The 288,358-nt window shown below is 44.5% G+C and overlaps 6 protein-coding genes, 1 long non-coding RNA gene and 1 pseudogene across 15 annotated transcripts; 1 reads left to right on the forward strand and 7 right to left on the reverse strand.

The window, feature by feature from the left end:
• Positions 1-43,604: 43,604 nt before the first annotated feature.
• On the forward strand, positions 43,605-138,577 carry Ppp4r4 (protein phosphatase 4 regulatory subunit 4). 7 transcript variants are annotated; one of them, XR_006063591.2, is made up of 26 exons: positions 43,622-43,912; positions 45,319-45,392; positions 67,838-67,940; positions 91,512-91,659; positions 92,091-92,164; positions 95,079-95,185; positions 98,001-98,108; positions 101,992-102,113; positions 104,196-104,318; positions 105,270-105,439; positions 105,751-105,870; positions 109,258-109,335; positions 109,988-110,071; positions 111,343-111,525; positions 114,182-114,287; positions 115,697-115,844; positions 118,848-118,992; positions 120,050-120,091; positions 120,184-120,258; positions 122,870-122,936; positions 123,853-123,939; positions 124,656-124,749; positions 126,293-126,363; positions 129,802-129,949; positions 132,171-132,346; positions 137,336-138,577. XR_006063591.2 is itself a non-coding variant. In XM_006990915.4 (25 exons), the coding sequence occupies exons 1-25, from the start codon at positions 43,790-43,792 to the stop codon at positions 132,193-132,195; spliced, it is 2,625 nt and encodes an 874-aa protein (XP_006990977.1). In that variant the 5' UTR covers positions 43,616-43,789; the 3' UTR covers positions 132,196-133,793. The 7 variants fall into 7 exon arrangements, 6 of the variants coding, with proteins under 6 accessions (XP_042117040.1, XP_015864668.1, XP_015864669.1 ...); XM_006990915.4 differs by lacking the exon at positions 137,336-138,577 and having other exon boundaries at positions 43,616-43,912; positions 132,171-133,793; XM_042261105.2 differs by lacking the exons at positions 67,838-67,940; positions 137,336-138,577 and having other exon boundaries at positions 43,623-43,912; positions 132,171-133,793.
• Serpina10 (serpin family A member 10) lies at positions 135,858-144,841 on the reverse strand. 2 transcript variants are annotated; one of them, XM_006990916.4, is made up of 5 exons: positions 144,720-144,841; positions 141,593-142,334; positions 139,867-140,140; positions 137,630-137,780; positions 135,858-136,202 (listed from the first exon to the last, which is right to left on the reverse strand). In XM_006990916.4, exons 2-5 carry the CDS (start codon positions 142,293-142,295, stop codon positions 136,011-136,013), a joined length of 1,320 nt encoding a protein of 439 aa, XP_006990978.1. In that variant the 5' UTR covers positions 142,296-142,334; positions 144,720-144,841; the 3' UTR covers positions 135,858-136,010. The 2 variants fall into 2 exon arrangements, with proteins under 2 accessions (XP_006990978.1, XP_042117041.1); XM_042261107.2 differs by lacking the exon at positions 144,720-144,841 and adding an exon at positions 142,505-142,667.
• An 11,807-nt stretch (positions 144,842-156,648) lies between these two features.
• On the reverse strand, positions 156,649-168,739 carry Serpina6 (serpin family A member 6). 2 transcript variants are annotated; one of them, XM_006990917.3, is made up of 5 exons: positions 168,585-168,739; positions 165,006-165,634; positions 162,963-163,233; positions 158,477-158,624; positions 156,649-157,019 (listed from the first exon to the last, which is right to left on the reverse strand). In XM_006990917.3, exons 2-5 carry the CDS (start codon positions 165,613-165,615, stop codon positions 156,840-156,842), a joined length of 1,209 nt encoding a protein of 402 aa, XP_006990979.1. In that variant the 5' UTR covers positions 165,616-165,634; positions 168,585-168,739; the 3' UTR covers positions 156,649-156,839. The 2 variants fall into 2 exon arrangements, with proteins under 2 accessions (XP_006990979.1, XP_042117042.1); XM_042261108.2 differs by having other exon boundaries at positions 165,006-165,637; positions 168,585-168,728.
• Positions 168,740-169,621: 882 nt separating this feature from the next.
• LOC143268482 (uncharacterized) lies at positions 169,622-172,847 on the reverse strand. Its single transcript, XR_013044472.1, has 3 exons — positions 172,589-172,847; positions 171,583-171,665; positions 169,622-170,184 (listed from the first exon to the last, which is right to left on the reverse strand). It is a non-coding gene; the product is annotated as an uncharacterized LOC143268482 (long non-coding RNA).
• An 11,062-nt stretch (positions 172,848-183,909) lies between these two features.
• LOC102918824 (alpha-1-antiproteinase-like) lies at positions 183,910-193,909 on the reverse strand (annotated as a pseudogene).
• A 2,991-nt stretch (positions 193,910-196,900) lies between these two features.
• LOC102912393 (alpha-1-antitrypsin-related protein) lies at positions 196,901-221,500 on the reverse strand. The gene is given in 10 exon segments (XM_016009137.3): positions 196,901-197,026; positions 208,559-208,706; positions 209,689-209,756; positions 209,758-209,812; positions 209,814-209,961; positions 214,100-214,262; positions 215,060-215,207; positions 216,869-217,136; positions 218,635-219,275; positions 221,396-221,500. Coding segments are annotated over 9 exon segments (1,761 nt in total). The 5' UTR covers positions 219,272-219,275; positions 221,396-221,500.
• A 22,996-nt stretch (positions 221,501-244,496) lies between these two features.
• LOC102919129 (alpha-1-antiproteinase-like) lies at positions 244,497-251,591 on the reverse strand. Its single transcript, XM_016009136.3, has 5 exons — positions 251,452-251,591; positions 249,764-250,404; positions 246,840-247,110; positions 245,402-245,549; positions 244,497-244,793 (listed from the first exon to the last, which is right to left on the reverse strand). Exons 2-5 carry the CDS (start codon positions 250,398-250,400, stop codon positions 244,593-244,595), a joined length of 1,257 nt encoding a protein of 418 aa, XP_015864622.3. The 5' UTR covers positions 250,401-250,404; positions 251,452-251,591; the 3' UTR covers positions 244,497-244,592.
• An 11,965-nt stretch (positions 251,592-263,556) lies between these two features.
• LOC102912709 (alpha-1-antitrypsin) lies at positions 263,557-272,977 on the reverse strand. Its single transcript, XM_006990919.4, has 5 exons — positions 272,819-272,977; positions 266,960-267,594; positions 265,271-265,541; positions 264,628-264,775; positions 263,557-263,841 (listed from the first exon to the last, which is right to left on the reverse strand). The coding sequence occupies exons 2-5, from the start codon at positions 267,588-267,590 to the stop codon at positions 263,653-263,655; spliced, it is 1,239 nt and encodes a 412-aa protein (XP_006990981.1). The 5' UTR covers positions 267,591-267,594; positions 272,819-272,977; the 3' UTR covers positions 263,557-263,652.
• Positions 272,978-288,358: the final 15,381 nt, after the last annotated feature.

Raw genomic sequence — 288,358 nt, forward strand, 5'->3', positions numbered from 1 at the left:
ACCTTCAGGATCCTTGTCTTACCGGGATCTTATCTCCCTGCTTAGATTGCTGCTCTCTCCTCTGGTGAGACAGCCTGGAAGCTTGTCCCTCAGTAAACTTTTATTTTCTATCCCAGCCCCAGTGGTCTGTATGGTGGTTTCTCTGAGCTTAACCCAGAGGAAGGATAAAAGGGTCTTTGAAGCCGGGGAGGTGGTGGTGTGGCACACCTTTAATGCCAGCACTCAGGAGGCAGAGGCAGGTGCTGTGGGAATTAGTTCCACCAATAGCTTTGTGGCTTCCTATCTGCCTACAGGACTGCTTAAAGTGGGAGAGAGACAGGGTCGAGCTCTCTTGAGTGGTGGAGACCGAGTCAGGCAGCGTGGAGCAGCCTGTGTCAATGCCCATCTTTCCTGGGCAAAATGGAAGGACTCTGCCACGGATCTACCTTAGCCTGTGTCTGCGAGTCTGCTTTCCCATAGCACCCATTAATAAATTGATATGTATTCATATATACACACTTTTGGCTCTCGTTTCAGGCCGGCAATCTCTGAGTTCCAGGCCAGCCTGGCCTACAGAATGAGTTCTAGGACAGCGAGTTCCAGCGCTACACAGGAAACCCTGTTTCAAATAGACAAATTAATCAGTAAATATAGTCCTTGAGTTTTTACTAGCAACACAATTTTCAACATCACGAGTAATATAAAATATTGGGAACAGAGTGTCCATGTATCAATTTCAGTTACATGGAGTTTAATGTAGATTGGTGTCAATACCTTTGTAAACTAAAACTCTTACGCTCACCAACACAAGGCTGACTGCTTCCCATCTATCCATTGGCCTGGGGGCAGCCCCCACCCTCACTTGCTCCAGCATCTGCCCCCAACATCAAGTTTCTAATCGTCTCCCACCACTAGGGTCTCCTGGGCTAGTTTTTCACCCCTGGCCAGGGTGGGTCAAAGGAGCCAGACTTCAACTTGAAGGTTCTCTGTTCCGGGCAGTCCCAGAGGATGACTGTTGCACGTTATAGATGGTAATAGTGTCTAAGGTGGAGCGATAAGATGAACATGTAGAAGGATAACAGGGCATGGAACTGGGTGGGTGGGGGATCTGGGAGAAGTTCAGGGAGGGAGGGTACATGATCAGAAAATATTGTATGAAAAAAAATTTTTTTTGATTAAACCAGATTTTAAGCAGGAGGATTGAAAGAGGTACTCAGAAAAGACACACAGGAGGCATACTTTAGTGTCTTGCAGTAGCCACACATGGTGTGGCCACTTTGGTGGCTCTGAAGTGACATGTGAAGGAGTTGCTAAAGCTTTCTTCCTCTCTTTGGCCAATGATAACACAGGGTGGCCGTCTGTAGAGGTGTTTGAGTGGGACTACAGTCTGAAGACTGTGAGCGTCTAGATTTGCACGTTGGGTGTGGACAGGTCCTTTTACTGTAAACGGGGTTGCTGGTAATTTCTAGAAAACTGCAGGTCTGCAGCTGGGAAGGGAGAAAGGCCTTACTTAAGGAAGTGCCCTGTGGAATTTTGACTTTCATCTGGTGAGCCAGAGTCCACTGAGGATGGCCCTGTCCTGGGCCAGAGCACCCTTCAGGGCAGAGGAGACTTCGGGAGCCTCCTCCTCATTGTGGGCAGTTATGGAGAGAGGTCCCCGTCTCTGTCGCTTCCTGCTGCACTTACAAAATACCTGGGCCTAGATGGCGTGCAAAGAGCAGCCCATTCTCAAAGGGCAGGAGGCAGGATGTTTAAGGCCAAAGTCTGCAGAGGGCCCCCAGTCCTGCTGCATCTGGTAGGCCTCACCCCTGTTCCTACACAGGCTGGAGGGTGAGCTGAGCCCTAAGCCAGTGACATCCACTTCAGCTTTTCACCATGGTTGCAGTGTGTGTCCTACACAAGTCTGCTGTCACCTACAACCCAGCCACAGCCAGATAAGTGCGTGTTATTGCCTAGAAGCCATGAACAAGTGTGCACGGAGCCCTGAAGAGCCACGCACTGGGGAAGACACATCTGCTAAGCCCCTGTCAGCAACACCAGACAAGGAAGCTACAGTGTGTTTCCACGAGAGGGGACAGACCACTGTGCCACACAACCTCCTGGAGGAATCTCACTTGCCTAATTTACCCCAACACACACACACACACACACACACACACACACACACACACACACACAAACACACACACACACACTTGCCAGTAAAGTTTGGCTGCATGTAACACTGACCCACGTTGTTTGGGGAAGCCAAGGACAGTGGTCACCCCTAGGGGACGGGGGGTGGGGGGTGGGGGGTGGGGTGGGGGTGGGGGTGGGGTGGAGGGCCCGGGGATGGAAGAGAGGGAAGGAGAACAGATGGGAGAACAGGAAGCAGCCTTCTGGGACATGGAGCCTATGGGTGGGCTCGAGTTATAAAAATGTCTCCAGTTTGTGTATAATTTGTACACACTTACATATGCTTCTGCATACACAATTATGTCTCAAACACTCCAGGGGGCTGGAGACGGTTCAGCAGTTAAGAGCTGAACATATTGCTCTTGCAAGGGCCATAGCTTGGTGCCTACATTAGACAGCTTACAAATGCCTGTATCCACAGCTCCAGGGAGTCCAAGCCCCTCTCCTGAACTTTCCTGGTACCTGCACTCCCCACATTTACATAATTATAAGACAAATAGGGATACTTTGAAATTTTTCTTTTCTGTGTATGTATGTGTGTATATCCCTTACAAAGAATGAATAGTTTTGGGGGAATGCCTTGCCTTTGATGAGGGAACAGAAGTGTGGGCCATCCAACTGGTTCTGGGCCCTTGACAGAAAGTGAGAAATGTCTTGTCGAGAAACAAGGGGCAAGAGAGATGCGAAGTGGTTGAGAACATTTGCTGTTCTTGCAGGAGACTTGGGTTTGGTTCCCAGCACCACATGGTAGCTCATAACCATCCATGGGCATGCAGCAAGTACACATACACATACATACACTCAGGCAAAACACTCATGTACATAAAGATAAATCTTAAAAAACTAAAAAAAAAAAAAAACCCAAAAAACAAAACAAATGCCCATTCGTTCATCAAGTGGCATCATCAAGAAAACAAAAAGACCAGCTGGAGATTGAAAACATGGCTTATAAGGCATATACTTGAAGACCTCATATCTAGAAATATGCAAAGTATTAGAAAGAGAACCTGATTTTTAATGGGAAAGCCAGGTGTGGTGGTGGAGGCCTGAAATCCTAGCACTTAGGAGGCAGAGATAGGAAGAGTCTGGTTTTTTGCTTTGTTTGTTTGTTTTTGAGACAGGGTTTCTCTGTGTTGCCCTGGCTGTCCTGAAACTCACTCTGTACCAGGCTGGCTCCACACTTACAGAGGTCAGCCTGCCTCTGCCTCCCAAGTGCTGGGATTAAAGGCGTGCACCACCTCTGCCCAGATCGTGGAAGAGTGTGATCTTGAAAGACCCCCACCAAAGACCCAGACACAGTTCCCCCAGAAACCCAAAAGAGCTGAGGGGAGAGATATCTTAAAAATAAACAAAACTGAGTCAGTTCCCCCTTCCTGGACAGGGTGAAGTCAGGTGTTTTCAAAAGAACAAAGTCAGGATGTCTGATGGTAACCAATTAACCATGAGATGCCCCTCTCCGGAGATAACATGACCAGACCCCAGAGATGGGTTGTAAAACTTGTGACAGGGCAAACAGAGAAGCTGAAATAAGACAAAGTCCAGGCCCAGGAAAAACTGGACCAATCAAGGATGGACCCGTACTAACCCCCTCCCCTCTAAGAAATTTTACGGGTTTTGCCTATAAAAACTAACTTCCCCAAGAAAGGGCAAGCTCCTCCCAGCCTCACTGCTACGAGTGAGTGCTTTGGATCGAGCTTCCCTGACCGTGGCTTGTAAACAAGAATAAACCTTGCTTTTGCATTCTGTACCTAAAGTCTCTGGTGGCTTCTTTGGGGACGTGATCTGGGCATAACAATTGTGAGGCCAGCCTATTTAAGACAGAGTGAAACCCTGTCTTAAAACAAAATGGAAAAATATGTGTGTGTGGGGGGGGGAGGGGGTAAGAAAACTCTCCACTGAGTGAGAAATGTGAAGAGCCCATAGCACACCACAGGTTCCCAGCATCATGAGACATTTGGGACACAGAAGAAGCCCATGATACCAAGTGTGAGAGGCTGGTGCCATGATCCCGGTGGGAATTTAAGTTGATCCTATGGCTTTGGTGGCTGTTTGTAACCAAATAACCATAGAAATTTCACTCCTAGGTACTCTAGAGCAATGAAAAAGCATTCACACAAAGATTTGTACACACCGTCCAGAACGGCTTCATTTATAATGGCCCTTGGCTGGCACAAACCCACAACATGTGTCAACAAGGGACTTATGCAGGTGATACAGGTTTGTTAGAACATTTAGAAGGTATAGCTGTGCAAAGTCAAGGACAGGGTGAACTAGTCCTCCTGGGGATATGCCATCCACCTGGTGATGCGGCTAACTGGTCAGGAATTTTGAGCTTGGGTGCCTGGCTTACAGTTTCCACTAGTCCTGAGGGGTTGGAGTCTTGCCAGCTAATTGTGGCCTGAGTAATGGGGTTGGGAGGATTTGCTTCTTGTGTTGAAGTGCCCTCTTGTGTCTATATTTGGAACTGCAAGCACAACCGCTGATGAGTTAGGTAATAACCCAGGTTGGTTGGGTGGGGGAGGCAGTTCTGAGGGTTGACCAGGTTCGTCCTCAGACTGAAATGGTTGCAGAGGTAGCTGTGTTCTTTGGAATACCCTTTTTTTTTTGCCGAGAAAGCCGGCATTTTAGCATTATAGATTATGCATACCTTCCTGTAAGAAGTCTCTCAGTTTTTCCAGAATCCCTACCTGTGTTTTCGTCCCTGTTTGGTGCAGGCTCCTGGAAGCCATATTGTGAGCGTGACCTCACTTCTCAGACCACACGGATAGGACCACGAATGGGAACTTGGAGAATACAGTCCAACCAAGGTTCTTTCCCTGGGAATTTGGAAGGACAGAGATGCAGAGGCAGTCACCATGGTGACAGGGAGTGGTGGAGGAGCCACAGCCTGCACTGTATGTGGACAGAGTGGGAGAGAAAGCAGGTCCCCTGAGGAGAAAGGTGACAATGTTCACAGAGACTCCTTCTAGCCCTGAGGTGTGGCTGTGGACAGCTCGTAGGCTTCTGATGGCGCATCCTCGCTGTCAGCTTGACTAGATTTGAAGTCACCTAGGAGACACTATCTGGTGTGTCTGAGAAGGAGTTTCTAGAAACGTGTATCCACGGAGGGGAAGACTCACCTGAACATGGGTGGCATCGTCCTATGGCCTGGGGTCCCAGACTGAATAAACAGGAAACAGGGAAGATGAGCTCAGTGCTGGCATTTGTCTCTGCTTCCTGACCACAGACACCATGTAACCAGCTGCCTCATGCTCCTGCTGCCATGGCCCCGCCCCCCCCAAAGTACTCAGAGTTCCTCAAAGACCACCAAGAGACCAAATCTGATGCGAAAGCAAAGAGTCTTTTTATTGAGAGTTAAATGGGGACTCTTGTCCGGCTGACACAGCAGCAGAGCAGGAAAGACCCTGAGTAGTGATGGGGCAGGGTTTTTAAAGCAAGGGGGCGGGCGATTGGGGGTCTACAGACTACATAGGAGCAGACTCAGGATTGGTTTATGCGAGTGGCAATCATGTTAGTAACTTTTAATTGGCTAGGGTTATTTGGGGGTCACAGTTACCATTTTTGGTCAGGCCTGGACAAGTCCCAGCTCTGTCCTTGAGCTGCCATGGAGGCTGACTGGTCTCTCACGTTCACATTGACTCATGCACATAGCTCTAAGTTGGTGAGGGGTCCCAGACAGTAAACATCTGGCTGAACTTTGAGCGGTCCGAGTACGTGCAGAAAGGGAGCTACTGCAAGGACTATGTCTTTTGTTCGTGGCCCTCCCAGAAACTGCTCACTCAAGTCTCAGGACACTGAAATTGAGGCCTGATCTCTGAGAGAAGACTGAGCAGCCTGTTAGGGCATCTGCCTGGTCCTTTCACTCTTGTGAGTCAAGATAAACCCTCCCTTTAAGTTCCTTTGCCGGGCGCTTTGTCATCACAAGGAGAAAAGCAACCTTGTTAACTATGCTGCAAATCGCTTCTTGGAGGCCATTTCTAATGTCTCATTCATTCATTCATTCATTCATTCATATTTTCCATCAGCACACCCTTACTGAGACTTTCTACAAGTCAAGTGCTGCTCTAGATGCAGAGAAAGGAGCGGTGGAATGCTGCAGCGCCGGGGAGCCGGACATTCAACCCACAAACACACACAGCCTGTCAGATGTTCCCGGGGCTCTGCAGACAAGCTGAGGAAGAGAGACTGTACCTACTGCAGTGTGACTGCTGTGTTTGCAGGGTCTGAGTCCATTCGTGCTGCTGTAACAAAATTCCTAAGGCTAGTTAACTCATAAAGAGGAGAAACTTATTTCTCCACCTGGAGAGTCTGGAAGTCCAAGGTGGAGCCACCTTTTGGTGCCTGAAGTATCTTGGAGGGGGAAACACTGCCACCTCGTGGTGGAAGTCAGAAAGGCAGGGGAGTCCAACTGGACCTTCACCCTACTCACAACATTACCTATCAAAGTTCGCATCTCTTAATGCTGTGATCGTGGCAGCAGCTGGCTGATGCTTGGAGAAGACACATTCAAACAACAGAAGGTCACATGTCAAGAAGGCTTCTCTCCTAAGGTTAGGCTTGAGTCGGAACCTGAAGGAACGGCAAAGGCGGAGGGAGCTAGCTCCTCTGCCCAGCATCTTAAGGTAAAGAATTCAGTGGAGATAAGAGCAGGTGCAAAGGCTCTGAAGAAAATGGACTTAAAGAGCACTAGCAAGTGTAGCCAGGGGATCGAGTGAGCCTTTAGCTAAATCAGAGCGGTCCGGGGAGCATGATGGGCCAGGCCGTGTCGGGAGTGCGGACATTCAAAGGTTTGAGTTGATGTCATGATCTTATTTACTACTAATTTATTTATTTTCCTATTTATTTATTTTTAAGAGACTAGCTGGGCCTTGAGTAGCTAGCTCATCTTGGGGCTTGAGTAGACCCATCTGGGACTCAGACTGTAAAAGCTCCCCAGGGCTGCTGGTCTCTGCGCTGGAATGCGCAGGCTCAGATGTTCAGCTTGCTTTAGAGTCTGCTTGCTGGAAAATTGGAACCTCAGCCCAGAACAGGCTGATGTAGGTTCTGGCCGCTCGTCCTCTACATGTCCCTGTACACTCAAGTTGTTCTGGAAGTCCCATCTTCTCCCCCCACCCTCCCCATGAAACTGAGAGCTAGGCAATGTGCTTAGAGGGAGGGACCCCAGGGGAAGCTGGGGCAGGGGAAAGCGGGGGCTGTAGTTGCCCAAGCCTGAGGCTCATATCCAGGCAGTGATCGGTCGGCGGACCTGCCTGGTGCCTGCAGGTTCTACCATGAGAGCTGTCATCAAATCCACAGTTCACCTCCCTTCTCCCATTTCACTGACACTTGGGGGCCTCCCGGCACAATGTCACTGTCCCTCTTTTGGTGGAGATTTGAATATGGAGAAGTTGTATTTCACAAGTCTGGATCCAGGCAGAGGAGGTGGGAGAAGACCCTGGCAATCCAAAGAGCTTCCCCTGTCCCGTGTAAAGGATGGACAGAGGCACAGACGCACCTATGAGGTGCCGGACCTCTATGGGCCATATGCTCTGAAGTCTGAAGAGGAGTGAAGACATGAAGAAGCATTGTCAACCACTAGGGGACCAGGGAGGGCCAGGCTCTGCTGGTAAGGCACTTACATTGTAAGCGCGAAGACCAGATCCACATAAAAAAAGCCAGCTGTGGTGACACTTGTCATCTCAGAGCTGGAGACAGGCAGATCCCTGCTAAGCTAGTTTCCTGGAAGAGTTCCAGGTAATGAAAGACAATGTGACAAAGAAAAAGATTTCATTATATATATATATATATATATATATATATATATATATATATATATATATATATATATTTAAAAGATGTAATCTAGCCTACACACACCGTGCACTCACATATACATCATAATCACACACACACACACACACACACACACACACACACACACACACACACACACTCACCACGACAAGCACACTGTGGCCAGCCCAACCTCAGAGAGACACAGCTCTCTGAGATCACCAGACTGGGCCTCCTTGCCTTGGGAGAAAAGCCTTTCCCAAATACCCCCTCCACACACTGTGTCCTCTTAGAATGAACGAGGCACCTCCCTCTCTGTACTAAGGACACTGGCTTGTTTGAAGGCTCCCTCGTGTGTTCCCTCTATCCTTGGGAATTATGTGGTGCTTCCAGCAGGGCGGAGAGTATCCCAAGACCCTACTGTTGGGTTGTTAGAACCCACATCAGATCTGAGCTTATTTACTTATTCAGCTGCTATTCATGTACATTGCTTACACTCAGCGTTTCGCATTAACCGTCAAGAGCAGAGTTAACTGAGCCTGTTTCACAAGCCTTCCCAGGAAGTATGTGAAACAGAGCATCAGTAGGGCACCAGGTGACCTGGAATCATCAGTGGTGGCCCATTTTCCCACTTTATTAATCTATAAAAGACACTGTCATGGAAAATGAATCCCAAGCCACAAGCCCTCATTTGCACAATAGTGGGACAGTCCCTCGCTGCACCACCAGCTACCCTGGTGCCGCCACTCCTCTGCCAAAACCCCGTGCCCGCTTTCCAGCCCTCCTGAGGAACGTGACACTTCGTTCCAGGAGTAAGCAGGGGCATCCTTTCCCAACTACCAGGCAGGGCGGGGAGCTAGCTCTCTGAGGTGCTCTTCCCAGCTCTTCCTGTGCTGGCCTCTTTAGCTCCCTCCACAGTTCTTTTCTTCCATCGTCTTTTGTCACACAGACCCACAGTGTTCCAGTCTGTGGCCAGCACAAAGATGCTGCTTGATAAGGGGTCCCCGGCCTGAGCCTGGCTGAGTCGTGGTTCTGGTGATCAGGGTCCAGCTGTGGCAGCTCCAGTGCTCCCAGATGTGGATCAGCTGAGGTGGCTTTGCCCCTGTGTTCTAGGGTCCAGATAGATAAGAGTCCTTCTTGCAGAGATGGGAGAGACAAACACAGCCTCTTCATGTTAGCCACTAGGTAAGGCAGGTGCCTGCAAGGCAAACTCCTGTATCCGTGCCCTTCAAAGTATCCAAGCCTTTATTCTAGATAACACTATAGGATGCAAGCTGGGCAGATCTAGAAGCACTCAGGCTCACCATTTTAACTTTTTTTTTTCTTTTTTGGTTTTCTTGAGACAGGCTTTCTTTGTGAAACATCCCTGGCTGGCCTACAACTCCCTTCGTAGACCAGGCTGGCCTCGGACTCATAGAGATCACCTGCCTCTGCCTCCCGAGTGTTGGGCATTTTAACTTTTTATTTACAATTTTTAGCTTTTAAAAAAAATGTGTGTGTGTGTGTGTGTGTATGCAATAGTGTGCTTGTGGTGGTCAGGGGATAACTAATAGGAGTCAGTTTTCTCATTCTACCTTGTGTATCCTGGGGAGCCAACTCAGGTCAGGCTTGATGGCAAACACACATGACAAGCCATCTTGCTAGTCCCCCCATCCCGTGTGTGTGTGTGTGTGTGTGTGTGTGTGTGTGTGTGTGTGTGTGTGTGTGTGTGTGTGTAAGGGGTGGTGGAGGGAGGAAAAAGAGAAATGATATAATTATATTTTAATTTCAAAAAAAAAGAAAATAAAAAAACTCAAATGCCTTAATGAGATTCTGTGTATGCCAGAATAAAAACTAATAAAAATTTTAGAAAAAAATTCCCTAAGTAGCATATCAAATGGTTGTCAGAAAGGGCATCTTAACCTGATTCTCATCAGCTATGGAAAGCATAGAGGGTCAAGCTTCCTGTGGTACTTGCAAAGATCTGAAGGGCTTTTTTCTGAGAAGCACCCGCAGCCAGTTTGGCTTTCAGGGCTGGTTCTCCCACCACAGACTGGAAACATCCATTAGCAGGGCCATTAAGCTGCAGCTGCCAGGGCAAGGGCAAGGCTGGGGAAGGGGCCTTTGGGCCAGAGCAAAGCTTCTGATCCATCTGGAAAGGACTAACAAGCCTGTGCCAAGAGAGCTTCACACATTATCTCATGTAATGCTCACCGCAGCCCCATAAAGTTGGTAATTTTGAACCTCGAAATGGAGTGAGGGCTCCCATCCCTGCAATTTACAGTGACACTCCGCATGGGTAATTACTTGAGTGGAGTCTTGCAGAGGACATTTCCCAGCCCTGCCGGAGAATTCGGGAACGCAGGTCTGCAAGTACCCTTTTCTTCAGGCTCCAGTGAGGAGAGTGCTTAGTGGGAGGGCCACTGTGCTGTGTGTTTTAGTCACTAGATGTGTCTGTCTGCAGTTCTGTACCCAGGAGGTATTGCTGCTGCATACCCTGTCTCCCCACTTCTCTCACTGGCCACAGTCCTGCGTCTCCAGGTACCATCCGGGAGACACTTTGTGGCCTGGGGCAGATGGAAAGCCCTCCAGCCCTCTAGTGCCATTCTGTGGTGTTTGAGAGTCAGGTGCTCACATCTTCAGTGGAATCTGGCCAACAGCTGGCTTGAGAATCTGTGCCAAGGAGTTCTGGTGACTGGGAAGGGCCAGCGTGGAGGCCAGCAGCATTGGCAGCAGAAACCCCGATCTATTTCCGATCTCCACCATCTCATCTCCTCAGTATCCATTTCCTGTCTGGCTACCACCAGCCCTCCGGGCCCTCACCTTCCCTGCTCCACGCTGGGAAAGCAAGGGCTGTGTCCCACAAGCTCAGCCTAAGGCAACCTTGTCTGTTCTATGCTTGAGGAAACTGAGGCTCCAGTGACCAGTGAAGCCTATGAAGGTCTTCTCTGGCTGAGCTGCATTCAACTTGACCAAAAAGCAAGTTGGGGAGGAAAGGGTTCCTTTGGCTTATGCTTCAGCACTGCTGTTCACCACTGATGGACGTTGGAACAGGAACTCAAACAGGGCAGGATCCTGGAGGCAGGAGCTGATGCAGCAGCCGTGGAGGGGTGCTGCTTACTGGCTTGCTTTCCCTGGCTTGCTCAGTCTACTATCCTGTAGAGCCCAGGACCATCATCCCAGGGATAACACCAAGGCTCCAAATCTCATTCTTGCTCATAGCTACATGCTTGTAAATTGTGGTACCCCTCACACAAGTTGGGGGAAAATGCAGATTCTGAATCAGTAGGAGAGCCCTGGGAGTTTGCATCTCTTTTCTTTTTCCTACTGTTTATTTTGAAATATTTATTGTTATTTTATGTGTGTATTTGGCCTGCATGTAGATATGAGTATCATGTGTATGCAGTGCCAGCAGAGGGCAGAAGAAGGCTTTGGATCCCCTGCAATGCCATGTGGATGGTAGGAACCAAAGCCGGGGCCTCTGCCAGAACAGCAGTGCTCTCAGCCACTGAGCCATCCCTCCAGCCCTGGACTCTGCATTTCTCACAAGCTCGAAGATGAAGCCCTTGAAGTAAACTTTGGCTAGCAAGTGTGTGTTGCATTATCTATTTATTTTTTAAAGTATGTATTAAAAAATGATTCCTCTTGATTCTTACTGTAACCTAGTGTCTTAGTTAGGGTTTCTGTTGCTGCGATGAAACACCAGACCAAAAGGCAAGCTGGGGAGAAAAGGGTTTATTCAGCTTACCCTTCAGCATCGCTGTTCACCACTGACGGAACTCAAACAGGGCAGCAGGATCCTGGAGGCAGGAGCTGGTGCAGCGGCCATGGAGGGGTGCTGCTTACTGGCTTGCTTTCCCTGGCTTGCTCAATCTGCTTTCTTATAGAGCCCGGGACCACCAGCCCAGCGATAACACCATGGGCTGAACCCTCACCCACTGATCACTAATTGGAAAATGCCTTACAGCTGGATCTCCTGGAGGCATTTCCTCAACTGAGGCTTCTTCCTCTCTGATGACTCCAGCTTGTGTCAAGTTGACACACAAACCAGCCAGTCCTGATAGGGTGGTGTAAATGCATTTGCGTCTTGTCTTCTTTTTTACTTTTGAGACAGTTTCTGTGGTGGTTTAAATGAGAATGGCCCCCATAGGATCATTTGAATTCTTGGTCCCTAGTTGGTGGAAGTATTTGGGAAGGATTAGGAGGTATGGTCTTGTTGGAGGAGGTGTGTCATCGGGGTGGGCTTTGAGGTTTCAAAAGCCCACACCATTCCCAGCTCTCCCCCCGCCCCTCATGTTGTCTCAACATGTATACTCTCAGCTACTGCTCCAGGGCCATGCCTGCCTGCTGCTATGTTCCCTGCTGCCATGTTCCCTGCCATGATGGACATGGACTCACCTTCTGAAACTGTAAGCCCTAATAAATTCCTTTGTTGTGGAATATTTGTTTAACTAGGCAAATATGTGTAACAGTTGTTTGTGCTGCATTTGTTTAATTATATAAAGATGTGTTGCTGTTTTACCTTGCCTGCCTAAGGAACATGATTTGTCTAATAAAAAGCTGAATGGCCAATAACTGGGCAGCAGCAGGATAGGCAGAGCTGGCAGGCAGAGAGAATAAGTATAAGGAATCTAGGCTTGAGAGAGACTGAGGGAGAAATGGAGGGAGATTCCTGGGGTCAACCAGGCAGCCGCCAGCCAACCAGCCAGACATGGAGAAAGCAGGGAAGTAGGACATACAGAAAGAAAGAAAGAAAGAAAGAAAGAAAGAAAGAAAGAAAGAAAGAAAGAAAGAAAGAAAGAAAGAAAGAAAGAAAGAAAGGTAAAAAGCCCTGAGGCAAAATGTAGATGAAGAGAGACAGGTTAATACAATTTATAAGAGCTAGTGGGACAAGCATAAGATTCACAAGCATGAGCATTCATAACTAATAATAAGTCTCCATGTCTGTATTTGGGAGCTGGTTGGTGGCCCCAAAGAAAGCCTACTACACTCTTTCTTCTATAAGTTGCCTCGGTCATGCTTCTTTGTCACAGAAGTAGAAAAATAACCTGGGCAGGGTCTGATATATCTTAGGCTAGCTTTGAACTTGCTATTTAGCTGCGGATGATCTTGAACTCTGACTTTTCTGCCTCCTCCTCCAGAGGGCTAACTAGCAGGTATAAGCCACCAGGCCCAGTTTATACAGTTCTGGGGTCAAGACCCAGGGTTTTGTCCATACTAAGCAAGCACTTTGACAACTGAGCCGCATCCCTAGCCTACATTAGTATTTTATAGGCTGGTTGGCCAAGGTCCAGAGAGTTGACATGCTGTAGTTAAAGCCCCCTGTGAGCAAGCAGCATCCAGGAGAGAGCACTGGCAAATGATTCAGTTTCTTGGGCTTGGCCCATCACACTGCTCCCCTGCAAAGATGCATAAAGCGCTGGCCCCAGACTACCAGACAAAATCCTGTAGCTGTTGCAAACCATTTCATGTGTTTAATGTCACTTGAACCCTACTGCTGAGAAGCAGCCTTGAGATTGTGATAACTGTTCTGTTATTCTGAGGTCCCATTGTTCTTGGCCTAGTGAGATACCCTATTAGAAAAAAAAAGAACCCTTAGAGAAGGCTGGAGGTGGGGAACATGTACATCCTAGAGCACGAAGCTTACTGTTTTCCTGTGCCGGATCAAGTGCGCTCTGAGAGCCATCCTTGGCAGGGAAAATGGGCCAGATAAGTGATACACTGAAAGAATAGAGGTTGCTGAGATCTGCCAGAAGGTCTGCGATGGAAGAAATGACAGACTCCTTGTAGGAGAACTGTGGGCTGTGCCAAGGGCACTGAGCATGGTCAAAAAGCGGGGCAGGCTCAGGCCAGGTGCTCAATTTCTACATTTCCAATCCAGCAGGACATGGGCTTTTATCTGCAGTCAAAACCTTCTAGCCTTTGACAAAAGACCATACACTCAGGAGTTCTGATCTTGGGGAAGAAAAGAAGAAAGAAAAACACTGAGTGACAACTGAGCTCCTAGGCAACTGAGACTGTCTAGGGTGGAAGGTTGGACGTGTGGCAGACTAGCTGGGGAACAGAGGCCAGGGGATGGAGGTGCCATCCCTAAGGCTGACAGTGCTGGTCCCAGGCTTCCCTGCTTGTTATGGGCAGCCGTGAAGTTACAGTTTGGGTCCCTTAAGTCATTCACCTGGCTTACCTCTGAACTTTCTCATGGCCCAGATCTTGTCTGATTTTTCTGAAATAGCTCAAAGGGGATCTGGATTTTACAGACCTGGCAGAAATGTGCAAGGTTCCTATTCAGGGGTAAGGATGCTACCTCCAAAGGTTGCCAAAGGCCCATGTATTACAATCTGGTCCCCAGCCTATGGCAATATTGGGAGCTGGTGGGAGCATTAGAAGGAAGTAGAAGATACTGAAGTCTGAGGAAATGTGCTCTTGAGGGTGATATTGAGCCCCAAGCCCCGCCTCACTTTGCACCTGTCATACACCCCAAAAGCAACGCGGGCATCAACTATGGAAACCACAAACCCAAAGGAATGTTTCCTCTTTTCAGCTTGATTATCTCAGATATTTTGTCACAGTAACCTCTGACTAACATGAGGGGTACACATGAAAGAAGGTCAAATCCTGGATACGGCCCCGCGGGCTGGGGGAAGCACATTCCAACAGGCTGGCATCCCTCTCAGTTCCTGTGCAGGACACGTTCTTTCTTAGGTCTCTATTGATCTGCCATTTCTGGCTGCCTTGTGTTTGTCTGGCTTTGAGTAAATGTTTGTTGGTTGAATGAAGGGATGAACTATGCACACAAGGCATTTTCCCTTTCAGTTCTTACTCTTTTTTCTGATAAACTGCTTGATTCCTTCCTGTCTGTAAGACAGACCCTGGACTTGGCACTGGCTATTTTTAAAAACCAGGGTATGTGTTTTCTTACTTGCTGAGCTCACTTACTGGCTTGGAGAGTGGTTTCTTTTTTGATTATCTTTGTAGGTAATAGCACTCTATATTTCATTAAAAAAAATTCTCTGGATGGATTCCCCATCAGAGTCCTCAGATAGCAAGGTGCTGTGGGATGTTCTGTATGTTAAATGTGTTGCTCTGATTGGTTAATAAACAAAACACTGATTGGCCAGTAGCCAGGCAGGAAGTATAGGCAGGACAAGCAGAGAGGAGAATGCTGGGAGTTGGAAGGCTGAGGCAGAGAGATGCTGCCAGCCGCCAAGATGAGGAGCAGGATGTAAAGTACTGGTAAGCCACGAGCCACGTGGCAAAGTATAGATGAATAGAAATGGGTTAATTTAAGATAGAAGAACTAGATAACAAGAAGCCTGCCATGGCCATACAGTTTATAAGAAATATAAGTCTCTGTGTTTACTTGGTTGGGTCTGAGCAGCTGCGGGACTGGCAGGTGAGAGAGATTTGTCCTGACTGTGGGCCAGGCAGGACCAGGAGAACTCTAGCTACAGCAAGGTCCACAACACACTACTGGCCTAGTCTCACTGGGCTCTGCGCAACCTCAGGTGCTCAGGCACCCTTTGTCCCTGAGATTCTGCGTCCTTCTGTGGGGCCTGAGTTTTCCCTGCATTCCAGTGTGGCCAGGAAATTCTGCTCGCATGTAAAACTGCAGAGGATGCAGAGAAACAAGGTCTTTCTAATGCGCAGCCGTCATCTTCAGTCCGTCTTGTAAGACAGGACAGGCAGCAATGATCAGCATCTGCTAAAAACAATGGGTTTCAGAAAGTGGGGCTGGCCGGTTGTGGTGGTGCCAGGATTTGCTGAAGCAGACAGAGACAGGAGGATCATGGGTTTGAGGACAGCCTGGGCTAGATGTTGCTGGGACGGTGGGGGTGGGGGTGGCAGTGCATGAATTTAATCCCAGCACTCAGGAGGCAGGACAGGTGGATTTCTGTGAGTTTGAGGCCAGGCTGGTCTACAGGGAGAGTTCTAGGAGAGCCAGAGATACACACAGGGAAACTCTGCCTCAAACAACAGCAACAAAATGTGAGACTGGAAATGTGGCTCAGTTGCTGGAGCTCTTGTCTAGCATTCGGAGTCCTGGGTTTAATCCCCAGTGCTGTATAAAATCCAGGGCAGTGGCACATGACTGTAATTCCAGCATTTGGAAGGTGAAGACAAGAAGATCAGAAGTTCAAGGACATCCTCATTTATATAACACGTTTAAGACTGGGACAAATGAGACCCTGTCTTTAAAAATATTTATATATTGTGGGGGTATCTTTGTGGATTTCTGTGGGTCTCTTTGGAACTTTGTTTCTTCCTTTTCTCATGTGGTCTTCATTTACCATGGTCTCCTATTCCTTGTTCTCCCTCTCTGTTATTGATCCAGCTGGGATCTCATGCTCTCTTTCCCTTGACCCTCACCCTTCATTGCTCCCACTCATGTCCAGGTTGTTCATGTAGATCTCAGCCATTTCTCCATCATTGGGCGATCCTCGTGTCTTTCTTGGGGTCCTGTTTTACAGGTAGCCTCACTGGTGATGTGAGTAGCAGTCCAGTCATCCTTGTTCCACATCTAGTATCCTCCTATGAGTGAGTACATATCATATTTGTCTTTCTGAGTCTGGGTTACCTCACTCAGGATGATGTTTTCTAGATCTATCCATTTGCCTGTAAACCTCATGATGTCATTGTTTTTCTCTGCTAAGTAGTATTCCATTGTGTATATGTGCCACAATTTATTTATCCATTCTTCAGTTGAAGGGCATCTAGGTTGTTTCCAGGTTTTGGCTATTACAAACAATGCTGATATAAACATAGCTGAGCAACTGCTGGCAATGGCTGAGAGACAGCCGGGACTGACCTACCTGGTGATGGGATGGCCAAACACCCTAATAGTTGTGCCAGAAACCCCATCCAAGGACTGAGGAATCTGGATGCAGACATCCATGGCTAGAATCCGGGTGGATCGCCGGGAGTCTAATTAGCGAGAAAGAGGAGGGTTTATATGAGCAAGAATTGTTGAAACCAAGGTTGGATATTGGATAAAGCACAGGGACAAATAGCCAAACGAATGGAAACACATGAACTATGAACCAAAGGCTGAGGGGCCCCCAACTGGATCAGGCTCTCTGAATAGATGAGACAGTTGATTGGCTTGATCTCTTTGGGAGGCATCTAGGCAGTGGTACCAGGTCCTGTGCTCATTGCATGAGTTGGCTGTTTGAAACCTGGGACTTATGCAGGGACGCTTGGCTCAATCTGAGAGGAGGGGACTGGACCTGCCTGGACTGAGTCTATCAGGTCGATCTCAGTTCTCGGGGGAGACCCTGCTCTGGAGGAGGTGGGAATAGGAGGTGGTCTGGGGGAAGGAGAGGGGGGCAGGAAGGGGGAGAACAAGGGAATCTGTGGCTGTTATGTAGAACTGAATAGTATTGTAAAATAAAAGAAAAGAAAAGGAAAGGAAAAAAATAAAATATATATAATCAAGAAGTGCCTTAGGGCTGGAGAGATGGCTCTGTGGTTAAGAGCACTGGCGGCTCTTGCGGAGGTTGGGTTCAGGTCTCAGCACCCACAGGGTGGATCACAACTGTCAGTAACTCCAGTTCCAGGACCCAACAGCCTCTTCTGGCCTCAGCAGCCACAAGGCACACATGTGGCAAAACACTCAGACACATAAAAGAACATGGATCTTTTTCTTTTTTTTCTTCAGAAGTACCTCATTTCCTCATTTAAAATCAAATCAAATCAAGGGGGTCTGGAGAGATGGCTTAGTAGTTAAGAGCACTAGCTGCTCTTCCAGAGGATGCAGGTTCAATTCCCAGCACCCACATGGCAGCTCAAAACTGCCTGTAACTCCAGTTCCAGGGCTTCTGACACCCTCACACAGACATGTATATACATAATGCACATAACACCAGTGCACATAAAATAAAAATAAATTATTAAAGTCAAATCAAGGGCCAGTGAGATGGCTCAGTGGGTAAAGGTGATTGCTGCCAAAGCTGACTTGAATTTGATCCCTGGGACCCTCATGGCAGAGGAAGAAAACCAACTTTTGAAAGTTTTCTTCTGGTCTCCCCATGTTGCTATAGGGAGCCCATCAGAGATGACCACTCAGACACAGTTTACAGCTAATTGAAAGTCTGTATTCCAACTGACTGGGACTATAGTCAGGCATCTGGGACCTAAGTGTAGCCCTGAGCATTTAGACCAAGGGGCTTTTAAAGGCAAAAACCACATCCTGGTATCTTGGTCTGCAGCTGCAGGGGTAGGTTTGCATAAGCAAGCAGTTTCACAGAAGCTAAGTAAGTAAGAGAAGTTAGCTAGAACATCCTGACCTCTAGTTCCTAGAATAGAGTTGGGTAGTTTTCCATGGGATCCTCCATCAAAGAGATCAAATTCTAGTTTAACCTGAAATGGCCTCAACAAGAATACGAGATGGAGGAACCTCTGCACTGTCTTGCCCTGTCATGAGGTGTGTGTATGCACACACATGTGCACATGTGTGCATAATAAATAAATGTAATAAAAATTGAAATAAAGTAAATGAAACTTGGCTTGCAATTGCCACTGTTAAGGACTGGGCCTGGCTGACTGACTGTCAATGTGTGGTAAGACTGCCTCCCACATACCTGTCACTGATGTTAGAGTAACTAAACCTTGGGAGTCATACTCTCTCTGCTCAGGGCCCAGAGGAAGGCACTGTGACTCTGAAGAGGGGAGAAGACAACTACCTAGGGATTAGCCTTAGGCATGCCTGCCCCTGCTGTGACAGCCACACCTTGAGATCAGGGTCCTTACAGTGTCCCTTCAGTCACCTCTTACTCAGGGCTGTTGTGGAATATTAGTTTAAGATGTGTTACATTCGTTTATGCTGTGGAATATATGTTTAATGACACAAAGATGTGTTGTATTCTCTTATGTTGCATTTGTTTAACTCTGGAAAGCTGTGTTCCTTTGCCTGTTCAAAACACCTGATGGGTCAAATAAAGAGCTGAATGGCCAATAGGCAGGAGAGAGAAACAGGCAGAGCTGCCAAGCAGAGAGAATAAAAAAGAGAAGAGGAGGAGTGAGAAAAGGAGGAGAGGAGGACACCAGGGGCCAGCCACCCAGCCACCCAGCCACCCAGCCACCCAGCCACCCAGCCACCCAGCCACCCAGCCAGCCGCAGAGTAAAAAGGAAACAAAGGTATATAGAATAAAGAAAGGTAAAAAGCCCAGAGGCGCCGAGCGGTGGTGGCGCACGCCTTTAATCCCAGCACTCGGGAGGCAGAGGCAGGCGGATCTTTGTGAGTTCGAGGCCAGCCTGGGCTACCAAGTGAGTTCCAGGAAAGGAGCAAAGCTACACAGAGAAACCCTGTCTCGAAAAACCAAAGGAAAAAAAAAAAAGCCCAGAGGCAAAACATAGTTGAACAGAAATGGGATAATTTATATTAGAAGAGCTGGCTAGAAACAAGCCAAGCTAAGGCCAGGCATTCATAAGTAAGAATAAGTCTCTGTGTATTTATTTGGAAGCTTGGTGGTAGGCCCCCAAAGAGTAAAACAAAAACAGAAGCAACAGCAACAAAAACAACCACACAGGGACCTTTTTATTTGCTTTTGCTTTGGGGGACTGTGTGATCAGAGGACCAGTTCATCTGTGGGTCCCAGGATACCCCCAATATATTCTTTGGGAACCCTGAGGATAAATATTTAATAATTTCAAATGTTTTACAATTCATACTAATGACACTGTCTGGAAGTGTCCTTATGACTATTAAAATGGTTTTTAAAAATACTTCTAGAATGATCTCTGGGAACCTGAGGGACCCATGACCTTTGTCTACACAAAGCTTTTTTTATATAGCTATCGGGAGAGTGGGTGTCAGTCAGGGAATGACAAGGAAAGTTGACATTGTCATCTTGGGGCATTTCAGGTGAATTTGACGAAAGGAATGTTCATAGAGGTGGAATCAGGTGTAGAGAGCCACAGGGCTATCCCTCAGGATATCAGGCAGCCTGAGGGGCTGAGAGGAGCTATTAGGAAGAGGGCGGTTAGGAGGGAGTCTCTGGGGACTGCCTCAACCACAGTCTCTGACAGAGAAGGCCTGTGGGAAACGATGTCTTGACCACATGTCCCCTTCCTCCAGTCTCTTGTTAGTTTTTTTTTCTCTCTCATCATCAAGCTGAACCGAGGCTAGGAAGCAGACATCACGCAGGGGTCCAGGACCTGTTGAAGGTGGAGCCTGGAGTGACACTGGAGGATGCTGATAACCAGCTCTTCTTCAGTGCTTGCCCCCCACGGATGAACTCCGAGGCTGTTCCCCAGTCACGGAACAAGGCTGAGAATAGTGTGTGGGTAGAGAGCAAAGGCATGCAAGGCAGCTTTTGCCGGAAGGACCAGGGAGGGCTTGCAAGGGCTTCTAGTTGGGTCCTTGTAGGTGAAGAGGCTAGCAGAGGATGCATGTACAAGAAATGCCTGGATGAGGCTCAGGAGAGAAGCAAACGGAGCTCTGGAAGAAAAGGAGCAATGAATCTCAGGACCCAACAGTGGCCGGTGGCATTGTTTGTATACCCAGGGGGAGGCTTGGGGGTGGGAAGGGTGGGCATGCTCAGACAGGACTGGGCAGAGGAGGAAATCACTGCTTCCGATGCAGCAGCTAGCTGGCTTTACTGTCTTTGAGAAGGCCAGAAAAGAACACTCAGAGGTCGTGAGCACCCATGGTGGTTACCATCACTGAGTTCCCTGTGTGCATGCCAGGGGCATCTGTGCCCATTTTCTACACTAATCACCACACTTCTGCAAGATAGGAATCATTGCCTCCTTCTTAAGGATGAGGAAACTGAGGCCCGGAGAGATGAAAATCTTTACCAACGTCACAGTTAGGAGGTGGCAATGTCAAGGCTCAGTTCCAAATACAATGAGGTTCCTGTTGTGTTGCTGACCATGTTGGAAACGAAGACCTAAAATAGGGGCTTGCAGAAGACTGGGGGGGGGGGGGGCGTGGCAGCAGGGAGGGGGGCAGACCATGCAAATCACTGAGGAGAGGTAGGGTGAGGTGTGAGGCACTGAGGAAAACAGGTGCTTCACCCTCTGAGGGACCAAGTCTAGGGACCACTGGCAGACATGGGGGTGGGCAGAGCTCCTTCATGGAGAGGCTCCGCAAAGCAAACGGCAGGAACAGTGTGGTTACTAACACCCAGCAGGAGACATCCTCTGTGAGAGTCTAAGTCTGAGAGGGAGTTTGCCATACAAGGCATAGGGGGAGACTTTGGATTAGCTTCTGTTAGATTCAGGTATCAGCTCAAGTTCCTGAACAGGAAAATGACGGCAGCAGTTAAGGAAGATTGAAATCTTCCCAGGTACACAGTGTACCACCCAGACCAGCCTTTGAGAACCACAGAGTTAAGTGAGCGCCTCAAGACAGGTGGCTCGTGAACAGGGGTGGTGTCAAAGTTTTCCCCGTAGCCCCGGGCACACATGAACACAGAAAGCCAACCTTGAAAACACAGCTCACATACGAGCGGGGATTGCGTGTCCGCCTCCTTCTCTGACTTAGTAAGTTTCATGGACACTGCTATTACTTACCTGGGAAGTGAACACTCACAACTAACCCCCCCACCCCCGCCCCGTCCCCGCCGTGTGTGTGTGTGTGTGTGTGTGTGTGTGTGTGTGTGTGCGCGCGCGCGCGCGCGCGCGCGCAGCAGAGGATCTGAGGATCTCCTCCATTGAGACAAGGCAAGAGCCTGGAAGACAATTTTAGTGTGGTGTTTGTTTGTTTTTGCTTTAATGAAATTGTCGAATTAAATTTACACTCTTTTGGGGAGATTGAGAATTGATGAATGAGGAGGAGGAGGAAGGTAGAGTGAATTGCTGAGCTGGTGAGCAGGTACTTAAGTTGCCTGGACAGGTGATAGGAAAAGCCAGCGATTATTGGTAATACACATCTGGCCTACAGGAGGCGCTGCATTCTCCATAGAGAAGAAGCAAAGGCCACTGACGCCGAGTCTGTGCTGTCAAGCGGAGAAATCATAGTTGCTGATCCTAAGACGTCACCTCATCGGGGATCCTTCTACCTTACTCAGGATTAGGTATCTAACCCACAGACCTGGGTGTTGGTACTGATGAACATCACTGGGATCAAGGTGTTAAAAAGGGATTGTCTAGAAAACAGGGCGTTACAGGTTTGAGTGTGAATGTTCCCTGCAGGCTCATGTGTTTGAACACTTGCTTCCCAGATGGCTGAGCTGTTTTAGAAGGCTGTAAAACATGGTGGCGCCTCATGGGGGACGGGGCCCCTGGGGGCGGGCCTTGAAGTGTTAGAGCCTGGCACCACATCCATGTCCGCTCTCTGCTTCCCGGTTGTTGCTGCAATGTGGCCAGCTGCCTCACACTCCTGCTGCAGGGCCTTCCTTGGGTTATATGCAGGGTTATATGTCTTCTTCAAGCAGAATAATGCCGCCTTCCTTAAATTACTTTTGTTACATGTTTTGTAACAGCAATGAAAGGAGTAACCAGCACACAGGGAAAATGGCTTTAAAGTTGAAGCGGGACCTGAAAAAAGCCACAGAACAGAGTGGAAGGATAGTCACTAAGGGTCAGAGGTGAAGAAAGTGGGGTGACATTCCTCCAAGGGTACAGGGCACAGGAGTACTTGCAGTTCTGTGTTGATGGAGAACTAGTGTACAGCAAAGTGGCCATGCTTATTAATAATGCATTAATTTCATCGCTGCAATGTGCTAAGGGAATAGGTGTGAGGTCTTAGCACACACATAGCTAGGAGAGTTAACGGATGTGTTAAATAGCTTGAGTGTGCTAATCATTTCAGAATGTATAGCAAAACATGATGTATACCTTCAGTACCTGCAACTTCCTGCAGTATGCGTGTGTGTTCGGGTATGTGTGTGGGTTCAGGTGTGCACATGCATGTTGCATGTGTAGAGATCAGGGCGATGACTTTAGGTGTTAGTCCTTGGGCACTTTCCACCTTTTGTTTGAGACAGGGACTTTCATTGGTCTGGAATGTCGCTGGTAGGCCTGGATGTCTGGTCCACCATAAGCTTCTGGGATCTCCCTTGTCTCTGCCTCCCATCTCGGCCATCACTATGGGTATGCGCCATCACGCCCAGCTTGCTACATGGGCTCTGGGGAGCTGAACTCAGCGCCCCCGCACATGTGATGCAAATGCTTTACCAGCTGAGCCATGGCCCCGGCCTGCACGCAACCTTGATCTCTCAGTTATACCCCATGAAAGCTGGTGGTAGTGGATAACTATCTAGGGACTGTTTGCTTTCCTAAGAGAAGTGAAAGGTTCCTGAGTGACTGTGGAATTCTGGGAAACCACAGACCCCCCTCCATGTTCAGGGCCATGGCGAATGTGTGATAAAGCAACGATGAGAAAATTCTAGTTACTTTTGCCTCTCTTGTTCTTGAAAGAGAAGACTGCCACCATATTGCTAGTGGCCTTTGTGGCCCTTGGGACTGGGGCAAGGTTTGAGGTGACTATCACCTCCTCACTCTTCTGGTCTATGTACTTCATGATTTCATGTCCTAGGTGCCTATGCTTGACCTATAGGTAAACAGTGTTTCAAGGGGAAAGGGGACAGAAGGTAGTTGTCTGCTGACTGGTTCATGTGGTCACCAGGAGGCCTCTGTGGGTTGCTGTGTGGAGATCATACTTCCTCCTTCCTCCCTCAAGTTCTCAGTTCTTCCTCGGCTCCTCCCAGCTTTCGCCTTTCCCCAGAAAAATGTTCTTCAGGCTTATGGGCAGTGTAAGTGATGAAAAAGGGAGCCCCTCCCCCCACGCCCCCCTCTCCCCGTTCCGTTCTCCAGTGTCGAGTCATGCAATTCAGTTGGTGCCATAAGTTGAAGTAAGAAACAGTGGTCACACTTTTGTACCAGGCAGTAGTGGTTACTTAGCAACGAACAAGAAGCTGTGTAGAGCAGGTTGTTTGCGTCCAGGTTGTGCGTGTCTTGGTTGCTGCTGGAGGCAGAAGGCCAGCCACTCAGTGCAGCATGGACTTGTTTCTCCAGAATTCACTGCCGCCAAGTCCTCAGCGGAGTCCGAGAGGCTGTGGTCTTCCTGAAACTGCTTCGTAGGCCGGAGCTAATTTTATGAGCAACTAGTCTTATGTGTGCATGTTTGACATTTACACTGTGCTGGGTTCATAGCAATTCTCCTGTAGTAGCTTAGAAGAGCTTAAGGCCAGCCTTAGCTTCTAAATCCATCAGTACCTCCTGTTTTCTGTTGCTTGGGAAGTATTTTATTTTCATCTCACCTCCTGCAGTAGGGGTACAGAAAGGAGAAGGCAGGTGCCTAAGGTCGTAAATGGACAGCACTGTGTTTGATGGACTGCTACCTGGTCCAAGTGTGGTCCCTGGAGCCCCCCATATCATCATGTTAAAAAGCATATCTGGGCATGGGAAGAGAGGAATTGGTAAAACGCCTGCCTTGCAAACGTGAGGAGCTGGCTTTGTGTTCTAGAACCCACATTTAAAATAGAAAATAGGCAGTTTTGGGGCTGGAGGGGTGGCTCAGTAGTTAAGAGTCTATAAGGCTCTTGCAGAGGACAGAGCCTGCATTGAGTGACACACAGCCACCTGTAACTCTAGCTCCAGGAGCACCTGACACCTCTGGCCTCTGTAAGCGCCTGCATTTGCATGCACATACCATGCCCTGCCCCCATACTCACACTCACAATTAAAAATAACATATATATGCATATATATTTAAAGCTAGATGTGGTGGCATATGCTTATAACCCCAGCATGGGGAAGGAGAAGGAGACAGGTGAATCCCTGGGGCTTCTTGGCCAGCCAACCAAGGTGAATTGAACTCCAGGCCAATGAGAGACCATGTCTCAAAAAGGAACATGGAATTCTTAAGGGTGGCACCCAAGGTTGATCTCTGGCTTCCACTTGAACCCGAGCACATATGCACATGCACCTGCACGCACATGTGCACCCCATAACACATGCATTAAAGATGGCATAGTTTTCACATTATTAACTCGTGAAAGAAAGGTATTTTCCTTCCTCTTTCCCTGTGCTCTCAATTCTTCTTTGATTGGTCAATTGACCCCAGATCTGCCCACTCAGTCCCACATGTGGGGTCTGTATGAGATCTCTGGTTTGAGGTTTATACTGTGACCCCTTGAAGATGGTATTCCTGGACATCTGTGACGTGTGTCTCCACCGTCTCAAAGCCCAGCATAGAATGGCTACTGTTCTGGCCGGCCTTCCTTCTGGGTGAAGATGTGGGAAGAAATGAAGCAAGATTGTAGCTGTAGTGTCCACACTGCCTTCCACATCACTGGGGCTCTAGTGGTGTGTGCTGAATGAACGAGTGAGGTGAATGAAAGATTCCCAATCCGTTCACAGCTACTCTGTGTGCTTGCCGTTACAGACCAAGGCAGAACATGATGGTTTCCGCTACCTGATACTCAGGGGATTATTTTTCTGTAAATGACACTCCTTTTGCCTGTTGCTGGAGAATGATACGTTCTCATTGTTCGGATTATTGTTCTCTGTAATTATTGTGGTGACTCGGGGAGAGGAGTGGCGCTGCCCCCTCTTATGAAACAGTGAGTCGGTGTGAGTCAGGCATGAGCCGTAGTGAGTGTTGCAGTCAAACAGGTGGCGATGGACTGCCTCCTGTACCTTGTGCCAAGACAGACGCCATGATGGCATCGCTCTGGGGAGCCTCTCAGAGGCGTGCTGAGAAAGTGGAGAGGCATTCACATCCTGGCTCGGTGCATCCCATGCTGAACGGGAGCCTTGCTCACATGGGCTTGTTTCTGAGATGTTTTGAGACATGTGTTTAGAAGCTGGCTCTTCAAATGCAAGTGAGCAGGTGTTGGGAAACTGCTCAGTGGGTGGGTTCACCTGCTGAGCCCTCCAGCTTGAAGGATGGCTTAGCTGATGCTTGTTGCCTAAGTGTGAGAACTGGAGTTTGGATCCTCAGAACCCACGTAAATGTTGGATGGGCAAGGCAGCCTGTGTGTGCGGGTGGAGTGTGGGGGTGATCGTAGAGGAAGATGCAGACAGGGGATCCCTGTAGGAAGCTGGCTAGCTAGACTATTGGAACCAGTCAGTTCGGGGTTCAAGTCAGAGACCCTGTCTCAACATATAAAGTGAAGAGAGATCTAAGAAGACACTGTACATTAGCCTCTGACCTCTACATGCACACATTGTTGCATCTCTACACATGTGGACATGGATACATATACACAGCAAATACACACACACACACACACACACACACACACACACATTAAATAAGTAATAAAACAAAACATGCTAGTAAAAAAAATCTAGCCCACTTTAGAGGGTAGATTCATACCTCTCAGGTGGTCTCATGGTATTTGTACTGGAGGTGTCTGTCTGGAACACACACAGGACTTTATCTCCTCCACTTACACTAATGCCTGAGTCTGAATAGGCCCATTTGCAAAACACAGGCTCAAAGTTGAGATTATTAAGACTAGCAGGCTCCTCACGGCAGAAAGTCAAGCTCCAAGCATTTTTTAGCTCAAGTCTGTCCATGTGTTCTTGCCCTGCCTGACTAATAAACCAATGAATGATCTTCACCCCCCCTCCCTGCAGCTGTTGTCCAGATAGGGTCTCTCTCTGTAGTCCTGGCTGGCCTGGAACTTGTCAGGTCCAAAGGAAACTCCAGTTTCCCAAACTCCAAGACTCTGTCCAAATGTCTAGACATGAGCTCAATCTGTACTATAGGAGGATTTCTGGTGGTTAGATGAAAGCCAGCATTCCTCAGGAACTTGTGAAGCTGGTTCCGGTCTACCAAAGGGGGTCATTTCCCTTACCTCTGGCAGAAGGGACAAACGGCTGCCTGTGACACCTATCAGCATATCAAAAGCCCATGCTGGCCTCCAGGCTCCCTCAGTCTTACAAGTCCCTGTCATACATTTCAAACTGCATGTCAGACTCTCTTCTCACCTCCTCCTATACCCTAAACTCCCTCCAGACCATGGGCTTCCCTCTTTCACATCTGCAGTAAAAACCTTCTCCTTAACCATACCACAGAGCAGTCAAGTTCATACAGAACTTACTGTGTAGACCAGGCTAGTATTGGACTCAAACTCGTAGAGATACCTGGCTCTGTTTCTACCTCCTGAGCTGGGATTAAAGGTGTGTACTACTCCATCTGGCCCAAATGCTGCTTCTCAAGGACAGGCCTATGAACTAATATCCAACAATAGACAGAGTAATTCTTAGGATAAATTTTTAAAATTGTCTGAGCCAAGAGCTTTAATTACTTCTTCTTATATAAGGCTAGTTGACCAGTTGCAGTACTGAGCAGATTTGAGTTTTACCCATTAGACTACTTTTTAGGGGGTAGGTAGGGAAGGGCTTAGGAAGTCCTCAAGAGAGAAGGGGATAGAGACTGATGAAATATGAAAAATTCATGGTTGGAGGAAGGAAATCCTTGCACGGGAAATGTTAACTCTTTCATCATATTGAATTTGATGTATTAAAAACTATTCTGGTCCACAGGGGTTCACCTGAACAAATTTATGGAGGCAAATCTACTTTAAAAGTTTGGGGCCTGGCTGGTAGATTGTTTCTACATGCCTTGGGTTTTCCTAGGGGAGCCCAGTATTAATGCCTGGGGGACTAACTACTGTATAAAGGGGGGGATAAAATGCCACCTTTCCAAAGGAGACAGTTTGGGATGAAAGCCAGGGACACACTATGAGTTTTTCAGTGCTGAAATGCCCGAGAAGAACGGTGTAAGGAAGGACATGGCTATCTGGGACAGCAGCACAGCTCCAGAGACTTCCGAGACCATGGTGGCTGCTTCTGTTGTATCGGTGCTGAGATGCTGTGGCAGATGGAGTGTCATGGCAACAGGGCACAGTAGAGCAAAGGTGCTCACCGCATGGCAGCCAGGAAGTGGAGAGGACGGAGGAGGAATCAGAAAGAGGGTAGTTCATTCAAGGGCATGCCTATAATGATCTACCTCTAACTGGGTTCCCCTTCCTTGTTTCTGCCACCTCTTAATAATGCTATCAGATTGTGAACTCACCAATGGATGAGTCCACTGGGAAGCCAGTGTCCTCATGATCTGAATCACTTCCTCAAAGCCCCATCTCTGATCATTTCACTGGGGACCGAGCCTTCCACACATGATCCGTTGAGGGGGAGGGGCATTTCGTATGCAAATCATAGCAGAGTCCCTATTACATTCTTCCTCTCTCTTAAATGAAACTCATTCTGGCCTGGGAGGTTCGGGAGAAGCAGCCCTGCATTTGATCAACCAGCATTTATCAAGTGCCTGATGTTTGCCAGGCACTGTGTCAGGCCCTGGGAGTTCCCAGAGAGATTCAGCCAAGTCCTTGTCTTAAGTGTATCCTGAATGATGGCTGGAATGGTGGGTGAAATGTGGGTGGGGAGGGAGAGCACAACCTCTTTGTATTCTGGGAAATGACTTTTTACAGCCTTCTGATGGTAGAGGAAGGTTACCCCCGCACCCCATCATCACACAGAGGTTGTTGTGGCTATGCTCACCATGGTAACAGCTTACAGAGAGCTGGAGCTCTGGTGTGGAGCCCAGCTGTTAGAGCTGCCTCCCCTGCTGTCTGCCTGCCAGCCTGATGACTCTGCTCACTGCTAAGCGCACATCATTTCCCTGGGTATGAGATTTGGCTGGAGGACAGCAAGCAGATGGGACGACGGGGAGAGGGCCAGTAGAGCCACTGCGGGTTCACCAAGAATAAGGAAGCCCATAGCCTGGTGTGCAAAGGCACTGTGCTGAGCTGTGCTAAGCATGTGGCTTCATCTTGTCTGATCCTCTGTGTGACCGGTCATCTTAGACGGTAACAAGCTCATCTGGATGACAGAGCATCTGTCCTAACTGATCCGAAAGTTATAGCTTTCTGTGCCTGATGACCGTGGTTCAGAAAGGCAGGGGCAGGGTATCTGGGGGTGCCGTGGGTAGAAAGGCCTCCGACTGAGTCACTGTCTGGGGGTGGGACCCAGGAATTGAACATGAAAGGAGATTGGAGACCACCTCATCCCAGTGTGGCTTAGAGAAGGGAAGTGACCTGTCCCTGTTATTGGCTAACTAGTTATGCTAGCTAGCTCAGTAGATTCAAAAGGAGTGGATGTAAGAGTGGAGTTTTCACAGAGAATCACAAAGCATTGGGGTGGGGGTCCAAATGCAGAAGGTCATTTTTTTTATTTACAATGGTAAGTCTCCCTCCAAATGATGCTCCAATCAATAAAAAGAAATGAAAGTGGGGGGAGAAAAATCTCTAGCTGGTGCTTATTATATTTTCTTCTCAGCGTTTGTGCCTACAAAGCCAGCCCACTTCCCAGCCCAGTCACCAGGGCAACCAGCACCCCCACCTTGACAGCTAAGCGTCATAGGCAGCTTCTTGCACCCACAGCCAGGGCCGAGGGACCCAGCCCTATAATCAGCCTCCTGCTGCCTCTGCAGGCAGCCAGCAGCGAATCTCCCCCTCTTCACAGCTCCACAGACACCCCCTCCCCTCCCCACGCTCACATGTGGTGATCTGCTAGGACTGCCTCCCAGGAGACACTGGGCAGTTGACTCTGCCAGTGTCTCATCACTCTGAAGGGAGGGAGGGATTTACCCTGAAGGGGAAGCATAACCCAAAGTGGCAGCCTACACAGGAGAGAAGCACACCCTCCAGAAGGGGCGTGGCGGCAGGCTCCCTAGCCGAGGAGACAGCTTTGGGGGTGGTGGGAATTGAGGAAGAATATGCGAAGAGAGGAGCTGGTGGGAGGCTGGGCAGCGTGGGGTGGGGGTGGGGGTGGGGCTGGGACTGGGCTCCCACTGCTCCAGTGCTAAGGAATTGGCTCCCAGCTAGGCCTTCAGCCAGTCTGAGGCCACACACACCTGGAGTCTGACTCAGAACAGTTTCATGAGGCCAGGGATTGTCTGTCAGGGCTGTCAAGGGTCACCTTCCTATCCCGCTCTCCTGGCTCTGATGACCCACCCATGTGCAGGTGGGTTTTTACTGGTCCGCTAAGCCTGTCTTTCACGGTTGGTGTTCACCAACACTTGTGGGCAGCCCTGTCCCACCTCTGTTTTCCACTATCCAGCAGCTCCCTTCACTTATCCTGTCTTGGATATGTTCCTGGCCAGGCCACCTGCTTGGGGTCTTACCAGTCCACAGGCAAGAAAAAAAAAATGGATCTTTTCAACCCTTCTTCCTTAGTTCATCGTGGCCTATTGGCAACCTAGGTAGGCTCCTCTGCTGGCTCCTGAACTGGGGTGAAGCCTTCCTCCAGAGGCCTGAGAGTCTGGTTCCCTTCCAGGCTGCTTAAAGAGCCAGTTGAAGGCTGCTGCTGCTGCTGCTGCTGGTGGTGGTGGTGATATCAGTGGAATACACCTTTAATCTCAGCACTGAGTTTGAGGCCAGGCTGGTCTACAGAGCAAGTCCCAGCACAGCCAGGACTACACAGAGAATCTGTCTCAAAAACAAAAAACAAAACAAAATAAACCCGCTGAGACCATTAAGTTGCAAGGACATTAACTCTCCAAGAGCCAGGGCTAGCTGGTGGGAGGCACAAGGCAGGAGGGGAGCTGTAAATGCCTTCTTGCCTTAGGCAGTTTTCAGGCCTGTGTTTTCTGTGCGGCCTGTCTGTGGATGTTCTGTGTGGCCTGGCATAGAATGGAGTGGCAGCAGTTTGTCTACGCAGTGCCCGGGTCTCTCTTCTCAGCCCTCCTTACCTCACTTCCTTCTCCATCACTTTGCTGCTCCCCGAATTGTGCCTCCTTTAGAAGCAGTTGAAAGGAAACTTCCCTCACGCTGTTTTCTTGTGAACCTGCGATAAGTTCGTACTCCAATGCTAGTAGACCAGAATTCTTGTTAGCTAGTCTGACCCCCTCATCTGGCCGAGGGAGCTGAGGAATACAGAAGTAAAGGGATTTCCCAGGGGTGCAGCTGGTATGTGGAGAAGTGACTCTTGCTCCTGCCTCTAACAATTATAACAAGTGTTCGCAACATGCCCATAGGTGCTGTGAGTGCAGTAGTGAATAGAACTGACAAAAATCCCTCGATTTGTGGAACATGACAATCTGGTGGAGAACTGAACGAGAAGAATACCATACGTAATCCAGACGGAAAAAGTAAAATCCTCAGAATGTCAGATTCGTCACTGCTGATCCCGGTGATGGTGGATGTCATGGGCTGAGTATAACACCCCCTAAAATTCTCAAGGGTAAGCTTAATACCCCAAGATCTCAGAGAGCCCTTAAACTCTAGGTGACTAGGTTAAATGATCAACGTTTTTGACAGAAGAGGAAATTGGGGCAGATAACCAGGGATGCCTGTACATCCAACAGAGGGTTGGGATGACCAGGACAGAAGGTGGGGCCGTCACTGCCTCAGGAGAAAGCAGGTGTGCAAGTGCTTTGGCTCTGGACTTCTAACCTTCAGAACAGTGAGAAAATCCATTCGCTGATTTAATTCACCTCGCCTGTGGCGCTTCGTTCTGTCTGCTCTAGCAAATGAACACGCTGAGATTTTAATTTCCTAAAAGGCCTCTTGAGTGGACTTCACCACGAAGGTAACATTTAAGTGAAACGCCAAAGTCGCTGATGGAGGGAGTTCTTTGAAAATCTTAGGGTTGAGCATCCTGGGCAGAGAGGAGCAGGGACCCATCTCATGAGATGGAGGAATAGATATGGGAGGCCAGCCTGCAGGAAGGAAGTTGAGTGGGTGAGGGAGTAGAGGGGAGGGACCTGAGAGGCAAGGGCACTCTCTGCAAGAGGGGAGACATTGCAGGCCTGCTTGGAGTGGGCGAGAGGGGTTTTTTTCCCTAAGGAGTATTTGGCCATGTTTGCCGACAGTTTTCCTTGTCACAGTTGTGGAGGCAGTGTGGAGTATGATAGAACTGTGGTGGGAAGAGATCAGGGATGCTGTTCAACACTGCACTGCCCAGGGCTGGGGTTCTTTTCTCCCCACCTACAACACTGGCCCACATGTGAAGATGCATAGGCTGAGAAATCCCATATTAAACATAGTCCGTACCTGGCTACTGCATTAACCGATTTGCTCTGGCTGAGTCCGAAGCTGAGCTTCTATTTGTTGGCCCAGGTGAGAAATAAAGGAGACTCAGGCCAGGCTGGTACAGGGCTGTGCATGTGTCTTTTTTTTGGTTTTTTGTTTGTTTGTTTGTTTTTTCTCTTTTCCTGGCTCCTTTTTTTTTCTCCTTTGTCTCAATAAACATTTACAGCATCCTTACTGTGTGCTAAACAGTGGGCTGTAGCATGAATCTTAAAAGTTCTTATTAATAAAAACAAACCTGGAGCTAGGTATTGGGGTGATCGCTGGAAGACCAGAGAAGCAGAACAAGCCACAGCCACCTCACCTCGCCAATTCCTCAGCTGATCCAGTTTCCTCAGGCTGGGAGCCTGTGTCCTTATCCAAATGGATCTCAGCTGAACTGTTGCTTAGAAGCCTAAAAGCTTAACCAGCTTTAGTTCCTGGTCCGCATACCTTATATACCTTTCTGCTTTCTGCCATCACTTCCTGGGATTAAAGGCTCACTTCCTGGGATTAAAGGCGTGAGTCACCATGCCTGGCTGTTTCCAGTAGGGCTTTAAATTCACAGAGATCTGGATGGATCTCTGCCTCCCAAGTGATAGGATTAAAGGTGTGAGTGCCACCATTTTCTGGCCTCTATGTCTGTCTATGTGCATTGTATGGTTATTGACGGTATCTTTTGTGTGTTCACTAGTGTATGTACCCTTTGGTATGTGCTCCATGCCTGATTGTTGCTAGCCATCCCTAGTGTGCCCATCACTTTTTGTTGCTGTGACAACATATCTTAGAGAAAAGCAACTCTAAGAGTTTTATTTGGCTCCCGGTATGAGAGGTCTTGGTCCATGGTCAGGTGGCTTCTTGGCTGTGGATCTGGGTGGGGCTGGAGCATCATGGAGTGAATGAAGCAGGCATCAGAGCAGAGCTGCTCATCTCTTGGCAGCTGGGAAGCAGAGTGAACAGGAAGGGGCCAGAGGGAAGACACACCTCCCCGTTGACCTGGTTCTTCCTATCAAGTTCTTCCACCAGGTGGTAGTTTGAATACATTTGGCCCCCATAATCATATAGGGAGTGGCACTATTAGGAGATGTGGCTTTGTTGGAGGAAGTGTGTCACTGTGGGAGAGGGCTTTGAGGTTTCTTATGCTGAAGACACTGCCCAGTGTGTCAGTTGACTTCCTATTGCTTGCACGGTGTAGCACTCTCAGCTCCAGCACACGTTTGTCTGCATGCTGCCATACTCCCCTTCATGATCATAATGGACTGAAGCTCTGAAATTCTAAGTGAGCCACCCCAATTAAATATTTTCTTTACAAGAGCTGCTGTGGTCATGGTGTCTCTTCACAGCAATAGAAACCCTAACAAGACACACCACCTCCCCGAAATGACCAAATTATGGATCATCAATGAATTAGAATCTATTTATAACTCACTGTTTATGCCAGAACCCTTCTGATCCAATCACCTTTTAGTGATGGGAACCATTAGCTGGGTGGGGACCAAGTCTTTAACACATGGGGTTTTTTTGTAGACAATTCACATCCAAACCATGACACCTGGAGCTGGAACAATTCTGGGCATATTTTTGAATAACTGGATGCATGAAAAGAGTGGCTACAGTATAACTAGAAATCACATAATTGCTCTAATCTAAACAAGTCTAAATGATAACCTGGATAGATGACTCAGCAGTTAAAGAGTGAGTACTGTTCTTGTAGAGGACCATGGTTCTCAGCATGCATTTTAGGCTGCTCTCACATGGCCTGTAAGTCCAACTCCAGGGAATCTGACACCCTCCTCTGGGCTCCCCAGGTACTGCACTCACATGCACATACCACCACTCAGCCACACATATATACATATAGTTAAAAAATGACTCAGTTAAGAACACTGGCTGCTCTTCCAGTTGATCTGAGTTTGACTCCTATCACCAACATGGTGCCTCACAACTGTCTGTAACTCCAGTTCCAGGGCATCTGGTGCCCTCTCTTGGCCTCTGAGAACACAGACATGCAAATGGTGCACAGACACATATGCAGGCAAAATACCCATACACATAAAATAAAAATTTTTTTTAAATAAAAAAATATAAAATATGAACTCATGCATAAATTATCTTAAAGATAAAACAAAAACTCAGATTACTATTTAAAACAAAACAAAACAAAACAAACAAACAAAACACCAACAGAACATTCCAATACACTCTATGGGTCCCACTCTGATTACAATTCATTACTAAAGCTAAACAATAGATTGCATTTTGTGTTATCATCTCACCCTTTTTTTTGGGGGGGGGAAGAGTCATTTGAATCATATGTATATTACCTATATTATTGTTTTAGAACACCGTGTAATGGTGTCATAGCATAGATAACCTTTGGCAATTTACATCTGTTGTTCAACAGCTCAACATGATTATAAGATTTATCTTTGTGGATGACAGAGTCGTTCATTTTCACTCTTCCTTTTAGAGGGCCTAACATCATTCATTTATTCATTTGTCTGTTGATCATTGTAGGGTTGTTGCCAGGTTTTTGCTATAATCTCTTTTTGTATTGTCATCTCCCAAATAATGACACAGAGACCTCTTATTAAGCATGAAAGCTTGGTCTTAGCTTAGGCTTGTTTCCAACTAGCTCTTAAAACTTAAATTAACCCATTAATATTAATCTATGTTCTGCCTCATGGCTCGTTACTTCTCCATACTTCTTCCGTGTCTGGCTGGCAATTCTCTGCCTCTCTGATTCCTTCCCAGAGTTCCTATCTCTGCCCAGAAGTCTCGTCTATTTTCTGACTAGCTATTGGCCATTCAGGTTTTTATTAAACTGATCAGAAGGTGGCTTGGCAGAGACACATTTTCACAGTGCACAAAAATATTATCCCACATGCACATTTCTTGCCCATGACTCTGTGTGAAAACAAGCAAGAATTTCTCCCAGGCATATGTTGTAATGAATGTACACCTAGAAGTGATATATCCTATTTTGCGAGCAAGTGACAAATTCTTTTCCAAAGTGGTTTTACCAGTTTTCTCTTCAGCCAGCAGCAAGTAGATGTTCTCCTAGCTTGTCATTTGCATAACTTGTGGTCAGACATTTGCATTTTTGCCTGTTTGGTGAGTATGCAAATGTGATTATCCCATCTTGTTAATGAGTGATGGGCCTAATTATTATGATATTATTAATTTATTTTGTGTGTGGTATATACATGTACATGTTCGTGTGTGTGTGTGTGTGTGTGTGTGTGTGTGTGTGTGCACATAGGCGTGCAGGTTTACATGCATTGGTGTGTATAGTCTGGAGGTCAGTGTTGGGTATTTTCTTCCACCTTGTATTTTGACACAGAGTCTCTCGCTGAATCTGAAACTCCTCCATTTGGCTACATTGACTGGCCAGAGAGCACCAGGATCTGCCTATCTCCAGCTCCCTTGGTGCTGGGATTACAGATGTGTGTCATGGAGCCTGGCTTTTACATGGTGCTGGAGGTCCAAACTCAGATTTTCATGCTTGCTCAGGAAGCATTTTTCCAACAGCTCCATCTCCCTAGCCCTTGTTATTATTGATGATGAATTGACTTTCATGGGATTAGAGGCAATTCTTCTGAAAAAATTGTTAATCCCATAGATGTGAGGAGAAAGACCCCAGATCCAAATCATGACCATTTTTTTTTTTTAAATTTGTGTACATGGGCTGTCTTTCCCTAAAGGTGGGGTTCAAGAGATCAGCAATGGAAATGAGAAAATAAGGGTTTTTATAGCTCTGGACTAGGGGGATTCCAAGTGGGCTATCTGGCAGGCAAGTAGGTGGGGCTACAGAAGCAGAGCATAAGCATAACAAGGTGGTCATAACAACTTTTTGAAAAGAAGTTACAGTTGAAAGGTAATTATAACAAGCTCCTGAAACAAAGGCATGGTTGCCGTTTCCTGGAACAGGCAGTACAGAACCGTTTGTAGTTCAGGTTACAGGTGGAGCATAGTTCAACCCTTGAGAAACAGATTTAATCATAAACAGGAATGAATGTAGTTTGTCTTTACTATAAGAGGACTTTCAAGCCCAAGATGGAGGCAGGCTGGTTTATCAGGTAGTGTACATATTTTGCTCACTTTTATGTTTATTTGATTTTTTAAGAGTTCCTGGTTCTGAGTAATCCTTTTAGGATTAATTTGTTGCAGGTTTCCCCAGTCTATGATATACCTTGCCACACTCTTTGATAAGTACAAATTCACATTTTTGAAGTAGGTTATACTTTTTCTTTAAAAAAAATACTTTTATTATTTAGATGTTATAAAGTAGTCTCGTATCTTCTTTCAAAAGATTGAGAGATTTGTCTTCCTGTTCCAGTTTTTTTTTTTTTTTTTTCATTCACCTGAAATTGTTTCCTAGTGTCTGGTCCAGGTAGAAATCAAATTCCAGTTCGTTTTCTTATGTAGATCATTGTGTTCTTCCTCTTGCTGCTGAAACAAGTCACAACCAACCTCATAGCAGAAACAACAGTTTTGTTCTCACAGTCTGGAAGGTAGATGTATGAAGTGGTTTCCATTGGGCTGAACCTGAGGTGTCAGGAAGGCCGAGTTGTCACATGGAGAGCTAGGGGAGAACTTTTAAGGTTTATGGGGCTTGCCTCCCCTTCCAAACTTGTACAGGCCATCATCTCCCAGCCCTTTTGTTTTTTGAATGTGCATAGTGGCAAGCCTAGTCCTTCTTATGTGGACTTGCTCTGCCAGGACTGGCAGAAGGACCTCTATGAACAGGGCCCATGTTGACAAACAATTGAGAATATTCACTGGAAGATTACCTTGCACCATAAATCAGTCACCTCAAAGACCTTTTCCCATGCCAGACATCATTCACAGGCTCAGGGGACTAGGTCACGAACATCTCTGAGGAAGCATTACTTTGCTTCCCACAAAAACCAAAGAGCACATTATAATTTATTGACGCTTTTCTGAACCTGAATTCACATGGTCACTAGTCTGCTAGCAATAATAGTAATAGCAACCACTTAAGCTGGGAAGTTTCTAAAGCATTGAATGCATATTATCCCATTTAATTCTTTCAACAACAATTGGTCCTAAATACTATTATTATTTAAGATTTATTTTTAATTGTGCGTGTTTGTGTGTGCAGATGCTCAGGAAGTCTAGAAGAGGGTGTCAGAACTAGAGTGACAGACTTTTATGAGCTTCCTGACATGGGTGGTTGGAACTGCACTTAGGTTTTCTGGGAGAGCAGTATGTGCTCTCAACTGCTGAGCCATGTCTCTAGCTCTAGAGTTTACTGCTTTGGCTAGATTGGCTGGCCACGGAGCCTCCCATGATCCATCTAAGTGTTGTGGAATTATTTTTTTTGTGCACTGTGATTTGTCACTTGGATTGGTTTAATAAAAAGCTAACTGGCCAATAGCTAGGCAGGATTTTAGGGGCAGAGAGAATGCTGGGAAGAAGAAGGGAGGAGAAACCAGACAGAGAAGGAATGAGTCAGACACACAAAATGGGATAGAGGTAAAAGCTACATGGTTGAATTAATTTAAGTTATAAGAGCTAGTTAAGAATAAGCCTAAGCTATTGGCTGAGCTTTCATAATGAATAACAAGTCTCCGTGTGGTTATTTGGGAGCTGGTAGACAGGACAGAGAAATCCGCTTACACCTCCCCGCCCCCAGCAGTAGGTTACAGGCGTGTGTCACTGCACACAGCTTTTACACTGGTCACGGGGACCCAAAGCCAGATCCTCATCCAGTGAGGCAAGCTTTTTACCCACTGAGCCAGCTCCTCAGTTCCCTAAATACTATTACTAGTCCCAGCTTAGAAACAGTTAAGGATGAAGTGACATTAAGTAGGACAATGGGAAGTAACTGAGCCCTGATTAAAGTCTAGGCAGTTGAGCTGCCAAGTCCTTGTGCTTAGCCTCATGTTGCTAGCAAATGAATAAATGAGGTGGAGATGTCTAGCTTTCCTTAACAGGACAGGGAAGAAAAACAGTGCCCTGAGCACTGTTCTGCCACGTGTCACTGGTGGAGACAGGACTGGGACTCAGGTTTCCTAGCAGCCAGGCTACTTCCATCCCAGGATGGCCATTAGAACAATTACAGACTCCAGCCATCAAATTGAGCATTTCTCATTATCCACCTCTCACCTTCTAATAGCCAACATCAAAGCCATGTCTGGGTAGTCAAGCAATCATGCACCAAAGAGTGTCACCAAATCTCAGATGACACAATTATAGAGTCCAAATATGTAATACTTCTTAACTGGAGCGGGGCAAGGTTCATAAGTAATATTTAGTTTTCATAATGGATCAAGGGGAAAGCAGGGGGGAGAATTTCAGAAATTAACAGCAAAGGAAACCATATGGGCTTTGCTCCGCAGCACAGCTTTTTCATCGGTCTTTCTTTTGTGGGACCACTAGCTTCAAATAATGACACAGAGACTTATTATTACTTATGAGAGCTTGGCCTTTAGATTATGCTTGTTCTGAACTAGCACTAATAACTTAAATTAACCTGCTTTTATCAGTCCATGTTTTGCCATGTAGCTTTTACCTCTCTCCTATTCTGTATGTCCCACTTGCTCAGCATCTCTGGCGTCTCTCAAGTGCCTCTGATTCTAACCCTTGGGGTCTCTTCCAGGAAGTTCTGCCTAACTTCTTCTGCCTAGCTATTAGCCATTCAGCTTTTTTAATTAAACCAATCACAGTGACACATCTTCACACAGTATAAACAAATATCCCACAACACCCCATGACTTTGCCCCTTTTCCATTTTCCTCCATCATATTTCTGCCCCTTTCCATTGCTCCTTGACTCTTCTTTGTAGACTAGGGAACATAAAATCATAATTTTAGCTGTGGGCTCACCACCATTATTTTTATTTTGAATTCCAAAAGAAACAGTGAAAAAATAATAGTGAAGAGTGGGGAGATACATTCTTCAGACATTATCCCCCGCTTCTATTCTCAGAAATAATATATTTTGAGATGCCTACCAGATGCTTGAAACCTAAGGTAAGTATCCAACTTTGTATATTCTGTTTTTTCCCTATAAATACATACCCATGACAGTTTAATTTATAAATTAGACACTGTAAGAGAGTCATAATAGGAACTACCAGTAAAATGGAACTATATTAAGTAAAATAAATGTAACCTAAACACAAGTACTGTGACACCATAATAGCCTACCTGATCACCAAGGTGGCTGCCAAGTGACTAATGGGTGAGTGGTGTATACCATATGGATACTCTGAGCATGGGCTGATTCATGTTCTGTCTCAGCTAGGATGGAACAGAATGTCATGAGATAATCTCTGCTTCAAGTGGAGCATGATTTTAAGTGTTGAAATTGTTTATTTGGGGGGGGTCAGACCACAGAAGAGGGGCAGTAGATGAAACCATGAAAAGTGACATTGTAGCTGGGGGACTGCTGTATAACTAAGGCATAGGAATATAATCACAAGCTGGGAAAAGTAGTGAAGTTGGTAAAGTATTTACCTATGCATGAAGCCCTGGTTTTAATCCCCAGCATCACACCAGGAATGGTATTATGCACATGTAATCCCAGAACTTGAGATGTGGAGGCAGGAGGAGCAGAAGTTCAAAGTCATTTTTGGCTACCTAGTGAGTTTGAAGCCAGTCTTGGCTACATGTGACATCTTACAAAAGAAAGAGATAGATAGATAGAGAAATTCAATTAGCATAGCACTGGTCTAAGAACATCTGGATCAACAGAGCAACAACAAGAGCTAGAAACAGATGTGCTTGTGTCTATGGGTACTTGTCATAGCACAGAGATACATGCACACATTGGTGGGGGAAGGGTGGATTGTTAGGTGGTGCTGCTAGAAAACTGACTCACTGAGTAGAGAAAATAATATCACATTCCTATTAATCCCATACATAAGTATTTCTATTAATACTATCTGGGTGATCCCCAGGTAGATAAGGCCTAATTGTGATAGGTGGAAATGTGAAGCCAGATAGAACAACAGGTAGGTGAATATATTTGATCTTGGGTGAGAAATGATTGTTTTGTTGAGACAGAGGTTCACTATGTAGCCCTATTCTAACCCTGGCTGTCCTGGAACTAGCTATGTAGACTAGGTTGGTCTCAAACTCACAGCAATCTGACTTGTGAGTGCTGGGATTAAAGGCATATACCATCATACCTCGCTACAATTCTTAACTAGGTTCCTCCAAAATATACTCTTTGTATCACTTAGGGTTACACAGAACTTATAGAATGAATCTCTCTGTATATATAGAAAGGGAATTTATTAGAATAACTTGCAGCCTGTGGTCCAGCTAATCCAACAATGGCTATCTATGAATGGAAGGTCCAAGAATAAGTAGTTGTTCAGTCCATGAGGCTGGATGTCTCAGTTGATCTTCAGTAGACACTGGAATACCAAAGAAGTAGGCTCTAATGCCTGTGAAAGAATGGACTTGCAAGTGAGGTGAGAGCAAGCAGGCAAAGAGCAAAGAGCTTCCTTCTTCCATGTTCTCATATAGGGGTCCAGCAGAAGTCATAGACCAGATTAGAGGTGGGTTTTCCCAGGTCAAAAAACTGGATTAGGGCTGGAGAGATGGCTTAGAGGTTAAGAGCACTGACTGCTCTTCCAGAGGTCCTGAGTTCAATTCCCAGCACCTATATGGTGGCTCACAACCATCTGTAATGAGATCTGGCACCCTCTTCTGTATACATAATAAATAAATAAATCTTTAAAAAAATAAAAAAAACTGGATTAAATGTCTTCCTACCTCAAAGATCTGGATTAGATAAACATATTCCCACTTCAAATTAAGCAAAAATCCCTCACAGGTATGCTCCTCTATTTTAGGGTTTTAGTTGATTCCAGATATAGTCAAGTTGACAACCAAGAACAGCCATCACACTCCTCATGTCTAAAATTTGATGTATTTGGCTATTTCAAAATGAAGTATTTTCTCATTCTCTGTAGGATAGCAAAGATCAAATGAACAGGACACTAAGGGATTGGGAGAGCTATCTGTGATGTTCAAACATCGTTCTCAAGATGTTCAAAACTAATGAATTGTCGTTTAGAATATATAAGAAATTCCTCCAATTTACTTAGAAAGATAATAGGAAAGCAGAAAACCAGGCAAAGGATATAAACAGGCATGTCACAGGAAGGGAAAATCTCAGTAGCTAAATATGTAGAAAATGTTCAACATATCAAATCACCAAAAGACACAAACCAGTATTACAGCCACACTACTATCATTAATCTAAACTGGACATCAGGTGGTAGCATGTGTTAGAATGTGGAATGTCAAAATAGGAATCCTCCCTTCATTTATTCTCCATTGGTTGAATAAAGTCACCCTAAAGGGCTGCATGGCAGTGAATCCAAGCAAGATTTGGAGGCTCCAAGACCCAGCAATTTCATTTCTCTTTGAAAGTCTGCAAGGGGCAGGTCCAATGCCCACCTTAGCACTGTCTGTGTTCATTTTTGAGGACTTGGTGGTAGTGTTGGACATACAAGTAGAGTTGTGTCCATAGCAGGATTAATGCCTTCCTGGTGTACAGAGCCACATGGCTAAATAGAGCCCTTTTATGGGTTATATTTGAAATCTTCTGAAAGGCCATGTCTCAAAGTCTTAGTTAGCCATCATGGTGCTATTTGGAGATATCAGAAACAAGTTAGGTCACTGAGGGCATGCCCTGAGGCCCTCCGGCAACCCACCCTTTCTGTGGTCATGAAGTTTATAATAAGTGTTATCTCAAGTTCCTGCCATGATGTCCAGCCACAGGCTCACAGCAGTTGGGTCAAATGACCAAGGCATAAATCTAGGAATCATTAGCCAAATAAGTGCTTCTTCCTTTACATCAATTCTGTCAAGTATTTAGGCATGCTAATGAGAAACTAATGCGACCTCTGAGAGGTTAAACTGAGGAAAAACAAAGCAACAGAATGAGTTCTTACCACAGTATGATTCATTGTTATAAAAGTAGACACACAAACCAAAACACCAATTTATTTTGTGATATGTATATATACTGGGGCATATTTCAAACATAAGAGAGGGTGCCTCTGTGTGTGTGTGTGTGTGTGTGTGTGTGTGTGTGTGTAACCAGAATAAGAGCATGGAAAGAGAGTGAGTGTGGAATAAGAGACAGGCCCTTGTTAATTGGCATGAGGTGGAGAGCATGAATAGCATAACCTATTCTACTTCCCCTCTGTCCCTATGTATATCCCATTGTGTGTGTGTGTGTGTGTGTGTGTGTGTGTGTGTGTATGTGTGTGTGGTGTGTTTACAGGTGTGTTTCATGAGGAAGCCACAGGAAGCTAGCTATTTAGCGTGTCCTGGTCTGCTTTTCCCCTTTGAAATAGGGTCTCTCACTGAAGCTGAAGTCAGATCCAGGGATCCTTTTATCTCCAGCCCCTACAGTGCTGGGGTTACAGGCTCATGCTGGTTTTTTTTTTCTTTTTTTGTGGGTGCTGGGATCTGAATTCACTTCTTTAAGATTGAATAGCAAGTGCTCTTACTCACTGAGCTATCTCTTCACCCCCTTAGTCTAAAAAAAAATGTGTGTATGCTTACCTGTGTGTGCATGCATGTAAGATGGAGTAAGTGTGGAGGTCAGAGAACAACTTGTAGAAGTCAGTTTTCTCCTTTTACCTAAGTGTGTCCAATGGATGGAACTCAGGTTGTCAAGTGTGGCAGCAAGCTCCTTTACCCACTGACCATCTTGATCCCACAGTCCTTTCTTCTTTAAAAAAAAAATGTATATGGTGTTTTGCCTACATATATGACTGGCTGTGCACCACATGCATGCATTGTCCAGGAGGTCAGATGCCCTGGAATTGGAGTTTCAGAACGTTGTTAGCTGCCATGTGGATATGCTAGGAATTGAACCCCCGTCCTCTGGAAGAGCAGTCAGTGATCTTAACAACTGAGCCATCTCTTCAGCTCCTCACCAGCCTTCTTCTTGCTAGAAGCAAATGTAAGCGAGTCAGCGTGCTCCTCTAGAGCAAGGCACTACTACACCAAGGTCTTAAGTATCTCTTTCCATCCACCATGCCAAGCACTAGCTCCCGGTACCTAAGAAGAGCTGCACTCGTCACAACCTGAACATGTCCAAGTTTCATTCTAAGGGGCCCGACTCTAGCCTCTCTTAGTTAAAGTCCTACTGATTTTTCAGGATTCAGTTTATGTCTCTCTTCTAGGAGGCCGTTTGGGACATTTCCCTTCCCCCCACGTCAGCGCTGCAGGATCGTATTCCCATACACCGGTCCCCTACCCTCAGGCACATACTGCGCACTAATTGTCCGATTTGGCCACTCAAGTGTCCCCTAGGCCCTGAGCTAAGCGAGCAGGGTTTGTCTGCGTTAGCAGCGGGCTAGCTGGGCAGAGCAGTCACCAAATAACCGGAGAGTTACTCTCACAGGTGCAACCCAGCCCACCGTCCTCTCCCCCGCTTCACTCTCATTGGCTCAGCCTGCCCGCGCCCATTCCCCGCCCCTAGCCCGCCTCCTGGCCGCCGGGAGAGGGTGGGGGGAACACGCGGAGAGCTCTGCGCACGCGCCGAGAGGCGGGTTGCTCGCCTTGGGGGCGGGGCGAGGGCCGAGGGAGCCCGATGGGGGGCGCGTCGTTGCGAGGCAGTTGCGTCCTACGGCGCGCGCAGCCCCCGGGCGGGGGCGGGGCCGAGGCGGCCGCTGAGGCGGCTCCCGGCCCTGGCCCCGCCCCCTCCGTGCGCCCCGCCCCCTCCACCCACCCCGCCCCCTCGGCGCGCTGCGCTCCGGCTCCCGCCGCGCTCGATCTCTCGCCGCCCGCGGCCTTTCGCTCCGCTTGCCCGCGGCCGAGAGCGGGACCGGAGAGTCCTTCTGGTGGGCGGCGCGGGGCTGCGCGCGTCCGGCATCCCGGGGCCGCTCGGGCCGGCCGGCGAGGGAGCCCCTCGGCGGTCCATGCATCCGCCGCCGCCCGCCGCCGGCGTCGCGATGGATTTCGGGCAGAACAGCCTGTTCGGCTACATGGAGGACCTGCAGGAACTCACCATCATCGAGAGGCCGGTCCGCCGGAGCCTCAAGGTGCGCAGGGCCGAGGGACGCTCCCCTCAGGGCTGCCCGCCCGACCCGGCGGCGTCCGACGGTCCCTCGGCGCTCCAGCGCCAGTCGCCGTGTCACCGCAGCCGCTACAGAGCCTCACTCCCCGCCGCAGCCCAGGGTCGGCCTGTCCCCGTCCCCTGACTGGAACCAGTCCGGCCCCTTGACTGAAGCTAGCCCCTTACCCTGACTGGAGCCAGCCCCTTCCCCTGACTGGAGCTAGCCCTGTCTCCTGACTGAGGCTAGCCCCTTCCTCTGACTGGAATTAGCTGGGTCCCTTGACTGCGGCCAGTCCTGTCTCAGAATTGAAATCAGTACTGTCCCCTGACTGGAATCAGCCCCGTCCCCCGACTGCGGCCAGCCCTGCGCCCCACCCGGCGCCGGCCTCCCCCGCGAACGGCCAAGCCGCTGTTCTTGTGGCCAGCCTCCGTGTGCCCCTCATCCGCAGCCGGCTTCTCTCTGGGTTCGTGTCCCCAGGTTCTGGTCGCTGGCCCACCCTCGGGTTCACACAGCCCTACCTCCATCTCTCACCCAGATATCCCAGGTCCCATCCATTCATGGTCCTCCCCCCACCTCTGCATAAGATCAAGCTTGGGTCTCCCTGTGCCCAGGGCAGCATTGCTTCCCTTCACCTCCCAAAGACAGGCACCCTTCCTAGAGTCGTCCTAGTTTAGGGTTTCAAAGCCTCTCTCAGTCCTTTGCTCCCATCCAGAGTCACCATGCATCCTTTTCCTCCCAGCATCTCCAGGATTGTAGGTGGGACCCTGCTTCCCAACTCCCTTGAAGGAGTCAACCTTCTGTTTGTCCCCCCACCCCCACTCCCAATAGCTCCCCCACCCCACAGAGTCATCTTCTCAGCCTTCTGAGTCACCAACCCTCATCCTCACAGATAGCAAACCTAGTTTAAGGACCCCTTCCCTACTCATCTGGCCATTCCCTCAATAGCTCTCTTGAACCTTTGCCTTTCAGTCTAAGTTTATTCAGTTCCCAACCCAAGCTCCAAAGCTTGTCCTTTTCAATTCCATTCAGCAGTCTTCAGTACAACCCCGCTTTAAAGCATTTCCTGGTGTGGAAAAATGCTGTAGAGTATTATTCTGTTGGAGATAAAAATATGTGAATATACGTATATATATCCACTTGTGTTATATATGCGTATGAAGTTGATTCCAGTGAGGTCCTGCAGCCTGTTAAGTTAGAGTAAAACCAGTCCCCACTCTCAGCACTGAACTGGAGACCTTTGTGTTTGCTAGAATGTAGAAGAATCATCAGACTCTGGATTAGTTGTCATTGCTATAATTGTGAAACTTTTTCACCAATAGGGTCTTCGAGGGTCTTTGGGAGGCAAGAATGACCAATGTTTGTATGTCTAATTTGCATATTGTACTTGACAGACACCAGAAGAAATAGAAAGATTGACTGTTGATGAAGACCTCAGTGATATTGACAGGGCTGTTTATCTGCTCAGGTATGTCTCAGTCTTTCTGTCAAATTGCTGCTTTTTGCCTGTGGGGCAAACATGAACTGTTTCTGAAATGTCATGTTTCAATTGTCATTGGTGTTCAGATTTACTCTCCCACTTGAAGAGAGTACTTTTGCATGCATCACAATTATGTTGTGAATTAGGTTAGGTCTGGGCTTATGAATTTGAGAACTGAAATCAAATAACATATCTAATTTAAAGAACATTGCCTGGAGGAGGAGAAGCAGAACAGCTAATGGTTTGAATTGAATCACATCCTTTTAAAATTCCTTTCCAACTTTGCTCAGTTAGGATAGATAAGATTTAAGGGTAGCTAGTGATTAATTTTTAAGTTTATTATAGAGTATGAATATTACGTGCTATTTACTGTGTAGAAAAAAAATTCACAAACACAGATTTGTGCTCAGGAAATATTGTTTATATTAGTCTTGCAATGTGAGCTTTATATTGCCTGAGAGTTTCTTTTTTTAAAAATTAAATTGAGTCTACTCTCATTTAAGTTTCAGAGCATCTCGAAGGCTCTATAGAATAGCTTAAGACAAATGGTTATGTTGTTGCTATGTATGTGTCTGACGAGACTACCATTGTATCAGACACAAAGGTCTTCAGTCCTGTGCCTGGGGAGGGAGGGAAGCTGGAGCAGGACTGTTCTTACTCTTCTAACTTGTAGACCTCAGGACCTTGCTGGAATCAACTTCATATGCATATATGAACATAGTAATACAAATGTTCTTAATCATTTAGAAAGGTAAATATATTGATGAAAAGTCTTCAGAAATAGAAAATGTCCTAGGCATTTTGTATATATTTAAGAATTATTTTTACCTGTGTATATATTTTTTTCCTTTTGGTAAATTAGTATTCACTTTTGCTATTTGGAATCAGATTTTGAAAAATGCTGTTACCTCCTACGATGTCTGTTCTTGTTTCCTTTGCTTAGGTCTACTTTACTAGTTTCAAGTGCTGGCCAGCTTCTTATTCTGTTCTTGATTATAGATGATAGATCATATTTCCAGTCCCATGATAATTGTTGAATGATTATATAAGAAATTTCTTCTCTAAATTTCTTCCTCTTCCTCTTCCTCAAGACCAGGGTCTTGCTCATGTGAAACAAACTGTTTACCACTGAACTGTCTCCTCAGCCTTTCTCCAGGACTTTTCTTAATTATGATTTAGCTCTCGGTGGCAACCTGAGTTTCTGTTCTTACTGTGCATCAATATACCTACCATTCAGATCCTGTTGATCATGGTCTTCAATGATTATACTGAACAAAACCAAACCAAACAGATAAACCTACAGATAGACAGATAGACAAACAAACACAAACAAGCAAGCAAGCAATCAAGCAAGCAAAGCAAAGTGAAGGCGAGCTTGGTGGCCACACTTGTAGTCCCAGTGTTTGGGGGAGGTTGATGTGGGAGAATTACCGGAGTTCAAGGGCAGCCTGGGCTACATAGGGAATACCAGGGCAGCCAGTGCTTCATAGTGAGACCTTTCCTGCCAATTGGCTTTCATCATAATTATTCTTCTGCAAATGACTAGACAGTTGAAGAATATTAGATAAATTTCTCTTGATATGCTGCAGTTAATGGTTGAAAATAAGCTCTGCTTATTCCTGTGGCATGCTTTTTTTTTTTTTTTTTTTTTTTTTAGTGTAAACCCTGGCTTATAATCGAGAAACTGAGAGTCTTACTCTACTTACAGCTGACAGCAGATACCTCATTCTAGATGTCATTGATAAACCTTTTTGTTTTAAGTTTGTTTTTTCTCTTTGCTTTTATTGTTTAGAGAACTAAGTTGTCTTCCTTTCTTTTTTTAGATATAGAACATAAGTTTCCTTTAGTTCTGGAACTTTATAAAGACCTTATGAGGCAGATTCCCCCTCCCAGTCCCCTTTTCAGAGAAGAGAGTTTAAAAAGAGATCACGTGTCTCCTTTAGTTTCTTATGGATAGGGGATCACTAGTTGGCTTGTGTGTGGGTTATCCAGCTAGGGTCTTCTTTTGTATTGCTACCCTCTTACTACCACCTCCTGGGGGAAGGGGGTCGGGGGCAGGGGGTAGGGGTAGGGAGTAGGGGGAAGGGAGATTTCTTTCAGGCCTGCCTCTGGAGGGATTAGGGCAGGATTGCCTGAAGGGTTCTTTCTTCTCCAGGATTCAGGGGAGGGGACTGGCTTGTCTCATAGATGTATTCAAACTGTCTCTGTTAAAGCTTGCTTTCTTATCTGCTCTCTTAGAGTGAGCTTTCTATTTTAAATAATTTATTCCCTTAAAATATTGTTCTGAATATTCTAGAACCTAATAGGGACTTCTGTCTTTTCCCTCTGTGGATGATTTTCCGGTTTAATTTTGAGTGCTTCACTGTTCCTAGTGTTGGATATGTATATTTACTACTTTTGTGTGTTATGTTTGCTTCTTTAATTCTCTTATTGTGTACATTAAAACTCTTGGAATCCTTTAAAATATTTACTTTATGTATATGGATGTTTTTTCTGCATGGATGTCTGTGCACCACATGCAGTCAGTGCTTGAAGAAGGCATTGGATCTGGTGGAACTGGAGCCCCAGTCCTCTGGAAGAACAGTCATTACTCTTAGCCACTGAGCCATTTTGGAATATTAATAATTCTGAATTAGAATTCAATCAAATGTGTAAGCATCAGTAGGTGAAGCTTTACATTAATGGAGGTTCTTATAGCATTTAAATTGAATCCAACATCCAATGATAGACAAATTCACTGTTTAGTCTGAAAGTGTGACAGGTCAGTTATCATTGCCATTTTAACAGAAAGTTTAGAACGTTACGATGCTTGAAGATTTAACACAGATGATTTTATGGTTTTGCATAAATATGATGCTGATAGACCCATCTGTGGCATTTAGTACTGAAGCAAAACAACTTCCCAGTAGTCACAGCTTGTGTCTTAGTCAAACTCAGATCGCAGCATCTTTTTCCTGTTCTCTCTCTTCTGTGTGATTTTGGCATATATTTTAGGAATGTACTCAAAATATGTGAATAATTTTATTAGAGAAGAGTCTATGCATACTGTATTTTCATTAAGTAAATTTTCACTCATAAATCTTGAATTGTGTCCTAGATAATCGTAGACCCTTAAGGCATTTAAAGTCCTTGGTAAGTAGTGTGAGTTCTTTGGCTGTGCATTGTGATATCCTGTTTGTTCCTCACTTTTTTTTTTTTTTTTTTTTTTTTTTGAGACAGAGTTTCTCTGTATAATCCTAGCTGTTCTGGAATTTGCTCTTTAGATCAGGCTGACCTTGAACTTACAGAGATCCACCTGCCTCTGCCTCCCAAGTGCTGGGATTAAAGGCATACACCACAACTGCTTGGCTGTTCCTCATTTTTTAAAATGGCTTTACTGAACCGTGTTTCATATTCCATATGGTTTTCTTTTGAAGTGAACAGTTAGTGGTTTTCATGTATTCACAGAACTGGGTAACTAACACTACTGTCAATTTTAGAACGTTTTCATCTCCCATAAAGCTTGTACTTCTGAATCCTTCCAACTTTTGGGAGCTACTTACTAATCTGTTTCCTGTCCCCGTGGACCTGCTTATTCTGGCATTCCTATAAATGGGATGGTATATGATGGCCTTTGAATCTGACTTCTTTTACTTAGCAAAACGTTTTCAAGGTTTATGATAGATCATCATTACTACATACCTTTTTGTTGGTAAATAGTGTTCGATTGCATAGGCATATAGTACTTGCTTAATTGCAGACCATATGTTTCAGGACCTCCTCCTGGATGCTGAAACTGTGGAATACTGAGTCCCGATATTTAACACATTTTCCATTGTTACTAAGCATAACTTTTGTAGTTTGAGATTAGACAGCAGCAAAATAAGCACAGATGTCTTTTTCCTTATCGTTTTTCAAAACTATCTTTTCTACCATTTGTTTTAGCAACTATAGTATACAGCTTTTTTTTTTTTTTTTTTTTTTCCTTATTGAGAAGTTCACCTTCTCACTTAAAGGAAGCACTTCATGGCTTCTCACTGGCAGATCCAAATTGCCAGCACTACTAGCTGTATGCTTTGGTCATTACTAAATAAAAAGTGCTTAAACACACACACATACACACGCACACGCACGCGCACGCGCACGCACACACACACAGTGCTATACTGGAAGACATTGAGAGAAGGTGATAGTAACTGAGGGTGAATAACAAACCACAGAACACAAAATCTTGGGTAAGGAGGAACTATTGTACCACATTTTTGTTGATCCATTTATCAGCAGACCAACATTTGGGCTGTTTTAACTCTTTTGGAGTAGTAATGCTGATTTTTTTCAGTGTCACTTGGATCCATGTGGTCATCCTTCACTCTGCCTTTCCTCATCCCAGCATATCCCTTCGTCAGACCTGTCTGACATTTACCATCCCAAGATCCAGCTGCACTCTTGAACCAGGAGGCCTTCCCTAATGCCAGTTTCTTCAGCTCCCCTGTTGTTTTAGTACTTTCCTCCATCAAAAGACAAGTATTCTTTTTTGCTCCCTAACTTGCAGGTATTTTCCTTACCAGATTTCACACTTTTGAAGGACAAGTCATGTTCTGTCTTTAATTCTTTCTTGTTCTTTTTGTGATATGAATACACACACACACACATTTTTATTTTTGAGACAGGATTTCTCTGTGTAACAGCCTTGGCTGTCCTGGAACTCACTCTGTAGACCAGGCTGGCCTCAAACTCACAGAGATCCACCTGCCTCTGCCTCCCGCGTTCTGGGATTGAAGGTGTGCGACACCATTGCCCGGCTGAATATATACCTCTTAACACAAGTATGTTTAAATATATTTAAGTTGGCCAAAACCCTAGAGGAAGCAACTTGTGATTGTATATGTGTATGTGTTTGTGTGTGTGTGTGCGTGTGCGCACATGTGTATGTGTGTACGCGCACGCATGCAAGAGTGTGTCATGGGATCCTATTCTAATAGTCATTGCTTTTGTGATTATAGGAAAGTTACTAAAGTTTTGGAACTTTGATTTTTTTCATTTGCAAAGTGAAAATGTCCCTGTTTTCCAGAAGTGTGAACTGTGGGGAACACTTAGCACACAGTGGGTACCCAGTTAATTATAGCCTTCAGTCTCTTTTCTGCTTTCCCTGCTTCTCCAACACTTAGAGCTCAGCATACATTTCAAAGTCATAAAGAGGATAGTGCTATTGCTTTTTCCTTCCAATAATTTAATGAGTATAAGTAAAGTTATCAACTGCACTTTGTGATAGATATTGGGTAGCTTCTTTTGCTGGTAGTACTCATCAGAAACCAGACTCTCCACAGAGGCATCTTCACCTGAATGACAGTGAGACTGGCTTGCAGATGTTTAGATATATTGCAAATGATGCCCCATCTTAGCAATGTGCTATTGACATCTTGCACCGAATGTGTTCATTAGGTAGTGTACCTAACCCATCTTTTTATGTTGCTTGCTTTTAAAGTCACTTGAAAGTATTTTCCACTTTGTGCTGTGAGTTTTTAAGCATTTTGTACTCTGGCTGTCAAGGAAGTTCAGGGGTAATGAACATAGGGCAAGAAATTGTCGTTCCCACTAAGAGCTCCACCTCACTCTGTTTAAAACCCCAGTGAGGTGGTAGCCAGGGGCAGTACCAATGATTAGCTTTCTGTCATCTAGTTTTTGATTTTTATCTTTAGAATACCTATTCCTCTTGCTATCTGAAGTAAACATTTGTATGGAAAACTTCACTGGATGTATATGTTTTAAAGAGCTTCCATTTCCTCACATATATTTGATTTTTTTCATTATTGTGATTTCTAGTTTTGAGACCGTCTGCTGTCAGTGTCATTTTATTTTATGGTGAGGTCCTACAGTGTAGTCTGTTCTTTCTACTCTTCAAATTCTTATGGTAAAATTAATGAATTTGGAATCTCACTTAAAGAGGGACTTCGGGGTGTGTGTATGTGTGTGTGTGTGTGTGTGTGTGTGTGTGTGTGTGTGTGTGTGTGTGTGTGTGTCTGTGGTGTTATCCTCTGAAGCAAACTTTAAATATACAGAGAAATGCTCAAAGGTCATAAATATACAGCTTGTTGAACTTTCATAAATGAAGACAGCTAAGGAGCTAGCATGCATATTACGAAATCAAGTATTATCTATTGGATTAGCCCAGTAGCCTCCCACAGACTCATTCCTTTCCTTCCAGCTTCTTGATAGGGACCACAATCTGCTTCTGGTCTGTTTGTTTGTGTGTGTGTGTCTAGTCTCTTTTGCTGACATTTAAAGAGAGGTTTATCCATATTGTCCCAAAGAGCAGTAAGTAGTTTGTTTGCATTGCTGTATGATATTCCTGTAGAAATGTACACAGCTTATGATGCCAATGATGGATGTCTACCTTGTTTCTAGTTTGGGGCATTTATGCAGAATGCTGCTATAAGTATTATATACAAGTCTATAGTAAATAGATGTATTTCTTTTAGTTATCTTTTCTAGAAATAGAATATTTGGTCATAGCATACTCCTATGTCCAACTTGAAGTACTGTCTAATGGGTTCTGAAGTGCTTTTCTCAGCTTCTATTTCTGTCAGTAGTGCATAAGAGGTCCCAGCTGACATGTTTTCAGGAAACCAAGTGACAAACTTCCTAGCACACCAGAGATGACTGTCTGGTTACCAGCCTTTAGGTGTTTCTGTCCTTTGTCCTGACTTCCTCACATCTGCTAGCTTCTCTTCTTCCCTACAGGAGAGTTTCTGTACACTTCCACAACTGGTGCTTATTCTGCCTAGGCTGTGATTAGAAGACTCTTGGTTACAAGATATGAGACGTTTTGTGTATTTTTGTCAGAAAGAGAAGCAAAGTGAATGTTAGAACTCTCTCTCTCTCTCTTTTTTTTTCCTGGAAGTACCGCCCTGGTCCCTGTACTTTTAATAAGCCCAATTTTTAAAAATTGCTGAGGCGCCATCCTCTGTGAAATTGATGTCCAACTGATTGACCCCTTTACATAGAAATTTCAGGACTCCTCATATTCATTGTTTGTATAGGACCATTGTTTCCTGCATTAAGAGAGCATTATAGATGGAGCTCAGCTACTTGTCTTCCATCATTACTACTGGCAAATGACTTTAGTTCTTGTCAAACTATGAATTCCCTGTTTTGGAGAAGTTCTAGGTCTCTGAATATAAGAGGTTTGGAGATGATCCCCATCTCTTTTTCCTTGTCTTCTGTTCTGAAGATAACTTTAGGAGATGTCTGCTTTCTTTTCCTTACATACTGAAGCTGCAGGGAGCTCTCTCTGTGGATCAGAAAGCAGAGCGGTCTCATGGGAGCTGCAGGAAAAGCTTCAAAATAAAAAGCTAACTATTTTCATCATTGTAAAAGTGACCCATATAATGTCATTGGAAAGGCCTGGAGTTTAATAGCATGATACTGTTGTGAGAGAGCTGGGCAAGCTTTCATCTTATAAATTCAGTTATTTAGTTACTTATTAAAATACTTAGAACTTTCTACAATAAAATATTATAGAATTATTTAAAATAAGTGATTATATACATTTGAATACAATATAGACCAAGTCATGTAGCTATAATGAATGAATGTCAGTTTTATATACATGTATATTTTCACAAATAGCTAACCCATATATACTTTGTGGATGCAGGTAAGGATTGAATTTTATCCTAAAGAATACATAATGGGTTCCCAGTAAACGTTTGGAATTGTATTCCTTAGCTTGCAGCCTTAGTTGAAATTGACAATGGTTTCTTAGTGCTTGCATCAAGGATTAGTGTTTATTATACAAATGATAGAAATCATATCTGTCTTCAAATATTTAGGACTAAATGAAGGTCTTAAAACCATTGAACAAGTTCTATTGATCATTTAAATCTGTACATCTTTTGACATGGACATTTAAATTAGTATAGTATCTTTCATGGGCCATGTTGGCCATCAGAAGTAGGAGGCAAGGAAAAATGCTAAGACTTAGTTTCTCATAGTCTCTGTTTCTGCCATATCCTCATAAGACTCTGGTGTATGATAATTACATCACAATTGTTGAATATCTTATCTTGTTGAATATCTTGATCACAGGCCTCATAATGTAATCTTCCTTCCAATCAGAGATGTTAATAAGGGAAGAGATTTTTAGTGCATCTAATGGTTACTTTATAATGAATCTTATGAATTGAAATAGAAACATACCAAATATTTATCAAGCATTTACATGCTAGGTTTCTCCTAATACAGATACCTGTATTCAAGGAAGTCATTGTTTAGGAAGTAAATGAATTTTATGGATTTTTAATGGCATAGAAGTCATCCCTAATTCACAAATATTTTTATCATTGACAGTCATATGTGGAGACTAAGGCTTACTTACTTACTTTGATGGACCTTGGATAAGTCGTGTCTCTTCTCTGAGCTTTTCCTAATCTAAGTAGGACTAGTAATATCTATATTGTAGGATAGGCAGAAGGATTAGAGGGAATGTACGTGGGTGGCACTGGCTTGATCCAGAATTGTGTGTTCAGCAAAAGGTGATTTTTACTCACCTTTTAAATCACCTGTTTTCAGGGCACAACGTATTTCACTTTTGATACAGAGGAAAATTTCCACCCAGAAACTTTGTGTAGTCAGAGTTTTCTGTCCAGATTTCTATGTTGCGATATTCAACACCTCCTACAAGTTTATGAAAATAACTTTATTGAGATATACTTCAAATAAACTAATCATACAGTTTGATGATTTGAAAGGGATTTGAAAAGCAGATCCCTTGTATGACCAGCATTTCAATCAACGTATAGAACATTTACACTGGTGTCATTTTGCAGTTAATCCCTCCCCTGACCCTAGGCAACCACTGATGTTTTTTGTGATTGTTGGTCAGCTTTACTTGTTCTAGAATGTAGACATGTGTTTTCATATCTCTTGGAGAAGTACTTTAGAATGGAATGCAACGAGTCATTGGCGAGTCTATTTTTTCATTTTTATAGCTTTGAGATACAATTGACATTCAGTAAGCTGTACATAATTAAACGGTGAAATCTGGTAAGTATTTACACATGTACTTATCTGTGAAACTATTATGATCAGGTAATAAACATATTAGCCATCCTAGAAAGTTATTTTGTATTCCTTTGTCATGATTTTTACCTGTTTCCCAGCTCTTCCGTTACTCAGGACAATTGTTGATCTCTTTTCTGTTGCTGTAGATTAGTTTTCAATTTCAGGGATTTTATGGACGTGAATAGTGAAGATTATCTACTCTTTTTCGAGCTTCCTTTATTTGCTACACTTACATTGATGTAATAAAAAATCTAATAGGTCTTTTAATAAAAACCCGGGAGCCTGATGTTGGGGTAAATGCTGAAAGATCAGAGAGACAAAGTAACAAGCCACTGCCATGTCTCACCTCTAGGACTCCTCAGCCTGAAAAGCCTCAGCCAATAGGACTCTAGCTGAATGAGCTTCCTCATCCAAAAAGTCTTCTAGTTCCTGTCTCCTCATGCCTTATCTATCTTTCTCTGTCCAGCCATTAAAGGTGTGTGTGCTTCCCAAGTACTGGGATTAAAGGTGTGTACCACCACGGCCTGGCTCTGTTTTCCTCTCCTAGACTGAGTCAATCTCATGTAGTCCAGGGTGGCTTTGAACTCACAGAGATCCAAATGGATCTCTGCCTCCTGAGTGCTGAGATACATGAGACCTGTTTCATTTGTGTATGAGTGTGTGTGTGTGTGTGTGTGTGTGTGTGTGTGTGTGTGTGTGTGCACATACACACAGTGTCCTTGGCCACTGTTAAACACCTAGAAGTGGAGTGACTGGGTTGTATGAAGGGTCTATGCTTACACTTTTATGAAATAGCTAAACTGCTCTGGAGTGATGGTACCATTTTATGTCAGCCTGTTTGATCATTCTCCTTAATTTTAAGCCATGGTGATGCGTATGTAATGATATTCCATAATAGTCATAATTTGGATTTCACAATGGCCAGTGGAAGTCATGTGTGTTAATGAAGCAGCCATAAATAAGCAATCTTTTTTGGTCATGTGTCTGTTTGAATCTTTGCTCATCATTGGACATCCTTTCCAAGTATTTTCTTCCAGCTAGTGACTTGCCTCTTGATTTTCTTAAGTGTATCTTTTGAAAAGTAATATCTTTTAATTTTGTTGAGGCATAGCTTATTGATGTTTTTCTTTATCGTTACTACTTTCTAGGTCTTATTTAGGGGATCTTTCTCTAATAGGTCACTAAGGTCTTTTCCGTTTTTTAAAAAAGAAATTTTAAGAATTTAGTTTTTGTATTTTAGATCTATGCTCCATTTTCAGTTAAATCTTAAAATTCTGTAAGTATTAGATGTAAATGCTATAAGGATTAAAGTTAATGTTTCTTCAATATGACTTTAGTAAGGGCCAATTTGCTTTTGTAAAGTCAGGTATTTGGATTCTGTTTCTGTCACCTAAGCTCTTCAGTTGCTGTGTTTCCTAGATCAGGTGTTCAAAGTGATAGGCTGAGCCTGAGAGAACCTATCCTTTTGATTCTAAGATAAGGAGATTGGACATCAGTTTCATATTCCAACCGCTAGGTGGTGCTAACAGAGATGACTGTGGTGTGAAACTGCAGGATGAAACTGCCAAAGTGGACAGGAAAAAGCCTGTGGTGCCTCGACTCCACACAAAGAACCATAGGGAACTGAGGAGAACTGGGAGCAGGAGAGGCGATCTTCCCCAGGGAGGAGCACAGCATTGTATTGTCTAGTGTCAAAGTGTATATGAGGTAATAGATAAGTTAATTAGCTTGCTTCTGGTATCCACTCTACAATGTATGCATTTCTCAAAGCATCCTGATGGCTCTCTCTCTCTCTCTCTCTCTCTCTCTCTCTCTCTCTCTCTCTCTCTCTCTCTCTCTCTCTCTGTGTTTATAAGTTGTCAATTTACCTTATAGGAGGTAAGATCTCACTATAGTGTATATCTTGAACGTACATAAATTTTGTCAGTCATACCTCAGTTAAGCTTAAAATCCCTTCTTTTATAGGTTACCTAGGATATTTGTATTTCATATATTAAGAGAAATGGTAAACTTGCCTAAAATAGTTATTTTACTGAGGAACATCAAGAAGAAAATTGACTTTCTCTTAAGGAAAACATGCAGGTGTGAAGTGAAGAGTTATTTAGGAAATCATGAAGGATGTTAGAGGACCAATGGGTAACTGTTTTAATCAGGTTCTTGCTTTGTGGAAATCATGCTTTTACCCTGAGAGCTGGTTGACTTTGAACGTGCTCCATAGTTGCTGTCTTCACTGTTACAAAGTAAAGGCCATGAGAGAGGTTATTTGTATTTCTAAATCCCTGTTAAACTCCCACATTCTATTATGTCCTATTGTTTCTTGTCCTTCCTGTCACACATGGCTGGCTGAAGGTCTCTTTGTTCTTTTGGGGTAGAAATCATGAGCAGGCAAGAGGAACAGCTCCCATTGTGTTGATGTCCCTGAGCTCTTGAGTGCCAGAGGCTTCCAGGCCAGGTTTTCAAACCTAGAGCCCATAGTTCTACAGTCCTGAGAACTAGGGACTCATGGCTCCACACTTTCTAGGCCACAGACTGACTTACAGCTTGGTGCTCAGGTCAGTGCTTTACTGCTTTGGGCTGTGAATGCCTGTGGTTCCTTGCACCCAGCAGCTAGTTTTGCAGCCCTTGAACTTGGGGTGTTGGTGCCCTTGCTTCTTAATCCTTGGCAGCCCTATAGACTCTCTTTTATGAACTCTGGCTGCATCCTTCCCTCCCTGGTCTCTCTTATTCTGCTGTCCTTTATTGTCACATTCCTTAGTCTGTACTCTGCTACTCTCTGAAACTCTGAAGCCACCTTCTAACTGCTGAATGAATAGGGTGGCCTGGGTTCTTTTGAATGTTATTCTGTAGCAGGTTTTAGTTGCTGCTTCAGAGTGCTTGGGGCTGAAAGCCCAAGGGTTCATCCATTCTTGGTATTACCAGCTCAGTCTGCTCCACCTGTAGTAAAAACTTCAAGTAGTTAATACAAGTCCATTTGAGAGAAACCTTTACTGGAACCTAGTGTTGGAACACGAGGAACAGTACACCAGAGAGAAGCCACTGGACTCGGTCTGAGAAAAGTAAAAAAAGCATGTTTATATAGCCATAGGAAAAGTAAAAAACCAGCATGTTATATATAGCCGTAGGAAAAAGTAAAAAAAAAAAAAAAAAAACCAGCATGTTTATATCGCCATAGGGGTGTGACATGCTTGTATACAGCCTGTCACCAATCGCAATCTTACTTCACAGTGCCTGGCTTCTAGTCCCAATAGCATGCTTTACATATACACCGATCATGATAAGCACCAATCACAGGCCTTTTGATGAGTCAGTGAGGAGGTGCTCCTTTCCCCATCTTAAGTGAGATAAGCTGCAGAGTATATGAAATCTTCTAATTCACTGAGGCTTATTGTCACTGCATGTTGTCTGGAGTGGTTGTTCCATAGCAAAGCCTCCTGAAACAGAAGTCAGGACTTCAGCTGCAGCTGTGGTGTTTCTGACAGTTGGAGTGGAGCTTTCTTAGAACAATCATAGAGTGTTTAAAGCAGCCAGCTGCTGTGATGCCAGTTCAGATGATTGCCAAAGAAAGGACTTCTTAAAAAAATTTTTTTTTACTCATTTTTTTATGTGTGTGCATGTGTGCATGTATACGTGTCATAGCCCACATGTGGCAGCCAGAGGACAGCTTGTGAGAATTGGTCTCTCTTTCTCCCATGTGGGTCCTGGGACTCAAACTTAGATTGTCAGGTTTGGTAGTAAGTACCTTAGCCTGGTGAGCCATATAACTGGCCAGGAAGGGACTTCTTGATTGACAGCTTTAGGCAACCAGGCACAAGGTTTTGTAAGCTGTCAATCAAGTGGCTTCCTGACTCACCCCTGAAAGCTTTGACCATATAAAAAAAATCAAAGGAGGGGCTGGAAGGATGGTTAAGTGGTTAAAAGCATTTACTACTTTGGCAGAGGATCCAGATTTGATTCCTAGCACCCACAAGTGGCTCACAATTGTCTCTAACTCCAGTTCTTGGGTATCCAATGCCCTCTCCTAGCACTGCACACCTGTGGTATGCATGCATACATGCAGGGAAAACATTCATATACATAAGATAAAAATAAATAAAAAAATCTTGCCGGGCGTTGGTGGCGCACGCCTTTAATCCCAGCACTCGGGAAGCAGAGCCAGGTGGATCTCTGTGAGTTCGAGGCCAGCCTGGGCTACCAAGTGAGCTCCAGGAAAGGCGCAAAGCTACACAGAGAAACCCTGTCTCAAAAAAACAAAACAAAACAAAAAAAAATAAATAAATAAATCTTAAAAAGATCACCAAAAGATGCTTACAATAATGACTGCATGAAATGGACATTCTTTTAAAAAGTTAGCCTATGTTGATTTTACAAAGTAAAGGTTCTGTACAAGGTTAGAATGCACTTTGATATTTCCCTATTACTTTTTCTTATCCCTCCCTTGTCAATGTATATTCCTAATAGTCTCATTTTTACTTTCTGGTTTCCCCATCTCCTGTATTCCACACATGAGAGAAAACATGCAGTACCTGTCTTTGTGAGACTTTTATTTCACTAACATGATGATTTCTAGCTCCTTCCATTTTCCTGCAAACAATATAATTTCATCTTCCTTTATGGCTTGATTACATATATATATATATATATATATCTCACATATATCACAAAATGAAATATACAGTGAATCTTCATTCATTGATGAGCACCTAGGCTGAGTCCATAACTTGGGTATTGTTAGTAGTGCATCCTTAAATATGAGTTTGTTGGTCCCCACAGTAGCTGATTTTGATTCTTTTAGGTATATACACAGCAAAGGAAATTCACATTCCCCATAGTACCTAACAAGGCCCAACTCCCAACCCAAAGCCCTGGGTGAGGCTTTGATGTGTCTCATTAGCATTAGGGAGAAGGAGTCCTTGTTCTGCACAGCTTTTCCAGACTGACTTGGTTGACTCAAGATCCCTTAAGTGTTATAATTGATTTGTTTGTATTGCATTTCTTCTGACTCAGTTCCTTATTTACTGGCATATCAGTCAGATGAGCAGAGAGGAACTATTATGTGTTATTTGGACTCTATGTGTGTCATGTTATCCACTTCGGATTTTAGTCATCATCTCCATGATATCATTTCCAAATCCAGGCTGTAGGTAGCTGTCCCTGACCTTTTTCCCCTTCCTGAGCTTCAGGCCAAGATACTTTGTTGGCCCTCTGGTGTTGTACTTCCACATGGTGTCTCCCCTAGAATGCCTTGCTGGCCCTCCAAATGTGAAATGGAATTCACTTTTTAGTCTAAATGTTTTTACTTGTTATTGAAGCCAGGCTATCCTTTTGTATCATTTCAGTTGTATGCTTTTCCTTTTCCCATCAGTACTCTTAAGTACCCAGCCACTAATTGCTACGTGACAAAGTCTATTCTAGGCATAAAACATTATTAAGTTGTGCTAGAGAATTGAGACCAGTGCCTGGTAGTCAGCATTTCTGAATAAGTACTTCCTGCAAAGTTGACTCCATCAGTCCACTTGTCTGCTGTAGTTCAGGAATTGGGCCTTGTCCTCTCCTGCAGTAGCTACTAGCCACCTCATTTTTATAGGTGCCAGGCTTCAGGTCTTTGTCTTCCAGTAGTTGCTTGCCATGTTACTTTCCCTTCTAAGCTTTTCTCGTACATCATCTTGCTTTATCTGCCCATCCTGTTAGGCAGTAACATCAAAAGTATGTTTTAGAAGCATTTTAACAGGATTTTTCTTGAAACGTTTTTAGTTAATGGGGAAATCAGAAGCTTGTTAAAAAAATCTAATGGGAAGAGCTTCTAGAAACCTTCCTATTTTGCATACCTTTATACCTTCAGCACTACCACTATAGCTCAGGAATGAAAGACTTTCAAAACCTCCCATTTACTCTGCACAACACTACAAAACTACGATCTTCACTATTATGCTTTTCTGCCTGTATCCTCACCAATAGGAATACACTTTAAATTGTGATTGGCTCTATACAAGTGAATGTTTGTGTATGTGTGCTTATTAATACATGTATTTATAAGGAAAATTTAACAGTAATTATTTTATGTCTATGTCTAATAAAACATCAAAGTTAACACCAAATATAATCTTAATATGGAATGACAAAATGGGAAAAATTCAAAGTAAATTACATAAAGATAAGATTTAATGATAGTTCAGGTGTTCTTGTATTTTATAAGTTAGTTCCATCTCAGGTAAGTGGAGATTTTATCCTATGTAGAGTGTTGTGAGGTGTGAGGAGAGGGAAGTTTAAGCTACTTCTGTGATGTGTATTTGAGAGTCAGAGGGCTGTTTGTGTCTCTGGTAAAAAGAGGTAGCTGGAAAACCAGCTTGGTTTTAGGTAGTTGAAGCCATTCCACAGCCAGTGGTCTTTTTGCACCCAATAATGTGTTTAATAAATTTGAGTACTGTGGCTCTTTACAACAAACACAAACCCCTGCAAACATAGCATTCTGATAGCAGAGGGAGCATCGCAGGAATCATCAGTAAAATAATTTGATATTACTAAATAAACCATCTGATAATCCTTGTGGCAGTATCAACTGAGATCCTTTTTTGGGTGGAATTGGGGATTGAACCCAATTGTGTGTGCTAGGCAAATCCTCTCCCATTGAGTCAATCCCCAGCCCAGAGAACTTATTTGAAAAAGATTGACTGTTAATCTGCTTCTTGGAATGGGATTGTGACCTGAGGGGATGCACAGCCATAGATTATGATTATGGACTTAGAAATTGTAGGGTGAAATCTTGCCTGTGATCTTTACTCATTGATAACTTTGAGTGAGCCACTTTCCCTTCCGTGGGTCTCAGTTTACACAAATATAAACTATATCAATATGTTTCTTCTATAATGTAAAGATTAATGAGATACCGTAGGGATAGTATTTTGCCTCATGTAGTAAGCAGGGCCTTCAGTGTTAATTTTTCTTGTACTCTTGCTTTAGTTATGTTAAATATATATATATATACATACTTTTTTGTGATACTAAGCATGGTCATTATAATCAGGTTTTATGGTTCTCTGACTTTATGAATCTTTTAAGGCATTGTTTTGAAGATTTAATGTTGATTTTGATGAATAAAGAAATAAATAAAGTTTTGTTTTTGTTATGATCTCAAAGCAAGGCCTGTTTAGCACCCAGTTCCTCATGAATTCAAACACTGTCTCAGTAATTTTTGTGTTGTGTTTAGACCTTAAGTGAGAGCCACTAGGAAGGGCTCCTTGGCTCTGTAGGAGCTCAGGTCATTTAAATTCTGCACTTAGTCAAGTCTCAGATACAGTAGTGACTATGTCATCCCATCTTTTGTGGGTAGCATCCACTTCACTTCTTTCTTTACTAACTGGTTTATGATTAAGTAAACTATATAGATTGTTTAGGCTAGAAAAAGAGAGGACATTATGCTATATAGTTAATATTCTTATCATGGGACTCTGTCTTCTCTTTGAATTTTGAGCTTTTAGATGGTTAGAATAGGGTATTGGACTAGTGATAATGCTTTAAGAATATAGATTCATTGTAATTGCTGGGGATCAAACCTAGAGTTCCTTATATGTTAGGCAAACATTCTGTCATTGAGCTACATCCCTAACTTGATCTATTGTAACTTTGTGGGATTGGAAAAGGGTTTTTATAAACTAGAGCAGGTAGCCTCATTTTGAGAGACTAGCAATAATGTTTCTGAATTTTCCCTCTTTCCCTCACTCCCTCCCTTCCTTTCTTGATAGAGTCTCACTATGTAGCCCAGGCTACCCTTGAGCTTCTGTCTTTCTCATTCTTTCTATTGTTTGATATTATAGATATGTGCCCTCCCTCCTCAGACACACACACACACACACACACACACACACACACACACACACACACACACACCGGCCTTCCTTCCTTGGTTGTCTCAGATTGATTACCACTTTGTGTATCCTTCCATAGTAGGGGCCCACATAGCTTAGCTTAGGAGCAAGCGTGGAGTGAATAAAGTGGAAGGAGAGGTTTGATCTTGGTTATACAGTCAGTTTGTATTAGTTAGTTTTCTTGTGGCTGTGATAAAAACACCTGGTAGAAATGACTCAGTGAAGGAAGACTTGATTTTGACTCATGTACAGAGGGATGGTGGAGGAGGTTGAGTAGTGGGTAGCTTCATTTGTTGGTGGGGGGACTTGTGGCATGCTACACCATGGTAGCAGGTGTGAGCAGAGGTAGTTATACCAGAACCTTAGATGGGCTGTAACCCTCAAAGACGGGCCTCAAGTGTTCCACATCTGCCACCTATGCTCCATCACCTAAGTGTCTGAGGCCTCACCAAATAGCACCCCCATCTGGCGACCCAGATGGGTCCCAACGTGAGCTTGTATATATCTACACATCCAACCGTAGCAGAGGCTGTGTAATGTAGTGATTGGCAGCATAGGTTTTGAGTTGTGCAGGATGGATAGCTTTGGAACCTTTATCTTCCTAAAGAGAAAATAGAATGTAGCCTGTGATAGTATTTATCCACTTGATAAGATAATTGTGAGAATTAGCCTATGTGAAAGTAAGTCAGGTGTTTATTAGCACAGTGCTTGGCATATAGTAGTGTAGCAGACACAATTTTATCTTGTTATTAGGGGGAGAAGTAAAGACAAAACATTTTTGGTGAACGTTTAACTGATGTAGCAGTGAGAGCAAGGTTGGCACTGAAGAAAGAAAACCAGAAAGAATGCTAATGTTAGGAAGTGGAGAATCCAGAGCTGAGGAATTAGAATTGTGATGAGTGTGAAACTGGTCTTAACCATGGAAAAAATGCAAAGTCAAGGGTTCTGGCCAGCAAGGAGATCAAAATTTAAGGTTCTGGGCATGGTAATAAGTTCCAGCATTTGACAATGAGAGTGGACTGCAGATGTGAAATAGAGGCAAATAAATATTTACCCTATGCCTGTGTGCCAGGTATGGGAGTGTATAAGATCTGGGCAAAACACCCTTGACTAGAGGAGGTTGGAAACTGCCAGTTGGTCACTTAGTCACCTGAATGGTGTTTACTATCACAGCAGAGGGCGTGGCAACAGTGACAATGAAACTTTATTATAGTAACAAATGCTTGAGTTTTCATTGGCTTAATATATCACCGAAGAGGCTTTTTAAAATAGGTGCATCTCCCAAGGGAAAGCGAATAATTAGTAACACTAATTTAGTATTTGAAAGATAGCTGTCCTACATCCATTTATTTAGTCTTATATCTTCTCCTCTTCCCTTTTTAACCTCTAGTGTACAACTTAGATGATTAACCCAGTTCTTTTCAGTGTTAGAGAAATGGCTTGCTGAGTGGCTTTAGTGTGAATTGTTTGCATCCTTTTTGTTTCTGAGTGAGTATCCTAAAAAGCATGCCCTAATGACTAGGGCAAAAGGGAGCCATGGGGCAGCCCATGAATGTTCTTCATGCTTGGCTTTCAACAGAAAGCTGGAGGTTTTGAAGTCTTGGAAACTTAATTTGTTTAAACAGAAAGGGTAAGATTAATCAGATAATTATTTAAAGATTGTATATGCTGCATTAGGTAAAAGATTTTATATTGACTCCTTTATATAGTTTTGGGTTCCTTCCACTCAGTGATGGTAGTGCAGATGTGTATTAACTACACACATTTGTATAGTAAGCAGTGTCAGCCTCTGTAACATTACTGCTTTGTTAATATCGTATTGCTACCAAAATCAGTGATGGCATGATTTTTTTTGTTGTTAAGTAACTTGTTCATTTGGATACCCAAATAATTTTATTTTCTTTAAAGTTCAACAGTTTATCTAAGTGGTGATTGTGCTGTATTGATTTCTTGGAAATATGATATGCTTTTTCATTTTTTTAATTTTAGAAAAAATAATTTTAAATTTATATGTATTGATGTTTTACCTGTGTGTGTGTGTGTGTGTGTGTGTGTGTGTGTGTGTGTGTGCACTACATGTGTCCTTGGTGCCTGTGGAAGTCAGAAGAGGGCATCAGATCCCCTGGAACTGGAGTTGCAGACGGAAATGTGCCACCATATAGGTGTGGGAATCTTAACTGGGTCCTCTGCAAGAGCAGCAAGCGCTGTTAACCAATGAGCCATCTCTGCAGCCCTTAATTAAAAATTTTAAATATTTACTTATTTTATTTTTTTTTTTGGCCTTGGTATGCATGTGGAGGCCAGAGGACAACTTTGTGGAATTAGTTTTCTCCTTTCACTTGTGTATAGGTTCCAGGAATTGAACTCAGGTTGTCAGGCTTAGAGGCAATTGCCTTTACTTGCTGAGCCATTTTGCCAGCCTTAAAAAAAATGTTTTCTTTGACCATTTCAGACATGTGTCTAGTGTACTCTGATGACTCAGCCTCTCCTCCTGCCTCCCTCCCTTCTTCATAAATGTCTTCCATATTCATGACTTTGTTTTGTTGTGTCCCCACTGAGTTTAACTTGTTAGGTTTGTTTGACAACAGGATTGAACTATTCTCCGGAGCCTCTAGGCTCAAAAGTGGGCACACAACTAGATACTGTGCCTCCCTCCTCCCAGAATGTTAGTTGCCAGTAGTTGATCAGTAAGTGGTGGGGTCCTTTGAGCCCCTCCTCACCTATAGCTTTCTGTTGGTGGGGCCAGTGTTATCTACACTGAGTTCAGTGACGAGACAGCATGACCGAGGCTACTCTAATAAAAGAGAACATTTAATTTGGGGCCTGCTTGCAGTCTCATCATCATGGCAGAGAGCATGGCAGCAGGCAGGTGCGGTGCTGGAGAAATAAAGAGCTACATCCTGATCCATAGGCCAAGAGAGGGACGCTGAGCTTGGCATGGGCTTTTGAAACCTCAAGGCCCACTCCCAGTGACACACGTCCTCCAACAAGGCCATACCTCCTAATCCTTTCAATCTTTTCAAATATTTTTAACTTAAATGAAATTTCTTGCTTAGTTTTAATCTTTGGATTCTCTATCAGCATGTTGTATCTTGTCCATCTTCTGTATTATGTTCTCTCATAGCCTTTTTACTTTCAAATCTTTTACTTTTGTATTTAAAATTCCCCTTTTCTCTTCAGCAGTGATTGTTTCATTCACCTCTTTCCTAGTTGAGTCATTTTCCAACTTCCTGCTGAGTTCTATCACCTCAATTCTACATTTTCATAATTAATGATGACTGTGATGTTTTTATGTCTTATGAATTTTTAAAATTTTCTTTTGCAGACAAATATTAGGTTATAGTTATATGTTTTATGAGCTCTGTCTCTTGGTGATCAGGACTACTAGTCTTTGCCTTATTAGAAAGTAAGGACTTTAACGAGAACTTTAAACACACACACACACACACACACACACACACACACACACACACACACGTACACACAGAATTGGATTATAATCTTAAAACCCTATTTTCAGGGTTTTAGAGCCCTTTTTTGTTACATTTTGTAGTGTTGAACATGGGATGTTTTGCCTTTTGAGGTCCAAGTGTTCAAATATATGAGCCTATACTCACATTTAAATAACAACAATAGTATATTTGTTTATGTGACTGATGTAATATATCACCACAAAATGGGTAACCTGGAACAACAAGAAATATTGCTTTCATAGTTCTGTAGACCAGAAGCCCAAAATCAAGAAATCAGGGGTACACCCAGTTTTGGCCTTTAGCTCCCTGTGAGTGTCAGCATACCCTGGCTTGTGGCCGCATCACGCCCCTCTCCATTTTTGTGGTCAAATTGCCTTCTCCTGTCCTGTGTTTTCCTTTGAATAACTCCTTTCTACACACATGGTATTAGATCTAGATAATCTAGAATGATATCTTCATCTCAGGATCCTTCTAAAAATTAAGAATACACCCCAGCATTCCAGGATTAAGATGCAGATATATTTTAGGGGTTACCTTTCAACCTATGACAAGTAATTTTTTTTGGATAGCTTTAGTTACCACCTTCTGACCATCTTTCTAGATTAGCATAGTCCCCTATTTCAGCTATTCTCTTTTCTTTCTTCATTTTTTTTTCTTTAAAAGATCTACTTATAAAGGTAAGGACCGTGAAATGATTGTGATACTCTGTATTCCATAGTGTGCTGTACTGCAGCAGGCTAAGACTTGCTACATGACAGGACAGCTTCATTCACAACTAGAACATATTTTTTATGACTGAAAAAAAAATCCCTACACAATTCTGAAGAAACAAACATATTACTTAAACTATTTGAAAACCTTATATTTAAAGCTCACATACATTTCATAAAACCATGAATAGTTCTTGTCATAGCTACTTTTCTGTTGGTATGATAAAACACTATAAAAGAAAGAGTTTACTGGGGTCTTAGAGTTGCAGAGGATTAGAGTCCATGACCATCATGGTGGGGAGAATGGCAGTAGGCAGGCAGGCATGGTGCTGGAGCAGTAGCCGAGAGTAGAGCTTAAATGTGGAAACACAGTCGTAAGGCAGAGAGAGGGAGACTCAGAATTGCTCTTTTGAAACCTTAAAGCCCACCTCCAGTGACATGCCTTTTCCAACAAGGCTACACCACCTAATCTTTCCCAAACAGTTCTACCAACTAGACACCAAGTATTCACATATATAAGCCTATGGGGGCCATTCTTTTTCAAATGACCACAGTTCTTTTTGAAGAGAAGTAAAAATAATTTTAATTTATTGAAAGTATGTAAATAAATAAATGTGATGCCATAAGCATTTAATGTGTTTGGTATCTGTGCAGAACAGGTAGCATTTCCCTCCAGTACTTGACATGCTTACAAAACTTGTATCATTCAGGCTGTACTTTAAAGGAATATTTGTAGTTCATGGAAATGTTCTTTCCAGAAGAACTTGAATATTTCCCAAAGTATTTATGCCTCTAGAATACCGCAGAGATTATTTTGGGAACAAAGCCTTAATGCATGTTAGACCAAAAAGGCATTATATAAAATGTCCTAGTGGCCTGTAAGAGCTTTGAGTGTATCTTTTAGAAGTTTCTTGCAATTCACGAAGCCAATCTATACAAGCTATTTCAGTATACTCAGTATTGTGTTTTGGCCTAGATTATTTTAGTTTATTATTATTTTGTTATTATTATTTTACTATATTTTATCATATATTTTTCTAAAGTATAGCAAATGATTAGATTACAGAACAAAGTATGGTAGAATTTTAAAGTATTAGTAAGATTGTTAACATTTTATGACATGTATATAAACAAGAAATCTTATTTTAGCATAACTGTAATGTCTACATGTATTTGTTATAAGATTCATTTGATAAAATTTTATAACTGGTTTTACTTTTGTATCTCAATGACGTGTTTAAAACATTGTAGAAAGTTATTAAAAGCAGTCATTTTTCAAATTAACCCATTAAATTAAAAATTCAGCTCCTAATTTTAAATTTAAAAATTTGCATTTTCCTTGTAAGTGCTGGTCAAGATATCCAAGGAACAAGTGTGATTGCAAATCTTCCATTTTTGATGCGACAGAATCCTACTGAGACACTTCGGAGAGTCTTACCCAAAGTCAGAGTAAGTTGGTATGAAATAAGATTTAAGTTTCTCGGCTTTTTTTTGTCCCCCAGTAGCATGTTGCCACTATTGAGAGAAAATTTCAGAGCTTTGATGGCTGATCTTTTATATCTACTAATGGAGTAGAAGAAATGTTATTATGTTTATTTTGAATTATGATAAGAATATTTAGGAAAATTAGTTATAAAGAGTTCCTTGGTGATTTTCAGTAAAGGTATTTTAAAGGTAAATTTAATATCTTAAAAATGTGTAACTATCTTTATAAAATTATAGATATATCATTTAATATTGTTTTCAAACTTTTCAAAAATTAGCACACTAATTTTATATCTTCACTACTTATAGTAATTAACTAAAGATCCTGCATGGTGGGCTGTGGTGATTTCTGAAGAATCCTCAAATGAAATTCATTATGGTCATCACAATTTTAGTTTACATGGATTTCATTCCCTCCTAAATTTCTTGAGAATTAGTTTCTTGCTGTGAACATATTTTCTCTATTGTCACATTTCTCTTCAAGTACATAATGCCCATTGATTATTAATATATCATGCTAGATATTTAATATTTAATATTTATTATTTGCATCAGTGTGCATTTGATAACAAATAACAAGTATTTTGTGAGCAATCTGGACAACGGTCTGTGTTCTCTAGCATCTTAACCACTAGTAGGGTCAGAGGGTGCCTGCGATTGGAAATAGTATTTGCTAATAGTGAATTTACTTACTTACCTTCAGTTTTCCATTTGGTTATAACTGTTTACAAATTAATTTGTACATATTCAAAACTGTAATCGATAGCATATCTTTGAGTTTTGTTTTTTGGAATTATTTATGGCATGGTTTCAACTACTGTCATTTTCATAAGAAGCCTATATTTCTGTAAGACAATATGAATTCTTACTGGTTACCATGGGGATTCATGAGTGCATTAAGCTTTGTTATGTCTCTTATCCCAGAATCATGCCTAATTTTGAAGTAAGCTTATATAGATCAAGCCTACTTGTACATTTGACTTTGGTAGTGTTAACTGACCCAACATTGTTATCATGACAGCCAGAGGTACCAGTTAAATTGTAGAAAGGAGTTCATGTAAGTAAGACAATGTTTTTAACATAAAAAATGTCAAACATTCTGCATACCATGTTGAGTTGGCTAAGTCTGGTCCACAGAGATCAGACTGAGCATCCAAAGTGCATGCTTTATTCCCAAAGAGGTCAGAAGAGGTTATTAGGATTCTGGGACTAGAGTTATAGATAGTTATGAGCTGCCATCTGGGTTCTGGGAATTGAATCCTCTGGAAGAGCAGCCATCTCTCCAGCCCCTAGCATCCAATTGTATGAAACAAGAATAAAGATGAAAGGTAGACATCAGCAGCCTTTGGAGGTTCTGAAATAGTTCTGCCAAAATTTTGCTAATGTGCTCATAGTAAAGGCATTAAGTAACTCCTAAGAAATTCTGCATGTGTGAGGATATGCTGGGTTCATTTCAGTGCTCAGCACCAAAACATCTCCCCTTTAAAAGAAAAGAAGAAAGAAGAATATGCATTCATTTTGTATAGACAGTATATTTATATGCAGTTTCAAATATTTCTTCTGACTTGAAGTTATGGAAGCTAGTTTGCTTTTTGTTTTTTGAGACAGGGCTTCTCTGTGTAACCCCAGTTATCCTGGAACTCTCCGTAGACCAGGCTAGCCTCAAACTCAGAGATCTGCCTGCCTCTGCGATGGGATTAAAGGCATGTTTCACCATATTTGGCTGAAGATATGGTTTTAATACAGAATATGAGCTGATTAATTGGATTCAAAACCAGTACCCACTAATGAGTTTGTTTTAAGAAAAATCTTTATTTATTGAATGATTTCCTTCTTTATTTTATTTTATTTTATTTTATTTTATTTTATTTTATTTTATTTTATTTTATTTTATGAATTAGTTTCTAGTCAGAATCTCATGTAGCCCAGCCTGGTGTAGAACTCAGTATGAAGCTGAGGATAACACTGAGCTTCTGCTAATTCTCCAGCCTCCACTTCCTAAGAACTAGTATTAGAGGATTACATCCCCATGCCCAGTTCATGTAGTATTGGGGCTTGAACTTAGGGCTCTGTGCAAGCTAGGCAAGCACTCTGCAGCTGAGCTATAGCCCCAGCTCTTCATTCTTTCTTCAGGATAACTAGTAAGCAAGCATTTGTTAGGACTTCCATCTCCCTTGCCTGTACTGTTTGAAGGAGATACAAAAAAGGTAGAAGGGTCTCAGGTGGGACCCCACATCAGGAAAGTCCTTAAGTCATGGGTGAAGGGACAGCAGCATGCCATAGAGTACTGTCTTGTTCTCAGTTTGCATAAAATCATTCAAGTGAAGCATAGGAGATAGCTTTATGGGGTAAAAGTGATGATAGTGCTTTTGTAGACAGCTTCATATGCAACGGAAGATGGCCAAACCTTTATCAGTGCATTTTAACTGGTGAAACTGTGCCTATTTGCAGATGATTTTAAAATCATGTGCTCAGAGATCGTCAAGACTTACAGGTACTTCAGGCTGGCACTTTTTCAGGTCTGCCTGGCTTATTCCAGAGATGAGCTGTGATCATGTATTCTCATAGTCAGTTTCTTCACCTTGCTATCCTGGTGATTTCTTAACTTATGGCAAATTCTCTTTGTATTTATTTATTGAGCACTACTTGTCAGGTGCAAGGCACAGTTATAAACACTGAAGTAGAGATGAATAAAAGACAGGGAACTTGTTCTTTAGGAGGCTGTAGTGCAGAAGTGACCCAGACTTTAACAAATAATCAAACAAAAGGCTGACTGTCACTTGTGATAAGTGCTCTGAATGTAAAAGGACAAAACTGGGACACTGAGATAAAGTAGTAAGTTAGCAAGAGAACTTCCATGCACTGGGAGGGCAAGGAGAGCCTCTTAGCAAGATGTGACAAGCAGGACAGTAGCAGGTGGCCTGAGAGGCAAGAACTGGTGGGACAGTGATAAGTGTAGTTGGGGCTAGTAGGAGATGGAGTGTGAACAGAGAACAGGCTGGACAAATGTCAGTGACATCAGTTTTGAGGACAGCAGAAAGCTATTGGCGACTTTGAACTATGCTCATTTTGGTGAATGTGTAGAGCACAGACTAGAGTGGGATAGTTCCAGAGCTTCAGTACTGGGCCTCTAAAAGTCAATGGCAGATTGGATTAAAATGATGAATTTAAGCAGTGGAGCAGTGTACATATATGTCTCAGATGCATTATCAGGATGAACAGAATTCCATAATGGATTGGAATAAATGAATTCCAACTGGGTTGGAGTTGGAAGCAGCTTCCAGATGGTTGGTGTGAGCATCTGGTGGTTTTCAGTGTATTAGTAGAAGATCTGTTGAGTCCACAGATGATAATAATCTAAGTACTTGTTAATATTGGTCTTTCATGATTCACTTTGAGAGGACTTAAAAATATAAGCAGTAAGTATTTTATGCAGGAAGTAATTATTCCCAAGGACATTACCACATTTGTGACTCCAGACTAAACAGCTTTGAGAGCTCACCCCTTACCTTGCTTCACCCAAAAGAACATGAGGAAAAGGGATGTTGGGGGCTTTGCTGGTCTTACACATTATAAAATTGTACTGATGTTATTTTTTTTACTACATTTGCATTTAATTGTTGGTACTGTGTCTTAATGAAAATATGTTTTAAAGGCTACTATTTTCACTGTTTTAGAGATAAAGAAATTTGACCTTTTTTTTTTTTTCTGTTTTTGAGACAAGTTTTCTCTAGATAGTCCTGATTGTTCTGGAATTTTCTATGTAGACAAGGCTGTCCTACGAAGATGGTTCTGCCTCTGCCTCCCAAGTGCTGGGATCAAAGCTGTGAGCCACTATACCTGGCCACAATGAAGAAATTTAAACTTTAAAGCAGGGAATGGCTGGAGAGATGGTTCAGCAGTTAGGAATGCATATTGCTCTTCTAGAGAATCTGAGTTTGGTTCCCAGCACCCAGACAGGATGGCTCACAACCACTTGTAACTCCAGCTCCAGGGGATCTGATGGCTTCTTTTGGCCTCCATGGACACTGCATGCAAATGTGCACACATGCACATGTGTGAGCATGCACACGCAAACACATACAATTAAAAATAAAATCTAAAAAACAAAATAAGTAAAATATTAAAATGCCAGCAACAAATTTAGAATTATAATTGAACTAATTTCATTTATTTCCAAAATTTCCTTTCTAAACTATATTCAAAGTAGTTGTTGAATTATTTTGTACTTGTCTCAAGGTGGAATTTAAGTAAGCATCAAGAAAGAAAATATTTGACTTACAATTTAAGTTCTATAAATGTGAAAAATACTTCAAGATATAGTTATTTTACTCATGTTATGCAACTTAATCCTATGGTCATTATTGATCTAGTATTTTTCCTTCAACTTAATAAACTGAATTCTGAGACATTAGATTTTAATATTGAACTTGTGCTTATGCTATGTGGAAGTGAAGGGATTTTGACTGTCAAGATAAATTTCTAAAATTCTGTATCCTTTTATAAAATTACAAATGAGGGTGATATCATTACACTTAAGATAGCATAATGGGCTCTGTTATAGCACAGCACCAAACATTTCTTCCTGTCAAACTTTTGAAGTAATCTCATTGTTCATTTACTTATATTTTTTCTCCAAAAATGTCATAATATTTATTGTACAATAGAAAATGTGTGGTGTTAGGCACAGAAAATAACTATAGTGAGTATTTACTAAGGTTTACTGATCAGATACTGTACACTGTTGAATGTTTTATACATTTTAGTTTCTGAGTCTAGACAACAGTTCCATGATGCCCATCCCACAGAGGAAGAGACAGCTGAGTCAATTTACATTCCCACCAGAATCAATCTACCTCAAGACCCAGCTATACCACTCTTGAGCATATACTTAGAGGATGCACATCATACCACAAGGACACTTGTTCATCTATGTTCACAGCAGCTTTATTTGTAATAGCCAGAACCTGGAAACAACATAGATGTCCCTCAATCAAAGAATGATTTCTTCCTTCGTATTTCCTCCTCCTCACCTCTGCCCTCTTCATCCACTCTTCCTTTGTTTCTGTTCAGAAAGGGGCAGGCCTCTCATGGGTATCAACAAAGCATGGCATATCAAGTTGCAGTAAGACTAAGTACCTCCCCTATATTAAGTCTAGGCAAGGCAACCCTGTATGAGGAGTAGGGTCCTAAGAGTCAGCCAAAGTGTTAGGATCAGCCCTTGTTCCCATTGTTAGGAGTCCCACAAGTAGACCAAGCTACATAACTGCCACATATATGTAGAGGGCCTAGGTCAGTCCTATGCAGGCACCCTGGTTGCTGGTTCAGACTCTGAGTTCCTAGGAGACAGGCTAGTTTTTCACTGTGGGTTTTCTTATGATGTCCTTGACCCCCTGACTCATACAATCTTTCCCTCCCTCTCTTCAGCAGGATTCCCTGAGCTCGGCCTAATGTTTGGCTGTGGGTATCTGCATCTGTTTCCATCAGTTACTAGATAAAGGCTCTCTGATGACAATTGGGGTAGTTATCAATCTGATCACAGGAGATGGCCAGTTCAACCTACGTATCCACTGTTGTTAGGGGTCTTAGTTGGGGTCAACCTTGTAGATTCGTGGGAGTTTCCCTTGCATCAGGTTTCTACCTGACCTGAAATGCACCCCATTTCCAGTCATCTTTTTCAGTACTCTCCCCCTCCATCCACCCTTCAACCCAGTCCCTCAAGTTCCCATGCCCATCAGCCCCAGTTCACCTAGGAGATCTTCTATTTCCCTTTCTCAGAGAGATCCATGTGTTTCTCCCTCTTGGGCCCTCCTTATTACCTAGCTTCTCTGGGTCTGTGGATTATAGCATGGCTATCCTTTACAGCTAATAACCACTTATGAATGAGTACATACTGTGTCTGTCTTTCTGGATCTGGGTTGCCTCACTCAGAATGCTTTCAAATTTCCTGATGTCATTGTTTTTAACAGCTGAGTAATACTCCATTGTGTAAATGTACCATATTTTCTTTGTCTGTTCTTCAGTTAAGGGGCATCTATGCTGTTTCCAGGTTCTGGCTATTACAAATAAAGCTGCTATGAACATAGATGAGCAAGTGTTCTTGTGGTATGATTGTGCATCCTTTGAGTGTATGCTCAAGACTGGTATAGCTGGGTCTTGAGGTAGATTGATTCCCAATTTTATGAGAAACCACCATACTGATTTCCATAGTGGCTGTACAAGTTTGCACTCCCACCAACAGTGGAGGAGTGTTCCCCTTGCTCCACATCCTCTCCAACATAAGCTGCCATCAGTGTTTTTGATCTTAGCCATTCTGAGCTTAGTCAGCCTCTTGATTGGCTGATCTGATTGCAGAGATCTCTAGTGTGTAATTTACTTCAGGCCTCAGCTGCCTTGTCTGATCTGCAGCAGTGGCACACAGGACCTATTGCTTCTACTTTGCCTTCTAGAAGCCCCTCACACCGAGAGGTCTTTAAAAAGAACCAACCAATCATGTTTTATACTCTTGTATACAAAATATCACATCAGTGAAGTAAAGTGACATACTGTCCCTTCTTTTGCCTCTCTTCCCTTATCCCCAAGAATCAAGCCCTGATCCTAGGAAACTATAAATGTTACCTTATTCCAGAACAAGGTAATTTCTGAACTTGGGTAAATAATGGATATGGAGATAGGGAGATTGTCTTGGATCATTTGGCAGGGGCCCAAATGCTGTCATGTGTCTCTTATAAGAAGAGGGCAGAAGAACAAGTGGGAAAGACAGCAGTAAAGGTGGAGGAAGAGGTGGGAAAGCCAAGAAATGATAACATAATAGCTAGGCATGATAAGGAAGGGATGCTACACTGCCAACTGTGCCAAGAATGTGGCACTGGGCATCTTGGTCTGAGTAATACTGCATCAGAACATTTGGCTTCTAGAACTGTGAGAGAGTAAATTTCTGTTGCTTTAACATAGTTAGCTTCTGTTAATTTGTAATAGCAGCTACAAGAAAACTAAAATAAATAGCTTTTCATTTCAGATAGAATAAAACTTCCTATCATGTCCTTTCTGACCTTGGCATGTACCGTCATTCCCAAAGGCAGAATCTTTGTCACTCTAGTTTGTTATTTTTTCCTCAGAGCCTAGAATGGTGTTTTGAAATAACAGATACTCACAGCCAACTTTAGAAAGAATGGTGATTGAACTGAATGTTCTGAGAGAACCAGTGTCTACCCAAAAGAGCCATGACGTGTTTGACACTCTGGTCTGACTCACTGAAGGATTCTTGAGTGAAAACAGCATTGATCACATGCTTTGATACTGACTTTTTCTCTTACAGGAATGAGAGGAGCAGGTAGCAGTACATAATAGAAGACAAAAGAGACATAGTCTATTAAATCAATATGAAATTTGATTATTTAAAGTTGGTAGATGTGATATAGCAATATTTTGATTCTGCAAAGATCCACCACTTCTACTTTTATTACCATTTGTGACTTTTTTTTCACGAGTAGATACAGTAAGAAAATACCAAAAATATCTTCTGGTGTGAATAATACAGCATTTCATACTGAATAGAGATAGATTCTTAAATGATCTCATTTTGAATTTGAATAGAAAGCATTTACTTTGCAAATAAAGATATTTGTGAATGAAAAGCTGAATGCATTTTAAAAAAGTCTTATTTGGGGTAGTACAGTTGAATGGACAAACAATAATGATTTGTGGAACACTTAATGTGGGGCAGGCACTGTGCTTCATTCCTTAGATACATCCTTTAAACAATTGTCAGCCCCATATGATGTATTATAATCATTTAAAGCTGAGGAAATATGTACTTAAAGATCAATTTTTGACTGTAATGCTTTGTTAGACGGTTTCTAAGAAGTATGAAAGAAAATAATTGGTTTTGATACTTCTCTGAAATAAAAACAGTCTTAACTAAGGAATGAGGGAATACAAATGAGCAATACAAACTACTGTCTTCTTTGGTTTGCGTCTCAGAAAACATTCCTCTCTTCCTCACCACAGTTGACATTTTCTGAGATAAAAGTTTAAATTCCGAGAAAAGCAAAAGGGTTTTATGAAAGCAACACAATTATACATCTGAAACAGAACATGATGTTCCAGGACCCCTGCAGGTCACAGATGGCCTGTGGTGGAGCATAGCATTCCATTGGCTGACACTCTGATTTCAGGCAGGGAAAGAGGAGAGGGGAAGGATTCCCACAGTGGTATAAGGTTAATGGAGGTTCCAGCATCAGGGGAAGAATCAACTGTGCAGGGGGCCTTGTGGTCTAGAGCCATGAAGTTATAGAACAGTCTCCCAGTTCACCAAGAAAGAGAGTGGAGACAATTGGGAGGAACTGGAGCAGGGACAGACAGTGGGTACTGCTCTTTTGTGCTTTATAGTGTCAAATAAAATTATGTTGACCATAATCTTTCAAGGATAATGTCTGTGTTATGTCTTTTCATTTTATCTTTATTTGTATTTAAGGATAAAATAGATTGACATTATTAATTACTTTATACTAATAAAGATCTATGGAAATATTTACAAGTATGTAGATTGGACATAAAGGAAGAATAATATAAGCAAGAGAATAATTTTTTTTAATGAAACAAAGTCTGATATAATCCAGGCTAGTCTCAGATTCTCTATGCATTGAAGGATGGCCTCGAACCTCTGATCCTCCTGCCTCAACCTCCAAAGTGTCAGGATTACAGGCATGTGTCACCAAGCTCAGCAGTTAATACTTTTAATAGATCTAAAGTTTGATTTTTTTTTCATAAAATTTTAGTAAAGAACAGTGTTCATATATTTGCTTCTTGGTTATTTAGTCATCCATCTTGTCTGTAATAAAAATGAGCTGGATTTTCTCAATTTCTTTTAATGTACAGTTGAGCTTAAAAGAATATGAAACAATTCCTGGGTTCAAAAAACGGTTAGCTCCACTCCTTCTTAGGTTGTAGAAGAGCTGTAAGAAAGTATTATTCTCCTAAAACTAGGTTAGCTACTAAATCCACATGCTCATATATTTTCTTGAGCCTGTCACAGGTAGTCACCAGGCTGCTACATGAGTTGAATTCTAAAAAGCAATATGATGATGAATCCTTTAAAGAAGGTGGGACATAGGGACACTGACTTTTTTGTTTGTTTGTTTTAATGCAGACTCTGTGTTGATCTGGCTAAGCTGAACTCACAATCCCCCTGTCTCTACCTTCTGAGACCAGCTGCAGATGTGCCACATAAGAGTCTGTGTCAGGTTAGAATAACTTGGGACTTTGAACTCACCAGCGCCACCCCTATGTCTCCCCATCTATGGCCAAGCAGTAGAGTTAGCTCTCCTTGGTGCTGTAGGCATGGTGGTGATTAACTACTACTGAGAGAGGAAGCAACTGAGCCTACTTCCCCAGAACCTTCTCTTTGGTAAAGCATAGGCTTGATGAGGGAAGAGCAGTGAAGACCCATTGTTCTGTAGGAGTGTCAGAAGAAGCAGCAGCCTCTTCTGGAAGAGATACCAGGTTTCCTTTCTTCATGACAATGCATTGGTGACTGCTTTTGGAACACAATGGAAACGTAAGTCTCTTGGCATTGAAAGGCAAGAGAATGTTAGGTCTAAGACTCTGCACCCAAATAAAGCATAGAGATCTGCTAGTGAGGGAGTGGCAACAAATTTGACCCTGCCAAATACTACCCTGCTCCAAGAAATAGATAGGTACACTGAAGAAGCTCCATTCTTGCAGCCTGGACTCAAAAGTCCTGACTAAGATGACACAGAATCAAGGATGAAAGGCTCTTACTTCTCCCACTAGCCCAACGTACAGCCATAGGCAACAGAGCTTTACTAATAGGAAAGATAAAGTATGAAAAGAAACCCCTGCTTGAGAGTGTTGTTGGGTCATGGAGGAGAAACCTTTGGCATTACAGACTACATGCTAAATACAAAGTAACAGTGGCCCACTGTTGGAGGAATCTAAAACCAGTGATGCCATGGAAGTTACCATAGCAACAATAAAACTTAAACCCACTTGAGATACTAAGTAGATTTATTTGCCACCACCCCAATAACCTTGAGAGGAGGCATGTTAGTTTCAGAGCTGTTACATCTGTCTTCAATAAATAGTATCGAATAAAAAATTGCTAAACCCCCAAGTAAGGGGAGGAAATGACCAAGTATCAGTGATGACCCAAGAAGTATGAGATAGGTAAATAACTATGATTAACTTGTTAAAAAATGATGTGCATGATATATAGGGCTTTCAACAGAGAGATGGAACAATAAAATAGTCAAATGAAAATGCTAGAAGAGAAGAGTAATTAATGTCAGACATGAAGGATGTGTTTATTGGTTGGTCACAACTGGGGAATCAGTGAACATGAAGACAGATGTTAGCCAAGCCAACCTAAAAGACAACGAAGAATGCAAAACTTAGCAGAGAAGTGACCTAGGATACCAGTTGAATCTCAGAAAGACAAAAGGGAAAATGAAAGAAATAATGGCCAAGACTCTGAAATTAGTGAAGGACAAGAAACCATAGCTCCAAGAATACAAGGACACCAAACAGGAGAAACATACACAAATGCACATATTCATACACAAACACAGATACATAAACACACTCTCTCCCAGGAACATGATGATAAAAACTGCTGAAGAAAAGGGAAAATGAGACAGTCTTGAGAGTAGCCACAAAGAAAGGAACAGGAAATATTACTTAGGGGAACACAGGCAAGAATTTCTGGTTAGAAGCACACTGCTGGTGGGAATGTGAAATGACTCAACCACATGGGGAGACTGAGTTTCTTAAAAATTTAAATATGTACTTAGTATGGCACCCAGCTGCTTCCCTTCTGTGGATTAAGACTGATACTGATGTTTGCATAGAGACTTGGTCATGAAGGCGTTGAAGTTCATGGCTAGTTACTTGCAGCTAATGCTGAAAACAACTGAAATCTACACCCATAGGTAATGGATAAATAAATTGTAGCAGCATAGCCATGAGGTAATGCTTTTGTTTTAATGAGACAGGGCACTTTGCATTCTAGGCTCACCTTGAACTTGTATAATTCTGTACCTCAGATTCCCTAGTGCTGGTATTATAGGTGTGCACCACCATGCCTGTACTACAGGCTCATTCTAAACATAGTTCATTTTAGGTACAGGATTTTAGAGTGCTTACTCACAGGGTTTTGTTGTTGTTGTTGTTGTCTTTTGGGGCACACATATGGCATTTCTAATCTGTGGTTTATTTTTTGTTGCTAGCTAAAATTTCTGAGCTATCATTTTTTTTCCCCCAAATGTGCTTCTATTTCATCCCTTCTAGGTTTCCCATTTCTCATATAATTAGACCTTTTCTTAGTATCTTTTGTCTTTTACTTTTTCTGTCATTTTTCTTCTTTGTGATTTATGTTGGGTGTTTAGTCCTGACCCATTGTCCAGTTCACTAGTTTGTGTCTAACCAATTTTAATTTTGATTACTGTATTTTTCTGGTCTGGAAATTCTACTTAACTTTTGTAAATCTTCTACAACCCATTTAAATATATTAGAATTTTCTGTTGAAATTCTTATTGTATTTTTTGTTTTCTTTAACCAGGCAATGTATTTGATACCACCAGGACCTGGAACTCCTTTTAGTGTGTTTGTTTTTGAGACAGGGTCTTACTATGTGGCCCTGGCTGGCCTTAACTCTTTCTAGAAAAGGCTGGCTTTGAATTCAGAGATCTGCCTGTCTCAATCTCTGGAGTGCTTAGGATTACAGGCCTGTACCACCATGCCTGCCCAGTGTGTTTCTGTTTTCTACTGGTTTGCTGATTCTTTTCTATATTGTCGAATCTCCTTATCTGCTTGGATATTATGGACTCTGTGCCTGATCTTATATTTGCCAACTTACCTGTTACATAGTTTGAGGCCCACAAGATAGCTCCATTTGGTAGGGAATATTTTTCTTCTAGCCAACTTAACTATTGTTATAAAGTCTCTTGTAATCCCATTTCAGGTATAGGATGTATTATGATTCAGATATAAATATCCTTGAAGGTAGTTGAGTTGAAGACTTCAGTCCCAGCTGGTGGATTGTGGAGAACTGATTGAATCATGAGGATGCTAACTTTATCAGTTGGTCATCCATTGATGAGCATAGGGTTACTCAAAAGTGGGGCCTGCTTGGAAGAAACAAGTCATTGGGTATATGTCCTTGAAGGGTAGATCCTGTCCCTGGAACCTCCCCCTCAGTTTTATGATAAAACTATTTCTGGGGAGATGCAACACACATCTAATCAGATTCCCAGATATGGAACCCATGACAGAACAAAGTTTGGATACCACCTAAGTCCAACTTGAACCAGTGAGTTTTATTGGGTTTACTTACAGGAGTATGAGTGAGGATTTACTTACAGGAGCAGAAATGACTCAAAGACAGCTACATTACCAAGGTCCACCCCAGCATGGGTGACAGGAGCAAACTGTACAGCTTGCAGGCAGTTCAGCAGGTTGAAGGGTGTTCTTTCCAAGTAACTCTGGTCTAAACCTCTTCAGGCAGCTTGGCTGGTTTCTGTTCCTCCCAGGAAGCTGATCTGGTCTCAGGGTCTTCTTTGAAGCTTCATTTGCTTGAGAATCATGCAGCTTTATTGTTTACTCTGGGAGGGAGGGGCCTAGTGAATCCTGTCAGTCTCAGGGACTTCCTGAATTTATTTTGAGTTATTTACCTTTCTGTTTAAGGAACATTCCTGCAAGATGGAATGTTTCAATCTCTGGGGAAACTTAGATGCTAGCTCCTGAGTCTCCCCTTTCTTTCACTCATGAGTAAGCAGCCCTGGCCCTTTCTTCTGGACTCTCCACACTCTCTGCTTTAATGTTCTGCATTACCATGGGCCACGGAGTTAGCTACCTGTTGACTGAAGCTCTGAGCCAAATTACACTTTTCCTCCTCTCAGTTGCTCTGGGCATTTTATCCAAGTGCTAGAATGCTGACTGAAGCTCGAGTGTTCTCCTCTGATTGGAAGAGGTCTCCCAGGACCCCAAAAGCCTAGCAAAGTTGTCAGCGTCTTTAAGCTGCCAGCCTCTCCTGATCCTCGCCTAGAATTAGCAACTGTTGAAGAGAAGCAATTCAAAATTACATGCTTGATTTTCTGTATTTGTATGGTTTCACTACCTTGTTCATTTCTATGTATTTTCATTGGGACAGTTTTTATATTTTTGTCTAGATTTTTAAAAAATGATCCTTGTTGGGAGTATTGATGAGAATTACCCCATCTGCCATTGCTAAGAGAGGAAATTCTCTTTAGTTTTCCTTGTTTTAATTTCAGAATGTTAACATTGAGATTTATTTTATTTATGTGTGTATGTATGTAGGTATGTGTGTATGTGTGCACGTGTCTGAGGAGACCCTGGAACTGGAGTAACAAATAGCTTCCTGTGTGAGTGGTGGGAACCAAACTTGTGTTCTGTGGAAGAACAGTATGTACACTTAACCTTGGGCCATCTCTCTAGCCCTCGGAATGTTAACTTTAAATTTTTTGTTTATGTAACTGCATAGGTTTTAGGTATGCATATATCCCTTTGCTATTCCTATAATTACTCTTGTACTCACACAGGCCAATTAATTAATTTCTGTGATATGTTAGCAACATCCAAGAACCTATAGTTAAATATTTTGTCAAAGATTTGTTACAGATATCCTTATATAAATGTTATTTCTTTTTTTTTAAGATTTATGTATGAATATTTTGTCTGCATGTATGCATATGTACCAGGTACATGCCTGGTGCTCTCAGAGGTCAGAAGAGGGTATTAGATTCTCTTTGGAAATGAAGTTACAGACAGTTCTGAGCCACCATGTGGGTACTAGGAATTGAACCTGGGTCCTTTGCAAGAGCAGCCAGTGTTCTTAACTACTGAACCATCTCTCCAGACCAACACTGTGTTCTTAAACTCCAATTTTTTGTTGTCTTGTTTATTTTATATCATAATAGTTCTTGAACTATTTTCTTTCCCCAGCCACACTGCACCCATGCGGGTCCCAACAGTTGTGCTTGTTTGTTTGCTCTGGTAAGCACAGTAGCTTTTCAAGGTTACCTTAGTCCTTGTTTCCCTCTTGTGGTATGCTGCTTCCCTACTTCTAATTCCATTTCCACTCTTATTAGGAAGGACATTTCAAAGCATTTAGAACTGCAGTGTGTGTCTCCTTGTGCTTAAAGGGTCTGAGGCTTTCCTAATTGAGCTGCCTGTTCACTGCCAAAGCAAACCCACCTTTTGCTCCAAGCAAATGGACTCTTTTAGTTCTCTAATTCAGCATGTTTCTCCATACTCCTCAATGCTGGATGCTTGGACTGCTCTCTTTATTATACTTCTTGCTTTCCTGTGTAGTGGGTAGCTGTTCTAGCTATGACCTTGAAGCACCACCCCTAGTGAGGTTTCAGGTAACTGTTACACCTACTTATGACCTTGAAGTACATGCCCCTGGGGCATGGCCACTTGGGACCCTTAAGACCTGGGATGCATATACACAGCTCTCTCTTCCAAGCCTACATTTATTTTTACATACATTGTAAACTGTTTAGAGTTTTATTCCATCTGAATCCATTGTGAATCTGTAATCATTTTTTGACCATTGATTTAAACTGCAGTGTGGCTAGGACTGAAGCAGCAGCCCTGGGAGTCCTGTGCCCACCTCAGCTTCCCAACATGGCAGAGGTATGTTTACTACCAGCTCTGGGGGAACCATGTTCACCACCAGCTCTGGGAAACAATGGGTCCATGCCTCCATCCAGCAACATGTAGCCCAGAAACTTTTTTTTTTTTTTGGTTTGTACTAGCCAAAGCTAAATTCACCATGCAGTGTGCTGCATGGCTTGGAGAAACCTCTGTGTACTGTGGTGGGAATCCTCCATGCTGTAGCTCAAGCCTGCATGCCATAGCTTCTGTGTATCAGTGCTTGCCTGAGAGACACAACTAGGAAGCTGTTTTTAGCTCTATTTTAGAATCTTTTTTTTTTTTTTTTTTTTTTTAAAGCTTTCTCAGATTTGGAGGGAAATTCTTGCTATCACATCTGGGTGCCAAAATGTGGTCAGAAGTTTTCCTGTGTCCTGCCTGGCCTCATAGCTGCTCAGACCCAAGTAAACACACAGAGACTTATTTAATTATGAACTGGATGGCCTATGGCTCAAGCTTCTTGTTTTGTTTTGTTTATTTCTGTCACAGGGTTTCTCTGTGTAGCTTTGCACCCTTCCTGGAACTCGCTTTGGAGACCAGGCTGGCCTCGAACTCACAGAGATCCGCCTGCCTCTGCCTCCCGAGTGCTGGGATTAAAGGCGTGTGCCACCACCGCCCGTCAAGCTTCTTGTTAGCTAGTTCTTATAACTTAACCCATTTCTATTAATCTATAAGTTGCCACATGGCCATGACATTACCGGTCTGCTGGCATCTTGCTGTTCCTTGGGCAGTGGCTCACATCTCCCCTTACTCTCCTTTTTTCTTTCACTCTCTCTCTCTTGGATTTTCCTGCCTGGCTCCATCCTGCCCTGTCAGGCCAATGCATTTTATTTATTAGCCAATGGGAGTAACACATATTCACAGCATACAGAAAGACATCCCACAGCATTCCTGCCTCCTCCTGTTCCACCCTCTGTGCAGGTTTTCCTTTCTCCTTACACGGGTTGTTACTTCTCAGGAAAGCTTTCTCTGACTTCTCAGATATAATCTGCTAGGGCTCTCATGGCATCTTAAACTTCTCATTCTTAGCTCTCATCACAATTTTAACAGCAGAATTAGCAGTATTATTGGAATGTAAGGTACACTGCAGGTCTTGCTTGATTGCTAAGTCTCTAGCACTCAGCATAATCCTTGAATGTGATTGGTCATTTCTTGATCTGAGAGAACATGAGCTAGAGTCAAGGTGGAAGAACCTCAGTATTCCCCTCCCTGCTGTATCCTTGCTTACTAACACCACAGGCACAGTAGGGAGCAGCACCAGGTATAGACAGATTTTTCTTTGGGCTGCCAGCTCACAAAAAAATGACATGGAGACTTATTAACTATGAAAGCTTGACCTTAGCTTAGGCTTGTTTCTGACTAGCTTTTATAACTTAAATTAACTCATTTCTATCAATCTGTATGCTGCCACATGGCTTGTGTCTTTTATCTCTCCTCCTGCATGTCCTGCTACTTCTGCATCTGGCTGGTGACTCTATAGTGCTTAGATTCATCTCCTTTTCTCTCTCTGCCCAGAAGTCCCGCCTAAACTCTCTCTGCCTAGCTATTGGCCATTCAGCTCTTTAGTAACCCAATCAGAAGGCACCTTGGCTAAGACACATCTTCACAGTGTACAAAAAGATTATTCAACAACAACCAGGAGCTGAAGAGACACTTCAAGAGGGAGCTCTGCCTTATCCTAGAGGCTTACAAGGAAGGTCCTGGCTGCCAGACTCAATCTGAAGGATCAAGTTGAAACTTAGTTCCATTGGCACAGACACACATAGGATCAGAAGCACATCTGTGAGCATGCACCCCCCCCCCCCCAACACACACCTGGCTCAACCTGGTGTTCTCCTCTTCCAAGACATTTGACTACCATTGCCTACAACGAGAATGGAGGAGCAGCCTTCTTGCCATCTGTAGAGGAGTTGTCCTTGCTGCTCAGAGAGCATAGTTGCTTTTACTGGGGCTGGGAGTGCAGGACCCAGCTAGATCCTCCAAGGACACAGGAAACCCCCCTTTGTGTGGGGGTGGGGGGTGCTCCCTGCATCTCTGGAAGCCTTGAAGAGGCTCTAGGTCTCTACCTGGATATCTGGTACCCAGGCAGAGATGGCATGTAATACAATGAACCCATCTCCACGGATTCCTTAATGCTTAGGGAGGACATCCTACAATACCTCACAGGGCCACATCTGATTCCCCAGTCTGCAAATACTTGGTTGTAGCTTTCTTACTTTTTGAGGGGGCTCATGGGGCCCAGGCTTCACTCAGTGTAGTAGAGGATGACCTAATTCCTCTGCCTCTACTGTGCCCAGCTGTTTTTTGTTTTTTGTTTTTGTTGCTGTTGTTTTGTTTCTGGTTTGGGATTTGGAGCCTCCACCTCCCAGATGCTGGGCTACCCAACAAGTGGTGTGAGACTTTTGGTTGTTTTGTTTTTCTTATGGAGATCTCTTCTCTTCTCTTCTCTTCTCTTCTCTTCTCTTCTCTTCTCTTCTCTTCTCTTCTCTTCTCTTCTCTTCTCTTCTCTTCTCTTCTCTTCTCTTCTCTTCTCTTCTCTTCTCTTCTCTCTTCTTCTCTTCCCTCCCTTTCCTTCCTCTCCACTCTCCTTCCCTCCCTGGCCCCTCTGTTCCCCTCCCTCCTCCCCTCCCTGCCCCTTCCCCTCCTTTCTGTGTGTGTGTGTGTGTGTGTGTGTGTGTGTGTGTGTGTGTGTGTGTGTGTATGTGTGTTTAGTTATTTGTGTTTGGGTTCCCTACTCCACTTTGAGGCAGTTTCATTTACATCCTAGTTTATAGATGATTTTCAACTTGCTTGTTAGGGACTTGTTGGGTTTAATTTCTGTCAGTGGCAGATTGATAATAAACTTATTTATAGAAGCCTAAAAAACTTTTGATTCTTACTAGACTACTTTAGAGAGCAAGTTTAGGTTAGAAAAATATGACTATTAGGAAAATGCCATTTCCATTTGTAACAAAATTTTCCTAGAGGCCTGCCCTGAGAAGATTCCTCCCAGAGTCCTGGGGAAGATGCTATGTCTGGCATGGGATTATCTGAGAGAAAAGAATCTATGTACACCATGCTCTTACATCCTTTTACTGTATTTCTCTAAGACAAAATTCTATCTACACAGTTTCAATTCTGTCCTGACACTCAGTTCCTCTCAGTACCTACTTTTTCTGTTTTCTCATAATCTTAACTAAACTCCTATGCTTTTGACCTTATCTTCGTCCTCTGTTCCTTCACCCTCCCATCTTTTCTTCCTTGCTCCTTACCCCTGGCCCTGAAAAACTCTACCTTCTTCTCTTTTCTTCAGCCATTCAGCTCTGCCTACCATCTATAGAAATTCTCCTTGTTCTCTTCTCTCTGGCCATGCGGCTCTGCTCACCATCTACAGAAACTGCCTTGTTCTTTCTCTCCTGGCCACTGTACTCTGACCAGGAATCCTGCCCCATCCTTCACTCCACCTCCTTGCAAAACCTCCTTTGTTCTGAGTCAATTGCTCTGGAATGCAGTTTTCTCTGTCTGGGGAAGGGAGGTCTGAGCTTCATTTGCACAAGAAACAAAGCTATGCATCTACAGCCCACCTGTCTCCTAGGCCTTGTAGGGGTGTTAGTTACCTAGTGGATCAGCAATAGGTCTAAGAAGCTAAACTCTTTACCAATATGGCCTAGTAGTATATGGGCACACAAGAACTTCATAGCAGAAGACAGCTGATATATTAAAAATTGAATAACACCAAATATTCCTTGATAAATGGCTTCCTCTAGAAAAATGCCTTGAATTTTCTAGGTATAACTTTAATATACAGCTGGATCTCTATAATATATTCTTGCGGCCTGCTAGACATTTGCTTATAGAAATCATTAGAATTTTCATTACTACTGTTCACTAAAGAAAACAGTTTATAGTTTTTTCCCCCACAAAATAGTTAACTAATTAAATACTTTATGGATCATTTGAAGTGGTTATTGTAGCTATCAAATCTATTAGTAAGTATTTTTTTCATAAACATACTCTTTGCAAAGTGTTAAATTGTTATTTGCTTTTGAAATTGAAGCTATAAAATCCATTATTCTAATTAATTATGTATAAGAATGACTTATAAAACTGCTGAAAGTACAGTTTTAGGACCTTGCTTCTCTCACTCCTCCTCTTCTACCTCCTTTTCAATTTTTTAAATTTTTATTGGTGACCCTGTGTTTTTGCATGACAGAGCATTTATTCACCCATTTATGACAGTATAAGAGTGATCATTGCTATTCCCTTTACCAAAAGGCTCTTAGAATATTGTTTGTGTATATTCTCATCAGTCCCCTGCTCAGTCACTGAAGTGCAGATTTAAAGAAGGGCTCTATACATCCCTTCATTGTTCTGGTTTATTATCTGCAGTGAATGTCCCTCTCTGCCTGACCTGCTGTTCTTAGCCAGCTCTCCTCCCAGCTCTTTCTATTGGTTTGGGATGAGGAAGAGAATGAGGTATGGGAGAAAATTGTTATAGGCATCTTAAGAGTTGGCACATTCATTCTATCTGTTTATCTGTAGCTCAGATTTAGTCTTTTGTTAATGTTATAATTCTATAATAAAAGAGCTGCCACCTACTGTTAATTATTGAGAGTTTTCACATTAATTTCCCTTAATCCCCCAAATATTTAAATTCCTATTATCTAAGTTGAAACAATCAGTGTTGTAATGTACTTTTCGGTTTTACTTAGTAATTTTAGAACATGTGAATCTATTAATATTTGCTCATTAGGAGTAAGCCAATAGTTTCCTAATGCTTTTCTCTGTTATACACTGGGAAGAGAAAAAATTTTTTCATGGATATAATACAGGTTCACTAGAGGCAGTTATTTCTCTCTCTGCAGGAGGCAGCATACTGTTTTATAATACCCTAACTAGAGTGGATTACAGAAGTACCTAGCATGTTCTCCTTCCTTCAACAGGACTAGTTTAAACACTTTGGAGCGTCCCATTATGCCACTGATGAAATACCTCATTTCATTTTTGAAGAGTTTAGACTGGGCTGCCTGCCAAGCAATAGTATATAATAGGAATGGTAACTGCCTTCAGGCATGCGCTTAAGCAAATGGAGGAATTTACTTTTCAGTGTCTTCCAAGGTCTACGAGGATGCACACTTATTTATCCCAAGAGTATGGATTTCACACGTGTTTGTTCAGAGGTGTGACTCTGGAGGAAAACACTTATTGGTAAGTATGATATTATATTATATTACATTTTAGAAAAAAATATGTTTAGAAATTAATTCTTTTCTTTTTTCTCTTCTTTATTTTTTTTAAGCAGTGAGGAGATCTCTTAGTCTCTGCTGGTTTCTTAACAGTGGACAGTCCCAGATGTTGAAGTCAGCCCAACAAGAGAAAAACCTAAATCCTGATAAGAGTTGAGGATTTTTCAAAATTAAATGCAAAATAGTTGGGGCAAATGTTGCTGCGAGAGTCAAGGTTAAGTCATATAGTAAGAAGACAAAGCCGGAAATTCTTCCTGTTTTACTTTGCATGCACTTTGCCTCTGTGCAAACCCAGGACATAATGACGTTAGGCGCCAGGAAGCAGCTCTTGGAACTTAAAACAACAACCCATGTGAACTGGAATGCACATCGTAGCTCTCACCACTTATTTGATTACAAAGCCCTTTCTGTTTCTAAATAAAAGCTATGCCTTTCAAACCTGTAAGTCTCTATATTGGCTGCTCAGATTTTTTTAAATGTGTTCTCCAGATCCCAAATTGTTTGTATGGAATGAATATTTATTCTGGAAACAGCAAAGCAAGGGTGATAGGAAGGTTGGTTTCAGAGACTGATTATATCCTCTGCCTTAACATGCCTTTTCTTTTTCTCTCAGCCAAAGACTCTTAAGATATGGGGCTTTATGGGAGTTAACCATATTGCATAAACATTTGCCATAGCAAAAGTCACTGTGAGATTTCCCTCACTGCACCATGAGGCTTAGCGTTGGTGTGAGCCATGTCTTAATGGTGAATGGACATGTGGGATCTGTGAGGAAGAAGTCAGTATGCAGAAGAGATTTGGTGGGTTGTAGGGTATTTGCTCAATGATCAGGCACAAACACTTAATTGCTCTGGTGGTCCTTCTGCTGGAGTATTAGGTATGTTATTTCCACCTGATGACTGGCATCTGTTTCACTGCACTAAATGAAGCAGGGACCATGGGCACAGTATATAAATAGTGGTGACAGTTGTTGGAGTGGAGCATAGCAAGAGCAGCTTTGTATGGACATAATTGAAAGAAGAGTGAGAATGTGTACCGGTATGTTTGGCCTTACCTTCTGTCTGATTCTGCCAGTCCCTAATCTTTAGGACCTACCTCAAAATTTCTTGACACTACCTTTTAGGAGCTGTTGAAAGTAAGTAGGAAGAGAGAGAAGACCCAGAGCAGAAAGTTCTATCCTGAATGCATGCTGTGTGGTCAGAGTCAGAGTTACAGTGGGCCAACACATAAGAGTCCTCACAGTCATAAAAAAAAAATTCTCTTTCTAGGAGAGGTAGACCACCCTCAGAGGGCTGTACTACATGTTGGGTGATAGCTTAAGCCTTTCCCAGGGCTGATGAACTGGGGGTGAATGTGTTAGGGAACATGATATTTGCATATTCATAAGTATGTCCTTTTTAAGAGTAGAATGTATTAACATTTCCTTTTGAAGTGGTTTAAAATAGGACTGTTGAGGAAGACTCATTTTAAAAATGGTATTAGAGTACAGGCTTACAAGAGGTCAGGGAGCCACCATGTGGAAATCTGGGCAAAGGAGGATTTGTGAGCAGATTCTGGAAGTCACCAAAACAACTTGGACTCTGAGTGAGAAGGAAAGCCATAGGGGGATCCGAGCAGAAAGGAGCATAGTCTGAGTTAATTCTTGAGAGAATCTCTCCGGTTCTTGAAGATAAGAGAGGGGCAATGATGAATCAGACTAGATAAAGATTATTTGAATCATTTAAGCTGGAGTTGATGGTGGTTTGGACTAGGGTAATAGTGGGAGAGGTGATAAGTTAGATTACACATCTGTTTTGTAGGTAGATCCTTTTGATGGGTCAAGTGAGGTAAAAAGGGGAGCTAAGGATGACCTTGAAGTTTGTAGACTAAGAAGCTTGTGAAAACAGTTGTCATTTACTAACAGAGAGGAAGAAGGTGACAGGAAGCATAGGTTTTAGGACAAGACCAGTGAAGATGTAGGCAAGGTGCTGTTCCTTCTATGAACTCAAGGGTAGTGTAGAGAAAGGTACTGGATGTACAGTAGTCATTATTTAAATGGTCATTTGCATAATAAGTTAGTAAATTGTACAAATAAAAGCTGTTTAAATGATTTAAATTTGTATGATGGTCATGTTGTAACTGACTTTTATTATATAAGGAAATAATGCAGAAAGGGTAGTTTTCCTAAGATCACAAAAACTTAACTTTATAAGTATCATGACGTTCTGATAACTTTGCTCTGCTAGTCACAAAACTGACATATAAGTGAAGTTATCACAATTTATATAATTGAGCAAAAAAAAAAAAAATTCTTCTCTGCCTTTACATTTTACAGACACCCCTAAAACCAACAGGCTTGTAGAGAAGTAGTTATCTCAATATTTGATAAGGCTTCCTTAGTTTATTTTTCAGCCTTTGATGTATTAAAAGTGTATATTTTAATATAGGCTTTAAATTTGAATATGCATGTTCAAATTTTTAAATGGCTATGAATATAATTTATTATTTAGAAACATTCTTATATTTAAGAAACGCCCTTAAATTGTTTACTTCATGGTAATTTATTCTCTGATCAGTTGTATCAAGGGAAAAGAAACTGCATTTACACTTTTTTTTTTGAGATAGGGTCTCACTGTGTAGCTCTTGCAGGCCTGAATCCCCTCTGTAGATCAGGATGGCCTGGAACTCACAGAGAGATCCTCTGCCTCCCAGTGATGGGATTAAAAGTATGTGCCACCACACCTGGCCATTTGTACATTCTTAAGTATTTCCCTTCTTACATGAGAATGTATAATGTTTGTTTATTTTAGATTTGTTCTATTTTTAATTATGTGTAGCCTTGTGTATCTGTCCAGAGGGATGTGCATATGAATGGGGTTATCTGCAGAGGCAAGAAGGATTCATTAGATCCTTGGAGCTAGAGTCACAGGCAGTTAAGAGCTGCCTGACCTGGGTGCTGGTTGAATTGAATTCAGATCCTCTGCCAAAGCAGTACAAGCTCTTAGTCATTGAGTTATCTCTTCAACCTTTATGATGTTTATTTTTGAAACAGAAATGCAGGAATGAGAAGACACACCATTGAGCTTTGACGTTATTGTGCTCAGTAGGATGACATCTGCATATTGCTATTAGCAGTGTAAAAGTTCAAATCCACCAAAACCACCTACTCTGGAAATCATCCCAAATTCCTCATATACTTACTGTCAGCACATACTAACTGAATGTAATTTTAAATCATGCTCTAACATCTGTTCTTCTTCATTTTAAATAATTTTGTCTAAAATATTTAAGATTTCAGTAATAAGTTCAAATAAAATTTTAAATAAGAAAAACAAACCACCTACTCTGTTCTTTAAAATTTTACATGTGGTTTATCATTTTCATCCAGTAAAGCAAAAGAATGTTATTTGTTGTATAAATTCTTAAAACATTTAAGATTTCTTAAGAAATTTGTCATTGAATAAATATTAGGGATGGTTTAATATGGTCCTCTTAAGTAATAAGAGGTGCATCCTTAAAGGTTGTATTTAGTGATTTGTGGAGTATGACTGTTCACTTTCTGTAACCTTGGCTCTTTTAAGCATTACCCTTCTGACCTCTCATCTCAATAAATAGCTAATTCTTTCTGATCACACAGGAAGTCCTGCATGTTGCAAGCGTGGAAATGCAGCTAACAGCTGCAGTGTCATTTCTGACCATTCTGCAGGAAGAATCAATGTCAGTCCACACCTATGCACACTCCTTCCTGCAAGTCATTCTCCTGCACCTGGAGCACAGGGACACAGGTCAGGGCCGAGCATACTTAATTACATTCCTGTTTATGGTATCTAGCAAATGGCTGTGGTTCATTTGCCATCTGTGGACCTAATGAAAATAGCTGAGATCTCTCTAAGAAATACCCCTGGGAGCGAGAACACACTAGTTTCTCGGGGTTATTATTTCCTTAGATGTTTTTCTTTACATTTATGTTCATGGGGTTATCCTATAGTGAAAACAGAATACCTTGAGTTAGAATTATCCCCTTTAAATTATTTTTCAGTGTTTAAAATTTTCTAAAGTTAGTCAAGACAAAAGCTGTGGAAAATGTCTTAGAATAGTAATAATACTAATTCTTCTTATTTTGTAATAAAATGTGATTGCGACTGGTAGTGGATAAGTTGAGAGTGCACTTGCACCTGAGATGTTTAATCCGGCGTGTTGTGTCTTTGCCCATTAGGTGTCAGCAATGCATGGCTGGAAACACTTCTCTCTGCAATAGAATTATTACCAAAAGAAACTCTGAGGCATGAGGTAATACTGTGTTTTTTCTTCTCTCTCTCTTTCTTTTTTAAGGAATAAGATTGTTTTCCATTGTGAAAGCAACATAACTCAGAAAATGTAAGGAAGAAAAATAATTTATACTTCTGTAGTTGGCTGCTTTTAAGTTTTTGATATATGTCCTTCAGATTTCCCCCTCTGTGTGGTTTGCTGCTTGTCATGTCAGTAATCATATTGAATCTGAGAGTGGTCACTTTCCACTGAACGTTATTTCCTGTGTGTAGTTGCAAATTATTTTACTTGTTACATGCTAGAAGCCATTTTCAGCCTTAAATTTTACTATCAAAGCATCTCTGTAGAGCTTTTCTGATAGTTTTTTAACTGTGGCATCCACAAAGGTGGTATCACCTGGTGAAATGTAGTTACCTTGAGTTTTTATTAAAAATAGTGTTCCACTGAGCATGTGACTTAGTTGGTAGACTGCTTGCCTAGTGTGCACAGAAGCCTGGCTTTGATCCCCAGGTTCATATACCTGCAGTCCTGGCACTCAGAAGGCAAAGGTAGGAAGATTAGGAGTTCAAGGTCCTCCTTGGCTATATTGTGAATTTGAGGTCAGCCTGGGTTACATGAGACCCTGCCTCAAAATCAACAACAAAAATGGTGTTCCTGCTTAATTTGATAGGCTAAAGGCATGACTACATTTTAATTGGAAATTTTAAATTATACTGTTGACTGTTTTGTCATATATTGTATCAAATTAGTTGTACTTTTTTTTGAGACAGGGTTTCTGTGTGTCCCAGTCCTGGCTGTTCTAGAACTCACTCTGTAGCCCAGGCTGGCGCTGAATTCACTGAGATCCACTTGCCTCTGTGTGGGGTGTTTACCCACCAGCCCCACAGCTCCCCAGAGTTCTCTTGAGTGCGAGCAGCAGGAAATATTAGATAGAAGGATTAATTGCGGAGATAAACAGATAGAAAATACAGGATAGCCTCGAGAGGGCCTGGAACCTATTCCAACAGGCCCCGACTGTCTCTGCCCCAGGGTTTTTATAGAGACGCCAAGAGGTGGAACAAAAGACCTCCTCCCCCAGCACAGCCAAGTGCAGACCATCTCAGACAACTGCACTCGAGCCCGTGGTCCTAATCATCCTCTATGTGGGCCTGCTGGGTAAGCCACGAGGAACCCGAAACTGGGCTCCCATACCTCTGCATCCCGAGTGCTGGGATTAAAGGCTTGCGCCACTACCTCCCAGTATCTTTTATTTATTATTTTTTTTTACTTGTACTTATTCTTTAGAAATTATCTGATCATGGGGCTGGAGAAATGGCTCAGAGGTTAAGAGCTCCTACTGTTCTTCCAGAGGTCCTGAGTTCAATTCCCAGTAACCACATGGGGGCTCACAACCATCTGTGATGAGATCTGGTGCCCTCTTCTGGCCTGCGGACATACATGCAGGGAGAACACTGCATAATAAATAAATAAATCTTTTTAAAAAAAGAAATTATCTGATCTTATTCTTTAAGCACTATTTACATATTCCATCTCTCTACCATCTTTTGTTACATTTGTACATATTTGTATAAGATTATTCGCAGTTGGTTATTTGCCTTTTAATTTCCAGTGTGGTTCATTCAGTCCCTCTTGAAAGATTTTATTATAAATTAAGATGACAGGCTAGAAAAAATGGGCAGCAAATCTGTCTTCTAGACATCTTGAACATTATCCCTGTATATATTTCTTTGCACACATACCATGGCAAAAAGTTATTCATTGAAATACCCTCCACTGATTTTATTGTGTCTTTGTCCTTATTATAGTTTGTCATTCTGTCACAACACCAGAATGCTCTTTAAAATGGCAAGTTTTATCCAGTTATAAGAATGTGTACCTGATGACAAGTAGCTGGCCATCACACATATTGCACTGAGCACAATGTAGAGATGTGCTCTTTGTGTTTTTGAAGAGCAGTGTGAATGTGAATGAGGCAATTGCTACTCAAGAGTGCTCAGCATTTCTTGCATGTGATCTTTGATAGAATCCTTGGGATGAGAAATAGCAAGGTTAAAAATTAAAGAGTTGGTGCTAGAATAACAGACCACTATTCATAATTCTTTGCAGTGTGCCATGCTAACGAATGTTTGAGTGCCTAGTAGATGCATAATATAGCACCAGACTTTGGTTATTATGTTCAAGTAACAGAATTCCTAAATAGATTTTTCTCTATTTTTAGGATAAATATAAAACTCCCTCTGAAAAAAAGTTCAGAGTATCTGGTAACTAATTTGCTTTTCTCTGTTAAAAATGTGTTTTCAAAATTATCTTTTTTTTTTTTTTTTTGGTTTTTCGAGACAGGGTTTCTCTGTGTAGCTTTGCGCCTTTTCCTGGAACTCACTTGGTAGCCCAGGCTGGCCTCGAACTCACAGAGATCCGCCTGGCTCTGCCTCCCGAGTGCTGGGATTAAAGGCGTGCGCCACCACCGCCCGGCTCAAAATTATCTTGATATGCACGCAGATCACTGCAGTGTTTGCCATGAGCTTTACTCCAGCGCTTTCTCCTAATTGGTTTTAGTTGCGTAGTTTGACATCTTTTCCTTAGCCAAGAAGACAAAGAAAGTGCTCTGAGTTAAGAATGACCATGTATCTCAATTGTAATGTATGTTATTTAAAAGAGTTTAAAACATGAAAACATGCCGGGCGGTGGTGGCGCACGCCTTTAATCCCAGCACTCGGGAGGCAGAGGCAGGCGGATCTCTGTGAGTTCGAGGCCAGCCTGGGCTACCAAGTGAGCTCCAGGAAAGGCGCAAAGCTACACAGAGAAACCCTGTCTCGAAAAACCAAAAAAAAAAAAAAAAAAAAAAAAACATGAAAACATTCTTTGAAGAAGTTGATGTTAGTGACAAGAATGTATAATACTTCCTACATTTATTCTCTAAATTGTTTCCTTTTAGATTCTCAATCCACTTGTTTCCAAGGCACAACTTTCTCAAACTGTCCAGTCGCGTTTAGTTAGCTGTAAAATTTTAGGAAAACTAACCAATAAATTTGATGCCCATAGGTAAGTATGTATGTATAATTTTTGTCTCTTTTATCAAATTAAAATGATTTAAAATATGTAATGGCTGTATCAACAATGATTACTTTTGTGTTATTCTACATTACTCACAAACTTAACCATTTTAGCTGTATAGACTTCTTTGACAGAAATCTACTTACTGGAAGCATTTCTTCTCAGTTTCATGGATTTTCAAGATCAAGTCTTCCCAATCTCATACAATGTTTTCTTGTGAAGATAAAATAGCATTATCTTGGGACTTCCAAAATTGGTAAACATGACATAAAGATAGGATCTCTTACATCACCATTATGAATTCCTTATTTTGAATAATTTCATAACAGAACATGTCTACAGTGTACATGCTGCTCTCTACCTAGATAACAAATGACACATATTCACACTTGGTGTGTTATAACATGAGAGTAAACATCAAAGCAGAAGTATATTTTGACTGACAGTTGCCAGAGTCAGACATTTCATTACTAAAGCCTTTTGAATTAGCTATTGGCATTTAACTGCTGGGACAGATACTGTTATAAGTTACAAGTAACTGATAGTAACATTCCAATTTAATAACACATGTAAAAATGCATTATAAACTGGTAAACCTAATGTTAAAGTATATGGTTAATAAGGCAAGTTATGATTTTAAAGAATATTTTAATATTATTCTTTAACAATGTCACACACACACACACACACACACACACACACACACACACACACAGCATATCTAACCCAAATGCCCCTTTACTCCCATTAAGCTCCTCCAGATACTTCCCTTCCCACTTTCATGTCCTCTTTCTCTTCTTTTTAAAAAATGATTTACCAATCAGTGCTGCCTGCATGCATATGGATGTAGGGCAACCTACCCCCAACCCTGGAGAAAAGCAACCCCCACATAGCTATTAGTTGCCAGTAGCTCCTCAGCTAGGAGTAGAACTTCATGTGTCCTTTTCCCGTCCATGCTGGACTGTCAACTATATTCCTGATTTGTCCTTATGCCAGCAACCACAGCTGCTGTAAATTAACGTGGACAACAGCCATGCCATATCCAGAAGACAGAATTTCACAGCATGTCTCTCCATCTGTGTTTCTCACATTCTTTCTGAGCTCTCTTTCTCAGTGGTCCCTGATTCTTGTAGGGCTGGCCAATTTAGGGTTGAATACTCAGTGGGCACTTACTCTCAGCACTTGGACTAGATGTGAATCTTTGTGCTGACTTCTCCTACCACCAAAAGAAGCATTATTTTTAGTTGAGAGCCACACTAATGTATGAGAATACATAAATACTTATAGGCATTTTGACAACTGTTCATTTAGCAGAACAACTGTGGTGAGTTTCTACCTAAGGCCTATACCCTCCCTAGCTGTGGGCTTTTGACCAGACTTACAGCAATAGACATGGATTCCATCCCATGGAACAGAACTAAAACCCAATCAGAAAGTAGTTCCTTACTACCATAACAGTCATGCCACTTTTGTACCAGTAGTCACATCTTGCCTCACAGTATTGTGGCATGCAAGATCAACCACTGGATAATTCTATTGATAACTTTTCTCTACTGGTCACCTACATTGTACCTTCTGGAACCATGAAAGCTAGCCAGCAGGGTAGAAGTTTTCATGTCAGTTATGGCTTGTTCTCTCTATGTCCTTCAACTAAAGTATGTTGTGTCTTAAGTAATAGGGTCTTACTATATAATTACATGGGAAGCCAAGAATTTCACTAGTAGAGAGATATCCCACATCTGGCACCAATATTTTAATTTAATAACCCATGTCTTCTTTGGAAAGAAATATTGTATACCCATGCAGGGTTCTGCCATTCAAACTCCTTTATAAAAAAATTGTACCTTAAAAATTACCTGACAAAGCAGTAGTTTTCCTTAAAGCTTTTCCATATACCTTAGTTTTGGTTAACCCACTGTCTCAGTCAATGTTCTGTTGCTGTGAAGAGATGCCATGACTACGGTAACTCTTACAAAAGTAAGCATTTAATTGGGGTTCACTTCTAGTTTCAGAGGTTTAATATATTATTATTATGGTGGGGAGCATGGATGCAAGCAGGAAGACATGGTGCTAGGGAGGTAGCTCAGAGTTCTTCACCCAGGTTTGCAGGCAGCAGGAAGAGAGAGAGAGACAATGGTCCTGTCTTGAGATTTTGAAACCACAAAGCACATTGCCAGTGCCACACTTCCTCTAAAAGGCCACACCTCTTTTTTTTTTTTTTTTTTTTTTTTTTTTTTTTTTTTTTTTTTTTTTTTTTTGGTTTTTCGAGACAGGGTTTCTCTGTGTAGCTTTGCGCCTTTTCCTGGAACTCACTTGGTAGCCCAGGCTGGCCTCGAACTCACAGAGATCCGCCTGGCTCTGCCTCCCGAGTGCTGGGATTAAAGGCGTGCGCCACCACCGCCCGGCCATTCCCTGATGACTAAGCATTCAAATATATGAGCCTGTGGGGGTCATTTTTACTCAGACTACCACACTCACTCTCCACTTCATTTCTCCCTCCATTCTCCTGCTTTAATCCCTGCTCAAACCTTTAATTCCCAATATTTCCCCTGTACTATTTTCATATCGTAAGTACTCTCCTATCCCCTCCCTCAAAGCCTCTTCCTCCCACCATCTCACGTGCCCTTTCTGGCTTCCTGATTTCTACAGACACTCCATATTAAACATACAAATCTAAAAATTCAAAAATGTTATCTCTCATATGTGGTAATTTGAAATTTTGAGAATTATTTGAAAATATTAGTAAAAAAATGTTCATTCATTTACATGTGTGTGTGTGTGTTTTTTAATCTGTCTTCCTCAGCATTAAAAGAGAAATACTTCCCCTGGTAAAATCACTCTGTCAAGATGTGGAATATGAAGTTCGATCTTGTATGTGTCGGCAGTTAGAAAATATAGCTCAGGGCATTGGGTAAGTATATTTCCAAGTCCTTATGCCACACAGTCTTATTTCCAGATTGTGAGACAGGCATATCCTGCTCATGTATTCCATGAAAGTGTGCTATTCATTTCTTTATGTGCTTTCTCCAAATGATCATAGCAGGCCTCTCCTAATATGTCTACAGCAAGAGAGATAAGAGGGGATGTGTTTAGAATGGCAGTAGATATTCAATTAACATCAGTTTCTTTCTTTCTCACCCTGGTTATTCAGTTATAGTTCTAAGCAACCAGGTCCAACTAGGGACCATGTCCCAACAGAAACCTTATCTGGACTATAGTTGAAAATTTCTTTTGGATGACCTTAACCTGGCTATATTTTTAAGTGTTTTAGGTGGGTTTACTGTCATTGAAGTGTGTCCCTATGCAATTCCAAGCTCTGTGTGCTCCTGGATTTGTGGTTCTTCTTGCCCTTTGGGGACATACTGTTCAGGAAGTAGAGACCTAGGATAGGCAGTCCACCCTCTGCTTAAAATTAGCTCCCAGGTCAGGGTACAAGTATAGTATTAAAGGAAATATCTAAAAAACCAACTTGGGAAGTGATTTTTGTTTTAAGGATTCTAAAGTTAGTTGAGAAACATTGGTGTTTTATTTTTAGTAGATACTGCATTGATTTCATCTGTTATTGTTTTTCACAGATAAGGACAGTGAGCTTATGGTAATGGTGGCTTTGGAAAGCTTTAGGATATCACTGACAGAATCAGGACATAGTTATATACTTTGTGTTATGTCTGCTAATCAGTTCTTTTGTTTTGATCTCAAAACTATTTTCTGATAAGTCTTTTGAGGCTACATTATTGTTGGATCACTATGGACTATAATTAACCCAGTCTCATCTAAACCTATGCTTATGAATCAGAATCAGAATTTGATTTTTTTTTTTTACCACCTGACTTTTTTTTCTTGTTTAAAAAATGGGAAGGCCAAGTTTCTTAGTTATGGTTCTGTTGCTGTGAAGTGATACCATGAGCAACTTATAAAAGGAGGCATTTGGCTGGAGGCTTTCACAGTTTCAGAGGGTTAGTTAATAGTCATCATGGTGGGAAGCAGACAAGCATGGCACTGGAGCAGTAGCTGAGAGCTTTACATCCTGATCCACAGGCAGCAGGCAGAGGGAGAAAGAGAGGAAGGGCGAGAGAGACAGAGACAGAGAGAGACTGGGTCTGATGTGGCCTTCTCTAACAAGGCCACATCTCCTAGTCCTTCCCAAGCAGTTCCAACTGGTGACCAAGCATTCAAACAGAACCAAACCACCACACCAAGTACGTTCAAATTTTGGGATTTTTTAAAAAGGATTAATTTATGAAAATAAAATTACAGAGAATATACCAACTTCAGTAGATTAGAATCTTTTAATGAACCAATTTTATTGACCACATATGCATATTTATTTGCTGCTGAGTTCTTTTGTCTTATTACAAATGTAATTACAGGACTTTTCATGGTCCTGATAACTGAAAGGTAAAGGTACCTTATATCTAGTTGTGTCAGTCAGCTTTCCATTGTTTTAACAGATGCTGGAACAGCTTATGGGGAGAAAAGGTGTATTTGAGTCATCATTTAGAGGTTTTTCCTCTTGCTTTTGGGTCTCTAGGGAGACAGCACATCATGGTGTGTAACACAAATCTTAAAAGAGGTCTTATTAATTAAAAACAAACCCAGAGTCAGGTATTGGGGTGAATGCGAACGATCAGAGAAACAGAACAAACCACAGCTAACCTTACCTCGATAACTTCTCAGCTGATCCTGTTTCCTCAAACTGGAAGCCTCTTGAGTCCTCATCTGAATGAACCTCAGCTGAACTGCTGTTGAAAGCCTAAAAACTTAAAAGCCTAGTTCCTGGTTTTCATGCCATATATACCTTTCTGCTTCCTGCCATCACTTCCTGGGATTAAAGGTTTGTGCCACCATGCCTGGCTCAGTTTCCAGTGTGGCCTTGAAATCACAGAGATCTCCATAGATCTCTGCCTCTGGAATGCTAGGATTAAAGGCATGTGCTACCACTGCCTAACCTTTATGATTAATATAGTGGCTGTTCTGTTCTCTGACTCCCAGATAAGTTTATTGGGGTGCACAATATATCAACCACAATGGTGGAAAGTGGTGGAGCACAGCCATTACTTCTTGACCAGTAAACAAAAATAAGGAAGAAGAAGGGGCATTCTGTTTCCAGGGCATGTCTCCAGTGTCTGAAAAACTCCCAGTATTCCCTATGTCTTAAAGTTCCCATTGCCTTCTTATAAGAATAATAATAAAAAAACCAACAAAACAAAACTGGTTTTGGCTCTAATGAAAAGAGAAAATTAATTCTCTCCTTAACATTTAAAGTTATTTAAATTCTCACTAATACAATGTGGCTGAAGATTTAATGAGGTGACATTCTTGAGATGAAAAAGCTGTGAGAGTGAAAGTTTAAATAAAGTTAAAATTAACTTTATTAAAAATTAAAATAGAATTGAAAATTCAAATACATAGTGAATAGTTGTACACCATCACTCTCCGAGTTCAGAAGAGAGAGATGAATGTATGAATTGCTTAGAGGTATACTGTTAGATGTGTGGTCGGGGAGGAACTATCTACCACATGGTCCACTGAGGTTCAAGATGATGCCCCATCATACAACAAATGCAGTAATTATAGACAGCATAGAAGAAAATTTCATTCCAGACTCGTGTGAGGAAACTGAAGGAACTATCTTCTGTTTGTTTGTTTGATTGATTGATTCATCTATCTATCTATCTATCTATCTATCTATCTATCTATCTATCTATCTATCTATCTATCTATCTATCTATCTATCTATTCTGACAGGGTCTCACTATGTAGCCTTTGCTGGCCTGGAATTCACTATGCAAACCAGGCTGGCCCCAAACTCAGAGATTCACCTGTCTTTGCCTCCCCAGTGTTGGGATTAAAGGTGTATGCTACCCCTCCCAGCTTTTAATCTGTTTTTTTTTTTTTGAGATTTATTCATTTGTTTATTAATTTATTTGTTTTTTTTGTTTTTTGTTTTTAGTTGGTCTCACTGCTGGCATGGAACTTAGTTTATAGACTATGCTGGCCTTGAACTCACAGAGATCCACCTGCCTCTGCTATTTTTTTAAAAAACTTTGTCAATATAATATACTGGATATGATTTATGCTGTCTTCCATATTGCATCTAGGAAAGCTGGCTATCTGTTAAGACTTTCTTTACCCAGTCTGGACCCCGGCATCAGTAGGAGTGAAGTGCTGTGTGCTGCTCATCACTATGTTCTAAACGTTAGTTCGTCTCTAAAAGCATCTTTCAGACCTTATTCTTTTTGTGGACTATCCAGTGCTGTCTGTCATTCTTCTGTGGGAAAACTAATTATTGTTATGTTGTACTTCAGATGATTAGAAAAATAACATATGTCCCCAATTTTAGATCAAATGATTTTGCTTGAATTTTGACAAATACTTCTAATAAATTTTTTTATTTAGCTGGATCATTTCCTGAAGTTTCTTTAAAATAGAAAATGATATAATTTATAAAGCTTAATATAATGTCCTAGTCATTAAAATTTCTATAGCTAACAGTAGTTTACAGGAGAAATTAGAATTGGTTTAATCATATTACTAGTATTTCTTTATTTAAATATTTTTAATTCTTTGAGAGTTTCACGCAATGTATTTTAATTATATTTCCTCACCACCCCCCACCACTTCTCCCATATCTACCCTGTACTTCTTACACCCATGGCTGCTTTCCTAACCAGATGGCATGCTCGGGGACTAGAGTGGGGCGCTGGGACCAGCTGGGCTAATCACTTGCTTTCACTGGACTCTGCTGCAGGTTTGCTGATCTGACTTACTCTCCTCTACTGCTTATTGTGCAGGACAGAACTGACAAAGAGTGTGGTGCTCCCCGAGTTAATAGAACTCTCTGGGGACGAGAGTGGCAGTGTGCGGCTTGCTGCTTTTGAAACCTTGGTTAACATGCTTGACATGTTTGATACAGGTAAATCTGCATGTGCACACATCTTTATTTCTGAAAGACTGTTTCCCAGTTTTATATTACTAATAAGGAGCAAAGAATGATTCGGCATTTTTTGTTCAGAATTTTATGATTCTTCCCTTTTGATGTCTTCCATGCTTCTACTCTTACCCTCCTGGAATCTTGTGCTGCTGTATATTTCTATCTTCAAAACTTAACTGACATGTAGAAGTTGAATTTGTCTTGAGAAGTAGCCCTTAACTTCCTCAACTAACTGATGTTAAGTCCTGATTGTAACATGTCTAAATGATTATAACATGATTATAACACGCCTAAATGAATTCTTTTTTAATAATATTTTAATGCCAGAAATCTGGTCACGGGAGGAGAAATTTGGAGTAGATAATGCAGTGGGAATGTGTAAGAAGGCATTTCTTGTTCCTCTGCAAACCAAGCCACAGAACAGCTAGCTAGCTGCCCTACCAAGTGTGTGCCCAGGCCTAGATTGGTGTCTAGTCCTGCACGAGTAGTTCATTTGTGTATGTTAGCCACCAGGACAAGGTAACACTTGGAGGGCTAAATGTCAGGACTGAGGGGTGAAAGTCAGTTGTGTAATTAGGACTGGATTCACTGGGACTATCAACATTTTGTCTGAACTGAGAGGACCTCTGAAGATTATTGCAGTATAGACAACGTTATTTCAGAATGATCATTGAGGTAATATGATAAATCACAGGAGCAAAACTGCACATAATTAAATGAATCTTCTTACCTCTAATATTGGGGGCACCAGCAGGATCCAGACTGGAAATGTTGCCCTTGGTCTTTTCCCCTTCACTGCATGGGGTTCCGTTGTCGCAGACCTTCCTTTATTTCCTCCTGCTCTTCTCCTGGTGCTCCGACTCCAGCACCTCTCTGGCCTTTCATGTCCACTTTCCTCTCCTGATTTGCCTCTAGTTTTCTTTTTTCCCTTCTCTATTTTTGTCCTATATGACTTCTAGGCTTCTTGTAGTGTCCGGTTCAAATATATTTTCCTCTCATCTTTTCAAATTCCTTACATGAGAGCTTAGAAGGTTATTTGGAAGCTCACTCAATCCTGTGTGTTGTGCTAAAGTTTATTGGAACTTAACTATGTTCACTTGTGTATATATTGTGTGTAGCTATTTTGGTGCTATGGGGACAGAGCTGGATGGTTAGAACAAATAACCTGCAAAATCTAGATCATCTATGAAACCTGCTTTCAGACCCCTGCCTATGCCACTCTTTAAAATGGTGACCTCATTGACTCATCATTTTGTGTGTTTAGTTTCTTTGCTGGTTTGTTCTTTAAGTTCTAAGACCATTTATTATTCTTCATCTAACAAAGCTTCTCCCTCTTCATATAATGCTTGCTTTGTTAAGCAGTCAATATTGTATGAATTTCATTTGATAACAACTGAAGATAAGGCCCTGAATTGGGATGTAATAGCAGTTGTAATAGCAGTAACAGTCCTGCCCCTGTTACAGCTTCTTACTCATAAGTACTGATGCACGTCTGATAGCTTAATCAAACTGTGGGGGTTTTCAAGAGTGCCTGGAAGGGAGACTTAAATATTGCTAATCTGTCAGCAGCATATGACCTAAGTAGATATACTTAAAGAATGGGTCAACTTCTAAGAGCCATCTAATTTTATGCTAAGTAAGAACATAAAATTAAGTAGACAGGTTACATTTCAAGTTGACTTTGATTTAAAAAAAAAATAGTTAAGTGTGTCATGGGATGAATGAAAGAGAGAATTAGAAGTTTCCTGGGCCTGCCATCTTTCTACTTAAATTGAAAATGTTAGAACTCTTCTGGTGGTTCAGACTCAAGATCTCAGTCACCTTATTGTTTTAATTGTGATGACCCTATCTTCATTCCTCAGTGGCTCCTTAGAAGTCCAAACTTAAAGTTTCTGGTGATCTCACCCCTTGTCGCCAGTCCTTCCTGTCACTGTTATCAAATATTTCTATCGTTGTTAGTCCAACATAGACGTGTTTCTTCTGGAGGGTATATGTGTGTTAGTTTCCACATGGTAACGTGAGCAACTAGCTCTAAACTATATGTTGTTTTGTTTTGTCTTTCAGATGACAGAAGTCAAACTATACTTCCCTTAGTGAAATCATTCTGTGAAAAATCTTTCAAAGCAGATGAATCAATTCTTATTTCTTTATCTTTTCATTTAGGAAAGCTATGCCATGGACTCTATGGTATGTTACACAGGGCTTGCAAGACTAGTTGTTTTTCTCTCCTGCTCCTACTCACTTCAGTCAGCTCTTTACGCGGAGCACTTGTTCTCAAGTGTGTGAAGTTTTATGGTAATGTAATTTAGAACACATCTAGAAATGACATTTTCATGGACGGAACCTTGTTTGAAAGAGTCAAATAAGCATAGCCCTTGGAATTACTGGGCATTTTGTATCTTTAAGTTGGAGTGTGCTAATAGGAGGTCAGGTATGTTAACTGCTGGTGTGTAGTGAGAATAACATTAAAGCCATTTTTCAAATAATAAATATAGCATGTGACTAGTTCAGCTTAGAATGTAGACCAATACCCAAGAGTTGAGGTATTTGAGCATATTCTTAGCTTACTGTAACCATGTAAGAATTAAGCTCTTATCTAGCATAGTAATATACTTTATGTGGATTGCAGACATCTGGTAATTAAAAAGTATTTTATAATATTCAGCAGATTCTTAGTGCTAAGAGAACTGGAACTGTTCTGTTAATTAATAGTATTTCTAGTCACTTTGACATCATCCAGGCTAGGTGCTTAGGTTCCTTCTCTGTAGTTACATGTGCATTTTTCCTGCAGATTTTAAAACATTTACCATAAATAAACAACAGTATTATAAGTACAGTCCTGATGATGATGATATCTTAGTTCTCCACAAGCTGTGTGACTAATGTAGACATGATTCTTGTTTTCTGTAGTTTGCATTTTTAAAATTAAAATATTATTAAAGTAAGCACAAGGTGAAACAATATGACCTGTTAGCTTTCTTTAGAGTAGTTCTTTTCTCATTGCTATAATTATGAACCATCTGTAACCATTATCCTAAAGATTTTGTTCTACATATGTTTTTATTGCACTTTAAATTTCTTTTTCTAAATTCTTGTTTACAATTGAAATGTTGGACACAGGTTTTACCTTTGTTTTAGGAATTTTCACTCCAGATCAACACTTGAGATTTTTGGAATTTTATAAGAAACTTTGTACGTTGGGTTTGCAACAAGAAAATGGCCACAATGAAAACCAGATTCCATCCCAAATCGCAGAGCAGGAGAAGAAATATACTTCAGTACGAAAGAACTGTGCTTACAACTTTCCGGTAATAAAATACTTGTTTGTATTTACTGGGTGTGCTGATTATGACTTTAAAATATATGAGTAGAATGCATTAAAATATTTACATCTCTGACACCTGCTGTTTAACTGTATAGGAAGTATTTAGCAAATATTGGTGGAATTTATATTTCTGCATGTAAATCAGAATTATGTGCATGCTTTTGGGTTTTACAAACATAATTTTTTATTAAATATGCTTAATAGGATATAATTTCAGTTTTAGTGAGATGATTATATTAGGTATTGATGCATGTTTTTCTCTCCTTCCCATTCATCTCCTTCCACCTCCACTAGGCCATGATTGTTTTTGTTGATCCTAAAAACTTCCACATGGAACTCTATTCTACATTCTTCTGCCTTTGTCATGACCCTGAAGTACCAGTCAGATACACTATTGCTATTTGCTTTTATGAAGTAAGTCTGAGAATACATGTTGATTCTGTCTGTGTATAGTAGATGCTGTTTTAATATTCTGTATGCTATATTTACAGACGTGTTATGAGATAGAGATTCCATAGCTCTTTCATGTTATAGTTTTAAGTCTTATTTTTGAATTCTCATAATTCTCTTCTCTTTTTAGTGTGTTTACAGAATCCATTTACATAAATACATTATATTCATTTACTCATTAACCTATTTTTCAGCATATCTAAACTGAATACTTACTTTAAGGCAGACATTATCATATTTGTACTTTGCCCTTATGTTTAAGTAGTTTTAGGGTAAATGGAAAATTGAGTAACAAATTATTTACATTTATTGCTTTTACTGTAAGTGAATTTTTATGAGCATAGCTTTTAGCTTCAGCTGTATAACTTTCCATAAATTATGTAAAAAGTAAAACAAAGTTTTATGGTGAACATAATTAACTTTCATCTTTGAAGTTGAAATCAGGGGCCTGTTTCTCAGAGGATGGCAGTAAAAACACATGTATGCAACAGTTGCCAGGCGTATGTCCATCACTTGTCTCATTGCTGTGACAAAATACAGGACAAGAGCAGTTGAAGAAAGGGTTGACTTTAGCTCGTAGGTCTGGGGCACAGTCCATCGTGGTGGGGAAGGTCTGGTGGCAGGAGCAGAAGGCACCCAGGCTGCCACTTGGAGTCCACAGTCAGGGAGCAGAGCAAAGAATGCTGCTCCCAACTCCTCTTTTTTATTTAGTCCAGGATGGCAGGCCATGGATGGTGCTGCCCGTAATTAGAGTGTGTCCTCATTCACTTCTCTGCTGCTCTACTAAGTATCAGGACCGAAAGCAACTTGTGGGAGGAGGGTTTACGTGGTTACGCTTCCATATCATAGCCCATCCCTGAGGGCAGTTGAGGCAAGAACTCAAGTAGAAGCTCAAAGCGGGGACTGTGGTGGAATGCTGCTTTCCAGGCTTGCTCTGTGACTCTCAGCTAGCTTTCTCACACAGTTTGGCCTGGGCCTTCCCATATCCACTGTCAGCCAAGACAGTGCTCCACACACATACCCCAGGCTAGTCTAATCCAGGCAATTCCTCAGCTAAGCTCCTCTTCCCAGGTGACGTCCCAGGTTGACAGCTGAAGCTAATAATAACTAAGACAGTGTGGATCTTCCCACCTAAGATAATCTAATCTAAAAATTCTCTCACAGATGGGTGCTGAAGTTTGTCTGCTAGAGGAAGTCTAGATCCTGTCACACTGACAATCAGTATTAACCATCACAATATATAAGCTATAACTTGTCAATTCAAAATAATCATATGACAGCCTCTTTATAATAGATATAAAAATCTTTTCTTTCCTTGTAAATGCTATAGTAAATTCTTATTGCCAGTAAGAATATTTCATCATCTTGCTTGCATTGTACCCCATGTCAAAACACTACTAGATTAGCTGAGAGAATGAAGGATATTCATAGCATCATTATAAATGTTATTTAAGCTTTTTCAGGCTGTTGAGTCATATTCCCTACTTCTTCTTCTTCTTCTTTTTTTTTTTTTTGGTTTTTTGAGACAGGGTTTCTCTGTGTAGCTTTGCGCCTTTCCTGGAACTCGCTTTGGAGACCAGGCTGGCCTCAAACTCACAGAGATCCGCCTGGCTCTGCCTCCTGAGTGCTGGGATTAAAGGCATGTGCCACCACCGCCCGGCTCCTCCTACTTCTTTAAGATAGCGCTTTTCTGGGGTTAAGGAGATAGCTCAGTATGTAAAGTGCTTGCTTGAGTGTGAAGATCAGTTCATATCCCATGTAAATCTTGGTAGGCATGGCAGCCTGCCTGTAATCCATGCCCTCAGGAGGCAGAGACAGGGCATCTCCAGAGCAAGCTAGGTAGCTAAACTAGCTGAATCTGGAGCCCTAGGTTTAAGTGAGAGACCTTTGATATGTAAAGTGGAGAGTGATCAAGGAAGATACCCAACATCAACTTCATGTGCCCACATACATGTGAATATGCACATACACATGCACACAACAAAACACATGCAAAAATGAATAGCAATGAAATAAAAATATAAAATTACACTTTTCTGACATGGATGAAATCATAGTAAAAAGCCTAGGAAGTCTTCCACTTAAATGATATGGTTATTTAAAGTAATCCCAATGTTACACAGTTGTATTGTCTCTGTAAATTGACCCACAAAAGCTTAAGTTTGGAGGAAGAAAGGGCAGAATGTGCTTCCAGTGGCACTTGCAGGTTATTGTTCGTTAGGTTGGTTACCATGCAGTTTTCAGAGAAAATTGCATGGGAGTGGAGTCTGAGGATATCTAGGCAAATGTTAGTTTCTCTTATTGCCTTTGCTTAATCTTTGATTTTAGTTATAGTTCATAGCAGACTAAACAACATGCACACACATCAGTATTTCTGAAATAGGAGTCACTTTGGAGATGGTTGTTCTATGAATTTTATGAATGTCTAGTTTTCATATTCTCACAGTCATACCTAATGTGTGTAGGCTAAGAGTAATGCTCAGTTCCCTAAAACAAAGGGTTTATTTTATTTTGCCCTTTAAATAGTGAAAATTCTCCATTGTATTTACAGTTTTCTAATCTAGTGTTAAAGCTAGATTTGATAATTACTGTATTGTAACTTTATTCTTATTTTTCAGAAAACGCCAGTTTGAAAATATTTTGAACAACTTAGAAACAACCCAAAGCCAAAGATCTTAAAGCACTTTCTTTACTCAGGCATCTTCCCATCTCCAACCCCTGCAAACAAACTGACTCAAGCCCAGGATAGTTTATCTTCTTTTCCCACCCTTTAAAAGGCAGAGTACAAATGAGTGAACTCACCTTTGTGGGCTCTCAGTTTATTTGGTGGGATGAAACCGAAAGCATTGGTCTAGACTGGTTCAGACTGTCAGTTCCTCTCAGACTGAGGACAGTCCCTGACAGGGAGGAGGAAGACTGCCTTGTTGGGAGTCACTCTACCCCAATGTCACTAAAGGCCTTCTTCTTCAGTCCAATTTCTGTCATTGAGAAGCTTGAATGGGAATGAGTGCCTGTATGCCTCGGCTATTCGTCAGACCCTTTGATTGTCCTAGGACTGAAAGTGTGGATTAGAGGCCTAATCCTGTAGGTTGTTATGGGCTGGTGCAGAAGTGCTAGTGGTGGTAATCTTATCCTTGGTACTTTCCCTCCCCACTTCTGGACATCTTGCCCTGTGGCCATACAAACTAGCATGTTAGGAAACAGACCTATGCAGCTAAATTTCTAGAAATTAATGTTGTATTTATGTTGCAACTTATTCTGTAGAAGGAATATTTAACAAGAAGGTATTGAAAAATATGTATCTTAGCATTATATGGTTTCAAATCTGAGAGTTTTATTGTTATGTTTTAGGTATCTAAACTTCTGAATTCTGGAGTATATTTAATACACAAAGAACTGATAACACTATTACAAGATGAATCACTGGAGGTAAGACAAGTTCCCACTCCGGTGTTTACTTCTTTTATGTTAAGGCAAACTATATCAGCGCCTGTGTCACTGCATCACTGGGATGATCTTAGAAATCAGGACTTCCAGTACATCTGCTTTTAAGAAGGGAAGTGTGTGTGTTGTTTGTTAAGGAAACTTGGGAAGCGCCAACAAGTAGACAAAAAAGAACCTTTAATTAAATCACCATTGATACTTTGATACATTTTTTTTCCTAATAAGTGTTGCATTTTTCTACTAGAGGTTCTGTTCACACTTATAATCATATCACATTTTGGATTTTTGCTAAGCATTTTTTGAGAGTATTTTACCTTGTACACAGACTCACAAAGATACTGAATTTCTTCCATCTGATGCTATGTTTGGCACATTCTATTCACCAAAATGACTATTAGCCTGGGGGGACTTAGCTCATCACATGATACCTGAGGGTGTCACCTGATGTGACAGTTTTAAAGACATTACCTTTCTCCAGTTCAGACAAGTGGATGCTACAATTATTATTTTTTTAAATAGAAAATACTCCTAATGTTGTTTGGTCAGAAATATTTCTGTATATAAACTGAAGTATGGAATTAACTAATTTAGAGGACACATAATAACCATTATAAACACATCAATATCTCTTTAAAAGGTACTAGATGCTCTTATAAATCACCTCCCAGAAATCTTGGAACTTATGTCTATTGGTGGAGAAAGCAGTGTTCAAGAAAATAAGGTAAATCTTATCTTTCAGAAAAGTTAGAAGTCTGTCATCTTCTTGTACAGGGTGGTTGTGAGGAAATAGTGAAAGAATGTGTGAGAAACATTAAAATAGTGCTTGCCCTGGTGCTGACCAGTGTCCAGCCCTCTGTGTATTTGTCAGGACCCGGGAATGGCAGATAGTACATCCCTAGCTGGCTTTAGAATTTACACGAGGGGTCTAGAGAGATGGCTTGGCAGCTGAGAGCTGTACTGTACTTGTAAAGGGCCTGGCTTCTATGCCGGCTCCCTCATTGGGCACCTCATGATCACAGGTGACTAACTCCTGTCTCCAAAGGAATCCAGTGCCCTCCTATGGCCTCCTGCAGCACTGCATCCCTCCATCACCACACACACACACACACACACACACACACACACACATAACTAAAAAATAAAGGTAAATGTATATAAACAAGTTTGCATGAGTGTTATGCTATAGAAAGGAAGGACAGGTTACTTTCCTAGTTCTGAGCCATATTTTAGAAGGATTACTGTGAGATACCAACAATTAATTTGAAACAACTTAAGCTCTCAATTTCTGTCCTGTTATTAAGGAGTTTGAAGGCCAAAAAGCCATAGGCACCACACACCTAAGTTTTCCCAGATGATGAAGTGATATAGGAATGAAATCTTCCAAGTTACCCACTCCTTCCCCCTCAGGCTATTTCTTGTGCTTCTGCTGTATGGAGTATGTAGAGTACCTGAAAACTTCTAAAGGAAGGCCCTTTTCAAATACAGTATTTATTTCTAATCACTAGACTTACTGTTTTTACAATAAACATACAAGCAGCTAAAGAAAACAACACCTGCTTCATAGCCATGCCAGTGCCTGTGAAGGCTGCAGCATGAGCTGCCCTCTGCAGCTCCTACAATTCTTATTGTCTTTGGAAATTGTCTTCATATTTTCAGTATTAATGATTATCACAAGTATAGCAAGTAGGACAAAGGGGAGGAATTTAGAAGGTCAGACTTGCCCTGAGTGATATGTAAGGAATTTTGCTCTAGTTAGAATTGTTGCCTTGGTAACCACCAAGGAAGAATAACAAGCCCTGGCTCTAGAGATTTCATTTCCTGGTGCCATAAATTTTACTCAAGCATTTTTTTAACTACTTGATTATGTGTGATAACTACTTCCTGGTGATAGCTGAGATGGCTTCTAGACTCTGAAGCCCTTCCCTGGTGTATGTTTCCATTACGGGCTGCAGTTGATGGCTTAGTCACCATCAGCCTTGTATTTCTTTCCAGTTATCTTCTCTGCCTGACTTGATTCCTGCACTCACGGCTGCTGAGCAGCGAGCTGCAGCCTCTCTGAAGTGGAGGACCCATGAGAAGCTGCTGCAGAAATATGCCTGTCTGCCTCACATCATATCGAGTGACCAGATTTATTACCGTTTCTTACAAAGAATGTTCACCATCATGATGACAAATGTGAGCCCTCCATTTCCTCTGATTGTTTTGATAATTTTGATTGGGGATAATTTTGTCATTATCAAATTCTTCACCTTTTTAAGGTACACAAACCTTGGTTCCTGTCAGCTTGGAAGGAAGGGCAGCATGCCCGCAGGTCTGAGAGAGGAGTCAAGTCTCCTCTGCTTCCTTGATTTACCCTTTGATCTTCTACCATTAGCTGCAGGGAAGTATGACCATACTTTTTGTCCACTCTCAGAAGAGTATGGATAAACTCACCTCACACTTCTGTGTTGTTTTCAGAAGCAGTGCATGGGTAGCCCAGTCTGTCCTCAAATTCATTACGTACCTGAAGGTGACATTGGTTCTCCTGCCTATATCTCCCAGTGTTGGTAGTATGTGTGTGTGGCACCATATTTAGTTTATGTGGTATTGGGGATTGAACTCAGGGCTTCATGCATGCTAGGCAAGTACTCAACCATCTGAGCTACATCTCCTGCCCTTTACCTCAGACTTGTTATAGTATTTCTGGAGAGAAAGGTTGACAGGACTCAGTAATGTCAACTGCAAAAGAACCTCTGCTTTGCTCTTCCTTCTGAATGTACCCACAATGTCAGCATCTCATATCTGCCAGGCCTTTATTCCCAAGACCTCCCAGCAGTCCCTGTTAGTGTGCATTCTGTGTCTTTTATAGGGCCTAAGGGCAGTTACACTGAACGTATGGATGCCTTAGTGTAGCTAGCCTACTCAGGTGAAAGGAGTAACTACTTGCTGTCCAAGCAGCTATATGAGAACCTCACGAAGTTGTCCACCTTTTATAACACTTCCAGAAAGGACTGTTTGGCCTGTAGTCCACTGTGTATACATGATGGCATCCTAATAACAGTTTTGAAAGTTTTTTTTTTTTTTTTTAAGCTTCAAGTACTGCGGATGTAGCTTAGCAATAGAGTACTTGAATAGCATGCATAAGGTCATAGGTTCAATATCCTGTAGCAGGGCAAAACCAACCAAACAAAAACCTTACATATGTTTCTACTTTACAGTCTAAACTAAAGTATCTTAACTTTTCATTTCATAAAAGGGAAATGAGGAATTCAAGAGTCATTTCCAAAATTCAAAATCAGTTTTAGTTTCAAAGATTTAGAAAGGAGAAAATATTATTGGTATTATTTTCAACTTAAAATAAGCAGCACAATATATTACCCACCACCCAAAAAGTCCATCACACATAGCAATGAAAATCTGAGGAATTGAGGATTGTGCTGTAGATATAATAATCTTAAAAAGTGATTTGACAAGAATAACCCTTGTCACTTTTGTATTTATTTATTTGTTTACTGTGTGTGCATATGTGTATGTGTAAGGGCACACAGATGCCATGACACACGTGTAAAAGTCAGGGACAACTCATGGAAGCTGTTCTGAGGACATTATCATTGATTTCTGTCCCAAATGGATATTTGTCTTGCATTATAAGAAATATTACATGAGGCATAAACTGAGCATATATTTCATATATCTTGTATATATGCGTTTGAAATTCTGTTATACTAAACCAAATGAAAGAAGAGAGGAACAGGCTTTTATTTAGTTCACAGTCTAAAATTCATTTAAGCTCTATTATAGTTCTGCTTACATACTGTATTAAATTTTCAGTTCTAAACCATAGTAGATTTTGTATTTAACAGTTACCAATGTCACATAGCATAGTGCCCAGTAGAGTGGACACTTGTGTAGATGTAAGAGGGTACAACCAGCACCCCTGTCTCTACACTACACAGCTGCAGTCCACTACAGTAGTCTGGGTTTTAGTGATGGAATATTATAATATTGATAAGTAAGTCAGCATGGTGCACATGAGTTTACAATGGACACAGTAGACCTGCTTTAGAGATTTCTTTAAGGTATTTGGTTTTTCCCTCTAATTTCCAGTAAAGGTAACTGGTTGAATTCATTTAGAATCAAGGCTCTGTATAGTGGTGTGATGGGAATCTGAAGGACAGAGAGTTTGGAATACTGGTAATGCAATCTGTCAGCTGGCTGGGTCCTTTTGCTTTGCTTGGTGGCACTCTTCAATATTAACACCCTTTTGTAGAGTTCTGGAACCTTTGCGTCTACACTAAGCATTACAGCTTTTGTGTAGGCATAGAAAATTTAGCTTCCTCAGTCCTGACAGTGAATAACATTGTACCTCCTGGGCTAAGATATTTAGTCTCCAGCCCTAGAAATGATACCAGCCCCCAAATTCTTCAGCAAAGTATCTGAACATGGATCTCTAAATTTCTGCGTTAAAAGTGGTACAGTTTTGGTGATGTAACTGGCACGTGGTATGCTCCTGGAATGTTTGTTGGATGTGTAGAAATAGTAATATTCAGCTGGCTGAAAGGATGGTGGCTGAGGAACATGTCATTAAAAATGAGGTGGCAGGGAAATTATAGTCTAACATGGATGATTTGAATGTGACTATGAGATTGAATTAGCTTGTGATGTCTATCTTATTTCCCTGAGTGACATTAACATGAGGTAACAGAGATCCCTCCAGAAGGGTGTGAGCTCAGGGTTTGAAAGACAATGAGCACTTCTCATTTAGCCAATTGCTAATTGATTTGGTGCACATTAATTGTTGAGAACATATCTTAGGGTAGTATAATTGTCTTTCCTGTTTTATTTCTTTAAGAATGTCTTACCTGTCCAAAGAGCAGCTGCACGAACTCTATGCATTTTTCTACGATATAATCGTAAACAAGAGCAGAGGCATGAAGTCATTCAAAAATTAATTGAACGTAAGTAATAATTTTTGAAAAAAGTCACTGAAGTAGTGACCTTAATTATATCTGCAATGCTTTGTATATCATTTTTCAGAGATAAAATAGGCTGATGGTGGTAAATACCTGATATGTGCTTTTAGTTGAATTTTGTAGGTTAATTTGTGTTTATCTTGGAAATCTTTATGTCATGATCAAAATTTTCATAGATGAAAATAGTATTTAATCAGAGCTCTCTTTTGTGAATTCCAACACTTGAGAAATTTAAATATATAAATGTATGTTGAAAGGCTAATTTCTACCTTGATAAAATAGCATTTGGAACTAAAGCATGAATAGAATATTTTTTAAATCTAGTAATTTATTTTATAATACTGTTTTCAATATTAATTGAATGAACAAAATGTAGGCTTATAATTCTTTCTTGAATGCTGTTGACAGCACATATTAATGTGAAGCTAGTGAGCTGTTAGGATTTGACTGTATTTAGAAACTAGGTTAACACATGTAAGTTTATTGTGATTTGTTAAGAGCTAAAAATCACGGCAAAAATCTTTAAGTTATTAATTCTGGTGGCAAATATATATGTTTTTAGTGAGTTTATTAGTCATCAAACACTTGCTTTGACTAAAATTATGCTTAAATATTTTTTTAATAAAATTATTATCCAGCATAGACAAGGAAGAGGATTTCCTGACTGTTAGAATTCACCATACTAATCATGAACCACCACTTTTCAGGAAAAAAAATACTTTTGTAAAATTGTATTTAAGGAAAATTATGCTCAGTGTATTTTGATTTTTCATTTTATGGCCTGTTTTAATTCTTTTTTCATTTTGCAGTAGCAGGGACTTAAATTTAAAATAAGTCTCATTTTTTAAAGCTTTAGTTTGGTTTTAAGTATCAAGAACTTTGCCTTTGCACACTTATGTAAAAATGAGAAAATTATGCTTTAAATACCAACCTAAAGTACTGTCAGTTTACATATGACTTTATTCATGTCAGGCACTTTTAAGGAAACAAAAAGAGAACAATTAGTTTAGTTTGAAAGGCCTTGCAGGGTTTGCAGACTGTGTTTGAATTGGTTTAAGTGTGTCCATCCACTCAGATTCCTTTCCAGGTTTCAATAAGATACTGTCTACAGGGTACTCAGCATATAGGCGATGGTCAAACATAGTAACTATAGTTACTCAGTCATCACAGTTCATCAGTGCTTACTGAATTTATCCAGTGTTAACAAAACCTTTTCCTAGTAAATATTATAGTCTACAAACCTAGAGTATATAATGACTGTTTTCTCTTATCTATTGTATTTGTTAAATAAATTGTAGGTAGAATGAAACTTTGCATACATTTTTGGTGTTTAGCTTTGTAATATGTAATTTCATGTAGGGAAAATTAGGTTATGGTATTTTTGTTGTTTGTAGAGTTGGGCCAAGGGAAGAGTTATTGGAATAGACTTCGGTTTTTGGATACCTGTGAATTTATCATAGAGATCTTTTCCAAATCATTTTTCTGCAAATATTTCTTTCTACCTGTTATTGAACTAACCCATGACCCTGTGGCAAATGTGAGGTACGTATCACTTTGTAAGGTTTGAAAATGTTGCATTTCTCATATGTCCTTTGTGGTAAATGTTTGCAAACTCTTTTTCTTATTCAATTAAGTCAAGTGAGGAATTGATGCTTACTTTCAGAGTCTTAGTAGTTGTTTTTGAAGGTTGACTTAGTAGTCACACATTTATGGGATACAGCATATATAGATATTAGATAGAACAATAATATCAGGATAGTTAGCATTTTCACTTCCTTAAATATTTGTCATTTCTATGTGCCCAGAGCCTTCAGCCGACTCTTCTACTTATTTATAAAATATATAATGAGTTGCTGTGAACTGTAGTTACCCACTATATTACAAAGGTTATAAGATATTCCTCCTATATTAACTGAATTTTGGCACCCTTTGCCGACCTCTTTCCAACCTTCCTTCCTTCCTTCCTTCCTTCCTTCCTTCCTTCCTTCCTTCCTTCCTTCCTTCCTTCCTTCCTTCCTTCCTTCCTTCCTTCTTTCCTTTCTTCCTTCCTTCTTCCTTCCATCCTTCTGCTTGCTGATGACCACTGTTCCCATAGTCACCTTTTCAGCTTCCACATCTGACATGCATTACCTCTTTGTGCCGACCTCATCTCTCTTTATGAACACCTTCCTGCTCCATTTGTGTTGCAGCAGTGCTTCATTCTTTGTTAGAATTGTGTTTATATACCATATTTTCTTTACCAGGTGTCTGTGGGTAGACATCTCAGTTGGCTTCATAGCCTGCTTGGTAATAGTCTTGGAATAAAAATCTCAATCTCTTAACTGATATCTCAGATCTTTTTTTAAAAATTTATTTAAAACGGTTTTTTTCATTTTACATATCAATCCCAGTTCCCCCTCCCCCATTCTCCTGCCCTCCCCACTCCTCCCCCATTCCACCCCCCATCCACTCCTCAGAGATGGTAAGGCCTCCCTTGGGGAGTCAACAAAGTCTGGCATACTAAGTTGAGGCAGGACCACACCACTTCCCCCTGTGTCAAGGCTAACTCAGATCTTTTGTCTTACTGAGTAGAGCATGCACAAGTCAAAGCCAGCCTGCCAGGCTGGGTGAATAATTATTATTAATATGATAAGATCCTTAAAAAGTATTTCTTACTAAAAGTGATAGTCCTTATTTTCAAGAACTTTATACTCTTGTGGGCCCATGAATCAAAATGTTTTCTAGATATACTTTGGGTAATAAAGAATGAATTATGTTTTGTGTGCTTCTCTACACAAATGTTTTAACATTTAATTTACTGTGTTTAGACACCATCAAGGCTGGGAAAATCATGTTGATATTGAGGAACCTTCTCCTCGGTGGCCAGAAGTGAAGTAATTTCTCTGGAGTGGACTTGAGGGTTCTTAGTTATAATGTCTTCAGTATCTGTGCTGAATAGTGATTGAGATGGAGACCATTGGTGCACAGTGTTGAGAATCTCAGAGAAGAGCTTCTTCACCTTTTCAAATGCACAGAAGCAAGGGCTCCTGTGTAGAAAAAGCTCTTGGCTGAAGGTCTGCCGAGACAGCATCCTGGAAACCCTAGTAATGGGACTTAGCTGCCTTAAGCTTTGCAAAACAAAACAAAACAAAACAAACAAACAAACAAACAAACAAACAAACAAAAAACCACAGAGCATTAACCTGGAGAACACATAATGAACGAATGAATCCGCTAGCTGTAAGATAGAGAGCTGCCTTCCATCCCTCCCCAGAACTAGACTAAAAAGAGGAAGAGTTGGAGTTCAACAAAGCCAAACCTCTCATTGGCAACCTTCTCTTGGGAAGAATTCCTTCACTCTCTTAGATATCTGCTCACCTTCCTGGCATTCTGTAGCCTCCTTGTTTCTTCTTTTCTCAGCTGATCTAGACAGTGGTAGTGCCTTAGTGTGTTTCCCATTTCTCCTCGTCTCTCTCCTCCTCTTCTCTTATTACTCTAGTGATCTCTCCAGTCCCATGCTTAAACTACCATTTTCATGCATTCTTGACTTTATCTCTTGCAAGGACATCCTGGACAACAGGATTACTGAACTAGCTGCAGATTTATAATTCCCATAGAATATCTAATGGGCATCCCAGACTTAATCTGTCTAGCTTTCAGTACTAGGTCTGCTTTGTTTGCATCTTTTCCTTCTGCAGTCTTCTGCATCTCACTAAGCAACTGGCTCATCTTCCCACTGCCCAGGCCTAAACCTAAAACCTTTTCTCTCTGTCATCCCATCTGCAGTCCCTGAGGCCACTCTGCTGCTCACAAAAGTCATGCAGAGAGCAGGCTTCTCTGGGTACCTCTGCTGTTCCTTCTGGCCTAATGCACCATTAGCTCTTACTTGGGATTTTCCCTATTGCTTCTCTTTCCTCCTTAGCCACTTACAGTCTAATCTCAAAACAGCAGACGATAACTAGGAAAGTTGTTAGGCCACTTTTTTCCTCCCTCATACCCTCCAATGCTTCTCATTGCGTTTGAAATAGAAGCCAGGCTCTGCACAGTGGCCCACAGGGCCCTGCATGAACTGGGCCCTTGTCACCACTCAGGTCTCCTACTAAGCTCATCTGTGTTCTATTCTGTCTTGAGGCTAGTTTGCTAATTCAGAGTGTCACTAGGCAAGCCTTCCCTCTTGGCCACAATGCTTTTCCAGACACTTGAGTGTCTTGCTCTCTGATTTCCTAGGTCTTTCCTTGAATACCATATTTTCAGTGAAAACATTACTAACTTCTCTAACACTGCCTTCTAGACTGACTCACCACTTTCTGGCAGACATTTTCTTTATATGCAATCTGTTTTCTGTGTCCCATACTGAAATGCAGACCCTAGAAGAATGGAAGATTTTGTTGGTTTGATTCAATTTTGTGTCTTGGTATCTAGAATAATGAATGCATTCTAACTAGTAGGCACTCCACACATATTTGTTGCATGGACAATTGAACTCTGAGCTTTTCTAAAGCTTGAACTTTTTCAGTTGCATATTCCTATTACTGTTAGTTATTATTAAGCTCCCTCTAAATACAGAATGAAACTTTGCTACCTGCTGCCCAAAGTGAAATCAGCTCTGAAGATTCCTGCAGACATGCATCTCCTCCAGCAGTTAGAAATGTGTGTGAGAAAACTCCTGTGTCAAGAAAAAGATAAAGATGTCCTGGCTATTGTGAAAAAAGTAAGTGTCTCTCCTGCTCTAAAAACCTGTTTATTGCAGTGTGCCAGTGTTAACTTCAGCTTTCCTACCTTAGCTTAGTAGGGTAACAGTCTGCAAGTGTGGTAAGAATGACTAAATGGCAGGTATATTTGCTAATGCTGGGTACACCAGTTCCTTTGAAGGGCATTTCTAAAGGGTAATCATTTTTGTTACTAGCAGTATGAGTTCCTTGTGGGTGAGTTGCGCACCTGCGAGGTGTTTGTGAACCTGGCTCAAATGATGACCAATACCTCATTCACTAGATTTTATTTACAAGTGATCACAATCCAGTAAAACTGGCAGTAAAATTGAGGAAGTCGTGTTTCTAGAAGCATGTGGGAAGACCCCTCAGAGTGAGTTCAGTGCTCTGTCTGGCTTTGTAAAGGCACTAGAGCTAGAAATACTGACTGCTGAGAACATGCCAATAAGTGGTGGAGCCAGCATCCTGGAGCTCTGGCATCACCCAAGCACATCTCTTTCCAAACACTGACTTTATGCCATATGATTTTGCTCTAGCATGAGGATCTGTTATGTAGATTATTTGGAAATGTTGGAAAACTAAAATAGTAAAAACTTTGGGTTAGTAAGATCAAAGCTTAAAATGCTTCAGTTTTCAAAAACTGCACTTAATACATAACTGACAATGTTATAAGATCAATAAAAAGATTATGAATGTGTGACTTTGGAACACAGTTTTTGAATGTTTATTGGTGGTAAAAGATTAGCTTATTTTTTTTTTTTTTTTTTTTTTTTGGTTTTTCGAGACAGGGTTTCTCTGTGTAGCTTTGCGCCTTTCCTGGAGCTCACTTGGTAGCCCAGGCTGGCCTCGAACTCACGGAGATCCGCCTGGCTCTGCCTCCCGAGTGCTGGGATTAAAGGCGTGCGCCACCACCGCCCGGCAAAGATTAGCTTATTAATATCATAGTGTAAACTCTTCTCTTTGAATACCCCTGGGGAAGGGGTTTCTTTGAGAAATACTTGGTTGATTGTGTTTCATTACTGTTGAATCAACTGTAATCTCTAAAAACTTGCCTTGTAGACAGTATTGGAGTTGGACAGAATGGAAATGTCTATGGATGTGGTAAGTATACTCTACCTTATAGTAAAGAGATATTTACAGTCAGCAAGAAGTTGTCACTAATGATTGACAATGCCATTTAAAATTTTAAACAGTTTCAGAAAAAAAATTATGAGAAAGATTTGTTGGATCAAGAGAAAGAAAGAGAAGAACTGATGTTCTTGGAAATGGTATGTTGTTTCCCCCACATACATCCTTCTGATTAGCGTTAGCTGGCCTTTGACAGTAAACCTAAAACCAATTTATTTTAGTTTTACATTGTTCCATATTTCCTAAAAGACTGAAGAGAAGTCTTGATCCTGAACTTTCATCTTTTATAAATTGGAAGAAAAATTACAATTGAGGGTGTTTAGGAAAATGAGTTTCTTGAGTGAAACTAGTGCCTATGTAACCACATGTATTTAGTCCTTGTTGAGACATTCCCACCTGCCCCGGCACTCCATCCTCAGCATCCATTGAGTGAGTTTCTAGCACTAGTTGATCATGTTTCCTAGAACTCATAGGGCTTTAAATATCCCTGATGCCAGATACTAAGTAGCTTTTTGTTTGTTTATTGGCCATACAACCTTGCTTTTTATAAGGTCTATTTTTAGGTTGTGTTCATGTTATTATTAAGAGCTCTTTTGTCACATGCTCATATTGTGAATATTTTCTTGAAATCTGTCTTTTGATGCATTTAATAGTCTTTAGAAAGTTTTAATTTTGATATTCATTTTATTCTTTAAAAGGACTTATTTTTAAGTGTGTGTGTGTGTGTGTCTGTGTCTGTGTCTATGTGTCTGTGTGTCTGTGTGTGTGTGTTGTGTATTCACATAAGTGTGATTTCCCTTGGGGGCCAGCAGAGGGCGTCAGACCCCTGGAGCTGGAGTTGTAGGTGGTTATGAGCCACCCACTGTGGGTGCTGGGAACCAGACTCAGGTCCTCTGCCAAGGCCACAAGTACTTTAGCTACTGAGTCATTTCTCCAGCCCTAAAGTCCAACTTATTAAGCCTTTCTTTTATGATTGTTGTTTTCTTTAAGAATCCTTGTCTGTTTGATTTTCTCCAATGCTTCTACAAATTTTAGTTTTGATTTTACCCTTAGGTCTTTGCCCAATTTTAATTTTCAGATCTTTTGATTACTAACTGTTTTGGCTCCACTTATCAAATCCCCTTCTCCTCCACTGAATTGCCTTCCCACCTTTCACATGTCAGTCATTCCTGTGTCTCCTGACTCCCTCTTCTGCTCCGCTGATTTGTGTGTCTGCTTTTTTAGGCAATACCAACTTGCTTTCATACTGTTTAACTGTAGGAATTTTTAAAAACAGGTAGGGTATGTTTTTAATTTTTTAAAAGAATTTATTTATTTATTTTATGCTTTGGCAGTGTAGGACCTCTGGATTTTGACAAAAGGTTGAAACCCAGTTTGTCAATTTTTAATTACCAAAAGCTTCTTGGCATTTTAGTTAGTGTTGTGTTAACTGGGGTTAATCTAGGGGCTGGAGGTGTAGCTTAGTGTGTGCAAGGCCCAGGGTTCTATCTCCAGCACCAGCAGAGCAGAAACAAAGTGTCAGAACAAGCATCCAGACAAAGAGAACTTGGGTTTTTATGAACTTTTTAAGTTAGCCTACAAGATAATGGTTTTCATAATGATATTTTTATACATGTGCAGCATTGTCTTTTGCTCATACTCATCTCCCTGCCAGATCCATTGGTACCACAGGCAGGCAGGCAGGCAGGCAGGCAGCCTTCCACAGTGAAGTGGGGAAAGCTCTGCTGTAGCTGTCAGGTGCTGCCTGGTGACATTTGTAGCTTTTGGATTGGTGGAAGCTAGTGTCTGCTAAAGCATGATTCTTTTCTATTTTTCATTGTGTGTTGTGTATGTGAGTGCAGGTGTCCACAGAGACCAGAGTCAGATCCCCTGGAACTTGTTGCAGGCAGCTGTGAGTCACCCATGATGGGTCCTCTGCAAGAGCAGTACTTGTTCTTAGCCACTGAGCCACCTCTTTAGTCCCCCTAATCATTTCAAAGATTCTACCTGATAGTTAAAAGATGTTAAAACAAATACAGCAGTGGGCAGTGGATGCCTGTTTAAAGGACTAAAGCTAGTCCAGGCTAATTTGATTCTGCCACTCTCTCCATAACAAAAGCTGATGGTCAAGTCAGCCTTGCAGAATCTTCAGTGTGGAACTGAGGTCTTCAGTTTATACTCCTTTTTTCTCTATATCATGTGTCAATAAGATATTTTAAATATGTTTAGAAGACTTTTCCTTTTCCTCTCTTTTTTTTTTTTTTTTTTTGAGACAGGGTTTCTCTGTATAGCCGTGGCCATTCTGGAACTTGGTCTGTAGACCAGACTGGTTTTGAATTTACAGAGATCTGCCTGCCTCTGTCTCCCAAATGCTGGGATTAAAGGCATGCCCACCACTGCCCAACGAAGGTGTCTCAGTCTTTTTAAAGAAAAATATTTTGTTGTTTGACAAATAGGAATTGAAATAAGCATAAACAATGCTCTGTTGATGAGAACCAGTGGACACCTTGTAGAAAATACATGCTCATTGTAGAGTGATGCCAAAGTCATTGGTTTGGTTGGACAAACTCCCAAGAGCAGTATTCTGTGATATAAAATACCACATATTAAAACCACAGCAACAACAGCAAACCTTTGAATTCTGTACCAAAGGGAAGCCCCATTTTTTAAACGCATTTTTGTGAGGTGTATTTGTATCTCTGAAGCCAAGCATCATTTTCCCCAGAACAAGCTCCCAAGCTGCACCTGTAACACAACACTGTGTCCCAACAGGAACAGCTCGAGAAGGAGAAGCATCAGAATGATGGGCGGTCCAGTGACAAAAGCTTTGAGAAGAAACGTAGGTGGTTCTGTGTCTTCTCACTCAGTTATAGGGTTAACAATGGATGACTGGGGAAATCTAGGGCATTCTTGTTAATACAGTAATTTAAGAGTACATGCAAAAGGAAGCTCAAGAGCAACTTCATTGGTTTTCAGAGAAAAAACTTGGAGTAGATAAGTTGTTAATCTAGGTGGCTGCCTGGAGGAGGAAGATGGGGAAGAGAAAGAAAAAGCCATGAGTTAAGCTGGAATGGAGGACAGGAAGGCATCTGGTGGGGAGGGGAGCATTAGAGAGAGTGAAGCCCAAAGCATTAGGAAAAGCATGCTGAGAAAAGCAGACCTCTGAAGCTGCATGCTGCAGCTCTCTGTAAGCAACTGCACAGAAGCTAGGAATTCTGGGAAGGAAAGTAAATCATTAAAGGGATTATTATTCCTCCCTTCTCTATATCAAGGCAAATCCACCTTCCTGAAGCATGATGGTCCCTTAGCCAGGTTTTTGACCAGCCCAACTGGACTAACTCTTAAGGGAGCCAACCCAGGTTCCACCCAGAGGTAGATTCCATTCTTTTGGCCTTTGGGCCACCAGTGCTGCAGTAACTGTGTCTTTGTACCCTGAAATACTATGTGGAGCTTTAATTTGGTAGGAAAAATTACTTTCTTGCAGTTAAAAATAAGTCATTTTTGAAAATTGTGGTATAGGTATTAGGAGTATGTAAAAAAGGGAGGCGACAGTATAAGGCTCAGAGCCTCTGCAAGGGAAGCTTACCATTGGGTGTCGGTTGTAAGGCTGTGTGGAGTTGAGCCGCAGTAGTGGAGACTGAAATGTGGAAATACATAAAGTAAGATTATTTGGACAGTAGTGCTCATTAAATAGAGATAGTGACTTTTACAGGAGTCAGATGAAATTACACAATTTAATACAGAGTTTACTTTAGGCAGAGACTCTAGAACACCAATGCAGAGCCTACCCAAGAACATCCCCATTTCTGTTCCTGGACCGTCTTCTAGTACTCCATCAACAAGTAAGGAATCATTCTGTTTTATGATTCATACAATGTTTTTAATGACAATTGCAGGTTTATTCACTGTTAGATTGGACATATGATTTCTAGAGTATCTGCTCATTTATTTTTTAAAAGTGAAAACAAAAATGGAGATTTATTCAATGTGGCTATCTTGGGAAGAAGAACAAAGATCCAGTGATGTCCCCTCACTGCTAAGTCCATTTTCAGGGTCCTGTTATGAGGTTAAGTTTTAGAGGGCCGTAGTTATGCATATTTGAGCAGTCAAGGTCAACGTGTAGTCCTCTCGGCCATTGACTCAAGTCTCCTCTGTCAGGTAATCTGACAGATTGTAAATCAAATTTCTTCTCCAGGAATTTAGCCTCTCTCTTCTCCCTGCATGAAATTCCTGGGAGCAGTCTAGTTTCTTGAGGTCTACTGTTTCAATATTCTGATGGCCAAAGGGTGGGGAGAGTTGTCCGGGTAGAGCATCTTCATCCCTGTCAGGCCATTACACTTTCTTACTCTGAAGATGTCCTTAGCCTTCACCTGTTGGTTTTTCCACTATCCTTCATGGTGGTTTGAATGAGAGATACTGCAGTCAGCTCTGACCGAGGAGTGGAAACTTCACCCAGCTGGGTTTTTCTGGACACGATGGGATCTGAGGAGGACTCGGGGGTTGGAATGGTTAAGGGGCAACTGAACGTTCTATTTTCCTTCATTCTGCTTTACTCTAGGCAAAGAAATCAAGAAATCCAAATTGATTCGAAGCCAATCTTTTAATAATCAAGCTTTTCATGCAAAATATGGCAACTTAGACAAGTGTGCTAGGTATGTGCTGTCAACTGTTCATTCTTAACTGGAGTTTTTATTTTGTGGTCACCCTATTTATTTACATGAAATATTTACATCACTATAATCAGAATTAATTTTGAATTCTTTTATGTGCTGACAATTTGTCAACTTCTTCTGTAAAGATTATGACACTAAAAATAGAAGGTATTTGCTATTTGTATAAAAATAGGTATCTTTACTCTGTATGAAGACTACTGCCATGACATGAAAATATCATAGAATCTGCCCATCATTTATGAGAAAGGTGGAATATACTGTACATTCCTTTTAACATCCAAATACATGTGAGCAGCTCTATTTGCCAACAGGCTGCACATTCATGTGCATTGTATTATTTCTATATATAGAGAAGCCACAGATGTGTTTAGCCAGTAAAGTGGTCACAACAGAGTTCTGATAGTAGATACATATCTGCTTTCTGTTTATAGCTCAAGTCAAAGTTATAACCAGCTAAGATTAGAAGAGAAGCAGCATAATTAAACTACCATGATTTGTAATATGTGTTATATGCATATAGCATCTAACAGCTGTAAGTCACTGCAAAACCCAAGTACTTTTAAGAAAATATAAGGTTGCCTGCACAAGACCTGTGCACAAGATCAAGCCAGTCAGTATCCTAGCGTGGAAGGTGTAGGGACTCATGAGCTTTTACACCTAACTGAGGAGCTCCTGACAGCCGATGGCTTCTGGGAGAGAAGAATCTGTTTTCTTTAAGGTTGTGGCTCCTCCTGGGTCAATTCTCTTCTGGTGGATGGCCCACACCTGTGAGTATATAGACAGTACAAATTGTACTTGGTGGATTATTTAAAAAAAAAAAAAAAAAAAGACATGAGGTTGGGAGAGGGTGGGGAGATAGAAAAGGGGGTGGATCCAGAAAGAGATAGGGGTGAAGTATAGGGAGAAATGTGGTCAAAATACATTGTATGAAATTCTCAATTAATGAAAATATCAAAAATTATTATTATAAAAAGATTATTTATTCACCATATATTAGATTATATATAATCATTACATATTATTATGTTAAAAGATCTTAAAAATTAAAAAGAAAACACAAATGCCTTTAAAATATTATTTCTCAAGATAAAGAAGGTGTTGAAGAAAAGTACGTTTTTTTCTGTGATTAATCATACCTTGTTCCAGACTTTTAGCTCTAGCTTTTGGCATCATCGGTAGATCCATGCATATTTCCTAGCCAACAGTGTTCTCAGGATGGAAAACAGGATTGTAACTAAAGATAAGCCAGTCCCAGGAAGGTTTTACCCATCTTACCTAGCTTTGCTGAGCTATACTTTTATACAAAAGAAGAGCTATACTTTTGATGAAGCAAAGGAAATGCTTTTAAGTGGTAGAAAAAGTATGTATTTGGAAGCATGGAATATAAAAAATAATAAATGCAACAGGCATGTTTCATAAGAAGTAAAAGAAAGTATTTACACTTAAAGGTTAAAACCCCCAAGTGTTGGGTAGTTAAGACTTTTTGTGGTTTAGGTTCTAACTACATCACATTCTTTTCTAGTAAAAGCTCCACCTTAGCTCACACGCCTTCTGTCTCAGGGCTGATGAGGACTGCCATGCTTTCACTAACTGGTAAGCAGTGTACACTCTTCCAAAGATGGCTACTTTAATGAAGTATTATTTTCTTTAAACAATACATCCTTCTAATTCTAGATAGGATGCTTTATTTTAAAATTCATTTCTTTTTTATGTGCATTAGTGTTTTGTCTGCATGTGTGATGGTGTGAGGGTGTTGGTTCCCCTGGAACTGGAGTTACAGACAGTTGTGAGCTGCCATTTGGGTACTGGGAATTGAACCCAGGTCCTCTGGAAGACAGCCAATGCTCTACCTCTGAGCCATCTCTCCAGCTCCATGATGTTTTTCTTAAATGTGTGTCCTCATCAAGTCTTTAAGCAATAAACTTTTCCTGTCACTGGGGAAACTGAGGTCCCCTTGTGGTTCTTAGTTTCCTTATACAAGAATTTATAAACAGATTGAAACTTGAGGATAGTTTTATCACAGTTTAAGGGAAAAGCAACAGGACAGTCAAGCTGTAAATCAGTTGCCAGGCATAGGAATGGAGAAGAGAGAAAGAGGCGACAATGCTGTCTGAGTTACGGCAGGTGGCAGACAAGCAGCCGTGCTGTAGGGAGGGGTGCTTTAGAGAAAGAGGAAGAAGTCCAAAGTACCAGAGAAGGTGTGCTTGGGCTCTGGGCAGCACCTGAAAGGTAGAGATGGAAGAGAAGGACAAAGAAAAGTTCTGCCTTTTTGAGTCAGGCCTCAGGAAGTTGGGCAGATCCAACAGAACCTCAGAGGGGCTCCAGGGATGGAATTCTGGGAAGAAAACTACATTATCTCATGTAAGGGTAATTATTCTTCATAGCTCTTTAAGCATGGCTTCCTGAGTGATGATCCTTTGGTCAAGTGACTTACCTGTCCATCTGGATTAACTGTTTAGGGAACAGACAATGGTATGTTTCCATTCAGAGGTAGATTCCACTAGAAATCAGAATTGCTCTGATCATGGGACTTGTTTAATGGTGTTATCACCATATTTTGTGGTACATTAAAAAATGGCACTAGACCCATTGGGTACTTACATTAAGAAAACCCAAACTTCAACCTCAATTAATATCTGACATTATATAGAAATCATTAACTCAAAATGTAAACTTAGGCACAAAAGGTTAAATTACATTTTTTTGACGAAGAAGATATGGAAGAAAGTCTATAATTTGGAAGCAGATAGATATTTATATTAATCAAAGCAGAAAAAGAGTGACATACTATATTGTATCAGAATTTAGAACTCTATCTGGGCTTTGAGATCGGGTCATAGAAAGACACAAGTCAAGACCTGGAATGGGAGAAAATATACATAATGTATCTTATCTGAAAAGAATTTGTGTCAAGAATGTTCAGAGAAGTCTAAGACTGGGCAGCTAAACTTAAAATGGCCAAACCTTTTGAATGTGAGCTTTTAAAGAAGATAGAGATGTAAGTGCATGAAAAGATGCTTGGCATCACCAGTCATTAGGAAGTACAATTTAGAACAGTGAAAAAGTGGAGCATAGCAGTGTATGGCTGCAATCCTAGCACTTGTGAGTTGGGGACAGGAGGATCAGGAGTTCAAGTTCATCCTTGGCTACATGCAATACTGATATAAGCCTGGGCTGTAGGGGACCCTGTATCAAAACCAAACAAAGTAGTAGTTATGGGGGAAATGCTGTACTGCTTGTTGCTTATAACATGTCTGAAAATCAAATGCTTATAATATTAATTTCAAGGATGAAGAGTACTCTGTAGACTTCCATACATAGAGAGGGAGAGGAAAGGAGCTAGACAGTGCTTTGGCAAATTCATATGAAGTTAAACACAGTAAAAAGCTCGCTTTCCCCCAACCCTTGCCCTCCATTACCTCCCTCACCCCCCGTTTGCTCATGTAGATCTCATCCATTTCTCTGTCACTGGGCAATCCCTGTGTCTTTCTTAGGGTCCTCTTTACTAGGTAGCCTCCCTGGACTTGTGAGTTGCAGTCTGGTTATCCTTTGCATTACTAGTATCCACTTATGAGTGAGTACATACCATGTTTGTCTTTCTGAGTCTGGGTTACCTCACTCAGGATAATATTTTCTAGTTCATCCATTTGCCTGCACACCTCATGATGGCAGGGTCAGGGGGAAAGCAAGCTTAGGGGATCAGGAGGTCTCAGCTGGATCAGGAGCAGAGAGGGAGAACAAGGAAAGGGACACCATGATAAATAAAGACCCCATGGGAATAGGAAGAAGCAGAGTGCTAGAGAGGTCCCCAGAAATCCACAAAGATACCTCCACTATAGACTAGTGGCAATGGTCGAGAGAGTGCCTGAGCTGACCTACTTTGGTGATTGGATGGCCGAACACCCTAACTGTCATGATAGAATTCTCATCCAGTGACTGGTGGAAGCAGATGCAGAGATCCACGGTCAAACTGCAGGTGGAGCTCCAGGAGTCCAGCTGGCGAGAGAGAGGAGGGATTATATGAGCAAGAGATATCGAGACCATGATTGGAAAAAAGCACAGGGACAAATAACCAAACTAGCAGAAACACATGAACTGTGAACCAATAGCTGAGGAGCCCCTATGGAACTGGACCAGGCCCTCTAAATAAGTGAGACAGTTGATGAGTTTGAACTGTTTAGGAGGCCCCCAGGCAGTGGCATGGGGACCTGTCCTTGAACTGGCTTTTTGGAACCTAGGGCCTATGCTAAGATACTTTTCTCAGCCTTGGTGCAGGGAGGAGGGGACTGGACCTGCCTCAACTGAATCCACTAGGCTGGGCTGAATCCCCAGGGGAGACCTTGCCTTGGAGGAGGTGGGAATGGGGGGGTGGATTAGGGGGAAGGCTAGGGGCTGGGAGGAGGGAGGACAGGGGAATCCGTGGCTGATATGTAAAATTAAATTAATTATAAAATAAAAAAACACACTAAAAAAACCCAGCAATCTATTCCTAAGCATTTACTAAAAAATATTAAAACATAGCTACCCACAGATTTATACACAAATGTTCATAGTGGTTTTATTTATTAAATTCAAGAACTGGAATCATCCAAATGCCTGTAAGTGAACATTTAGGACAAATGTTAGCCCATCTATACAACACCAGTTATGAAGTGCTAACATTCCTATGCAGATGAATTTCAGTTATACTGATCATATAAAAAAAGAGACAGTATGATCTGTATGACTTTTTAAATGCAAAATCCTAGAAAATGCAAGCTAATCTTTAGCAAGGGAAAAATTTGTGGTTTATAGAAAGAGGAGGCAGAAGAGGCGTGATTATGAAGGGCCCAAGGGAACATTTGGGATAGCATGTTTTCATGTCTTGATTGTGATAATGGCAGTGAATTATATACATACCAAATCTTAATATAGTACACTTTACTGTATATAAATTGTAAGAGAAAAAGCCCCACTGTCTGGAGTCTTCTCTCCTTGGTAAACGTCTTTCTGAGGGATCAACACCTCTGCCTCTTCACGTGTTACTTCCAGATGACTCATTCCGGACTCGAAATACCAGTAGCATTCCAGCTTCCTTTCCTCCTAATCCTGTCTTGCCCAGTACTTCCCGTGGGACAGGTAACACAGCTGATCCAAAGACCAGTGGAAGTAAAGACGCACAGCCTCGGAAGGCTACCTTGTGAGTACCAACTTTCTACTGCTGAGTGTGCTGTTTGGCTCAGGGCACCTTCCTTCCCACTTCCACACTTCAAAGAACCGAAAATGTCTCCAGTGAGGGAATGTTTAAGATGAAGGTAGTTAAGTGAGAACCTTGACTATGTGAGTGTGTATAAGATATCTGATACTAACATATGGCAAAGACACCTTCACTAGGCATCTAAATACCTAACTCTAGTGTCTGATCACCTGGATTCAGAAAGGTAGCACAGCTGATGTCACTTTGAAGTGCCACAACAGCACGGGATGCAGAGTGTGGGCTCAGTAGCTGAACATATTTGTAGACAATACTTGTGCTTTGAAGTTAAAGTTATAAAAGGCCTGTTTTCTTTCCATGGTTCCCTTTTGTGTGCTATTTGCTTCTTGATTGAATTTGTTGCTTTTGAACATTTAAAAGAATGGTACCCTAAAAATCATCACAAGAACACTGCAAGGATGCCCAAACTATATTTGCAGTTTTGTTCTTTCATACAGAACAGCTGTTCAAGTTACAGTGAAACTTAGCAAGAGTCAGATTTCCTCTTGAGCATGTGTCATTAAATTCATAGGCTTTCCCCTTCTCTTTCTCTTCCTTCTTCCCTCAAAGACTCCTTCCCTTCCTCCTTTCTTCTTTCCTTCCTTTCTGTTTTTGAGATGAGGCTCACAATGTAGCTCACTATGGCCTAGAACTGGAGACCTCTTGCCACATCCTCCCAATACTGAGATTACAAGTATACTTTGCTATGCTTAGCTCACATTTTTGAAAAAGTTTTCCACCTGCATTTTTCTACAGAAACTCTTCTCTGGCTGGGTGGAGTTCCTTGTAGGAGCTAGTTGTATTATAATTCATTTTAAATTCCGATTGGCCATTGGGTATGTACATTAGAAATATGTGTACCCCATTTCATTCAGAATTCAAAAATAAAGATATTGAATGGAGCTCAGAATGTGGAACTAAATGCTCCAAAAATAATCATCGGAACAGGTTATTCAGATATTGCAGAATAGTGGTGCCAACTTGAAGGATGTTCTCTCTCTATAGAAAGCCCCAGTGCTGTTTAGGCGCCATGGAAGCAGAGGTAGCATGGGTTGGTAGTCTGCAGCACTCTGGACTAGAACCATGTACCCAACTCCAGCATGAGCAAAGTCACTGTGTATTGGTGAGCCTGGCCCTTGGGCTTCTGCACATCTGTCAAATAGCAGCAGGTCTGGCCCATAGCTCATTTAAGGGGCCTCTCAGTTCCATCTCCTGAGATCTTTCTCTCTCACCATAGACCCTCTTCTTCTATTGCCCTGAATTTCTCCTGAGGAACATGGGAGCATCATCATAACTAGTTTTGTTTTTTAAAGGAAAGACTGCTGAACCAATATTTCGTGGTCGCTTTTCTTTATTCCAGATGCCTTATCTGTTTTTACATTGCTGAGTACATCTTTCCTTTTGGCAGACTGAATTTCCTATTTTCTTGTATAGCTGATGGCTTCCAAAATGAATCTACAATAAAGACCAATGAGAACTCATGTCGAGTTTTTACCTTTTTCAAGTGATCGGAAGGAAGGCTTGCTAGCATCCACAGCCACTTCTTCACACATGCCTGGCTGTTCCCACACATGGTTCTAACATGCTCATTAGTTGGATGGGTGATTGGTATCTACACAGGTGTTTTTCCAGTGAAGTATTATCCACAATTAAGAGACCGTCATATCCAAATTGAAAAGAAAAAAAGTCCTCTTTATTTAAAATAAGCCTATGACGTGATTGCAGAAAGTGTTACCTCAGTTTTTATTTCTTAGAGAAATTCTGCGCAGTGCACATGCTTTACCAAATGGCACCTCTGGTGTTGACAAGCAGTGTGTCATAAAGGAAGTACAGGTGTGTGGCAGAGCTTCTGTCTTCCAGGGCAGGACAGTTGATATACCTGTGTAATTTCCTTTATGGTTATACAAAATCAAAAGTGTAGGAAAATTGTGTAAATTGAAGGGGGTGCTATTAGGTGTGCACAGGATGGTCCTTGATACTTACAGGTAATTCCTTAACGTGTAGTTCATTTCCTCTTTATCAGAGTTCTCGAATTGTAGGTTTACTCAGAGTAGCATATTTACATTTCTTTATTTACTTTATGTGGATAATTGTTTTACGTTGTCTTTTTGGTCCCTTTCTCCTTCCCTCCCTTTTCTCCTTCCTTTTTTTTTTCTCCTTTCATCAGAAAATCTCGAAAATCCAATCCTTAAGTCAGCTGCTTGGTGAAGGAGGCGAGCAGTCAGCAGAGACTGTGATGGTGGAAAGGCTCCAGTGATGGCCGGGCGAGTTAGAGTGGAGGGAGAGAGGAACATCATGCAGCTGATGGAAACTTACCTCATTTGGAATTAGATTCCCTAGGAGGTATGCCATGTTTTAGTGTGGGCTCTGAATCCCATTGTTCCAGTGCAGTGTAATGAGCTCCAACTTGAGGTGTGTACTCAGACTGCAAGACAGACGTGCCTGGCTCTGTGGGAAGCTGGCTGTTGATTACCTAAATTGTACATTTAGAAATTCCATGGCAGTCTCAATTAGCTGGCTGCTCCTTGGGTAGCTACTTGGGCAAGGACACAAGGAGGTAAGGAAGGCACTGTATTTCCTCAGAGCTCTCTAAGCCGAGCAGACAAGTCAAACCGAGCACTGTGGTCCTATGGGTGTTGGGATTCTGTGACAGTGTCAGCACCTGGATGACCCCAGTCTAGATTTGGCCATGAAAATCTGCAAAGATTCTTGAAAAATTTAGCTACAAATACCTTTAAAATGATAGATTAATGATTTCCTTAATTCCTAGAATTTATTTTATAAACGCTTTGTTTACATTTTGGATTGTATCTGTCCTTAATTTCAAATGATGAATCTAGTTTGAATCAGCTGTTATTCCAAGCTATCATGCTCATGCTACGTCAACAGCACCCATTTGTACTAATGCTAATACTTCCATCAAAATTTGCCTGTGGAACATAGATTGTCCTTAACTTTAAAATGTCGGCTCCTGAGATAGAATGTATGAAGCTATTGTCAGCTTCTCTATTTCAAGTGCAATCAGCATATATCTATATTGATATCAGAAAATACTTGTTTTTTAAAGATGTATTGATGTATGATAAAGATGATCTAATTTGTGGATGCATACATGTGCGTGGTTACTTTTTATAATGTGAAATGGATAATGAGCTTGTTTAAAATAAAGCAGAGGTGAATGAGCTACCAGCACTTGTGAGAAAAGTTTTAAATACTTCCCTACAGTTCTTCCTCTATAAAGAAAAGGCCTTTCATCTTTAAATAATGGGCAAGTGGAGCATATTTGTGTCAACTGTAAAGGACTCAGGGACAGCGGCTACTGCTTCCTCCTTTTTGTCATTTCTTTCCTTCCCCATGACCTCTGTAGGGCACTGTTGAGGGACTCCTAACACCCTTCATCAAGGACAGGCAGGTAGAAGTGCGAGTCTAGTTACCACGAGAAGCTAGACCATCCTGCATAAGGAAATGCAGTTGAACTAGCTTATGTTTCCTACTAGCGTTAGTAATATGGAATTGAATCTATTGTGGTCTGGGGCCATCAAGGCTGCATCAGATTTTTCAGTACTCTGGTTCAAAAGGTCGGCATTGACTCTGTCTACTTTAAAGAAAATGGAGAGTTTCAATTTGATTGTTAAATAATACACTTAGTAGTTATAAGCTTTTTATATTCCTGTTATTTATGTGGGATAAGGGGAAAGTGATCTGACAGAGAATAGTCACCACTGCTTATAAAGTTGGAAGTCAATTGCTTAGGCATTAAATTCTCAATTAAAACAGTTATTCAAAATTACTTTTGGAAGTATTTTTTTCACAAGCATTAAAAACTTTAAAAATTTTTGAATCTTTGTTAAAATTATACCCCAGAGACAAATATGCAGGAAGATTAAAAAGCCAATGGGTGGCAGATAGGAACATCCATTGGCCTATCTGATAAGATGAAGATCAGAAGACCTGATCTTCTTTAACTGGGTGTGTTGGCAGTGCTCTGCTCCATCTGCAGTGCTGGCCTGCCTGTCACTGGCTTTGGCCGTGCTCATTTCAGTGTGGTATAGCCATAGGCTTCCTTTTCTAGATTTCATCTCTCAAAGTGAGAAAAGAGCCAGAGCCCTCTTAAAATTCCTCTTTCTGGTCCCAAGTTCAATTCCCAGCATCCACATGGTGGCTCACAACCACCTATAAATTCAGTCCTATGGCAACCAAAACCCTCTTCTTGTGTGCAAATGTATATGTAAACAAAACATCCGTATACATAAAATAAATCTTAAAAAAAATAAAATTTCTCTTCCTGCTATTTCCCCACAAACACACCCAAATAACTAAACATAAGTACCTACGAATGCCAGTTAGAGCCGTCTTCTCTCTTGTCTCTCTTCGTAGGCCCCAGAGTTTTCTGGTCCTAAATGAACATCTGTTAATGCCTGGGATGACTACAAGAGTGAGTTCATGTTGAGACTGTGGCGAGGGAGTCTGGTTTAGACTGTCTCTTGACACTGCCTCCTGTTCCTGTCACTCATGACTTCCAATCATTAAGTAACTAATGAATAAATTAACTCTAGTTGTCTTTATCTAGTAAATAGCAGATAGAAATGCAACTAAGCATTTAGTCGCACAGCTGACATTTTGAGACTAGTTAGCCCCACTCAGGAATCTCTGCTTTACTCCCTAGGTACTGTCTTATTTCATTTCTATAAGATAGAAAATGACTGCCCAGGAATAGAGGTGTTGTCACTTTCCTTGCATACTGGGACAAAGTCCATGCTTACTTTTGGTGGGTGACCGAGGCAAAGGCCGCCCACTACTAGCGGTCTGAGAGACTGTAGAGAGGGGAGATGGAGTAACAAGGACTTGAGACTAGAATAGGAAAGACTGGCTTACCATGGTCACACTGAGTGGCCTTCGGCAAGTGTTTTCCTCTCACTGAGATATAAGGTTTGATATATTCATCATGTGCAGTGGACGCTAGCCCTGCACACAATAAAGGCTCACCAAGATGTTTCCTTAATCAGCAATGAGCAAGACATATACTTTTTGTTGGTAAAATGAATATAATTGAGACTGTATTCATCACTATACCAAAGCAATTATAAAAGGTCATTGTTAGTATATGTATTTATGTGTACATATATAAACTCTTATGAAGAAAGGAATGTGCAGAAGGAAAAATACCTGTCACTCCTGAAAGTCAGGATGTGTCCCTGTTTCTGGTCCCTGTTTGATTTCCTTATAAAATGAAAACATTGAACTGGATTATCTGTGGTTTCTGTGATGGAGGCATGTGACTAGATGTGTCATGGAGATGAGTGGGTGTTGTTGAGCTGGACATTGTGATTAGGATGGATATGGTGATTTTAATAAAAAAGAAAGAATTCTATGATTAATTAAAACATTACAACACAAAAACCACTGAGCATGATGGCACACACCTTTAATTCTAGCACTCAGGAGGCAGAGGTAGGTGGATTTCTTCGAGTTCAAGGCCAGCCTGGCCTACATAGAGTTGCAGGCCAGCCAGATTTATGTTGTGGGCTCCTCTGGGATGGGGAGGGGTGAGAGGAGGGAGAGGGAAAGAGAGAGAGAGACAGACACAGAGAGAGGCACAGAGACAGAAAGAAATTCTGGGATAAACTAAAATAACACTGATTTTGCATGAGAGAAAAATAGAGAGGTAGAAGCATGCCTGTAGGAGAAGGTCCACGTACTCCCCAGAGACTTTGTCCTACACCAGCTGTCCTTCCTACTGCTCTCAAAGTCCAGGTATATGAGCTGCAGAGAAAGGCTCTCCTCAGCTAGTCTCCAGTCAGTCAGCAAAGGCTCTCAGGAGCAAGTTTAAAATGCCAGACAGATTGCACAGACATCTTAAAATATGAGTCATTTTAATTTCTGTGTTAATCAGAGAACAGCCACAACAAACTAGCTGGGTATGGAGGACAGAGGATACATCCTTTACCATTTACCACCAGCACTCTGGCTCAGCACTGGCTGTGACTGGGGCTTACACATGTCTGAGTCACAGGACAGTGGGGTTCACCACCCTGCCCAGAAACAGAAGCACTCTGGACATCTCCTCATAGATCATGAAATGAAAAGGTCGGTCCACTTTGATGACAGGAGGCATGGAGTAAGCGACAATCTCTGACAGTGTCCCTGCCACTGCTTCAGTTCCTCTTTCATCCACTTCAAGCACTGACTGTTGTAAGACCTAGAAAAGGAAAGGATGTGGAAGAACATTTGTGTGGCAATGGGAAGAGGGAATTGACAGAAATTTTCTACAGTGGTTCTGCCCACCCAGCCATGTTCCTGGGGTTCAGTGTTGCAGCCTATCTTTGCTAAGAGGTGCATGAGATTGCACCAGAGACTGCCTCATAAATCAAAACAATACCCGGAGTCTATGGGAATTGGTATGGGGTGTGTGAGATGCATTCTGGGCTTGGAACCAGGGAAGCTGGCTAGTAAATTTCTACATGTGGGCATCTAGTAAGTATTTATTGAACATGTACTTTGTGATGCTCATTGTTGAGCTGAGCTGCTGGCCCTTGAAAACACTTTGAACTGCCTGATACTGCTCTTAGGCATTTCCTGGGGGCAAGCCTGAGGGTTTGTCGTGTCTTCTTGGACCCTGATTGCCTGTGCTCAGGCTGAGATTACCCTGTTGGCTCCTACTTACATAGGTACCACTTTAAAATCTCTCAGAATTGACAACTGCATGGCCAAATCTGAATCAAACTCTTGATTGTAATGGTGAGGGAGAGAGTCGGAATGAGCAGAGACCAGGAATGCTAACTAGTTCACTGTAGTGCACAGAACTGCTGCAAGAACCAAGATTACTTCCCATGAGAAACACTGATTAGCTAAAGAGATTTGGTGTGAGCTAGCAAGAAAACTAACACCTTCCTTGCCAACCAGAGGGATGTCAAAGGACTCAGCATGTCCAGGCACCTCAAAATATCTTCCAGAGGTACCAGCTTGGCCCCAACACCAGTAGCATGAAGTATATGCTTACTGTTACCAAAGTTGAATAAACTTGTTCTCAGTACTTCAGAAGCAGGACCAAAAAATGTAAGTCAGAGAACTTACCAGTCAACATATTACAAAATAATCATCCATTTGCATATTGGACTGCTTTCCAAAGAAGGGATGAGTTCCTTGTCTGAAGAATGGGAAGGAGGGGGGAGAGATGAGGAGAGGAAGAACAAGAGGGTCTTCTGAGGCTAATTATAGAGGAAGGTGGAATATCCATCACAAGGCATGGGAGGTTGGGCCAAGTGATGACTAAGGATTTCTTTCATGCTAAAGGCGATATAATTTCATGATCCTTTTCAATATTCATCATAGGTGCTGATGGGTTATATGCCAGTGTGTACGAGGGACAGAGATGCCTCCCTAGGCCTTGAGAGAGAAGAGAGATGGAGCTCTTCAATGAGTACCTAGTTAAAAAAGGTGTTTGAGTAGTATGGCTTGAGGTCCTTTGAACACCCAGCTTGGATGCTACTTCAAGTTGTTAGAACTGGAGTCAAATTCCCTACCACAACTAGACATTTAATTACAATGACATGGTTTTCGAAGTATTTGTTGGTTTCAGTGGCACTGCATGCTGAGGACGGCTCCTCAGCACAGCCCCTGACTTGCCTTGGACACCTGAAGATTTCTTGCCACGGCTGAGAGTTCGCTGAGGTCAGCTGAGCTGGAGAAGACTTTCCTGATTCCCATCTGCTGGAGCAGCTTATGCATCTCATACCTCTGGTCCAGCTTGAACTTGGGAAAGAAAACCTCCATTTTCCTGTGGCACAAGGACAGATGATAGTGAAATGGCTGGGGGCTGCTGGCAAGGACACACTTTCTTCCTTCCTCCAAGAATATTTCCTTTGCTTGACGGTATATAGCTCATGTGATCCTTTTGTAGTGTTCTATCAGAGAAAATACTTCTGGCTTATGAAGCATCACTGTATCGACCCCAGTGAGCTAGTTCTTAGCTCACTACCCCAAATCCTTTTTAGCAAAAAATGCCAGACTCCATGCCCATTTTCTTATGTTTAAAAAACAATCCTAACCAACTCCCTAGCTGCTTCCTGTATCTTTGCAGACAGCTGGAGGATGCTGTTCCCAGCCCAGAAACCCAGACCTCAGTATTCCTAGAAACTTGGGAATGGGCAGACAAAAGAAGCAATGAGGGCTTTCATCTAGCCCTTCCATCTTAGCCTGGGAGGCTCTGAGGTTATTTATTTTTTCTACTGTGAGTTCTCTGAAATAATGAGATTTGGAAAGGTAAGTTTTGTGGCTCAGAAAAAAAAACAAACATAAAAGCTACTAATTACATCAAATTAATCTTAATTTTCAGTTTTCTTGCTCCATAAAGAGCAGTCAAAAGTACATACACCAATATCAGAGTTGTTGCAAAGAATGATCGACATATGCAAGGTGTCCAGAACAGTGTCTGGTATACAGCAGCTATTTTGTAAACACACCCTTCCTCCACTTCTCTCCTTGTTGCACAGCTAGACCAAAGCTCCAGGTTGGAAGTAACTGAGGATGTGACACTTCCTAAGTGTTAATTCATAAATATAGTCAGTCAGCAAACTTTGTTAGGGTTTCTGTTTCAGTCCTTTGCTAATGCCTAAAGATGGGGGGAAAAAAAAGACAGAAAAATGAAAGTGAAACCTGTAGCGAAGGACCTTGAATTGAGCTCCTCTCTGTACCAGTTCTGGAGTGGCAGGACTTGAAAGGCACACCATGAGATTCTGACTGGAGCTGTCTGCCTTGGGTTCCAGCAGGTGGACTGACTTCCAACAAACACTGGCGTGTCTGCCCTGCCTTTCCATCTCTTCTCCACACAGAGTCCCCTCCATGTTCAGTCTTACCTGCTCTCATGGTCCTAATCCCAACCAAGCACTTGTCACTCCTACAGTCAGACTCTGGCCTAGCCTTGGCCTGGCCTCCTTCATGTAGGGCTCAGGGAGACATTTCTAGTCCAGATGTTAGAACTGAGCTATGAACTCACTACCAGACCCATTCCTTTTACAGTCTTAGTAAGTGGTATACCCATCCTTGAGATGTCAAAGCCAAGAACTACAGCTACTGTTGACTGACTGATATCCCCCAGGATCCACATCTCTGTTTTCTTTCTTTTTCTCCCCACCCATTGCTTATCTAGTCATCAGTGTCATCAGTTGTTGCTTCCTGACACATCCAGAGTCTAGTCTCCCTCTGTCACCTCACCGGCTCCCACCATAGCCTAAGCAGTGGCATCTTGAAGTTATACAGCATCTTCTGACTGGCTTATTCATGGTCCTCCTCATCTTTAGTGCCTGCTCCCAACACAGGCTCCTGTGTGATCCTTTCATCAGATCTCCTCAAGCCTCTGTTCAGAACCCTCTGTGGCTCCCCATCTCCTGCAGGCAAAGCGCAGGGCTTCTGTGCTTGTGATGTGAGGTCCTGAGGTGGCCATCCCTGAATCCTCTCACCTCTTCTCCAGTGGCTGCAGCTACATAGGCAGACTCATGAAATTTGCCCCTCACCACCAGATGAGAACATCCCTGGCTTTGGCCTGCACCTGCTGATGTGCTCTGTCCTCTTACAGTGTTGTTTCTCTCCCTCTGCCCGGCTTCTTAACTGATGCAACCACACCATCAATAGGTACCTCAACAGGCAAACTGTTGTATTTGAAGAGTTAATGAGCAATAAAGCCAGGCCTACATTGGATTGATGTTGAGGATAGAGTGGAAAACAGGGCATATGTTGCTTCCTCCTGCAGGAGCTTGGTGCTCACTGGGGAGCATGAGCAGCAAGTCACAGGGCATTGGGTAAAACTATTGGGAGTGGTCATGAGGATGGCAGGCCAAGTCTGCAAGGCAGGGGAAGCATCATACCTGGTTTTCATATTCTGGAGCCATGTCTCCACGAGATCTGTGGTCAAGTAGTCCTCCAGGGCCAAGTGGTCACCTGTTTTCTCCATGAGCACCACTAGCATGGTGGCATTTCCTTGGTAGGGCAGCTTGAGGATGTGACAACGGAACTTGTTATCGAAGGTGGAGGCAAAGTTACCTTCCCGGTACATCATGGGCACCTTAACTGCCTTGTATTTGTCCAGGTGGAAAGTGTCAGCCTCGGTGAAGATGGGGTCAAATGGAGTCAGCCACTTCCCTGAACAAGTCAGAAGAAAGCCCCTGAAGAAGTGAGCCTCCACAGAACACAGCGGTCTTACTCAAGTGGTAGAGGAGAGAGCAACCTACCTACCCCCTTTACTCTGAACATGAGTGCAGTTCCTTTTTAACATTTGCTTGGACCGCAGCCCAGGCAGCAAATTCCCCAAAGACCAAACTTCAGATCTACCCATGTCCCATAATGGAACCACACACAGAAGCAAAGATGTCCCCTCCTCTCATTTGTTCTGGACTTGAACAAAACTTCATTTCCTGGTGGATGGCTTCCATTGCCTGTCTGCGTGAGGGACTCCTAGCTACCATGGCCCCAGGATGCCCATATGCAAACATATACTTTACAGGTAGTGGGGGTGTTTTCAGCTCAGTATTGCTTCACATGGTTCTGGGAGCAGGCGAGACCACGATGTGACTCTACACTAAGCATCTGTTTTGGGATGCTGGCACATGGCCCTTCTTTTTGGGGTGCTGGCACATGGTCTTGTGAGTGTCCTGGTACAGCTTTAAGCACCAGAGGCACCCGCACCATACCCTTGTACCCTGTTGGAGCCGGAAGAAATCAGGGTTATGAGGTCATGGGATCCCTCCACATTTAGCCTCTGCCATCCATGTGTGATCCTGATCAACCAACCTTCACCTTCATCCCCTTAAGAAAGGAGACAGTGGCCCTACTCTGCTTGCTACATTGCCAGGAAGAACAAAGATGCAGCCTGTTCCTGTCCCATGGTGGGTAGTAAGGGCCAAGCCAGTACCTTGCATATATCAGCTCTTGTGGCTTTATACCTATAGCAAGTTAGAGTCCCAATTTTTCTATAAAAATAAAATCTAAGACCAAGGGACTATAGAGGTGGCTTAGCAGTTAAGAGTACATACTGCTTGTACAGAGGACTCATGTTTGGTTCCTAGCACCCATATTGGGTGGCTCACAATTGCCTGTAACTCCAACTCCAGGAGGATCCAACACCTCTGACCTCTGGGTGTACCTGCGCTCTCTCTCTCTCTCTCTCTCTCTCTCTCTCTCTCTCTCTCTCTCTCACACACACACACACACACACACACTATAATAATGACAATAACAAATCCAAGGGCAGAGATTTTGCCCCAGATCACAAAAACAGAGAATGGGAGTAGAGATGTAACCCAAGTCTTGCTGATAGTGGGCTGCTCATTCAACAGCCCGGTGCCACCTCTTCCAAACATTAGTAGAAAAATGGGCAGAGGAGCTGTGGAAACTGAGGACCACATGTCTGTAAGTGGTGAGAGTGGGAGCCTCAGAGAAAGCATCAGTCATCCCTCCTCAATGTAGGCTGGACCTGCAAAGCAGAGCCCATGCTTGCTGAGCATCCTTTAGCGCTAGCTACACTGACAAGAAGAAGGAAATGGGGAAAGGGTCAGGTTTTTGTAGCTTTGCAGCAACAGAACACTATCAAAATACCTTTGAACAAGATGTAGTCCACCAGAATTAACTTTGTTTCAGGATTAATCTCATCAAAGAGCTTGGGAATTTTTCCCCGTGTCTCTTTGTTAATGTAGTGGTTCACAAGCCCTTTGGCCTGTGAGGAATTTCGAAAATTTGTAGGCACGTACTCTATATCAAAGTACTCCTTGGATAGATTAAAGTAGGTCTCTTTGATATCAAAGTCCTTGTGGATGAAGGCGAGGCTACCCAGGGTGAGGTCCAGATCCTGGTTGCTAGAAAGGGTCTCTCTGAGCCTCTTGAAGAGGGATGGGAGGATCAGGGGTCCTGCTTGACTAAGTGCCTGTAGATGGAGCCCATTCTCCACCTGGACTTTGGTCTCTCCCTTGGCCCCAAGCATCAAGCTCACCATGGCCACTGACAGGCCAAATGGTGAAAAGATCACGTTGCCATCGTGCCTCATGGAGATCTTTCGAAGCAGGCTGAACCCAAAGTTTGAAGTCTCATTGGAGAGCTGTTGCAGGCTAGTCCTCAGCCAATATTCTTCCTCTTCTTCATCACTGGGGACAGTCCACGTGTTCTCTTCCCAAGTCTGGTTCTGAAGATCCTGAGACTCCAACTCTGCTTGGGCCTCTGGTGAATGGGAGCTGAAGTTCAAACTGGTTACCAGCCACACCTCTGCCAGGAGGACAGGAAGCAAGAGACTAAAAACCACCCTCATGTGCTCAGCTGTGGAGGCCAGGGGCCACTTCCCTTCATCCTGGGGAGAATGAGAGAGAGAGAGAGAGAGAGAGAGAGAGAGAGAGAGAGAGAGAGAGAGAGAGAGAGAGAGAGAGAGAGAGAGAGAGAATATCTCAATATCTAATAAAACATCTTTGCTAGGTGTGGGCTTCCCTGGGTTCCTGTAGGTTAGCTATGCACTAGACTGACCTGGAGCAGATAGATGTGTGGAGGGTTTCCACATTTTTTTTACAACCTTCTTCCATGTCCTGTCCTCTGCCAGGTGCTTGAGCATCTTGTGGTCCCTCCCCAGTTTCTGCTCACTGGCTTTCCTCCAACAGGGCCAGGTATGGCTCTTTTCTATGGAGTGGACCTCAGAGAAAGATCGGGTGGGAGTTGGGGTCATTGACTGATCTGCTTCAGGCTTTGCCTTTATCATTTGGCCGCAAGACCTATCAAGCAGTCTTCCGTGCTAGTCCCAGGACCTTGATGTGTGACACCTTTGACGTAGGACTTGGAGTGGCCAAGAGGGAATCTGACAAAGGGAAGGCTTCCCCACACAGTTTTCTGATTTAGGCCCCTCCTCTCCTGCACTTCCTGTACCCAGTTCCCAGTAGGTCTCCTTCCTTTACCCATAGCTCTAGGGTGGCTGCAGGAAACGTAGCTGATTGCTTTTTGCACAAGACCTGGGCTCAGCCCACTCAGTCTCATTGATCCTGAAGGCACACACTGGCTATCCATGCCCCAGTTCTACAGCCCAGTGGAACCTAACCCTGCCTTGGCAGTGGCTTTCTAGTACCACACTCCTCCCTCTGACTGTCACCACATTCCTCCTTCTGACTGTCAGTTGCTACCTCTCTGAAATTCCTCTTCACCCTCAGACCCAAAATGTGGCTCTGGGGCTGTGCCATTCATTATACTGTGGTCAGCTATATTACCCAGTGTCCTAGAAGCTGATGTATATGCCACCAAGATGTCCCCAATAGCTCACTCTCTTCTGGCCCACAAGAAGGCCTGGATAGCAGTAGGTGTGGGGGATGCTTGACAGTTCCCATCAGTAAAGGCCCTCACTCTGACCATGGGACCCCAAGTCAAAATGTGACAAGAAGTTTCTGAGCTACTCCTGGTCTGTCTTCTGTACGTGTCACAAATCACATCCAGCCCCAGGACACAGGCCCTTGTCACTTGCTTTGCTAAATGCCCCTACAGAATCCAACGCTACACCTTTCTAGCCTGAATGACCCTGCTGGGTTTCCTAAATGTCACTATTTAGGATTTGCTTCCCAGTCCCAATGACAGGACTGCATTTCATAAGTCACCACATTGCTGTAAGCATTGGGTCATTACCTCCTTCCAGGTACAAAATATCCCCAGTCTCATGCTTTCATTTTTGAGATGGACACCATACCTCTGTTCCTTTACAACTCATAACTGAAGCCCTATCCTCTAAGGTGAGGGTGTGGTGAGATGGGGCCTTCTAGAGGCGACTAGATGAGGTCTTAAGCATAGTGATGGTGATATATTTAGTGTCCTTAGAAGAAAAGACACCGCAGCCTCCCTCTCTCCACCAAGGACAGCCATCTGCAAACCAGGAAGTGGGCCCTCACCACACCCCAACCATACTGCCCCTCACTTTGAGCCTTTAGAACTATGAAAACTCATTTGTTACGCCTCCAGAATTTATTTTATTTTGTTCCAACAGCCTGAGATGCCCAGGAGAATTATATCACTGTGTTTAGCTCAACTTTGTAAATTTAAACCCCTCAGAGTAGTCCTGATTTCATAGTTGCTTCTCATAGTCTTAGCCATGAGGAAAATCCCCAGTGCACGATGTTACCCTTTCCTAGGACTAAGTCTCACACTATTCCCGAAGCGGCCCTGTAATGCCTGGCTGTTGCTACACCTACTTACTAAACAGTGTAACTTGTCCTTACAGGCTTTCCCTGTTCATCACGGGAGCCATCCACAATATATACAGGGTGCTTGCTCCTGGGATGGTGCTCCTAGGACTAGGGCACCATCAGGTATATGCCGAGGACACACCTTGTCACACGGAGCCTGAACTCAGGAAAAGGGATGTTTACCTGACACTCCGCTCTGAGCAATGTGTGGGGAGCAGTGCCCCACTTGCCTCTCCCCAGCCCTGGTGGGACCAGGCTCACGTGCCTAGGCAGTGAGCTGTGGCAGACAAATACCAAGTCTTCAGAGCCGTTTCCCTGGCTATCTATCTATGGCTGACATGCCTTCAGTGCCACCCTGAGCTCAACTTGAATTTACAGTCATTTGGAGTTTTAAGCTGGAATTCCCCATGCCTGCCCCTTAGATCTCACCTTGAAGCCCACTAAGACAGAGTGAAAGCAGCTCCTCTCCCCCACCCTTCGCGATTAGACATTCTGAAGGGCCCCCGCCATCCACCACCTCTTACCAGTTCCAGACCTCTGGTGCTGAGATCATTCAGAGCAAAGAGACAAGCATAAGCTTTGCAGCCCAAAGCCTTCTGCAAATATTTGTTATTCCAAAGTGTGGTCCCCTTAGGACTGTTACTGATTAACACCCTGCTGGGATATGGTTGAGTTTCTGGAAATTCCCTAGGTTGGTCCTGTGGCCCCAACTATGACCAGAATTCACAAGAGGCTCACCCTTGCGGGATGGGGAATGAAAGTTCTAGAAAGAAGGTTATGGTGGGCCTCGTGGCTGCTTCTGGGAACCATAAAGGGGTTTGGGTGGAATTTAAGAACCACTGTCTTGTCCCCAAGGAACTGTCAGCCCAGTGGTGGAGACCAGCTTCCTACTGGGTCACCTCTTACAATACAAACCCTGTTGCAAGGTCACTGTACTACCTTCTGTGTTGAGACTGACCCTCTCAAGCAAGAACTGAGTCAGAGTTGGAAGATACTCTTTTTTTTTTTTTTTTTTTTTTTTGAGACAGGGTTTTTCTGCGTAGCTTTGCACCTTTCCTGGAGCTCACTTGGTAGCCCAGGCTGGCCTCGAACTCACAGAGATCCACCTGGCTCTGCCTCCCGAGTGCTGGGTAGAAGATACTCTTTAAGACACAACTTTTCAGACTTAGCAGGTTGCCATGTGTAAGCTTTGTTATGTGTCCCTTCCTATTCTTGAGGTGAGACTTAATGTAGTCTAACCCGAAGAATAGGGGTAAAAAACTAATAGGGGCTGGGTTATAGCTTAATTGGTTGAGTATTCCCTGGGTTTGGTCCTCAGCAGTTCATTACACCTGTAATCCCAGCACTAAGGAGGTGGGGGCAGGAGGATCAGAAGTTCAAGGTCATCCTTGGCCATCTAGCAAGTTTGAGGCCAGCCTGGCTACATGAGACCCTATCTGAAAAAATAAAAGAATTTCTCAAAAAAAAAAACCAACCCAAAAAACAAAAATCAATAAGAATTAATAATGCTCCAACAATAATAGGAAGGCAAAAGAAAACTCCATTCCTTTAAATACAGTGATATTCCAGAAAATCTACCCTGGTAGATGTGGCCACCTGCTCATTTCATGATGGAGGCCAGTCATTGAAAAGGAAGGTGGCCATTGGGGAAGAACTCCATTAAGTAATGGACTAGCTGATTGGAAGTTGGTGACCTGTCATCTTGAAGAGCCATCTTGCCAGAAAGCAGACTAATCTCTTTTCATACAGAAGGCATGTGATCACCAGCTGGCAGGTACCTCCTCATAGATGAAGATGGCTAGATGCCACACCTCATGTGAACCAAGGATTCCCAAGGTGTTTTTCAGTTCTTCTAATATCAATAAAGACATAGGTTAGTATGTTTTTGTCAAAGACTGCTATTGCCTTGTTACTGGTTAGTGTGGGGGAGGCAGCTGTCTAGAGAAGCATGACACTGCAGCACCTGGACTAGAACTCTGTCAGGTGAGTGGTCTCTGTCCATTCTTATCTGACTCATTTTGAAAGAACAGGCCAGCATCACCCTACAGGATGAATAGGAGCCCATTTTTCACAATCCAATTTAAAGACATTTTTCTAAAGCAAATAGTTAGTCCAGTAGCATTTGTTACTGTGTCAAACTGAAGTGCTGGCCGTGGCTTGTGGAATAGCAACCCCTAATCCTACCTTTGGGGTATGAAAACATTCCCATTTATTCTCATTTTCACTCTCACCTACACCATCCTCTGAAGAATATTTATCACAGATCTTTGGAGACCATGAAAATCAATTTTCTGAGATATTGCAGACCCCCTGTTTTGACCACAGAGCTTTGTCTGTTTTCTGGATGAAATATGGACTCAACCAAAGAACAATAAATATCAGATCTGGAAGATTCCTCTGAAACAACCTGGATGAGGTGGACAGAGGTGGGCAGATCCAAGATCACATTGACATGAAGTGGGATTTTGCGGGCTTACTGACAGAAGCGTGACCCTGGGTGGTATCAAGTCCAAATGCATCCCATCACTGGGACTAAATGGGGGGCCTGCTTGGTTGGCTAGTGTGAGTGACTTCACTGCATTGGAATGATGTCTTAAACTAAGATCTGAGTCAGGCCCATTTTTGGTACCAGGGTCCTGTTGCAGCATTCCATATACCGTGCAAATGGTTCTTCTGTCTACAGGCGGCTGGGGAACTAGGATCATGCTGGGGCAATCATGGTGGCTGCAGCTCAGGATGGATGCAGGCTTGCCACACTGAGTTCATATAAAGATTGTAGATTGCCTCACCTTTGTAGGGTGCACAGTCACTTGTTTCATTCCTCCACACCCCTTACATGTTGTGTATGTCCCATGTCACATTTCCCATCTATTTTTGATATAGGTAAATATAAGTATATTTATTTATTAACACTATTAAAATAGATCCATGGATTCTTAAGTACACTCAATACTTCCCAACTCAAGGCTTTTTTTAAAATTATTATTATGCTTGCATTTATGTGTGTCTCTAAGGATGCATTTATGCCTCCAACTCATATCTAGCCCCACAGAACTGTTCCTTGTTCCCCTTTCCCTCCCCTCCCTTAGTCTGCCCTTCCTTCCCTTCCCTGTTCTGTCCCCCCTTTGTCTCTCTCCTCTGTCTGTGTCTGTGTCTTTGTCTCGTCTGTCTTTCTCTGTCTCCTTCATCTCTCTGTTTCTCTCTTGCTGGGGATTGAATGACAGTCCTCACACATCCTAGGCAAGCATCCTCCCACTCAGCTGCATCCCCAGCACTCTTCCTTGCTTTCCTAGTCCATATTTGCATCCCCCTTCCTTACTCTGTCCCACAAGACATATACATAATATTCACAATGTCATATGCTTACCCCACTCCGAAAGCAAATCTGTAAAGAAAACTTGGAAATTTGCTGGCAGTGTTTCCTCCTTTGAAGGGGGAGCATATGGTCCAAGCACCATGTTCAGAAGATCCTTGGCTCAATTCTTTCTCTCCCCTTCTGTGTGGTTATCTGAAATGTGCTTGTCCTCATTTCTTTGAATTTTCATGTGACTTTGAGACTTTTACCATCTTAATTGCATTGTTGAGTCTGTAAGATGTTAATGTTATTCCCAAAGTCTAAGCCATGCAAAAAGGTACAGGAAGAAGCGCACTGTCCCACACCATCCCACCCACTCTCATCTAACCCTCCCCCAGGCTCTCGTGCATCATTTAACCACTTTCTTTCCAGTTCCCTTTCTTGTATTTCTTTATATAAGGATAAACATATGTTTTTGTACTTTCTTATTTCTTCTTTATGAAATCATGATGCCGGTAAGGATTGTTACTTTTTTATATGACTTCACAGTATTCCAGTGTTTACTCAACGAATTTCCTATGTTTAGGTTTTTATGTAATTTCCAATGTTTTGCAATTACAAAATATTTTAGGGAGATTATTTTTAAAGCTTCCAGATGTGTGTCAAAAGTTTAAATTCCTCAAAGTCAGCCTTCTGTAAAAAGGGTAAGTGCTTAAAATCATAAGTTTTATTTTGTTTTGGTTTTTAGAATAAAGTTGGAATTGACTAAGAGGAGGTTTTAATGTAGATTTAAGCATGAACATAAAGGGGAGAGTTTCATATGAGCGTGTATGTGTGTGTGTGTGTGTGTGTGTGTGTGTGTGTGTGTGTGTGTGTGTGTGTGTATGCATTTGAGAGCTCTTGCAGACGACCTAGATTTGGTTCCAAGCACCCACATGGTAGCTCACAGCCATCTGTTAACTCTAGTTCCAGGAAATCTAACACCCTCTTCTGACCTCCATGGGCACCAAGCATGAATATGGTACATAGACAGACAGACAACACTTACACACAAAAAATAAATAAACCTTTAAAAAAAGAATGTTTCATTAAATGAGTGGCTAAGGAGGTTTGTGATAGTGATGCCCCCAAATGTAGCCTGAGAGCTAACTCAGAACATGCAAATGTGACAGAGTTGGGTGAACTAGTCTTTGTTGCTGTAATTAAGTTGATGATGGAAGGCAGAGATTGCTGGATTGAAGAAGGCCCTGGCTCGGATGATGAAAGTTCTCATAAAAGAAAGGCAGAGGGGGACATAAGGCAGAGAACCATCGGGGGAAAGGCCACATGAAGATGGATGTAGAATCTGGAGTTGTATCTACAGTCAAGGAACGCAGAGGGCTGCTGACACCCACCAAGACAGGAGTGAGACCGTGGAGTGGACAAACCTTGACCTTGAACTTAGCCCTCCAAAGCTGCATGACTTCTGTTGTTTGAAGCGACTTGGTTTATGGTAATTGGTTACGTCAGCCTTAAAAAACAAACACCAAGTATATTGCCAAATTCCCTTTGTGGGGAAAATCTGGCATCTACTAAAGATGGATGGGAAAGGCTTTTTCACTCCTAGGCCATGCTGCCATGCATTCGCACTTTCTGCCAACCCAGTGCTTAGCAAATGGGATTTCAGTGTAGTTTTAGTTGGTGATTTTTAAGTGAGGTTGAGCATATATCCAAGTGTTTAATCACTATCTCTATATTTGTTTGTGTTCATGTCTTTCTGATCATTTTTGTGTAAAATTTTTAATTTTTTCATTAAATTGTAAAGTAATTATCATGTATGGTAGTGTTGGCATTAATTTTCTCAACATTTTGACAAAACGCCCAACTGAAGCTAAGGAAGGAAGATTTATTTTGGCTCATGGTTTCTATGCATCACCACAAGGGAAGACACAGTCGAGTTCCTGATGCTAGAAGCATTTTCTAGACACTCCTCACATCTTGGTGGATCAAGCAATAAAGAAAAAACTGGAAACGGGTCCCAGCTATAGTCTTTAAAGGTCCATCCTTAAGTATCCTAAATCCCTGAACTATGTTCCATGTTCCTAGGGGACCATAAACTCTTTCAACAGCACCACCAACTGGGTATCACGTGTTTAAACATATGAGTCTGTGGGGGACATTTTACACTCAACCATGCTCTTGCCGTAGCTTATGTCCATCTGATAATGCAATATTCATTCCAATAGTCCCCAAAGTCTTAGCAGTTCCAACCCTGTTCAAAGGTCCAAATCCAAAGTCTCTTCTGGGACACAAAGCAAACTCTTAGCAGCGAGCCTCTGTGAAGTCAAATCATGACATACATCCTTATTCTGTACAACACAGAGTCTCTGTTCCAAACGAGAGAACAGGAGGACAACAAGGAAAGATTGTGCCACAGTGAGGACCCCAAACCAGCTGTGACAAGTGGTGACATTGTGTAGGCTCCAATGGGCTTGGTTAGTCCCATTCCTGTGTCTCTGCTGTCTCCGGCACACGTGACCTCCCTTGTCCCTTAGTCTTACCTAAGCACATCTCCCCGAACACGGAATTCAGTTCTGTTACATGTTGCCTGGTCTCACTGGTTTTCCTCTAGAACTCTGATGCAGGTCTCCATGACCTCATAACCATTGAGATCTTGGTGCTTGCAGACAGCACCAGTTATATGACATCAAGTTCTGTGCTCATCTTGAGATTAGCTCATCACGGCCCACTTGTACCATGAATGCCTGTGTGGCTGAGCCTGGGACAATACCCACGTAGGTGGCTGTTTGAACTGTGTGTCCTGGAGGCTCAATCTTAAGCACTTACTTTGAAAGGAGGATGTTTGTGATGACTTTGCATTTTTACACCCTGGAGGAGGGCAGGACCCTCTCAGGGCACATTTCTTAGTGTGCCAGAGCAGTGTTCATGGCTGCCTTTCAATTGTGCCCATCACTTTAACAATGTATCTGTACTCACCTTGTCTGTAGCATTAAATTCATCCTCCCAAACTGCATATTTTTTCACAACTCTCTGCTCCACTTTTCCCTTTAGAATATCAGTATAAAAGGGGCCAGGAGCATGGCATGGTCTGCATGTTACACTGTCTTGAAATTCCACCAGCCAAACAAATCTGCATATTATTTTAAGATCCTGTCTCAAAATTTCTGGACATGGGCAGAAAAGAGCCAGATTCTTTGTTAAAACACACCATGAATGGCCTCAAGTTCCAATAGGTTTCCTCCTCCCATCTGGAGGCCGTGAACACGGTTTCTGCTGTCCAGATGGTATCAGCATTCCAGCCTTCTGAGATCCTACCGCACTGGCTCCTTACACCGTACTTACAGCGCTCGGGGCCCCTGTAGCCCACAGCATCAAACTCCTCTACCTTTCTCCCACAAACCTGTTCCCAAGGCTGCACTACATGGTCAGATTTACCATAGCAATGGCCTCACTTCTTGGCGTCATTTTCTGCACTACTTGTTTCTTCCATCACAGTGACAAAATATGGGACAGAGCAATGTACAGAAGACAGCATTGATTCTGTCTCCAGGATTCTGTCGGTCACAGTGAGGAAAGTACCGTAGTGCTTACAGCAGTGAGGAGCTCCTGGCACAGGCTCCCCACATCTTGGAAATCCAGGAGACTTAGAAGGCAGGAATAGAAGTAAAGTTAAACCTTCTTTAAAGGCATGCCTCTCACAGTCTACACCCGTGACCTTGACCCTATAGTCCAACAGGTCTCATAACCTCCCCCACAGCACCACCAGCTAGGGATCGTGATGGAAGAAATGAATGCATGGGGACATTTTCCTTTTCATACAGTGGAGCTTCGTTTCTTTTTTCATTTAGCTCTTTGGTCCTTTTTATTTCTGTGTATGGCATCTCACATGTTGAATGGCTTGAATTCTATCTCCCCGACACCCAATTCAAATGGCCACCCAGTTGTCCCAACGTCATTTATTTAAAAGTCATTCATTTAAAAAATATTTATTTATTTACTTTATCTATCTATCTATCTATCTATCTATCTATCTATCTATCTATCTATCTATCTATCTGAGTGCTCTATCTGCATGTACAGCTGCTTGTCAGAAGAGGGTATTGGGTCCCATTATAGATGGTTGTGAGCTACCATGTGGTTGCTGAGATTTGAACTCAGGACCTCTGGAAGAGCAACCAGTGCTCTTAACCACTAAGCCCTCTCTCCAGCCCCTAAAAGTCATCCTTTATCAAATATGATTGTCATTTGTGCTTGGGTCATTTCCAGACTTTCTTTTTTATCCTTTAATTATCAGTCATCTTTAATTATGCTTCATTTTAATTGCAGTAAATCACTGAGCTAGATATTATTATCCAAATTAAAAAAATTTAAATTATCTTACAAAGTAGCAGGTTTCCTTAATTTGTTTGTTTGCACCCATACTTTGTTTTGGTTGACTGTCCCTAACTCATTTTTAGAGCTCTTATCTATCAGTCTGCCTATGTGTTCCTGTGCCAGTACCAGCGCTAGAACTAAGGAGTCTGTGTTCCCCGCTTTCCGTCTGTCACAATAGCCTCTCCCCTTCTTCCTGAGCCCATAGCTGCTTCCTGTCCTGGAATCTTTGGACGTTTTGTAAGTGGATTTTGATGTCATGTTCTCTATCTATGAGAAAAAAAATTGTTGGTATCTTTACTGGAATCCCAATAAATTAATTCATTACATCAGAGAAAACAGTATGTGGATGGTTTTGAACAGTCTCACTCAGGAAGGAATAACTTTCCACATCTAATTTGTTTACATCTGATTTTGCATTTTTTCTTTTTTCTTTTTCTTTTTGTTTTGTTTTTGTTTTCGAGACAGGGTTTCTCTGTGTAGTTTTGGTGCCTGTCCTGGATCTTGCTCAGTAGACCAGGCTGGCCTCGAACTCACCGAGATCTGCCTGGCTCTGCCTTGTCTCCAGAAGTGCTGGGATTAAAGGTGTGTGCCACCACCACCTGGCCTAATTTTGCATTTTTTAGGAGTGTTTTCTTTTACTCAGCGTAGGTTTGGGGCCCTGGTACATTCATTCCCATGTGTTGTATCTTTCAGGCTGCTGTTGGCTTTGCTCTTCCTTTGCATTTTTGGCTGATGGTTATTTGTGCATATCAAAATGTCATTTTTATATAACCTGACATCTTGCTGAACTCATTTACTGATTTGTGTGATTATTGGTTTTCAAGTGTACTTTTTGATATAGAGTTTGATATCCTTTTGTCTATTTAGCGATGAAGGCATATGACCACATCATGAAAATACAGATAGTTTTATTCTGTCTGCCCTTCCCATTCTACTATCTTTTCTGTAATTAATTGCATCATCTGATAAATAATCCCAGTACAATGTAAAATGACAACAGATATAATGAGTATTTTTGTCCCAATTTTTGCATTAGTAAGAATCAATTTAATGTTTTTTCATGTAAGAAAAATTCTGACTTTTAAGAATCAGATGCATATGTGTCTACATGTGCATTCAAGAGGCATAGTTAAGAAAGTATCTTTCAACTATTTTTCAGGGTGTATAGTTCCATCATCGGTCTGCATCCATCTAGTCACTTATCCATCTGTCTAACTATATTCTAAGTCTCCATCTACTGTCTATTATCCCTCTGTCGGTCTGTCTTGTCTGTATCTAATTATCATCTAGGGCTCTGTCTCCCTTGTTTGGCCCGAAGCAGACAGGAAAGTGAAGCCCTTTCATTCGGTGGTGTTTCTCTGGCGCCCTCTACTGACAAAGTCGCCGACCGTGCCCGTTGTGGGAAGGGGAAACATTAAAGAGACAGTTGTGTAGTTTGATCAGCTTGGGGGAGGAGGGGGGGCTGGCAGTAGGATCAGAATCCATCCAGTGCATGAGCGGGCTTTGTGGGACCCACTACCTATGATGGGACACCTCTTGCAGCCTTGAGGCAGGGGGAAGGGCTTGGACTTGCCTCTACTGAATGTACCTCCGCATGGGAGGCCTTGCCTTCTTGTGGGTGGGAGTGGGGGGCTAGTTAGGGGGTTCCCTGGCGGGGCATGAGGAGGAAAGAGTGGAATCTTTGATTGGTGTGTAAAATGAGTGAAAAATTTTTTTAATAAAAAAAATAAAAAGATCCAGACTTAGATTTGCAGAGCAACGGTGATGGAAAGACTTAGAGCTGATGAGTAATAAATTGATAACTTGCATGCCTAATTGTGTAACTATTGTACATGACCACCATATAACCATCAAACTTGGACAAATTGTGGAACTGTTGTACATGACCACCATATAACCATCAAACTCGGACAAATTGTGGAACTGTTGTACATGACCACCATATAACCATCAAACCCAGACAAATTGTGGAACTGTTGTACATGACCACCATATAACCATCAAACCCAGACAAATTGTGGAACTGTTGTACATGACCAACATATAACCATCAAACCCGGGCAATTCACAGGGAGACTGTATTGTGTTGGTAATATCCACTCATTCAAATCTTGGTTGCCCCACCTTTTCTGGCTTGGAGTCCACTCCAGGGCTCCCAGTGCACCTGCTTTTCATGGCCCTTTGCTGTCCTCCTGCCCAGATAATATGAGCTTGTTCCTTTTCTCTCCAGGCCTGCTGGAAGGATTCTGCCTAGGTATTTTGTAGGTTTTTCATTTTAGGCTTGTCTGAAATTCCTTTCTCTTAAGTTCAGGGTGCACAGTGTGGGTTGGAATCGTACAGAAAGAGAGTGTGCTTCTCCGTTCAGCATATCGAGTATCTGACATGACTTCGGATGAGGAATCCAGCCTCATCTTTACCTTTGTCCTCTGTGTGTAGAGTGTCTATTTTTTTTCAGCTGATTTGAAGAGCTTCCTCTTTATACTTGATAATGTTGTTCCTACCCAAGGTCCTTTGTGTTTCTCTGTGGACTTGTTTGATTTGTGGGACCTGTGCGCTTACAGCTTTCATCAAGTTTTGACAAAAATGAAACAAAAGAAAACAAAAGCAGACACCAGCCATCTCTCTTTAGCCTTTCTCATTGCCGTGCCCAAATGCCTGACAGAAACAGCTCAAGAGAGGGAGAGAGGTCCATTTTACTCGGAATGCAGGCATTTCCAAACCACGATCGTTGGACCCCCTCGTAGGGGAGCTGTAGTGATGTTGACCTCTATGATGGTAGGAACATGTGAAGGAGGGGGCTGCTTACCTTATGATGGGCAGGAAACAGAAATGGAATAGAGGAAGTGGCCGGGGCAAAGTATGGACCCAATGACACACCTCCAGTGACCTATTTCCACCAACTTGACCCCACAGTCTACCTATCCTCACTTCCCAGTAATGCTAGCTTATTTTTCCAAGTATTTTTCTTCTGCTATACCACCCTCTTCAGGGGCTCAGATTTCAGGTGATAATGCCATATGGAAGCCTGAATCACAGGGAGTTTTATTTGTACAGTATTGATTTTATACTATCCTGGGAAGATAAATAAGAAAAGACTATTCAATCAGTTGCCATTGTCCCAGGCCCAATCCAAGCTCCTCCCAGTATTTTAAAATAATAAGTGACTCAGTAGAGAAATTAACTTTCATATTTTTATTCCTCTGTGGTGGTTTGAAAGAAAATGACCCCCAAAGGGAGTGGCACTGTTAGGAGGTGTGGCTTTGCTGGAGTAGATATAGCCTTGTTGGAGGAATTGTGTCATTGTGGAGGTGGGCTCTGAGGTCTCATATGTGCTCAAGATACCACCCCGTGTCACAGATCACTTCCTGTCTGCCTGTATGATGCAGAATTCTCAGCTACCTCTCCAACACCATGTCTGCCTGCACGCCACCATACTCCCAGCCCCCATGTTCCCTGGGTATAATGATAATGGACTAAATCCCTGAAACTGTAAGCTGCCACCTCAATTAAATGTTTTTTTTTTTAATAAGAGTTGGCATGGTCATGCAATAGAAACCCTAACTAAGACACCCTCCCTCACCTTTTTGAAACCCAGTTGACTTTGCTTATGTAGCTCGGTGTAGCAGCCTTCTCTTCAGTGGTTCTGGGTTTTACATAAACTTCCTGTTTTTGAAGTTGTTTTAAAAACATATATTGGCTCTTTACTTCATGATGATTCCATTTTTTGTTCTTAAATCTTTGATTCATCTGGAATTGGCTCAAGGGTGAGAAGAATTACATGTTTCCTTTAGTACCTAGTGATTCCCAAACATTACATGGCTTAATAGAATTTTTCCAACCAATTAATTTCAGATGGCACTTTTGGTTTATGCTGAATATCCATTAAAGAATGCATATTCTGAAACTACATTACACATACAACACACATATAGTGTATTTAAGGGTAAGTGGAATTAAGAGAAAGGAAATTTATGAACTTGGTTTGGTTGTTCTCTGACTTACAAAACTGAAAACAAAACCAAAATCACAGCCACAGCAGGACAGAAACAGTGTTCTGCACGTGCGTGGTTGACATGGGCGCACTCTGGGTAGAGGTAGAGGAAACTGCTTCAGCATGGCTGACTCAAACCCTGGGATTCCACATCAGTGTGAGTGTATTGATTCCGAGGTAAGAACAGAGAACGAAGTGTTAGAATTGACCCCCTCACATCTGCTACTTTCTCCTCTGGTAACTCTGTGCCACTCACCACCCATGACAGACTTCGTCTGTCTGTCCTTCGTTGCCCGCCCCTCTTCCCCACAACCTTCTAAAGAAAACCACATTGTTCTAGTTTCAGCTTTGGACCACTCTGTGACCTGGCTGCGCTTCTGTCTCAGGCCAGGCTCCTTCTGAAGCCACACATCTCCCTGTACACACTGCACTCTGGACCTGTGACTGATCCAAGACGTGCTGTGCCTCTGTTCCTGTCAGAAAAAGAGGTGGTTTTGTTGACCCGAGTCAGCACTCTTGAGGTAGCACTGCATGTTATGGACATGGTAGCATTTAGCACTATATTCTGCGGACTGAATGTCTCACAGATTGATTTTGAAATCTAGTGTTAGAAGTCTATCAGGGCTCCTGGGAGGTGATGAGATCATAAGGGTAGAACCTCCATTAACAGTGTCCCTATGAAGGACCCTAGAGAGTTCTCTCTGCTCCTTTCTCCATGTGAGGACAGTGAGAAGGCACCCCCTGTGTATAAATGGAGAAGGGAGCCCTCATCAGAATGTAACTACCCAGGCACTCCAGATTTGCAAAAACATCCTTTAATAACTCTTTCCTCATTCTCAGGGGTCCCTTCTCAACTGTTATTCATTACAAAGCATCTAAAAGTAGGGATACTTGGTTGGGTTGGGGAGAACCTGGAGAAAACTGGGGAAGGGCTTTTATGCCCTCCCAAAGTCAGGTGGTACCGTGGCATCTCAGGGCATGAGCTTAGGCTGGATTCATGATTTTGCCAAACAATAGGCTGCTCCACGTGAAGTTGTCAAATATTAGGAGAGCGAAGGGCCTGTTGAAGGTGATGGTGAGTGGTTCAGATATCAGGGGAGCCTCTCTGGTGACAACATGCGGTCCACCTGTCTCATCCAGTTGCAGCACAGCCTTGTGGACCACCTGTGAGAAACATGTCAGAGGCAGGAAATGAGTCCTTGTCATGAGGAAGGAACTGTCTACGTCCCCTCACATGGACATTGCGGCCATGGAAGGTGAAGCAGCCAGGATGCCCCAAAGTGCCTCCCTGTTGGACTAGCAGGCTGCATGCGCCACACCCAAGTTAAAGGAACCAGGTCTCATGGTCTATCCTGGGCTCGACTTGCCAGACCCCAGGCTTCAAGACCCCCCACTCCGCCCACTTCACTACAGAAACAGCAGAGCTGAACTTCTACGAAGTGCTTTCGCCTCCTCTGCCTAGGAAAGTCCAGGCTGAAGTCGAAAGGCAAGTCCTTTGCCGTTGCTGTGCTCCTTTTAATGGTTAAAATTAGATGGAATTCTGAAGACAGCTAAATGGCTGACAGATCCCACCCCAGCAACTAAACAATTGGTGACAATCACTGTATTCCCAGCATGCCTTGGTGGTGGTGGGGTCTCATCAACTCCACTTCTCAGCAAGTCTGAAGGTCCCTGAGTGTCCCTGCGATAGGCTCCTCCAGCCAGCCAGAGGCTGAGCTGGGACTGGGACCTCTGTGGTGAGTCTCGAGGATTTGAGATCTTGACCCAGAGTCCAACATCCAACTGTTTTGGTTGCTGTTTGTTTGTGCTAGCTCCATGACCATGTCAAGCTCTCTGCCTTTCCTGGGTTAAGGATTCCCCTGAGCAGTTGGGATAGTGTCTCCCTTCTGTATATAAACTCGAAGCTTCAGTCAGTGGTCAGTGAGCTTTGGGGCCTTAGAACATTGTATCCTTTGGTATTTCTAGTACAGCCATACTGGGAAAAAAAAATCCCTTTCCTGTTTTTCCGAAAAGGAAAAAAAGAGGTAAAAGGAGGCTTCTGTGTGGCTTAGCTTCCTCAATGGCTTCTCTCATCCACACATTTATTGAACTCACATTTCACTAAGTAAGGCTTCCATGCACCACCCAGGGCCCATGTGTTTTGAGGACTGTGTCCACATCTGAGTAATGGAAACATATCTGGACCCCAGCACAGGCTTGGGCACAGAGTAGGTGTGCAATCAAAATGTTCGGAATGAATTTATGAATTGAAAACATCAAGCTGAAGGCTGAGGCACGCAGTCGAGTAGAAGACACTGTGTTGCTGAGGAGGACCAGTACTGTGTCCTCTATGTCTTTTTCCAGGGGCTGCTCTCGTTTCCGCCATGATAACTTTGTTTTCCAGTGTCCCCTCTCTTGTGAGGCTTCACGGGTTGGGTAGCTGCCTGGGCTGTGACTCTCCCTTGTCATGAGCTTTCTGTGTGGCTGCTTTCTTGCTGAGTTTACTGAACTATGGTTGACGGGGCTTGGTCCTGGGGTTTTCAGCTTGGGATCTGCAGGACCATTCACAAATGGGCTGTGTTGCTTACTGTTAAGATTTTTTTTAGTATAAATTTTGGAGAAAAAGCTCCCAAGATACTTACCTTTAACGGCTTTAGTGGAGAATTCTCGGTGATGTTTGAGAAAGCTGATTGGCTGGTGAACAAATCTGTAATGCCCATGCCTGCCAGTGCATCTTCAAGGTCATAGGTACCAGACATGGAGACCTTGGGGATGTACAGGTTCACCCATCTGCTCAAGGTGAAGCAGAAGAAGTTAGAGGGTCCAAGGCTAAGCCTTGTAGTAGAGAGCAACATATCCTTTCCTAGACAGATCTCTTCAGCACTTGTAGCAACAGGCTGACTCATGCACTAGAGATGACAGGAAGGGCAAAAAGCAGGAATGATCTCTTCCTCATATGTAAGCTTCTTCTCTGGGTCTTTGAATTACCTAAATTCATCTTTTTTTTCCTGGATGATTCCTTTGAGCTGATTATGTCTGTGATATAGCTGGACTGTTGATCAGTCTTTATGGTCTCTGAAGAAGGGAGAATAAGGGTGTGGAGAGAACTCCTGGCCAGAAGCAGTAGTCCTGGCCAACCTACACAAATGATTCTATGCCCCAACAGCCAAGTCCTGTCCCCTCTGCTAATATCCTTATCACAGCTGGTTCAGCCTATGTGCTGTTAAGGCCTCTGATGATTGATCTTTAGTTTCAAATGACTGGACTTTAGAATTACCTAGGAGACACACTTTCAGACATATCTATGAAAGCATTTCCAGAAAGGTTTAACAGAGGAGGGAGGACCCATCCTAAATGGCCTGAGTTCTGCTATGAGAAGGAGAAAAGGGAAATCAGAGGGAGCAACTTCTGCTTGTTTTCATATCTTGCTGGCAAACTCATCTGACCTTTCACCTGCTCTGTTGCTGCCACCACAGCTGCTTCTGTCATCTTCTGCTGCCACCAGAATCCAGCTATTCAGACTTCTACTATGGAATGAAGACCAACTACTCTACAGGAATTCCCTAGGTCTTCAGCATCAGATTTGGACTGATGAGCCATCCAGCCTAACGGATTGAGAAGCTCCTGTTTTTTTTTTTTTTCCCCTCAACCAGGGTAAGACTTCCATTGTTGGACTACCTAGACTATAGTAGTGTATAAACCAATCTAATAAATCTTCTTTAATATATAAAAATGCAAGGGAAAAAAGGAGCTGAGTGGCCTGATGAGTACAAGCATTTGATCTTACTGTTTCTTGTCTATGGATGCAATATGACCAGCTATCTCGCTTTCCTGCCATCATACCTTTCCATCACAATGGACTGACTGTATCCTCTCTTAACCCAGAACCCAAAATAAAAACCTGCCTCCCATTAAATTGCTTCTGTTGAGTATCTGTCACAGCAATGATAAAACTAGTACAGAAAATTGGTACCAGAAGTGGGGTTGTTCCTATGACTATCTGGTTTGTAGACCTTTGGAAATGGTTTTGATGAGGAATTTAGTAGAGCTTGAGCCTGTGGTCTAGATAAACCCTAGAGTTTGATAGTAAAATCTGGTAAGAGTGTGCAAGCCAAATTGCTAATAGAAATGCAGGCAGTGAAGTCCTGGATCACAAGGTTTCATCTTGAAAGGAAGACTCCATTGACAACAGTCAGACTACAGGCCATCCAGGTTACATTATGTGGAAAGTGTGGCTGTGTTCTGTCCATATCCTAAAAGCTTGGATGAGGATGAACTCAGAAGTAGTGGACTAAGTTGTTTTGCAGGGGAAATTTCAAGAAAACATCATCCAAGTTGTAGTACTGTTATTACTGACTGAATTTACCCAGATTTACAGGAAGAGGTATCAGAAAATTAGAGCAGAAAGGTGTGGAAAATGTGTAGTTTGGTGAGGAAAGGAACTTAATGCTGGTTGAAGTTGAGGACAGGATGGGCTTAGATAAACTGACCATATTATTATTAAAGAGATTGACATCGTTAGTGAAAAACAGAGACTTTGCACTGGGACGTAAGAAAAGAGCATTGAGTGCAAGTTCCTACTTACTCATCAAGAGCGCAAAAGACCCATTTGAAAGGCTAGCATCTGAAATGATGGAGCCTTCGGGGTACCTGTAAGAAAATTGTTGCCTAGGAGAGGATCTTCTGAGTCTCAGACACAAAGGCATACAGAGGCTACTGCGTTTGTGACCCAAGGAGTGACATCTCAAGCTAGCAGTAGAACCTGGCACCACCCACATTGGGAAATTTGGTAGGCATGAAAGATGCAATAATGAGGAGTCATAGAAGCTGGCACCAAGTTTCCAGGAAGTCTTTGAGGCCACGCCACGTATAGTATAGGTTTCCTATGCGGAGTTCCTAGGCAGGCTAAGTGAAGGTGAAGCCTCAGTGGCAGTGGAGGCTCCAGGATGTTGGATGTGACAGGTCCTTTGGGTGACTGTCAAGGATAATTGCAGATGTGGAGTGGAATCAGCCCGAGAGAGACTACACCACCCACAGGCAGCAAAAGGGAAGCAGAAGCTGTTGGGGCCTGAATGAGGCCACCAAGAGGCCCAGACATGAAACTGCAGGATGTTGCTTTTGTCCTTTTAGATTTTAGTCTTGCTTTGGTCTGTCTCCCCTCTCCCAATCCACCCTTTTATAATTGGAAATTTTATTCTGTGATGTTGTATATTGGAAGTATGGAAACTGCTTTCCTATTTTACAGGGACTTACAGTCAAGATATTGCCTTGAGTCTCAAAAGAAGCTTTTGACTTTTGAACAGTGTCAATATTGTCAGGCCTACTTAATTTTTAAAGAAGTAAATTCATTTTGCATTATGAGATGGCCATGCACCTATGGGGGCCAGGAGTGGGATGTGATAGTTTAAAAATGATGTTTTTTTTTGAGTATTAAGTTGTGAAGGGGTGGACTTGTGATGATTAATCTTCACTCTTGATTGGATTTTAAAACCAGGTAGCAGATACACTTTTGGCTGTGTTTGTGATGGTGTTTCCAGAGAGGTTAATTGCAGAGGGAGGACCCATCCTATATGTGGGTTGGGTGTCCTGACTGTGCGAAGGGGTCAAAAGGGAGCCAGTGATCTGTCTCACCATAGATGGGCCCAGAAGCAACAGAGCCAAGTTACTATGACTGTAGACAAAAAGACATCTTTCTGCCTCTTTCAATGTTTCTCTCAGGTATTCACAGCAGCAATGAAGAATGAAATAACACAAACAAAAACTAACGTATCTCATTCCCGGTACCAGGAATGGGATTGTTTTCTGTGAATACCTGACAATGTGGTTCAGAAGTCTTGAGAAATGGTTTGAGGATTTGGAAATGCTTGGAGGTACAGCTAGAGAAGCTCTAGAATTCTGTAAAAAGGAGCCCAACATGTAATTAGGGAGGGGGCTCAGAAGAACAAAATGCTGATGGTCCTATGTAGACAGTAAAGACTGCTCAGGAAGTTTCAAGTGAGAATGAGAGCTGGGTAGGGAATTGAGCAAGAGGAAGATCATGTTACATTCTGACAATCAAGTTATCTGCACTTTGTCCATGCCTTGAGACTTGCATGGGGCCTGGATTTAAATGTGATAAATAAATTCACAAAGCATAGGAAATTTCAAGGCATCCCAGTATCATGCCATGGGGTCTGTTGGCTGCTTTGATCAGATTTACAGTGAGAATTGAGAACAAAAATGCAGAGTGGAAAGATCTTAAAAAAAAAAAAAAAGGACAATCTGGTCAGAAGAAGAACATGTTAAAAGTTGTGAACAAGGAGGGGAACGTATGGTTGCTAAAGACATTTGCATGATACCCAAGAAATGAGCCTGAGCTTTGTGGTAATCTTTAACCTCAGCTACTGCAGACCCCACAGCAGGAGATTAAAGCACCAAAGCCTGCTTAACATACAAAATGAGTTCATGGCCAGTCTAGTAAACCCACCTTTAAAAGGGAGGTATTGGAAAAATGGCCCAGTGGTGAGTTTAGCATGCAGAGACCTCAGGTTTAATTCCTAGTACTGAATTTAAAAAAGAGATATTTTAAATATAGAAGGTACATCTGGAGGTGAGACCACACACACCCCACAGGATCCATATGTAAAAGCATAAACTCACTTAGAAGATATTTGCTTAAGAAAATAATGCAGCTAGAGCAACAGGCTCACACAGGGCACCTAGGCAGTTGTTTCTCCATGATTCTTTTCACTATGGTCAGTTGCCCAGGATGCAACAGTCATTTGCACTGTCCTTTACAGAGGCCCCAAGGACTAACAGATTCCCTTTCTAGTGAACCAGCTAAGAAAAGAGAAAAGTGGGGAGCTTGATGCTTGGTGAGTTCCCTCTAAGGAATTGATATAAAAATATAACGTACAAGATGGCTATGACTATGAAATTCACAAGAAATGAGGATTGGACGTGTGGTATACCCCAAACGACCTCTGTGATAGATGGATATATAAGTATACCATCCAGCTACAGAAGCTCACAGCCTATGGGGAGCAGTAAGGCATTGTGGGGTCTATCTTGGAGAGGAAGAAGACTCCCTGCCTTGTTTTCCAGAAATGTACACCTTATAGAAACCCACAAGGTGACTGGAGGCTTTACCTTTTGGTCAGAAGCGTGTCCCACCTCTCAATTGTGTCCCTGTTAAGTGCAGCGATGACAGTGTCCATCTGGCCCTGGTCTGGAAGGATGAAGAAGGTAGTTCCATTTCCCAAGTATCTCATCTTTAACACCTGGCAGGGGACCTTTGAGTCGTGAAGATAACCCATATTGCCTGATTGAAACATCATGGGCACCCTGACGGTGCTCGTCTCGTTCACGTGGAAGTCCTCATCCCTGGTATTTTCTGGGTTTAAGGGAAGCTCCCACATGCCTGGAAAGATGCAAGGGAGGGGAAGAGATGGGAGGGCTTATCAATCCTTAGGTTTGTAGACTGGGAATTAAAACCAAGCTTGGACACCCTCTTGTGAAGCAGAGGAACACCCACTGATCCTGCAGAAACAAGGGAAGGAGCCGGGCGTTGGTGGCGCACGCCTTTAATCCCAGCACTCGGGAGGCAGAGGCAGGCGGATCTCTGTGAGTTCGAGGCCAGCCTGGGCTACCAAGTGAGTTCCAGGAAAGGCGCAAAGCTACACAGAGAAACCCTGTCTCGGAAAACCAAAAAAAAAAAAAAAAAAAAAGAAACAAGGGAAGGTATGCAGGTGTCTGCTGCAGGCCAGGAATACCCTGCGTGAGCTGCCCAATTCCCAGAAAGATGCAATAATCCCCAGGAGCTTAAAGCCTATTCTGCATGCAACAGAGTGGTGCAGCAGCAGTATGCTGGGCTATGTAGCCTGCAGCATGCTGGGTGATGCAGCCTGCCCTGTCCCCTGCTCTCTGGTGGTTGAAGATTAGCTCTGCTTGAGATTAGCCTCCAAACACAGCGGGGAGAGAAAAGGACCATGGGTCTTGGATTGCAGATAGGTCCCACTTAAGTTAGACTTCTAAATGGGCCTCTGGGCCTGAGGTGGGTCTCAGTGCTGAGAGTTTTGGTGGTCCTAGAACTCAAACCTTGAACTCATGGTCTCTAGTAGGAAGAGGGAGGAGCTCGCTTTGGAGAAATGAACCATCTCAAAAGTCTGGCCAGTTCCTGGAGGAGGCTAGTGCCCTCTGCCACTTGGAATGAGGGCATTCCAGACAATGATGCTTCCTGTGTATAGAGTCAGGATACAGGATGCCTTCAGGCTCACAGTTCCCCTCCCCCTCAGCTAGTGGAGTCACCATCCAACCTGTTTGCTTGCTGTGGTACTGGTCAGTTCTGACAGAAAGAATGTCACTCCTTAGACTGAGTCAAAGCTTGTCTGCTTGCAATACCTGCCCAAGCCTCTTCTGTCCTTCAGGAGCCAGCCCCAAGCAGTGTGGCCCGTTCTCATGTCCTGACTTCCAGAGTTAGCAGATAACAAATGTGTACAGCCACTGTCCACAGTAACTCGTTACAGTACTATCAGGAGGCTCACACAGGCTTCTGTGGAGGCAAGCATGCTCAAGGACAGGAGAGGAATTTGGTACAGTCAGTTGAGTGTGTGTGTGTGTGTGTGTGTGTGTGTGTGTGTGTGTGTGTGTGTACGTACATTGTGAACAACATTGTGAGTTGCATGTCCAGTAGCCTTCCTGGCCTCTACTTACTGGATGCCAATAGCTCATCCTATCTCACCCTAGTTGTGACATAAAAAAAGTGCTCCTCAGGGTTGCCTAATGTCCCTGGGAAGGTGAGAGCTTCAGCTGAGAATCAGTGTTATATCGGAAGTTCAGATTTGATTCTCAGGAACAAGGTGCCTCCTAACTGACTGATCATAACAGTATTGTTAGGTTGGTGGAGGGGCACACAAGACACATTCTGGGCTTTCCTGTTGAGGTCTTATTTCAGCAAGGCAGTCATGAGGTCTGGAATCTATAATTCTAACAAATCTTTCAGGAAGTGTTCAAGAACAGCACTGTGGACATCCTAGTTCCAATCTGGTAGACACTGGCATTTGTCAGGGATAGGACATGGTCAGAACTGGCTGTGAACTCTAGGCCATTTTGTGTGGGATGGGTTTGTGGGCACTAGGGACATCTGTGGTGGAGTGGGATCTCATTAGGATGGGAGGGAGGGGAGAGCAGTACCTTTGAGGAAGATGTAGTTGACCAGGATGAGGGCAGCTGGACTCTCCTGGTCTGAGAACATATGTGTGATTTTCCCCTGTGTCTTACTCTCAACATGCTTGTTGATCTGCTTGCTGGCTTCAGTCCAGTCATTGGAATTGGTGGTCAAGGCCTCTGACTTGTAATAGCGTGCAGTGTCCTCTAAGAACGAGTCCTTCAGCTTCAGGCTCTTGTTGAGGAACATGGCATTGCCCATGCTCATCTCCAAGTTGCTGTCTGACTGGCTGAGAAGGTGACTGAGCTGCTGGAACTTCTGGTAGATCTCATCCTCAGATATCTCTGTGAGGTTGAAGCCCATGTCTTGGAGAAGCTGTGTCTTTGTGGGGCCCAATGTGCCAAGGGACATCATGGCCAAGGCCGTTGTGACACTCACGGGGGAGATTAAGATATTTTTGTGAGGCTCCAAGGTCGATAGATGATGATACAGGTTGAAGGCAAAGTCAACATTGGTGGGAGCCAGGCCTCGGTGAGGGCTCGTTGAAGACCCAGCAGTGCTGTCATTCATAGTGTGCACAGTCACGAGGACACTGGCAGAGAGCCAGAGGAGACAGGTGTGCAGAGCAAGTGGCATTATTCTGGTTGACTATGCCCTGCTAAATCAAGGGTGCTTGTTAGAGGATATGGCAGTCCCAGGGTCGGGGGGCACATGGTGCTGTTGGAGGCAGGCCAAGACCCCACATTGCCCTCTATTTTTTACTTCCCATTGGCTGTTGACCCTGGCAGTCACAGCGGAGCCCTGGCCTTTAGGGTCCATATTTGAAGATATTTTTACTCAGTGCAGTTGCTAAGTGCCTAACACTTTCTCAAGCATCTTGCCTATATTCTTCTGTAAGTTTCATCAAAAAATTCAAAGTAGACTTTATTAACTCTACTGTAGGCAGCCAGAAACCCAGACGGATTAAGGACCCATGCAACTCATATATTTAACATGCAAGAAAATTAAAGCAAATGTGGCCAAACTCTCCTTCAAAACTGAGGGCTTACTAAACCACGCTCAGTTTGCACAGCATGAAACCCTGCTGAGTGGGTTTCCTTTTGATTCCAGATCAGAATGAAAAGCCACTGGACATGCCAGCACTCGGGAGGCAGAGCCAGGCGGATCTGTGAGTTCAAGGCCAGCCTGGGCTACAGAGTGAGTTCCAGGAAAGGTACAAAGCTACACAGAGAAACCCTGTCTCGAAAAAACAAAACAAAACAAAACAAAACAGAAAAAAAGAAAAGAAAAAAGAAAAGCCACTGGACGTCAATTAGAAGCTGATGGAGAGATACAGATGCCTGCTAAAGGGCAGGATGCAGACAACTGTCAGACTAGGTGTCATTGGAATTTTACTTTGCAAATCCACCTTTTTATATTCTATGTGACTTTTAAAAGCGTTGAGGTTAACTTGTTGAGGGTTCTCTGTGTTAACCCCTGTCTGCTGCAAAAACAAGCCTCTTTGAGAGCCGCCTAACCCCTGGGTAGAAGATAGGAACCCAGCAGGCAGTTTGTTACTATGTTTCTTTTGCAGAGAAACCGCAGTAGGGTTTCCAATGATGGCTTCTGGAAGAGGGAGAATTAGCTCTCTTTAAGAGTGAGACGCCTGAGAGACTAGCCATGCTTCCGTAGATAGCCCTACACCCATGCACATACTAGCCACAGTAAGTGGACTCAGTATTTAAAAACAACAACAAAACAAACAAAAAAACCACTAGACAGTGGTGGCACACACCTTTAATCTGAGCACTTGGGAGGCAGAGGCAGGAAGATCCTTATAAGTTCGAGGTTAACCTGGTTTACAAAGTGTGTTCCAGGACAGCCAGACTGTAACACAGAGAAACCCCCAAAACAAACGAACAAAACACATGAAGTTGGGGAGGATGTGCTAGGAAGAAGAAAGGACTTGCAGGGGAGGGAATGAAGAGTGGATTTGATCAGACCACATATTCATGTGTAAAATTCTCAAATTCTCAAACAACAACAAAATTATAAGTCAATGTCTTGGGGGCTCTCCAATCCAGAAAGATAACATCTGTGACTAAAAGGGGGTAGGACAGAGAGGCAGAAGCTGAGTTTTCAGGGGCTCCCTAGTGCCCACATGACTGGGGTACACAGTTGCCCTCAGAAACAGCAGGAAGAGGAAGGAGGCCCAGCCCACTGGACCCTCATGTCTCAGTCCTCCAGTCTTAAATTGGAGTGCTGTCTGTCTGTCTGCAACACTGCTGGGTGTCACAGGTTTCCTCAGGGCACACACTGGATTGTTACCCTGTTGCAGGCCAGGTCAGAGGTTAGGGCAGGACAGGGCAGGGCATAGATGACAGAGCAGGTCACTACAGTCCCCTAGTGTTTGCTGAGCTCCATCCTGGCCTGAGACTTGGAGATAAAGATGGCCGTACCTTGCCCCTGCCCACATGGCTCCACTCTGTGGGCCCCTCCCATTCCTTGCCTGGCTTATTCCCTTTTGGCCTTTGAGACTCAGGTGCTTGGTCACTGCCTCCAGGAAGCTTTCCATCCTCCTTTCTCTCTGCCACTGTCCTCTCGTTCTGCACAGGGACAGCTTGGTTTCTGCACCGGGCCGTTACCTGTCTACGATCCCCTTTAGGGGAAGGACCCCAGTCAACAGTAGGCTGGGCCCCCTTCCTCTTCCTGCTGTTTCTGGGGGGCAACTGTGTGCCTCATTCTTCCTGTGTCAAACCTGTAGGATGGAGATGAAAACCCCCACTGCCTCACGAGACTGTTGTGAATGCCTGGTGTGGCTATCATCAACGCATGACTTACACAAACTCACTTCACGAGTAAATCCTGCAACTCATTGTAGAGTTGGGGAAACTGAACTGGACAAGGCAGGGCATCCATAAAGGACTGGGCATGCATCTCCAGAGCCGCCCTGCTCATCTCTACTGAAAACCACGTGGGGCAGCAAGGTGTCTCTTTAAGACCAGCCTATGGAAAGGCTTGAGGGTCACGTGTTTCTTTCTAGCAATGTCCTCCTTGCCACTCCTTTCTGAAGTGGCTTGGATTAGGCAGGGATTTAGGTAGGCATCATAGCTCATGGTGTGATGCAGATAGTTAACACAGGTCTTTCTCCTATCGGCAGATCCCACCCCAGATCACCAAGTGAGGATCGATGGATGGGGGGTGGGTGGACACTCTTTAGAATGCCCCTGCATGTACCAGCTGTGTACCCCAGCCCTACCCCACAGTGCTGCCAGACACTTATCCATCTCAGCTCTGAGATCCCCCCCCCCCCAATTCCTGGGTGCTAATGCTGCTCCACCAGGCAACTGGTAACAATGAAACATTGTCACAGCTTCCTTGCCAGCTCCTTGGCAAGGAAGGAGCCCAGGGGAAACCAAACCCCAGCGGTGACTCCCAGACTCCAGGATCTGGGAAGCCTTCCACAAGGTTGCCTCATGCCGCAGCTGACTGCCCTCAGGTTCGCCTACTCAAAATCTCGAGCAAGCAAGCTGCGTGCGTGGCTGTGTTCTGGAGTGCAGCAGATGCCGAGCTGGGGGGATCCTGGCAAGAGCAGGAGGCGTGGAGTGCTCTCAGGGGTAACTTACGTCTGCAGTGGGTTCCGCTCGTTCTTGCTGGCTCCGCTCGGCTGTCTGGGATGCCAGCATATGTACAGTAAGGCTTCGGGGAGACTGCCCACTAAACCTTGTTTGCTGGTTAATGGTTAGAGGAGGGAGACAGTGGCCTTCACCACTTGGTGGTCCCCACCCCCCAAACATCAACCAATGGGAGGCGTTATAGGTAGTGAGGGTAAACACAGTAATGCTGCAAATTAACTTTCCACTGCATTCTGCTCCCTGAAGTTTTTACTTTTAATATGAAAATGTGGCTGGAGTTGCGTCAGTGTTGGTGCTTGCTCCGTGCCAGCTGGCAGAGGATTCACTGGTGTCACTAATAAGCACCACGGCATGGACTCTGAAGAGCCAGATACTTGGCACCAGGAGGGGAAGAATTAGCCAAGGGTGGGAAAAACAGACGTGCATGAATGAATGCGTGACCAGCCAAGGGCTTCCTGTGGGTTATCTCAAGCCTCCCAATGGGTCGTTGAAAAGACAACCACCATCTTTATGAGACTGACTTGACCAAGCTTTTTTTTCTTCTTTTAATTTGATATTTCTGTAGCTGCCAGGGAGTCAACCTAAGCCTTATCCATGCTGGTCAAGGGCTCAACCACTGAGCTTCATTCCCCGTCAGCATCTGTTCTTTACATAAGGAAACAGAGGTGCTGGAAATGAAGGAGCTGCCTTGCGACCATTTCTACCCCCAGGTCTAGCACCTTCCTCTTACCCGGGTGTTCATTCCTCAGATCTCCTTTGTTGCAGGAGGCACACATTGAAACATCAGAAAGTGAAAGGGAACATTAGGTTCTTGTTTTGTTTTGTTTTTCTTCATGAATGAAACTTCCAAAGAGGGAAAAGGGCTTCAGGGTGTCCAGTTAGTCACTGGGCCTTTTTTTCCCCCTTCTCATCTCCTTCTGTAACTTCCATTCTATTCACTTACGGTGGGGAGAAGGATTCTTCTGATCCCCAGGTTATGTGGATCTCACTGGCTAACACTGAAGGAAAAAAATTAATATTTTGCCTCAGTGTTTTTTTTTTCAGTTCCTCAGAGGACCATGGATAGGCCTATCCATCTGTCCCCAGACTGAGCACAGTGTCCAAGGGGATATGCCTCTGTGAACACCCACCCTGAGCCTTGAGCCCCGAGCCCTGTGTTTGGTTGACAGCACCATTAGTTCCACCCAAGGGTGAGGGAAGCTGGGAAAGAAAGAAGGTCAGAGGTCATGCCTAGAAGTTTGGAGCATTCCAGTTTTGTTAATTCTTCAATTAACAAATTCAATTTTTTGAGTTTTTTATTTCGTAAGCCAGTTTTGGACTTTATACCTAAGGATTTATCTCATCTAGATTTGTAGATTAAATGTTGTCCACAGTTATCTGTGTAGCACAAATTGTTAGAGAGTACTATTAAATAAAAAAAAACAAACAAACCCGGGAGTCAGGTATTGGAATCAATTCTGAAAGATCAGAGAAGTAGAACAAGCCACAACCAACCTCACCTCACCAATTCCTCAGCTGATCTTGTTTCCTCAAACTGAAAGCTTCTGAGTCCTTACCCAAATGAATCTCAGCTGAACTGCTGCTCAAAAGCCTAAAAGATTAAAAAGCCTCTAGTTTCTGGTCTTCACAACTTATATACCTTTCTGCTTCCTGCCATCACTTTCTGGGGTTAAAGGCATGTGTCTTTCCCAAGCAAAGACATGAGATCTCAAGTGCTGGGATTGAAGGTGTGTGCTACCACACCTGGCTTTGTTCCTAGTGTGGCCTTGAACTCACAGAGACCCACAGAGATCTCTGTCTCTCAAGTAATAGGATTAAAGGCATGTGTGCCACCATTTTCTGGCCTCTATGTCTATCTAGTGGCTGTTATGTTCTCTGACCCCAGATAAGTTTATTAGGGTGCACAATATATTGGGGAACACAATATCGCCACATATCTGGATGCAGTGGCACACGCTTTTAATCCCAGCACTAGGAAGGCAGAGCCCGGCAAATCTCTATGAGTTCCAGGCTAGCCTGGTCTGCATAGGAAGTTCCAAGACATCTAGGACTACACAGAGAAACACTGTCAAAAACAAAACAAAACAAGTTATTCACAAAGCCTCCCATTGGTGTTCTAGTTATTATTTAACATCAGTATTCCACATTTGTTTATACACACACACACACACATCTTCCTCTTCTTGATAAGTTGTGTGTGTGTGTGTGTGTGTGTGTGTGTGTGTGTATGTGTGTGTTTGTGTGTGTGTGTATTGCACATACACAAGTCTGGGTATGTATGTGGAGGCCAAATACAACTTCAAGTAACGTTCCCTAGGCTCCATCCATCAGTTTTTGAGGCAGGGTTTCTTATGGGCTTGGAACTCTACAAATAGACTGGCTGGCCAGCAAGCCTCAGAGATCAACCCATTTCCAATTCCTCAGCCTTACCATTGCAAGAAAATGCCATCACACCCAGATATTTTTTCCCTGTGGGCTCTGAGAATCGAACTCAGGTCCTCCAGCTTGCAAGACAAGTACTTGATTTACTGAACTATCTCCTATCCCTTTGATAAATCTTATTAGAGAAATCTGTCTAATCTTTAGAAGACTCAGCTCTTAGCTTTAAGAAAATTATTGTTTTCTTAAAGAGGAGTTGGAGGAAGAGGAGGAGAGGTGGTAGATGTGACCCAAATGCATTGCACTCATGTGTGAAACTTAAAAAACCCACAACTGACTTCTATTTTTAGAAACCAATTTTTTAAAGAAATTTTTTCTATTTTCTTGAGATAAAGTCTCAGCTTCCTGCTGTGACCAAATACATGACATAATCATCACAAGAAGAAAGAATTAACCTGGGCTCCTAGTTTCAGATTGTTCAGTCCATCCTGGCAGGAGAGTCTCATAGAACACCTCTGTTCACATGATGGCGAGCCAGGAAGCAAGACAGGAGGTGGTACTGTCCTGCGTTTATTGTCTGGGTCCCAGCCCACATGTTAGTGTCACTCACCTTCAGGGTGGGTCTCTCTTCCTCAGTGAATGTCCTCTGTGAACATTCTCATAGACAGACACACTAGGGCATGCCTCCATTTCCTAGTCGAGTTGACGACGAAGGTTAAGCAGTGCAGCCTGAAGCCATAACACATCCATTTCATAACACAAGACACACTAGGTCCATGCTGAGGAGCTGGGACTTCCTTACTGGTTCCAACATTGCTCAAAAGCCTATGTATGATGTCTCCACTGAGATTCAGGGAGCTCTTGGCTGTGCACTTCAGTAAGCATAAAAGGAGTTAAGTACTTTCAAAATTCAGTGGTACATGACAGATGATCCCATTCCAAAGGGAAGATTGGTAAGCCACAAAGAAGGATGGGATCAAAGCAAGAAACAAAACAAAACAGAACACAGCAGGGCAAAGGTTAAATCCTCTGGCTCCACACTTGGTTTCTAGGGCCCACGATACCATGATGTGGACCGCAACAGGCCCGAGTAACTCTACATCCGCAGTCTTGGTGTTTGCAGCCCACATAGCCTGTCTCCTGGGCGGTCTTCACTCATTTCCTATGGCTTTCCTTGGCAGATATCCCCTATTCCTGGCACCTTCAACATCCTGGGGTATCCACTGGTGCTCAAACGTCCCCCTCACGGTTTAAAACATTATTCTTAGGGCCTCTCTTGGGGAATTTGATCCCACTGAACACAGTCTAACTACCTGGCCTTCTGTAAAAATGTGTGCTGATGCCTCCTGTGAACCAGTAACTCTTGTGTTCTCCATATCTATAAAGCCAGTACCATGTGGATGATGTTAAGGACAGCCACCTGGAGAGACACCTACGAATTAGGAAGTAAACAGAGAATTCACAAGGCTCAGGAAACTCCTGAAAGTGACAAGACTTACAAGGCCCCTCCCCAAGCTCATATAAGCAGTAACAATTACTGGGAATGGAAGACTCTTCCACAGGCTGAGCAGCCTGCAAGTCATGCCATGAGCACCAGGGATTTTGTTCTGACTCACCAACCATGCTAAGATGTGCTCTTTGTTGATGTGGGTGATTTCAAGGCATCCATGCTCCTGTAAGCAGGCCCAGTAAACTCATTGGTTCACTAAGTGAGACTCAGAGTCTTTCTTGGTCTGTCACAGTGTCTATCATGTCTCCTCAGGAAAAGGCAGGCAACGGCAGTGCTCTTTGGAATCTCATGGCCAGAAAGACTGGGCCCAGGCCTTGCCTGGCATTGGAAAGATCATGTCAAGCCAAGGACTACAGCGATTAGATTTTCCAGAGAAGGCATTTGGCTGGCCTTCCCCACCCTGGCTATTTATTCAAGCAGTCATGAGCTGTGTTGAAAAATACAGATGTCAACCAGTGCCCTTGGGCAGTGTGTGGGTGACATTGGTAGACTGGTTGCTCTTCAGGGGGTTTCCACTGCTTCTTGAAAATTCTGAACTGAGAGTACTGAACGTGGGTCGGATGTCACTGATACTAGGACCTGTCTTTTAGGCCATGAGAACCAACTATATTCTTTCCTGTTGGTCATAGCCACTGGGGCCACCTGTCCTTACTCTTGGTCTCAGGCTTCAGGCAGACCCTGAACCAAACATTCCTCAAGCCCCCATCAACCCTCATTTTCATGAGAGAGCTGTTTATTTTGCTTTAGTTTCCACACTTTGCCTAATGAGGGTAGTTTGTTATCTGTCAAGTTACCTCCTTTGTTTTCTTTCTCCCTTCCTACCTCAGGTTCAGTTCTATTCTGTTAATCAAGCAACATGTAGCTCACTGAGTTGAGTGTAATGCTTGGCAACTGTCACAAGCTCCCAGCTCTGCTGCTGGATGTGTGTTGACTGACTTATCCTTTGAAGAACCCTACGGGGTAGATGTATTATCATCTAGGGTAATGTAGCAATAGTTAGAGCTTGGATTCAAATCCAGATTTCTCACTTTGCTGCATACTCTGCAGTGGTTTCTAGGGTCACTCCAGTGCCTAGAGTCACTCTAGAATGTCGTGAAGTTTAGATGAGGTAATATATTGAAAGAGCATGGAATAGTGTTGACCTACTGTGACTTTATTTACCATGGATGCCAGTGAGAGTTGCCACTGGGCACTTGGGAAAACTGGCATAGATGTCAGATGAATTCATTAAGTCGCTTGTGCCAAACAAATGGACAATGAAATGAATTTGAAACCATGGACCCCAGCCAAAGCCTATGCTCCTTCCACTAGACTCTACTGTCCTGCCTTAGTTCAGCTCTCTCTTGCTGTGTCTCACACTGGGACAGAGGTCATGGCATTCCAGGTTTGAACCCTTGGAACTGCATGGAACACATCTGTTTTCAGAGTTTAACACAGGATGCTGAGCTAGGGTAGAGTGGTCATGTGAATGCCTGCCATTGATCCAGATGTGTCCCATGGATTCACAAGTTAACAATGTCTTGAGAAAGTTCCAGAAATATGAGGTAAGGGAAGAAAGTTCTACAGGGGCCATCATCTTTCTTGAAGGAAACTGGGCAAAAATCCGAGTTCTGCCTGGATCTCTGTCATGATCTGAATTCCCTGAGGCTGGGTATTGTGGGGGCCCACAGAGACTACATAGTGTGACCTTATTCCATCTTGACTCAAGGTCAGAGAGTCTAAGCTTGTTTTGCCTGCAAGTGTGCATAATAGGATGTTTTGGCCAAAGGCGTGGTTACCAGGTGTCTTATACTTCAAGGCTAATTACAGGATACTTTGCCATAAGGCATGGCTACTAAATGTTTTGAGAATGAAGGAAATGTTTACACTTACTCAAACCATAGTGTCCTTGAGAGGGGGAGGTCTTTTGTCTCTCCTCTTGCTGGTGTTTAAAAAGCCCAGGAGACATAAACTCGGGGCAACTGTGGTATTGACCTAGAGCCTTCCCGATGCTATTCTATATCTCAGTATTTTTCTTTTACATTGTTTATGTCTCTATTTTTCATGTCTACTATTTCTTAATCCCCACTCCTCCATTCCAGACTGTTCGATAATCAGGCGGGACCCAGCATATTTGTTTGTTTTCCTAGTTTGTAGTACTAGCAGCTGGGAAACTTTGAAAAGAAAAAAGTCCATTCACCCTCACAGTTGTGAGGCTCTAGGGCAGTAGTTCTCAACCTCCTTAATGCTGTGACCCTTTAATACAGTTCTTCATGTGGTGACACTCCCAGCTATAAAATTATTTAATTGCTACTTCATAAATGTGATTTGGCTACTGTTATGAATTGTGATGCTCATATTTCTGGAGATAGTGGTTTGCCAAAGGTCCATGATCCGCAGGTTGAGAACCATTGTCATTATCTTGGCTCTGGTGAGAACCTCAGTGTGGATAGCATCACAGTGGTGAGAGCACACAGAGGTCACAAGGCAAGACAAGCAGCCAGAAAGCAACTGGGGACCAAATGAGGCCCACACTTACTAATGCTTTCTGAGAGCACAACCTCAGTTAACTAAGAATTTCCCATCAGGCCTCATCTGTTAGCGATCCCATCACCCTGATACCAAAATTCCAAACTGCAGGCAACAAGCAAGCCACATCCAAATCATAACTTTTAGCTTTAAAAAATGTGTGTGTGTGTGTGTGTGTGTGTGTGTGTGTATGTGTGTGTGTGTGTGTGTGTGTGTGTGTGTGTGTTGTTATGTGTGCACACATATATATGCTGGGCCATGTGTGGAGGCCAGAGGTTGACATTAGGATATCCTCAGTTCCCTGTTTTTCTTGTGATTAAACTGAAATTATGAGATCCAGCCATGGTGGCACTTGTCTTTAAATTCCAGCACTCAAGAGACAGAGTCAGGCAGATCTCTGTAAGCTCAAGGCCAGCCAGGGCTACACCATGAGATGGAATCTTTCCTTCCCTCCTTCCTCCCTCCCTTCCTCCCTCTGTTCCTTCCTCCCCTTCCCTGTGTGGGGGGAGAGGGAGGGAAGGAGGAAGGGAGGAGGAGAGAGAGAGAGACCTTGGGAGATGCATAATGAAGTCAATTTCTAGCAAAGAATAATAGACTCAGACAACCAACACCTAGGAGGCACTTTGGAGATCATTAGGACGACTCACTAAGCTGTTTCCATCCAAGCTGCCATCTTGGGTCCTCTGTGGTGCATCCTGGAGAATTACTGTGGTAGGGATTCTGGAACTGTTTGAACAGAGAAGAAACAGAGCCATGGTGATCAGTGACGTGTCCCATGGGTGTGAGAGAAGGCCTGGCACACAGACCAGTGCTTGCCATTCTTAGAGGCCAGCACTCTCATTGGGAGACGAAGAAGTCCAGGTCGGAAGAACCTGGACCTCACCAAGGTCTGCCCCACTGGAGGCAAAATGAGAATTAGAATCTTATTTTATGCTCCATACCAGCGAGTACTCTGTCTACTGTACCATGCCATCTCTGGGCACGGGTGGGGAGCCATAATCAATTCTCAGTGTGTCCAATGGGGATAAACATCTGAGATAGAAACTGAATATTGATTCTGATCTCTACACTTGTACACCCACATGCTTCTGACCTTCACCTGCACTCATTTATTGAACAAACAAGCCTTTGAGCCAGTTTACTGAACCTCACTAACCTGGCTAATCTCCATGTTGTTTCAGAGTGATTGCCCCATTGCTTGAGCACCTACTGCATACCAAGAGCTTTAGATGTAGTACTGTATTAAAAACCTCCCCCAAACCCTAGAAGGAACTATGAGTACCCATGCCTTTGTGAACAGCAAAGAGGAGTCCAAAAGTATTACCCAACAAGACACAGCTCATGAATGGCTAGCTCCAGGAATGACCCCCAACTCCAAACACTTTCTTGGATATCCTTATTTGGGAGATGCCATTGGGTGAGTCAGCAATGGTAAAGTCTCTATGCTCCTTGCCTCAGTACTGGACATGAGCTGCCCCTCAGATCCCAGGGATGACACTCCTCTGTCCCTTCATTCCTCCCAAGGCAGACATTAGTACATGCTCACTTCCCAGGTTCCCACCTTTGCAAGAGGAAGCTTCTTCCCTCAAACTCCACTGAATGTCATCCTTACATGAATACTCAAGTTCAAGTGCAAAGTTCTGATCAGGACACTGTTAGCTCCTGTGAAGGGCAGGCAGAAGCAACTCTGTTACTTTGCTCTGGTGGCCACAATGGAATACCGCACATGGGCTCGACACCTGGAATCACTGCCACCCCAGCACAGTGGAGGGTTTTAAAGAACACTTCTTTGCTTCCTGGTATCATCAGACACCTCGGCAGGGTCACCTTGCATTTTTCCTGACTTGGTCCTAGAATCCACCATTTCTCCAGGAAGCTCCAGTTTCTGTATTGCAGATAGTAAAAACAAGGTTTCCGTGGGACACATGCTCCTTGCTGCGATGTACCACCGCTTCTAGAATTTCAGCAGACTGTGCAGGGAGCATGCGTGGATGCAAACCTGCGCACATGCATCTATGAGCACTTGCACGTGTGCTATCTAGAAACGTATTAAGCTAAACATCAGTTCACACTTAAATCTCCAGCTCTCTCTCAGCCATGGGTTATTTGAATTTTGTTTACATTGTGTGAGTGAGTGAGTGAGTGAGTGTGTGTGTGTGTGTGTGTGTGTGTGTGTGTGTGTGTGTTTGTGCCTGTGACTGTGTGTGTTTGTGCCTGTGACTGTGTGTGTTTGCCTTCATACACTACAGCACACCTGTGGAGGTCAGAGGACAATTTGTGGGAGTTAGTTCTCTTTTAACACCACATATGGGTCCCAGGGAACAAGCTCAAGTTGTCAGGCTTGTCAGCAAGTATCTTTAACTGCCGAGGTCTCCCAGATCACTTTAGAGTCACCTTGATTTCCAGTCACCTCCCACCCAACTCGGGCTTCCACCAGCTCCATTCATTTACTCCATTTTGTGTGTATACGTACAGAAGTGTCTGGACCGTCAACCCGCACCTGGGGGGGGGGGGAGAATGTACACAGTGGAATCCAGCACTGTGTACAAGTCCTTTGCCTTGGACCTTTTCCCCTGAAGAGATCAGTCCTCTTCTCTCTTCCTCTCAATGAAGTGACTTCACACTCTTGTAACACAGGTGGTCTTGTCCTGTGTTTCTTTCCACTCTGAGATTCCACAGTTGCTAAAGAATGTTTTCAAAAGTCATACATTGTAAGGTTCATATTTGGTTCTATAAATTAGTTCAATGGGTTTTGATAGCGTCTACTGCTTGCTACACATCTTACAAAATGTCTTCTCACCCCATGCTCTATTTCTTCATCAGTCTCTCTCCCCCATACCACCTGTAACTACTGATCTTCCTGCTGCTCCAGGCTCTTCCTTCCCTGAAGTTCAGATGGTTGGAACCCCACAGCCTGGAGACTCTCGGTTGAGTTTCTTTATCACTGCAGTATAGGTGTCAGGCCACTGCATTCTTCTATTATTTCACAGGTCAGTTTCTTCTCATTGCTTTGTCGCTTCATTGCTCAGCAATCTTTGTTGTTTGAATGCTTATCCATCTTTTGAGGGACATGGTGGCTGTTTCCAATTTTTAATGACTTTGAAGAAAACCAATAGGCCTTTGGGTACAGTGTGTGTGTGTGTGTGTGTGTGTGTGTGTGTGTGCGCGCGCGCGCGCGCGCGCGCGCGCGCACACACACACACAGACAGAATATTTTCAGATTGATTTGGAAATATCTAAGATGGTTTTGGGTGTGGAAAGACTACATCTCAATTGGTAAGAAGCCTATGGGTTATTGTTTTAATTTCTTAGTAGTCCTTTGAAGTCCAATTCTTGGTGAAATTTGGTTTTCACCCTTTTATTGCTCATATTTTTGGTGTTTTATAGGAATTTTTTGACCTAAGCTGAGGTCATGTAAGTTTCTCCTATGGTTTATTTTAGAACTTTGATAGTTTTAGTTCTTGTGGGTATATAGATTCATTGTGAGTTAATTTTGAGTAGGATATAAGGTAGGATTTAAGCTCTTTTTCCCTCCCTGCCTCCCTGTCTTTCTCTCTTCCTTCCTTTCTTTTTCTTTCTCTTCCTCCCTTTCCCTCTCTCCCAATCCTCTTTTCCTTTTCATCTGAGTATCAAACATTCCCAGACCAGCTTGTTGAAAAGATAATTCATTCTCAATGGAATTTCCTTGGCACATTTTCTTTTTGAAAATTGAGTTTTAATGTATGAGCTTCTGTCTTAAAGATTTTATTTTAAGTGTGTCTGTGAGTGTGCGTGCATGCGTGTGTGTAAGTGAGTGCAGGTATCCTCAGAAGCCAGAGGCTTGGAATCCCCTGGAGCAAGAGTTACAGGTGGTTGGGAACCACTTTATGTGGGTGCTGGGAATTGAATTTGGGTCCTCTGCAAGGGCAGCACACACTCTTAACCATTGAGCCATCTCTCCAGCCCCAGAGTTCATTTCTTATACACGTAATGCTGTGTACTTATGTTATATTTTTATCACCTGGACACAGAGTGATAAAATCCAGAGTTACCTGGGAAGAGAGAACATTAGCTGAGGAAATGCTTCCATTAGATTGACCTGTAGGCAGTTTGTGGGCAGTTCTGTAATGACGAATGTGGGAGGTTCTAACCCACACTGAGAAGTGGTGCACCTGCAGGTGGTCCTGGATTGTATAAGAAAGCAAGCTGGGCAATCCATGATGAGCAAGCCAGTGAGCAGTGATCCTCTGTGGCCTCTTGTTGTGGAATATTAGTTAAAGATGTGTTATATTCTTTTATGTTGTGGAATAGTTATTTAATGTTGCCAAGTAGTGTTGCATTCTTTTATGTTGCATTTGTTTGACTCTGTGAAGCTGTATTACTTTGCCTGCTGAAAACACCTGATAGTCTAATAAAGAGCTGAATGGCAAATAGCTAGGCGGGAGAGGGATAGGCTAGGTTGCCAGGCAGAAAGAATAAATAGAAGAAGTGAGAAAAGGAGGAGAGGAGAATGTCAAGGGCCAGCCACCCTGCAACACAGCCAGACACAGAATAAGAAGAAAAGAAAAGATACAGAAATAGAGAAAGGCAAAAGGTAGATGGGATAATTTAAGAAAAGCTGGCTAGAAACAAGCCAAGCTAAGGTTGGTCATTCATAAGTAAGAATAAGTCTCCATGTATTTATTTTGGAGCTGTGTGGTGGGCCCCTAAAGAGTAAAAAACAACTACAGCCTCTGCTTCAGTTCCTGCTTCCAGGTTACTGCCCCAAGTTCCTGCCTTGGCTCCCTTCAATGATGGGCTGTAATCAGGATATGCAAGGCAAATAAAATCTTTCCTCCTCAAATTGCCTTTGATCGATGTTTTATAGTAGCAATAAAAAGCAAATTAGGACAGAAATTGGGGTATTGATGTGACATTTTTGACCATGTTTTGGAGACTATTGTGGAAGGATCCTGGAAAATTGGCCTGGAAAAGCTATTGACTGTACAGAGATCAAAGAGGTGTTGTGGGATCTAGGAAGAAGATGCTGAGAGAAATGCATTTGATGGCTTGTGAAGTTTCAGAGGGAAACAAAGTATCAGGGTCATTCATGTGATTTTTTTTATTAAGACACTGGAAATGAAACCTTTGTGATGGTTGGTCAGTTTTTTTTTTGTTTGTTTGTTTGGTTTTTGGTCTACTTCACATAGCAATGGTTATTTGTGAAGAGGGATCCTCAGTTGAGGAAATGTCTCCATCAGATTGTGACAACCAATAGGACAACTGGAAGCTAGGGATGAGAAATCAGCTGTGATTAAGAAGAGACCAGCAGTACTGAGGTGAAATCTTGTGAAGTATTCCTCAGGGCAGCACAGAGGGGCTGTGGGCTAGAAGAGGTCAAGGCTGCATCTTATTCTGGCAGCTGAGCTTGGCCATGTGTAAGAGTCTCTCACATATTGCTGGTTTTGATAGTATGAGAGCTTCAGAACTGAGGTGATGATGGGGAGCATAAGAAGCTTGACACAATGAGAGACGAGGAGAGGCCATTAGTGAAAGTGCAGTCTCATTAGCAGTGGAGATTCCAGGATTTTAGGGGTCACGGAGAGAGGTTGAGGTTTGGTGCCATGTGACAGGGCCAGAGTCCCCCAGCAGGCTATTGGTGAAGGTGTATCCTGCAAAGATCCCAACATTTTGGAAATGATGTCAGGACTGTAGAAAGACTACCAAGGACAGCAGAAGCTGCGGAATGGAGCCAACCTGAGCCTGTGAGATGACTTATTCTTTTTTTTTTTTTTTTAAGATTTATTTATTTATTATGTATACAGCATGTATGACTGCAGGCCAGAGGAGGGCACCAGATCTCATTGCAGATGGTAGTGAGCCACCATGAGGTTGCTGGGAATTGAACTCAGGACCTTTGGAAGAGCAGTCAGTGCTCTTAACCTCTGAGCCATCTCTCCAGCCCCCGAGATGACTTATTCTTGTTGTGAATGGCAAAGCCAGAGTTGTTAAGCTCTTTGGGACCTAGAAGACTTTGAATGATTCCTATACATGGGACACTGAGCAACAGGTCTACATACCAGCATGGAAAATTAAATCCTATACATGGGACACTGAGCAACAGGATTTAATTTTCCATGCTGGCATTTGGTTTTTCAGAGTGTGACTATGCTTCGAGTCTTCCCTTTTGGAATAAGAAGTATATAAATATTTTTTAAATTTTATTTTACAGAGGCACACAATTAAGAGACTTTGTATTTTTATGGAGACCTTGGATATTTTAAAAAGACTGAATCTTTAAAGACTGTTAATCTTTTGGAAGTTTTAATGTGTTTTATATTGTAGTATTGAGAATAAGATCAGATCTTGTGGATAAACAAGAAAGGAAAAGTCATGGTTTAATAGTGATGTGTTACTTGACAAATGTTAAGTTAACAAGGGGTCAATTGTGCTGGTTAGACTTGTGTCTACTTGACACAAGCTAGAGTCATCTGGGAAGAGGGACTATCCATTGAGAAAATGCCTCTAACAGATTAGCATGAAGGCAAGTCTGTGGGGGCATTTTATTGATTAGTGATTGATGTGGTGGTGTTCCCCAGTGGTGGTCTTTGGTGGTTTAAGAAAGCAGGCTGAACAAGCCATGGGAGCCCTGGTGGGTTTTTTTTAATATATAAAACTCATACTTTATAGAAATCCCATATCCTGGAATCCTTTTTATTCCAAGTCAAACTGCTAAGACTGGTTATTCTCACTGGAATACAGAAGCATAATAATATCTAAAAGCAGTAGTGAGTTAGTGAGAAGGAACAGTGGTTTTCTATCTATCTATCTATCTATCTATCTATCTATCTATCTATCTATCTATCATCTACCTATCCATCCATCCATCCATCCTTCATCTATATCATCAGTTATCTATCAATTTTTTTCCTCTATGCATCTACCCATGGCCTATTAATTATCTCTGGAGCATCTATATCAATACTACCTACCCATCTATCCCCTGTACCTATGTATCCATTTAGCAGCTATCAATCTCTCTGTTTAAATATGAAGGCAGATTATGTCTAAGAACCTATTTGTATCCAGTTACCAAAAACTTGGTGACGGGGAAGGTCTGTGACTAGAGATTCTGAAGTGAAGACAGGTGTAGCAATGTTTGGGTGAGAGAGATAAAAGGCAGATATGGAGTGACCTCATTCTGAGTATGACAGGGTCCTGATGTCACAGGAGGGTAGGTAGGGGTGGATGTCAATAGTAGGAAGGGCCTATTGAAGTGGAGGGAAGGGAGGATGTCAGTAGTTGATGGTTAAAGAAGCAAGGTCATCAGCTGGAAATGATCAGACAAGAAGGGTGGGGCTGAGAGTGACTTAGAGAGGAAGGTGTGTGGAGGAAGTGAGATGAGCATGGACAGTGGGATCATGAAAGGCCTGTAGGAGCAGAGTCACCACCCTGAGCCCAAAGGTGGCTCAGAGGTGACAGTCCTGAGTAAAGTGTGGTAATCAGTGTGCACAGTCTTTGGCCACTTTCCAAAGCTGAGACTCAAGTATGGAGTTAGATTATTTTGGCCAGGGATAAGAGCAAAAGAGCTGGGATGGAACTGATCATGGACATTAACCAAGCAAGGAGGACCTGATGGAAGATGGGGAAGTGAAACCAGAAAACTCTAGGGGTTATGCATCCTGGTGGGGCTGAAGTGTTGTTGGAGTTGCACACAAATGGAATGAGCTGGAATGAAAGAAGGCAACTGTATGCTAAGCAGGCAGCAATATGCTAGGCAGGACACAACTACTGAGTTTCCATCCAGCTGGAGCATGAAGTATGTGAGACTTTGGAGGAGGGGCAGCAGCTGTGGTATGACAGTGTCTGTGGGTGACTGAAGGAACTTTTGAAGTCACGACCAGTTCCTATCAACTTGAGCTGCTCATTCACTGTTGTTTATTGGCATCAGTTGACAGCAAAGCTACCTCATTCTCATTTCTCTCTCTCACAGTAAGGCAAACTGCCAGCCCTGGGATGCTCACCCATTCCTCTCAAAACTCCATCTGACACAACTGCCAGTAAGAACAGGAATCCTGTTTGTAGATCAAGACAATATGTTACAGTGTTAACCCATGCCTATGCATCCATGATGGCTACAGAAGGGTGGCATGTCCTGTGCCTGTGGAATGGGCTCTTGAATTTGGAGACACTCCTCCATTTTTATCTTTCAATTCTATGACTGCACTTTATACACAGTTGGTGCTTAGTGGATGCTGACTCTAATGACTTGTGTGAAGACATCTTCCTCATGGAGGATGGTTCCCTCTCGGAAAGAGTATACAGGAGCAGAGCTGACTGCTGCATGAAGATGGCCTTCAAAACAACTTAAATTCCAGTAACTCCTTTCATCAAAGAGACCCAGAGACATCCCCTGCATGCTTTCCTTCTCACTCATGTGCCAAAGAAGTAGAGGCTTAGCTGACACCCTTGTGAGCCACTGGGCCATCTAGATTCCAGCAAGCAGCAATGAAAGAATGAGCTTAACTTTTCTGTTTCATAAGTATGCTCCCAGGTTGTTCTTAGCAGAGTCTCCAAGTCCCTCCAGGCCCCTCCCTGCCTGCTCATCGAACAACACCACTTACAACATTCTCATTTGCTGTTTTATTGAACCAATCTTCAAAGGAATAGAACTCTACTACAACCCAGATAGTGAGGGTCTTAAATAAGAATTCAGGGCCTCCAGCCCCACCCTCCCCTTGTGGTTCTTAAAGGACATGAAGTCTGGAGCTCTCCCTCACAGATGCTCAGCCTATGTGTCTGTCTTCCTCTTTGCATAAGCCCCCCTTGAGTAGCCAATTTCATTCCACAGATTATCAAACCACACATTCATGAGCAAAGGAAAGTCAGATTCACTGCCCCACCCCCTGCCTTCCTGTGAGCATCATAGGCCATCCACTGTTCTAAGCTTTGGACAGTTTTCTATTTTCCAGGATTCACCACTTTCCCCATAAAGAGAAGGCTGTGGGCCAGCCTCCTCCAGAATTAATAGTAGGAAGGGCCTATTGAAGTGGAGGGAAGGGAGGAGTGGCCTGGGGAGGGACTGGAAGCTGGAAATGTCTTCCTTTTCTGCTCCATCCTCAACCATGGTCAGCTCCACCCTGTGCATTGCCTTTGGAGACCAAGGTTCACAGAGTTAAGGGAGCAAGAGCTCTGTTAACCCCTCCCTCAGCAAGTGTCACACTGACTCTTCATCTGTGTTGGCCTAGGATGCCCAGAATCTAGGTCTAGCACTGTCCTGCTAGAGGTAGGTGTATGATGTTGCAGAGGTTATGGTCTTTGACTCTTTATTTTTTGAAAAGGTTTGGCATAATATAAAAAGGCTATTGGATCCCTCCTGGATTCTCACTTATGTTTTGATTGGCATGGTAGTACTTTTAATCTTTCTCCTTTTTAAGTATCTTACAGCACATCAGGCAACAATGGGATGCCACTAAGGCAACTCTTCAGGTGTTAATGGCTCTTAGACATCCAACTCATAGTCCTCCACAGGAGACTATGTATACCTAGCTTTCTGAAATTCAAAAGTCTACTGCCTGATCCTTCTGACCGGGGGTGACTCCACAGGGATGGACACTCTTTGAGGGCTGATGGTCAATGACAGGTAAGAGCTTGTTTGGCAAGCCAACATAAGACAGGCACAGTCCAGTTGCTGAGCCTGAGGTGGGGTTAACAAGACTAGAGCAAAGAACTCTGACTCCCACTGAGTGCCCAGATAATAAAATAATATGGTGGACACATAGTAGGACAGGCCCATAGGGTCAAGGAAATTGGCTCAAACCAGTTAGGGTCAAGGAAATTGGCTCAAACCAGTTGACAAGGCATGCACAAAATGTACTTCCTTATGAGCCAACCTGGAGTCGGCCTGAGGGCTTAGCAACAGGTGCTGTCAGAGGTCCTGATCATACCTAGCTAATGAGGGGTGACTACCACACAATGTCACCAGGTCAGAACACAGCCTGGGTGCTGGGAGGAGGGTATATAAGACCTTCCCTGTATTAAATAAACAAGTCTGCTGTTTGTCTTCCATCTGACTCCCAATGTCTGTGTCATTGACACTGCACCTTCTCACTCCTTCCCCTGAGGGAGTCGTTAGGACCCAGCAACCATGGAGACTCATTCTGGATCTCTGAGAGTTCTGGAACACCGTGGCCTGTTCTCCACTCAGTGTGAACCACCCCCACCTCTGGCTTTACACTGTGGCTGTTTTTCTCCCTCTGCTCCTGGCCAAGAGGCAGCCTGGCTTTCTGGCAAGCAGTGTGCTTTTAGCCTCAACCATTTGTACTTCTGCAATGCTCCTGTGCCTGTACTATATTCACTGACATGCCTCCCAGAAGGATAGCTTTCTTGTTATTTGGCCCATCTCAAGTCACTGAGTCCTGGAATTTCCACCCCAGAAATGAATCTTTTCCAGATTCTCTTTCCATCCCCACCCTTTTCTTTGAAGCCTGCCTCTGCTGTCACTCACTGGCTTATTTCTCGGGTAGCCTGCAGCATTCTCTTTCCACTGGTTCAGATTCCATTCAGTCATTTTTGCCAAAGCCCCCAATGGCCCTCAAACCCCATGTGACCTGAAGGCTAGGCGATTTAGCCGGTGGGTCCAGCATCTGTTCTTTGGGCTTCCCTTGTAACTTTGCCAGCCAGTAACTTAGCTTCCCCCCACCGCTCTGTTCCAGGAAAGCCCCCTTGTGTGGCTTGACTCCACCCTGCCCCCTGCCCACCATATTCTGCTGTAACCTAACTTGCTAACCTCTGCAGTGTGGTGGTGGTGGGGATGATGCAGGGTAGACACAAGCCATTTTTGTAATGACACCACACTCTTGTAATCACAGGGTGCCCTCATATCACCTGGGGGTATGAGGGCCCCCTGATGCATAGACCCACCCAGCATTGGAGCACCCAAGCTCCTGGTTGTCTCCACAGCAGGGAATGAGCTTGAGAACCCACCATTTTATTTCCCCAGACCAGCCATCTCTGAGGGACATCCAGGCCAAAGACACAGTGAGTTGTTATTTACCATTTTGTCCTGTCCTGTGGGTGCTCATTGTCTTTCCCTGGATGAGTTAGGGAAGGGGAACCATATGAACCTTAATGGCATAAAGATCCTGGCCACAGAGTGTTAACCTATCGTGGTGACCTTCAGGGGTGCCTTTGACAGGGCGATTCCTGAGAGGTCCATGTGTTCATAGAACAGATTAAGGCCACTGGTAGCATACTTGAAATGCTCCAGACGAAGAACAACAGGAATGGAGAATTTTGGGAAAAACAGCTGCTCAGGGAGATGAAGAAGAAAACAGTTGAAATCATGTTGCCTAATCATCCACCCCAGCCTGCCAACTCCATGAACAAACAAGAGCAGCTCTGTGCTGCATGTCTGCAACAGGCAGGCTGCACCAGGGACTCCTCAAGGCCATTTCCTTCCATCCTCTTGGCAATGCTGGGAGGTGGTCAGAGGGCTTGCTCAGAAGATGAGATGGGGGATCAAAGAGGCTATGAGTTTGTCCAAAGCTTTAGCATGGCACAGCTTAAAGCAAGCATTGGAGGAATGAAGCTTGTTAACCACACCGACCTGTCTTCTTCGAATGAAGGAAATGACTGTCACCTAGTCACCTGGAAGGCTGGAGTAGCTGCTATTTAACAACCTGGTGGTCTTTGTGCTATTCTATGGGCCAGGCTTCCTGAATCCCCTCAAATCCTGCACCCTAATTCTGAGCTTTATCTCTTAGTAAAAAGAACCCATCCTCATGAAAGAGGTCCCATGAACTTTGCTCCTCGACCAATAGAATCTGTCCTTATGCTCATTACAAATTCTTCCTCCTTAGGTCCTTGCCCTGAGCTCTGTTTACCAGCCAATAGAATTCATTCTTGAAAGGTCACAAGTGCTTTGCTACTTTGCTGTGGAGTTTCTACATATCTTTGTCTAAAGCTTTGTTATGATAATTGTCACATGGAAATTTTTCCCTGAAGTCTTACTGTGTTTTAATGTATAAGAAAAATAAACCATGAGGTCAAACTCTAGAAGTTTCCATCCAGTGCCTGCTGACCTGAGTTTCATTCTTCATCTCCTGGTTCTCCCTGCTAGTTGTGGGGCTTGCAGGAGGTTGGGACACAAAGCCACACTTTGTTTTTAAAAGCCGAGGGTCCTTTAGCTATAGTATTACTTCTCAGAGAAGCTGTAACTGCCCTGATCCAGTTGAAAAAAAAAAAGATTCTGTCTGTCTGTGCTTCAACTTAGCGTAACTTCCTTTCCTCTTTCTATCTGTCCAATCTTGGACTTCAAAGGTCCTAGGGCAGCAGACTAAGTGCCACATTTCCTTGTTTGTGTCTGAAAAGGACACCAGATGATCTTATATGTTCACGCATTGGATCATGAGACCAAAAGAGTCTCACTCCTGGTCATAGAGAATGCCCATCAGGGGCTGGGGGAGAAGAAATGGGAGGTGCTGCTTGGCTCAAGTGGGATGGATGTTTCTGAATTTCCACCATGCAGCCCTGGACTTGGAGGTGTGCACACTGCACAGTGCAAGCACTGTGCGCTTGCAATTGCTAAGTAGAGGCTTTCCCAAGTTCCAGCCACACATGCAAAATGGGTCCCATGTGGGGCAATGACTGGGCTGAGTATGGTCAGTGTTTCACTATGCCCATGCACATTATATTGCCCACCTTAAATACACACAGTATTTTCTTGTTGCTTATGTTAGGGAGGATAAAGTAAGAATTAAACATTTTTTTAAAAAAAAATATCAAGCACTCAAAAGGACATTTGATGCCCAGCAGTCATATTGGAGGCAGTGAGGGACAGACCCAGAGATGACCATGTGTCAAAAGCAAATCTTCCTGGTTTCATCTCTGAAGTGCTTGAAACACAAGGACAGGAGTCTATCTCTCTCCACTTGGACTCCCAGGCATTGGCCCAATGGAGCTTCACAATAGCTGCAGATGCCTTCATGGATGGACAAAGCATGGATGGGCTGTGAGTCTCCCAGCTGCTTCCACAGGAGGGGCATTGAGGTGGGAGAAGTCCGGTCAGGGTGAATGCAACCTTAAGCTCCATGCAGCTAGCTCTTTTGCTGTCCTGCCAGGAAGGTGTTGAATGCAATGAAGTCTCAGGCCTAAGGGCAGCTTGACCAACTCTAACCATCAGGGGACATATAGCAGCAACTAGGGACAATTTAGTTGTTATAGCTAGGGACAGAGACATTTCTGACATCTGGTAGAAACTGTGGCTATGGGAACTTCTAAGCATTCTTTGATGCTCAGGAGTCTAGCCCACAGAAGATAGAATAGCTGTGTGGATGGGCCTTGGCAGACAAGACATAGGTGATTTGCACGGTGGGGATCTGGGGGATTCATCTGGAAGCAGCAAGACTTGCCTGGTCCAGGACTTCTCAGTCTTTCACATGCATGCTATCCCCTGGAACCCGCAGCGTTTGGGGGTGTACCTGAGAGCTCAAACATCCAGAAGCAAGAGATGCTGGTCACAGGCTAGATTTTTGTATAGTTAAAGCATGACTTTATAGCAGTGGTTCTCAACCTGTGTGTCAGGACCCTTCAGGGGACAGAACGACCCTTTCACAGGGGTTGCCTAAGAACATCGCAAAACACAGATATTTACATTACAACCTGTAACAGCAGCAAAATTACAGTTATGAAATAACAAGGAAAGTAATTTTATGGGTTGGGAGTCATCACATCATGAGGAACTGTATTAAAGCATTGCAGCATTAGGAAGGTTGAGAACCACTGTTTTAAAGCATTCAGTTATTCCTGTTTTCTTCCCACTCTTTTTTTTATTGTAGAGACATGAGCAAAGTGATGTTAGAACAGGGCAGAGATGGGTGAGTGCCTGGAAAGTCAGCACTTTCCTTCTGGACGAGGCAGCCAGTAGAGAGACTAGCTTCTAGTTCCCAGTGGGGTCACTAACAGGTCATCCGTTCATAAGTGGCACAGCAGGGAAGCATCCAAACAAGGGTTCCCCAGCATTGTGGTCTGCTCACAGCCTTCTTAGTGACACACTGTTACTTCCACTCTTTTTACATGTGTGCAGGTGCACATGCGCATGCACACATGTGTGGAGGTCAAAGGGGGACACAGCAGCATTGTTCCTCGGGATCTTTCCACCCCTCCCCCCTTTTTGAGACAGGTCTCTCATCAGCCTGAAGCTCACTGTGTGGGTTAGTTTTTGTTTTGTGTTTTGTTTGGTTTTTGTCAGCTGGACATAGCAAAGGGTCATCTGGGAGGAGGAACCTCAACTGAGATTGAGAAAATGACTCCATCAGATTGGCCTGGTACGAGGATTGCAAGCTCTTTTGCATATGGGTTTTGGGGGTTCAACTCTGGTTCTAATACCACTTGAATCACCTTCCCTCCTCCCCTCTTCACTTATAACACAGTTGTGAACTGTAAATCTCTCACAGAAAGAGGCAGTGGACTGATACCATCGTGATGGTGGTGATGATGGTGATGATGGTGGTGATGGTGGTGATGATGGTGATGTTGATGGTGATGATGGTGGTGATGATGGTGATGATGATGGTGGTGATGGTGGTGATGATGGTGGTGATGATGGTGATGGTGATGATGATGGTGGTGATGGTGGTGATGATGGTGATGATGATGGTGGTGATGGTGGTGATGATGATGGTGGTGATGGTGGTGATGATGATGGTGGTGATGGTGGTGATGATGGTGATAGTGGTGATGGTGGTGATAATGGTGATGATGGTGACGATGATAATGGTGGTGATTTTGTTTTGTGTATTTTTCCCATCTTTGGAAGGTGTGAATGGCTGAATCCTGTCTGATAATAAGTGTGTGACCAAGTCCCAGATCCTATGTCATGCCCCAAAGACCTCTCTCCCAGAGCCAAGGTGGCCATGGAAAAGGTCTTGTAGCACTGGAGAAGGGTGGGAATAGCTGAGTTCTCATCTCAGTGGTAAGGGTTGAATCCATGTGTCAAAGTTCTCCTCCAACAATGCCTTCTCACACTCCTCAAATATTCCCTCATTTGGAAGAATGAAGACACCCGAGACATTGCAGGTACAGGGCAGCTGGAGGACATAGCTGTGCAGGTGGGGGAAATACTGCAACTGGAACCAGCCTACCCGCTGCATCATGGGTACCATGACCTGGGTCCCCTTATCTGTCGAGAAGGTCCTCATTTCTGTGAGCTTTGGGTTAAAGCAATATTTCCATTTCCCTGCCAAGAGAGTGCACAGGAATCAGAGGAGCCAGCAATATCTGAGGCACATCATACTTCGTCCGTCAGAGAGGCGCTAAGGCTGTACATGCCAGGAACATCCCTTGTGGTAAGCCATGCAGGCACGTGTGAGAGATCCTTGTTCATACTGATCTTATGAAGTAAGGGAATATAAACAACATGATTGATAAGAAAGCCAATTAGCTGGAAGGGGATATTGACTAAGGAGAGAAATAAAAGAGATAGTTACATATTTATGTCACACCCTAGAAGGTGATGCTGATTAAAGACTTAACAGTGCATGGGACAAGCCATAGAACAGCCAGGGGAGGAACATTCTCAAGAGAAAAAATTGACACATGAAACAGCCCAGTGGTGAGAATGCCTTGTTTTAGGGACATAGGGAAGATGTGTAGCTAGAATGGAAAGGGAAGAGACTGAGAGTAAGAGGTGAGGCCAGAGAGGGCAGGTGTCAACCAGTACCTGGTTAACTGTGGAAGTAATAGGTCTCTTAAGGATAGCTGTGAACATCAGTGAGGCGCTATAAGCAAAAACCTGTATACATCTGTTTCAATATCATAGTGCAACTCTACCAAGTCAGAGAGTGTCCTTTTCCCTGGTATCTGCAGAAGCAACTAGAACGCAGTCCTGTGGTCTTAGAGTCAATAAGTTATACAGCTCAGTCTCCTGTGAGCTGTGTTTCTGGCTTCTTTCCCTACAACTGAGGTTCTGGTCAGGACTTGGGTGGTCAGCTCTTCAGCGCTAGGCTGAGCCCAACAGTGCTATGGATACACTGAACTTTGGACTCCAGCTGGGGCCAGAGACACTGGGGAGGACTAGGAAGCTGACTTTCTTGCCTTTAATCCTGACCGGATAAAAGGTGGCAAGGGTGAGTGTTTTACAGAAGAACCCACCCTGCCATAGAAAGCAGCCCACAGTCTTGGGAAAAGTAATCAGAAAGTCATGAGAGTTACTGAGAGAAATGAGGAGTGAACTCAAAAACAAGTTGTTCCCTTTAGCAGCTCAAAACTGTCCACTTTCTGGGGTTCTAAGTCCCCAACCCAAGCCTGAACCTCTCCAAGTGCCAGCCCCATACCTGCCAGCTGCCTGGCCACTGCCATCCAAAATCTTAAGAAGCAGCTCAAACTCCATGTACCAAACAGGGCTTGTTTTTCTCCACAGCCACCCCCTTAGAGTAGTGATGGGAAGGGTCCCCAGATAAAAGACAGGATGCCCAGTGACATCTGAATGTCGGAGGGACAACAATTGTTAAATCTATGTGACATCTTGTGGTCCTTCGCTTTCTTCCTAAAGCTGACAATCTATCCTGGGGAGCTTGTCAGCGAAGACTTTCTGAAGCCTGAGCCGGAGCCCTGAAGAACAAAGGGAGGAGGAAGGAGCAAAGCCATTCACATGACCGAGGTGACATCAGCCAGACTAACAGTGGCAGCGGTCATGTAGCTCAGGAAGAGCTGATATTTCAAGTAGCCTGTGGTGCTTTGGGGAAAAGGAAGGGTAGGGAGGGCAACAGAGATGGGGTGGGAGAGGGGCCCTGGGAGAGTCAAGTTGAAGACCGAGTCATTAAGAAGCAATTGCTGCTGGGTACAGGGACACACACTTGAAGTCCCAGGACATGGGGGGCCGAGGCAGTAGTATCACAAGCTCCTCCCCACAAAGAGAAATAAAGAGGAAAAATGAAGGCACAATCATAATAAGTTTGGTAATAGTTCATGTAACTTGGTAAACTGAACAAGACTAGTGGCCATGGTTGGGGCAGTGGTCAGATTTAGCATGTGGTGTGGGGAGAAAAGAGACCCGTGGATGAGGGAACATCAAGGTCCTGGCTTGGGCTGGAATCAGAGCAATTTATTGAGCCTTGAAGAAAAGGATTGGGAGAAAGGGACTTCCTGGGTGAAGGAAATGCTTCCGTTTGCAACATGCCAAGCCCAGGCGGCTCCATTCGGAAGAAGGTAATCAGGTGGTTGGCCGGCACGGGGAATGGACATGGAGTTGGGAGCCTTCCATGCACAGGAAGGTTGTAGGCAGCTTACATGGCCCAGCTCCCTGGAGGGAAGGCCCTAGAGCAAAAAAGAGAGCAGGGAAGGAACTCCATGGTGTGTCAGCATTGTGATGAGTTCACAGGACAGGGAAATGCACCACGGTTGGGCAGAGGAGCAGAAAGGCCATGCTGAACTACAAGTGGCCTGTGGGATGGCCAGCAGAAGAGCCACTGGCAGCCAGCCAGGCAGGTGTGGAAGGCCAAGGTACCCTTCTGTGTGGTGGATTCAAGGCAGCTGGATGAAACAGTTTGAGGGAAGATATATAATGGCCGCCCGCTCCCCTCTCCTCCCCCACCCCCCCAGCTAAGACAGAGCTAAGACTTGTGTGAAGTAGAATGGAAGGCACTTTGGCATAGTGCCAGGGCTGGCTTCCAGAGGTGTGAGCCCGGCAGTCACACAGGGCCCCCTCGGTGGCTTAGTGTCTGCCATCACCACTGGGATGTGATTTTAGAGCAGAGGGCCTTCCTTGCATTTGTCACTGAGTCCTAGCAGGAATGTAGCAGGTCCTGGATTGAGATGCCTTGTCCAGAAACTGAGCTGTAGCAAGGAGGAGGGAGTGGGGCCTATATCTATAAAAGGAGCTTTGGTTCCAGAAGGGAGAGGTAAAGGATGGAAGAAAGGAGCAGGATAAGAAGAAGGAAGTATAGGAGACGCCCAAACAAGTAGTCCAGGAAAAGGAGAGGCAGTATTTGTCTGGGGCAAAAATGGCTATTTCCAATAACTAGAATAGATCTAAATGGTTCTCACCTCCTGGACCCTAAGACCTTCCTAAGGACTCAAAGGCCTAGATGATACTGAGGATATTTGAGAGATAGAAATAGAGATAGATAGATAGATAGATAGATAGATAGATAGATAGATAGATGATAGATAGATAGATAGATAGATAGATAGATAGATAGATAGATAGATAGATAGATAGGAAGGAAAGGATTAGGGAGAGGACTCAAGAGGCAGGTATCCAGAAGTGGGCAAGAGTAGGAAGCTGCCCCAAGCCAAAGGAGCAGAGAACATCTGGGAAGATCTAGAGGAATGGAGGACATCTTGAGTCAACATGGGGCTGCTAAGGCTTCATCCGAGGCTCACTGGCCTTTAAAGAAATTGTTATTGGCCAGAAACAAGTTAGGTTGTAGCTTTAGATCCCTCGGCAGCCTCTTAACTTCCAGTGGGTCCCATGGGTCCCGAGTTTAGCTGCTTGTGGGCTAACTCGTAGTCCCCTAAGGAGACGAGGATGACGTCACTGTTGTAGGAGCTCTGGGCGAGCGTAAGAAACTTCAGTTCTGGCTTTAGTTTCTTGTCCATAAACAGCAAACTGCTAGTGTGGACCCTGCACTGCTCGGCGTGCAACAGAGCACCCAGGTGCTTCCCGCAGCACATGGCTGCTCTAGTGTCCAGGTCTTTCGGGACTCTGAACCCCAGATCCTGTAGAACCAGGTGGCGGACTTCTGGCTCCTCCTGGAAGGCCAGCAATGTGAGGGGCACAGCAGCTGCCTATACAGGCTCAAGGCAAATTTTTGCTTGTTGAAGATGGGGGTGGTGCCCTTCGCATCACTGGTGTTGGTGACATCCTTTGAGTCAATGGCATTGGTGGTGTGCCTTCGTCACAGGCATGGGGCACCAGCTCAGCTACCAGCAACCCGAGGGACAGAATGGAGAGTGCCATCCTAGATAAAGAAAGCAGTAGGGCCATTCAGTTTGGCCCTATGGCCCAACAAGAGCCAAAGCTCCGAAGGTTTCCTGCTGCTCTTCAGGGGCCTTAGGTTGTCTTTTGTTGGGAGGGGCTGGGAACTCTAAGGGACTGGCAAGATCTTGGGCACAGCCAGGCTTGAGAGGCTGACAGATCAGAGCCTGCCTCAATCAACCTCTGCCCCTCCCAGGGGAGGCCCCAGGTCTGAGCAGAGGTCAGAACACCTGCCCACGAACTATGCCAGGCCTGCTACAAGAGCAGACTCGGGGGAAGTCGTCAGATATCCAACCAACTGTAGACCATAGCAGATCCTCTACGACTGCTCCCTATGGAGTTGAACTATGACCTCTGTGTATATGTTCTCAATATGTGCTTAACACTGAGTAAAGTTCAGCTTTCCACCTACTCACCTGAAACCTCTCTGCCAGTTGCTGTCCAGGTGCCTGATTTTGTCCTTCTCCACCCTGCTTGTCCCTTGGAGTCTGAGGTCTTGGGACTGGGCTCCACCTCTTCTGTAACCCATGGCTTGGTCTTGAGTTTGGCAGGAGAAGGAAGGCTGGTAGAGCTTACATTCCCTGGTTGGTGCAGCGCCACCCTCCAGCATCCTTCAGCCACCCAAGAAAGCCCTTCTCCAGCTCTTTCCAGATGTTCTCCATTCCTTCAATGGGGGGCGGTTTCCTACTCTTACCCACCCTGTGGATTACCTCAGGATGCCTCCTTCTTGAATTCTCACTCTGACTCTTTCAACCCCCACCCACTAATCTACTCAGCATAGTCTTGTCCTTTCAGTCATGGAGAAGACTCTGAGCAATATGTCATTTATCCCTCAAGCCCTGCCAAAACTTGGGCCCAGGGAGGTTAGGCGGCCTCCTCAGGGTCCACAGGCAGTTAGTGGCAGAGCCAGGTTTCTAACACAGCCTGTGTCCCCAACAATTTCTCTTTCACAGCCACTCCCATTCAGAACAGGTGTCCCTCTGTACTAAGACCCTCTGAAAACTAGTTTTCCAGGCCCTGTGATAGGTTGCCCCTGCAAGGCTGGGTTATCCTAGGAGTTGACCCTAACAGTGGTCTCTGATCATTTAGAGGGCCATATCACCAGGGACAGACCTCAGGCCAGAGGAAAGTAAGTTTTACTTACAAGACATACAGTGTGAGTCTGATATACACGCAGCTGCCCCAGGCAGAAGAGTGAGGGGAAAGCAAACATTTCTTGCCAGCCCAGGCAGTCATGGCCATACAGCAAGGACAGCATGTACCCTCCTTGGGCAACTGTTTCAGCCTCAATGCAGTGCTCACTGGTGCATGGGGAACATGGAGGTCCGTGACTGCTGAGGCAGCCTGGTGTGGAAAACGGTCATGCAGTAGGTCACGGCAAGAAGCAAGAAGAGGGGTACCCTGGGGCATCTTCTCTCCTATCCCAGCCAGCCTTCCTTCCACTCACACCTGCTTATGTCTGACCATGGCTGGGCACTGAGAAGGGATTAGAGAAAAACAGGCCAGGTCACTCTTTCCAATAAACTAGGCATCATTTGGGAGCATGCATCCCTGCTGTGTCCACCCTCAAACACTTCTGGGACTGTGGTAAGGGCATGTGATCACCTCTGGACTGGATGAAAGAACTATTCCTTGTGGTCAGACTCTTGGCGAGATGTTTCTGGTTCTTGCTGTCTTAGCCATAGAATTGAAAGTTGGCACACACAGGTGTGCAAAGACACATGAGTGTGCAAAGCAACACAATAATTTTATCTGGAGAGAAGCCATTGTGCAGATTATAGAGGGATACACAATTAAGTTTAACAGTAGGCCACAGGAGTGAGAGTACTCAAGGGCCCCAGGCTGTCGACTGGAGTCTCATTTTGTGGGGTCTAAAGGAGGATGGAGCTGGTTACTCAGGGGTCTAGTTTGGGTGGTTCTTTAATTTGACTGGTGGATTAGGTCATGCATTCATTTTTTCCCTACTGCTCATGTTTCTTTCCATATGCATATGATTTCATATTCATGCTCAATTATGCATATACATAAGACAGTGAATAGGGTATAAGGACACAATTTGCCTTACTGTACATGTACCCAAAACTAGTTCAAGCCAGATCAGCCTTTCTATTTTTCCTACCCACACTGGGAATGATGCACTTGAATGGTACTTTGATTGTTGTTGGGGCAGAGAAACATTTATTATTGTTGAATACATGTAACTCATTGCAGTTGGGGTTCTGAGGTTGAAAGGTGAGTTTTTTGGAGCAGTGTGAATGTGTGTATTTGTGTGTGTGTTAAGTGCAAGTAAAAGAGCTAGGCTGAGAAGTGGAGATAGATAGATAGATAGATAGATAGATAGATAGATAGATAGATAGATAGATAGATGGATGGATGGATGGATAGATAGATAGATACATAGATACATAGATACATAGACAGACATACAGAAAGATAGATAGATAGATAGATAGATAGATAGATAGATAGATAGATAGATAGATAGATAGACAGACCCAAGTAGAGTCCTAGGTTCTTAACCATTCCTATGTTGGCCCGCCTCAGAACCCTGAGTTGTTTAAGCTCTCCCCGAACTCTCAGAATTCAGCTAGCATTCACTAAGATGAAGCCTTCTTCACCAGGAGGCTCTAAGCTGAACACAAAGGAAGATAGGACATTCACAATCAGAAAGCAGGTACAGGAAATGCTGGCTAACTGACGTCAAATAGTTCCCTCGGTGGCTCCCCAGCCCCATGTATTCCCATGGCATCTCTACAGCTCATCATCTATGCTCCCTTTTGTGTGTCTTCAGGATTTGCATGAGCAGTATTTTGTTCCTCTGTGTAGAAGCACAAGCAATAACAGATCAATATTTTGAGCAGCGAGAGCAGCTCCTCTAGACTCATTTGTCTGCCAGGGATGCGCTTTGAGGACTCCCACGAGAGGCAGTCATTATATTTTGCAGGTAAACCCAGGAAAGTTTGAGTGATTTGTTCAAAGTAAACAGCCCGTAGACACCGAGGCAAGCTGGCTGAGCTGGGCGATGTGGCCCCTAGAGTCATGTTCTGCTCTAGTGAGCAGCTTCATGGGAACCAGCACATTTTGGAGTTGTCTCAAAGGCTGGAAGAGGAACAGAACTGAATGTGTTTCATAGCCACCAGCTTAGGTCTAAGAGTCCTTCACACACACACACACACACACACACACACACACACACACACACACACACACACACACAGCTGTTCTTTCTTTGGTTTAATAGTTTACCCTGGGGTTTCTTTGGCCAAAGTTTCTAAGGGTGAATGGGCAGTCATTGTCATTGGCTCTCCCACTGTCTAGCAGACAGGGTTGAGAGCACATCTAGGACTCTCTGTCTGTGGGTGAGCACTGTGATCTTCTAACCATGACTGGGAAATGGGCAAAAGGTGTGTGAAATCATCTGTACAAATCCCACTTGGAGATGTTGCATAAACATGATCATAATGAAATACCTGAGGCAGGTTAGCTTGATTTAACAAAAGAGATTTGCTTAGTTCACTGATGTGAGGCTTCAGGGGCATGTTGCTGGCATTGGTTCCGTTCTGCACACACCTTCCTTGGTGTCATTGTCCTGAGACAGCTAATGATATCATGTGGCAGGGAGTCTATGTTCATATCTGCCAGTCTGGCCTCTCTCCTACTTCTTAGAAACCATCAGTCATGGGAGCTCTGCCCTAATGACCTAATCTAGTCCTAATCACTTTCCAAAAGGGGTTCATCTTTAGACCCCATAGGGAGGTTTTGTTTGGATGATGTTTGTACCATTAATGAATGACTCTGGGGACTCAACTTCCATGTGAGTATGGTGGGCTGGTAGTCTCATTGAAACTAGTCTAGATATCCAGGCATCACAGAAAGGATCTGGGTGATGTATGCTAGGATACAGGACTCTGGTCCTAGACAGGACAATAGATACATAAGCTGGCAGAGAGGGAAGGAAGAGCAAGACAAGTCTTTACAAAGGATCCTACCCAGAAAAAAGGCTTGAATATTCACCACACAAAATCCTTGAGACAGGGTGAGGGTAGGCTCCGTCCATCAGTAGAGTGTTTGCCATGCCAGCATAAGGACCTGAGTTCAGATCCCCAGCACCTATGTCAAAGCTGGGTGACGTAATGCACACCTGGAATCCCAATATTGGGAGAAGGCAGAAGCAGATGGATTTCTAGAGTCACCAGCCAACTGGCCCACCTGAGTTGTTCAGGTTCAGGTTCAGTGAGAGAACACTTGTCAAAAAATAAGGTGCATACTGCTTGAGGAACACATCTGCTGTCAACCTCTGGCCTCCACATTGCCAGGTATACATGTGCATGTACCACATAAACACAACAGAGAGAGAAAGAGGATAGAGGTAGAGAGGAAAAGACCTTGGGAGATGCATAATGAAGTCAATTTCCAGCAAAGAATAATAGACTCAGACAGCCAATACCTAGGAGGTACTTTAGAGATCATTAGGGCAACTCATTAAGCTGTTTCCATCCAAGCTGCCATCTTGGGTCCTCTGTGGTGCATCCTGGAGAATTACTGTGGTAGGGATTCTGGAACTGTTTGAACAGAGAAGAAACAGAGCCATGGTGATCAGTGACGTGTCCCATGGGCGTGAGAGCAGGCCTGGCACACAGACCAGTGGTTGCCATTCCTAGAGGCCAGCGCTCTCATTGGGAGGCGAGGAAGTCCAGGTTGCAAGAACCTGGACATCACCAAGGTCTGCCCCACTGGAGGCAAAATGAGAATTAGAATCTTATTTTATGCTCCATACCAGCGAGTACTCTGTCTACTGTACCATGCCGTCTCTGGGCACTGGTGGGGAGCCATAATCAATTCTCAGTGTGTCCAATGGGGGTAAACATCTGAGATAGAAACTGAATATTGATTCTGATCTCTACACTTGTACACCCACATGCCGCTGACCTTCACCTGCACTCATTTATTGAACAAACAAGCCTTTGAGCCAGTTTACTGAACCTCACTAACCCGGCTAATCTCCATGTTGTTTCAGGATGATTGTCCCCATTGCTTGAGCACCTACTGCATACCTAGAGCTTTAGATGTAGTACTGTATTAAAAACCTCCCCCAAACCCTAGAAGGAACTATGAGTACCCATGCCTTTGTGAACAGAAAAAAAGGAGTCCAAAAGTATTACCCAACAAGACACAGCTCATGAATGGCTAGCTCCAGGAATGACCCCAACTCCAAACACTTTCTTGGATATCCTTATTTGGGAGATACCATTGGGTCAGTCAGCAATGGTAAAATCTCTATGCTCCTTGCCTCAGTACCAGACAGACATGAGCTGCCTCTCAGATCTCAAGGATGACACTCTTCTGTCCCTTCATTTCTCAAAAGGCAGACATTAGTACATGCTCACTTCCCAGGTTCCCACCTTGGCAAGAGGAAGCTTCTTCCCTCAAACTCCACTGAATACCATCCTTACATGAATACTCAAGTTCAAGTGCAAAGTTCTGATCAGGACCCTGTTAGCCCTGGGTTCCTCCTCCTGTGAAGAGCAGGCAGAAGCAACTCTGTTACTTTGCTGTGGTGGCCACAACGGAATACTACAAACTGGCTCAACACCTGGAATCATTGCCTTTCATAGTTCCAGAGGCCAGAAATCCTATTGATAGAATTGATTCTCAAGCCCTGTCCAGACCTCTTCCTGACTGCTGTGTGGTCATCTTCATGTTCACATCTATGGTGACCTCTCAGTAGCCTCACATAGTATCCTTTCTATGTTCAAGTGGGTTACCCAGCTCCATTCCTTCACATTCAAGTGTCCCCTTTTATAAGGATACAGATTAGGTTAAGATGCACTCAATGCCCTCATTTACACTTACTTGATCGACTGACTCTATGTAGACCCTGGTTCCAAAATATGGTCTCGTTCTGTGTTACTGGAGGTTAGAACCTCAACATATGAAACGTAATTCAACCCACAGCAACATCTGTGTGTCCATGTGTAGCACAATAAGGGATGTCATATTATTATGAAAATTTCGAAATGTCTAACAATGCTGAAGTATCTCCATGGTGGACCACCCAAAGTGGGCACTCATGCAGAGTGCACACTGACCTGTGTCAGCCCATGGCAACATCCTGGACAATCCTCTGAACAAACAACAGGACAGCAGAGAGTCTCTAAAACCCCTGTAATTCAGAATCATTCACCGAGTCCCTATGAATCCCACACAAAGCACGGTGTGTAATCCTGGACCAGCCTGTGGGGACACATCACGCAAGATGACCGAGTGAACTTACTCAGTATGAGAGGCTCAATGGATGATTGCTTGCTTGACTGAATCTGAACATTGACTAGCAATCTCCCTCAAAAGATGTCCAAACATAGCAAACGCCCCCTGGAGAAGAAATGTATTTTTAGGAGTAGTTTTGATGGCACAGTTCTTAAAAGGGACTCAAGATGGTACTCTGTGGCAACCCTGAGGCTGACAGCTCATGCTCTTTCTACAGGATTTTCTTTTTCCCCCTCAGTTTTCCAGTTTCTGCCCATCCCCTCGTGTAGGCAGAAATTAAAGCTATGGTTTGGGCTGAAGATGTAGCTCAGGGGTAGAGAAGTAGCCTAGAATGCAGAATCCCTGGTTCTATCGCTAACACTGTAAAATAAAAGTCCATATACTTATGGAGGATTGAAAAGGATTGCTGTGGAAAGCCAAGTGAGAGAGTGAGGCGATTTAGCCAACAAAATGAACAAAACAACCTCATGAGGGTAGTGACTGGGATCTGTGGGTGCCTCCCTAGCCTGGAGACTAGGTTAATATTAACAGGCTTGAGTTAATGTGGGATTGTGCAACTGGGGCCTGGCCACCAACTCCCGTGGATGGTGCCATCATTCACCTCATCTCTGGAACCTCAGTTGCCCTCCATGTAATGCCTGGGAGGGAGGAAGTCAGTCCTGGCAGTAGAGTGGTACCATATGCTGTGTTGATGTCATTCTGAACCAAGAATGTTAGCTGGTCCCACCACATCAGGGTCCCTCCCCCCCCCCCCCCCCCCCCCCCCGCAGGCTCTGAATGTCAGGAGCAGAGGGCCTTTTGAAGGCATCTGTGTCACTGTCTTTGACCACCAGGAACATGCACATAGGCAGAAGGACAGATGTGTGCAATAACGGGAGGTCTGGGGTCTACTCTCTCTGGTCTTGCCTCCATCGGACTCCCCTTCATCACTGCTAGAGTGAGCCACCCCCACCCCCATGACATTTAATAAAAAAAAATAACCCCCCTTTTTTGAGACAAGGTTTCTCTGTGTAGCCCTGGCTGTCCTGGAACTCACTCTGTAGACCTTGAACTCAGAGATCTGCCTGCCTCTATCTCCTGAGTACAGCATTGGCTGTCTCCAGTGAGAAGCCGGAGGTGGTTTGGAGTAGTTGCCTCCATGGCCAGGACAGCTTGGGGAATACTGTATTCTTTTTTCCCACTTGGATGGGAATGTTTTAATGGCTCTGAGAAGTCCTTAAGTGAAGACTAATCCAAAGTTCTCCAAATTCACCTGACCAAGAACCCCCTCCTGGTAATCTATGAAGTTCCTTCCTGCAGGTCCCCATTAAGGCAAGACTAGAGCTGCCTCCTGGAGTATCCTGGCCTCCTGGAGCATCCTGGCCTCCTGGAGTATCCTGCCTCCTGGAGTATCCTGCTTCCTGAGTACCCTGCCTCCTGGAGTATCCTGCTTCCTGAGTATCCTGGCCCCTGACACATCTTGCCTCTTCTGCCCCTTTCTTCCCCAGGTACCCCTTCCACTTGCTTCTTAAACTAATGTACCTTTTTAAACATTAGAGCAGAAAGTGAAATAGTCTGTGTCCACCCTCTCACACCCTCCACTGCTTTGAGAGAACTGCCTGTTCACTGACCTTAACTATGGCAAACACACCTGGTCCCTCTCTTGCTTGCTTGTCCTCCCGACGCCCACACAGATCACTCTTTTACTCGCCTTGTGTCTCAGGTGCCATCTTTTAAGTGGGCCAAGGGATCACAGAGCAGGATCCTCATTCCAGCAGAGCATTTTCTCCATGGGGCTCCTCACTTTCCCCCTTGATATGCACCTGCTGTATGTGCCCGAATCTCTCAATGACAACCTTCCTCCAGACACACATCCTCGTCTGTTTTGTTCCTGGTGGCACACCAGTGCCTGGCACACGATACATGCTTGGTAAATAGTTGGCAGGTGAATTAACATGTGTGCTCAGAGGGAAAAACACACACGTGCACTCTTGCATTGTCACTAGACTCTCCTTAGCTTTTAGCAATCTTTCCATGTTAGCCTTCACAGAACCTTTTTAAAAAGTCTTGCATGTGTAAGTGATGGGGGTATGTTCGAGGGTGGGCCTTCTGCACGGATGTCAGAGACAAGCTTGTGTCTCTCCTTCCCTCCTTAGAGACTGTCTCTTATTGGTTCTGTAAGGTTATCTCTCAAGCTTCCAGGGAACCCTTCGTCCCCACTTCCCATCTTGCAGTAGGAATGCCGGAACTGTAGCCGTGCGTGCTATCACACCTGGCTTTTATGTGGGTTCTGGAAACACAAACTTGGGTCCTCACGTTGGCATGGCAATCTCTTTGTTCACTGAACCATCTCCCCAGCCTCGCCCAGGGCCTTGGAAAAATGCTGTATCCTGTTTCATTTCAGGGATGTACCAAGTTATAAAAAAGAAAAAAAAAAGAGATTCCATGTGGACTTTTTCCCCTCTTTGATTGGGGCTACAGTGAAAAAGAATGTCATGCTTTGCTGTCATGTTGTGTGTTAACTGTCCTGGGCAGTAAATTTATTGACAGCCGATGGTAGCAAAAATCCATGAGAGTATATAACAGTGACAGCTAGAGTTCAGAAGGTCAACCAATCAGAACTAAGGGTTCTGTTAAAGGAAACCATCACACAAGGTGTTATGGAATTACTGCCTTTTGAATGAACGGGCTGTCTCTTGTAAACTTCTTGTGCAATAACAGCTGTGATATTTCCCCATTTACCGTGCATCTTCATGTTATGTGTACATGTAATCTCACCGTTGCGTCTCAATCTTGGGCACAACTTTCCCTATACATTTGGGGTAATTGGACAACTGTTCCCAGCTGTGTTTATTTTTCATTAACATAAATCTGGCCAGGGCCATTCTCCAGACTAAAGCATTTCAGCAAAGATACCTTTTTCCAAGAACAAAACTGCACATAGATAAACACTAGCTCATCTCCCTCACAGATAGAGAAAAGAACCACTAACAATTTAATCCTCAACCCCTTACCTTCACCCTGGGTTATTTATACAAGACTCTAACTTAAGAGATTGACTGCTCACATTCCTGGGATGAAGTTTTAGCCATTTGCTAGTTACTGAGTTAAGGCAGTTACTTCCCACTGACCCAAGGAGATTACCTCCAGGCCAGGTAGGTGATAGGTGCCAAGCTTCTTTGTTGTGCAAAGTAAGTTTTGTATTCTTCCTCAGTCAGGTGCTATTCCTAGATTTTCTCCTTAGCAACTACTCTGAGCAAAAGCGCTTTTACTAACCAAATGCTGCATGCTCTGACATGGGGGGGAAAGTGGCGCCAAGGACAGTTTACTTTCTTGTGACATACTGACCCCTAACATTCTACCTAGCCATTTCTAGATTATAGTTTGAGCACATAAATTCCCCAATTGATCTTAGCATTTAGTTGACTCTACCAGAGAACTCCCCTTTAGTCACTCCCCTTTTGGGTTGTAATTGGAAGCTGACAATTAATTGCTCTATGTGTGGATCCTTATCACCTCTCTCTGCCACCCTGAAAACTTCAAGCCTCACATCGCTTTGCCAAAGAATTACTGTCTGGGTATATATACTGGTTCTCTGAGAGCACTGAGAGAACTGATTGAGAAGAACAAAGATGAGGACTGAGATGGAAAGAACTAGGTAGAATGATGAGAGAATAGCAGAAGGGACTGAGACCAGGAGGAACTGAGAGCAGGAAGGACTGAGAGGAACTAAGTAAGAGAGCAGAAAAGAAACTGTGTAGATAGAATTGACTTAGAAGAATAAAGCGAGTGGACTAAAGAACTCAGTGTGCTTAGATTCACTGAATATCCCTCAGATTAGAACCCTCAGCTGGTTGGTAGACTCTACTACAGACCCTGGGAGCAAACAATATAGGCTGGACCTATATTGTTTTTGCTATAAATTCCCAGGTGGGCTTCCTGGCTGAAAGTGGGAGTGTTTTCACCTTTAATAGTTCTTACCAAGTGGTCCTCCAATGAGGTGGCACCGATTTCCCTTTCTTCACATGACAGGACAATGTCTGTTTTCTCAGATGCTCATAGCACCTGGTACCAGTACCCCGTGTCTGTGCCAATTGAACAGGTGGACAATGCCATGCTCTTAATTGGATTTGCATTTTTTTAATTGCAGGAAGTTAGGAAATTTTACAGATTTCCATTGGCCATTTCTGTTTCTTTTTTCTTTTTTTTAAGTCTGCTGCTTATATTACTCACGGAGTTTTCTGTTGGTTTTAATAAGCGGCACTATTACTGTGTGAGAAAGGTCATGAGGCACGACAAAGTCCATTATCAGAGCAGAGTTTTATTAGAAGGGAAGGGGGAGGGACAGAAGATAGCTTGACCAGGCCTGTGCACAGAGAGAGAGAGAGAGAGAGAGAGAGAGAGAGAGAGAGAGAGAGAGAGAGAGAGAGAGAGAGAGAAGAAGGAGGAGGAGGAGGAGGAGGAGGAGGAGGAGGAGGAGGAGGAGGAGGAGGAGGAGGAGGAGGAGGAGAGGACAGGGAGGGGTCTGTGATCTACTCCTATGGATCCCCTGCACATGCGCATGTGGGCTTATGAATGTGCAGACTGTGTGATCATGCTGAGCGCATTGCGCAGTCACGCAGCCCACAGATTATGTAACATGTAAGGCCCCTTAATTGGCTACTGAACTGCACATGTGTGGTCACATAGCTGGAGGAGTGGCGGGAATTCCGATATTTTCTACTTGGTGTTTGCTGTTTCCTGATAATAAATTTGAAAGAAATCTTTAAAATGGTGGTCTTTGTGATACTTGTTATCAAGCTTTTCAGTTTGTTCGTGGGAGGTGTTTATGACATTTCATTTTTGTTTATTTATGTTTGATCTCAAATATTTTACTTTGAAATATATTTTATCTATCTATCTATCTATCTATCTATCTATCTATCTATCTATCTATCTATCATCTATCTATTTATTTATTTCTTTGAGACAGGGTCTCTCTGTGTAGCCTTGGATGTCCTGGAACTTGCTTTGTAGACCAGACTGACCTCAAACTCACAGAGATCCACCTGCCTCTGCCTCCCCAGTGCTGGGATTAAAGGCGTGCACCACCACTGCCCAGCTTTACTTAGAAGTGTAATATACTACTTTGCAATAACCTGAAGAGTATCAGGTTTCCTTGAGGCACCTTCGTACCTACCATGCTTTTGTTGACACCCTCTGCCCCATTTCTTTCCTCCCTCTTCTCCCCCTCTAATCCCTTCTTCCTCCACTGTTTTCCAGTTCACTTTCACACCACATGTGCCATATAGCCCTCCCTCCTTCTCCCCCTTAAAGCCTCTGTTTACCTCTCATGGCCCCTGCTCTAGTTTCCCGGTGTCCACACTCCCTCAATCCCACCTGGTCCTCAAGAATCGGAGGACCGTGTATGTGATGCTGTTGGTGGAATGTTGTAGATGACTTTTGGGTCTCAGCTCCCTTATTGATCATCTGTCTGATTGTTGGTTGATTATTGATTATTACCCTACTATAAGGACAGAAGGCATCACCATCAGCCTGTCCACTCTGTTCAGCCTTTGCCAGGAGCTGTGACGTTTGGCACACATAGATATATGATGGCTGTTCTTTCCTGGTGAACTGAATGGCACTAACCCCTGTATACTGTCTACATTTTGTAAAGTCAAACACAGACAATTCTTTTGATGATTTCTGGGGCTAGTCATTCAGGAAGGCTGCATTTACTTGGCACCTCTCTATATTTTTGTTTTCTACATTTCATTGTCTGCCTTGAAGGTTAGTCCTCAGGGTCTGAACTGACTGTGGCTCCTCTCGGAGTTGCTGCCTTGCCAGCCTTCTTCTTACTTGGGCTCCTGACCTTACCCCGGCCTTGCCAGCGTCTTCTTTGACTGTCTCACGTGGATGCACCTCTAAAGACTCCATTTCATGTCCTAACCCACCTCCAGAGGGGCCCTTCTGCTCTGGCTGGCTTCAGTGTCTGTTACACTGGAAACATTGCTCTGATGAGAGGTGAGACACATGGCAGTGGACACAGGCCAGGGAACCAGGGAGGCACCAAAGGTGAAGGATGGGGTCATGGACCTAGATAAGAAAGAGGGAGGAGGTGGGCAGAGGGGCAGCCAGGTTATCTGAAGAGTTAATAAACACACCTGACTCCCTTTTCTGGAGTTCCCAGCAAGAGATCAAAGGATTTCTGGGGCAGGAGGATGGGCCCAGAAAGCAGAGGAGTGAGGATTAGGAACTGTTGCAAGGAACTCTGGGAAATGTGTTTTGACCAGCCAGAACTGAAGGTTGGGTAAAGGGTCATTCAATCCCAGTCAAGTGGTGGGTGTATGGCTAGGCTTGAATTCCGAAGGTATTGGTTTGGAGATAGGAGCCCTAAGTGGCTCTAGACCCTTGGCCATCAGAGAAGGAGGCCCGGGGTCATCCTCGGTCTGGGAGGGGAGCCTAGGTTGGAGCAGACCACCAGGTCAGCATGCCCAGCACTCCCTCGTAGGTCCACTGTGCTGAGGGCTCAGAGGAAGGGTGTTTTCCTTCTCTGACTCCGTCACAGCTCCGAGTGATTCCGAGTCGTTCGTGTGCAAAGTGTGCTGAGCTAGGCGGGAGGCTGCCCTCCCACCCTATAGGCTCAGGAAGAGGCTGGTGAAGAACTTACTTAGCAGGATTCACAAGGCCAGCAGGAGACGTGTGGGCTGGATGTGCAGCACCAACCGCTCTGTGGACTTATGGATTGAGTAGGAAAAGGAGCACTCAGTCCCTATGTGCCTGGGGCACTGTTGGTGGAAGAGAACCTAGAGTAGACTGTGAGCCTGGTCATGTGCAGCTGTAACCCACGGCCTGCCTGTTCTTCTCTAGGTTTAGTCCAGTGGAAGCAGCCAGCATCACCTCTGTGGAATGAGGGAAGGGAGGGAGTTCATGGTGTCTTCAGGAAGTGTTACCTGTCTCCTGTCGGTGTGTGCTTCCATTCCTGCCCTGGGAAGTCTCACACGAAGACCTGGCCTCTGTACTGTGCAGGTCTGCTGGTTTGGGGACAGAGAAGAGATAGGTCAAGTGCTTAATGCCACAGAAGGGGTCTTTGGTATGTGCTGAGAAAAACTGATGTTGTCCCTCCATCCCAGGGAGGGCAAGCTTTGCCTAGAGAATGGGGAGAAAAAAGGGCCTTCATCCTCACGTGTACATCTGCTCCATGCTCTACCCCCGCAGACGGGTGCATACCCTCTCACACAGATAGAGGTATGCATAAAGACTGACAATGACAGGAACACACACACATATACTTACACACACACACACACACACACACACACACACACACACACACACACACACACAGAAACACAGCACATACAGACACACCTATAGGAACCCACGCGCACACACATTGATGCAGAACCTTCTTTCAGTGGAGGCCACACAAGCACAAAGGACCCACACCTGGCTATCTCTTCAGAGTCCTACTTCTGGCGTGGAAGGGAAAGCTGTTCAAATTGTGCAGGCTGTCACCTGGTGACTGTGTTCTACACTCGTGTCATGACGGTGCTCTATTCCTGGCTCCAAGTGACAGCTGCAAGGCGCAGGGAAACAGCGGGTCCCAAGCTCAAGGCTAGACTGTTCCAGCCTAGAGTAAGGTCTCACGTGGAAGTCACGAAGGAAGAACCTCCGAGGGCTTGTGTCCACCCTTCATGGTATTGCCCTGCCCTCAGCCTGCTCCATGGGGGTCACCGAAAGCCTTTGCCCTCTCTCCAGTCTTTACCTGCTCTGGCCTGTTCACGTCCATGCTCCCTTCCTGCCTCTGTCTCTCATGGCCTTGGATACAGCTCATAGCTTCACAGTGGGGGTGGGGGCATTTGTATTTCATGGCCTTTGCACAAGGATCCCTTTCCAGTGTGCAGCTGTGAGCCCTTTGAGGATTGGGCTTCTGAAGATGACCTTGAGTGTTCAGACTCCAAAGGTATCCAGGCTTTAATTTCACCGAACCAGTGGTATCTTTGGAAAATTTATTAATACTTCTGACTTTGTAGTTGACTAGTAACTCTAAATACCACAGGTGGAAAGTTCTAGAATAATGTCCCAGGTCACTAAGCCTAGACCTTTCTATATGAATATGGGTTATTTGAATCCCAAGGACTCAATGGTCCTGGGCAAATGTGAGATTGAGGTTCAGGGAGGCCATTCAGGGGAGGTACTTACATTATCAGCAGCCCAAGAATTTTCCTGTTGCAGCTTTGACCTCTGACCCCATCCTCCAGATAAATCCCAAAGGTCCTCTGGAGGAGCTCAGCCTTGACTTGATCCATACCCTTCCCCTTCTCCTTCACCTCACACCTGAGCTGTACCTCTACCCTCTGACTCAAACAGACACTGAACAGCACTGTGAGGTGACCTCACCTTGAAAGACTCCTGGGCTGTGTCCTCCACAGCCAATGTGCGGTTGGCTTCCTTGTTGAAAAGAGGGGTGATTCCTAGTAGGGTCATCATTGACTCCACATCATGGGTCTCAGACACCGACAATTCAGGAATGTGTACCTTGACCACCCTTAGTGGTCAAGAAAGGTAGCTTTTCTTTCATGTGGAAGGACTACTTTATCCCGGGAGCCCCTAAAATCCCACTTCCTCTGAGAAGCCCTTCAGGCAGACTCAAGGTGTTCACATGGAACCATGTCTCACTACAGTGTTGGGTCACCCCTCTTACTCTACCGGGGTTACCCCCAAGACATGACTCTCAGGAGAGTGAGAGCCAGTGCCGTGGAGTGCAATGGCTCACCGGAGGGCAGGATGGAACCACTCCTCTCCTCCCCGTGCTGAAGGTTCAGTGCTCAGCTTGGGTATTGGGCCCTCAGCAGCTCTATTCTCAGCCCCAGCTAGGTTCTCTGCTCTCCGTTGCAGGTTCTGGGCCTCAGAAAGTGCTGGGCCAGGCAGCAGAGTGGCACCTCTGCCTACAGCTCACCTCAGGCCGGCCTGAGTGTCCGTGTGTTTCATAGCACACCTCACTTAATGGCCAGCAGGGTATGGGCTAAGCTTACAGAGGGCGCCACACTGATTTGTGGCACACGCCTCTGGGGACCTGATAAACCCCACGCAAGAGTGACAGACAAAGAGTCTCTTGCAGTCATGCCCTGAGTGCTCTTTTCTGTCTGAGGTTTTCTCTATCCTCGAAACCCTCCATGGACTGTCCACCTTGACTTCTAACCCTTAAGGTGGCTAGGGCCTGAGAACCATCTCCATCTTCTTGCCTCCGCCACAATACACACTGCAGCTATGGCCCCTGCCCTGGGCTCTGCCTGCTGAGGATGAAATGTGTCCATCCTGGGGTGTGATTCCTCCGAGGACAACATGTTTACCTCTTTATTTCGAGCACTGTTTCTGTCAACAAGTCTGGCCTATGGTATGGAAATGAACAGAGTCTGCCTGGAAGCTCAAAGGCTGTGGCCTCAGCGTCTGGGCAGTCTTCTGGGTCCTTTGTCACATGATGATCAGAGGTTGGATGGTTCTAGGTAGTTCCTGGGACAGGGAATCACCTTAAGCTAAATTGTTGATTCATCCAGCGGAAGTGTGGGTACGTCAGTCTCTCCTCTACCTGGTGTATCGTGTATCTTCCCCTTATCAGGTATGGTGAAGCAGGTTACAGGGGCTGTGACCATACACCAGCACCATGCTAGACAGACCCTTGACTCGGAACAGGTGATGCACATCCACGTTATTGACCGTCAGTACTCTGATGGTCTTTCTATAGCCTAAGTGGAAATCCTCCATCTTGGTGAACTGGCACTCAAAGATGCTGATAATTTTGCCTGGACAGGAGGAAGAGCGGGTGTCAGATAGGGTGGATTTAGTTTTGTGCAAGTGTATCAGAAGAAAGGAGCCAGGACTCTCCTCTTGGAGCCCCAGTTTTATCAGCTAAAAATAGAAGAATGGACCCTATATGGCACAAGGGCTTTGTGAGGGTCACTTGAACTTGGGGAGGGGTATAGAATTTGGATATATTCTGGCAGATAACAAAGGTAAAGTGTCTTTGAAAAAATTAATATTATGTTTATTTAATTTATGTTAATTTAGCCCGGAGATGCTAAGTGATAATGAATGCAGGTGATCAGTGGTCCATAACTCACACCCGTACACCTTTTTTCTGGAGGCTTCTTGTCCTTTTCAGGCAATTGTTAAATCTATATTCAAGGCAAACCTTTCTGGGTACCTTGACTCCTTGCCTGAGCTCCTAGATATAGAATAAATACTTGGGTAGGTTCCCCAGTGCTATACAAAAAACATGACCACCATGGCCATCAGCATAGGTAGGGGCCTCAGGGACCTATCTTCACAGTCATGACCCTGGCCTCGTGTTCTCATTGGATGATGGGGCTGGGAAGGGAGTGAAGATGTGGTCTGGGTGCTGTGCTCTGCAGGACTTTGCCCAGGGGAAAGGGAGCTCAGGGGAAGAGGAACAGGCCTTAGCCTGGACTCCTAGCCCTTCCCTGGGCACAGATGTTCCCTCAGGGTCCTGAACTAACCATTTCCAGGCAGAAGGCCATGCTTGGGGTCAAAATTAGTTGATCAGGTGCAGGTGCTGCACAAAGTTTCACGCACTGTGTAAGCTCACTAATTCTTTCATGGCCTCACAGCGCTGGACTAGCTTTGTCCATACTAAAATGGACAGTCACACCCCAAGCAGATAAAATGGCTTGTCCAATGTAGACAGGTAATGGCTGATAAAGGAGGCCACATTGGAAGCCAATGTTTTTAGGCTCCAGAGCTGACTCTCTCCACAACGCTTACTCTTTCTCAGTATATTCCATGGAAACTGCCCTATGTATACTGTGCTATAATTTGTTTTGGAAAACACTACCTATTCTCCTGTTTCACTCACACGGATTTCAAAAGAACATTTGTATAGAGACTGATTTGTCAAACCCAGCTAAGGGCTTGCTTTAATCCTTCATCCTCCAATCTCATTGGTGGTTGAAAATTGTTATGCTATTGGTGAAAGTCTGAAGAAGACACATGTAGGCATTTTGTTCTTCTCTACTTTGGGGTGCCAAGGAGACAGAAGATCAGAATATGAGCATCTATTTGGATCTATCTAACTGTGGATGGAGTCATATGATGCCATTTTGGGGGAAGTGATGAAGGCAAAGGGGAGCTTCCTAGCTGGAGGAAGTAGTCACTGGGTGTGTGCCCTTAAGGTTGTCTTTTGCCCTGGCTTCTTCCTGTCATCCCTCTTTTCTCTAATTTCTGCCCACTATGGAGTGTAGGACAGCCTTCATGGCCATGATGTTGTGTCCAAGGACAGAGCCAGACAACCATGGACTAACTGCTCTGTGGGACCATGAGGTAGAATAAATTTTGGTTTATTTAAGTTGCTATAGTCAGGTATTTGGTTACTGTGATGTAAGAATAATTGAAACAGAAAAACAGTTCTAGAGAAGTGGCATTATTGCTGTGGCAGAAGCTGAATGTGTGGGGAACCAGTCCAGGAGGGATTTGGAAATAATTCCAGATGTGGGCTAGAGAAGCCGTAGGGTGGTATGGGAAAGGACTCAATGCACATGCTGGTGTAGCTGCCTGCAGCTTGTGGAAAGGCACACTGCCTTCCTGACATCTCACCCATGATGCTGTGTCAGGCTTTTCTGAGATGCAGCTTCCTGAAAGTCATCTACGTGTCTGTAAATAACCACACACCCATGCTTTTTGTTTTTTTGAGACAAGGTCCCTGACTGTCCTAAAACTCACTCTGTAGACCAGGCTGGCCTCAAACTCAGAGATCCGCCTGCCTCTGCCTCCCGAGTGCTGGGATTAAAGGTGTGTTTGTTTCCCTAGCCCCGACTGATGTGGATCACTCCTTCCCCTGTGGAGAAGTCACTGTGTATCTTCCTTGGGGAAATAGTCAAGGCTTAATGGATTTGTTTGGGCTCTGGTTTGAGCTGTAGAACAGGTGTGTGTGTGTGTGTGTGTGTGTGTGTGTGTGTGTGTGTGTGTGTGTGTGCATAAAGATGTGTTATATTTTACAATTACATTTTCAGATATCATTCTCTTACCAGATACATGAGCTGAAGCATTTTCTCACATTCTGAGTGTTTTCCCTTCACTCTGCTGATAGTTTCTTCTCATGTACAGATTTTAATTTTTTTCGAAAAGTCCTATTTCTATTCGACTCTCTGTGCCTCTGAAAGGCTCTTATCTAAGCAAGAATTTGCACAATTTGATTCATACCTTCCATACCCTGGACTACCCAGGATGCGGTTACCCTGGGTCTACTTCCTTTCCCTAAGAGAAGGGCAGTTTGGGAATTGAGAGTGTTTTTTTTGATGACACTGTTGAAATGAAGGCAGGGTGAGCTCTAGCAGGTCAGCTGCCAATTCCGCTCCTCTTGTGGACACATCATAGACTTGAGTCATGGACCTTATGATTCAAGGAGGAATTTTATTTTATTTGAGTCCAACCCAGCCCTTTGAGGCTGGGAGGGGTAGTTCCACAGGACAGGAGTGTCCAGGAGGATCTGGGCAGCAGGTACACTTTGCTGGGCTCTCAGGCTGTCTAGCTACAGCTGCCCTTCATCAGAGCCTTGGAAGTCGAGACAGGGCTGCTTGAGTCTTATGAAAAACTCGGTGCTCAGGAGCCCTGACATCACACCAGAACTGTGGCTGGCCTCAGAATGCCAACTGAGACAATTATGGCAAGAAAAAGCATGGTCACAAGCACCGTTAGGGACCTGAGCACAATGAAATGTGAGATGTCCCTGAGGCAGTGCCCCAAGTTGAGGGGGCTGGATGTCTCATGGTGAATGACTAACTGTGAACTCTGGAGGGTTAGGGGAGGTAATGTTCCCCATCCATGTATTTGTACCAAGCATTGCTCTTTTGACAGGATAACTAAGACAGGCAGTATTTTCCTGCCCTATCACACATTAGTAATTATTGTTTTGTTTGTGTTGATAGGGTCTCACATGTCCCAAGCTGGCCTTGAACCTAGAATTCTCTGAGTAGCCTGAAGATGACTTTGAACTTCTCACCTTCCTGTCATCATCTCCTAAGTGATGTGGCTAGAGGCATGCATCCCCACGCCCAGCCTGTGTGGTTCTAGGGATTGGAACCCAGTATATGTGAGGCAAACACTCTACCAGCCGAGTCATATCTCTAGTCTAGCTTTTACACTGTTTTTTTCAGTAGCCCCTTAGCTGCCAAGTTCCAAGACCGATTGACACTGGCTTGTAATGGATGACACTGATTGACATTGGCTTGTAATGGATGACACTGATTGACATTGGCTTGTAATGGACGACAGTGGACATTCAGGGATATGACTCGGCTGGTAGTGTTGCATCGCTGCTTCCTCCAGATTGAGACGTTTTCGCATGGAGGGAGAGGAACTTGAGAGGCTTAAGAAACAAGATTTCTGAGGTGACATAAACATTGAATAAGTGCCAGGATGGGTGCCTCTTCACTGGTGTAGCTGCCTGTAAGTTGTGTAAGGAACTTTGGTCACATTGCTTTTCTGACGTTTCACTTGTGTTACTGTGGTAAGCTGTTCAAAAATGTAGCTTCAGAAAAGTCATCTATGTATAGCCATGCACCTGCACTCTCATAAAGAACCTCAGTGAATGGGTTGGGGAATTAGCCCAGTGGTAGAGCGCTTGCTTAGTCCTCATCTCCGGAGGAAAAAAAAGAACATTAGTGAAGTCATTGGCTCATGTGTTCACCAAGCAGGACCTGGATAAAAATCTTTTTTAAAATATCCATTTATTTATTTATCTATTTATTTATTTTGGTTTGTCATTGCCCTCTATACATGGGAATGACTAGAAATAGTCTCCCCCCTCCTCCCCAGAAAATTATAAATGATGCCCATGCTTGAAGTAATCTAGGGAGAGAACTGGTTGGGGAAAGTGGGAACTGATGCTCAAGTATAATTATTGTGGTTTGGGATCCCCTATTTTGCCCACAATAAAAGGAAGATCTAAGGCTTTGTCTTTGATGATGACTAGGAAGGGTCTGTTGAACTTGACAGTGGGGACTTTAGGTGAGGTAATCTTGAATACATTAGAAAACTGGGCGTTTTTTCTGTCTGTATCTTCAATTGCCAGCACAGCCTTATGCACAGCCTTCACAGAGAGGGAGAGAAAGGTAAAAGTGGATCAGAAGCTAGGAAGTCCCCACTCTAGGCTGAAGCAAGACTATGTGGGAGCCTCAGTCAAGGAGAGACTCCTTGGGGCCTGTCTCCTCCTGGTCAGTCTTACCTTGACCACGACCCCCTCACTCTTCATGATCACTCAGAACCTTTCTGGACTTGGCCTGATTTTCTATCTGTTCCCTTCATGACTCCCATCTCTCATACCCTTGGTGCAGCCTGAAGCCTTAGAGGGAACGACCTCTCCGAGCCCTCTGTTACATGTGTCCTGTTTCTAGTGCACAGTTTTGGCCTTCTTGAGACAAGGACTCTGAATGTGACCTTCAGAGGGCCCAAACTCCCAAAGTCTGCAGTTCGTGTTCAACCACTATTGTTTTGGGTCTACTGATTTTCCCTCATTAGTTAACTCACTCATAAATTCAACTTTGTGGTTCACATTTATGGAAGATTATAGAATGTTCTCTGAAATAACTGATCCTAAGTAAGATTCTCTGCATAATTATGAGCAGACCAAATCTCAAACAGTAGAAGGTCTTGGGCAAAGATCATCAGAGAAACACCTCAGGGAAAAACCATGATACCACCTACATGAAAAGTCACTTCCCAGCTCTGACCATACTCCCAGATACCTCCTGCGAGTCCTCAGCGCTCAACCTGGCCCCTACCCATGTGTCGTTATCCCCATCCTCAGCCTCATGCCTAAGCTGGGCTCTCTACATTTCCTCCTGACCTTTAGACATCCAGAACTACACACCCGTTAGGCAGCCTCACCTTGGATACCTTCACAGGAGCATCCTTTGTGACTTTTGAAAGATCAGCATTGTTGCTGAAGATTTGGGTGATGCCCAGTGTCCTCATGACTGTCTCCAGGTCATAGGTTGCAGAAACGGTAAATTTGGGGAAATATAAGTTGACAACCCTGTCATAGTGGAAGAAAAACATAGGGGTTTCATGACTTTCCCTGTTCTTCCAGCACTTACCATGCTGTGAAAGTGTTTTCTCTTCCCATTTACTGCCTCGTTGCTGTCTACAGCAAAATGGCAAGGCACCTTGGTGACCTGTCCTTGTCACTTCCTCTATATTTGGCATGGAGGTCTGGTGTTGACAATAATGGGACCATCTTGTCCTAGTAGCCCCAGAAGTGCCACCTTCTCTGAGAAGTCCTCCTGACAGATTCAGGGTGCTCACATGGAACCATGTCTCACCTCCTCCGCCATAGCTAGGGATACTCCTGAGAGCTGGTGGGGCCGATGCAGCTGGGGGACATGTAGTCAGACAAGAAGAGCGGAGTGACCCTGAGAGCTGGAGGAGGCCTGGGGACAGACTGTCTCTCCGCTCTGTGACCAGTTCTTATCAGAGCCCCATCTGGTTCTCTGCTCTCTGCTGGGGGCGCAGGGCCTTGGGGCTGTGCTCAACAGTGCAGCACCTCTGCCCACACTTGCCTCAAGCCCACAAACCAGACACCAGGGCCTGGGCTCACTGATGGAGAACACACTCTGACCTCTTGGTTCTCAGGGACCCAATGAACCACCCTGAAGAGTGTCAAAGGGCAGAGCATCCTGAAAATGTGACCCAGGTACCCACTTTTAACCTTTCCCTCTCTAGGCCTCTCTAGCCAAACTCTGCCTGTGTCCACTGTGAAGGTCATGGTACCCAGATGAACTCATTCTCTGAGAGAAGTGCCTTTTCAAGGGGAGTCCAAGGCACAAGTACGCCTGAGGCACACATCAATTTTTTTTTTAGCAGCCTGTATCATGTTCATTAAGAATGAAACAATTCTGATAAGTGTTCTGGAGAGAAAGCTTGCCCACTGATGATACCTATACCAATGTCTAGTCCTGCCTTTGGGCTCCACGCCAGTAGACTGTGTATCCAAGAAGCTTATGGAAATTTCTCCCCCTTTTTCTTTTCTTTTTTTCTTTTTTTTTTTTTTTTTTTTGGTTTTTTGAGACAGGGTTTCTCTGTGTATAGCTTTGTGCCTTTCCTGGAACTCCCTTGGTAGACCAGGCTGGCCTCGAACTCACAGAGATCCGCCTGCCTCTACCTCCCGAGTGCTGGGATTAAAGGCGTGCACCACCCCCGCCCAGCTTCCCCCTTTTTCTTTAAAGCCCTTCCCTTGCATTGTCCTCCTTGTCTGTCGTGGTGGCAGCTGTCTGCTGCTGCTGGGACAGTTATTCTACGGACATTCTCAGACTGGCATCCCTCTTGCACATTCTGTCCTGGAAATTGGACCAACTGGGGTCTTTGTCTCAAAGCCCATCTTCCTGTTCTTGGTTCTGTCTTAACATATGGCTCCAGTGACTGTCACAAGAACCAGCAGTGTGCCTTTGGAAGGCACAGTGTGCATAATGGGAAGGCAACTTCCAAACTAGAACCTTAGAGTTCACAAAGTGAGCTTTGTGAGTCCACACAACCTGGCCAGCGCTACTTTCCAGAGGTTCCAGGGTGTGACTCATAACGGTGGCCCAGGGATTGGGCTCACCTATCCTAACTGGTGGCTAGTCCTGAGGGGTGACCTCAGGCAGGACATGGCTCAGAGAACAAGGCAGTTTTGAATAGGCCCCCAGACTAGGGAATCACCTTTGGTTCATGTTCCTCTGGAGGGTATTGAGATATTCAGGGCTCAGGTTCTGTAACAGTTGCTGCATCTTCTCCGGGTCTGGCAGGATGAAGAAGGCTATGGAATTCTCTACATAGTGCTGCATCAGCACCCAGCTGAACAGATGCCTATCCTTTTGCAGGTAAAATTTATCCAGGCGGCATATCATAGACAGATAAAGCACCTCTCCTGTATCCAGGTAGAATTCAACTTTTATAATTTGATCATTGTAGTTATTATTCTGGATTCCTGGGGAGAGAGAAGGGGATATAGGGAGGGGTGGGATCAAAATTTAGGTGTCAGAGCAAGGAATTCCCGGTCCCCTGGGTGACACTTCCCTCTTAGCCATAGCTTCATCAAGCGTAAATGGGGTGAGTGTGGTCACAGAAGTCTGCTGAAGGGATTTTGTGAGGACCCCTTAAAGCTGTAGAAGATACAGACTATTTTTGCATCAGACTACTTAGTGGAAAATTTGCAATTTCCTCTGTCCCTTTGCTCTTTGGGGCATTAAGCATATTTGATAGTTTTATGAGGATTTGTTGTTTGTGGTAGAAATTGAACTTATGACGTCATCTCCCATAGACTTAGCCCCATCTCCACCACTGAGATGCAACTCTGCCCCTGTCTGGAGATTCTCAGTAAAAACAGGAGCCTCCTGAGTCAAAGTTCCCTGCGGAAAGAGTCCTGCCCCTCGCCGACAGTCATTTAGTCCATATGCAGGGGAAACGCCATGTGTGCCAACGCCAGGATAGGGTCTCAGCTGTCGTGTGAGAGCCAAAGCTGAGACCGTCAGAGAAGGTAGAGCCCCAAGGATTGAGTTCATTGGAAAGGAGCAGGTGTTAGGGCTGGGGTGTGGACACGGCCCACCTTTGTCACAGCAGAGCTAGGACCTCGGTTGTGCTGGATGTGGCCTGGGGTCTCTGTTCTGCAGGACTCTGCCCAGGGTAGAGGAAGCCATGGTGGAGAGAAGATTTTGCCTTTGATCCCCAGCCCCCTACTCTGTGTAGGGGGGATCCCCTTCCCAGACAGGATGCCAAGCTGGGGATAGGGGGTCAGGTTAGTTACACTGGGCAGCTATTAATTCTTTTGTCACCAGAAAGGAACAGTTAGCTTTCCTTACGAAGGAGGGATAATCATATCCTAAAGAGTAAAATGTTTTGTTTTGTTTCTTTTTTCTTCTCTTTTAGATATCATGGTTATTAGATGATTGAGTATCAGGGGCCTTTAAGCCTGATGATGCGAATTTGATCCCTGGCACCCAGATGGTAGGAGAGACCCGATTCCCACAGGTTGTGTGTGATGGGACCGCCCCATGTGCTCTGTGTCATATGTAGGCGTGCACTTACACACACAGCAGTAAGTAAATAAATGTAAAACCTCACCACTTCTCACTTCAAGCTGGTAATAGATATGCTCCAAGGCATGCTCATCTAACTCATGATGTGACTTAATGATCATAAAACATGGGGCTAGTTAAATGATGTCCATGACACACACCACACTCATCATCATCTCTATGTTGACCCCATAGTGAGCAGTACCCCAACTGTCCCAGGGTGATTATCACTCATGAACCCATCAGGCTGCTCCCTAGCTTATCTGCTTTGTCAAATACTGCCTCTTCTAAATAACGCCCTTACCTGCTTACTTCCTTGCCCATCTGTCCATTCTTTTGTTGTTGAGAAGAACTTGAATCCTAGGGTTCTGACCTCCGTGGTTACCCTCCTCAGTGTCAGCCCCACCTTACCTTCGAAGGAGAAGTAGTTCACCAGGGCAAGAGCTGTGTCTATCGGCAGGTCTTCGACCACCTCTGATATGTATCCATAGCTTCTCTTCAACGTGTGTTTGTTGATCTGTGTCTTGGCTTCTTGAATGTCCCTGAAGTTGGTGGGGATGGTTTCCGAGTGGTACAACTCTGTAATCATCTTTTTGAACTTGTCTGCCACCTCCAGACGGTTATCAATGAACAGGCTGCTGCCAGTGATCATCTGGATCTGGTAGTTTGGCTGGAGGCATTTTTGGAGGAGGTGCTGGAAGCATCTGTGGATCCCCATTTCAGGCATCTTTAAGAGATTGAACCTCAGCCCATTGAAGATTTGCTTGTGAGTGTTGCCTTTAGTTCCCAGGGAGAGCATTGTGAAGGCGGCTGAAATGCTCACTGGGGAGAATACAATATTGGTGTGTCCAGACCAATGGACTGCCTTTTGGAGCAAGGACAAGGATATGTTGGTAATGGTGATGGCAAAATTCTGGCATTGGGGACCCTTCTTGTTCTTGTCATGGCCTGAGTTACCTGTCATTTGATGACCTTCGGTCTGGGAGCCAGGGAGCAGACAGCACAGACCTGCTAGCAAGAGGAAGTTGTGAAAGAAAGAGGGTGGCATTGTCCTGAAAGACAGAGAAAGGTACAGAAGCCCCAAGTCAGCACTATGATGACTCACTGACCAACCCAACCATTGACACCATGTAAAAGCAACTGGTTTCCTAAAGCTGGGTGCCCAGCTGGGGCTAGGAATGTTCTACATTCTTATCATGGAAAGAACCACAGGAAACCATCACAGTCATGAGAGCTCAGATACATGAACTCATTATTTTAGTTTTCTTTTTAAAATTTTACGTGTGTGTGTGTGTGTGTGTGTGTGTGTGTGTGTGTGTGTGTGTGTGTACATGCACGCGCAAATGTAAGCACCGTATCAAGTACATAAAGGCCAGATGTCAAACTTGTGGGAGTTTGTTCTCTCCTACCATGTGCCTCTAGGGGTCACCAAGCATGGCAGTGGCCATCTTACCTTCTGCTTTAAGATGTAAGTGCCATGGCCCAACTTTACAAGGGCTGGAGACTAAGGCAGAGTGGATAAAATGGAATCATAGAAAGTTACCCAACAAGGGGGTCAGACCAGGATGAGAAGGACTTCATTGCTTCATAGAAGGGTGGGTGGCTTCCATTGTCTTCATGATTTCATGGGCAAAGAAGCTGCTGGCCAGAACAGGAAGGATCTTGTGGTGCCACACACACAGCCAGAGCACAGAGTGGCTGTGCCACACCTCAGTCTAAGTCTTACTCAAGCTCCCCAGATGGCACAAACTTCTGCCACCGCCCTCTTCTCCCAACTACTGCAGCCTTCACATTGTACGCCCCTTGAGCATGAATTTGTTGTTTTGTCCAAGTCCTGCGATATTCTGAGCCTGAGGATTACAGCTGGTCAGAAGCCTATGAGACATGGAAGCATTTGTGCCTATTTATTACCTATGGGTTCCACGCATCAGGTTCTGTCCATTCAACAGGGCAAGAAAAGCAAGGCTCAGAGCAGCTCAGCAACTTCTTCAAGGTCACTCAACCAAGAAGGCTGAGCTGGGTCAGACTAGTCTCCAGTTTCTGGCATGTGCTCTGTGCGCAGCTGAGGCCGTCCACTTGACACTGCCTCCCCTGAGCATGTGGCCTAGGCTCAGGGCTGGGCACAGAGGATAACAAGAATTGGAGGGGTCAATTAACGTGTAGAGTGAGGTCCCCCTGGCAGCTCAGCAGTCCATCCAGGCCACCGGCAGTGAGTCAAAGAGAATCCGGACTCCAGGGAAACACCATTATGGGGCATATTGATGAGGTGAGAACAAATTTGGGTTCCAATCTGGACTCTGACAACAGTCCTTTTGTGACAACAAACATTTAAACCTCTCTAAATCTCATTTTAAACAGAGCAGTTGGGGAAAATAAGAGTTAAAGGCGATATCAAACTTTCACCAAGATATGACCTCAGGGCAGTTTGTGGGGGAGGAAGGAGGGGGTTTTGTGAACTCTAGACATCAAAGCTAGCTGGGGGCATAGAGCAGAGATGGAATTTGGGGTTATGAACCCAGATAAGAATGAGGGAGGAGGAGGGAACAGAGGGCCATGAAGGTTATCTAGAGAGTTAATGAACATCTCTTCCTTGGGGGCTGGGAGTCCCCAAGAGGAGATCAGGGCAGATGGTCGCTGGGTAGGAGGGTGGAGCCCAGAGAGCAGAGGACGAGGACCTCAGACTGAGCTCTGGAATTTAGATTTGAAAAGCTAGAGCTGAAAGGAACCCTTTTCTCTTCTAAGGCAGTTGAAGGTCATTGAACCCCAAAGTCACACAATAGGTCTGCAGTTGGGCCTGGGTTCTAAAAACACCAAGGAGTAAGAACCCCCAAAGTAGAGCAAATTCAAGTGAGAAGCGTGAGCTTCCCTGAAGCAGATCCTCTGAAGTCAGTATCCAGAGGAAGGCAGGAGGCCTAAGGCTAGCCCAGGCCTGGGAGGCACTTGAACAGACTGCTAGCTCAGCCCTGCCCAATGCTCAACACTGTCCCTCCAATGCGCTGGGTGTGCAGAAAGAAGCCACTCTTGTATCCTGGCTCTGCCCAAAGGAACTGTAGCTGGTGCCTGTTTCCCCTTTGTGCAGACCGGGGCCAACCCAGCTGGGGAGGTTGATTGATAGTGCCCAGGTAAAGAAGATGCAAACGCTAAAGAAGAGGCTGGTGAAGGACTTACTGACCAGAGTCGTCTGGGGCCAGTGGGAGGCCTGTGGGCTGGATGTGCAGCAGTCTGTCATACTCTTATCCTGGGGCTTTATAGGGCGACAAAGGGCGTGAGATACTTGGTCCCTACGTGCCCTGGACCCTCTGTGCCAAAGGAGAGCGTGGGGCAGCATGTGAGCCTGGCCAGATGATAGTGTGACCTGAGGGCATGGTTGTTCTTCCCTGAACTGACTTAGTGTAGTGTAACCGTCCAGAGCCATCCAGCTGGCATGCAGAAGGTGAGGGAGCCCTGTGGTCATTGCAGCCTACCTCAGAGAACTACTGAAGAAAGCCATGGGCCATCCAGGATGGTCCCCTGTACGCACAGTGAAGGCCTCTGTGAAGCTTCTGGTCTCTTGTTTCTCTTTCCTACACTTCACACACATCCTTAAAATCTCCCGACATGCTGAGGCTGGGTCCAGGACCAACCTGGGGGCTCGTTCTTCTCCATATCACCTATTTCTCTTCTGCCCTCTGTGGCCCACACCTCACCTTCCTGGAAGGTCAGGCCCCTGGCAGACTCTTGGTCCCAAGATTGCAGTGTTAATGAGGAAAAGGGCGCTTGATGGTACAATCAGGCTAAGGGTGTTCACACGGGGAGAGTCTTTGGACTTGGTCTCAGAATGGAATCCCAAGGACTCTCATTGGGGAGGGGCTGAGTGAGTACATATGCAGAGACAGAGGAGGCAGGGACAGGGCCATTCCTTAGAGGGTGTGACCAGCACAAGAGGGAGCCTGAAAAAGGAGCCATGTCAGAGTCTTCAGGGAGACATTACGTATGGCCATTGATACATCCTCAAGAGAGGACCCCGAGGGCAAAGACCCCAAGGCACAGAGCTGCTGAGGCCCCTATGTCAGGCCTCACAGCCTCCTCTCTCACCCACTCTCTCCCACTGTAGCCCACACGATATCTCCCAGATGGTGCTTTTGTCCTTGCTGTGAGGAGGTTTGCCTCAGGGAGAGCACATTTCCCTAATTCCTATACAGAAGCCACCACGTGGCCTCCAAGATGTGGCTCTGGCTCAGGCTGGCACTGAGCTGAGAGAGGCTGTGTGTTGTCTGTTGCACCCTGGGGACCTTCCTAGGACCTCAGAAACCTTGCTCAGCTTGTACTGGGGTATTGGAGGTGAGGTGGCTGCTGTTGGCTGTTTCTTGGGGCTCTAGAAGGGGTTTGAGATGCAGGCTGATTCTGTGGCCTATTCTTGACTGACTGATGCCCACCACCATGGAGCAACACCCCTCCATGTAGTTGGAAGCTTTTTTCAGTCTTGTCATGAGGATAGAACTGGCGTCAATGTGTTTGTTGTTAGCTAGAAGTCTACTCTTGGGTATTCAGAGAGTCTTTTAGCAGACTTCTAGAAGGAGACTTGACGTGTAAGCTCTATCTCCCATTTCTGACTCAGTTTCCATCTAGGAGCCTCTGTCCCTATTTCACAGTGGGTCTCACAATGCCAGCCCAGCTCCCGGTAGTCAGGCTCACCCCTGATTCCCACGCTCTTTCCCCTGCACAGGGTAAGGGAACGTAAGGGCATGGTTATGTTGTCCTTCGCTGAGCTTAGAGTTTTCTTTGTGTGTCCCACTTTCATCTCTCTGTCCCGGAGCAGAGCAGACAGGATCTTTGCCTGGAGGGGGACCTTCACTTGGGGCACCCAGCACCTCAGCAGTGTTGCAGGAAGTTTGTATTAGCCAGAGCAGTTGGCTGTGTGCACATGGGTACAGTGATGGAGCACGTGACCAGCCTTGGGCAAAATGTGAAAAGAGCCATCCAAGGCTCCATTTATTGACTGTTAAACTTGAAAAGCACTCCATGGCAACAGATCTTCTTGTTGTCACCTGAGTGATACTGGTTTTACAGACACCCAGAATGCAGGAGTTGAGAAGAGAAACCTTGGAAGCAGGTTATATGCCAAAGAGACAGTCCTTAGCGGAGCCCTCAGTGGGGCAGTCCATAGTGGTGCTGTGTGATCCAAGTGCCCTGGAAACTAGGAAGGTAATTTCCTAGGCTCCAGCACAGTGGGTGCCCACCACTGAAAGCTGTAGGCTGCATGCAAAACCAACCCCAGAGAGGAATGGTGTGGGCTTCAAACAGCAAAGTCACAGGGGCAGGATGGCCCAAGCCCTTGGGCTGCATCCCACCCAGTGTGACCCAGATGCCAAACTCCATCAGTGCTCTCTCTGCTGGATTTCAGTTTTGCTTTGAACTGAATCTCACTTCCTGTCTATTTATCACGTTAGAAATAGGACTGTTGACCCCGTGGCTGCTCCACCATTGTATCTTGGAAGTGTACCGCTTATTTTGGCCTTTTCCAAGAGGTCAGCTCAGTTTGCCGTGAGTCTCAAATGAGACAATGGACTTGGGTTTTGAGTAATGATGCAACAGTTATGACTTTGTGGTGGACTAAACCCACTTTGGTTTGTGAGATACACAGACCTACGGCGACTAGGAGCAAAGTCCTTGGCCTGGGTGTTGACTGTCCCCTAAAGGCACCTATGGTTAAGTCCTGCTGCCTATGGTGGGGCATAGTGGGAGGTCCTTAAGTCATTGGGAGCATGGTCATCAAGGGGACTGTGGGATGCCAGCCTCTTTGGTTTGCAATATCTGTTCCCACGTATGTTTCTACCATGATGTGCAGCCTTCTGCAGGGGCTAAACAGATAAGGCTGCCTGATCTAGGATGCAAACCACCAAAACTGTGAGCGAAATAAATCCCATCACTCTATGAACTCAGCTGCTTCAGGGATTGTGTTGCAGTCACACGAAGTTGAATGCAGGTGCCTTTTGTTTTTCCTTCATCTGCAGATGGCACTTCCTGTGAATCACACTGCTATGAACCCTGCTTATAGATGCCATATCCAAAAGCAGTCAGGTACACAGCTGGGTAAACACCCTAAGACTGGTTAAACCTAACAAAGTGTATTTGAGCATGGAGGAGTTCCCATGACTAGGCATCACTGTGACCTAAAGAAGCTCAAGGCCACTCCCTCTATGAATGGATAGAAGAAAGGACAGCAGGTTAGTTGAATGCACTCACGTCTCACCTTGTTTGGACATAATTTGGCAGACTTCTGCCTGGGCCTTGTTAAGATTGAGCTGCTGTGATGGTGCACTGAGGCTCAGTTACAAGGTTATTATGGGCTTGCGTAGATTAGGCTATAGTTTGTCTATTAATCCAGGTTCTAGTTTTTCTTGTAGAGAGGTCAATTTGGACCACACATATCACCCAAATACATTAATCATTTGTGGCCAAAGTAAATTCTTTTGAGCATTTCTGCCTTCTGTTCTCCCAGCAAAAGGACCAACAGCATCATGATGGGTCACCACTGTGGTCATGGGATGGACTGCCATTTTCTGCAGCCATCACCAGATTCTTCTGGATTTGGGGACAGTATTCACAACTTCATGGTGCTGGGTTACTTAGATGATACTTTCATTTATGTTTTTGCTGTTCCCATGACTAACTAAGACCATTTGATATACAAATGACAATGGTTGAATATGGGCTATAAACTTACTAAAATTATTATTAACATATGTGATGTGTATGTTCATGCATGTGTCACAGCATGGGGGTGTGGCAGAGGACAACGTTGTGGAATGGGACTCTCCTGCCTTTGTATGGGTTCCAGGAATAGAGCCCAGGATATCAGGGTATGCTTTTACCTACTGAGCCAGGTCCCCCCGCCTAGGTAGGTCACAAGCTTTTGAGTGAGCACAGCACTGTGCCATCAAAACTAAGAACACCATGGAAACGGCACAATCTTTCTGTACCACCGGGGAGAAGAAATACTACCAAGGACAGAAGACCTCAGACTGACTGCACGTGTCCCAGCCCCTGAGCAATTTGCTTCTTGTATCTCATGCCCACGGAATGGAAGCATTAGGCATCCTGAGTTAAGCGCTCCAGGGTGTTTCCACTGGGGAACACAGCAGCAGCAGCAGCAGCAGCATTCACTTTTATTCAGTACCAGGTACAGTCCCACAACCAGGACAAAGTGGAGATCAAAAATCCCTGAAACCATGAAGTGCTGTGGTGGGCAGAGACCTAGTTGCCACAGGGTGGTCTCTCTGCATCTGTCTGATAGGTTACAAAGTCCAATTTTTCTTATTTATTTATTTATTTATTTATTTATTTATTTATTTATTTATTTATTTATTTATTTATTTGAGACAGGGTTTCTCTGTGTAGCTTTGGAGCCTGTCCTGGTATTTACTTTGTAGACCAGGCTGGCCTTGAACTCACAGAGATCTGCCTGCCTCTGCCTCCTGAGTGCTGGGATTAAAGGCTTAAAGGCATGCACCACCACAGTCCTGCTCTCTTTCCTTCCTTCCTTCCTTCCTTCCTTCCTTCCTTCCTTCCTTCCTTCCTTCCTTCCTTCCTTCCTTCCTTCATTCTCTTTCTTTCTTTCTTTCTTTCTTTCTTTCTTTCTTTCTTTCTTTCTTTCTTTCTTTCTTTCTCTCTCTCTCTCTCTCTCTCTCTCTCTCTCTCTCTCTTTCTTTCTTTCTTTCTTTCTTTCTTTCTTTCTTTTGGTTTTTTGAGACAGGGTTTCTCTGTGTAGCTTTGGAGCCTTTCCTAGATCTTGCTTTGTAGACCAGGCTGACCTCGAACTCACAAAGATCCGCCTGGCTCTGCCTCCAAAGTGCTGGGATTAAAGGCGTGTGCCACCACCACCTGGCTTCTTTTTTTAAAAAAAAAAAAATGTAGATAGTCTCATGCAGCCCACGCTGGCTTCCAACCCACTATGTAGCTGGAGATAACCTTGAACTCTTCCTCCTCCTCCAATCTCTTTCTTCCAAGTGCTAGGATTACAGGCATGTGTACCGTGCCCACCTTTCCCAGCTGTCTTTAAATTCTATACATCAGCACTCTGTTATCATCATCAGTCAGCCCTCAGGAGCCTCAGTGGGGCCAAGGAAAGCTCTGGTAAAGTCACATGACGTATTGACTACCTGATTAATAACACTGTTCTGAAAAGCTAAGAGAGAAATCTGCTCAGAAGGAGAGAGAGAGAGAGAGAGAGAGAGAGAGAGAGAGAGAGAGAGAGACAGACAGACAGACAGACAGACAGACAGACAGACAGACAGACAGACAGACAGACAGAGAGAGAGTCCTGAACTATGTAGGGGTGAGATAAAACAGGCTCATTCTAAGTAACCTTCTGAGATGGAACAGAGTGCCACCTAGTGGTGCTCATGGATCACCTCTTTTGAAGACAGGCTGTTTGTTAAATTAATTCACCATGGGCAGCCCTGGATCTAATCCCACATTTCTTCTTTACAAGTTTTCTACCTCATGTGTTTTCACATCAAAGGGAATCTGAGATCATACAGAGAATTTTGTTGTTGTTACGAACACTGGAAGGAGTTGGATTTCACAGAAGTGTCCCTTTTCTTATTTGTTTGTTTGTATGCTTGACATTAGCCCACATACCTCCAATCATTTTGATTTCCTCCTACAGTAGAAGTCTTTGGTAAAGACATTCACAGATTTGTTACCCTCTGGTTTCCTTCTGAGGAAATAAAGAGTTTTAGAGTAGCCAGAAATGTAGGCGATGTAAAGAAGAAAGTGCCACCACGGTGGCAGACTTCGAGATTTGCCACATTGAGAAAGCCACATGGCTGAGTTTAATTCCTTCTGCTGTGATAGAATACCCTGATAGAAAGCAACTTAGGGGAGAGAGGGCTTGTTTTAGCTCCCAGCTCCAGACTGCTGTCTGTAACTGTGTGGAAGTCTAGGCAGGGGCTACTTATCACACCCACAGTCAAGAGCGGAGAGAAATGAATGCACGCACACTCACCTGCTTGCTCGTGCTCAGCTTGATTTCCCTGCTCTCATATAGTTCAGGGCCCTGTGCATAGGGAATGGTGCTGCTCACAGTGGACTGGGTCTTCCCACATTAATTAAATTAAGAAAATCCCCTACAGACATGCTCACAGGCCAACCCAATGTAGACAATCCCCAGTGAGACTCTCTTCAGGGATGATTCCAGGTTGTGTCAAGTTGGCAATTATATCTAACTAGTATATGACCTGTGTCTTACAAGGCTGTCTCCTTCTTTGAAGAATGTCTGTGCTTAGCTTCATCTTGATGTTTAATGGCTGTGTATTCCTGGAGACTAAAAGGACTTCGTCTTCAGTTGTCAAAAGTGGACCCCATGTTTCAAGGGTCTTAATTTTAGCTGCAGTACATGCAGTGAGAAGAAATCAGTGGGCTTATTTCCAGTGAGGTCAAGAGGCAACTGCCCTTGGATTTCATTTCCAGGAGAATCAGCCCCCGAGCTCTTAACTGTGAACAGCCTGGCTGGTGTCAGCCAATGGGTCACGAATAGCTTTTTTTTTTTTTTTATTTGATGAGAATAAACCATTGCACAATATACATTTAGTCACCAGAATTCAGGAGGGTGGGAAATGCTTGGACCTTTATTCTTTAGAGATGAACCTTCCAGTAACTATCTCCTAAGGACTCCTAAGGCATGCTTAGGATTGTACCCCTAAAGGGCGCCACTGCTGCAGCTTCTGCCTGTCTACCACTACCACTCCCAGCTGCCAAACACTGACAAAACTACTGAGCGCATCCAGGACTCAAACTAACACACCATACAATCACAGCTACCCAGCCCCATCCATAGGAAATAGAGTCTTGCCATCTATCAACCAAAGCCCACAAAGTTGGAGAAGATGGATGTTGCTTTGAAGCAGACACATACACAAAGAAAAGTTAGGGATCAGGAAATCTCCAATGGACAAAGGAATTCTCCTGTCCCAGATTTTCCATCTCAAAGGAATTTAAGAGACTCCTGAAAAAGGAATTCAAAATAATGTTCTCATGAGTACTCAGGAACGCCCAAGAGAATCCACATGAACAGTTCAATGAAATAAAGAAATAGTTAAGCTTAGAATGAGAAACTATATAAAAGACATAGCAATCATGAAACAAAATCAACAAATTTTGCAGATGAAGTCAATGTATATATTTTTTGAAATACAGTTGAGAGTCATAGACACCATCTAGATCAAGGGAAAAAAGAATTTCTGAGCACACACACACAAGTTTTATAATGTTTTAGTGTCAAAATTAAAGTTAGATCTTTGCACATGGTCGGCTGGTGCTCTACCACTGAGGTACACTCCCTATGACCTGTTGTAGGCACATAAGCCAGTTAGGGGTTGTGGAGGGTGAGAATAAAAAACATTATTTTATAAGACTGGTAATACACCTCTATAAAAATATATATTCCCATTATAGTGATACAAAAGAGAGATGAGACAAATAGGAAAATGTAATTAATGAAATAGTAGAAAACTTCTCAAGCCTTTGTAGGTGGTATTCTCTGTCCTGCCAGCCAGCTCTCAAATAACCACACAGAGACTTATTATTAATTATAAAGCCTCATCTGATAGCTTAGGCTTGTTACTCACTAGCTCTTACAACTTAAATTAACCTGTATTTCGGTACCTTTTTTCAACATGAACAGCAAGTTCATCTTGCTTCTCCCCATGTCTCCGGGTGACTCTGCCCTCCTTCATCCCTGTGCTCTCTCCCTGTCCACAACTCCCACCTAACCTCTTTCTGCCTAGCTATTGGTTATGTACCTCTTTATTAAACCAATGAGAGCAACATATCTTCACAGAATACAAAAAAGGGCATGCCACAACACAGCCTTATGAAACTCATAGACTCCCAATCGCATTCAGAGACCCTCTTCAGAATACATTCAGAACAAACTGTCAAAAGTCAAAGGTAAAGATTTCTAAAAGTGGCAAGAAAACACATGGTGGATGTTTCACATAAAGGAGTCTTCCTTAAACTAATAACAGGATTCTTAGTGGAAGCCTTGCAGCTTGGCAGAGGATGAAATGATATATTCAAAGTGCTAAAAGAAAGTAAGCAAACAGAAACCTGTGATACCTAAGAACATTGTCTCCTCCTCAAAGATGTCCTTCATAGATGAAGTCTTTCTCAGACAAGCAAACCTCGTGGTTTTCTGTGGCCTCTCTTCTTTATTTCAACCTCACTGCCTTTAGTTTAGGGATTCCAGGGGTGCCTGATTGTAAAGACACTTGTTCCCCCCATCCTGACAGGGTGGAGGTATCAGGTAGACTATCCCATGATGTTTAACTACCTCCTAAGGATTTTCAGCAGAGCATGTCCCACTCCTGGGTTGGAAGGAACTTTATTGACTCAGCTAGGTACACATACATAAGAGTTTGAGTACCAGAGTCTCGAGGCTCCTCAAATCCCCACAGACATTCAACAAATGTTCAGCATCAGCCCCAGACACTGTGGGAGGAATTAATCTCAGAGTGATAGCTGTTTGTGCTCATAATGAGTGTCTAAATCTGATCCAAAACACGGATCACCCCAGCTGGCATGGGAGAGCTTGACCAGCAAGGGGACTGTGAACTCAAATTCCTGTGTGTGTGTGTGTGTGTGTGTGTGTGTGTGTGTGTATACCTGTGTTAGAGATTCTACAAGACTCACTCATTTACTGGTCAGAACTTCTTCAGCTGTGCAGTTGGAATGTTACAGGTCTGGAGAAAATTATCATGGGCTATCTTGAGCCCCTGTAGTAGCCATTTCTTGCCCACTCCTTTGCTAGACCTAGCATTCTTGTGACGAATAGGTATATTTGTTTTTTAATTTACACAATAGACAGCTCCTACTAACTCTGAAGCTAAGAATGCCATCAGATAGTATCGAGGCCTGTAGCAGAGACTTCGTCACTTTGCTAAAGCTCTTGTTTCTGATGTTCCCACCAAGGAACTTCAAAAATGTCTAGATTTATAGCTTGCTTCCTTCTGTCACTATAAAAAATTTGTGAAGTTGTTCCCATGTGGAAACATCTTTGAGGTGACCTAATGCTGTGTTCGCAGGCCACAGATTTGACTCCAGAATAAACTGGAGTTCCTTCCGAGGGGAGAGCTGTGCTTTTGTGTTAATGGTTAGAACAAATCCAACCCTACCAATGACCATCAAGAAACAATCGTTTTCTTCTTTTCAGAACAACTTGGAATCCTGACTACTCCCCAGAAAGCCTCACATATGAGAGTTAACCCCCTTGTACCCTGTCAAACACACTAGAAAAAGATTATTAACAAATATTAGCAAATTGGATCCAAGAGGACTTGAAAAAGAAAAGATTGTATAGCAGGACCACAAGGAATTAAAACCTGCTTTGCAAGGATGGTTCAATACACAGGTGTTGCTGAACATGATCCATCAATCAACATACTGATTAGAATCATATCATCATCTTGATACATGCAGAAAAAGTGTTTGATAAGTGCTACATCCATTCATGATTGTCTTAGTCACTGTTCTATTGCTGTGAAGAGACTACATGACCAAGGCAACTTTTATAAGAGAAGACATTTAATTGGGGGCTTGCTTACAGTTTCAGAGGTGAGTCCATCATCACCATGGTAGGAAGCATGGTAGTGTGCAGGCATGGAACTGGAGAGAGTGTCTGAGAGCTATATCCTGATCTGCAAGCAGAGAGAGAGAGAGAGAGAGAGAGAGAGAGAGAGAGAGAGAGAGAGAGAGAGAGAGAGAGAGAGAGAGAGAGAATGGGTCTGGCGTGGACTTTTGAAACCTCAAAGGATGTAGAGCTGAATGGTCAGGCTGGAGCTAAGCCATTTTTATTAGGTAGGGACTATTGCCCTGGACAGCCTGACTCAATTCCTCATGACTTGAGGCTATTATCCAACATTTCCCATCTCTGGAAGGGTAAAAAGAAGGGAGAGGGAGTTGAAGTTTTTTTTAGTGGGGAGGTTCTTCCAACCAGAGGGTGACAGTCTCAGCATTGGAAGGAGCATGTTGAAGTCCCTTCCAGGTGGGATAGGGGCTGGTAGTTTTCAGCCATGAAGAATTCAGTGACCCTTTGGGCAGTGAAAGCCTCTAAGTTTGTTTGTTTGTTTGAGGAAGTTGGTGAGACAGCTGGAAGGGACCAAAGAGTCAAATTAGAACAATCATAACAATCAGGCCTGCCAAGGGGCTATCTGTGGCCCCCAAGCAGTCAGGTGTCCATCCAGAAAATATTGTTTGTTTTTAATTCTTTGTAATAATTGTTTGCTTAGCATTTTCCCATACTTGGCCAGATTAGTTTGCACAAAAACAGCATTCCCCCTGTGCCCCCTCCCCACCAGGAAGGGACAGATCCTTCCTTTCCCACAGCCATTAAGTCTAGTTTTTTTGTGGGTTTGGAGGACCACCGCAGGCAGGGGAGCTATTTGATTTTGTAGCGTGATTATGTTTTGTTGTGCGAAGGTCTTTGTTGTGCCAAGGTCAGATCTTCCTTAATCTGGTTGGTCTGTTGGTTTTGTTGTAACTGTGGGGAGCCCTATCACTTGTAGGGTGAGAGCCATTGATGGTGGTGGAGGTGGAGGTGGAGGTGGAAGTGGTGGTAGCTTTGGTGGTGGTGGTGGTGGTGGCTATGGTGGTGGTGGTGGTGGTGGTGGTGAGTTATCTGGAACTTTTTGTTTGGGCATGGAGGAAGTTCAGAGGGGAAAAGCCTTAAAAGACCTGGTAAAATGTGAGCATGAGGATAGTAAGGATAAAAGGAGTGATCAGGAGAGGAGGCAGAGTGGGAGGGGACTAAGAGCACACACCTAGAAAAAGCCTGTGGTTGAATTTTTGTTTTGATGTCTGTGTCTTTGGGTCCCATCTCAAACCAGTGGGGATTTGTTGGCATAGAAACAACATCGTTCTTGGAGGAGGGCACAAATCCCACCCACAGAAGTCATCAGGTTTAGTTGTGGACTACTGTAGCAGCCAAAGAATCAAGTTGGTCCTGAAGGATGTTAAGCTGACCTGAAATGTCTCTAAGGCTTTTGAAAGTTGGTGAGATAGTGAAGTTAACTGATGCAGGAGAGACTTCAATCTAGCTGTTTTAGTTCTGAGTCCTGAAAACAATGTCCAGAGTGGCAAAGAGAGTGGGATGAAGTAGGACCCCTGTAAGCGAGTGTTACAGCTCTGGAGGGAAGGGTGTCCTGACTGTTTGGGAAGTCAGGCTATTCCTGGAGCTGGGGTGCAGTGGGGGATGGTCTCCCCACAGGATATAGCAATCCCACTCCTCTCCTGGAGAGAGCCATTACAGCTGAGCTTTACCTCACCCACCCCACCCCCTTGAGGGGGCTTTCTCAGCAGACCTCTGCTTCTTTTTCTCTTCTTCCCAAGATGTTGCTTCTTCTGCTTCACTCTGCTAAAGGGGAAACCCCTGCAGAAAAGCAGCAATCTCCTCCAGCTCCCAAGAAAAGTTGTTACTCTGTTCAGCTCTGCCTTGCTCAGCCCTCTAAGGGAAAGTCTCAGGTTTTTTTTTTTTTTTTTTTTTTTTTCTGCTCAGTCCCCTAAGGGACATCTTAGCAAGGTTCTTCTCTGAGCCTGTGAATGAAGATCTTCACCAAAGACTCTTTTGAGAAAAAGATTTATTTGGGAAGGAGAAGTCCAGGAGAGTGGCTGCCTCTGCCAGAGTGGGAAGGCACAGCCAATGACTGAACAGGCAGAGGGATTTATATAGGGCTTCTTAGGAGAGGAGTTTCTTCAGGGAGAAGATTTTCTGCTCAGGGATTGGTTAGTTTCCCTGCTCAGGGACTGGTTGGTTTCATTATTCATGGGTAGAGATGGATCTAATTTCAGAGCCAAACTGTTTCTTTCACTGGCTGTTTTCAGCTTTTTGGCTCTAATTCTAAGGCCAGGGCATATTTCTTTCACTGGCTATGATTCTAGGGACAAAATGTGTTTATTTGGCACTGGTTTCAGAGTGAGGGCATGTTTCTTAGGTTCTGTGTTGAGAGACAAAGAGTTTCTTTCACTGGATCAGGTCTCAGATCCAGGGTGGGTTTCTTTTACTAGCTCTGATTTCAAGGCCAGGGTGGATTTCTTTGGCTGGTCCTTTTACCCTACAATCCCCACTCTTCGGAGCTCACTCTAACTGTCTTTAGGGGTTTAAGGTGCCGATTTCTTTTTGAGCTGAGAACAAGAAGGATGATATAGAAAAGGCAGCAGTAAGAGAGCCTCAGAGGAAGGACTATCCAAGAGACAACGATGAAATTCAAAGTTGGTGAAGATCCAGAACAGAAGTCGGGAGCTAGTAATGGCACAACCTTTGGGGGAATATTAAGAGAGAAAGTTAACTTTTGTTTAGCAAGGTGAAATATAATTGTACAACTTGATGGACCGTGTACCAGAACTCTGTAGATAAAGTAACTGTGCTTAGCTATGTGTTTATATCGGTCTCCCATGTAAGGAGCATATTCCATAATTAAAGGAGGCTGCCAGACACTCGGTCATCGAACTCACAGTTTTAGGTGTTCATTCAGACCACCCAAGTGGTGTCTCTGAAAACTTGGCCAGATAATCCTATGAAAATGTCTCAGTGGGATTCCATTTCACTTTTTTTTTTTTTTTTTTTTGAGACAGGGTTTCTCTGTGAAGCTTTGCGCCTTTCCTGGAACTCGCTTTGGAGACCAGGCTGGCCTCGAACTCACAGAGATCCGCCTGGCTCTGCCTCCCGAGTGCTGGGATTAAAGGCGTGCGCCACTACCGCCCGGCTCCATTTCACTTTTAAATTGCTAGTTTGATGCTGAGTTTACTTGACTTCTTCTACCAAGCCCCCAGGTTCTGTTCCTTATGCCGGAGTCTGAAGTGACCAGCACCAAGCACAGAACCTGGGCAGAAAACCTTGAGGTCTCATGGAATTAGGGCCACCTGGGAAGAGTGACTGGCAACTCAGGTGAAGGTCCAGTGGCCTAGCCTATCTCCTCCTTATTTGAAGGAATATTAACATTTAATAAGCCCATCTGTCATTGTTTTAAGCAGGCGCAGTTGGAGTTCTGAAGATTACCATTGTTCAGCCAGGTATCGTGCAACACCACCTTAATAAGAGAAAGTCGAATTCAAATGACACACTCAGAGTGATGCAACAAATTAATATCACCTGTGTACATTCTGTGACACAATTACACCTTGTAACTTTTCAAGTAAACCCTATAGAAAACACAAGACAGCTTCTATAACTTACGTATCATGTAAAGTTTTTTTGTATCATGATTATCATTTAATTTATGTTTACATCATCTAACAGAATTTAGCTGAGGGAGCCCTATTAAAACCATGATGCTGGTGTTATTATTGGGATTGTGGACAGAGGGTCCCTGTTGGCTGGTTTTATTATAGATACTGTTGTACCATGAGATAAGCAATAGTAGCCTTTATTGAAAATACTTTACTTCTTAGCTGTTCTCAAGCACACAATGTCTTTTTTTCCTAGGCTGCTTTGTTGATGTTTTTCTCTCTGTCACAGAGACAGGGGACCAGCCTGACCCAGGAAAGAGGCTTTGGAGGGAGCTTTGAATAAACATGCTTTGGTCTAAAGTGGGTAGGCCAAATCTCACTGCCAGATACAGCTGTTCAGTGAAGTAAAACAGCCCGTGACAATTTTTCAATATTATTCACACCCAAAGACGTTTGAATCTCTGGATCTGCTGTATCCAGAGAGTTATATCTCCATAACTGATTCACATGTGTCTATGGATGGGGGCAGACAACCTGAAAAGCTTAACAAATAACTGAAAAGTGAAATAAAAGCAAGAATATGCAGGCTTGGTGGGGCAGAAACAAAGGCAGAAGGTAAAGAAGTTCCAAGAACTTATAAATACCATCTTATCTAGTTAGGGGAAACAGGCCTTGAAACCCACTAGAAACAGAAGGCATTAAGACCCAGTCTAGATTCTATCTCCAGTTTCTTTCTGAGCTATATTAATCCTGGACTCTGAGCTCTGGGCCAGGTTGTAAGCCAGTGTCGAGTGGTAGGGATGAAAAGGGTTACAATGAGCTGCTTAAAATTACATGGGGAAAAGCTGGCTAGGTCTACTCAGAACATCAGCAATGAAAGCTCCAAACTGAGGAGCTTTGGCCATATGTGAGCACTTGGGCCATATTTGCGTAGATAATTCAATGAGTAGTGCCACTCCCTGATGAATAAGCATTCAAACTTTTGAGCCTATGGGGGCCATTTTTACTGAAACTACCACACCAGGTTTACACAAACATTCAATAAAGCTCCAAGAACTGAAGTTCCATCCCTGGGACTTGTACTACTCCTGAAGACAGAGGCCACAAAGACCAGAGGTCTCAGGTTGAAATAATGGCTATTTAGCCTATATAGTGAGCTTAGAAGGTGTCTGTGCTCCCAGAGGAATGACCCCAAGGAGGGGGGGCACTTTCTGCCTAGAGGACCCTAAAAGGGTTCTGGGTTTAGGCACCAGATGTAAGAAAAATGACACCAAGGCAGACAGACTTGATCTCAGCAGCCTGAGACTGTTTTATTGGAACATCGAGAGTCCACAACTTGTACAGCCTGACTCTATCCTCACGACCCGAAGCTATTACCCAACAACTAGAAAGAACACATTTCAGCATGATTGTGGGCAGAGATAACAAAATTAGACCGAACACCAAACTAACTGGATTAGAACCGAGAGCACTCACCCTAAGACCTGGAACAAGGCAAGGACCTCCACATTCCCACTTCTGCTGAACACAGTCTCAGGCAGAGCAGTTAGGCAAGAGGAACAAAGGGTACCTAAACTGTAGACTAGGAAATCAAGTTGTCCTTGCCTGTGGGGCATTTGATCTTACTTTTATATGGAAAACACTAAAGAACTAACCAAAACAATGTGTAAGAGGCAGTGTACTCAGCGAAGTCACAGGCTATAAGCGTAATATGAGAAGTGACAGAATTTCCATATACCACCAATGAATTTAGCAAATAAGAAAAGTGAAAAGCCATCCTGTCTACCATAGCTTAAAAATCCAGCAATAATAGAAATTGAGAAATAAATTTAACCAATGAGGTGAAAACACTCTATGATGAAAACTATAAATCAGTGAAATTATAATGAAAGAAACTGAAGAAAATGCCAATATTGGAAAGGCATTCATATTTAAGAGTTAAAAAGATATTGCTAAATGTCCATTCCACCCAAAGAGATGTAGAGACTCTGTGAAATGACTATCAAAATGCCACTGACGAGGCACATCTAAGACAAACACTATGGAACTACTAGAAGAAAACATAAGAAAAATGGTTCAAGACACTGATCTACACAAAGAATTTGCTTGATACAACCCTAAAAGCACAGACAATAAGAGAAATGATATCATGTGACACTAAAAAGATCCTACAAAAAGAAAGAAAGAAAGAAAGAAAGAAAGAAAAAAAGAAAGAAAGAAAAAAGAAAAGAAAAACAAAAAACCAACAACAAAACCACTTAACAGAGTAAAGTGTCAATCTACAGAATGGAAGAAATTGCCTTAAGGAATAATGTCAAGAATACAAGGTCAGTCCTGAAAAATGTACATACAAATAATATTATATAGGCTGAGCAGGTATATTCAGGAATATATATGTATATACATATATTAATATACATATGCATATTAATAAACATGCTGTGTATACATATGCATATCAATATACACATGCATATTAATATATGTATATACATGTATGTTTATTAATATGTTATATACACATATGCCTATAATAACAATTAATGAAAATGTTCCACAGCACTAATCCCTAGAAAATGCAGACCCTAGTCACATTTGCTTTCTTATCACATTTGCTAGAATGGCTATGCTTTAAAGAGATTAGGCAAAACAAGCAAATTGATAAATCATAGTGTCAAAGGTGAAGATGGTAGAAATATCAGTCTGTACAGACATTATGGTAAACAAACAACTTGTGGTCCCTGAAGGAGCTAGAGCTGTAACAACCATATGACCCAGCACTTACCCTTCCGGACTGCATCTGAAGGAAGGCAAGGAGATCAGTGTGTGACATGGGCACCCACACTTCCATGATTAAGCACAGGTCACAACAGCAGAGAGGTGAAATGAAGCCCAGTGTCCATCTGTGAGGGAATGGGTGTTAGTTTTCTGGCTGCGTTGTGTTCTTACCCTGCAAGGAAACGTCACGAAACACGACAGAATCCGCTTGTAAGAGTTTATTAGAAAATAAAGGGACAGAGAGTGCAGGCCTGTGGGAGAGACACGTGCGTGAAGAAGAGAGTGGGGAATATGGCGCTCGACTTTTAAAACCGGCTGAGGGCGTGGCCAGGTCACGTCACTACTCTACGCGTGTGCGTAGATCACACGGTCACATTACGTGCTTACGTGCCATGTAACGTCATGGACCCTGATCAGCGAGACCCCTTGGCCCGGAACTTGCTAGGTGGAGATATCCGGGCCCACCGGGTATCCTAGCTACGAGACGCCTTGATCCGGAAATGGCTAGGCGGAAGTGTCGGCCTGGTAAATAAACCCTTCAATGGGTAAGGAAAATGTGGCATGGAAAACAATGGAATATTATCCAGTTTAAAAAAAAAAGAAAAAAAAAACCGGTCATTTACAGCAATATGGCAGATTCTAGACTACACCCCTTTAAATGAAATGAATCAAGCACAGAAAAACAGATATTATGTGTTTTTGCTTAGAGGCAGAAGTTTAAAAAGTTGACTTAGGAAGCGGAGCATGAGAGATTGGGTACCAGGTTCTGGTGAAAGGGTATGGGAGAAAAGATGGTGGGCCGTTAGCAGGCGCTGAGTGAGTAGATTAGGAGGAATGGCTAATGTTTTCTAGGATGGCCGGGTAATCGTGACTGGCTATGGCTCTGTACTCCTGACTAGCTAGTGGAAAGCTTTTGAGAGTTTCCAACACTCAAAAGACATGGCACGTGTTTGGACCAAGGGATTTCCCAGTGATTCCAGCAGGTGTCTGTCAGGATCATGTCCCACTCCTGGTGGTCACTGCAGTTCTGACTACACCAACCTTTCGACAAACGCAAATACAAGCAAGCAAAATCCAACCCCGAGACCTTAAAGGCCAAATAATCTGGCTGAATCCCTGACTACAGATTGTTTATAATGCCTTCCTCCTCCTCCTCCTCCTCCTCCTCCTCCTCCACCACCACCAGCACCACCACCAGCACCACCACCAGCACCACCACCAGCACCCCCGCAGCCATCTCCAACATAGCGAGTGAGTCATCTTTATGACCAGAAATGATAAAAGGACTGGACATGTGGAGACAGCCTGATGGGTACATTTCAGTATTTGCTTAGGCATGCGTTGGAAGCCTTTAGTCTGATTGGCTGAAGGTTCAGCTGCTATGATTGGCTGAGACACAGTTGCTTATTACCAGAATATAGTTATGATAGTGTGATGGCTGGTCTTGATAATTTACTTGTTTGAACCCAGAGATAGCATACTAGTCACCCTTTTCATTGCCAGTGTCAAAATACCCGTCAAACACAACTTAGGGAAATAAAGGCCCATCATTGTAGATAAGGCACCGGGGCAGGAGCAGCTGGTCATGTCCTTTGTGCAACCAGGAAGGAGAAAGAGAGAGATGAATCCTGTTGCCTTTTCCTTTTTATTCAGTTGGGCCTCCCCCAGCACATAGGATGACACCACTCACATTCAGGGTGGATTGTCTCTCCTTAGTTTTTACTTTCTGGAGTTGCAATCCCAGAGGCATGTGTCCAAGGTGATTCTGAATCTCGTTGACAGTGAAGATTTACCATCACAGATACCTGGGAGGTTAGTAAGCATACTTCTGGGTTAGCCTATGAGGATGTCTCCAGAGATGGTTGGTGTTGGGGATGTCCTGAATGTGAGTGGCACCATCCAGTAGTCAGGATGCTCCAATAGCACACGGTGGGAGGAAGAAGCCAGCACAGGGAGGCTTGACTCTTCCAGAGTAGATCCATTTCTTGATGCTGCCATCACTCATGGACCGCATACTCTATCTTCTTCAGCCTTCTACATGGATTCCTACCAGTGACTCGCCAGGCATCTTCCAGGCTTCTAGCTCCTCTATGCTACATCATCAGTTCCCCTTCCTTTGAGGCTCCGGTCTCCTTGGCCTGAGCAGCTGTTGGTATCTCTAGCTCTCCAGCCAGCAGCTGGTTATGGAGACTGATTTGCATCCTGAGCTGACACACCTCTCTTACAATCATAGATGGATCTCTGTGTATTGTGTGGGTTCTCTTCCTCTGCAGAACTCAGACAAATACAGACTGGATATCATTTGTTTGCCCACCCAAGTGGGTGATGGAGGCCATGGTGGGTGCTGTTTATTACCCAAGGATTTAAGTATTTTAGACCACATTTAATTCAGTGTAGCAGTACCCAGAGGGAGGTTCCTGGCTGAGGTGGGAATTCAATTCTTGTTTTTGTGAGGAACCACTATGCTGCTTTTCATTACCCATTGTCCTTGAAAAAGTGTTCAATTCCCCACTCCCAAAAATGATGCTCTATTTTTTGTTTTTCTGAGACAGGGTTTCTCTGTGTAGCTTTTGGAGCTTGTCCTGGAACTCACACTGTAGTCCAGGCTGGCCTTGAACTCACAGAGGACACTCTGTGTTTTTTTTTTAAACAGTTATCATTTTGATGGCTATGTGATGGTATCTCATAGTTTTGATTTCCATTTTTATAGTTATAGTTTTGATTTCCATTTTTCCAATGATTATTGATATGGAGCTCTTTTTCACATACTTCAAAAGCACATCTGAGCATGTGGGATAGCTCTGTGGCGAAAGGCATTTGCCATTAAGCCTACGACCTGAGTGTGATTCCCGAGGAGCCACGTGGTTAAAGGAGAGAGAACCAACTCCAAAAATTGTCCTCTGACCTCTTCACATACACCATAGTGTGCCCAGCATAAAGGAATAAATGTCATAGCAATTGTTTACAAAGAATCATTGGCCGGTCGGTGGTGGTGCACGCCTTTAATTCCAGCACTCGAGAGGCAGAGGCAGGTGGATCTCTGTAAGTTTGAGGCCAGCCTGGGCTATAGAATGAGTTCCAGGAAAGGCTCCAAAACTACATAGAGGAAACCCTGTTCCAAAAAGCCAAAAAAAGATAATCATCGTCTATTTTCTTTGAAAATATAAATGATTGGAATTTTTGCCCATTTTAAACCAGGTGATTTAATTTTTGGTTGTTGGAGTTCAGCAGTTTTCTATATTTTGGAGAGTACTTTCCTTATCAAATATGTGACCTGGAAATATTTCTCATATTCTATGGTGCATCTTTTTAAAAAAAATTTTTTTTTTGGTTTTTTGAGACAGGGTTTCTCTGTGTAACAGTTCTGGCTGTCCTGGAACTTTCCCTGTAGACCAGGCTGGCCTCGAACTCACTGAGATCCTCCTGCCTCTGCCTATCAAGTGCTGGGATTAAAGGCGTGTGCCACCACAGCCTGGCTCTTTAAACATTTTTTAAATTGAATCAACGTACTTAGTTTGTGTTGGGGTGGTGGGGGTATGTGTCTGCCAGGACACACATATGGAGTTATTAGAGGATGATTTGTGGGAGTCAGTTCTCTCCTTCCCATGTGGGTCCTGGAGCTGGAGATCAAACTCAGGCCATCAGCCTTTACCACAAGATCCTTTGGGCACAGAGCCATCCTGTCAGCCCTCTACTGTACCAGTGTCCTCTGATGGTTGGTTGTTGATAGTAAAATGACAGTTTAAAAAAAGGACTCAGAGCTAGGCAGTGGTGGTGCACACCTTTAATCCCAGCACTCGGGAGGCAGAGCCAGGCGGATCTCTGTGAGTTCGAGGCCAGTCTGGGCTACAGAGTGAGTTCCAGGACAGGCTCCAAAACTACACAGAGAAACCCTGTCTCGAAAAACCAAACCAAACCAAAACAAAAAACACCCAAAAACAACAACAACAACAATAACAAAAACCCAAAAAACAAAAACAACAAGACAACAAAAATAAAAAAGTAAAAATAAAAAGGACTCAGTTCTGACCTTTCAGGCTTTTACAACCCACTCCAGGACTATCCAGCTGCACCCAGACTGCCCAGGACTGTAGCCACCCTTGTTATCCTGCCTTCTTCTTCCCATGGGATGGCAAGCTGGAGAAGAGTGCAGGGAGTTTGTGCAGGGTCAGAGGATGTTGAAGCATTAGTTAGGGTGGGTTCTGCAGGCCAGTTATGTCTCCACTGGGACAGCGCCTTAGGAAAGTATTGCAGGCGTAAGCCATGGCCCATCAGTGTCCTTTGCAGTGCAAGGAAGAATGTCATTCTGCATCAGATCAGTGTGGCTCTCCAGGAGGAGATGGGGGACTGCTTTGCAGAGAGGGGGAGTCCCTGGCACGGATGCAGCCACCAGGTGTGTAGGTCCTCCTTTGCAGAATGACTACAGACTAGTATGCGGTGGCCCAGCATCTCAGTGCCACTCTGAGGACTTCTTAGGACAATGATGGGCTTTGCTGTGGTAGAAACACTTGTCAGGACAATCTGATATAGCCCTCTGCCAGAACCAGGTCATGGTCATTGCTGAAGGTGAGGACTCAATACTCAGAGGGTGTTGGGAAAGTCACTGAGGTCAAAAAGCTGACTGAGCCTGAGTACGTATTTAGGTCTTCAGAGCCTCTGATCTGGTATGTGTAAAGGGATGTGTGAAGTCCATTGACCAGTGGGATGTGATGAGGGTGGAAGCCAAGGGGATGCATGTTTGTTTGGGAAGGATTGTCCCGAGATGATTTAGACAGACTCACAGGAACTTGCTTTACCTCACCACTTTGGCAGCAATTGCATGGAGCACCATTTTGCTCTCTGTCCATCCTCATTGTGCACATGAGTGGGGTGCAGAGACCCCCATTTCTGCTCAAAATGGGCAGTGCATACACAAGACAGGAAAATCTTGGGGGTAGGGGACAATGAGTGTCTTCAGTGGGATATCTGGCTGCTATAGGCCTTTTGGAGGGCACTTGAGGGTGAGAAGGGAACTCCTGGGTTTTGTGACAAGGATTTATCTCAGGATCAACTAATACCATGTCACTACACCTGAGGCCGTCCCTGGAAAACTAGGAGGAGGGATCTAGGTAGCAAGTGCCAGGTGTATATGGCCTCATAATGAGCCCAGACTGGGGTGGGGTGGGAGATGGTTCTGGTAACAGGAGAAGCCTATTTTCCTCCCGCATCTAAGGGCCTTCTAGAACCAGACATATACAAAGGACACATGCTGTGGGATGTTCTGTATGTCCTGTGGGAGCCCATTCTCAGGTTCTTTGTGGCGTTACCCAGCAGGTCCGTATAGAGGATGATTAGGACCATGGGCCTGAGTGCAGGTGTTTGAGATGGTCTGCACTTGGCTGTGCTGGGGGATGGTCTGTATGTCAAGTTGCTCTGATTGGTTAATAAATAAAACCTGATCGGCCGTGGATAGGCAGGATAAAAGGACAGAAAGGCAGAAGGAGACGCTGCAGCCGCCGCCATGACCAGAGAGGCTGCAGCCGCCGCCATGACCAGCAGCATGTGAAGACGCTAGTAAGCCACCAGCCACATGGCAAGGTATAGATGTATGGAAATGGATCAATTTAAGATAAAAGCACAGTTAGCAAGATAAGGACAGTTAGCAGGAAGCCTGCCACGGCCATGCGGTTTGAAAGCAATATAAGTGTCTGTGTTTACTTGGTTGGGTCTGAGCGGCTGTGGGACTGGCGGGTGACAGAGGTTTGTCCTGACTGTGGGCAAGGCGAAAAAATCAAGCTACAGACACATGACTGGAGAGGACAGAGGGAGCAGCTTTGGGCCCACTGGCCTGATTGGCTTGAGAAGAAGACAGAAGACAAGACTAAGATAATTTCCTGCCACACCAGCTCCAGTGTCGTCCGTGTGACATGAACAATTATGTCAATAATAGCGGACGGGAGATACGTGTCCCCACGGGACTAAGCTCCCTGGAGGTCCCTGGCAGAGTGCCCGTGTTATGCCTCCTTCTTGAAGGAGACGTGCTTCACAGATCATGAGCTCCCCGGGCTATGGGTTCCGTATAACTGCTTTTCTGATAATGTTCTAATTAATCTGTAAAACACAGCCAAAATTAATGAATGCTTGGGTTGTGAACTATGGAGGAAAGGGAAAGCTGGACATGGACCTTAATCAGATATAACAGAAGGAGCTATTTTTTAAAGACCCCAAGCCGCTAGATAAAGAAAGTATAAAAGTTCAGGCCCTTCTAGGGAATGAACACTCACCCACTAGGAATCCTTTAAGAATCCCAACTAAAGTGATTTATGGTAAAAAAAAAAAAAATGTTATCTCATAGGAGGCAGATGGTGGGCCCCTCTGTTGAGGAAGTTCAGCATGGGAAACTTAAAGACTACAACAGAAGCCCTTCCCCTTACAGGCGTAAAAGTACAAGAGTCCATAATTCGGCAGGTAAAAAGGTTTTATATTAGAAGAGATATGTGGTGGAAGAACTGAAGAAAGACTTAGAGAGGGTCTGCAGCATCCAAATTGGCTCAGTGGGCCATGGGAACCAGAAAAGTAGAAATGTAAACTGAGATAAGATGAAGGACACATTGCAACCGCAAAGAAGCCTACACAAGTCTAGGGACCGTACTAAGTTTAAAAAACACAGACTGCTCTTTGGGTCATAAAGTTCTTGTGGGTGAAGGGATATGTCTAGCGCCGCTTAATAATTGTGTGCTTGCTGTTTTTTAAAGCTGATGTAATTGACTTATTGCCAAGCTCTTGTTGTTCCTTGTATGACTTGATAGTTTTCTTTTCTGTATATAAACTACTGATTTGCAGAAATAAAATTGCAACAGATTCAAACCACTTCTGAGTGTGTGGTCTGTCTGTCATTCGCCGAATCCTTGCCTTCCTGACTACCCAAGCCCTGGTTCTCCTACGGGTCGTGGTACCCCCGATAGGCCAGTCCGTGGCAACTTCCTGTTCACTGGGGGATTTGTGAGACTCCTCTCGCAGGGGAGAAATGACAGGGAGAGAAGCTGGGTCCTGCTCCAGCCCTGAGGAGGAAGAGCTCTCCCAACCATCTCCTCCAGCCATTCTCAGGAAATTCCCGGGGAAACAGAGAGAACAGGCCCAGTGAGGTGACACAGTGCAGCCCGGAGGGGACATGGCCTTCTCCCTTCAGTGCTGGAGATAGGACAGCACGGGGTCTCCTAGGCACGGGTGCCGGGGACGCAGAGACGCGCTGTGACGTGGAGTCCCCCCACACCTCTGGGAACAGAGGAAGACAGATACCACCAGGAGAGAGATTTGCTGGTCACACTCAGGAGTGAGTGAAACTATCCTGTGTTTAATGTCAGCAGGGAGGGGACATGCTGGGGCAGGGTGGTGAGGATGACTGGAATTTAGAGGCAACTATTTTCTGTGGGATTTGTCACCCTTCCCACAATGAGGGGCACACCGGTGATTTCGTTTTTAATGAAAACTAGGAAGGGCTTGTCGAACCGGATGGTGGGGACCTTCGTCAAGTTCCCCTCACTCAAACCGGTGTTCCTTGTGGCTTTCGTTGATTTGTTGCTGAAGGTCAGTACAGTCTTCTGCAAAGCCTATAGGGGAGAAGCAGAGGAAGTTGGAGGTAGGTTGTCCCACCCCAGGCTAAAGCCAGGCCCCATGTGGGGTCCCCATCCATGGAGAGCCTCCCTGTGATCATGCCCTGACCATGGCCCCTGAACCCTAATGCTCAGTAAAGGCCTTTCCCAACATGCTCAGCCCTTCCATGCTCAGACTGCCCTCCTCTCCTCTTCTTTCCTGAACCATCTCTCATAGACTCAGTTTCAGAGGGACCCCCTGTACCTCATGTCCCCCATAAAGAGTTCCTTTCCAGTGTGTGCTGAAACAAAAATTTTGAATGTGACATGAGACAATGTCTTTCTATATTAGTATAGGTAAGTTGAGTCTCAGGGAATCAACAGCCTTGGGCAAAGATAAAATTAAGGGCCACGGAGTCCCCTTCAAGGAGATCTTCATGATAGCGAACGATTCCTTATCCTGGCTGTTCTCTCTGATCTTGCAACCCCTAAGGTGCATCTCTCGAGTCTGTGGGGAAAGCTGTCTCTGTCCCCTGGCATTTTCTTCAGACTCATGTCTGATCTGCCCTCACATCCCATTCAGCCCTGTTGGCAGCTGGGATACCGCCACTGTCACATGACCTCACCTTATTGAGCTTCACGGGAGCATCCTGTGTGATCCCTGAGAGGTCAGCCTCATTGCTGAAGGCCTGGGTGATGCCCAGTGTGCTCAGGATGATCTCCAGGTCATAGGTTGTGGACATAGCCAGTTTGGGAAAGTACACATTTGCAGTTCTGGTATGCAGAAAGATATGAAGGAGTTCTTTAGTATCATGGTCACTTCAATATTATCTTCTCATCCTGGCACCTCCTGGAAGGTCACCCACCTCATCTGGAAAGCCCTCCAGGGAGATTCAGTGTGTTCTGAGACTCATGTATGTGACTCCCCAGGGTGAGGCTCAGCCTTCAGTTTCCACAGACAGGGCAAGGACCCTGGAGGGTCTATGCTAAGAGAAGAGACCAGCCCTGAGACTGTTACCAGTTCATTCTCATCCTGCCTGACTCTTTGCTTTCTGTAGGGCCTCAGTAGGTGTGGGGCTGGGTACTGAGACAGAACATCTGTCCACAGTTCACCTTGAGCCCACCTGAGCTTCTATGTGTACATCACTTCCCACCTCCCCCTCCCCCCCAAGGGAGAGCAGGGCCTGTACTCCATAAGAGCAGGTTTAGTGATCTGGAGGGGGAGGGGCACATTCTGGACCTGGTGGTTCGACCTCACTGAAGGATGACAGGAACATAGTCTTCAATAGTCATGCCCTGAGCTCTCTGTGGCTGACCCTCTCCTGCTCTAGGCCCTTCACTGTGGTGATATATTGTGTCCCCCAATATATTGTATACCCTAATAAAACTTACCTGGGGTTGGTCAGAGAACAGAACAGCCACTGGATTAGACAGAGGCCAGACAGTGATGGCACACACCTTAAATTCCAATACTAGTTAACCATAAAAGTCTGGAGGTCTGTACAGACAGACAGGAAATGATAGAACTGGACAGGAAGAGGAAGTGATATAGCTGGGCAGAGAGAGGAAATGAGATGGCAGAACAGAAAGGCATATAGGTGTGGGTATACAGGAAGTAGGTTTCTTTGGATGAGGATTTCCAAGTGGTGAGAACGTAGCTGGCTTCTTTCTGCTTTTCTGATCTCTCAGTTTTTAACCCCAATATCAGGCTCTGGGCTTTATTAATAAGACCGTTTAGTATTTCATGTTACACTCTCCCCCTTGTCTCTCATGACCTCCAGTTACAGCTGAGGCTGAGTCCTAAGATTGGTCTCCTTGTTTTTATTTCTGCCATTATGTATGCTGTTGTTGAAAACCCTGTGATGGGCTCTGGCTGCTAAGGATGGAGGCATGTCTTTGCCAAGGAGACTTTATTCTGAGCATTGTCTCTTTCTCTGAGCCTGTCCTATATTATGTCTGTCTATCCACTCTGGCTGAGGGATGGGAGCCAGTCCTGAAGAGCCCCAGCCATGTCATGGCTCAGAGGCTGGGTAGTGGTGCCTAGACCCCTCCACTGGGACTTACCTTACTTTGAGGAGCCTCATGATATTTTCGAAGTAATTTTGATTCAAGGTTTCTTCTAGTCTCTTCATCTTCCCCTGGTCAGGCAACATGAAGATGGCGATGACTTCATTCCTATAAGGATTTGCCACCACCCAGGTGGACAGCTCTTCCTCTCGGTACAATAAATATATATCTCGGCGATTGATCATGAGCACTTTCACGGTCCTGTACTTGTTCACATGGAAGTCCTCTTCCAAGGTGTGTTCAGCCTCGGCTTCATCATACTCTTTGCCTGGAGAGAAGGGAGGGCATCTCAGCCAGTGGTGGGATCAAGGGGTAGCTAAGTTTTAGAGGAAAGAAGTATTGAGTGCCTCGGGAGACACTCCCTCTGAGCCTTGGCTTTATCAGCTGTAAAACGGGATGGAAATGAACCCATCAGGATGCTTGACAGCACTTTAGAAAATAGTGGGAAGCAGTAGGAAGGGGCTCAGAGAAATATGTGGGCTAATTTGTGAAAACCTGGCTCCAGTGAAGAAGCCGTTTTGTTTGGAATTCTTCTGGTAGTCCCCTGAGGATGCTAAATGGAGACAAGTGGGCATAATCCCAATCTCCTATAATCTTATATGTCACATCTCATATGGGTGTCTTTCCTGGTGTCTGCCTGTACTTTGTAGGTAGTGCTTCTGGGAAAGCCTAGTGGGTACCTTTGCATCTCTGTCTCAGGCCCGTGATAAAGTGCATGTACCTAGGAAGACTCTCTCTGCTGTACAAGTGCCTTCTGTCAAGGCTGTCAGAGAGGGTAGGGGCCCCGGGGAACCCTGGGCCTTCCTAGCATTGGACAGACGCTAAGCTCCCCTACATCATAACAGAGCTGGGAGCTCCATGTGCTGATGCTTTCCTTGGTGCTCTGTAGTACACTGCTCTGCTTGGCAGTATGGGGACTATGTTAGAAAGGTGCATCCATGGCCTTGACTCCCATCCCCCTCCTATGAGTGGATGCTTCCTGGAGGATGTGGAGTGTCTTTGGGATGTGGACTCGTGAGGCCCTGATATACTCAAAAGAAGCAAGTCAGGCTTAAAAAATCAAGGTTATTTGATCAGCTCCTTGTTTTTGCTTCCGCCATTCCATATGCTGCTGTTGAAAACTCCGTGGTGGGCCCTGGCTGCTGAGGATGGAGGTGTGTCTGCACCAAGGAGAAGATGTCTCTTTATGTTGAGCATTGTTCCTGTCTCTGAGCCTGGCCTGCACTGTGGTATGGAGCATTGTGTCTGTCTACAAGTTCTAGACTCTCCATCATAGCTCTGGCTAAGGCATGGTGGCCAGGCCTTCAGGGCCCCAGCTGTGTCATGGCTCAGAGGCTGGGAAGGGGCACTTTCCTCCCTGGATGAGGGGCTCACCGTAATAGACAAACCTGAAGTCTTACATTCTGTGTAGCTTGGTTAGGTAACTGTCGAGGCAAGAGTTTATACAAGTTGATAACAACAGTATTGCTGTCCCCCCCCCCCACAATAAACTAGGACACCCACATCCCGAACATTTATGTTAGCTCTCAGTATATCGTGACTAATGAATGGTGAAGACAGAATTCAAACCCAGGTCTTGCACACTTCATTGCTAAACTCTGCTCTGTTACTCAAGACTTTACTAAAATTAAGTCACCCAAAGCACTATTTGTTCTATGCCATCTGTAGCAATTTGCATATATGACTGGCAACTAAGGGAATGTTATGTATCTGGTATTCACCCCCCTTAGGGATTTCCAGTGAGCCTGAGTATCACAGTGTAACACAGTCCACAAGGAATTAAAATTTCCCCAGGAGACCTAATGCTGAGGATGAGACTAGCTGAAAGCCCTGGCATCAGAGGAAGAAGCCATCTTCCAGAAAATGATTAATCTATGTTCTGAAAATGTACATTGAAGTCAACCTACATATGAATATTTCTTGGCTTTTGTTTCATTTCTATTAACTGTGACACCACACAGATAAGACAGAAGAAAGATATAGAGATTTTTCTCTCTCCAGTTCCAGCCAAGACTGTAAATGAGGTCATTTCCTTCAACCAAGCTTTAGTTCCTATTTTCCTAGCTAAGTGGCATGCAGTCACCTTCAGATTCTGATAATGTTTTTGGCAAGCCAGTCAGGAGAAAGGGCTCCAGAGGAAGAGATTTAGGCTTTTCATGGCAAGCTAGCCCTGTGTTTAGGATAATGGGGGATATCCTTAGTTCCTCAGCTTTGGGGACATGTCTTATATACTTGGATTTTCCCACTCCTCATTTAGATAGCATTGGCTGTGAATTAATAAAACTCACCAAGTTGGTAGTAGAAAAAGAGGTTGATTTTTTAAAAATGATATCCATACTAAATAAGGTAATGATACTGCCCCCAAACACAGACTGTGGGGGCATGTGACATTGGGGGTGGGGGACTCACTTCTGAGAGGCTGAGGGATGAATGACTTATTCAATGTACACACGTGTGTGTTTGTATATGGTACTAAGTAAGGTCTCCCAGATGCCTCCTGGTTCACATGACTTAGGTAAATCTTTGACAGATCAGTTAATTAAATTTGTCTTAAGATAAATTAAAAATGCTTTATTTTGTTAAAAAGGAAAGAAATCAGAAGATTGTCTCAAATTATATACGAAAGAACAAGAAGAAAGAAAAAATGAGTCAAGTAGGAAAAAAGATATAGGAAGTTTGTTTGTTTGTTGAGACAGAAGGATCTTACTATGTAGCCCAGGCTGACCTGAAGCTCTCACTATGTAGTCCAGGCTGGCTTCCAACTCATAATGACCCACCTGCCTCTACCTCCTAACCCTGAAGATCATATTGGGATGCTGCTTGCTACATTCTGGTACATCAAGGAAGGACTAAGTACTAGAACATGAGTACATTTTTGGGTGGCTTCCTTGAGGTCACTAACTCTGGTGGTCTTATCTTACCTTGGAAGAAGATGTAATTCATCAGAGCAAAAGCTTTGTCTTTCTCCAGATCCTTGAACAATCCCACTATTTTCCCTTGGGTTTCATCCTCCACATACTCGTTGATCTGTTTTTGGGCTCTGTAGGTGTCATTGAAGTTGACAGGAATGGGTTTTATTGAGTTCAGCCAATGGATCGCATTTGCAAAAAAGTCTACCAGCTTCAGATTCTGGTCAAGGAATATGCTGCTCTTTATGGTTAGGTGCTGTGGCTTGTGGTTTTTCAGGAGGTTATGCAGAAGCTGCTTCATACATATTAGAGTGTACAATGTTGGTTCTGTAATGTTGAGCTGCAATCCCTCCAGGATCTGGTTGTGGGTATTATTTTTGGCTCCCAGGGAGATGATTAAAGAGGCAACAATGATGTTCACTGGGGAGAATAAGATGTTGGTATCTTTTGTCCAACTATCAGACTTCTGATACAAGGTGAAGGTAAGCCGGAAGATGTTGTAGTAGACGCTTTCGCAAAACCCATAGTTCATAGATCCATAGTCATGTTCATCCTCATCTCTCTGCAGGGAATCTTGAGGCTGGGAGCCAGAGAAAAGGCAGCACAGGCCTGCTAGCCAAAGGAGTCTCTGGGGGACAGAGGATGACATTGTCCTGCAAGACAGAGATGGGGGCCCAAGTCCTAAGTCAAAGTCAAGGCTCATAAAGATTTCTACATGTGCTACAACTGTCCTACATTCCTACAACCATGTGCTCAACTCTCCCAATTATTCTCTCTCTGTGAAACACCATTTGCTCAAATGAATGTGGTTTGCTCCTGCAAACTCTGAAGAGTCACAGTTGCTGGGACAGGAAGGATGACAGTGGACTTGGGTTCTAGTCTAGACTCTGCTTCTAATGACTGTGTGACCCATGCACACACACACACAAAATCTCAGCTTTGAAATGAGATAGTTGTGGGTAAATTAATAACTACAGACAAATCACTGAGAACATTCAGATACAACCTCAGAGTAGTTCCCGGGGGGAAGCAGGGTGGTGGGCTTAGCAAACTGTCAACAGTTAGGACTAGCCAAGGTCCATGAATCCAAAAGAGAAAAAAAAGGGATGGAGGGGGAGCCCAGCTATGCCAGGAGTTAGTGAGCACATTTCTCCCTTGAGGTTCTGGAGTTCTCACCAGGATATCAAGATCTGAGTGCTCTGGGGCAGGGGGGTGCACTAAAGGAAGAGGGCTGAGGAACAGACTGTACTCTGGAATTTAGCTCTGAAAATCCAGAGCCGAAAAAGATTCCTTTCTCCTCGAAGACAGTTAGGGTTGTAGATGGTCATATAGTCACAAACCCCTTGGCAGGGTCTCTGGCTCAGTGTGGGCAGCCCTAAGAAGGACCCCCAAGGCAGATCAGGTGCCTGCGGCAGGGTGGGGGGGGTGAGTTTACCCAAGGTGGCTTCTCACCTCTCTACAGGCAGAGAACAGGGGAAGGCCAGAGATCCAGGGCCCAAAGCAGGTCACAAGCCCTGCCCTTACCAGCACATACTGTGGGCCTACTATATGTTGAGAACACAGAGCAAGGCCTTACTCTATCCATAGGATCTAAGCTGGGTGCCTTGGTTTCCCATGTATGAACAGGATGTTGGGCCCAAGGGATGGAGGCTGACAGTGCCCACCCTGAGGACTCAAGTGGAGCATGATGAAGGACTTACTGAGTAGAGTCAGCTGAGGCCAGTGGGAGAGTCACAGGCTGGGTGCGCCCTGCACAGCCTTTCCCTGGAGACTTATAAGCTGACCTGATTGCAGAGGTGGGTAGGTATAGGGACACTCAGTCCCGATGCTTACAGAGACACTTCAGGCTGGAGAAGATCCTGAGGCTGATTGGGAGGCTGGCCATGGAACTGGGCCATGTACTACTATAACTCGAGGGCTTTGTCACCTTTCCAGGGGTTGGCTTAGTCCAGTGCAAACAGAAAGTGGGGAGAGAGGGGGGGTTCCAGGGTCACTGCAGCTTAGAGTAGGCAATAGGTACACACTGTAACCAACTGCATAGGAGAGGAGATATTTCAAAGAGAGCGACTTCTACTATCAGACTGTTGAAACAACAGACCCCAAATAAATAATTTTCCAGGAATTCCATGCCAGATAAAGGGAAAGGCTGAAATCCTGGTGCCAGCCACAGCAGACACTTGCCTCCCCAGAGGAGATCTCACTCAGTTCTGATAAGTTAGGCTGACATACTCTATTTCCTGGCTTGTGTTATGTAGTGTCTTTACTCAGTGTTCTATTGCTGTGAAGAGACATTATGAGCATAGCAACACTTACAAAGGAAAGCATTTAATTGGGGCTTGCTTACAGTTTCAGAGATTGAGTCCATTATCATCATGGCAGAGGGCATGATGGTGTGCAGGCAGACATGGTGCTGGAGAAGTGGCTGAGAGTTCTACATCTGGACCTACGGCAGCAGGAAGACAGAGCCACTGGGCCTGGCTTGGGCTTTTGAAACCTCAAAACCAACCCCCAGGTGACACACTTCTTCTTCCAAAAGGCCACACTTCTGAATACTTCTCGGGTAGTGCTACTTCCCTGATGACCAAGCATTTTAAGCTCTGAGCCTATAGAGGCTGTTCCTGTTCAAACCACCACATGTATCTTCTATACAATTCTAACACTACCATGGAAAAGGTTATAAGCAAATGGGACCCGTTTCCTCCTTGGTTTGACTAAACTGTAGTAAGTCTGTTTCCCTCCATCAGTTTGCTCCCCTGTGTCTTTAAGAAGCAGGGGTCATGACTCTAAGCGCCCCACTTAACAACTGTAACAGAGCCTGTCAGAGGGGAACCCACAACTAACTGACCCTCTGGCTGGGAAAAAGGTAGATTCTGTTTCTGGGCACTTCCCCTCAAGAGAAGCCTGCTTTCCCTTACTTTTACATTAAATAAAATTTGACTTTCGTGGTAGTTTGAGTGAGAATGGCTCCCAAAGGTCATATATTTGAATATTTTGGTTTCCAGTTGGTGAAACTGTTTGGGAAGGATTAAGAGGTGTGGCCTCCTTGGAGGAGAAGTTTCACTATAAGTGAGTTGAGGTTTCAAAAGCCCAAGCCATTACAGTTCTCTCTCTCTCTCTCTCTCTCTCTCTCTCTCTCTCTCTCTCTCTCTCCCTCTCTTTCTCTCTCTCACTTGTAGATCAGATGTAAGCTCTCAGCTACTGGTCCAGTGCCATACATGCCATGCGTGCCTGCCTGCTGCCATGCTTCTCATAATAATGCTCGTGGACTCACCCTCTGAAACAGCAAGCAAGCCCACAATTAAATGTTTTCTTTTACAGGTTGCCTTGCTTCTGGTATTTTGTCATGGCAACAGAAAAGGAATTAGGAAACTTCAACCCCCACCCTCCTTTTTTTTTTAAAAAAATTTTTCTTTATTAAGAAATTTTCTACTCACTCTACATACTACCCACAGATCCCTCCTCCTCCCTCCTCGCTCCCCCCAGCCCTCCCTCCCAAGCCACCCCGCATCCCCACATCCCCCAAATCAAGGTCTCCCATGGGGAGTCAGCAGAGCCTGGTACACTGAACCTAGGCAGGTCCAAGTCCCTTCCCACTGCACCAAGGCTACACAAGGCATCACACCACAGGCACTGGGCTCCCAAAGGCCTGCCCATGCACCAGGGGCAGATCCCAATGCCCCTGCCTGGGTGCCTCCCAAACAGTTCGAGCCAAACAACCATATCCAGAGGGCCTAGTCCAGTTCCATGGGGGCTCCACAGCCACAAGTCTATAGTTCATGGGCTTCTACTAATGTGGCCAGTCATCTCTGTACATCTTCCCATCATGATATCAACGTTCCCCACCTGCAGAATCCCTCCTCTCTCTCATCGATTGGATTCCCGGAGCTCAGCCTGGTGCCTGGCCGTGGATCTCTGCATCTCCCTCCATCAGTCACTGGACAAAGGCTCTATGATGACGGTTAGGGTATTCACTAGGCTGGTCACCAGAGTAGACCAGTCCAGGCACCCTCCAGACCACTGCCAGCAGTCCAAGGCCCCACCCTCTTTTTTTTCTTTTAGTTCTTTAATCATCTGAGAAAATGAACCTACGCCTATACCCCAGATAACATCAGGACAGGCTTGATATTTTCCATGGTTTGACAAATTATCGCAGAGAGCCCCTGGACACCTGGGTCTCTCTCTCTCAAATGTACCCACAGAACCTTAAATGGCTCCATAAAAAACAACATGTACCAACCTTTCCTGGCAGGCATCAACATGTATCAACCTCGGAGAGCACATGCCCAGACAATCCAACAGAGCTCCAACCTTGCTCAGGAGAGCTTCCAGATGGCTAAGACCTGCCATTCAGCCCAGGAGTCCAAAAAAATGGAAGCAGTTCAGGAGAACACTCACAGAAATGGTTCAAAAAGAACTCATGTGGCTCAAAGGAGCCTCCAAACTGATGGCCGGCAAAGCCCAAGGTGCCCAGAGTGAGAAGAAATTTATTGAGGGCCAAACTTTCTTGAGAGTCTAAGGCAAAGCCTAAATTCTTATTTCTTGGCTTTACCTGACAGAGGATAGAAAAGTTGCTGAAATGGGAAGGTGAGAAAAATCCCCCGGATATGAGGTCATTTCAGCATCTGTGTGGCACTTTCCAGCCTTCCCTCTCCATCTGGGGTCAACTTGCTGCTCGTGGCTGGCATCCACAATTAGTCTTTTCTCCTGATTTGCCAAAATTGTTAGCGGAGTCCTTAGCTTTAGCGTCAGGGCCGTGGCAATCCTAACAAGACAGACATGTCAGCTCATCCTCAAGAGGCCAATTAAACAGATGGGTATTCGTGAAAAGCAAAGAGATTTATTCCCTTTGTATTTACACTGGAAAAGTGAACAGAGGCCCAGAGACATTCTCCCTGGCCCTGAGACATTGTCTCAGCTCCCCTCCTGGAGGGTGGTGGAGTAAGTTCTCAGACCTGTAGGGAATCTCTTCCTAGAAGATGGGTTACCCCATCTCTCACCTAGCTGTCCCCAAGGTAGATGTGGCCCTTTTATTCCCCGTACAGGAAACTCTGGGGAATTCCAGTTTCCTGGGCCTGTTGTCTCAAAACTGTGTGTTTCTTCTCATCACAAAAGAGTCTGATCACTCAAGTGTCTCTTTGGAATGTTTTCTTTCCTGTCAGGAAGAGGACAGGCCTAAGTGGGGAGATTAAAATCTGCTAAAGTAATAAAGCGGTTACCTGGTAGTGCCAGCTCTGTGTCCCCAGGGTGAAGGGGTTGCTGTTTCGTTTGTTTGTTTCAGTTTTCCTTTTTTCGCTTGTGTGAGCAGGGAGGTTCAGGAGTGGCCCCCTGACCACCATTCCAAAGGTGTCTTCATTAGGGTTTCTTCTGCTGTGATAAAACACCATGACCAAAAGGAACTTGGGGGAGGAAAGGGCTTATTCAATTTCTAACTCTGCACCACAGCCCATCACTGAGGGAAGTCAAGGCATCACCTGATGTGGGGGTGGGGTGGGGTGCTGCTGCTGCGGCTGCTTGCTCGCTTACTCCACACGGCTTGCTCAGCTTGATCGTAGCACCCAGGACTACCTTCCCAGGGCTGACACCACCCATAGTGGTCATTAACCAGGAAAATGATCTACAGACATGCCCACAGACTGTTTTTTCAGTTAAGATCTCCTCTCCCTAGATATGTCCAAATTGTGTCAAATTGACCCCCCCAAAAAAACACAACAACAAAAACAAACCACCAAAACAACAACAACAACAAAACCAACCAGGACACAAGGCCACAGCACAGGCCCTGCGCTCAGACCAGGCCCAGTACCCTCATGGTGAGAGACTCCAATCTGCCCCCCCAGATCAGCGTTCCCCAAAGCTTGTTCCATCAGCAAATTTCTCTCTAACCCTTCATTTCCCACCTGTGACAACAAGGAGGAAGCCTGCCTGGCTCCCCACTTGGAGGAATAGTGCTCCTGAAAGACTCAGTCAATGGGAAAGGGTCGTAAAAACAGGATGGCTAAGGTGTAGTGTCCTTGGAGGAGTCCGTCAGGCCGTAAGTGTTGTTGGCTGAAGTCTGAGCAGGGAGAAGGGTAGGTCATGGGAGACTAGAGAGGCAGGGAGAAACCATGTACTCTACCCAGGGAGGCGACCAAGACTCGGGGGGGGGGGGATTCCCTCCTTCTCTGCCCACTCTCCCTCCTCCTCTGCCCACTCTCCCTCCTCCTCTGCCCACTCTCCCTCCTCCTCTGCCCACTCTCCCTCCTCCTCTGCCCACTCTCCCCTCCTCCTCTGCCCACTCTCCCTCCTCCTCTGCCCACTCTCCCTCCTCCTCTGCCCACTCTCCCTCCTCCTCTGCCCACTCTCCCTCCTCCTCTGCCCATTGTCCCTCCTCCTCTGCCCACTCTCCCTCCTCCTCTGCCCACTCTCCCTCCTCCTCTGCCCACTCTCCCTCCTCCTCTGCCCACTCTCCCTCCTCCTCTGCCCACTCTCCCCTTCTTCTCTGTCTATTTCCCCCTCCTCCCCCTTCTCCCTCCTCTCCTCTCAATCACCTGTCTTCTCCAATGCTCCCTCTCCCTTCCTCTCCATATCCTCTTTCTCCATCTTCCTTCTATGATTCCTACTTGGGGTGAGGGTGGGGGGGCTCCATCTACTTGAAACATATGGCATGTGACATAGATACCGTTAGAAAGTGTCTAAAACGTGTTCCTGAGATGCACACAGGTCACAGCTGCGGATCCCCCTCCTGGCTAGAGTCTGTGCACTCCAATGCAGTAGCTCCCACCTCAGAAATGGTTGCTAGAGGGCCCCAGTCGGCACTGCTCAAGACACTGACTGCACCTGTCTTCCAGCTCGGGCCCTGACCTCGCTGTGCTCACCCAAACCGATGACTTCATCTGCTTCTCCACATCTCCTGAATGGGCTGTTTCACACTCTGGTCTCTGGATCTGGGCCTCAGGGGCGAGGGGAGGGGTCCCCACCTGGCCCCTCCTCTGACTGGTTTCCTTCTTCTGGGCTTTATTTTCAGGTGGGGCCTCTATGGCTCTGCACGTTTTTTTTTTTTTTGTTTTTTTTTTTTTACCTGCTCGCTGTTTCATTCCTAGCCTCTGCATCATTCTCTCAGCGGTAAAGAAGCGCTATGTGATTGATTCTCAACAGGGACCCTGGTGGGATGAGTGTCTTCATTCCTTGATGACACAATGTCTCCATGAGTGGGGAAAGAGTCTTTGGAAAGGGAAGGTTAAGTTTTAGGATCTCACCATGGGACGTTTGCGGAATGATACCCAAATACTTCACAGAGCAAGAGAAAGCTATGAACCACGGACAGTGGAGAAGGACACAGTCACTAGGGAAGAACTGCTGGCAGGTGCTGAAGATGGCAGCAGATGGAATGCACTGTTCCTAGAGATCCTAAGGGCACGCACACCCAAATCTGGACTTGGTCCCAATGATCATGATTTCTGGTCTGTGTCTTGAGAACGATGGAAGAATAAATTTCCACTCAAAGCCACCAAATTTGTGTCATCTGGAACAGCAGCCCAAGAGCTCTGGGGCAGGACCCTCAGTGTAGCCCCATCTCCACCACTACCTCCACGTGTTAGTCCAGCTTGGGGAACAATTGTCTCGTGTCCTCTGCATCCCTGGCTTCAAGCCAGTGTACACAGTGAGGGTACGGATGACACAGACCACCCAGACACAGTGGCATCTGCACAGAATGTCACGACATCAGGGACCTTCGTGCTTATACCTGCCAGTGAGGACACTGAGACTGTAGGAAGGGTGAGGACATCCCGTAGTCAAGTGGGACACAGAGCCTGGGCTATCTGACTCTCTGTTTTTGGGGGGGTTGTGATTAAAGAGATCAGCCCTTTGGCTCCAAGTCAGCTAGCCATTCTAGCACCGATTATGGGGGCTGCAGAGCTGATAAATGCCAAAGTGCCGACTTGGAGGGAAGGGCTGACAAGACCGTGCATTCTTCTGTTGGGGAGAAGCCCAGGGTTTGCCCTCCTGTTCTGCAAGTGAGAAACTAAGGCCAAGGGAGATATGGCAATCACATGCCACCCTGAACTGACCCCTGGAAATGGTGGTGGAAAGTGGACTCAGGACACTGTCCCAAATATCTGCCAACTTGGTGGCTGGGCAGGGAGGCACATTTGTGGGCTCCTGTGTTCTTACACAGCTCTTATGTTCATGCTGTCAATTCGATACAGGAAGTTCCCTTATACATCAGTTCCTCCCCTTGTTGCTGAAACAAAATGGCTGACAAAAGATACTTAAGGAAGGAAGGCCTTTACTTGGCTCACAGTTTGAGGGGATATGCTCCACCATGGTGGGGAAGATATGACTGCAGGAGCTTGAGGTGTCTGGCCACATTGTATACACAACCAGGATGAAGAGAACAGTGAATGCTGGTTCTGAGGTTACCGGCTCTCTTTTACACAGTCCAGGATCCCAGCCCACACAGATGAAGGAGAGTGAAGGGACCTAGGGAAACAGGGAAGGTCAAAGTGGACTTCCTAAGATGGCTGCCTCTTGTTGCCAAAAAACATTTTGAGGAGAAATGGCAGGAAGGTATGAGAGCAAGTATCTAAACAGGGCCAATACGGGAGACGGGAAGACCCAGGGGCACTGCAAAATACCCAATCCAGCATCTGTTTAGTGGACCTTCTGTGTTAGCTGTTGTCCATGTCAAATACATATGTGTGTGTGTGTATGTACATGTATGGAGAGATAGATAGATGATAGATAGATAGATAGATAGATAGATAGATAGATGATAGATGGATGGATGGATAGATAGATAGATAAATAGATATATATATATAGAGAGAGAGATAGATAGATAGATAGATAGATAGATAGATAGATAGAGAGAGAGAGAGAGAGATATGGCTGTTGCTTTCCCTTTTTTCTGTGGCTTGGCCTGCTGTCTTTCCCAGTCATTCAAATCCCTTTTCATACCAGGGATTGAACTCTGTAGTCTGCTAGGCAACCACCCTCACCCTTGTTACAGAAAGGTATCACCCACATTTAGGCAGGAATTCTCATTGCAGTTAACCTAATCTAGGACCTCCCTGATTGACAGGCTCAGACTCACTCCAAGATGATTCCAGATCCTGTCAAGTTGACAAACCCAAGGAACAAAACCGATCATATTGCTAAATCCTTGCATTTTCCCCGAGAGTCCTGGCTGAGGAATAGGCAGAGTGGTTTTGCTTCATGGACTTCTCTAATTTGGTTTGTTCTGTGTAAGTAACATAGCAGAATTTAGGTCCATTCTTGTCTCTAATTGTTTATTAATTCAGTTCACTCAGTTCCCAGATAACACACGATCAGCCCATTGGTTCTAGTAGAGTGACTTTGACTGCTCAGAGCAAAGGAGCCTGGGTAGCTAGGGATCAAGGCACCTGCCCTTCCTTGGTGTAGACTCTGCAGTGACTCTACCTGGCCCTGAACCCTGCACTGCCAGCTTGTTCTAATGCAGCCCTTGTGGTAGGCTGTCCTCAGCCCCCTTGTCTGTGGGAGTGTGCATGGGCACCGAGGCCAACAGCTGAGTGTCGTCCTCTATTCCTCCCTGTCTTAGTGTCTTGAGAGGGTCTCTCACTGAGCCTGGAGCTCACTAATTAAGCCGGGATGGCTGGACAGCCAGCCAGTCCTGGGGATATCTCTACCTCCCCAGTGCTGGGATCACACCACACCCAGCTTTTATGTGGGTGCTGGGATCACAGGTCCTTACCATCTTCCGCAGAAAGTGCCTCACCGTCTCCCCAAGCCCTCTCATCATCTTTTTTAGATCTTTGTCATCATTCAGATTCTGGTCAGGAGGTGGAGATGTCCTTGAGTGGCATTAATGAAGCCTGGCTGCACAGTCATCGTGGGCTGGATTGTGCCATCGCCACAAGGAGCCCGGTCCTCGGTGACTGACTGTTGATGAGGCTGAATTCTTGGTTACTTTACTTGCCCTACATGGGAGAAGCCAAGAGCTGTGCCATCCTGGCGACACAAAGGCTGAGGGAGGTCTCATTTCCCTCCATCCCTGCCTCCGGACATCTCAGTGCAATTCCACTAGTCACTCTTCAAGTGACAATGTGACACTAACGCTGGCCATGTAATATCAACAGTGCCACTTAGAGGACACCCACTCCTCATGGAGCCTGCTGTAGGGGCTCTTGACCCTGGCCAGTGCCAGCCACTAGAGACAAAATACAAAAAAGTGGTACTTTGGGGTTTCGTTTGCGATTGACAGATGTTAGGATGACTAACTTATGCCTGTGTGAAGCAGAGCTTCTAGACCCAGGCTGGCTGAGCTAGTGGCATGTGCCTGCCTCAAGGGGGATGAGACCACCTTTCCACTGCACCAGCACCCAGGCCCACAGGGAGACTGGGCTTCATGGAAGCACTGGAGATCAGATACCAATACGTTTACAAATGAGAATCCAGAGACACAGAGAAGTTGAGAGGCATGCCCCAGGTCACACAGCCTTCTCTTTCACACTCACTGCATCCAAGTTATAGTGTGTCTCCTGACCCAGTTGTTTCTGTGTCCTTGTTGGGGAGGGAGCTTGCCTTAGAGAGAGCACCTTTCCCTGAGTCTTGTACCAGGGGCCACATATGGCCTCGAAGGTGTGGTTTGTACAACAGGAGCTGCTGGCATTGGAGTTGTTTATTGTGGTCCTGGTAAACCTGACCAGGACTGCAATGACCATGCTCTGCCTGTAGGATGCACTGGAGTGCTGGCGGTGGTTGGTTGCCATGGCTCATTTCTCAGGGCTTTCCAAGGAAGTGTGAGTTGCATGCAGATCCCTTGCCAAATTCTGTACTGACTGACACTCATGGCCATACTGCAGCACTCCTCCAGGTTAACCTGACCTCAGGATGGAACATAACATGTTTATTATTGGACACATGTCAGTCACTGGCTTGTAGATTATTAATGACAAGTTTTGGGTTGGGCCCGAGCTCCTGCAATAGTCTCTGGAAAAGCAGAGCAGACCAAAATGGCATCATTACCATAACTACAAATAATCAGGGTAAAACTAAAGGAAGGGGAAAGATTCCAGGGCCCACCAGTTTCCCCTGAAAGCAAAAAATTCCAGTTCTCCGGAATCAACATAGTAAAGCATCCCCTACAAATTAGCTAGGACCACCACCATCCCAATGTCCTGTAGTAGCCTGACGTTAACAGGGGCATGTAGCACAGGGGTAAGGCCTTGACTGCGTCATCCCACACTGAGCCTGTTTTTGTGTTTCCTTCTCACCTGTCCCAGAGTCCAGGGAGTCTCTGCCTGTGGAGGAACTAGAGCACCTAGTACCCCCCCCCCCAGCAACTCTGCTGGTAGCTTCAACTGGGGCAGAGAAATTGAGGTAGTTGGACCAGTGTGCACTTGATAGTTCTGATGCTGGGTGGATGGGGTGTGTGGACAGCGGGCAGCCAGACCTAGGACTAGAAGACCCACATTCTGGGCTACACAGGGCAGCTCAGTTACCCTGTTGCATTGTGGGCAAAAAAAAAAAAAAAAAAAAAAAAACACCTGACAGCGCAGCTTGGTAGAAGGTAGGAGTCACGTTGTTTTCCTGAGGTTGACATTGGAGGCAGAAGTCTCAGCATGGTTCCCAGGGTGAGGAGGGACTAGATCTGTGTGCAGCCAGCAGTGGACTGAAGGGCTGGGGTTTGGAGGACCAGGTGCCTCCCAGTAAGTGGGTTTTGCTACTTACTAGCTACCCAGCTGAGGAAGAGGGAAGCAGCCTCTCAGAGCCTCACTTTTCTCATCTGCAGATTGGGTGAATGAGAGCACAGCCCATCTGCACCCAGGGTTGGGGTGTGGCCACAGGACCCCATGAGAAAATACTGGGTACCAGCTAGGGTGTCTGATCTGCAGGGGCTCAGAAAGGCAAGCCTCAGAGCCAACTCCCCAACCAGCTCTCGTGGGTTTAAGAAAGCAGTTCCTGGACCAAACCTCTTGCCAGCTCAAATTCAGGTTGTCAGTGATGAGGAACGGGGCTCAGAGAGGAAAAAAAAAGTTTGCCAACTTTACTCAGGTCACACAGCAAGTATTTTCATAATATATGTCATCAGAGCCTCAGGGTTTAAAGCCTTTCTGGTGACTGATGGCATTTGTGTCTTTAGAAGCAATTGAGGTTGGAGACACTGAGGTGAATATGCTGTTTGTTCAGTCAACAGTCAGGACCCAATAATAGGCTAAACCGTGTGACACTGCAGACTGGTGACCTTTTATACTTACGGGAAACTCCATGACTCAACCTTGTGCTTTTCTGTCCATTCTCATCCAGAGAGTAGCCAGGAGGACCCCTAGGTCAGCTTAGGGTAGGCAGGGCACCCCCAGAATAGGTGCATCCTGGGAAAAGTCAGACAAGAAGTCCATTCTTCTTCATCCAATGGACTTCTGGTTGTTGCAGTCATTGGGGCTGTCTGGCCTGGTGACCAGGGCAGCTCCCAAGATAGCCTGCCACAGCTCTGGAGACGTGACTATCCCTAGAAGGCCGTGGTGTGGACAGAGAAGGGAAGAACTGGAGTATGGACCTCATAGAGAGTAGGCAGGAGTGACCTTGGAGAAACCCTGGGGCCCATAAGAAGTTTGCTCTGTCCCACAGCCTAAGATCCCCTGTGATGGCCATCCAGAGCCATCTGCAGACCATGGTCCTGTGACTGAGGATGAAGATGGGAGACCTTCCAGGACCTGGTAGGCCTAGGATTGTAAGACAGAGACAGAGTCTGAGACCCAGAGGTGCCCACCCTGCTCACTGGGGGGAAGGACTGCTTCTAGGAGATGCATGAGCCCCCTCTCCCAAACACCTAAGCAGGAAGGAAACCACAAGGAGTGGGGTGGGGTCCTGTTCCAGCTCCTTGGAGGAAGGGCTCTGGTGTGTAGTTGTTTTGTTGGGTAGTTACTTGCTTTGAACTGAAATGTTCTTTTCTGGAGGGAGGAGGAAGGAGAGGGGGTCACACATGACAGAAAGTGGAGAACAAGACTCAGGAAGCCTATAAAAGTTATGAGGAGAGTTATAAGCTCCTCTCTGGCCTACACGTCCCTCCCTGACCATACATACGGAAGCAGTAAGCAATAGCTGGGAAAGCAAACTCTACTGTGGAGTTCCCTGCAAATTATACGGGGGACTCCCGAGATGCAGCTATCACAAGCTGTCACTCATGCTGGGGGCGGGCTTTTCAGTGATGCATTGCCCTTGGGTCATCTACGCTCTGTAAATTACCCCAAATAAACCCACGGCTTCACCAAGCTAGACTTGGGTGCAGTGACATCATTAGTACCCTGCCTGGGGTGAGTAGATGTTTGTCCATATATCCCTAGGAAAAGACACACAACCATCTCCTCCAGCCATTCTCAGGAAATTCTGGGTGAGATTGGGGAGGGGGGCAGTTGTAGGGAGGTAACACGGTGGAATGAGAGGGGCATGTGATCCTGACTTTATGGAATCTGGAGATGCTGAAGCTGACAGCCAGGTCCTGAGCTGGCAGCTCTGGTAGCCTGAGAGGGTTGCCATGGGGTGTGGCCCCACTGGCAGTGGGGTGGGACTCCATCCCAGGGCATAGGACAGAGGGAGAGAAGTCAGTAGAGGGACCTAAGCACTTGGTGGACCCTGGGTCTTTGAGCATGAACCACATGGTCCCTCAAGGGTTCCAGAAATGACAGATGTTTCCAAGAGCAGATAGTTCCAGGTTGTGTCCATGGTCTCAGCCATGGTCTTCTGCCCATAACCTATTTGCATGGGTGGACATCAAGACGAACTGTGACCTCAAGTCCACAACAAATTCAAGACATAAAGGGGCCCAGAAACCACAGAGTCCAGGATTTGCAGTGGCACTCAGGCATGGGCCAGGCCAGCCTGTATTTAATGTCATCGGGGAGGGGACCCAATCCGGAAAGGGTGACATCTGAGAATGGTGATTACTGTGTGGGATCCACCACTTTTCCCACAAAGAGGGGGCTCTGAGTGTGGCTGTCACATATTATGGCAAGGAAAGGCTTGTCAAAGTTCACCTCAGGGGGCACAGACATGGGGATGGCCTCCAAAGCTGTGGCCCCGGCAGCTTCCGTCCCTCTCTCATCGATGGTCAGCACGGCCTTATGCACAGCCTGTGGGGAGAGAAGCAAAGGCTGGTGGAGGGTGGCGTGATGGCCACTCCTGGCTGGAGCGAGATCTCATATGGCACTCATCTAGGGAGGACGTCACTAGAGAACGTGTCTTCCCTCCATGTTCCCCTGCTGCTTCCCAAGTTCCCTTCCAAGGTGATTGCCTGAGGGCTCTCCTTGTCTCTTAGTGTTGGCCTGCCTTGGTCCACTCCCCTCCATTGTCCCTTCCTGATTCCATCTCTTACGGCCTTGGGTGCAGCCCGCAGCTTCCCAAGGAGAGGAACTTCATGTCCTCGGCACAAGTGTCCCCTTCCCAGTGTGTGGCTGTGAGCAGGTGACAGGGGTTCCGAAAACGGCCTTCAGTGTCTGGACTCTTCAGGATGTTCTGCCCATTCTGAACTGCCTTTCATTTCTCTGAACCAGTGGCCTGTTCGGTTGAACTCAAAATTCAAAATCGGCAGCCCACTAGTTAGCTCTAAATGCCAGAGATGGAGGATTCCTGAACACTCTCGGAGGTCACCAGGCCTAAGTCTCTATGTGAATATATATAAACTGAGTCCAAGAACTCAAAGTCCCTGGAGACCAAGGACTGGGGCAGCACCTCAGGAAAGGCCCTATAATTCCATCCACCCTTCCAGCTGACACCTGACCACGTCCTGTGCAGGTGAATCCAGAGCGTCCTCAGGAAGAGCTCAGCCCGGACTCTGTCTGCACACCTTCCCTCTTCCCCAAGCTACCTCACAGGCTATACTACCCTACAGACACACCGCCAGAGTCAGGTAACCTCACCTTGTTGAGCTTCAGGGGGGCATCCTCTGTGATTCCAGACAGGTCGGCCCCATTGCTGAAGACCTGAGTGATGCCCAGTGGGTTCAGGACTGTCTTCAAGTTGTAGGTTCCAGAGATGGACAGTTTGGGAAAGTATAGATTGGCTGACCTGGTGGTCAGGAAAGAGTTCAGGTTAAAGGAGTTTCATGGCACTGCTGGGTTCTGCTGAGACCCATCCTGTTTGGGAGTTGTTTCTGGCTGGTTGTCCCACTGAACACGTCACTACCCACCGAGGGATGAGAAAGAGTTTGGGTGTGCTTTTCTTTGACACTGTCCCCATCTAGCATAAGAGAATGAGATCCATCAGATTGGCTCCTGGAAGCCCCTAAAATGCCACCTCCTCTGAGAAGCCCTTCAGGCAGGTTCGGGGTGTTCACATGGAACCATGTCTCACTATATGCCCTGCAGTGTTTGGTCAATCCCCTTTCTTGAGCCACGGATACCCCTTGAATCTGATTCTCAGGGGAAGCTAAGGCCAACGCAGCAGAGTGACATTTCTCTCCCAGGGCTGGAGACGCTGGGATGAAGTCCACCCTCTGCAAGCACTTGGTGACCTTTGGACAGGCTTGGACCCTCAGGAGAAGGTCTCTGTCTGGGGAGTTACCTTGTGTGCCTGTTCTCCAGGAACTTGGAAATCATTTCCTTGGTGAGAGTTTGCTCTAGATGCTGCATCTGGCCGTCATCAGGCAGGATGAAGATGGCAGTGGCGTTGCCCAGGTAATCCATCAGCAGCACCCAGCTGGATAGAGTGTTGCAGTGATGCACATCAAACATGCCCAGACGGTGCATCATGGGCACCTTCACCTTGGTGGACTTATCCACGTGGAAGTCAGCTTCCTTGGTGTGCTCTGCATCGAAGGGCTTCTTCCACTTGCCTGCAGAGGGGCAAGAGTTGGGGGTGGAGAGTGTAAAGAGGGCTTAGCCAGTGAGGTGGTGACCCAGGGCCTTGGCTTTTCATGTGCACAGGGGGACACTACTAGCCTTCCAGGCTACCCAGGGACTTTGGTGAGGTTGACTCAAGGCTAGAGGAGGACTCAAACTATACAGATTACAGATGTTGACAGCTACCATTCCCGATATGCCTAGAAAGCATTTCAAATAAGTATTATATGCTTATCGAATGGTGATTCGGGGTTATAAATGGAAATCTTGACAGCAATTCTATTTGCTAGCTTCTTATCGGGGTAGCACACTCACTGGTAACTGTGATTTCAGTTATCACTCAGGACAAATGTTCTGGGTACCTCAAGTCCCTTTGGGTTCAGTGCAAATGGCCATCTACTGTATAAAACCACCATCATCTAGATCACTGGAGTGGGCAGGAACTTCAGGGACCCACCAACAAGGACATCAGAATGGGTAAGAGTCTCAAAGACACATCACCAAAGGTGTTAGAGTTGGCGAGGCTCACAGGGATCCACCATCAAGGCTGTCAGAATGAGAAGGACATAAGGAACCCTAACCCCACCTTCTGATTGGCTAGGAAGAGGTGAAGGGGTTGGGGAGGGGTTGACACCTGCTCTTGTCACAAAGAGCTGGGACTTGAGCTGTGTTGACCTGATACTCTGCTCATAAGACTCTTCCTAGGGGCAAGAAAGCCGTGGTGGGCAGAGCAGTTCCTGGATTTGACTCCCAGACCTCCTCAGATGGTTTCTCTGGGGCACAGGTGCTTACCATAGACTCCTGACCTAACCACTTTGAGGCAGGAGGTGATGCCTAGGGTCAAGGATGCTTGATCAAGTGCTTACATCCAAACAGTCCCTGTTTACACCGTGTACACTAGTCACTAATTCTTTCATTACCTCACAGCAGTCAGGCAGCTTTGTGTCTGGTCCTATGGACAGTCATACCTCAAACACATAAAATGTCTTGTCCAACATCAAGACTAAAAGACAGCAGGGGCAGAACATATAAGCCCATGTGTTCAGAGTTCATACTGGTATGCAACAGAAGAGCTGCTGAAAGTATGTTCCATGGTGCTCTCTTCACCCCCGATACACTTGGTCCTGAGGTTGGGGAAGGATTGCACATCCCGAGCCTCCTTTGTAGGGGTCTTCAGTGAGCATTAGAACATAAAGCCTCTGGTCAGTCCTTCAAAGAAGTCAGCCGATTTGACTGCTGACAGCTCCCAAACTTACTGACGATTTAAAATATGACAGTTTCCCCACCACAGAATCAGGAATGTGATGAGACAGAGAGAGCGACACAGCCCAGAGGGAGAGCTCAGAACCTGGTCCCTGAGACTATGCATGGAGACACCCCTAACCAGCTCAAGCCGGTTATGCCATCTTACCTTTAAAGAAAATGTAATTCACCAGGGCGAGAACTGTGTCTTTGTCAAGGTCCTTCACTAAATCAGCTATCTTTCCCTGGGTTCCCTTTTCCACAAAACCATTGATCACTTTCTTGGCCTCTTCTGAGTCTGTGAAGTTGACATGGAAGGCTTCTGAGTGGTAATAGTTCTTGACGTCTGCCAGGAACTTCTCCGCCAGCTTCAGTTGGTTGTGGATGAACAGGGCATTGCCTGTGGTCAGCTGAAGCTCACTGTCTGGCTTGTTGAGGGTCTTGAGGAGGTGATGGAAGCCCTCGTGCATCTTAGCCTCGGTTATTTCTGTGATGTTGAACTCTAGGCCCTTTAGAATCTGGCTGTGAGTGTCACCCTTGGTCCCCAGGGAGAGCATAGCGAAGGCTGTGGCGATGCTCATGGGGGAGAAGAAGATGTTGGTCGTATTGGACTGATGGGCCAGCTCCCGGTACAGGCTGAAGGCAAAGTCTGCCAGGTTTGAAGAGATCTTATGGTCGGCTAGGTGCTCCTGATCCTGCTGGGAGGCTTCTTTCTCCTGGACATCCTCAGCCAGGAAGCTGGAGACCAGGCAACACAGGCCTACCAGCAGCAGGATCCCCCTTGGGATGGAGGATGCCATTTTTCTGCAAGACACAGGAAGACATGTAAACTGCAAGGGAGTCGGGGCTGTGGTGACTCTCATCAGTTACCACTTGGCACAATGCAAAAGTAACCGCCGTCTATTAATGGCTGCTGCGTGCCCAGCTTAGATCAAGCACTGTTCCAAATTGCTGTCATTGAAGAAAAACTGTTAAGAAGAAAACTGGAGACAGGTCTGTGGGTAAAGCACTTGATACGCGAGTGTGAGAATAGGAATTCAGAAAACGTGGGCATAGCAACCACCTGCAATTCCACCATGGGGGAAGGCAGGAGGACGGTGAGTGGGAAGAGACAGGGGACTCCAGAGGCAAGCTGGCTGGCTTGCTAACCAGAATCTCTGAACTCTTGGATTAGCGAGAGACACTGCCCCAATGAATATAGTGGAGAGTAGTTGAGGAAACCATCCAACATCCGTTTGAATCCTCCACATGCATGTTTCCACATACATGTGAGCACACACACATGCTCACACCTCACACACAAATGTGTGTGAAAACAACGAGAGCAAGATCAGATCAGATGCTCTCCATCTCCCCAGTGCTGTCCTGAGCCTTCATGTGTGTGAACTCTCAGGGTCCTGTGGGGAAACGGTTGCTCCCCTTCAGTTGGCTGGTAAGGGAGATGTTAAGACACACATTCAGAGTCCATAAATAACAAATAACACAGCAGACCTAAGTCATGTACAGTGAGTGGTCTGGTTCTGGACCCATGCTTCTATCTGTTCAATTTCCACCTGCCCCGTTTTACAAGGAAGAAACCAAGGCACAGGGTGAGAAATGGATTTGTCAGTAATTACAAGGGGATTAGGGGGTGATCTGGACTAACAGTCGTTTGAAGCTGGAAAAATCCATGGAGGGCCTCCAGAATCCAGGTGTGAGTGTCACCTCTGGTCCCCAGAGAGACCATGTTGAAGGTGTGCTGGTCATCACAGGAGAAGAGATGCATGCTGGTGGCCAGGAACTTGGGCACACAGGGAAGGCTAAGGTTCTAAAAAAATACCAACCCAGGTGGACTGGAAAGATGGCTCAGCAGGTCAGAGCACTTGGTACTCTAGCAGAGGACCTTGGTTCAATTCCCAGGACCTACATGACAGATTACAACGTGTTGCATGGCTGAAGTGAGGTAAGAGGGAGGGGCAAAGCCTGGGTTGCACCACAGAGGACAGACTCTGCCCGGAGATGGTCAAAGTCAAGGTCACATCTGCAGTCCCAGCCTACCCTGTTCCACAGAATTCCCCCTACTCTGCCATGCCACAAGCCTTTAGTCTACAACCCAATGCTCTGGCTACAGATGAGGAAGCCCAGCTTGCAGCTATGAAGAATGTTCATGGTTGCTATTAGCTCAATAATGAACTAATGTAAAAAATACTTTTTGAGATAATCTCATGAGTCCTAGGCTAGCCTTAAACTCATTATATAGCTGAGGATGACCCTGAACACCAACCAGCTCCTCCCATCTCTACCTCTTGAGTGCTGGGATGACAGGAGTGTACTCCCATGGCCTCTGTGTAGCTCTGGGCTTCACATGTGCTCAGTGAACATCCTACCAAGTGAGCCACAGTCCCTAGACCCATAGTTAAAATTATCATCTTATTATAATAAAAGGCACCCTCCAGTCTGGGATCTGCAAGTCAGGGTAAAATTGAAGAGAAGAAATACTGAGTTTTGCCTGCCCTTGACCTGGGAAAGGATCTTTCCAACTATATGACAAAACGATGCATGACATCTCTCTGCCCACCATGTGCCTTCTGCTCTTCGCTGTAAATAGTCTGAAGAGGTGACCACACGTTACATAATACATGTTGATGTTTTCTTAAACAAGTCAGTGTGTTACGGCTGAAACAGCACTGAATCTAGGTCTGTATATTTCCATCTCTCCCATGTCTCTGTTACTTCCTGTTTGGATTTTGGTGAATCCTGTGGAAATTTCCCACCTTCATCGAGAGGCTAGGCCTTCACTTACTTGGTGAGAACACACCAAGTGATCTCAGGCCAGAGGCTGTGGCTCCCTGACATGGCCATCACTATTCACTAGGTATCCAACAGCATTTGGAAGGCAGAACCCAGACAGCACAGCCTTAGGTGTATGAAGTGGGTCTAGGGAGAGCTAAGAGGAGGATATGCCTGTGCACAGATGCTGCACTCTGTATGTGTGTGCACACATTTGTGCAGGTGCTGGTACGTGTGCACATATATGTAGAGGCCAGAGGTCCTCTTCAGGGGGTGGGTCCTAGGGTGTCATCCAACTTTTCTTATGAAACAGTGTCTTGTTGGCCCGGAGACTGACAAGTCAGCTAGGCTAGCTGGCCAGCAAGCCAGAGAATTGCCTGTGTCCATCCCCCTAGTGCTGGAACGCAAGAGCATGCCTCTACACCTGGCCTTGTTACTTGGGTTCTAGGGAGCAAACTCATGCTTGTGTGGCAAGTGTACAGACTGAGCCATTTCCTCATCTCAGACGTTGGACTCTAGTTCCAAGGGTCTTTTTCTAGGGAAGGATAAGAGGGGGTGCTCTCCTATTTGCGGGCTGCTGAGCTTTAAGGAGGCAAGGCTAGCATGGGGAAGGAGAGAGGCCCTGCCGGGGTGAGCACATTCTCTCCCATCTTTCCCAGGTCCCACCACCCACCACCTCCCTGATTTCCTCCTTGGATGGTGAAGGGTCTGAGGCCTGGAGAGAACCCGCCACTGACTGGCACAGCAATGAGCTCAGGTTTCACATTTGGGAATGTCAGGACCGGGTCAAATAGTTGGGAAGTAACTTAAATGGGAAGAGGTTCATTCTGGTCACAGTGTGAGGGGACATGGAGCTTCATGGCAGGAAGGCATGCTGGTGGCAGCAGCCTAAAGTGGCTGCTGGTTCACATCTCAGAGGGGGAGGAACCGGCAGAGCAAGGCCAGAGCTCAGCTCACTTTTTCCTTTTCGTTCTACCTGGGACCTCCACCCATGGGATGGACATTTGGAGCAGATTACCATCTCAGTTAATCTTCTTTGAAAAGGCCTTTGGTGCCTCACTACTGCCTTAGGCAACCAAGATGACAATGGATATTAACTGTCACAGGCCCTGACTCTGGTCTCACATGTCCAGTCAGGTGCATTATGCATCCCAGCATATTTGAACCTCAGGGCTCTGAGCCCTGCTTTCTCTCTAATCTGTAAGAGGTGATCTCCTGTGACCCCCATCCCTCCCAGGTCAACCGGAAAGGAGGAAGAAGCTTAAGATCTAGTGGTGTAGGGTCACAGAAGCAAATAATCTGGACATCACTCAGAGTGACATTCTGACGTCAGAGGCTGGTGGGAGTGGCCCTTAGGAGGCCAGAGAAAGACAATGCCTTCCCCTTTGCTTTGTTCTGCACCAGTTCCAGCTAAGAACAGCAAATGAAATCAACTGTGGCGGTCCACGGCCTGTGGGAGCCCACAACCTGTGGGAGCCCACAGCCTGCGGGAGCCCACAACCTGAGGGAGCCCAAAACCTGGGGGAGCCCACAACCTGTGGGAGCCCAAAACCTGTGGGAGCCCTCAACCTGTGAGATCCTGGCTCTGCCACTGACTGCCAGTGTGGCCTTAGGCAAATGACCTCATCTCTTTAAGCCTCAGTTCCTGTTTGCACTGACAGACAAAAGGCCTTTGAAGAAAGGGGCGTGACAGGAGCAGGCCAGGCTCAGAGAGCAGACAGGCACTGGAACCCCCCAAGCCTCTACACATGGGAGCTTGTCCTGAGATCTGGTTAGCAGCCAGAGCCCCCCATGACCATGACTCCTGCTAGGTCGTGCCTGCCCCTGAGTCAGGTGCGTGTCCCATCACCTCCACACGCACTGCCTGTTAGCAGCCATGTGCGATGTGAGTCCAGTCCTGGCTATGCTCACTAAATGTGTTTTATACCTACCTCATCTAACCTCCCCTCAATGCTTAGCATTAGTTCCATTTTATGGGAAGAAAAACTGAGGTCCAAATCACATTCTAAAACCCACAGAACCAGCTGCAAAAAGAGCTAGTGTTTAACCCCACATTTTAGTTCTAGGGTTGAACCCTTCTCTATGTACAGAATTGAACCCGAAGACTTGAAATAGATGTCAGAGGCGGCTTGGCTAAATGACAAAATCATTGGTGCTAAAATGACAGGTCTGAGGCCCGATCGTTTCTCTCTGTGATCTTACACCAATTGCTAAGTCTTTTGGAGCATCGAGGATGAGGTGACTGGCTCAGAGAACCAGTGTGCAGAGACACCTACAAAGCACCCAGAAGTTCCCCTTATTATCCTGCTCTGGCTGCTTTGGTGGGCTCATGGGACTCTGGCCACCTTGCCCTTGCCCACCTTAGTCTCCAGAATACCACGGTGGTAAACCAAACCCCTCCCACCCTCTGTAAAACAAGGCTGGCTGGGGGAAGGGTAAAGCTCTTCTGCCCAATAGAGCAGAGAGATTAGCAGCTATCCAGTGCTACTATCAGATGCCTGGAGGCTAGCCCCAAAAAGAGAATGGCTCAGTCAGCAAGGTCAAGAGTAGAGTCTGGAGCAGCTGCCCCAGTTTGGACACTGGGCTGTGTATGATCGGGGCAACCTATCACCCTCTCTGTTCCCCATTTTCTTGTCTGTAAAGTGTGGATAAGTACAATAGCCTCCTCCAGTGAGGACCGTGGAGCTGAAATCACACATACACACACACACACACACACACACACACACACACACACACACACACACACACACACACACACACACACCCATGATGCAAGGAGAACTCACAGGCCACTATGCCTGGATCAGCCAGCCACCCTGAGGCCCCATAATGTGATCTGGGTGCAGCTGGAGAGGCCAGCCTGCCAGCAGTAGCTCCCACCATGCTTCTAACCTTACCTTGCTTATCTGCTGAAGGGGAAGGTCCACACCCCAATACAGGAGCGGGAGGGGCTGGAAAAGACCGCACAGGAAAAGCCAGAGAAGGGCAGGTGCTTGGAAATGGCTGTGGCTGCACCTTGGCCCTCTCCGTCTTAGTTGTCTGTCACCTGAAGGCACTAGCTAGGTACTGGGCAGCTTGGTTCAAGAAAGGACCTTAGGGACTGCTGTTCCCATGGCAACAGGAGGCCTAGGTGCCACAGGTGCGATGAACTTTATCTTCCTTGTATTGCCCTGGTCTCAGATCTGCTGTCTGCTTGGGAGATGCAGGGACCCAGGGGCACCTCCAAGATCTCCCCAGGGAAAAAAAATATACTCACCACTTGCTGTCCCAGAGCTGAGTGGTGAAGGCTGGAGAGACAGAGCTGTGTTCTAGCCTGTATTTAAACAGTGGGTGCCCCGCGGGCCATAGGGGAGTCTGCTAGTGAATATTAACCAAAGTCAGCAGAGTTATCGGAGGAGCAAACAGAGAGGGCCTAAGTCCATCGACTGGTCACTGAGCTGCCACCCACACTGTCCAGGACAGAGCTCAGCCCTCTGTTCCCAAATCAAAGGAGTCCAAGCATCCCTCGTAAACACAGTATCCAGCATCCGAGGTGCAGCTGGTGGCCTGAGTCACACGACCTCCGGGAAGGCACCACATGACTGGCCTTGCACTCGCCTGGGGAATGCTTGGGTTGCCCCCATGCAAACAAAATCAGTACTTCCTGAGCTATCTGCAGACAAAGGCCTGGGACTGAAGATTCACTGCCTCTCCAAGGGCTCAGTAGGTTGTGCACCCACTTGACAGATGGAGAAGCTGACCTAGAACAGAGATACTGCTCCTTCTGAGTGTGGATATACAATTCTTATGTCCTTTACAGGAGAATGGAATGTGACTGACAGGCTACATTCAGGACAGGCGGGCGCACAGTGCCCAGGCGACAGGCTAGGTGACAGAGAGTAGGTCTGTAAGGAAGAGCTGTGCTGCCCCAGACAAGTTGATTTACCTTTCTGAACCAGAGGCATTTTTCCCCTGAAGGACAGCAGATTGGATGCCAGCCAATTGGATGCCAGCATGGTTGCTAGGGGTACATGAAGCCCCTTGGGTAAAGAGTGCACACAGTAAACTCTTTCTCTGAGTCTAAGAAGCCCTTTCCAGCCTTCCCATCCCCCACACCCCCTCCCCTGAGCAGTGCCTGTTTCCACACTGAAGCTAGTGTGGGGATTTTCCTCCTAGATGGGGACTGTCCTTAAGGACGGGGAGACTATGCAGGAGCAGTCTCTCTGCTCTGGGGGGAGGGGAGGATGAGGTAGTTCTGGAAGGTTCTGTCTGTGGTTTGAAGGGGTTCAGGGTGAAGGCTAATGGGCTCTCCACTCTGATCCTTTTCTTTCTTTCTTTCTTTCTTTCTTTCTTTCTTTCTTTCTTTCTTTCTTTCTTTCTTTCTTTCTTTCTTTCTTTCTCTCTCCTTTCTCTCTCTCTCTCTCTCTCTCTCTCTCTCTCTCTCTCTCTCTCTCCCTTCCTTCCTTCCTTCCTTTCTTTCTTTCTTTCTTTTTTCTTTTTTTTGGTTTTTTGAGACAGGGTTTCTCTGTGTAGCTTTGAAGCCTGTCCTGGAACTCACTCTGTAGCCCAGGCTGGCCTCGAACTCACATAGATCCGCCTGCCTCTGCCTCCCGAGTGCTGGGATTAAAGGCGTGCGCCACCACTGCCCGGCCTCTGATCCTTTTCAAAACCTTACTCACATCCCATTGACCCTGTGAATGGTGTGTGTGGTGAGTTCACCACCCCCTCACCCCCTCACCCCCCACGGCCCCAGCCCTCCTGGCTCTTGGCAGGGCACAGCAGGTGTGTAAATAGATAATTGATGGTCATGCTTCCATCTTCTGCCATTCACTAGGTCTCTTGTGTTCCACCTTGGGACTGTGTCCAATGGATGTGCCACAGGACCCTGTAGTGCGTAATGACTTCAGATCTCAAGCCATTAGACAAGTCTTTTCATGCCCCCCACCCTGTGCCTCAGTTTCCCTATCTCTAAGATGGGGACTATGGCTGCACATAGCTGCTGCAGGAACCATATGCTTCAGTTCAAGGGAAACTCAGAGCCTAGTGCTCATCAGCTCTTCCAGATGATGTCCCTGTCAGTGGGTCTCCTTGGTGTCACTGGATGGGGGTGAAGGTATAGGGTGGGATGAAGCATTCTGAGGGCTTCCCTCCAGGCATTATCTCATTCAGTAACCCCTGTACATCTGGGGAGTGGGTGGGAGTGTGCCTCCCTCACAATAAAAAACTCAGATCTCTCTCCTTCCTTCTCCCTTTCCCCTCCCCAATACCTGTCTTCCTGTCCTTGTGTGTGAGAGTGTCCATACCACACTCCCCCAGCATTTGGAGAACCAGACTGTGGTTGAGGTGCAACTCCATCTGTACCCCTAAGGCATGTCTTCCCCTCTCTGGGCCTTAGTTTCCCCATCTGTATGATGCCCACTCTTGTGACCCAGCTGCCCCTCCCCTCTGCGGCACCAGGTGGACTGCAGCAGGTGCAGGTCTCTTTACTGCCCTCCCCAAACTCTGCCCCCCCTCAGGCAGGCCACAGCCTGCAGGCAGGTGGGAGGTCCCTGCCCTCTACCTGAGATGCTGGCCAGGCTCCTGACAGTCACGCCTCCTCCTGCACCTCGGGCGGCTGCCGTTTCCCACTCTTCCTCAGAGTCAGATCCTTGGCTCCCAAGGCTGTATCAGGAAGCTGGTGTGCTAAGTGTTTCCAGTGTCTATCCACCGGGGAGGAGAGCAGCTTTGGGCGGCCTCACTAGGTCCGGGAGGGGCGGGAGCTGGGCCAGGAAGGGGCCTCGCCCTGTGCCAGGAGCACATCAGACCAGTCCTTCCTGGCCCAAGCAGTACTGGGTGCCACCTACAGTACTGGCTATGTCCACACTGTATGACCCAGCATGGGCTCATCCACACTGGCTTGTAAAAGGACTGGTCACCTCTGTAAGAAGAACAGTGGTCCTGGCTTAGAGAACCTTAGCAGAGCTCAGCCCCAGCATCTTGCCGGATTTTCTGGGACTGCAGGAGCAAGAGGGCTGTGCCACGCTTCCATGCCCAGCTGAGCCCCTGAGGCTGGGGCAGGAGTGTGGGGGTGGTGGTGGTGGTGTGTGTGTGCATGCGTGTTTTCATATCCTAAGTGTGTCAGGAGGGACAGTGGGTGGGCCTGGCCGTCTGAAGTGGGAATGAGGAAGGCCACAAAATGAGAGCCTCTGAGGCAAGTGGGGGCTTCAGGTGGAGAACCTACCCCTTTTGGTCAGGAGCCCTGTGCCCAGTCCCCCTTCTCCTCTGGACCAGTATGGGAACATGGGCAGAATCCCTGGGGAGGGTGGGGACCCACAGCCATTCTCCAAGCCACAGTGGGAAAAGTCTTCTCTACTGGTTACTTCTAGAACTGTCTATGACTGCATCTAGGCTGATTGGGAGGTCAAGGGCTCATGAGAAGAGGCTAGGGAAACCCTACACAGGTTCTGCCTAGATGTGGAGGCCTTGAGTGTGAGCTGACAGTGGCTGAGCACTGAGCTTGGAGTCTGCAGAAAACAAAGAGAGTAGGACCGGGCTGGGGGAAGGCTGGGCCAGTCTCATCAAGGATGTGAGGGAGAGCGATGGCAGACTTGGGAACAGCGTTCTCGAAGGAGTATGACCTGCCCCAGACAAATACACACACACACACACACACACACACACACACACACACACACACACAGAAACGCACACTCACAAACAGACATACACAGACACACGGACAGACCCCACACACAGACACACACACACACAAAGGCAGATAAACACACTGACAGACACACACACTAACACCCACCACACATGAGCACACATACATACACACACAGGCACACACACTTGTATACACAGACACATATGCACATGAGCACATACACAGTCACATACACAGGCCCGAGTGCACATATGTACACACACAGGTACACACACACACACACACACCCTCCTAGGTGCCTACTACAGAACACTAGATTCTAGCCTTGCTTCCACCACCCTCTTATTAAATCTTAGACAATCACTTAACCTTTGTACCTCAGTCTCCTCACCTGTGAAACAGGGCTAAGAATATCACAGAGGCCTCTCTGAAAGGGTTGCAGGCTCTGAGCAGAGCACCTGCTACATGTGGCTCCTGCCTAAGGGGGCAGCACCCTTTGCCCAGGGTCAACTCACATTCAAGCATCTGGTTACCCAGAAGGCCTTGGAGCCAGCCGGGGGGAGTGGGCGGGGGGAGCAGAGGGTGCTCATTTCTCTCTGTGAAGGCTCAGGCCTTAGTGTGCTGTTTCTTTTTCTAAACTTGTGTGATGGGCAGAGCGTTTGGGATGACTGAAATCAGGCAAAGAAGTGTGTGGAGGGCCTCTCGCCTCTCTGCACCTCAATGGAGATGAGTTCTTGCCTCGTAGTTGTGATGATACTTGGATGGGGTAGTGTTTGCGGGTATTTCACACAGAGGCTACTCTATTGGCAGAGTGCTCACTGTACCTGATCTAACTGGGTGGTCCAGGTTTATCTTCTGGTGAGGAGGTCAGTCAGCATCTTCCACTTGGCATCTTCCAACATCCCAACCACCTATCCCTGATATATATAATATAGATATATTTACATATAATATATAAATATAGATAGTTAACCTTCTGGGTTCTTCCGGTAGCTTTCTATGAAGGGACAATTATTCTTTTTATGGAACTATCTGTAGGCCATTTACAGCTTCTTGTTTTCATTTCTTGTTTTTCCTCAGGTAGAAAAAGAAAGATTAATTTATACATCATTAACCCAAGGAGTGGAGGATACGACTGTAGCTTTATTTCCTTCTTAAATTAATGAAATGCGAGGGTGTGTGTGCTGGTTAATTTTTACAGCAAACCCTCTCCATACTTTAATTTTGCTCGTTTGGAGTTCTGGACCAAGGGCTGAAGAGATGGTTCAGCCATTAAGAGCACCGACTGCTCTTCCAGAGGACCTGGGTTCAATTCCCAGCACCCACATGGCAGCTCACAACGGTCTGTAACTCCAATTCCAGGGGCTCTGGTACCTTCTTCTGGCCCCCTGAAGGCACCAGGCACACAAGTGGGGCACCAGCATACACACATGCAAAATATTCATGCACATAAAATAATAATAATAAGTTCTGGACATTATGGCTGTTATACGGTTTTGGGGAGACTAAACCTATCCCACTTTCCTTTTTGGTGGTTAATTTGTCACATTTTACCCAACAGGAACTCTGGAGGTCGTGTGTGAGGGTGGGGAGGGAGGATTTCTTTTTTGACCCCAGCTTACGCTTTGGAAGCCGTGTATGCTGGCAGCGAGACCAGGTCAAGTCATGTGCATTTTCTCCAGATGTGACATGCTGCTGTCCCTGTGGGAAGCAAACAAGGGGTGTGTGCAAGATCTTTGGTGAACCACTTGTGGGGCAGGACATGCAGGACTTGCCCTGGAGGGGCCAAGGGACAGCCAGTGGCTGTTTGGGGTTTGCTATGGACCAAAACAAGCCTTGGTGGGGGTGGCTCAGACAACACAGGCCCCAATTCTTAGAACTTGCCCAACTCAGACCTTGGCTTGAAATGGTTCGATTGACCTTGTTGACTCTCTGGTGTTGACCTTGAACATTTCTGTTTGCTCTATTTTACCAGGTTCCTCCCTTCTGTCATTTTACCATACAGATCCTCTAATGGACTCCGAGATGGGGCGTCGCCCATTAAATCATAATTGACACTTACCAGGCACTGTCTGGCAGGCCTTTTTCTAAAAAGAATATAACTTGCAGGGACCCAGGCAGCGAACACGCTTCCTACCTCTTGAGAAACAAACAAACAAGCAAGCAAAAAATCAGAAATGCAGTTAAAATGTGGCAGAGACATTTTTATTTGGGTGCTGGATAGCTGAACACATCAGAGGTCATAGGCTGAGTGTGGAAGCTGGGTTGCTGTTCCCCTGAGGCCAAGAAGCAAGGAGGCTTTTGTGAGGGACAGCAAGAAGGCTGCAGTCAGATGTAAGCAGGGTGGTAGCAGATTTTCTAAGACTACTTGGGGTATAGAAGCTCACTAACCAAATTAGTATTTCTCAAACCTTGCAAGGTATAGTTAGGTTCTAGAAAATTGTTCTTTCTGGTAGAGTCAGTTCTGGACAAGATGTGTTGCCATTCTGTAGCCAGGCAGAACCTTGCGGGGAAAGGGAACCTAGAGAATGATGCAATCCACCCCTCACCACTACATCTCTCATTCTCACAGCTCTGCCTGGTCTGACCTCCTGAACATGGTCCCCCTTTTTTTCCTGGAGCAGAGGGGCAGGTGTGGAAGCAGCCCTGGGCATGATGGGATGGCTGGCTGACCATTCTGCATCCGTTTTGTTTTTTAGGACAAATGTGGAGACTGCTGACGGCCTTTTAAGACTGAATGGCCACCTCCTCCTCTTTTCTTTCCTCTTGGCTGCTTCCATAGCCTTTGTCCACATCTGTTATAACCCGATCACAGCAGTGGACGATTGAAGAGCACGTAGTGCTTCTGAGATGCCTTTCTGAGTACTGCGTGGATGCTGGGCCTCACATTGAGCCCTGAGGTCCATGCTTTTCTGATTTCTACCTTATAGATGAGGCAAGAAAGGCTCAGTGAAGTCCAGCAACTAGCCCTAGCTCACCCACAAGGCTGGGAGGGGACAGAAAAGACAGTCTAACCTGATATGTGACTGAAGGACCGTGGCATGGATCACCAAGGCTTGGCTGCATCCCTAGATGGCAAGATACCTGAGCCAAGGACTCATGGTTCCTGTCTTTTTGTTTTTGTGTTAAGCATAGAACAGGGTGTCTGAGGTGATGGAAGGACAGAGTTAATCGAGGAGAAGAAATAGAGTACTTCTCTTATTGGGTGGTTAAGGCAGAGCCTCTCTGGCCAGAGTGGGAATATTTGAGATGTTAGTATGTTTGTAAGGGGCACATCACTTCTTAAAAGAACAAAATGGAGCCAGGAATGATGCAGAACTGAACTCTTCAGTTACTCAAGGCCAGCCTGGGATCTATATCATTAGAACTTGTTTCAGAAAAAGTTTTGCTGGGCAGTGGTGGCACAAACCTTTAATCCCAGCACTCAGGAGGCAGAGCCAGGTGGATCTCTGTGAGTTCAAAGCCAGCCTGGGCTACAGAGTGAGATCCAGGACAGGAACCAACTCTACAAAAACAAAAACAAAAAAACCAATTAAACAAAAAGTCCTACATGCCTTATTCTTTGAGCTGGAAGGGAAGACTAGAGAGAGAGAGAGGGTGGCAGACAAGATGGCCAGCCTGAGACCCTACCACACCCAAGTCTGCTTCCTTATCTGGCCTCTCTGAAAGGGGAACAGGTCCTGGTAGGAAAGCAGTGTGAAGGCTGAGCTGTGAGGATGGGAGTCAGTACCAGGAAAGGGGATTGCATCATTGATGGGGTGTCCCTTTCTGCCTAGGGCTCCACCCCGCCTGGCTGGTACAGCCTTTCACCTTGACCTGCTAGCTGATTCGCATAGTCCTAGTGATCAGCCCACTTCCTGATTGCCTCCTGGCTTACAGTTATTCTGTTAGCCAATTTGTGTGCACAAGCTCTCATTTCCCAGAGGGCTCTGTAAGAGGAATTCGTCGTACCCGAAGTGAAGGGGAGGCGCAGAGAGGCCTTTTAAGAGGACCAGTGAACCTCTCCGGGCTTCCTTCATTCCTGTGCCTCAACTGCTGAATGCTCACACACACTGTGCTCTCTCCCCTGCCTTTACATCTTAGGGCTACATTTGTGCTGAGCCATTCTTTTTTATTATTTTTTAAAAATTTTTTTACATACCAACCACAGTTTCCCCTCCCTCCCTCCCCTCCTCCTGTTCCCTCCCCTCCACCTCCTTTCTTACCGCCCCCATCCACTCCTCAGAAAGAGTAAGGCTTCCCATGGGAGTCAACAAAGCATGGCAAAGGAGGCAGGACCCAGCTCCTCTCCTTTGCATCAAGGCTGAGCGAGGCATCCCACCATAGGGAATAGGTTCCAAAAAGCCTTGCTGAGGCATTCTTAACGTGCAGAGGGCAGTGAATTCCCTGTTCAATAGATTTTCACATCTGCAGACAACTGTATAACTGTTCCTCTGAACAAAACATCCATCCATCCATTTATCCATCCATCCATCCATCCATCCATCCATCCATCCATCCATCCATCCATCCATCCATCCATCCATCCATTTATCCATCCATACATTTAGAGTGTCTCTTGTGTCCCTCTGTCAATTACTCTGACAGTGGAGTCTGTTTTTTATCCCCTCTGTGAAGACTGGGTTTGCCACTTCCAGACCAGCATATGCCTTTGATAATATCCAGCAGGTTTTTCATCCAGCTTCATAATAAGGTTCATAAGCCTTTTACACATCTACAATTTGCCCAGGCTTCTTGCCAAAGCTTTCTGTTGCATGACTAGCCTACACCGAGTCCCCCTACTGAAGGATATTTTTTTATTTTTTATTTTTTTGAGACAGGGTCTCATTATGTAGCCTAGAATAATGTCAACCACAAGAACCCCCTGCCTCTGCCTCAAGTCCTGGGATAACAGCACATTTGGGCTTTTCTGGATGCAGCTGCTGAGAGTATTCACGCATAGCAAAATAAGTCTTTGTGTGGACATGGCTATCTATGGAATAGTGCACACTGAATTTTAAGCATTGCTGCTCTCTCCTCTGTCCTTCCTCATTTCTCCTGCAGCTTATAAGGCTTCTGGGAAGACAGTGAAGACAGTCTCAATCTGCCCTGAACACCAAGAGCCTGGGTCCAGGAAATCAACCTCCTTTACCTATGGGATGGGGAGGGCACAGATAAACCTCTTCTGGGGGCTTGGGATTGCTGAGCATTGGACAAGTCAGGCAAACACCTGACATAGGTCACCATGTTTCTGCCGCCAAGGCCTGTACAGAGCAAACATCTAGAAGATGTGCTCTGGGCTTCCGAGCCCTTCCCCCATCTCCACCAGCCACAGGTCTCAGCAGTGGACAGCAGCTGGGGGAAGGGTCTGCTGAGCAACTTGAACCCAACAAATGGAAGCTGTGTGGTCAGTATTAAGACAGCCAAAGGCACCTTGAAGAAGTCTTCCTACTACTGTGGTGCCCTCTGGGGGCCACTGCAGGGGCTGAAAACAAACAGGGCACACACAGGCAGGCACACAACCAGTCCCATTCAAGACTTTGGGGTTCTCCATCCATATACAGAGCACTCTGAAAACAATGATGATCCTGACACCCCATGAAGGTTGGATAATATGGACTTTGGTAACATCTCAGGGTCTGGGGACAGTGAGAGCCTGAAACATCAGAATTCAGCTCACTGTGGACAAGTCAGTTAACACGGTGTGGTTTTGTTGTCTTTACATATAAATAACAAATAGTTTGAAGGTCTTAAGGTTGTTTGTTAAGACAAATGAGTGCATGGAAGTGCACTTGGCACACCCGAGAGTGCACTTGGCACCCCTGAGCGTGCACTTGGCACCCCTGAGAGTGACTCGCGTCCCTGGGAGTGACTGGCACATGGATGGGTACCCTGCAGTGTGGCCTCTCCTCCCACTTTCCTCTCTTTGCTCTTGGGCTTTTGTGTAAGCGTGAAGATGTGAGAGAAGAAGATGGGTTTGGTAACATATACCTGTCATTCCCACACCTAGGAGACAGAGGCAGGAGGATCACTGCAACACTGAAGCCGGTTTGAACTATTGACTGAATTCCAGGCCAGCTAGACTGCATATTGAGACCCTGTCTCAAGCATCAACCTTCAAAGAAATGAAAAACAGACATTCATAACTCACTGTAAAGGGTAAGAATATATATATGTGTGTGTGTGTGTGTGTACATATGCACACACATATATGTGTATACACACACACACACACACACACACACACACACACACACACACACACACTCACGATTCTAGGAGACAAAGTGGTGATTATCCCAGAATGCAGACTTACGAGCTGGGGTCACTTAGACTTTGTTTTGTATCTTCTCATGCGTCGCTTATGTTTTTACAAGAACAACATGCCTTTGTAAGAAAGGCCTTTTTTTTTTTTCATTTTGACTTAATCAAATGGATGCTGCATTGGAGTGTGGCTGTTTCTTTTCTGATCTTCAGATGGTGCCTTTTCCATTGTCTTCCCAACTCCTCCCAACACAGTCTGAGGCAGTGCCCAGCAAACTGTTGGCACTGGGCTCAGATCCTGGGCAGTTGCTTCCTGCTGTGAGAACTTTGGGATGTTGATTTTGTTGGGGAGGTCCAAGCAAGCTCAACACGTATGGTCCAGGCACAGAGAAGCACCCGAAGGAGCCTTTCTCCCTGTATCACATTAGCTCTGTCTCTGAGGGCATCATCTCCACCTTCCTGGGCAGGAGTGGTCCACGGCATCGCCTTCCTTTCTAGACAGAGAGCCCACAACTGTTTTTATTCTCTGTGTTCACAGTACAGTGTGCACATTCTCTGAATGGCAGAGGATTCTAATATGGACATGGGTCCTGGAGAGGTGCTTAGGGCTATGTGGACAACAGGCTTGTCTTCCTGCAACTTCTACCAGGAATGTCTCCAGGATAATTAACATGGCCTGGGAGTCAGCATGGCTTGGCTTTAGAGAATTAACCTTTTAGCCTCCTTTGTGTAGAAAGACCCTGGGGAATGCAACGTTTTTATGTCTAAAGTCATGTTTTAGATGCAAAGGCAATGCCTGGGAGGTCCCTGCTTGGAGCCTTTGCTTGCCTGTTAAGCATGTGGGGTCATCAGCCATCTGTGGTGGGACACTGTGGGGATCATGACTTATCTCTTTGAGGATTTGCAACCCCCCTCCAACCCTTAGGGCAGCTCTGAGACAGTCTCCCCATGTGCTTCTCCAAACTATGACCCTAGATTGTGATGGATGCCATTGGCCATCAGCTTGACAGGTTTTCGGATCCCCTAGGAGTTGACGCTCTGGCCATGTCTGTGAGGAGTTTCTAGATTGGCATAACAGAGGTGGAAAGACTGGCCCTGCTGGCAGCTGCACATGCCGTGTGCTAGGGTCTTGGACTGTATATAGCAAGGGGACAGCAAGCTGAATTGAACATCAGCGTTCATCAGTCTCTGCTTCTTGATTGGAAACAATGTCCCTGTCTGTTTCCTCCTGCTGCCGCCACCATGATGTCCCCATCACTCTGGACTTGTGATGCCAAAATGAGCCCAAGTGTGAGGCAACCGTGAGCCAAAATGAGCCCTTCTTGCCTTCAGCTGTTATTGTGAGGTATTCTAGCACAGGAGTGAGAAAAGTAACTAGTACGTGGACTGTGAATCCCTGCCCTCCCATGCATGAATGAAGCAATAGAGACACTGTTTGCACATCTTTCTCTACTGGCACGTGTGGTGCACACAGGGGAAGGAGCACATGCCTATGAGTCTCTGGGACTTTGTAGGGCTGAGTCTCTCCGAGACCTGGGGTTACAAAGTCTTGATCTAAAGAGGTTTCAGAATAAGTGGCTCATTCCATAGATGGACGTTCTCCACACGTTGCTGCAACTCTCTCCTCTTGTGCTGACCTTGGCATCAGTGAGGCTCCCGGCATGAAGGTAGCCTATTATCTTCAGTGTTTATTTATCATTAGTGTAGGAAGAGTGACTCCTGAGCAAATCGCTCACATACATCTCTCCTGACGCATCTCCTCATGGCTGCCAAGGATGCCACCTTGACAATTCAGTTTCCAGGAACATTTGCTATCTCTGTTCCTTCTTGTTCCGTGGGTGAGTACCACCCTGCAATGGGCCGCTGGGAGACATGGCAGACATCACAGTAAATGCCTGTAAATGCTCATCTGTCTGTGGCCTGGCAATCTGGCTTCCAGAGGTCACCAGGAAGGAGACACCTACCTGCTGATGTGAGCAGCAGCAGTCAGTTCTTCAGTAGGAGATCTGAGTTTGTAATCTCTGAGATGAACAACAACACACAGACACAGACACAGACACAGACACAGACACACACACACACACACACACACACACACACACACACACACACACACCATGCTCAACAATTCAGCAATTGGCACTTAAACATTTTGCAATTCATACCTGCTCTACCTCTGAGGCTGGGGAAATGACCAACATCCAACATCTCAGTAGGGGCAGAAGGGGCTTGTGTAGTTCAGGAAAAGAGCAGTGATAAGCTGGGCTAAACTTCCTATGTCTGAGCAGGATGCCCACAAGCCTAGGAACTGGCAACCACCAACACAGAAATGCCTGCTTCCTGGGCCCAGCCACCAATGGACTTGGTATCCTTGTAGCCCAAAGAATCTTGAGGAACCCACTAATCTGAGTGGTGTTTACAGGACAAGGCCACATTACATGACAGTCTGGTTTGTCAACTGTAAAGATGACAAGCCGACCTCATCAAAGAAACTATGGCCATTCACATCAGGGCACCAGTATCTTTGTGCTGTGCTACTCTGGAAGCTAGATACCAGGCTGAGTGGAAACTTCTAGAAGAAAGAATGGCTGAGTTCTAGTGCAAGAGAAATGCTATACTTACTGATGTCTGGTTTTCCTTTGCTTTGGGGCTCATGGGAAGCAACACTTCCCAGCCAAGCTGCCAGTGGGTCTATGTTTTGTCTCGAGACACATAAAAAAGACACTGTCTGCCCTATGTGGACTGAAGCGTTGAAGGTCCTGATGAGTCTCTTTTACCTCACAATGGTCAATGTGGGGGTCTTGTGCTGAGATGTGAACTATGAAGAGCAACACCTCATCCATGATGTCTGGAAGGACAGGTGTCCAAGTGTCCTCCTGACCATGGCCAGCTTGCATGGGAGATGTTTTATGATGACACCCAGAAGAGCATGGGACCAAGACTGAAAGGAACATGATCTACCAGGGTAAAGATAAGAGGACATTGGGATTTTGCTCTTCTCATGTTAGAGCCACAGACTATTCCTGACCCTAAAAGTGCCATTTAGCTAAAACAATACATCTCTTATTTGTCTGATTAAAGTTATTATTACATTTTTTTGGCTAGTCAAAATTAGGAGGAATGATTTCATGTGGTTGATGTAAGGCCAGAAGCTAAGTCTTAGTCTATATACATAATGCAGCATCACCATTTCTATTTTAGTTTTTATGTATATGGGATTTTGCCTGCACTTACGTCCGCGTACTGCTTGTGTGCCCAAGGCCCATGGAAGCCCTAAGAGGGCTTTGGATCTCCTAGCACTGGAATTATGGACAGCTGTAAGTCACCATGCAGGAGCTGAGGACTGAGCCAGGTCCTCTGGAAGAGCAGCTGTTACTTTTGACGGCTGAGCCATCTCTCCAGTCCCAGCTTTACTATTTTTTTAGAGGTAAATTGTCAAAGGTATTATTCCGGCAGGTCAGGTGGATCCACCTTTCTCTGTGCTGGGAAATGGATAATGTGTTTATTCACCTCTGTGCTTCCCAGAGCACCTGATACCAGCTCCTGCAGGAGAGAGGTATTTGTTGTTCAGGCCAAGAGGGGAATTGCAGTGGAGCAAGGTACGGGAGTGGGGACTTGCCAGCCTGGTCTCCATGTGGTCAAGGTCCGTAGCCTACTGACTGTGGTTGGCAGCAGGGATGCTTCAGCCTCTGCACAGAGGACTGGGCAGGGCTTGGGCTTCCCTGTCAGAATGTAGCAAAGGACTGAGAGGGAGCTTCTAGAAGTTCCCTTCTGGTTACAGAGTAGCAAGAAATAACTTTATAAGCTGAGAATGAAAATGGGCAGGAGAAGAGAAGATATCTTAGGAGGTTGAGGAAACAGGAGATCATAAGAAATAGTTACTTAGAAGACTAAGAAAAGAGCAAATTAGAGAAGAGGGGAATGATGTCCGGGAACCACTGAGGATGCACTTGGGATTTCAGTAATTGTGAAGTTACAGTGGGACCAATCATTAGAACCCCGTTGTTCCCCGTCCCCTGAGGGTATGAGGTGAGCACACAGAGTACTCACTTAATTAGGGGTTGGTTGTGCCCGTGTGATGAAGGGAGAAAGGTGCGTGTTGGCTGAGGGGTTCAGATGATGGGTCCCAGTCTTGGGTAAGGACGGAAGCATGACCATGGAAGTGTGTGTCTGCAGTGAAGTTCAGGGACCATCATCAGAGGGGAAGGGCAGGCACTGGAAAGTTCTGCTCATGTGACTGTCGAAATTACAGGTGACCCGAGGAAGGAGGTGTGTTGTGAAGTGTAACAGTAGGCAGTAGAAAAGTCCCCAGGGTCAGTAAGCAGATAAATAACACAGGTGTTAAGTTATGTGACGGGGGAAATTGAAAAACAGCTGAGATAGAAAGTCTGAATGCCCATGGGAAACCATGCCAGGCAGGATGATTAGGGAAACCATTTATGAGGGACTGAGCCAAGGTTCATCCTGGAAGGGAAAACATGCCAGGCAGAGGGATGACATCATGTTTAAAGTCCCCAAGGCAAGGAAGAGCTCGCTCCAGGATCTGCAGGATGATTCTTGTAGCTAGAAAAAAACAAAACAAAACAAAACAAAAAACATGTGGAGAACTATCAGGAGATGTTGTTGTATAGAGTAAAGTCAGAATATCACTTTTTACTGTGGGTCCCAAGGACCACATGGACTCTTTAGACTTGAAAGAAAACCTAGGGAAACCAGGCCTCCCATGCTGATGTGGTGGTAGAGTGTGATAACTTTATCTCAGAGGGGAAGCCATGCCTGGACTCCAATCATCACACCCCTGTAGCAGGAATCTTCAAAGTTCTTATTAATAAAATCAAACCCGAGGCAAGTTATTGGGGTCCATACTGGTAGATCAGAGAGACAGAACAAACCACAGCTATCTCACCTTGCCAATTCCTCAGCTGGTCCTGTTTCCTCAGACTGGAAGCTTCTGTGTCCTCATCCCAATGAATCTCAGCTGAACTGTGTTGCTCAAAAGCCTGAAAGCTTAACCAGCCACATGCTTAACCAGCCAAATGCTTCTAGTTTCTGGTCCTCATGCCTTATATACCTTTCTGCTTTCTACCACCACTCCCTGGGATTAAAGGCTGGCTTTCTGGGATTAAAGGCGTGTGTCACCATGCTTGGCTATTTCCAATGTGGCCTTGAACTCACAGAGATCCAGAGGGATTTCTATCTCTGGAATGCTAGGATTAAAGGTGTGAGTGCCACCATTTTCTAGCCTTTGTATCTAGTGGCTGTCTGTTCTCTGACCCCAGATAAATTTATTAGAGTACACAATATTTTGGGGAACATAATACCACCACACACCCCCACAGCCATCCTTAGTGATGGGCAAATCCCGAATTCAGGGAGATTTTATCTTCCACCCACAGCAGCTATCTAAGGGACATGTTCTTATTAATCTCCAGGATCCACTTGACCTCTACATAGGGCTGTGTTAACCGTGACCACCATCAAGACCCACCCCTGTCTCCTTCCCTGTCTTCTCTTATTCATTATTATATCTTAAAATTTGGATGAAAAACTTTAAGAATTTTAGTCAAATCAGTGCCCCTGTTTTAAAATTCAACCCATATATTATTATGGCCAATGCTGTAGCTTTTACATGAGAAAACTGTGCTATCTCTAAACCCAGTACTACTAGTCAGTGATCCGTTTGATTTCTTTGCTTGCTTGCTTGCCTTTGACTTTAAAGCAATGCCTGGCTGCCCCAGGTGATTCTTGGGCCAGCACGGAAGTGCTATGTTTCTCAGATGTCAACTCAACCAAGAACTAGTGGGCCCTGTGTCCTTTTTGTTTGCAAAGGTGTTTTTATTGCACACGTGTCAGGTATGCAGTTTCAAAAGAATAAAGAATAAAGATCCACCCTTGAACATGAGAACACAAAAGTAAAGTTACTCT

Source organism: Peromyscus maniculatus, chromosome 14 (genome assembly GCF_049852395.1).
Source record: "Peromyscus maniculatus bairdii isolate BWxNUB_F1_BW_parent chromosome 14, HU_Pman_BW_mat_3.1, whole genome shotgun sequence".
Taxonomy (NCBI): Eukaryota; Metazoa; Chordata; class Mammalia; order Rodentia; family Cricetidae; genus Peromyscus; species Peromyscus maniculatus.

Bases quoted from the DNA above. Each gene is read 5' to 3' on its own strand.
- Serpina10 (XM_006990916.4), bottom strand. From the start codon at position 142,295: ATGAGGGTGGTTTTTAGTCTCTTGCTTCCTGTCCTCCTGGCAGAGGTG. The intron at 140,141-141,592 runs GTATTTTGATAG...TGACTTGTTCAG, and splicing joins GGACTACATCTTGTTCAAAG to GGAAGTGGCTGACTCCATTT. The intron at 136,203-137,629 runs GCAAGTCAGGGG...TTCCTTTTCTAG, and splicing joins GAAATCTTCAGGTGTCCAAG to GTCTTACAACAGTCAGTGCT.
- LOC102912709 (XM_006990919.4), bottom strand. From the start codon at position 267,590: ATGGCATCCTCCATCCCAAGGGGGATCCTGCTGCTGGTAGGCCTGTGT. The intron at 265,542-266,959 runs GTAAGATGGCAT...GCCCCTCTGCAG, and splicing joins GAATTACATTTTCTTTAAAG to GCAAGTGGAAGAAGCCCTTC. The intron at 264,776-265,270 runs GTAACTCCCCAG...CCTGACCACCAG, and splicing joins CTGGAGAACAGGCACACAAG to GTCAGCCAATCTATACTTTC.
- Ppp4r4 (XM_006990915.4), top strand. From the start codon at position 43,790: ATGCATCCGCCGCCGCCCGCCGCCGGCGTCGCGATGGATTTCGGGCAG. The intron at 67,941-91,511 runs GTAAGTTGGTAT...CTGATCACACAG, and splicing joins GAGTCTTACCCAAAGTCAGA to GAAGTCCTGCATGTTGCAAG. The intron at 124,750-126,292 runs GTATGTGCTGTC...ATTCTTTTCTAG, and splicing joins AACTTAGACAAGTGTGCTAG to TAAAAGCTCCACCTTAGCTC.
- Serpina6 (XM_006990917.3), bottom strand. From the start codon at position 165,615: ATGCCACTTGCTCTGCACACCTGTCTCCTCTGGCTCTCTGCCAGTGTC. The intron at 163,234-165,005 runs GTACTGCTCTCC...GCATCTTTCCAG, and splicing joins CAACTACATCTTCCTCAAAG to GCATGTGGGAGCTTCCCTTA. The intron at 158,625-162,962 runs GTAAAGCCTCCA...CACCTTGAGCAG, and splicing joins GACACGCTTCTGACCAAAAG to ATGGGTGAACCTGTACATCC.
- LOC102919129 (XM_016009136.3), bottom strand. From the start codon at position 250,400: ATGTCATCCTCTGTCCCCCAGAGACTCCTTTGGCTAGCAGGCCTGTGC. The intron at 245,550-246,839 runs GTAAGTCCCAGT...TCTGCATACCAG, and splicing joins ATGAGGCTCCTCAAAGTAAG to AACTGCAAATGTGTACTTTC. The intron at 244,794-245,401 runs GTGAGGTCATGT...TCTCCCCTATAG, and splicing joins CTCCCGTGAAGCTCAATAAG to GCTTTGCAGAAGACTGTACT.